The 256713-nt window shown below is 40.2% G+C and overlaps 4 protein-coding genes, 1 long non-coding RNA gene and 18 other non-coding genes across 32 annotated transcripts; 17 read left to right on the top strand and 6 right to left on the bottom strand.

The window, feature by feature from the left end:
• Nucleotides 1-15540: 15540 nt before the first annotated feature.
• On the bottom strand, nucleotides 15541-15631 carry TRNAY-GUA. The gene is given in 2 exon segments: nucleotides 15541-15576; nucleotides 15595-15631. It is a non-coding gene; the product is annotated as a tRNA-Tyr (tRNA).
• A 154-nt stretch (nucleotides 15632-15785) lies between these two features.
• On the top strand, nucleotides 15786-15858 carry TRNAR-ACG. Its single transcript has one exon. It is a non-coding gene; the product is annotated as a tRNA-Arg (tRNA).
• Nucleotides 15859-17450: 1592 nt separating this feature from the next.
• On the bottom strand, nucleotides 17451-17523 carry TRNAR-ACG. Its single transcript has one exon. It is a non-coding gene; the product is annotated as a tRNA-Arg (tRNA).
• Nucleotides 17524-17750: 227 nt separating this feature from the next.
• TRNAY-GUA lies at nucleotides 17751-17842 on the top strand. The gene is given in 2 exon segments: nucleotides 17751-17787; nucleotides 17807-17842. It is a non-coding gene; the product is annotated as a tRNA-Tyr (tRNA).
• Nucleotides 17843-21468: 3626 nt separating this feature from the next.
• DNAJC5B (DnaJ heat shock protein family (Hsp40) member C5 beta) lies at nucleotides 21469-62652 on the bottom strand. The gene is made up of 4 exons (XM_032126683.1): nucleotides 62546-62652; nucleotides 32223-32436; nucleotides 27813-27987; nucleotides 21469-22245 (listed from the first exon to the last, which is right to left on the bottom strand). Exons 1-4 carry the CDS (start codon nucleotides 62650-62652, stop codon nucleotides 22151-22153), a joined length of 591 nt encoding a protein of 196 aa, XP_031982574.1. The 3' UTR covers nucleotides 21469-22150.
• On the top strand, nucleotides 37531-37603 carry TRNAA-AGC. The gene has a single exon. It is a non-coding gene; the product is annotated as a tRNA-Ala (tRNA).
• Nucleotides 38284-38372, top strand: TRNAY-GUA. The gene is given in 2 exon segments: nucleotides 38284-38320; nucleotides 38337-38372. It is a non-coding gene; the product is annotated as a tRNA-Tyr (tRNA).
• TRNAA-AGC lies at nucleotides 38704-38776 on the top strand. Its single transcript has one exon. It is a non-coding gene; the product is annotated as a tRNA-Ala (tRNA).
• Nucleotides 41847-41935, top strand: TRNAY-GUA. The gene is given in 2 exon segments: nucleotides 41847-41883; nucleotides 41900-41935. It is a non-coding gene; the product is annotated as a tRNA-Tyr (tRNA).
• TRNAA-AGC lies at nucleotides 44759-44831 on the top strand. The gene has a single exon. It is a non-coding gene; the product is annotated as a tRNA-Ala (tRNA).
• Nucleotides 45530-45618, top strand: TRNAY-GUA. Its single transcript is given in 2 exon segments — nucleotides 45530-45566; nucleotides 45583-45618. It is a non-coding gene; the product is annotated as a tRNA-Tyr (tRNA).
• Nucleotides 45950-46022, top strand: TRNAA-AGC. The gene has a single exon. It is a non-coding gene; the product is annotated as a tRNA-Ala (tRNA).
• TRNAY-GUA lies at nucleotides 52379-52467 on the top strand. Its single transcript is given in 2 exon segments — nucleotides 52379-52415; nucleotides 52432-52467. It is a non-coding gene; the product is annotated as a tRNA-Tyr (tRNA).
• TRNAA-AGC lies at nucleotides 52798-52870 on the top strand. Its single transcript has one exon. It is a non-coding gene; the product is annotated as a tRNA-Ala (tRNA).
• Nucleotides 54640-54728, top strand: TRNAY-GUA. The gene is given in 2 exon segments: nucleotides 54640-54676; nucleotides 54693-54728. It is a non-coding gene; the product is annotated as a tRNA-Tyr (tRNA).
• TRNAA-AGC lies at nucleotides 55059-55131 on the top strand. The gene has a single exon. It is a non-coding gene; the product is annotated as a tRNA-Ala (tRNA).
• TRNAA-AGC lies at nucleotides 56211-56283 on the top strand. Its single transcript has one exon. It is a non-coding gene; the product is annotated as a tRNA-Ala (tRNA).
• Nucleotides 56984-57072, top strand: TRNAY-GUA. Its single transcript is given in 2 exon segments — nucleotides 56984-57020; nucleotides 57037-57072. It is a non-coding gene; the product is annotated as a tRNA-Tyr (tRNA).
• A 21955-nt stretch (nucleotides 62653-84607) lies between the features above and the next one.
• PDE7A (phosphodiesterase 7A) lies at nucleotides 84608-160769 on the top strand. 5 transcript variants are annotated; one of them, XM_032126611.1, is made up of 14 exons: nucleotides 84608-84820; nucleotides 124645-124705; nucleotides 131353-131385; nucleotides 131877-131960; nucleotides 144388-144539; nucleotides 146271-146334; nucleotides 148583-148678; nucleotides 151692-151792; nucleotides 154004-154135; nucleotides 154460-154551; nucleotides 155171-155315; nucleotides 156139-156235; nucleotides 157233-157313; nucleotides 158635-160769. In XM_032126611.1, the coding sequence occupies exons 1-14, from the start codon at nucleotides 84683-84685 to the stop codon at nucleotides 158844-158846; spliced, it is 1488 nt and encodes a 495-aa protein (XP_031982502.1). In that variant the 5' UTR covers nucleotides 84608-84682; the 3' UTR covers nucleotides 158847-160769. The 5 variants fall into 5 exon arrangements, with proteins under 5 accessions (XP_031982502.1, XP_031982492.1, XP_031982471.1 ...); XM_032126580.1 differs by lacking the exon at nucleotides 131353-131385 and having other exon boundaries at nucleotides 84609-84820; XM_032126620.1 differs by lacking the exons at nucleotides 84608-84820; nucleotides 131353-131385 and adding an exon at nucleotides 117775-117863.
• On the bottom strand, nucleotides 110977-144391 carry LOC116452321. 2 transcript variants are annotated; one of them, XR_004243465.1, is made up of 3 exons: nucleotides 133841-144391; nucleotides 130645-130751; nucleotides 110977-121016 (listed from the first exon to the last, which is right to left on the bottom strand). It is a non-coding gene; the product is annotated as an uncharacterized LOC116452321 (long non-coding RNA). The 2 variants fall into 2 exon arrangements; XR_004243469.1 differs by having other exon boundaries at nucleotides 110977-112093.
• On the bottom strand, nucleotides 159930-186569 carry MTFR1 (mitochondrial fission regulator 1). 4 transcript variants are annotated; one of them, XM_032126637.1, is made up of 8 exons: nucleotides 186359-186483; nucleotides 180084-180226; nucleotides 176672-176770; nucleotides 171275-171393; nucleotides 167908-168146; nucleotides 165913-166171; nucleotides 165640-165808; nucleotides 159930-160936 (listed from the first exon to the last, which is right to left on the bottom strand). In XM_032126637.1, the coding sequence occupies exons 2-8, from the start codon at nucleotides 180147-180149 to the stop codon at nucleotides 160931-160933; spliced, it is 957 nt and encodes a 318-aa protein (XP_031982528.1). In that variant the 5' UTR covers nucleotides 180150-180226; nucleotides 186359-186483; the 3' UTR covers nucleotides 159930-160930. The 4 variants fall into 4 exon arrangements, with proteins under 4 accessions (XP_031982528.1, XP_031982520.1, XP_031982548.1 ...); XM_032126629.1 differs by lacking the exons at nucleotides 159930-160936; nucleotides 186359-186483 and adding exons at nucleotides 162370-164042; nucleotides 186504-186569; XM_032126657.1 differs by lacking the exons at nucleotides 159930-160936; nucleotides 186359-186483 and adding exons at nucleotides 162370-164042; nucleotides 186533-186555.
• Nucleotides 174086-174158, bottom strand: TRNAV-AAC. The gene has a single exon. It is a non-coding gene; the product is annotated as a tRNA-Val (tRNA).
• A 1068-nt stretch (nucleotides 186570-187637) lies between the features above and the next one.
• Nucleotides 187638-222383, top strand: ARMC1 (armadillo repeat containing 1). 2 transcript variants are annotated; one of them, XM_032126555.1, is made up of 7 exons: nucleotides 187638-188186; nucleotides 190675-190878; nucleotides 195013-195104; nucleotides 215735-215924; nucleotides 219268-219384; nucleotides 219468-219542; nucleotides 220089-222383. In XM_032126555.1, exons 1-7 carry the CDS (start codon nucleotides 187653-187655, stop codon nucleotides 220278-220280), a joined length of 1404 nt encoding a protein of 467 aa, XP_031982446.1. In that variant the 5' UTR covers nucleotides 187638-187652; the 3' UTR covers nucleotides 220281-222383. The 2 variants fall into 2 exon arrangements, with proteins under 2 accessions (XP_031982446.1, XP_031982457.1); XM_032126566.1 differs by having other exon boundaries at nucleotides 190678-190878; nucleotides 220089-220707.
• The last annotated feature ends 34330 nt before the right edge of the window (nucleotides 222384-256713 follow it).

Below are 256713 nucleotides of genomic sequence, written 5' to 3'. Positions count from 1 at the left end.
GCGATGGCTGCTCTGGAGCTTGAACACTTCAGGGTGTAAACATCTCATCACCTTGAAATCCAGACAAAAAAAATTGCCTGCCTATAACTGTGCTTTAAGTTTCTTCTGGTAAGATTTTAGTCTGTAACATAAAAATAATGGCATGACTATTCATGCCATTAACTCCATGGGCAGGTTAAATAGGCATGAAAAACATTATTTGAATTTCCTGATGAGCAGGAAACTGAAGAAATACTGTGTGAAAGGCTTTAATTTGTGCTGCTATAGAATAGGTACTGATTGTATATGCTCTCTCTCCGATAGTTTAATTCAAATATATTTTAGTTTTGGGCACTGCTGTGTTTATATCTGTTTATTAGACACTGATATCCCTTTCAGCTTGGCACTTGTTCCAGAGTTATTTTTAAAATGACAATTTCCCAGATAATTTCTGACATGTGATGCCTGATCTTAAGGGAAAGCCATCTGTGCTTCTACTTGCCAATAATTTATCACACAACTGTACAAGCAATAAATATCTCATCCTCAAATTTAAGCCAAAGTCCCTGCATTACTGTATAAAATCACTTTGCCACCATACTGTACATGTAATCAGAATATTTTCCTCTCTTTTAATCAATAACTACAATACTTTCTCAGTTAAGTTTCTTGTAGAAATCTCTAATGTTTATACTGCCTTAGGACTGTATAGGGCTTGCATCTGAGAAATGCAGGAGAGCAGCTGAGTGAGTGCCCTATGAATCCAAGGCCAGACCCCAATTCTAAAGCAGGGCCCACAGTCTGCATGCAACACCAGCCTGGAAACTGTGCACTTCAGGAAAATACAAAAGTGAAGGTTTTCAAGGATTTCTGCATGAAAATGAACACTATCCTCTGCATGCAATTGTAATTAATAACATTAAATTAGCTGTATTATTGACTATTTTGTTTTCAGTGCCTCACATGCTTCTTGAGTGTTTGAGTGAAATCCTGTATTCATTTGCAGCCCGCTGAGCTGGAAATTCCCCTGTGTAATCTTACACATATTTGTCAGCAGTCCCATAAAAACAAATCAATTTTTTAAAGTCTTGTATTCATGGGAAATTAGCGATAGCTAAGTTAAACCCATTTGAAATCACACCTTTGCTTTGACTGCCTGGTGTGGACAAGAGCCTGGAGTCCAGTGGGAGAAGCTGCTCTGGCAGCTGAGCTGCAGACAGCTGGGGCTTTTGGCAGGGCTGGCAGGGAGCCTTCCCTGGCAGCAGCAAGAAGATATTTCTCTTCTTTCCCTCCCCTCCATGGCTGGGTCAGAGGTGACTTTTGCATCTGGAGGAATCTGAATGCCTCATTCTTGCCCTCCTAACTTTGAGTCAGCTGAATGCCTCATTCTTGCCCTCCTAACTTTGAGTCAGCTGCCCCTTGCACAGCAAAACCTGCTTCAATAAGGGGATCTGAATTAGATGAGGAAAGCCGTCCTCATCTGGCAGGGCAGGAACTTCCACCTCATTGCACAGGCAGAAACAGAGAAACTCTGGAGGAAAAAGCTGAGGGCTAGAAATGCCAGCACACAAAAACACCTGCATATGCTGATGTAGGGAAGGAGGTGTTCATGGCATGAAAAAAAGATATGCTGGCTCTTTGAAGAATGAACCTCTCAGGGTGTAATGTGCCTCTGGGATGTGATTCTGGTGAGTTTATACCTACACGTGGTAACCCCCAGAAGCCTTTTGTTAACTGGCTGAGCAGGACATCTGATGCATCTGCAGAGGACATCTGGTGGCAACAAGGTGAGGGACAGTGTGCTGCGGGTTTTCCCCTTTCTGTGTGCTGAAGCATGCTAACATGGAACAGGTAATAAACAGCACAACCAAAAAGAGGAGTCAACAAAACAAAGATAAACCCACCTTTTGCTACCAGGCCTGGGCTGAAATATTTTTCTGGCAGGAATACGTAGTCCAGACATGTGAAAAATTAGTACAGGTTTTTCTGACAAGGTATTATGAACCACAGCAATAAATTATAGGTAAAGAAATGCAGAGACTTGACCACACTTGCAAAGGCAGGATGAGAAGTGCCAGGAAAGCCACACATTATACAACCACTCTGCAATAAGGAAGAAGAGAAGAGCCAAGTCCAAGACACTGAGGAGAAATGGGAAGATTCTGCAGATGGTCTTCAGCAGGGACTACTCAGGATGAGCTTCAAAGAACTTGCGCTGAGAAAGAGCCTGGCACTCTCCTGTCTCTCCCTGGCAGCCCCACTCGCCTCCTCTTCCTCTCCTTCCACTCCTGCAGGGGAAGACCACCAGCACACACAGCTGTCCTCTGAAGAGTCACTAAGTCAAGCCATCTCTCAAGGGACAAACAAAGAGCAAGAGGACTTGCTTTAACCCCCCTCCTAGACAGAAACTCTGGATGTCTCCCTGCCATCACCAAGAAGAAATCTTTTTTTTTTCAGTATTGCCTGCCTGGGAGTGCTACCTAGCTTTGTTGACACTACCAGAACACTGATTCCTAAATATAGGCTTGCTTTTACAGACATTACTTCTAACTCCTCTATTGTGCAGCCAAGTAACAGCTTGCAGCCCGTGGACTGATGGCCTGGAACCTGGAAAGCTGGCTGCAAAGTGGTGGGTTTAGGAGAGAGATTTGGAGGAGGAAGGAGAGGTTAAGCGATGTCCAGGTTCAGGTTTCAATGCCATAATGACATCTCTGGGTTTTGCATTCACAGAATTCCCCTCTGCAGCCTCTTATCTTGTACCAGAGCTGTGAAACTCTTGTGTATCACTCAGAAAATCAGTCCTGTAGCTCTCTTGCATGACTGGAAAACAAAGAGAAAAATCATATTTTGGCCAGAGGATGCTGTCAAAAATACGCTCCCACATGACTTGCTTCCCTAATGAGCCTGCAGAGACAAAGCGCACTCTGCAAGCAGCAGGCTCCTTGTCCAGGCATCCTGTCCTGGACATGGTGGGGGGTGAGAAGCTTCCCGGTCCATGGGGTGACAGTGCCTTGGCCTGCTGCCACCTCACCTTCTGCCTGTCCTGGGGATGAGCAAGCACCCCGTCACCCAGCCCAGGGGTTGGCAGACCTCTACACTGGCAGCCGCCTAAAGCAGATGGGAGCTGCTCATCATTCCCTCGGCAGGGATCAACACCCACCCCCACCCCGCTGCCTCCAGCAGCTCCCCACACTGCTGAGGCTGGTGGGACTCCCCTGCAGGCTTTCCATAATAGCCCAGCTGCTGGAAGAGGACTGGGCTGGTGGGTGCCTGAGCAATACAACATCCTAACAAAAATGAGGTTGCTATCTCCAATTCTGCTCACCCAAATGTGAGACTTAGGGCAAGATGATGATGCATCCTTCACCTCTTCCCATACTGCTAACTCTGCTTGTTGCTCTGGCTGAAAAGATTTGCATTTTTAGCCAAGCATCCCTCGGGGAGGCTAGGGGAGGATCTCCATCCATCTCACCTTTTGTCTGTGCCCATTTCCCCTGCCATGAACAGTCCCTCGGGAGCAGGTGGCAAGCACCGGCATTCCCACCTACAGCCAGCATGTTGCAGAGACTCAGATTTCACTTACATTGGCAACAACACACTGAGCCGACAAGCCAGCTATAAGATGAAGCCCTCCTACCTATACAAGTGAAAACTGCAAATGATATTTTGCATTTCATGCTTTTATTGTGATCGATATACACTCCATGATAAATACTGAGACTACCCTTGTGTGTGACTCAATTTATGCAGCCAAAGAGAAACTTTGCAACAGACACAAGTGCTTTCAAAAACAGTTGCCTTTTGAGACTGACATTTTTTCCACTCAACACATATCTATATATATATATTTGTCTTTGTGTACTTCATATGTGATGACAGGCCATATGCGGTCAGTATTTGGAAACCTTCTAAAAACAGTCTGAGGGTTGGTTTCAGATCTCCAGAAAACAAAGACCACCACAGGAGATAATGACATCTTCAGAAAGTTCCTTTTGCACATATGAAATCACAGCAGAAGAGGAAAGCTCAAAGCATTTCCAAGGGTGAGTCACTGGGAGCACATCAAATGTACGGGACATGAGATTTCAGGGACAAGCTACAAAGACCAGAGGGATGATGTCTGCCCTTTTCTTTTGAATAGAAGATGGACACTGCCCTGAGCTGAACTGTGATCAAAAGCAGCCTTCTCCAGACTTATCCACACTCACAGACCTTCCACAGTTTGCAACAAACTGGGAGAAACATGAGATAAAAGGGCATATGATCTAGATAACAAATTCTGTTCCAAATTAATCAGTGGCACCAACATAAATTATAACAGACAAACCTCAGAGATTTGGATTAAAAGACCCTGAAACAGTGAGAATCTGTTAACAAACTGCATCAAGGACTCATTCCTGCATGCTACGGTTTTGCCATCATGACACCAAGACATGGGGTCACTGCCCCAGCTGTCTTCCTGGGAGAAGGAAGATCCTTTGGCTTCCTTCTGCCCTCCAGCAGTGCCAGCAAGCCAGCATGAACCTGCCACCCAGCTTTCGGGGACACAGGGAAACAAAGCCCTCCCAAAAGGAAGTCCTGGTTTCCTCAGGGTCCTCAAGATCAGGATGAGAAACGGTGGTCAGGTCAAACCCTTTAGGCAGGCAGGGTGACCCTGAAAGGTGATTAACATGAGGCATTTATCATCTTCCTTGCAATTACTGTATTTTCTAAAGTCTCAAAATCAGTGAGCCTGAAAAGACCGGCTGTAGGATAACAAACATGAGGTGAACAGTTCAGCATCTCCCCAAGCTACATTCAACTTTACAAACCCAGAGATTCTCAAACCCTCCTTCCCTCCACACATCACTGCTAGAAAGAGATCCATATTTCACAGCCAAGGCATAAAAGTATGTCCAAAGTGTTGGGGAAGATGAAACAGGAAAGCCTTATAAATATGATTGCCTGACAAAAGATTTTGGGAATATGAAAACTACAGGCGACATTGAAATGAAAGCCACTTTTGAAATACCAAGTCTTAGTTACTGAACAACTGGAAAACAATGGTATGGCCGACTGAAGGTAATCCCCTTTTGATTGAACAATACCCTCTGCTTGCAGACAGGTCCAAGGGTCAGAGCAGACCCTACTAGCTCAGCAGAAGGGGTCCAAAGAGTAGTTTTTAGAAGTTAAGATGTAACACTCTATGGTAATATAAGAACTCTTATAGGCTGTATGTAAATGCTATAGGATTTGTATCTTGTATTAGATTGGTTAGTGACAATTAGAATATTCAGTACAGAAGATGATTTATTGTATTGTAACCAGGACTTCAGACACTCTTACTCACACTCTTACACACTCTTATTCCTCTCTCACTCCACTCCACTCTCTCTCTCTCTCTCTACTTGCTTGCTTACACTCTTGCTCTCTTGGGCCTGCTCCGAGCTGCAGTTGGCAGCTCTAAGCAGTGCCCCTGTACCCACGCCCTTTGCAATAAACCGCATGTTCCAAGATCTGACTTCAGAGATCTCTCATCTCCGTCCGTCCGACCGTCCGAACCCACCCCAAGCTCCCGCACAAAGGACTGGAGGAAGTATTGCATGTGGGAAAGGAATAGGGTTGCACTACTGCCTACCTAAAAATAGGTCCTTTCCAGGTCTAGGGACAAGTTTCACCGATAACAGGAATGGGCTTGCTTTTCCACACCCCCAAACATACCCTGCAGTGAAAATGAGACAAGAAGGAAGAAAGGATGTCAGTTAAACAAAAGCAGTTAGAAGAAGGGGAGAGCACACCAGTTAGAAAAGTGGGAAAATCCTACCTCTTTTTGGAGAGTAAGCAACCAAGTACATTACTACTTTAACACAACCCTCTGCTATTCAAATGCACCCCTGACCCTTTCTCCTCTACTTTGCTATCACAGCATCCCATAAGAGCCTGTTTGTAAATCATGGCTAGATGTCTCCCTTACTAGCAGAAAGGTAGGAATGGTGGATCCTCCCTAGGCACCTGCATTTTGTGGAATAACAGGGATGTTTGATTCTGGGTTAGCAGTGCAGGAGTTGGTGCTGTGGTAGTGGGGATGAACAGAGGTGGCACAGCAGGGGCAGTGCTAGGGGGCCTCCTAAGCATACGAGAATTTAAGGAAAAGGGTATTGCAGAGGTTTAACAACAGGAATTTTGACTGGGTGACAGATCTGATTTCTGCTCTGGACTTAACAGGCCATAGCTCTCCAAACCCAGCTGCTGCAGCCCCAGCTCTGTCAGTAGGAAAGGAGAGTGATGTTCAGTAGAGAGGGACTTGTGTTTCACAGCACAGATCCAGCCCAGGCTTCCCAGCTGGCCTCAGCTCATCAGTTCACAGCCCTGTCCCAGTGTCAGGTTTCTCCCTAGCCTCGGTCTGCTTGACATAAGCCACTCTTGATACTATTTCAGTATGCTCTCCATTGCTCAGCTGGCAGAGCAGAGGACTGTGGATATCTTTTTTTCCAGGGCAATGCTCAGGTCTGTAGCTCAAAGGAGAGACTGATTTTAAGTTTATACTCAACACAGACTTTATACCACATCAGAGACCTGCTGAGACTCCATCCCAGCTCCCCAGGATGGTCTAGGTTATGTTTTCATCCACCCCCATCTTGAGGGTCATTCCTTCAGGATGGAATAGAGATTCAGTGCTTGAAGATAAAGGGTCAAATATTTCTGTATTACAGCTAAACAAAAATTCTGTGTGGGGGAAGGTTTTCACACAGTAAGTTGCTACCAGAACCAGTGAAGTGTCTGTTTATCAAGTGACTGGTGTCAGAAGTAACAAATGTTCTTTGGGGTTTTTTTTAAATTCTTCTGTTTTCCTTTTATATGTTCCTTTGCCCTGCAAATGCTCTCAAGGCACACAGCAAAACCAGCATGACTCTTCATTCCTGAGTACCAATGCCTTTTTTTTTCCTTTTCAAAGTCAGATAAGAAGAACAAGTTTCCCTTTTGGCCATTTTCCAGCCAAGTTCTTTCCTCCACTCCTTCACATGGGATTTTTGTGAGCATAGGGGAGCACAACATACGATAGAGAGATGCAGGCATTTGCAAGGAAAACAACTGGAAAAGCCTTCAAGCCAGGCACTTTTAGCTATCAGGAATGCCATCCACTGTGACATTGTGTTTTATTGTACCAAGCAGCAGTTTACTACATTAACATCCTTTTGAATTATCACTTCAGGAAGCATCTCAAGCATGTCGGTCCATGTCCACACACGTGGTGTTGCATCACCCTCTCCCCACACCAGGCCGTATCCTAGGAGTCAGCCCTTCTGATTCTGGCGGAGTTTAGGGAATGCAAGGGAAGAAAGGGTGTACAGCAAGTCCTTTCACCATAGAATAACTTGTTGGGGAAGATGAAACAGGAAAGCCTTATAAATATGATTGCCTGACAAAAGATTTTGGGAATATGAGAACTATAAGTGACATCGAAATGAAGGCCACCTTTGAGATACCAAGTCTTAGTTACTGAACAACTGGAAAACAATGGTATGGCCGACTGAAGGTAATCCCCTCTTGATTGAACAATACCCTCTGCTTGCAGGCAGGTCCAAGGGTCAGAGCAGACCCTACTAGCTCAGCAGAAGGGGTCCAAAGAGTAGTTTTTAGAAGTTAAGATGTAACACTCCATGGTAATATAAGAACTCTTATAGGCTGTATGTAAATGCTATAGGATTTGTATCTTGTACTAGATTGGCTAGTGAAAATTAGAATATTCAGTACAGAAGATGATTTATTGTATTGTAACGAGAACTTTGGCCTTTTACTTACTACTCTCTTACTTACTTCCTCTTCGCTCACTCTTACTCCGCTCTTACCTACTTGCTCTTACTTTTACACTCTTGCTCTCCTGGGCCTGCTCCAAGCTGCGGCTGGCAGCTCTGAGCAGTGCCCCTGTACCCCCGCCCTTTGCAATAAACCGCATGTTCCATGATCTGACTTCAGAGATCTCTCGTCTCCGTCCATCCCGTCTGCCAACCCACCCAAGCTCCTACAATAACTCAGATTTGTGTGTCTCTTAAATGCCCTTGACGTTGCCATGGAGGGTGCAGCTTTGCAGTAAGATCTGTGTTTTGCCTGTGCTGACTGAGCACGCATATCTCTCACTATGCAGTTCTACCCTGTGCAGTCAGGATTGGGCAATATGAACCAATAGTTCATGGCAATAGACAGCACCATAATAGTCTGATACCATGATCTGGGTGGGAGACAAAGAGTTGGGGCTGGCTGTCTTCCTCTCCTTCCAAAATTCTCCCCCTGACGCAGCCAACAGAGCCTGTCGTCAGCCTGGAGGGTGACCCCCCGTGACTCCACCCATCAGCACTGAGGGAGGCTGCTCCAGCACTGGATATAAGGGAAGGGGTGCTTCTGTGGACCCGAATGTGCTCCTTTGTCCCACAGCTGTGGTCAAGAAGCTGGGAAAACAGGGTACCACTGACCCCACATCCCCTGTCACTGCCACCCTTTGGACCAGGAGAAGACAAGTCGGGGAGAGAACAGGCATGTGCAGGGCGCAGGGAGGGCAGGGATGTGGTGGCAAAGCAGAGCATAGATCAGGACCAGAGCTGCTGTGCATTTCTATTGTCACAGCATTTAGAGCTGCATTGCTAATGAAACCTGAAAGAAAGGAGAGGTGCTGTAAAGACAGAGCCTCTGATGGATCTGCTTATTGCAAATTTTGCATCCTCATGTCATTGTGTTGCGTTTTTTATAATGCTGAGGGGTCAGCTCCCCTCATCTCTATCCTGTTGCAAGTGTGCAGAGAGTCTTATTTCAGGGAATCCTTAGGTAAGAGGTGACAAGCTGGAGCAGTACACAGACTTGTTCTGCTGCTTCTGATAATTCCAAAGCATGTAATGCAAACATGAGAGGGGTGATAATAGATTTATGTAAGAGTAGACTACAAATCACACCTCTTCCAGTTACCCATGTAGTATCGCCTTGGAAATAGCCAAAGAAATAGTGCTATAAAGCACTATTCAGTGCTATAAAGCACTTCACAGTGAGCCAAAAGCTTTGCAGCAGCATTGTTTTGTGCAGAAATTTGTATTCAAGGCACCTTTTAGGCCTTGGTTCCCCATATCCCACAGTGATGCGTCTGCTACTTGCCATCATGCTGCTGGGACTGGGGCTGCTGCAGGATTCTTCTGGGAGTTTCTCTCAGGTCTGCATCTCTCGTCTTTTGATATCTCAATTCCCAGGGTAGATAGCTGCAGTGCTTTCAGAGTAATCCTTAGTCACTGGTTCTAATTCCAGCTCAAAGGAGAGGGATTTTGGCACAGGGAGGAAGATTTCTACTCACCACTAAACTTCTTATTGGACCCCTGACAGACACTTTGAGGAACATCAGGAGTCATGCCCAGACTCCCATGTCCCATTTCACACCTGTGTCCACAGCTGCTTTTGCCAGCAGAGGATGCCTCTGCCATCCCTGACCTTCATCAGAGGTACTCACCAGGGACCTCATTCCTGTAGCCAAAATGGGGCAGGCATGGCTATTACTAACCTTTAGCACTCCAGAGAACATGGCAAGGAGCCTGACATGAGCTAGGTGGCCACAGGGTAACAGTTCACTGTCACCTTCAGCCAGCAACGTCAGTGGGCAATCAGTAACACTGAAATCCCACTTAATCCAGAAGAAATGAAGTAAGAATGGAAATAAAATAATTCATCCATGAAAAATCCATTAATATCCATCCAAAATAGATTATATTTATGGAATACTTTAAAAAAACTATACAGGCTCCTATCCTTGCTGATCTAAATTGGCAAGACCTCTCACCCATCATCAGGTATTCAAGCGATTGCCCTGAGGAGGAGCGATGCTTCCTTAGAAGCTTCCTCTGCATGTAATGTCTCAGATTGCATCCACTGGGCTACTCCTGATATGTCAGGTCTCGTAGACAGTTCCTTGGACTCCTGGAATGTGTCCAGACAGGTTGCTCATTCCCAGAACTGAAGTCATGCATCGTTCTCTTTCAGGGAAGCGTGTCTCTTTAACAAGCCAGGTGTCATCCAGTCAGGAAGGAGGAAGGCGCCAACTCTCTCATCCTTTCTGTGGTGGCTTGTTAACATGCTCCCATGTGAAATGTTCTTTACACCTGACCTCTCAAGATACATGGAGATGAAAATTGAAAAATAGGGCATCTCAAGGAGCCAGTGTGGACAGCAGGAAGCTCCACCTTTCTTCATCTTGGTGTTCTCATTTTCAGCCTTTCCCTCACTTTACAGCTTTCTGAGGAAAGCATGTCCAGCATGTGGGAGGCAGGAGTGTCTCTTGTCTCCAGCCCCAGCCTGGTGTTGTCCCCACTCCTCCCTCCACCCCAAATACTACAGGAGCCATGCAGGAGGGCAGAAAGGTGCTGAACCATTTCCTTCCAGTTTAGGGAGGAAACTGTGCTGGCTGCTGGCTAATGGGTATCTCAGCATGGTCCCTGTGTGAGGCCACTTTGTAAGACTGGCAGGAGAATGTTTGCGGAGGGAAGTGGAAGATGTAAAGGAAAAAAGACACCACAACAGGGTAAGGAAGGAGACTGCATGCATGCACAGCAGTAAGTCTCAGGATGTCCTCTGCCTTGAACAAATCCTTTAAAAGTCAGTTCTCAAGCCCAGCACAATACCTCCACCTCCTCTGCTACTTTGCAGCACCACAGCCCACAGCAACCTGCTTCTCATCCTTCCCACATCAATCTTCATCTCCTTTATCCTCGTCCATGAAAGAGTGGTCTGTCTCACCCTCTCCCTGAAAAGACAAATCCCATCAACGAGGGAGCAGCCTCTGCTTGAGCAGGCAGGGACTGCACTCCTTGCTTCTACTCCCAGAACTGGCTTGAAGTGACACATCCCCTCCAAACCAAGGCTGACTAGGCTCAGACACTTCGCTGTATGCCCACCAGAATGATAGCAGGCAGGGAAGAGATGTTTACATTATTACAAAGAAAAAAAAACAAAGAGAAAAAGAAAATGGTGGCATTGAGACATCAAGCCAGTGCCTTTCCCATGACAGCACTCAGGCTTAGCACTTGAGCCAAGGTATTGTTAGCTGGCCAGGTAATGCTAAAGGAATGAAATCATTCTTATTTTTGCCAAGAGGAAGGGCCATCCTGTCCCTTGAATAGGCAAGAAATAAGAAGAGCTTTATACCAAATTGGTGAAACTTCTAGGATTAGAAGAATCTGGAGTTTTAGCAGAAAATTTTTTAGAACATGAGAAATGCTTTGCTCCCCCACAAGGAAAAGCTTCTTGGTCAACACAGCCTGAGGCATAAGGTGTGGAAGAAGGTAGGCTGTCTGCTCCTTACTGTGTCAGGAGGGCCTGCAGCAAAATGCCTGGATATGAGGGAATAGCCGTGCTGATTTAATCTTCAAAGCCAGTAACTGAAGCCTGGTTTTCTCTCATTTCCCCACCTACCTCTTTTATAAGTTTATCTGTCTTGGTAACTGTGAGTATATGTTTTTATTTTCTTTTTGTCTTAACCTGTCTTGCATTAAGTATGATTTCAGTGTAATTGGATACTAATGACTTGTTCCTTGCCAAAGGATGTGGTAAAACTCCACGTAGAGCTTGGGGCACCTTACCAGCACTCTGGGTTGCCAGCTTGTTCTCTGTGATATCCACAACATTGTGTGCAAATATCCAAAGCAATGTCCCTTCCTTCAGCTGCAGCCCCTGTGCTCTCCCCCGGACAATAGTCAGGAAAGGAGAAGTGTCTTCTGGAGATGCATTACCCCTTCTCATTTCTAGGTCTTACATGTATTCACTCCCTTATTGGTCCACTAGCCTGAATGCCCAGCTCTGGCTCCAGCTTTCTCCACATCACAGTGGAGCAATATCAGATATGGAGCTTGGACACAGATATTGGAATTTTCACTGTGCAACCTCTGTATTTTGGTGGTGCCGGGCATCAGTGGGGGTATCCCCTGGGTCCCTATGGGGGGACCCAGGACTGTGCTAATTTGTAGCCTCAGTGGTGCAATGGATAATGCATCTGACTACAGATCAGAAGATTGTAGGTTTGACTCCTATCTGGCTTGCTGCTATCAGTTTTATGCTCCTTCTTGCCTTCCTAACCCTGACCTTCCCTGAGGTTCCCACCTACCCCCCTGTGCATAGATGGAGGAAAAATTGGGAAGCTTGGATAATAAAAAAAAAATTTAAAAAGCAAGTGGTTCAAAAGCTGGAGATGTGAATTTGTGTTCCTTTATGTTGATACCCACACATCCTGCTCAGCATCCTTGGGAATTTTCAATTGGGTCAACTCCACCTCCAAACAGACTTATTTCTGAAAAGATTTTATTACATGGATCTTTCCCAATCCCACTGGGAACCTCCAACATTCAAGTCTATTCTGAGCATCTTCCAGTTTTCCACTGTCATGCTCCAGCTTGGCTGACCGTGGAGGATGCTCATTTATCCAACTCCTCCTGCTGAAACGGGGAAGGGGAATGTCCTGAGGAGATAAGAATCATGTCTAAGTGCTCAGGATGAGAGCTGAGAGAGCTGCTGATAGCTGAGTGATAGCTGGGTGACCCTGAAATCCTGCTTAGGTCACGTGAAGAGTAGGTACAAAAAGAAGCATGTGTTTACAATATTCAAAATAGATTCATCAACAAAGAGTACCTCAGTAAAGGAATAATAAAGTTTCAGGTACTAAAGAAATCAGGAAAATGTTCTCTTGTTTCCAGTGGTTTCCCATCTTTGCAATCAGCAGAACATCTTGTCTACGCATGTGCCACATATCTCAGACTGAATGCATCAGGAAGCACCTTCTTGTGCAGGAACATTTTCACCATCTTTCCTTTGAAATCCTTCAGGCAGACTGAAACTTTTTACCCTCATACTCCCATGAGATTTATTCTGTTTTCGCTCTCTCCAGCAAAAGGGACAGCTTTTGTTTGAAACACAAACGAACCTTTTCATACAAGACAGGACCTGAAAATTTCCTTTCTGTTGGAGCAGAAGTCCCCCCTGTACACATCAGGCTATTTAAAAACACCTCATCCCTCTGTTTGCCTGAGGTGCCCTACTCCAATAATCAACCCGGTGTATCAGAGTGAAATGTTGTATGATTGGGGTGTTTATAATCTCTGGCATCTTTCATTATTAAGTGATACAAATGATTGAATAGACTGTACCCACACAGCTCATTATTGGCCCTTGCTGGATACGAATATAATCATGCACTTGCAGGTGACTGTCACTAATAACCTGCACCTAAATGAAGTATTTCACAAGTTACACCATCAAGCAAACACTGAACAGTTTGCTACTGTAGCGAAAAACATTTAGTACCTTTAGATCCACGAGCATGTCCTAGAAGAGTGGGAAGCTGAGCCAGTCACATGAATGTAACAGGCTGTAGCTCAAGAGGCAGAATAGTTGCTTAGCATAAAGTAAGTCCTGTAGGACCTGAGTCCTACATTTTGTGAGGGTTTTTGGGTTTGTTTTTTTTTCTTTCCTGGCTTTCATTCTCCTTCAGGGGTATTACACTCTTACACAGAAATGCACTCGTCAAATCTTTCTGAGTGGGTGGGAGAGAAAAAACGTCTTAGAGATGGATATAGAGGGAGAAAGGAGATTATCGCTTCTCTAGAAGAAAGTCTGTGTATGCTTTTATTTTTGAGCTATCCTTTAGGAGAAATGAAAAGAGTTGCCACTGAATCAGTGAAAAGGAACAAAGGAGTTTGGAAAAGTTTATATAGGAAGGGGTGAATTTTGGGAATAAAATAAATCTTTGGCCCTGGATAGAGTCTGTGCCCTGTCCCACACCAGGGAATGGCACAGGGATGTCCTTTTGGACTGTGGATTCAGATTTGACTGCTAGTGAATACAAACTTGTGTGGATAACAGACAGCTAAGGAAATGGATGTCTTTTCTCAATTTGTCCTCACCAAGATGCCTCTGTTCCCTAAAAGGCAGGTTTTCATGCCTGGGTTCCTCATGGGACAACTCCTGAGAGGGATACACTGCACCATGATGGAAGAGAAGGGAGAAAAGGTTGTTGCTGATATCTGTGTGTGTGTCCATACACATCAACAAAAGCATACTAATTAATAAAGAGGTATCTGTGGCCAGGGATGTAATGCACAAAGAGAAGCAGTGTGCAGGTCTGACTCCTGAACTTCATAAATCCGTTTCCCTGCTGATAATCTTGCTTGTACTATATTCCCACAGAGTGGGGTTCCTTGCTCTCATATCTGAAATCTACCTCAGAGAAACACTCCCACACAGAGAGAGGACTCACTCGGGGTTCTGTTGAAGGAGAAAACTTCACTTCCATTCTCCCCCTGCTATGCAGACAGATTTGGACACTTTCAGACACGTTTACTCTCTCCAAGCCAGGAGCTGTTGCCAAGCATGTTTTTCTGCACCCCACGTAGCACCTGTAATGGAAAAGAAGACTAGAAGGAAAAAGGAAACAATAGAACACAGGAGAGAAAAAAGCAGAGTATGAGTGCTGACTCTCCTATTGACTACGTCCTAAGCAAGCCTACATTTGCCTGCATTAAACCCCTTCTGTATAAGGACCTCTATGACCCCTCTCCCTCTGCTCCACATTCTGCTAGAACATCCCATGTCTCCCTTTTTGGCACATCCAAAGGACCAAACATCATATCTGTTGCCTTAAGTCAAGAGACTGTGGGGACTTCTATCCACTCTTATCAGCCAGGCTGCTCACAGCCCTCATTTATAAGGATTATCTGGCATCACAGTTAATATGGATTGTTTGGTATCACATAAAGCAACATGCAAAACAAGGAGAGACTGTTCAGAGCTGAACACTAAGGATCACCATGGAAAAAAAGATCTAACAAAACTAGCTAAAAGTGAGCTAAAAATGCTTATTTTTTTTTGCTTCACATAGGAGAATGCCAAATATAAATTATTAAATTGAGAGAGGACTCATTAAGGCATATAAGTATCTCAGAGGTGGGTGCCACAAGGATGGTGCCAGACTCTTTTCAGCGGTGGCCAGTGACAGGACAAGGAGCAATGGCCATAAACTAAAGCACCAGAAATTCCAGCTCAGCATGAGGAAGAACTTCCTTACACTGAGGGTGGCAGAGCATTGGAACAGGCTGCCCAGGGAGGTCATGGAATCTCCCTCTCTGGAGACATTCAAAACACCTGGATGCATTCCTGTGGAACCTGCTCTAGGTGACTCGACCTCAGCAGAGGGGTCTCCAGAGGTCCCGTCCAATCCTAGCAATTCCGTGATTATGATAATATATAGTTATTAAATCTCATTAAATAATAATTAATTATAGTTTTATTAAAGGTAATAACCAATAGTATTATGGAAAACAACAAAGCATTCCAAAAGCATTGCTGCAACACGGATTTCAGTGTTTACTGCAGGGCAGCCACCTCTTTGAGTTATTTTCTTTTTTTTGTTTCCCCCGAGGAAAAAAAAAAAAAAGAAAAAGAAAAAAATAAAAGTGAATTGCTTGTGTACCACACGTGTTTGAAACGGCTCTAGGAGCGTAGTCTTGAGAGGGAGCGAAGCCGCACTCGGGTCCCTCACCCAGCAGCCAGAAAAATTTTAGCGTCTCCTTCGAGCCGGAATCGAACCAGCGACCTAAGGATTCCCGCGGGGCGCGGCCTCTACAGTCCTCCGCTCTACCAGCTGAGCTATCGAAGGGACCTGCCCGCTGCCCCCAGCGGCCGCACAAGCCACCACCCCGCCCCGCGCGCGGCTCTGCGCATGCTCCTGGCAGCGTCGGCCCTTGCGGCGGGGCGAGCGGCGGGAAAAGGGCTCGGCGATTGGGCGGCGACCGTGGCGGGGTCTTCGTGTGGGGCCAGTGGCGCAATGGATAACGCGTCTGACTACGGATCAGAAGATTGTAGGTTCGACTCCTGCCTGGCTCGTTCGCTTTTTTTAGCGCAGCCCCGCATCGCGGAGCAAAAGCAGCGCCCTTCCCAACAGCATGCACACATCGCTTCCGAGTGTTAGTAGCACTCCTCAGCTACCGCAGTTATTTATTCATAACGCCATGAGCCACCTTTTTTTGGGAAAATTGAATCCACAGACTGCTGTGTCCAGTTCCGCGGGCCTCCACACAGGAAAGACATGGAACTTTTGCAGCGAGTCCAGAGGAGGGACACAAAGTGCTCAGAGGTAGGAGCACTCTCTTGTGAAGTCAGGCTGAGAGAACGTGGGTTGTTCGGCCTAGAGACGGCTCCAGGGAGACCTCAGAGCACTTTCCAGTACCTAAAGGAGTTCCAAGAGAGCTGGAGACGGACTTTTTACAAGGGCACGAAGTAACAGGACAAAGGGTAATGGCTTTAAACTGAAAGAGGGTGGCCTCAGGCTGGATATAAGGAAGAAATTTTTTACAGTGGGGTTCATGAAACCCCATGTTCATGAAGTGGTTGCCCAGAGAGGTGGTGAATGCCCCCTCCCTGAAAACATCCAGGGTCTGGGGCTCTGAGCAACCTGATTGAGTTGAAGATATCCAGTGTCCCTGCTCATTGCAGGAGGGTTGGAAGTAGACGACCTTTAAAGGTCCCTTCCAACCCAAACCATTCTGTGATTTGATAATTGGCTACTCTGAAGCTGTGGCACGCTCTCAAATCTAATCATTGGGAATGCCTTCCTCGCCTCTCCTGCTTGCAAGCTCTTCTTTATACACTGCATAGCCTTTATGTACATGAAAAATGTTTGGGTTTTGTCGCAAAATCACATGCTTTTCATGCAACTGCACAACAAGGATGTTCTCACAGTTCTCAAGACTAAGGGATAATTAGAATGTAAACAACATTCCTAATCACAGCAGCGTTGCTTGCTGCCTTCAGAGACCTCCCGGTTGTTTTCTTTAATGTCGTCTGTGAGAGTAACCATAGTGTGTGTCAGGCCAATGTGGAGTACACTGCTCCTCTCCTAGGGCCAGGAGGTTTTGCCCCCGTGTAATGCAATGGTGTGTTAATCGGGTTAATTTGGGAAAAAAATCGAAAAATTTAAGCCTACAGTGGTGTTTTGCTTTGGGAAACACAACACTTCCAGGCAGACAAACGGGGTTAAATCACAGAATCACAGAATTTTAAGGGGTTGGAAGGGACCTTACAGATCATCTGGTCCTAACCCCCCGTCATGGATAGGGACACCTCCCACTAGGAGGTGCTCGCCTTGATCAGGCCTTGCTCAAGGCCTGCTGCAGCCTGACCTTGAACACTGTCAGGACTGGGACCCCCACAACCTCCCTGGAAAACCTGTTGCAGTGTCTCACCAGCCTCACAGCAAAGAATTTCTTCCGAATCTCTAACCTAAATTTCCTATCTCATTTTGTACCTGTTACTCCTTGTCTTGTCACTACAGTTCCCGACGAAGTCAGGATGATGAGACCAGATGGAAGAGAGAAGAGAAAAAACACGAGGAAAGAAGCCACGAGGTGAGATCAGATGGAAAACCATCCCCCCAACGCGTGACCCGGGCCGAGAACGGAAAACAGGAAAAACACACACGAGCCAGGCAGGAGTCGAACCTACAATCTTCTGATCCGTAGTCAGACGCGTTATCCATTGCGCCACTGGCCCCGCATGGGCACAGCCTCCCTCCGCTCTCCTCTATAGCCGAAAACGAGGGCGCCGCTCGCCCCGCACGGCCCGGGCCCCGTCCCGCCCCGCCGGCAGGGGGCGCTCCCGGCGTTCCCGCCCCGCCCCGCGACCGGCGCTAAGGCCCGCTCGAAGGGGGTGCGTGCTGCGCATGCGCGAGGCGAGCCGGGTACGGTCTTGCTGCGTGGCGGCGGCGTGAGTGGCAGGTCCCTTCGATAGCTCAGCTGGTAGAGCGGAGGACTGTAGCGGTCAACGCCTCGCGGGAATCCTTAGGTCGCTGGTTCGATTCCGGCTCGAAGGAGACGCTGAAATTTTTCTCCCCCTCGTATGCAAACTGCTCTTAACAATTTCTCTTCAACCTTTTGCAGATACAGTTGCTTTTCTCGCAGAGTTCTCGCCGCTTCGCAAACCGAGACTGTGTGCTGTGTCTCGCTGGCTCTCAGGAGCGGCTGTTAGTGCGGCAGCAGGGAATGCTGTGCCTAATGCAGGACTGCCAACACCTTCTGAATTTCTAAAGGAAAACAATATGCCTGTTCATACTCCAGCGTGCCACAAACCCTCACAAAGCAAGTCAGTGCAGGAGGATACCTGCTGAGATCCCTTTGTCTCATTGCAGTTAATTAGGATTTTGAAATTCTGAGGGTCATTTTTCCAGGTCTCCTCTCCTCTCTCCCAAATGTCTAGACATTGCTTTTACAGGATAAGGCTTTATCTATACATACTGCCACAAAAGGAATACATTTTCCTATCCAACCAACTGAAGTGGTCAAGTCCAGGCTGGACAGGGCGCATCCCTGCCCATGGCCGGGGCTTGGAACTCAATGGTATTTAAGGTCCCTTCCTACCCAACTCATTCTAAGATTAGCATGTACTGACTGTCTCCCTTAGTGGAAAATTGCATGTCTTCACCAGTGTCTATCTACCATAGGTGTCGGCTACCATGCAGTTGTCCCATCTTACTGCCTTCCCAACCCTGGGATGGGTGAAACTGGCACAAAGGACTGAGTCCTCTTGAATAAAACTCTGTACCCATTCATCTCTCAAAGTGAAAGGAGAAGCCAGACCAGATGTCTCAGGATGTCTGCTGTTGTCCTCAGCAGCATCATGGTTCCACTCTCTGCACACACCTTTTGCTGGGGGAAATTGTTCCATATATATGTGATTCCAGTAAAACCACCGCGTTACATCACTTCATCACACTGATGATTTTTTTTACAAGCATTTAAAGGACTTGCAATGTGCGGCTATGGCTCTGGCTGCTTTGCATGGGCAGGCACACCTGCTGCAATCCAAGAGCCAGTTCCTCTTTGGGGAAACCCTGAGTTGCCATTTTACACTTGCCAGGGTGCAAAGCCGTAACTTTGGACAGCTGTCTCAACAGCTTCTCTAGCTGTTACTGGAATGAAGTTGTTGATAGTGTGGCAAGGTAAAGGGAGTGCTACAGTTCATACATACAACCTTTATTAGTCAGAGTGGTTGACAGCCAAGGTAGATTGGAATACATGGTAGTTTACATATAAATAAATGTAGCAAAACAGAGAAAAAACCTGTGAATCTGTACATTTTGAGAAGATTTCTGGGTGTGCAATTGAACTGTACGCAAAACTAGATCATGTTAGCATACGTTCATGCTAGGAACTTTTCTGAAAAGCAAACAAAGGAGTAAAATCACATTGAAGAGCTAAGTCCTGAAATCCTTGTTCATCCTTTCTCCCCATGTCCTCAGAATACCTGATCTTCACATCAGTGAGAGACACAAATGCTCTGGTACTCTAAAAACTAAGTTTCCCATTTGAAATTAAACCATGAGTTCAGACACTCAGATGTTTGAGTCCTGGACAACCCCCTCAGAGGCTTGGTCCCTTGTTTGTTCTGAGGTTTTTTGCTGAGATAATGTGTTGTGGCTCTTCTGTATCAAACCCTGTGTCTGTAAAAGCGATTTGCAAACATGAAGCAGCTTGTCCGTCTTTGCTTCACAGTGTGAGATCGAGTCATAAATCTTTCCCAAGAAAAAGCTCTCATTTAGAAAGTGTAAGTAAGAATCACATGACTTGTGGTACATCTCAAGCCCATGGAGATAATTTCCTTGATTTTGGTGAACTTTGGCTCTGGCCCTCTACACCCCTCAGAGGTGTTGCATGTGAAAAAATTCCCCAGTTGCTTTTGCTAATATGGGATTTAATTTTTCCTTCCTGGCTTTAGGCCTGCTCTGTAGCTGTTGTTGAAATCAAGGGTGCAATTCCTAGTGACTTCCGTGGGAACAGGAGGATGGATTTCACATGGGAAAGGATTCCATGTATAACATGTAGCTTTACACCAGACTTTTCTCCCAGTGCCTCTTTCAGCTCCCTGATGGAAATAGTCACTAGGTAACATTTGGACATTTTCACACTAAATTTCTCTACCAGACAGTGAAACTTAGGAAGTCACTTCACCTGCAGATTTATTATGTAGTATGTGCTCTCCCTACTCCTTCATTTGGGGATAACATCCTATGCCAGAGGGAACACCTTGAAAAGGGGAATAGGGAAGAAAGCCAAAAGGGGAGTGTGTGTGCTGGTGTCCTCAGCACATACCCACTCTCTGTGCTCTGCCCATGTCACAGCACCCCAGTGCTGCCTGACCCATCCCCCCGGTGGGAAGATGTGAGGCTACCACTCAGCTACCACTGGAAAGACGTGCCTCTGGGGCCATGTCTCCTCAGTGGCAGGATGGTGTCACCAATCCCCTCTCCTGGGACCACGAGGTTGGATGGGCACATCCTCACTGGGCAGGCAGAATGGCAGTCTGGAGTTATGTACATAGGAGTGGTTTCCAAAATCATTGCAACTGGGGACAAAGAGGAGCCCGTGGGTAGGAGAGAAGCGAGTGCCTGTGCCCAGCTCCGGCCATGCCAGAATCTTCCCTCTTTTCTGAAGCGGAAAGCCAGGGTGATTTCTGACTGCAAATGTGAGTCACTGTCCCCAGTGCCTGCACCCAGACAACAGATGTATAACCTGAACAGGAAGTAATGGTCTTTAAAATATCCTTGTGTTATGGGACTTTTAAAGAAACATTGCAAATAGTATGTCTTGACTTTGGAGTTACAGCTGGTTCTAGAAAACACATTCTTTTCCCATATATTTAGCTGCCACTGAATGACATTTGATGTCAAAGGTGAGAATAGAAGGAAGGTAATAATGTTTCACAACGGCGGGATCCAATTTTAAGTAAGGGAGTAACACTTTTGGCTAGTTATACATTCACCAGTCAGTATAGTTTAGTGGAACATTGTGACCCCCTTTAGACCACAGCATGCCAAAATAGCAAATACACAGAACTGACAATGATGTAAAATGATCAATAAGGAGAAATTCAGCTGCCTCAGGCTTAAACAACCATGTCAAATCAGTGAAGTGCTAAGTTTAAGATCTAAGAGGTATTCCTTTAGCTCTTACAACTTAGTGGCCTAAGCTCTTCATGCTTCCTTTAGCCATACCCATATGTATCTCCACTGATTTGTACAGTGGTACACCTGAACATACACCTCATTCCTACCTCTTTATTTAAAATCATGCCATGTGCTCTTAAAGCCCCCGTGCCTGGCACAGAGGGGAGGATTCAGTCTTACCCCAATGAGCTGGTGAGGAGGACGGTCACTCCTTTGCTGCTTGCCTTCCCTGCCAAGTCCTTGCTGCTCCCACAGCCCCAGTGCCTGTGCTGGTGTGATGGCTCCCAGCCCAGTGCCAGAAGGCCAGTAGGGCTAGAAGCCAAGGGCATGGTGGAATAAGCCAGCTGGCAGAAAGCTGTTGGCTGGGTACCAAAAGGAGGAGCTTTGCCACAGGCCTGTGGGAAGAGGAGAGAGGCTCTGGCACAGCCCAGAATCAGATTTCCACTCCCCATGGCCTTTGCCCACTGTCTCGTGGGCAGCAGCTTTGGTTTGCAGCTTTTGCAGGGGAAGACACAGAGACTATGTGTACTTCTGGATCGGGCTCCTGGCTTTGGAGTGACCTGCACTGTAACAACCATCAGAAAAATCTCCTAGCACTTTGTCTTGGCTCAGGATTTATAATTTATAATTTATAATTTGTAATTGCCAGAGCTGGGTCCCAGCAAGCCACTAGCTGCCCTCCAAAGAGCACTTCTTCTCTGGGAAGGAGAGCTTCAGCTATCTTGCCACCAACTTTCTCCCTGAGACCTGCTAAAGAGTACTTCTGGGGCTCCCTCACAGGAATGTTTCACATCCAGCAAAATTGCTGCTGTTCTTGGGGTAGGGAGAGGCAGAACCAGTGTGTCCATAAAGGGACTCAAGACTGTGTCTGGGAGGTGAAACTACAGCTGAGGGCAGGGAGGAGACCAACTATACCAAAGGGAATATTATTAGAGAGAAAGACAATTTGAAGCCGTGAGAGACCAGCATGCTCTGTACAGGCCATAGGTATTTCCATACGCAGTGCAGGTATCAACCTATTGGAGGTAGCATAGAGGGAGATTCTGCCTTGGTAGGAAATTGCTCTCAGGTTACTCTTGATTAGCTTAAAGACAGCTATGGACACAGGCTGCAGAACTCATCACATGCTTTTTCTCACAGTGAGACTCAGTGAGAAGCACCAACAGTCGCTCGCCTGCTCTAGGACTCCGTGAGATAGCTCCGATGGCTGTCCCCAATCAGTTGTGTCTTCTCAGTTACGTTAGTTGGCTGAAGCATTATAGGAGTTTCTCCATCTAAATCGGAGAGGATGACAAAAATTACTGTAAGAACCCTTCGCTTGCTACCAAAGTCAGATTTCTTGTTAGCACCACAACATTTCTTTCGCTGGTTCTGGTTGCAACTTAATCTGGTTTCACAGACAGCTGTGTGAGTACCAACAAGGTGGCACTGCCCACACGAAGTCTACAAATGCTCTTACTCCTTGTTTTCATATAATGGCAGATTTCTGGGTGGCTATTGCTGCTGCTGTTAAGCTGAACATTTGTTGTGCCTGGTGCTTTGCAGATCTTGCAGGCTAAAGGTTCCTGCCTGTTCTAATAGCAAGTGCTTGTTCCTACAAATGGCTGAATATAATGAACACTGTTGTGAGTCAGCAAGCACTAACCTTCAGGGTGTTTGTGAGAATGGGACAGAAATGAGTCTTGAAAAAAGCAGAGTTAACAGTAAAGAAAGAGGAGAGTTAAAAGGAAAAAATGCATGAGCAGTAATAGTAATACGCTTGAGAGGAGAGAAATCACATATATCCTGAAAGCCAGCTAGTTAAATAAAAATGTTAAATTAAACTTGACGTCCTATGTAATGTATATGCAACAGGATTCTAGGAATTACTATTTTAATGAATTTGGAAGTACCAAAACTTCATATTATCACTATATAAATCCTTACTGCTGTGTGCTTTCTCACTCCATGCGATTTTGTGTTTGCTTTTCCAATATAGCTATAAAAAATGCATTTGTTGTAGAGTGGAGGAAAGTAGAAGTGAAGTCTTTACAGAGTTCCTTGATGGCTACTGTGTTCCATCTGATAAAGAACAATGTTTGGTTGCCCTTCTCCTGGGCCTGTTTCCAACCCTCAAGTTTTTTGGACAGAGGGAAGTACTCAAGTCTCAGAAATTGACTTTTACAGATTCAGCCATCTTAGCAAAGTGTTTCATATGAAAATTCTGGACTATGTCTGTCTTGATACTACCACAGCCTTCACAGTAATTGAATACAAATTTTTACTTTTTTTGCCAAGTGACCAAATGTTCAGGAAAAAAATCTCATCTGACATTTCCTCCTGTTTACGTGACAGTTGATGGGATGAATCATGGGCAAAAGATGTAATGTACAGGAGTAACTTAACCCAGAGCAGCAATCTAATTGCATGCCATACGGCTTCCACTCAATGGGGGTAGAACAACTTTTACTCTGTCAAGGTGAAAAGCGAGAATGATTAAATGCCAAGCAACTTCTCTGTATGGGCAATTCCATATTTAGACACAAGGTCAAAGACAGACGTGTTTCATAACTTCTAAAAGTATATGAGTAATTAATGCTTGGAGCTCAGCTCAGGCTCATATTAGTTTGGCAGTTCCAATCCATTTTTAAGTTGCTGTGTGTTTTCTAGATTTCTGAGCAGCATTCTCTCCCACCCACTGCTGCCTCCAAGTTGTTCATTTGCTGGAAGATTGTTGATGGAGGGCAGAGATTAGCAGTTCTTTTTGCTGTGATACCCAGGTGTGCAATAGGAGAACAGGACCCACTGCAAATCTGTCGCATTGCCTCCAGCTGATCTGCAGACAGCTCTTAGCTGGCACCCTCACCAAACATTTTGCTGCTTGCACCCTTCTAAGATTTATGATAGGGCTTTTTAGCAGAACAAGGACCCATGGCATAATAAACTGTACAAATATAGTCTGCTAATGGCAAGCTGCAGAATGGAGGTGAGGTAGAATTCACAGTTTAAACTGCTTTCTATAGATAGCTCCTGCTCACTGTTCGCCTACATTTGTATCATATGGAGTGTGGAGGAGACAATGAAGTGACAAAAACTTATTGCTTCTGAGTTGGGAAAGTATTTTGCTAGTCAGGTTCTTTTATTCTTTTTTTTTCTCTCCCAGAATTCACTTTCTGTAAAATAAAAGTTGGTCTAGAAATGCCTTGCTTTGTTCTTACGATGATAACCGAACAGGAGGGAGCAGACCTGCCAAACTGCTTTGAGTGCATCATTACAGCCTGAGGTACAAAGGCAATCCAAATTCCAATGCCACCTCCTCCGGGAACACAAAAGTTAACAAAAATTTTGCCATCAGCTTCAGTGGAAGCAAAATCTGTCAACCTGCCCCATGTGTGTGGGAAAGTGATGAAGTGTTGCACGTGTCTGTGCTGCAGACAAGCGAGTGATACTTCCCTCTGCCAGTGTATTTTGACAGGTTACCCATAACATCATGGCACAATACCACAGATTACCTTATTTAGCACCTTTCTAATGTCACACTTGATCTGGAACACTAAAAAATGTCATGTTTAAAATGTAATAACTTATTATTCAATATGTTTAAATAATTAAACACAACGTTTAATTCTTAGTCTTCTGCTCTGCGTTAGGTCAGAGCCTTCTGGTACAAATCAATAGTTGTGAGGAGAAATCCTTGTGAGCTAAGTATGTGCCAGGGCTTGCAAACCCCTAATTCCCTTTAGTTCTTATGGTCATGTTACCCCTGGAAGTACATGCTGTAAAACAATGCTGTCAAGGGAGACATGGAACTAGCTGAGCACTAGAACTAGTCAAATTTATTTGACTAAAACCTTCTAGAGGAATATAAATTCCCCTAGAAATTCTCTCTTTCTAGAGAAATAGCATTTCAACAGACTTGCAGCCTTTGGCATAATTGTGTTGGTTTCAGTGACAACTAACTTTGCTCTTACATTTTAGGGAATGGATCACTGAATCTTTGGCCTCACACCTCTTTCTTTTTCACTAATAATTATGTTTAATGGTACATTAGTTTGAGGAATGAAATTGACTGTGTAAAACCTTAATTTTGTTAATGAGAAATGTGAGGAACTGAAAAATTACTATGGTTGTGTCAGTTTGATAGTTGAAGTCTAAATCTGAACTCTTTTGAGCAGCCAGCACCAGGCAACTCCCACTGAGCACAGCTGCTTAAGGACTCACTCTCAGAGGCTTTTAGCATCAGGAATTGTGATGCTTTATTGATGTTGCGTTCCTCAGAAAAGTGGCCTTAGCATGAAAATCTACATTTTGACCTCACCAAAAAGTTCTGGTTAGCAATAATGTAGATGCTGGGGATAGCAGGAAGCAAAGAAATTAATTACTGTCTAGAATGCTCAGTCTGTGTACAGAGGGCATGGAAAGAATTTGGATCCTAATAGAATCTCCTCTTCCAAAATGAAATCTGCTGCACAAGTGATTACAGTTTGTTTCTGAATTACATACAGGAGCATTTCTATTATTTACCTAAAGGAAGGCATGAGTATTAATTTCTATGGCCCAACATTAAAAAATGCACAATCTTTGCTATTCTAAAAGTCAGCTGTGTCTTTCTGGCCAGCATGCCTGAAGTTGGGGTGACAAGGGAAGAAGGAAGGGAGGAAGCTCACTTTGATCTGGTTGTCACTCTTTTTTTTATTTTTTTCCTAACTGCATTGTCTGTTTTCCTTTCAGCTGCAGAAAAGATGCTCATGTCACCCTTTGTTATAAAGCTTTTATTTTTATTTCTTATACATTGCTCTCTTTTAAAATAAAGTGAATTCTGCTTTACTGAGGCTTGCTGGTTTTGATTAGAAGGAAAATGTAACAAGACTGAAGAGGAGAGTAGGAAAGGTATAAAGATCTAGTTTTCTTCAGACCCTACCTATATCACTAATATTGTTTTCCAAATACTTAAAACATGAAATTCCACATTATGTTAATTTTTCAGATTGGTACTTTGCTAAACATTTTAAATTTTTTTTAAAAATTGGTCTCAGTGGGACTCGGTGGGAGTAAAGGTATGTCAAGGGGGCCTAAACTTAAAGAATACCAATACCTTCTGGTACCTGTGCCAGAAGAAGGGAGCAATTATTTTTCTGCGACTGGGGAATTTTGTGCTGGATTTTAAGGGAGAACTAAAATTTAAAATAAGCCAAATTAAAAATAAAAAAACCAAATCAGGCAGGTATTAAGCATTCTGATTCTTCCAAGTTCCATCCGTCTACTTCAGACTTGGCTTTGGTATCATAGACTCATGAAGAGTAAGACCCATTTTAGATTTGCACTTTTCAGGTGCATAATGTGATAGAATTTTTTAGATTTGTCTCAAATAAGGCATTGTGGTTATAAAGTTTTCACTAATAGTTTTTATTGCCTTTGCAGATACTGATAAGTATGATCAATTTTTAAGCTGTGTTTACCTTGATATGCCTCTAGGCAAAATCAATTTAAAAACACCACCAACACGTTGGCATAACAGTTATAAAAATAGCATTTGTTTCAACTGCTACAAGTGTTTTGTTACATATTTATGGAAGGGTAAATTTGTGTGAAAAGTTGGTGGGGAAAAATTTCTTACTGCTAAAGGAACATGACATTTGCAATCTGGCAGTGCTATTTTAAGCATAATAAACATAAGAATATAACAATATAAGATCTTCCATAACAATGGAAGAGAAAAAGAGTGACTGACTTCTTGGGTCCTTCCTCATAAAAACCATAATCTTAATCATAGTTTATATAAATTTGCAACTGAAAAGTGTCCTCAGTCTTTCCCTGGTACCTTGGGTTCTTATTGCTGGAGCAAGGGTCATTGCATCTCTCACCCTGTACATATTGATCCAGTTTGAGATGTTTCTACTTCCCCTGCATATGAACGCAAAACCTTCGAGCAGATTAGGACAGAGTTCTTTGTTCAAAGCATGTATCCCACACTAGTGCCAAATGAGGAAATCACCACCATCCTCCCTTGGCATAGCCAAAACCTGAATGTGCAGCTGGGGGAATGCAGCAAAGCCAAAGAAAGAGGGTGACCTGCTGCGAAGGTCATTGTGCTGCCACAGGCCCATGTTCCTGGCTCCTAAGTTCCCTGTTCCTCTTGTCCCTAAGTTAGCACTTGGCCTACTTCACCATGAAGCGCACCAGGGAATTAAATGGGCCAGGAACTTCACACATTTTTGAGAGTATTAGTTTACACCTGGATTTTATCCAAGGCCTGGTTAAGGTAGCAGTATTGCTACTGCCAGTGCAGAAGAGAGTGAGCAGCTTGAGGGATGGATGGGAGAGGGACAGGACCATGGTAGCTCCCATGAGAGCTTACCCTCTTGGGTTACTGCACAACCTTACTGTTAGAAATTCTCGTCTTTTCTTGAAGCCTTTTCTTGAATGGATACAATATCTACCACAAGCAGGGATAAATTTTACAGAGGTCAAGTGTGAATGACAGCTTATTCGGGCAAATCAGACATGACAAGCACCGGTCCAGTAGAGCCTAATGTATGAGTACAGGATCTAGGAAATGAAGGAACATGGACATGGGGCTACAGGGTGAACATTGCCCCTTAAAATAAGCCCTAAGGCTTTTAGTGTTCAAGTGTCTCATAAGTGATTCAGGAGATATTTAGTTGTAAGCGCCATAAGTTTGGTTTTGCATTTCTACATAACTTGAGAAGTTCACTGGGCCGTGGTCTTAGCTAGGGTGAATTGGCATATCTCCACTGAAATCTGGAAGCAGCCTCAGCATTGTGAGCAGAACATCTGGACTACAGGCTTTAAAGATTGTTTTGAACAGCTTTGCCACACGGTAAGCCCCTACAATACACACCTCTTTCCATGTCGTTCTTAATTTGCTCTTCCAAATCTTCTGGAGACACACAAAACTCCTGCTGCTCCCCCTCGGGTGCCTTCGGTTTACACTTCCCACAGCAGCAGTTGAAGCAGCAGCAGAGGCAGCAGCAGAGGTAGCAGCCCGTCAGCAAACCACACACTGCAAACAGGCCCTGGGTTAAACACAGCGGGACGAAAATCCTGTCAGCAGTGACCTTCCTCAAACTTGTGGCTGTCTCTTACAGCTGAAGGAAGATTGTCAGAGGAACTCTGGTTCCTAAGTGCTTGCCACTCAGAGGAGTCCACCTGCTGTACCAGTGCCTGAACAAGGGCCAGATCTTCCAAAACCCTCCTCACCCACAAGCTCCTATTTGTCACTAAGGACCACATCCACAAAGAAGACACCAACCAACAGGCCCCCACATGCTCAACATATTAAAGTCTGTTGTTTGGCTGATGGCCCTCAGAAAAACCCTCCAGGCAGTATGCAAAACCCCACCCACCTTAAAATGACTCATTTCCATCTTTAAATGACTCATTTGCCCAAGATCATTTTTGCAAACACTTATTTACTGGCAAACTCTTGTCAATAACAAAGCTGGGAGAAGAAGAAGCAGACCCAGCTGCATTCCACATAACTTTGGGTACTGAACTAAGGCATCCAGTTTAGGACTGTAGTCCCTGTGGACTCCCCACACAGTCAAAGAGAAGTTAAAAGCCCTTCCAGAGGGAGATTCAGCCATAAAAGTATTTGAATTGCATAATGTGGGTGTCTCTCTCTCTCCCCATTAGCCTGTGCAGGACCACACAGGTGACATCTCCTAAATTATAGTCCTTGGACTAGAGTTTCTTCATGTGGGGACTCAGGTAGCAAGAAGTTCCCACCTTTGCTTACTCTTGTCCTCATGGCATAAAGCATAGAGGCTTCAGGAGAGCCAACACAGTTGCCTAGGGCCAAGACCAGAGATCTCAGTCAGAGTCAAGAGCCAGAAAATTTAAATTTACAGAGCTTTCTTCCCTCAGACTAAGTCAGTGCCTGGGTTCACAGCACAGCTTCACAGACGTTCAAGTGTGTGCTGCATCACAGCAATGGGACCTGTTGGAGGGGAGAAATTAGGCTGGCATTGCCAGTCTGTGCTCCATGGGGAAATGCAGCAACCTGCCTCCTGACCCAAAGTAGTTCCAGGACTACATGGAAATGTTTGTGACACAGAAGAAAGCTCCATGGACATGTCTTCATGGACGTAGTGGTATAAGAGCAAAGGAAAGCCAGTGACATTCCTGGAAAGCACATCAAAGCTGATATGTAGAAATAAATGGAAAAAGGGTAGATTTAGATTAGATATTATGAACAAATTCTTCATTGTGATGGTGGTGAGGCACTGAAACAGGTTGTCCTGAGAACTTGTGGGTGCCCCATCGCTGGAGGTGTTCAAGACCAGGTTGAATCAATCTCTGATAGAGTGGGAGGTCTCACTGCACATGGCAGGAGGGTTGGAACTGGATGATCTTTAAGGTCTCTTCCAAACCAAACCATTCTATGATTCTCTGAATGTGTAGGTAAAAGCAGCACAGCTTTGTGACCACCAGGTACATACGGATTGGAGGTACAGCCAGGCTTTAGCATTATAGTTATACAGTCTGCCCTTTACTAACTATTTGTTATATTCATAAGACAACATGCTGCTGAGGAAGAAAGTAAGCACAAATGTCAGGATATTGTCAAACTTAGACAATGGAGCTATGCAAATAATATTATTATGTATGCATGTCTGAGCTAACGTTAGTGGGGGCAGACTGGAGCATCTCTGAAGGTAATAAGACTATTTATATACCTAATATTAATATAAGATTGTATCCAGAGTGAGCAAGGTGGTTTTAAATGAAAAGAAGGACTCTGACTTTTTGTCTTAAAATGGTTTCTTTCTAACAGACACACAAAACGGTGCCATAATCCCTAAAGTAAGTTATCTGACTGCTTATCATTTATGCCATAATGGAGAATAAATCACTGCAACATACAGAATGAAAAAAAAGACAGAATAAAAGTATATAGAGGGGAAAACACATTGAGTTTATTCATGATACCTTTAATGTTTCAACATTTCCTGTGCTTATATTATGATAGCTGGTAAATCAAAAATCCGTTTGTTGATATCATCAATAAACTGTCTTCATGGTAGAGGTTGAATTGGTTTTTTGCTAAAACAGTTAAACAAACAACCTCTATGCCTGCCAGTGGAGAAGCAGTTTGAGTTCCCATTACCCATGTCTCTATGTTCTCAGTTTAATATGCCTGCTGAAAAGTCTGGCACTCTGAAAAAGAACAGTAATTTTCATTTTGCATTTCTCCTTTCGTTTGAGTTTCCTTACTGCTAATGATAAAACTCCTGGCAACTGTCAGATTTCCTCAATATGAATGTGCTGGGAAGAGGAATGTTTGCAGTCAATGAGGAAGATAATAAGCGAAGGTTGTGGTCCCTACTCTCCTCCACCAGAATGGAGGAAATCAGGAGTCCAGAGGTCATCTGTAGGTGATTCCTCAGACTCAAATAGTATTATGATGACCAATACAAAAATTTCAAACTGACCCCACATTCATGCATGAATTAAAAAGAAATGAGAAATAGTGAGCTCAGCTTGCAAAAGAACCCCACTTGGTGGCCTCTTTATACTTTCGAGGTGGCAAGATTGTGGGTTGCGGGAGAGATAGAGAGACCACCTGTGATAATCCTCAAATTAGTCTCTATATACATGTTTTGGATTTTTTTACAAAATTCTTGAAAACTAGGAAGCAATGATTACTTTGCTCTCAGCATAGTTTGTCTCACCTCTGGGATACAGCTTGCTTGAAGCAATCCTCACATTTGTCCTTTAGTTGTTAGGGACATACTAGCTTCTTTCTGTACTCCCCACTGCTCTCTTTATAAGTCAAAGCCACAGTTGTTATTTCTGTACCTGATTTTGTGACCCTAGAGGATTTTATACTACATAAAATCTCCATTAAAGATCACCAAGTAAAAGAAAAATAAAAGCTAAAAAAAAAAAAGAAATAGTGAAGAAAATCTTTTTTGTCAAAACTGTTAAAAGAGTCAACACTGTTGGCCTCCCAGTGCTAAGGCCACCTAACTGTGGCAAAGAGGCAGAAGGAGAGGGTGGACAGCAAAGACAAGGGGGAATGATCCATCAGGAGATGACAGCAGCTTTGGTGGAGTGTCTGGCCTGCAGCAGGAGTCAGCTACAGCAGCTGCAAGCAGGCAGCTTCCAACCAGCCTCTGAGGGGCAGCAGCTTTGCAAGTTTAATTTAAACACCAGTACTTTATTCATTGGTTTCATGCACTGTTCTGCATTTGAGGAGCTTCTGCCTCATCCTGTTTCAGAAGACAAATTATGGTTTCTCAGACCCCCAAAGTACCCAAGTGACTTCCCAGCTTAAAAGGGGAATGTGGGGCAATGCAGCACGGGCCTGTTCCTTGCTGAACAGAGAAATCTGTGTTCCACAGTTCTCAGATAAAAACTGTCATGGAGTGCTTGCTTCAAACAGTACAGATCATCTTCCTGTGTATTCCAGCACGGTCCAGCAGAGTGCTTTCCTGTGCTTCTGTGGCTGGAAACAGGTGGGGACTGCATGGATTTTGCACATTTGTGATTCTGTTTGTTGCATATCTGTAGCATTTCTGTATTTGCAGAAACACTGGAATTTGATATATGCAAACATCAGAGGACGCCAATGTGATAAGGGAACAAATGAACCCAACTCCTTCCTTCATGACTAGAACAGCCCATTTTGTGTTTTTCCTTGAGCAATATGCAGGGTTTTGATGTATGATTCTCCTCCTTTCCTACTCTCTTCCTCCATTCCACTCTTCTAAGCTTTTCTTCAAGCTCCTTTCTCTCACTCCATCACCAGCGCACATATATAATGCCATAATCACAGTGTTATGTATTATTATTGCTTACTTATGTTGTGGGCTATATATAGCAAAAAGGACAGCTAAATTTATATGGTAATAATTTATTAATTGGTTGTCACATAAAATGGGACTTCTTGTTTTTGAATAATGAGTCATTTTTATTTAGTCATTACAGAAAAGAAAGTCAAAATTAACCTGGAGCACTAGATTCAAATCTAATTAATGTCTGAAAGTGTTACAAAACATGTATTATGACTATATACCAGGTTAAAAAAAAGAGAAAACTTTCTATATTAGTGCTAGTCTGAACTTACGTTACATTCTGCCACTGTCAATTTTCCAGATAATATTGTTTTATTAAGTTTTTAGTTTAGAGTCAGATCTTACTATTTCTCAAGCCTGTGGAGAGATCATGTTTTTCAGGGGGTTCCTTGTGAATGTAATTGTCAGCATGCATTGTAACATTTGATTTCCAAAAGAAAGTAACAGCTTACCTTTGCCCACCAGCTTGAGAGCATGAAGTAGGTGTTAACATTTTCCTCACCGAACTGTTCTGCCACATAGAGCCCTAATGATCCATACTTGTCATATATGTTTCGCTTGGACAGATCAGTCAGGGTTGCATGAGCATTGTTGATCTCTTTAAATTTTTCTGCGGCCTCTGGATTGTCTGGATTCTTGTCAGGATGATATTTCAGAGCCAATTTTCTTAAACATGAGACACAAACAAAAAAAACCAGAGGGAAGATAAGTCATCTGTATGTGTGCATGTATACAGACACTTAACATTACAAAAAATATTTTCATAGAGTTATAATAATTCTGAACTGTATGTTCAGCCTTCTTTTTTCCAGCTCTGATGTACTCAGTGGAAGAAAAGTGACACAAAGGAACCAAAGATAAAAGTTTTGGTGAAAGAGGTGTGCCTATTACACTGAGAATGAACTTTGTGTATTGATACCTAGTCAGCTACTGTGTTAAAGCAGACAGTGATATATGATGAAAGCACAGATTGTAACATGATAATAAATCACAGGCATTTGTTGCATTATGATTGCCAGCTCATTTGCATCATTTAGCAGGTTTTAGCAAAGATAAAGATTTTTTAAAGGTTGTTTAGAAACATGATGATCACAGTGCTTATGCAGGCAACATTATATTCTTTATAGCAAAGGAAATTCTGTGTTCAATTGCCTATCAATAGTAGCTATATTAAAATGTTGTAAACAGTGTCTGTGTTTGCAGAAGCCCAGACAGTGATGATTGAGAACACAGTTAGGAGTTGCAGTAGAAGGGAAGCATCTTTTTGAAGCACAAGGTGGGAAAGCATAATGAGTTAATCATAGCTTTTCAGTCCCTGTCTTTGGGCCTCATTCCCCACTGCTGCACTTCTGAGACAATCCTCAAAGAAGTGAAAGGGGATTGTCATAGGATCATAGAATGGTGTCACGGGTTCGGTTTGTAACCGGGCAGAAACACCAATTTAGTGTAGTGGTTTGGTCCAAAATACTCATTACTGTTTATCTTCTGTGAGATAAGAATTAGGAGAAATGCAAAGCAGGCACCAAACTTGAAAGAATATAAAGAAGTTTATTAACAGACCTAAAAGAGGAAAAAAAAAATTATACCACCTTCAGAACTCTCCTCCTCCCCCCACCTTCCTCCCTTCTCCCACTGACAATGTGAAAAGACAACCCTTAAGATGTTCAGTCTGTTTACCACTTCCATAATAACCTTGTTCAGACCATATAGAAAGAGAAGTCTCTTCTTGCTCATGCTATGAAATCATTATCACAACGAGACAGCCGCCCACTTCCAAATATTGTTCAGTCCATTTAGGAAGAGGAGTCTCTCTGCCTGCGTGTGAGTCCTTTCCCCCGACTTGCAGCTTTTCCCGCAACTGCTTTCGAGGGTCCACTCTTGAAGTTTTTTGGGGTACAATTTTAAGGTTGAGCCGTTCAGAAACAAAAACAGAGGCCCTTCTCCTTCCCTGGGAGCAAAGGGTCTTCATCATCTTCATCTTTAGGACTATCTCTGGGAGCATCTCTAGGAACTGAAGTTTTCTCCTTTCCCATTTGGAGCAAAAGTCCTCATCTGGTTCATCTCTACGGACTGAGGTTTTCTCCTTTCCCGTTTGGAGCAAAAGTCCTCATCTGGTTCATCTCCCCCTGTCCAAACTTCTCATGAAATTACAGCTGCATCAGCATCTGCCTATCTCAGCGCAGGTGCTTCTGCTCACGAGTTGAACACTCCACCCCCCATATCTTCATGAAATTACAACAGGATACTCTGATATATCATAGCTTCACAAAAGAATTTCAGCTTTAAGCATCTCCTCTCTCTCTTCCTTCAGGTTTTCAGCTCTTCACAGCAATAAAAAGGGTTAATCTCACCTCGGCCTTGCAGCTTTGCAGCTGGAATGTTGAATTTTTCTTATCGAAGTGGAGAGGGGGGAGAGCCGAGCCGCTCCGGCTGCCCACGGCAAGGCAGTGGGGGGGGGGGTTCCATGGCTGGAACAGGTCCATCGACCCAGGATGGCCGTGGCCGGGCCCGGCCTGGCCCAAGCAGGGCCTGGCCGGGCCCGCTGGCCCCCACACGGGGCCTGCAGCCACCTGTCCCAGCGCCGGAAACGAGAGAGAGCTTGGAGGGGGAGTTTGCCTATTCTTAAATGTGGATCACAGAGGTGATCACAACTTTAAGTGGCTTAGAGAATTGTCCATATTCAAACTGGCCAGCTGATAGGTTCTATCAGTTCCCAGAGGAAGCTGTAAGCACCCCTTAGCAAGGACGTCCCTTCCGGGACTATGCTTGCTAACCTATGACAAATGGTTATTTTCATAGGATCATGGAATGGTTAGGGTTGGAAGGAACCTTAAATCTAGGTCTGGCCCCCTCACCACGGGAACAGACAACTTTCACTAGACCAGTTTGCTCAAAGCCCCATTTAGCTTGTCCTTGAAGACTTCCAGGGATGGGGCATCCACAACTTTCCTGAGCAAGCTGTTTCAGTGCCTCGTGACCCTCACAGTAAAGAATATCTTCCTAACATCTAACCTAAACATAGTCCTTTTTAGTTTAAAGTCATTGCCCCTTGTCCTATCACTACATGTGCTAATAAAAAGTCCCTTTCCAGTGCTCTTACATGACTGCTTTAGGTACTAGAAGATGCTCTAAGGTCTCCCTGGAGCCTTCTCTTGCCAGGCCAAAGAACCCCAGCTCTCTCAGCCTGTTTTCATAGGAGAGGTGGTCCATGTCTCTGATCACCCTCGTATCCCTCCTCTGGTCTTGCTCCAGCAGGTCCATGTCCTTCTTATCTTGAGGTGCCCAGAGCCAATGCAGTAATCCCTGTGTGGTAGTGAGAGTGGAGTAGTGTCAATCAGTTTGGGCTGCTTATGCCGGTGGAAGCCTTTACTAGGACAGGGTTTGACACTGCCTTTCCCCCTGACTGTACTCAGGGCTATGGCATTTGAGGACAGGTACAGCTTGAAAAGTGCAGTGTGTGACTCTTGGTTCACAGCACAGGGAAGCACAGCATCAAGAAGAAAGGGTTTACGTCCAACTATGTTGAAGCACTGGTAGTGTGAGCTCACACACACTTGCAAAACAAGCATAGAAGTACACCTTTTCAAAAATCACCACTCCCTGTGAGGAACTTGCAACGTCTCCAGGACATTTATTTAATGACTAGTGCTGACCTCTAGTGGCATCAAAAGTGGTGTAGTAGTGTATGCAGCTGATTCAATCACAACCAAGCTATGTTCCATTCTGTAAATATTCTCTCCAAATATTTTGAGAGCTAGCCATAACTGCTATGACCAAAAATAGTATTTGTGGTGCGAAGGCAGTGTGTCTACACTTCTTCTAACAAATTTAACCTCAGAGTAGAGTCCTACTTGATTTCCTTATGAAGTCCCCAGTATAGGTTACTCCTCCAGCAAAAAGTAACTGCTTTGTTCCTGATGACAGTTCCTGCCTGGAAGATATTCTGCCAATATCAAGACTGATATGAGTCTGGGAACAGCTTCTGCCAACGATCTCTTCAATTCTGTTGAACTCAAGTCACAGAATCGTAGGTCATAAATAACTCCTTAAATATATGTCCAATGGCATGAATAAGTGTCATATTTAATATACTGTGCATATTGCACCTTAAACACAAAGTTTTGGTCATGTTTAACATGTGCCCTAAACACAATATAACATTAAATATGAGAACTGGAAAAACAAGATACGTCTTGCATGACTAATGACATTATGTGCCATCCAAGTATTTAAGTAAATTCTGCTATCTATCCCTTTTCTTATCTGAAAACAAACCCCAACAATTAGGAAAAAAAAAAGAAAAGAAAAGAAAGGGAGAAGTACTACTGTCAAAAACCCACGTGTGTTTGCAGGCATCGGACAATCAATCTCCAGCCTTTTTTTCTTTTCCCAGAGACCCGAAGACTTCTTCTGTCTGACCCACATCCCAAACAATCTCATAAAAAATAAGAATTTGAACAGACTGTAATTTTGAAAAGACGGAACATATTAGTTACACTCTTACTTCACCTAGTATTGTTTTAGACTACTAACAGGATTACTTTCAACAATTAACAAAAGATAATCTATGTTCTTATTTTGATTTTGGGACAACTGTTCTCTCTAAAAAGAGTACATTACCAAAACAGCTCTCTGCACACTGAGATGACATACACTAATTGGAGATGATTCAGCAATTGGAAAGAGATCTAGTTATTAGCAGTGCAATTCATATGAGTGCGACAAAGGACTCTGTTAGGTCCAACCCAAGAAAAAATTAAAGTAAGGACAAAAACTATGTGATATAACACAAAGTACCAGCTGTATGGAAGCTTCCTTGTAGGTCCTGGAAAAGAGACATTTCCAGTTATGTAATAACCAGGGTTCATTATGAGCAAAAGGAAGAAGACAAAAAAGTAGAGAGTAAAATGAACAAAGGAGCTTGTTGGCTACTTCCTATGCCAAAACCATGGGTTTATGTCCATTCAAATTTTTCTCATGGTGAATGGCCTTCTCCTTCACCACTTTAGGATCACTGTCCACTGCAGCCGTCCACAGCAGCAAGCAAGTTTGGGAGAGAAAAGTGACATCAAACAGAGAAACAGCTATCCCACAAGATGGATAAGTGTGCCTTAGATGGATAAGGCATTCATGGAAACGAAGTCAGTGAAATAAGCTCAAGATATCTGTCAGTGGGAGGCTTAGGCTGAAAATTGAGATCAGGCCAGACTCTGATACAGGGTGGGTCTGATGAGGGTGCTTTTGGATTAAATTAGCAATATTTTGGAGGCAGGAAAATATGTTCTATAGTGTGAAATATGATAACACTATGAAGTGCCAGAGGATCTCAGCAACATGTCCTCATGCTTCCTTCAATAGCTCAGCTGGTAGAGTGGAGGACTGTAGGCTCCCTTGCATGGCCATCCTTAGGTCACTAGTTCAACTCCGGCTCGAAGGAGTGCTCTTTTGGCTCTGGCCCACACCCTGCACTGGCACTGCTGCCTTTTGGTCATGCCCAGGAGGCTTCCCTTCAAAGGGCTGTCCAGCCATGAGCTCTTGCTTGACATTGGGAAGTTGACCAGACAAGGTATTTTTGGGTGAACCCTTGGGCAGGGCATGGTGGTTCTGAGCTCTGGAGTTGTCAGGGGTCACCTCCAACAGGAAGGTGAGCGAGTGTGAGAGTGAAGATCTTTGTGGGGCCTCAGGCTTTGTGTGCAGGGCATCCTGGGGCAGGGCTGGGTGCCTGGGAGGGGAGAGGACCTCAGGCAGAGGCTGCAGGGTGGGGAATTAGCTCAAGTGGTAGAGCGCTCGCTTAGCATGTGAGAGGCAGCGGGATCGATGCCCGCATTCTCCAATGCTTTTCATTTCCCTTGCCTGGACACAGGGCTCTTTGTCAGGGATCCATCTATTCTCTGCAGGCTGTGGGAAGATTTATGGTGTGCCCTGCATTTGCAGAGGAGAATGACATCCAGGGCTGTATCAAGAGTACCATGGGCAGTTTGACAGAAGAATTGATCTTCTCCCTCTTTGACAGTTCTCAAGTACCAAGCCAAGTACAGAAAAGGACATCAGTGGAATAGAGCAACTTCAGTGGAATCTCAAGGAATTCTCTTTAAGGATGGGCTGAGGAGAGTGGTGCTTTCAGTTTGCAGAAAGAGAGGTTCAGACGACTTACACATGACATTCCAGCACTCTGTTACAGAACAGAGGAATAGCTGTCATTTTGTTTTGTCTTATGCTTGAGAAGAGAGCAAAAGACACCACAGTGAAAGTGAATCAAGGGAAAATGCAGCAGGATATGGATAAACTCTGTGTGGACATGAAGAGAGTCCATCTGTAAAAGGTGACATCCAAGGAGCTTATGGAGCCTTTCTGTGGTTTGCATGACTGATGGGTTGAACAAGGTGCTGTGATGTTGGAGCTGAGGCTGTTTGAAGCAGGATGTGGCAATAGAGGCATGATGGTGCCCTGTGGCTTGGGAAAAGTGCTGTCTGAGTGTGTGCTGGGCGAGGTCCTGGGCATGTCCCCACGCTTCCTTCGATAGCTCAGCTGGTAGAGCGGAGGACTGTAGGCTCCCTTGCATGGCCATCCTTAGGTCGCTGGTTCAACTCCGGCTCGAAGGAGTGCTCTTTTGGCTCTGGCCCACACCCTGTGGCATCACTGCCTTTTTTTGGTCCTGCCCAGGCGATTCCCCATAATGAGTTGCCCAATCATGAGCTCTTGCCTAAGTTGTGGGAGATAACCAGCCAAGGCATTTTTAGGTGAACCCTTGGGCATGGGAAGGTGATTCTGACCACTTGGCTTGTCTGCAGTCACCTCCAGCAGGAATGTGAGTGGATGAGTTGGTGGTATGAGAGTGAGGCCATTGGGCAGCCCAGGCTTTGGGTGCAGGGCATCCTGGGGCAGGGCTGGGTGCCTGGGAGGGGAGAGGACCTCAGGCAGAGGCTGCAGGGTGGGGAATTAGCTCAAGTGGTAGAGCGCTCGCTTAGCATGTGAGAGGCAGCGGGATCGATGCCCGCATTCTCCAATGCTTTTCATTGCCCCTTGCTTGGACACAGGGCCCTTTGTCAGGGGTCCCTCTGCCCATCAGTGTTATTAGGAGCTATTTGTAGCTGGCTGCACCGATAACTACAGCAACTGGGGCTGTACCAGGAGCAGCAAGGGCTGTAGACTGGGGTATTTGAATCTTCCTGTTTACTTGGAATTAGACCAATATCCTTGCCCAGCTTTACGCCTCCTGAAGTGAAGTTCTCTATTATTGAGAAGAGCAAAATATCAAACTAATTTTTAAGTACAGTAAAAGAATGACTCTGGAACGCCCAAGCAGTGAGAGTCACCCTGCTAAGATCACAGAACGGATCCTCCTGGGAGATATGTCTAGACATGTGAAGACAGACAGGTGTTTAGAGACAGCCAACATGGCTTCACCAAGCGCAAATCATGACTGACCAATCTAGTGGTCTTCTACAATAGACTGATTGCATCAGTGGACAAGGAATGAGCTATGGATGTCATCTACCTAGACTTTGCTAAAGCCTTTGACATCATCCAAGACAACATCCTTGTCACTAAGTTGGAGACACAGGGTTTTCATGGATGGACTGTTCAATGAATAAGGAATGGATTGGATGGCCACATCCAAAGAACTGTAGTCACCAGCTCAATATTCAAGTGGAACACAGTATTAAGTGGTGTCCCTCAAGGGTCAGTATTGGGACTAATATTATTTAATATCTTCATCAATGATGCCATAGCAAGTGGGATTGAGTGCACCCTCAGCAAGTTTACAGATGACACAGGGTGCGGTGCAATTATATGCCTGAGGGAAGATATTCCATCCAGAGGGACCTCAAAAAAGCTCAAGGGGTGGGTCCATGTGAACTTCATTAAGCTAAACAAGCCCAAGTGCAAGGTCCTGCACCTGGGTCAGGGCAATCACTGGTATCAGTACATGCTGAGGGATGAATGGATTGAGAGCAAATGTGTGAAGAAGACTTCAAGGTGCTGGTGGGTGAAAAACTTGACATAAGCTGGTAGTGTACCTTTGTAGCCCAGAAAGTCAACCATATGCTGGACTACATCAGAAGTAGTGAGGCCAGCAGGTGGAGGGAGGTTATTCTGTCCCTCTATCACACTCTTGTGAGACCACACCTGGAGTGCTGTGTCCAGCCATGGGTTCCCCAGCATAAGAAAGACATGGTTAGAACTGGTCCAGAATAGGGACACAGAACTGACTAGGGGATGAAACACCTTTCCTGTTAAGACAGACTGAGAGAGTAGGACTGTTTAGCCTGGAGAAGAGAAGGCTCCAGGGAGACCTAACAGCAACCTTGCAATTCATAAAGAAGGCTTGTAAGAAGGACAAAAACACTTTAGCAGGCCTTATAGTGAGAGAACAAGCAGAAATGTTTTTTTTTTAAAAAGGTAGATTTAGATTATGTAAAAAGAAATTCTTTATGATGATGGTGGTGAGGCACTGGAATAGGTGGCCCAGAGAACTTGAAGATACCCCAACACTGCAAAAGTTCATGTCTGGTTGGATGGGCCTTTAAGCTATCTGATCAAGTGAAAGAGGCTCTTGCCCACAGCAGAAAAGATGGACAACATGATGTTTAAAGATCCTTTTCAACCCAAAACATTCTATTGTAATATACGAAAGACAGATGGTCACAAACTGCAGTCTTTGGGTGAGATAAGCAGAAGCTTTCAAATGCCTGTCATGACGTTATTGATTCAACTGTTAGGCCTTTTAGTGTTGTGATGGGAAGAGGAACGAGACACAGTGGGCCACAACTGAAGCAGGACAGATTCCATTTTTTCCCTCCTCAGGTCAGACAGGCAGGAGAAGAAGGGTGTCCTGGAGAGCTGTGCAGTCTCCATGCTGGGAGGTTGATGTAATATAAATGGCTGAACCTTTGAGTCAGCTGCAGTGATCCTTGAGCTCAGGCTGCTGATGCCTTTTCCTGGTCTTAAAATCAAGAGTCATACATGGTTAGAAGGGGAAAAGGGATTTTACCTTGGTATTTATTTTAAGGATCCTTAGGTGCACACATCCAGGTCATATGCATCAAGATGCACCCCGCTGAGTATGCCCCAAAAGATCAAGTATAATATTATAGGTTTTACTAATTAGCATATCTATCAAAGATTCCCCAATGAGAGGCTCAAGTGAGCCCCCCTCCCCAAGGAACCTTCCCCTGGATGGTTCTATCTTAGTTAACAGAATGTATTCTGGAGAGGACCTTGGGGTCTGGGGCACACTGATACCTAGCTACGAAGTTTCTAAAATGTTTAGTCTCTTAGCTTGACAAACAAGTCCAAGAATGTAGGCAAAAAGCACTAAAAATACAGAAGTTGTAAAAAGGCATAACACGGGTATAAAAGAAAAGGCAAAAAATCTTCATGGCATCACTGCTGTAGGACATTTGAAAAGAGATGTCCTGAGGCCTCATCCAAGCTGATTGCTTTGACTGCTCTGTCACAGAGGAAGAGCTTGTTTGGGTCCCTCCATAGCTCTGCTGGTGGAGTCAAGGGCTGTAGGCTCCCTTCTGTGGCTACTCATCACATCTGTCTCAGTGCTGCCTGCCCTAATACATCTGAAAGGCCCTGAACTGACCTCGATCTCCACCCATGGGCCAAGGAGCTCTATTTACATTAATCTCTCTTTCCATGCTACACCACGAGAGTCTTGGTCACTAGCTAAGTTAGACCCATAGGTTCGGATATGTCCAGCCACAAAGACTCTTGATGCTTGTGCTGATGTGCAGATGGATGTTCTGGCTTGACCTCAACCCTCTCTTGTCAGTCTGGACCTGCCTGGCAATCACTGGACATGATCATCATTCTGACCTCTGCAGTGACTTCCTTGCTTGCAGTGCCTGATGGTGCCCTCTGCTCTTATCTGGAATGAGCCACGATGGCTGGGTCTGCCCTGGTTTGGTGTTGTGGACTTGAGATTTTCTGGGCAATGTGGGTCTAAGGCAAGTGTTTCTTTTTTCCTCCTGGGCAGTGTCATGCAGGTATATGTGAGGTGGTATGAAAGCTCAATGGTTGTCTGAGTGTGTGCTGGGCGAGGTCCTGGGCATGTCCCCACGCTTCCTTCGATAGCTCAGCTGGTAGAGCGGAGGACTGTAGGCTCCCTTGCATGGCCATCCTTAGGTCGCTGGTTCAACTCCGGCTCGAAGGAGTGCTCTTTTGGCTCTGGCCCAAATCCTGCACTGGCACTGCTGCTTTTTGGTCCTGCCTGGGGGGACTCCCCATAATGAGCTGCCCAGCCATGAGTTCTTGTCTGACCTTGGGAAGATGATGAGCCAAGGCATTTTTGGGTGAACCCTTGGTGACAGATGGTGATTCTGCCCTGGAGTTGTCCGCAGCCACCTTCAACAGGAAAGTGAGTGGGTGGGTGGTATCGTGAAACTGAAGCTGATTAGGGGGGCTCAGGCTTTGGGTGCAGGGCATCCTGGGGCAGGGCTGGGAGCCTGGGAGGAGAGAGGACCTCAGGCAGAGGCTGCAGGGTGGGGAATTAGCTCAAGTGGTAGAGCGCTCGTTTAGCATGTGAGAGGCAGCGGGATCGATGCCCGCATTCTCCAATGCTTTTCATTCCTCTCACCTGGACTTGCGCTGCAAAGAGGAGAACAGCATCTAGGACTATGTCCATGGTAACCTGCACTGTGAATTTGAAGGAGTGGATTCTCTCACTTTGTTCTGAGCATGATGGAAAGGATCCAGAATATCGTGCCCATCCTTGAGCCTCCATGTATAAGACAGACATTGACCAAGTGCAAAGAACTCCGAATGAGGCCTCCAGGACACTTGGAAGCAGGTGCACTTGCCCTTTGACGAGAAGTCATTGAGTGTGGCCTTGTGCAGATCCTGAAGAAGAAAGGGCTGTGTGGGAGATAAGCAAGCACTTATCATTTATCAGAATGCCTATCAGGAGGTTATTGATTCAACAGTTAGCCTTTTACTGTGGCGATTGATGGAGGAAAGAAAAGCAACAGGCCACAACTGAAGCAGCAGAGGTTCCATTTCTTTCTCTTCTATGAGGGAATGAAAACCTAAAAAGAGTTAATGTCTCAAACCCTTGGTAGCAGAGGAAAGGACTGTTCCATGCCAATGATGTAGGGCGCAGTTAGAAAAGAGCATCTTTCAATGCAAGATAACACTTTCCTCAGACCAGCTTCCTTATCTAGGGTAACTATCTCCAAAACCAGGTATGAGGCAGCATTCCACTTGTCTGGTGCACAGGGGTGAAGGGGATTGAAACCACAAGGCCCCCTAACCCCCCTCTGAAAAGTTTGAGAATAACAAAATGTGCATGCATGAGGACTAGTTTATAAATAGCGCAACTGAGATGGATGGGGTGTGCAACCACCATCCTAAGGAACTGAACCAGAGGCAGCACTGGAACCTTGGCTGGTGATCTGGATCTTTTCCTCTACGTCTACCTTGTTCTCTTTTTTCTTCTCTTCCTCTTCTTAAAAGTTTAAATTGCTGCTCCCATGGGCCGTTCAGAAAAGTTTAAATCATTGCTGCCATAGGCCATTCAACTTATAATAAGGTTTAAAGTTTAAATTGCTGCTGCCATAAATGAAATTTTCTAATTGATCGTTTGGAATCATTTTGCCTTAATTTAGCCCAAAGGTATGCTGAATGTTAGCTGTTTCCAGTACTGCCCTCTGGGGACCTGACGTTTTATGGCGATCCCTGAACAAATGGTCCAGGACCACTCTCTAGGGACCTGACACCTCCTCAGGTCAGCCAGGTGGGAGAAGAATGTTGCTCTGGAGTGCTGTGCAGTCTCCATGCTAGGAGGCTGGCATGATCTGAATGGCTGAAGTCTTGCACAAGATGATGAGATCCCTCATTTAGGGCTGCTTGGAGGAGAAGGTAGACAGAGAGATGCCCTGAGGACTTATTCAAGATGACTGCTTTGAGAACACAATCATGGAGGCAGAACAGAAAGAGGACCCTGACAGTCTATCAGTATCTGCTGGTGTAGTGGAGGATTGCTGGTTCTCTCACATGGTGACCATTACATCTTGTCTGGGCATCAAGTGCCTGAATAGGCCTGAATGGCCCTCACTGGCCTCATGTGGGTTTTCCACCTCCAACCATCAACACAGAAGTTCTCTTTATGTTCAATTCTGGGCCGTCAGTCTCTTTCTGTGTTAAAAAGCAGGAGTCCTGGTGTCTAGCTCAGTAATGGCCACAGCCATAGCACTATCACAGCACAGTGACCTTGGATCCAAACCTGCTGTTCAGATGAGTGTCCTTCATTGACCTAAGCCCTGGCTTATCAGTCTGGGCCTGCCTGTCAGTCACTGGACATTATCATCACTCTGACCTCTGCAGTGACTTCCTTGCTTGCAGTTGTCCTTGCCTTGCCATGGTGATAGTGCCTTCTGTTCTGGATGATTGCTTTGAATGAGCCACCATGGTTGTATCTGTCCTGGCCAGGGGTTGTAGGCTTGAGAAGCAATGTGAAATAAGGTGAGTCTTTCTTATTTCCTGCAGAGCAGGGCTATGTAAGTACAAGGGAGTGGTTGGATGAGTGTGTGATGAATGTCTGAGGTGTCAGAATCATGGGGTTCCTTTGATAGCTCAGCTGGTAGAGCAGAGGACTGTAGGCTCCCTTGCACGGCCATCCTTAGGTTGCTGGTTCAACTCTGGCTCGAAGGAGTGCTCTTTTGGCTCTGGCCACATCCTGCACTGGCACTGCTGCTTTTTGGTCCTGCCCAGGAGGCTCCCCATAATGATCTGCCAGTCATCAGCTCTTGCCTGAGATTGGGAAGATAAGTGGCCAAGGCATTTTTAGGTGAACCCTTGGGCATGGGAAGGTGATTCTGACCACTTGGCTTGTCTGCAGTCACCTCTAGCAGGAACATGAGTAGGTGGGTTGGTGGTATTACAGTGAGGTCATCGGGAGGCTCAGACTTTGCTGCAGGGCATCCTGGGGAAGGGCTGGGAGCCTGGGAGGGGAGAGGACCTCAGGCCGTGGCTGCAGGGTGGGGAATTAGCTCAAGTGGTAGAGCGCTCGCTTAGCATGTGAGAGGCAGCGGGATCGATGCCCGCATTCTCCAACACTTTTCATTTCCCTTGCCTGGACACAGGGCCCTTTGTCAGGGTCTGTGGGTGCTCACAGTATACCCAGAATGCAAAGAGTAGGATGACACCCAGGTCTGCATGGCAATTTAACAGGGGTTTCTCCCTCTTTGCTTGATAGACATCAAATGTCATATAGAGTACTGTGTCCGGTTTTGAGATCTTCTATGCAGAAATGCAGTCAAAGAAATAGAGTAACTTCTGTAAGGCAACCAAGAATCTCAAGGAATGGAAAGATTTCTTTGTGTGGGTGGGCTGAGGAAAGTGGATATATTCAGCCTATAGAAAGAGAGGTTGCCGGGGGCTTACACATGACCTTTTGACTTAGAGGAGGTTTCAGAGTAGAACGGCTACATATATGTCATGTGCTTGAGAAGAGAGCTGAAGACAGCACAGTGAAAGCGAATCAAGGGAAAATGCAGCAGGATATGGATAAACTCTGTGTGGCTGTGAGGAGAGTCCATCTGTAGAAAATTATGTCCTAGAAACTTATGGAGCCTTTCTGTTGTTGTTTTGCATGATTGATGGGCTAAAGTGTTGAGTGAGGTGCTGTGATGTTGGAGCTGAGGCTGTTTGAAGCAGGATGTGGCAATAGAGGCATGATGGTGCCCTGTGGCTTGGGAAAAGTGCTGTCTGAGTGTGTGCTGGGCGGGGTCCTGGGCATGTCCCCACACTTCCTTCGATAGCTCAGCTGGTAGAGCGGAGGACTGTAGGCTCCCTCGCATGGTCATCCTTAGGTCGCTGGTTCAACTCCGGCTCGAAGGAGTGCTCTTTTGGCTCTGGCCCACACCCTGTGGCATCATTGCCTTTTTTTGGTCCTGCCCAGGCGATTCCTCATAATGAGTTGCCCAATCATGAGCTCTTGCCTAAGTTGTGGGAGATAACCAGCCAAGGCATTTTTAGGTGAACCCTTGGGCATGGGAAGGTGATTCTGACCACTTGGCTTGTCTGCAGTCACCTCCAGCAGGAACATGAGTGGGTGAGTTGGTGGTATGAGAGTGAGGCTGTTGGGCAGCCCAGGCTTTGGGTGCAGGGCATCCTGGGGAAGGGCTGGGAGCCTGGGAGGGGAGAGGACCTCAGGCAGAGGCTGCAGGGTGGGGAATTAGCTCAAGTGGTAGAGCGCTCGCTTAGCATGTGAGAGGCAGCGGGATCGATGCCCGCATTCTCCAATGCTTTTCATTGCCCATTGCTTGGACACAGGGCCCTTTGGTGGGGGTCCCCCATCCTCTGAAGGGTATGCAAACCTGGGAAGCACAGCAGAGGATAGCATGCAGGACTTCTCCAAGAGTAGCAAGGCCTCTCGACTGAGGGAAGGCATTCTCTGACTTTCCTCTTCAGCGAATAGATGCCATTTAGAATAGTGTACCTGTTATACATAGGTTTATATAGGTTTTGGCTACAGTAGCGTTAATTTTCTTCCTAATATCTGTGTTTTGGATTTAAGGTGTGAATAATGTTGGTTACACACTGCTGTTATAATTGTTGGTAAGAAGAGTTTATGTAAAGCCAAGGACTTTTCAGTTTCTTGCACCATCCCATTAGGAAGGAGACTGAGAGCACAAGAAACTGGGAGGAGACACAGCTGGGACAGGTGATCCCAGCTGGCCAAAGGAATATTCCATACCACGTGACATAGGGCCCAGTATATACTAGGGAGAAAGATGGCTGGGGGCCACTGCTTATAAACTGGCTGTCTTGGCATTGTTCTGCAGGTGTTGAGCAGTTGTGTTGTGGGTCACTTATTTTGTATAATCTAATTCTGTTATTATTATTGATATTTCTCCCTTTTCTGTCCTTTTGAACTGATTTTTTCTCAATCCACAAATTTGCTTTTCTCTCCCAGTTCTCTCCAAAAACCCTCTTGGAGCTGGGTTGTGTGAGCAGTTGTGTAGTGTTTAAATGCCTGCTGGCTTTTAAACAGCACAACAGCCCTTTTAGGTGCCCAGCATGGGGCTTGAAAGGTTGAGACAATGACAAATCTGACTAGAGTATGTTAAAACAAAATTCTTATAAGCATTCATTATATTAGTTTAATGGTTTCTGATCCTGATGTTGATTTACTTACTCTCAGAGTTGTTTGCTGTTCTCAGAGTTGTGTTATGTAACATCTTAACTTGATCTTTATGTTTCTTGTTGCGCTGTTTATCACCTCTGAGGGCTGGGCTAAGGTTATCATGTTATCTAAGGTTATCATGTTGTCGTACTTTGTAACACTGGCATATGATGACATGATATGATATGATGGTCGCAAGGTCTATTTGTAATCAAGTATTGGTATCTTCTCCATACTTCTAGAGCCATCTACTGGAAACTATTCCTAATTACATCCTTTATCTTTCCTAGAGCCAATCTATGGGGCATACACTTCCCACATCTTCCCCTTCTTCTCCGGGGTATTTACAATAGCTCTTGACAATCCTGAATATAGTCAGGATCTTCAAACCAGCATGTTCCTATTGCTGTGTCTCTTGATTGTATTTCAGGCCTTGTTTAGACTTAACTGTCTAAGGATACCAGTCAGGTATCTGCCCTGAGCCTGAGCAGTTATAGCAGAAGGATGTGTGGGATAGTACAGGCAAATGTGTAGGACAGTGGGCACCTCGAATATTTTGGAATTTCACCCTGGAACTAGTTCAGAATCCTGAAAAACTAGTAAAATATTTGGAAGAAGTATGCTGTCACCCTGGCAGTTCCAGAGAGAAACAAATCACGGCAACGTGCTGGGGCCTGGCCCATGCCTATCAAGTTCTGTTCAACACTATTCAGTACCCTCAAGGGGACAAGAAGGTTTTTGGATCTGATGACAAAATGTCAGGCACTTTGGCTACCCAAGTCCCAACAATAGATACTGCATCTGAACCAAAGAACACACCTGTACTGATACCATCTTCACAAGAAGAAATGCTGGAAGCAGAAGTCGGCTCCTTTAGTAAGGGATGAAGGAGGCTCTTCTAAGGGTCAGCAGCAGGAAGAAGTGGACAAGGCTGTCTACTCCAAAGCAGGGCCATTATGAGAGCAAGAGGAGGAAGAGAGGCGGCTGTGGACTGGGGTGGAAGAAGAGGAAGAACTCATAAATGAGGCAGTAACCACCTGAACCCCATATCACACCAACCAAGCCCCCCGATTCCCACGCATAAGCTGATTTGTCAGCTGGAACGCCCTGGAGTGATCAGCAGGACTCCCTCACCCTGTAACAGTTTCATATGGCCGCTGTGAAAATCTGATTGAGACTGGAGACCAGCAGTAGATTATAGTGCCTTGAATGAAGCTGTGCTGCTGCTGAGTGCTGCCATGCCAGCCTTTCTGGAACTTCAATTTGAAGGCAGTTTGTATCAAAGGCAGACAAGTGGCTTGCCGCAATCAATATCACTAGCATGTTTTTCTCAATCCCTTTGGCAGCAGAGAATGCAGGCCACAATTTGCTCTCACTTGGAGGGATGTCCAGTACACCTGGAATCGACTGCCCTAGAGATGGAAACACAGCCCCAGCATTTTCCATGGACTTAACCAGACTGCACTAGAATGGGAACACCTGCAATACATTGATGACATCATCATATGGGGAAATACAGCAGACAAAGTTTTTGAGAATGGGAAGAAAATTGTCCAAATCTTCTGAAAGTCAGTTTTGCCATAAATCAAAGTAAGGTCAAGTCACCTACACAGGAGATCCCGTTTTTAGGAATAAAATGGCAAAATGGATGTTGTTGTATCCCAATGAATGTGATCAACAAAATAACAGCTAGGTCTACACCAATTAGCAAAAGGAAAACACAAGCTTTATTAGGCATTGTAGGTTTTTGGAGACTATTTATTCCAAATTATAGCCCATTCTATCAACTAACCTGGAAGAAGAATTGTTTCATTTGGGCCCCGAACAATGACAAATCTTTGAACAAACTGAAAAGCAAAATAGTACATACAATAGCCCTCAGGCCACTCTGGGCAGGACAAGATGTCAAAAATGTGCTGCATCTGGGGAGAATGGTCCTACTTGAAGCCACTGGCAAAAAGCATCAGGGAAGACTCAAGGTTGACTCTTAGGGTTTTGGCGTCAGGGACACTGAAGATTCAAGGCCCGCTATATTCCAACTGAAAAAGAAATATTGACATCATATGAAGGAGTTTGAGCTGCTTCAGACATGATTAGTATCGAAGCACAGCTCCTCTTGGCACCCTGACTGCCAGTGCTCGGCAGGGTATTCAAAGGGAGAGCCTGTTCTACACATCATGAAACTGATGCTGTGTGGAATAAATGGGGCTCACTGGTCACACAATGCACTCGAATAGGAAAGCCCAGTGGCCCAGGAATTTTGGAAGTTATCATTGACTGGCTGGAAGGCAAAGATTTTGGAATATTGCCAGAAAAGGAGGTGATGTGAGCTGAAGAAGCCCCACTGTAAGTGAAATACCAGAAAATGAAAAACAATATGCTCTGGTGAGTCCTATGATATTTTGGGAAAACATCAAAGGTGTAAAGCTGCTGTGTGGAGTCCCACACATATCGCAGAAACTGCTGAATGACAATAGTCAGTTTTCAGAGGTGAAAGCTATCCATCTGGCTTTAGACAGTGCTCAGAGGGAAAATGCCCAGTACATTATCTCTATACAGGCTCATAGATAGTGGCAAATGCTCTGTGGGGGTGGCCATGGCAATGGAAGTAGGTCAACTGGCAGCACAGAGGTAAACCCTCCTGGACTGCTGGATTATGGCAAGATATTTCTGCTTGGGTAGAGAACTGTGTTGTAAAAGTACATCATGTAGTCACGTACCCAAGTGTTAAGTCACTGAGTAACATCAAAAATCCCAGCTGATGGGTCAGGATGCTAAGATTGAAGTGGATCAGGTGGATCTGGACTGTTAACATAAGAGTGAATTACTTATAACTTAATGGGCCCATGATATCTCAGGCCATTAAGGAAGAAATACAGCATATACATCACCTCCTTATTGAGGGGTGGACTTAATCATGAACACTATACATGATTATCCATGAATGTGAAACATGGCCTGAAATAAAGCAGGACAGACAGTTAAAGCCTCTCTCTAATGGAGGACAATGGCTGAAATATAAACATGGGGAGGTCTGGCAGATTGATGATATCACATTCCCACAAATCAGCCAATGCAAGCGCCAGGTGCTTACAATCACAGAACTGTAGAATCATTTAGGTTGAAAAAGACCTTGAAGATCATCAGATCCAAGCGTTAACCCAGCACTGCCAATTCCACCACCAAACCATGTCCCTAAGGGCACACCTACCTATCTTTTAAATATCTCCAGAGATGGTGACTCAACCACTTTCCTGAGCAGCCTGTTCCAGTGCTTGCCTACTCTTCCTTTAAAGAAATTTTTACTAATATCAATGATAGAACCTACAACCAGATGGCTGGAAACATATTCTGTGCCTCATGCCACTGGCTGGAATACTGTCCTGGGCCTTGAGAAACGAGGTAACAATGAACCCCAGAAAGAACTGAGTCAGACAATGGTACTTATTTCAAAGCAACCTCTTAGATATTTGTCTCAAACAGCGTTGCATTGAATGGGTATATCACACCCCCTGCCATGCACCAGCCTCCAGAAAATTGAACAAATGAACTGTTAAAGACTACACTGAGAGCAATGGGTGCTGGGACATTTCAACATTGGAATACACATTTAGCAGAAGTCAGGTGTTTAGTCAACACTAGAGGATCTTCTAATCAAACCGGCCCTGCCCAATCAAAACTTTGATGTACTTTTACAAAAGGGAGAAGTCCCTGTAGTGCACATAGAAATTATGCTGCAAAAGACAGGCTGGGTTATTCCTCCTTCAGGCAAAGGCAAACACATCCATGATACTGCTTTTGATCAAGAACCTGGGTGCACTTGGTGAGTAATGCAGAAGGATGGAGAAGTATGATGCCTTTGCCTCAAGGAGATTTGATTCTGTGGGAGGCAATGATTTGAATTGTATTATATTAATTGCTATATAATAATGTGTAGCATCTCTACTATGGTTGCTATATGCCATATCAAAATTATTACAATAAAAATTTAGATTTATTAATCTATGAGAAATGAATTTTGATTAGACCAGGATAAGTGGAGCAATGATAGAAGCAGAACTGTCTTCAAAATGCAACAGTCCAACATCATACATCATCTCTCCTGCCCTGAAGGACTACTATTAAAGAGGAGTCCAAAGTCATGGACTAAGTAAACTCAACTGACATTTAGAGGGATGGTCTGTAAGCTAAGGGAATGATGTCTGCATATGTATATAAAAAAGACCAGAAAAGATGTACTGGAAAGTGTGGGACCTGGGCATGACATAAACAGTATAGAATAAGGCATAAATATTGACCTGGTTTCAGATGGGATTGAGTTAATTTTCTTACTACTAGCTGGTACCGTGCTGTGTTTTAGATCTAGGAGGAGAATAATATTGATAACACTCTAATGGTTTAGTTCTTGCTGAGCAGTACTCATCCTAAGTCAAGGACTTTTCATCTTCTCACACCACCCCACCAGCAAGGAGGCTGGGGGGCAAAAGGGGTTGGGAGGAGACACAGCCAGGACAGTTGACCCCAACTGGCCAAAGGAATATTCCACACCATATGGTGTCATGCTCAGTATATAAACTAGGAGGAAAGATGGCTGGGAGCTGCTGCTCAAGAACTCACGGGGCATCATTCATTGAGTGTAACGCAATTGTGTTGTGCATCACTTGATTTGTATATTTTAGATCTATTAATATTAGAGTTATTGTTGTTTTTGTCGTTGTTTTTGTTATTACTATTATTATTATTTCACTTTCCATTTCTTTTCTGCCCTATTAAACCACATTTTTCTCACCCTGTGAATTTTACTCCCACTGTGGGGAAGGGGTTGAGTGATCAGCTGTGTGATGTTTAACTTCCTGAAAAATAAAGCCATGTCAGTGCCCAGTTTTGTGCCTCTGTGTAGAAGACACACGTGGACCATGTGCAGTGACCTCAGAACAACGCCATCAGGATGCTTAGGAGCAGGTGATCCTGCACACAGGAAAGGACACCAATGAAATGGAGCAATCTCAGTGGAGGGCCACCAAGAACCTCACAGAGTGGAAGGATTCCTCTACATGGATGAACAAGAACAGTGAAACTGTTCAGACTGTTGAAGGACAGAATCAAAGGGCTTGGATATGACCTTCATGCTTGTAGGACATTACAGAGTAGAGGAAATGCTGTCCTTTATGTGATGCTAGAGCAGAGAGCTGAAGACAGCAGAATGAAAGGGAATCAACAGAAAATGCAGCAGGATATAGGTAAGCTGTGTGGACATGAAGAGAGTCCATCTGTAAAAGATGACACCCAAGGAGCTTATGGAGCCTTCCTGTTTGTGTTTTGCATGACTGATGGGTTGAACAAGGTGCTGTGATGTTGGAGCTGAGGCTGTTTGAAGCAGGATGTGGCAATAGAGGCATGATGGTGCCCTGTGGCTCAGGAAGTAGTGTCTGAGTGTGTGCTGGGCGAGGTCCTGGGCATGTCCCCACACTTCCTTCGATAGCTCAGCTGGTAGAGCGGAGGACTGTAGGCTCCCTTGCATGGCCATCCTTAGGTCGCTGGTTCAACTCCGGCTTGAAGGAGTGCTCTTTTGGCTCTGGCCCACACCCTGTGGCATCACTGCCTTTTTTTGGTCCTGCCCAGGCGATTCCCCATAATGAGCTGCCCAGTCATGAGCTCTTGCCTAAGTTGTGGGAGGTAACCAGCCAAGGCATTTTTTGGTGAACCCTTGGTGACAGATGGTGGTTCCAAGCCCTGGAGTTGTCTGCAGTCACCTCCAGCAGGAATGTGAGTGGATGAGTTGGTGGTGTGAGAGTGAGGCCATTGGGCAGCCCAGGCTTTGGGTGCAGGGCATCCTGGGGCAGGGCTGGGAGCCTGGGAGGGGAGAGGACCTCAGGCAGAGGCTGCAGGGTGGGGAATTAGCTCAAGTGGTAGAGCGCTCGCTTAGCATGTGAGAGGCAGCGGGATCGATGCCCGCATTCTCCAATGCTTTTCATTCCCTTTGCCTGGACACAGGGCTCTTGGCCAGGAATCCATCTGACCTCTAGGGAGGCCATGGCAAGGCCTATGGTGTGCCCTGGATTTACAAAGGAGGATGACATCAAGAGCACTATGGGCAGTTTAATGGATTAATTGATTTTCTCCTTCTTTGCTTATGTCCTGGGTAACCCAAAATGTTATTGTATTCCATTTCTATCAGTGCCCAAAATTGCTACTGTCTCTTGAAAACCTTGTGGCCAGAAATGGAACTGCAGGGCTGGGGCATTTCCAGGTCTCTTAAAAGCCAGGATCTCTCAGGCATAGTTCTCTATTACCTCTTAGCTTTTGCTTTTCTGTTTCATTCTCTCAGCGAGAGCCTTGAGGTAGCATAGGTGGAGGCTCCCCTTGGTTTTCTTTTGTTTTCTTTCCCAAGAGGGTTGCTTCAGGCAGGTTTCCAAGGAGCCACATTTCGTGGTCCCGGACTGCTTCAAAGCAAATTTCACAAATACCAGTCTACAGTCACAGCATCGCGCCAAGGAAAGTGGAACAGCCCCAGTCTACATGGTTGCCCCAACCTGCCAGCAGTGCCTAATGGAAGTGGGAAGGCATGGAGTCTGAGTCGTCCCTGCTGGCTGCCTCCTCATGAAAAGGTGAAGCCTCTCTATGAGTTCCAGCTGGTGTGAGTTCCAGCTGCTGGAGTGCATTTTTTGACAGAGCTGATACCACCAGAGAGATAGGAGGGGCGTTTGTCTGCTTTGGACTCTAGGTTTTCTTTTTGTTTTGTCCTTGTTCTTTGTTGCTTGTTGTTTGGGGGGAGTTTTTGTGATCGTGGAGGTTTGGTATCTGGGTTGTTTTGGGGTTTTTTCTCTCTTTTAGTTCTCTCTGTCCACATGTAGTTGAAAGAAGGGGGAGAGCTGCCACCATCTTTGTCTCTCCACATGTGATTGTTCACAGAGGGCACCATCTTGGGAGGAGGGTTTTCTCCGCCATTTTTTGTTTCTCTTTGTTCCCAGGGAGTCTGTAAGATTTAACAACTTTGTAACTAGTGGTTATTACTGTTATTTTTCTTGCCTGTTGCTATTTTGCTTCTTTGGTAAACTGTTATTTTTTACTTGTATCTACTTGTGTTCATCTCTACTTATTGGTGGAAGGGGATTGGCTAAAAATAAATGGGAGGTAACTCATTTTAAAGTGTCTACCCCCTTGACTTAAACCAAGATGGCTTGACAGTTCTCAAATATCAAGCTCAGTACAGAAAAGGACATCAATGAAATGGAACAACCTCAGGCCACATCAGGCCACCAAGAATCTCAAGGAATCAGTGGATTTCTCTATAAGGATGGGTTGAGGAGAGTGGGCACATTCAGATTGCAGAAAGAGAGGTTTGGAGGACTTGCAGATGACCTTGTGGCACTTAGATGTAGGTTATAGAACAGAGGAATGGCTGTCATTTTGTCTTGTCTTGTGCTTGAGCAGAGAGCAAAAGACACCACAGTGAAAGCGAATCAAGGGAAAATGCAGCAAGACATGGATAAACTCTGTGTGGACATGAAGAGAGTCCATCTGTAAAAGATGACATCCAAGGAGCTTATGGAGCCTTCCTGTTTGTGTTTTGCATGATTGATGGGCTAAAGTGTTGAGCGAGGTGCTGTGGTGTTGGAGCTGAGGCTGTTTGAAGCAGGATGTGGCAATAGAGGCATGATGGTGCCCTGTGGCTTGGGAAAAGTGCTGTCTGAGTGTGTGCTGGGCGAGGTCCTGGGCATGTCCCCACACTTCCTTCGATAGCTCAGCTGGTAGAGCGGAGGACTGTAGGCTCCCTCGCATGGCCATCCTTAGGTCGCTGGTTCAACTCCGGCTCGAAGGAGTGCTCTTTTGGCTCTGGCCCACACCCTGTGGCATCACTGCCTTTTTTTGGTCCTGCCCAGGCGATTCCCCATAATGAGCTGCCCAGTCATGAGCTCTTGCCTAAGTTGTGGGAGGTAACCAGCCAAGGCATTTTTTGGTGAACCCTTGGTGACAGATGGTGGTTCCAAGCCCTGGAGTTGTCTGCAGTCACCTCCAGCAGGAATGTGAGTGGGTGAGTTGGTGGTGTGAGAGTGAGGCCATTGGGCAGCCCAGGCTTTGGGTGCAGGGCATCCTGGGGAAGGGCGGGGAGCCTGGGAGGGGAGAAGACCTCAGGCAGAGGCTGCAGGGTGGGGAATTAGCTCAAGTGGTAGAGCGCTCGCTTAGCATGTGAGAGGCAGCGGGATCGATGCCCGCATTCTCCAATGCTTTTCATTGCCCCTTGCTTGGACACAGGGCCCTTTGTCAGGGGTGTGTCCTTTCTTATGTTGTGGGTGTTCCAAGAGTAGCAAGGGCAGTTTAGCAGAGGACCTGCTATGTCTGAATTTCCTTCACAGATGTCAAATATCTCAAGTAGTGTGCTCAGTTTTGAGATGCCCTATACAGATGGAGCAACCTCAGTTGCTCCATCAGGAGCATCAGGAGTCTCAGGGATTGGAGGGGTTCCTCTGTGTGCATGGGCTGAGAAAAATGGGAATGTTCATCCTGGATAAAGAGAGGTTCTGAGAGCTTATACATGACCTTCTGGCTTGCAGGTTATTACAGAGAAATGGCTATATTTTTGTCCGATTCTTGACCAGAAGGCAAAAGACTGTGAAAGCAAAGAGAATGCAAGCAGGATACAGATAAGCTCAGTGTGACAATAAGGAGACACCATCTTTAGAAGATATCATCCAGGGAGCTTGTGGAGTGTTTCTGTCTGCCGGATTTCCATGATTTGACAGGCAAAAGGGTTGAAGAAGGTGTCGTAATGTTGGAGCTGAGGCTGTTTGAAGCAGGATGTGGTAACAGAGGCATGATGGTGCACAGTGGCTCAGGAAGTAGTGTCTGAGTGTGTGCTGGCTGAGGTCCCCCTGGGCACATCCCCATGCTTCCTTCGATAGCTCAGCTGGTAGAGCGGAGGACTGTAGGCTCCCTTGCATGGCCGTTCTGAGGTCGCTGGTTCAACCCTGGCTTGAAGGAGTGACCTTTTGGCTCTGGCCCACACCCTGGGGCACCACTGCCTTTTTTTGGTCCTGCCCAGGAGGGGGCCCTTCAAAGGGCTGTCCAACCAAGAATTCTTGTCTAGCTTTGGATAGATGACCAGCCAAGGCATTTTTTGGTGAACCCTTGGTGACAGATGGTGGTTCCAAGCCCTGGAGTTGTCTGCAGTCACCTCCAGCAGGAATGGAGTTGGTGGTATGACAGTGATGCCATTGGGCAGCCCAGGCTTTGGGTGCAGGGCATCCTGGGGCAGGGCTGGGAGCCTGGGAGGGGAGAGGACCTCAGGCAGAGGCTGCAGGGTGGGGAATTAGCTCAAGTGGTAGAGCGCTCGCTTAGCATGTGAGAGGCAGCGGGATCGATGCCCGCATTCTCCAATGCTTTTCATTCCCTTTACCTGGACACACGGCCCTTTGGTGGGCATCCATCTGACCTCTGGGGAGATTTGTGGTGTGCCCTGCATTTGCAGAGGAGGATGACATCCAGGGTTATATCAAGAGTACTATAGGCAGTTTGACAGAAGAATTGATCTTCTCCCTCTGTGCTTGACAGTTCTAGAGTATCAAGCCAAGTACAGAAAAGACATCAATGAAATGGAAAAACCTCAGTGGAGGGCCACCAAGAATCTCAAGGAATCGATGGATTTCTCTTAAAGGATGGGCTGAGGAGATTGGGCACATTCAGATTGCAGAAAGAGAGGTTTGGAGGAATTGTTGTGGTGCTTAGGCATAGGTTACAGAACAGAGGAATGGCTGTCATTTTGTCTTGTGCTTGAGCAGAGAGCAAAAGACACCACAGTGAAAGGGAATCAAGGGCAAATGCAGCAAGATATGGATAAACTCTGTGTGGACTGAAGAGAGTCCATCTGTAAAAGATGACATCCAAGGAGCTTATGGAGCCTTCCTGTTTGTGTTTTGCATGACTGATGGGCTAAAGTTTTGAGCGAGGTGCTGTGATGTTGGAGCTGAGGCTGTTTGAAGCAGGATGTGGCAATAGAGGCATGATGGTGCCCTGTGGCTTGGGAAAAGTGCTGTCTGAGTGTGTGCTGGGCGAGGTCCTGGGCATGTCCCCACACTTCCTTCGATAGCTCAGCTGGTAGAGCGGAGGACTGTAGGCTCCCTTGCATGGCCATCCTTAGGTCGCTGGTTCAACTCCGGCTCGAAGGAGTGCTCTTTTGGCTCTGGCCCACACCCTGTGGCATCATTGCCTTTTTTTGGTCCTGCCCAGGAGGTTCCCCATAATCAGCTGCCCGGTCATGAACTCTTGTCTGACTTCGGGAATCCCATTCCCCCAGCAGTTTTGAGTGAAAACTCCCTTGGGCAGGGGATGGTGATTCTGAGCATTGAAGTCGTCAGGGATCACCTCCAGCAGGAATGTGAGTGGGGGGGTGGTGGTATGATAGTGAGGTCATTGGGAGGCCCAGACTTTGCTTCAGGGCATCCTGGGGCAGGGCTGGGTGCCTGGGAGGGGAGAGGACCTCAGGCAGAGGCTGTATGGTTGGCATTTAGCTCACGTGGTAGAGCGCTCACTTAGCATGTGAGAGGCAGCAGGATCAATGCCTGCATTCTCCAATGCTTTTCATTCCCTTTCCTGGACCATAGGCGTTGTTGCTTGTGGCTGTGGGGAGCCTTGGGTGGACCCTGAGGCTGTATCAGGACTAGCACAGGCTATTGGCATAGGCATGAGTAAGCCATTATCCCTCCTTGCTTGGTAGTAATTAAATGGCATTAAGAGCGCTGTACACATTTTCTAATAAAATTCTTAATTACCAATGTACTCTGTCACAGAGGTGTTGACCTTTTGGAGCAAGTCCAGAGGAGGGACACCATGATAATTAGCAGGATGGAGTGCCTTTCCTAAGAGGAAAGGCCAGAAGAATTTGGATTATTCACACTGGAAAGGAGAAATCTTTACTGTGACATAATTGGAGCCTTCCAGTACTTAGAGAGGGCCTACAGGAAAGCTGGAGCAGGGGTTTTTACATGGGTGTGTAGTGATAGGACAAGGGGCAATGGCTGTAAATTGAAAGAGGCAAAGTTTAGATTAGATATTAGGAAGAAATTCTTCACTGTGAGGGTGGGGATGCAATGGAATAGGTTGCTCAGAGAAGCTGTGGATGACCTATCCCCGGAACTGTTCAAGGCCAGATTGGATGAGGCTTTGAGCAACCTGCTCTAGTCTGAGGAACCCAGGGCAGAGGGTTGGAACTAGGTATCTTTAAGGTCTCTTCCAACACAAACCACTGGATGACTCCATGATTTTCTTGTAAGTAGTCTATCAAACAGGGTGTTTTGAAACTTCTGAAGAAAACAAGAAATCCAGTATCTCTCTGCATATTAATTCACTGTCAGACAAGAAAGCAAAAGTCAAAGAACAGTGTAATTTATTATGCCAAAAAAAGGTTCTAAAATTATTTTTGTATTATATTGAAGATAAACAGATCTCCTTTGAAATTCTGCTGATTAGAAGCCCATTAGCTTTACTCCCTGATAAATTAGAGTGTGCCAAACTCCAAATAAAATCACAGTCATGTCTGTCATGTTTATTAAAAAGCAAATTTTGCCCTGGGCTGTGGTAGTATGATTAACAGTGACTTAATTAATAATGGCAGGAAGCTCAGAATCAGGTATGGCTGGTTTTATACCTTGTACTAAAGAATACCATTTCAGCAGCAGATTTTTGGATTAGCATAAATTAAATTATAATTAAAGCAATTCTATGAGACTGACTCATCATTTTATCTTGCAAATATTTACAGCTACTCCATTAAAAGTGAATCCCTCTGACATTTCCACTATAGTTATAAGCAGTCTTTTTTTTTTCTCTAATTACTAATAAAGATGGAGGAAGCACCACTGTCAGTTTTGCCATAGATCACTGTGTAAATCATCCATATTCATACTCAGCATTAAATAAAGTTAATTCCGTTCTACATTCTTCCATGACAACTTTCTCCTTTGGGGATTTCCAGAAAATTAAATGTAAAAGCAACCGGAAAACATTACATTTGATACAGAAGATTGTTGGGGTCCCTCCCCTGCCATGTAGCCCTGGGAGAGGGGCCCTGAGGGGACACACGGAGTTTCCCTGCCCCTGCTCAGCCTCGTTCCCCATTGGTTGGTGTGTGTTCCCCTGCGCGGGCAGAAGGACCCTTGGGCCGGTGACTGGAACAGTTCCTCGGCAGAGCCCCGGCCATGTGGCTGGAGAAATAAACATCTCTGAAACATCTATCAAGAATCGGTCCATATATATTTCTTTTCCACGGGCCTTGTTGTTTGATACACGTGTTACAGAATCCCCACTGTAACAAATGGTGGATAATGCGAGCAGAGAGATCCCTGATCCCTAAGGACAGCGACTGATTTGTGAGTAAACTCTGGATTTCTCTTCTTGTTTTTGTTTTGCTGTTCCATCTCTAAATTATGGAGGAACCATGGAAAGACTCTTGGCTCTCAGAGCCGCATATGGACATTTATCTTAAACTTGAAAAGGTTCTTGAACAACGATTTGTAAATTTTAGCTTAATTCAAGCTCAAAAGGAATTGAAACACTTCCTGGCATGGTTGTTTAAGAACTTTTTCTATGTTTCTTGGGATCTGATTCTTACCAAAGACTTTTGGAAGACCGTTTGGACACAATTTCTGAGTCAAAATATATGCCGATGGAAGAATATTATCTTGAATATTATTTGGTTACTGAGACTGTTGAGCAATGTCAGCTGTGTCTTGGCGAAGGGAAGCCTGCCTCAGAGTCTGTGTGACCCAGGCCACGTGGACCGAGTGCTCTGCGAGCAGCAGCGAGGCAGCTCCCACGCGCAGGTGGAGCAGTGCGAGCTGCAGTATTGGCAGTGGAGCAAGGCGCTGCGGGAACGGCACAACCCGGCGGTGTCTGCCAGGCCCTGTGCAGCATGTGGTGGAGCAAGCCCCGTGAACACCCGACCGAGAGGGGCGGTGCGCAGGTGGCGGCTGGCGGTGGAGCAGAGCCGCACCTAGCTGAAACGCGCGCTGGAGCAGGGCACGGGGGGGTCGTCGCTCGGGGGCCCGGCCGAGACGTGGGCATGGCCCCAGGCAGCAGCAGCGCAGTTGAGAGCAGAGGTGACGGCGCGCAGGGAGCTGAGCGGCGCGGCCCGGCCCAGCCCGCACAGCCCCGAATGAAACCCCGGGAAGAGCGCGCAGGCACGAGCAGCCCCAATGGCCCCAGCAGCCCTGGCAATTCCAACACGGGAGCGAGTGAAAACGAAAGAGAAAGCAAAAACGCAGCGAGACAGAAAACAGTAGCCACTCGGAAAAAGGAAAAAATCATCATAACTAAGGTTTTAGGAATAGTAAAATGGTATAATGTTAAACAAAATTATGGTTTTATAATGAGATGTGACAACCAGGAAGACATATTCATTCATAGAAGTGCTATTAAAAAGAATAACCCTGAAAAATGCATCCCAAGCTTGGGAGATGAAGAGGTGGTGGAGTTCGAAATTATACAAGGTAGAAAAGGGTTACAAGCAGCAGAGGTCACTGGGCCTGATGGTGTTCCTGCAAAAGGCAGTATATATGCTAAAAATTGTAGTCATGTTAGACAATATCTCCATTATAAGCTCCCCCTACAGTCTCCCTTTCCTAATCCCACCTTTCCCTTTCGTCCTATATCCTATTACCCCCAGTGTATTCCTAATCCGTTTTACACCCCATGGTTTCCCTCACAAAACCATGCCTTTACCAATTGTTTCCCCAAAAATCCCTTTCCAATGCCGAGTGGGGAATGAAGAGGGGGAGGGAAGAAATTAACTAGTGTTGTTTAGAGTTCCAACAGGTACAAATGGAAGAAACCCTCTCCTGCCTCAGTTTCCCCACAAAGCATGCTCAGAGAGTCCTGTCTCCCTTCTGCCAGCCTTAAGATGTTCCAGAGAATCTGTTTGGACATTTAAAGACTCAGGAGGGTGGCTTGTTTTGTTTTGAAACTGTCCTTGTTATCTCATGTTTATCCAGTTGTTTCCAATGTTCAGTTTTAAATCTCTTTTTGTTAAAAATAAACTGGTGAAATGTTGGGGCCGTCCCCCTGCCATGGAGCCCTGGGAGAGGGGCCCTGAGGGGACACACGGGGTTTCCCTGCCCCTGCTCAGCCTCGTTCCCATTGGTTGGTTTGTGTTCCCCTGCGCGGGCAAGGACCCTCGGGTCCCGTGATTGCCTCAGTTCCTCGGCAGAGCCCCGGCCATGCGGCTGGAGAAATAAACATCTCTGAAACATCCATCAAGAATCGGTCTATATATATATTCTTTCCACGGGCCTCGTTGTTTGATACGCGTGTTGCAGTTTCCCCACTGTAACAGAAGATGATTTCTGCAGCCAGGCTATACTACAGGGACACAGAAGGTGCAAGTCATAAGTGAATTTGATACCATAGCATGCTTTTTTCCCAGTGGTATAATTATGCAAGACAACAGAACTATGGGATGTCAACAGTTCTCCTTCTATTGTATGCAGAGTTTGGACATTCACTACTTCTGCCTCCATTGAACATGCGCCTTTAGGAACAGAAAACAGGAGAAATGCAATTTGTTCAAAAACATGGAGGACAGAGTCCTGCCAAAATTCAAACTAAACAATGATGCAAGTAGATCCATTTCATAAACCCTTTTTGAGTTCAAATATATTCTTACATTTGATAGGAAAAGTGAGCTGTGTTAAAGTTTGCCTGGTAATACAGTGCAACCAACAACACCCAGATTGATGCTGTAATAAAAGTTTTACAATACTTATTAAACCTGCAAGTCCATGTCTGACATATTTCAGCGTCAAGAACATCTACTTCGCACATGACATTTAAATTTCTTTCTCTTTCAATAGCAACTGAACAAATTTAAAGGCAAAATTATCCATAAAATCTTCTGGTCTTACTTCTAGGTCTTGTTACATTTCAACGAAAAAATATTTACCACCATTTTGATAACTTGTACTTGACTCAAACTAGTCTTAACGTCCTCTCTTCTTTTTCAATAGAGAAACTACCATTTCCTGTGCCAGTATTTTTCAGTAGTTGGTTACCCTCACAGTTAAAACCTCTTTGTCAGCTCAAATCATTTTCAGATTCCAAGCACTGCTTTTGGTTATGCTTGCCTTCATAAAGTGAACAACTATGTCACACCTAGCAATTTTCCCCTTCAAGGATATTATGCACTATAATCAAATAATCTATCCTTTTCTTTTCTTCTAAATCTATCTTTTCTTCTAAATAATCTTCTTCTTTTCTGGCAAGATAAACTGATTGAACTCCTTATGTCTCTTACTATAGTTTTCAAATTATCATTAAAGCATTGGCTTTGCTTTTCAACATACTTCAGGAAAGATGCTAACACAAGAACTGTGTGCAGTATTAAAATACCCCATGTTAGTTTATCCCAACAGTCTGACCTCTCATTCACTTAGATTAAAACATTTCAGATGAATCACAGACTGCTTGTGGGATGAAATTAGCAGATTCGTATTGCATCATCTCTGATTCTTTTCAGGCTCACAAATTAAAAAAAAGAAAGCATTGTCACAATGAATGTCTACAGCGCAGGTAACTCAAAAAGTTTTACCATCATAATCACGCCCGACAAATAAGCATTTTTAGACCTGTTGCAAAGCACATTTTACATACCTGTAGGACTTCTTAATCTCATCATGTGTTGCTCCCTTCTCTAGTGCCAGGATTTTATATAATGCTTCACCTGACGTTGACAAAGCACGTTGCCTTTGTTCAGCCATGATAGCAGTGCATTACCAAAGCTGCTAATGTAGAACATAATTTAAAATACCAGACATTGTAAGTATTTATAGATAGTATTTCTTATCGTTCATTTTAATAAATTTGAATCAGGCAGCAAAAGGTTAAAATACATGAAAGTGAATCTAGAATAAAATCGCCTCTATGTTATCCTCTGTCCTGTAAGATATTTTACAATTAGGAAAAAATGAGAAAATGGAAAAGCAAAAACCAAAGAACAGAAGCTTTTCTGTTGGGTAGGACTGACCATATTAAAGGCTTGATGTTGCTGTCACTGAAATGAACAGGTAAATTTGCTATGGCATTATTACCCGAACATTATATTTCCACCTGGTTTTATTTGTGTTTGTTTACATTTGTCTTTTCTAAGTTGTAGGAAAATTATTCCACTATTTGTTGAGGTTACTGACTTCTTACAGTGGGGTAAGAGCTTTGTACCTCAGAGTATTACCCAATGCAACAAAGTGGAGAATTTTTGCTTTCTGAACACAAGGGTTCAGCCCAACCAATTTTAGGTGCCTAAGCTGCGACTAAATTTGACTCTGAATCAAACTAGACTCCTTATATTGTCAACAGACTCAGAGAACAACTGGCCAAACACTTTCTCCCTATTATCTCTACGGTGTACTCAGGATGACTGCAGCTCGAGTACTGTGTCCAGTTCTGGGCCATTCAATTCAGGAAGAACATTGAGGTGCTGAAACAAGTTCAGAAAAGAGCAACAGGTGGTGAAGGGTCTGGAGCACAAGTCTGATGAGGAGCAGCTGAGGGAGGTGGGGTGTTTACCCTGGAGAAAAGGAGGCTCAAGGGTGACCTTATCACTCTCTACAACTCCCTGAAAGGAGGTTGTAGCCAAGTGGGGGTTGGCCTTTCCTCCCAGGCAACTAGTGACAGGACAAGAGGACACAGTCTTAAGGTGCACAAAGGGAGGTCTAAGTCAGACATTAGGAAGAATTTCTTCACAAAAAGGGTAATTAGATATTGGAATGGGCTGCTGGGGAGGTGGTGGAGTCACTATCCCCAGAGGTGTTTAAAGGAAAGACTGGATGTGGCACTTTGTGCCATGGTTTAGTTGACATGGTGGTGTTCAGTCATAGATTGGACTTGATGATGTCAGAGATCTTTTCCATCCTGATTGATTCTGTGACTCCCAACTCATGACCCCGAGATGGTGGAGCGAATCTGGACCTCCATGGTGAGAGTACACACCAAGAATTGACCTCAGTATTATAAATTTATTGAAAAATTCTTCATGGGAAATACTGACATCTATCAGGGTCCTATCTTATTTGAGATACAAGACTTTGGACTGAATTAATGAGCTTCTGATAAATTTAACATGGTACCCTTACAATATAGTGCAAGAGTGACACGGTGCACAGACTGACAGATTTAGTCCACTTCAGATCTAACATTTGTTCCTCCCTTCATCACAGAAGAAAAGCAGACAAACTAGTGATTCTTCATTGAGTGGTTTGACTGCCTCCTTACAGTGTGCAGCTCATCCTTTTGGATTTGAAGAACTAAACATTTTTAAACCAGGCCTAGATAATGCTAGGCAATGACACAAAGAAACTCAAACAGCAGAAACTCCTTTTACCAGCTTTCTGGTACTTCAAGAGGGCCTATAAGAGAGCTGGAGAGGGACTTTTCACAAGTACATGTAGTAATAGGGCAAGTGGCAATGGCATTAAACTGAAAGAGGCTAAATTTAGATTAGATATTAGGAAGAAATTCTTCACTGTGAGGGTGGTGAAGCACTGGAATAGGTTGCTCAGAGAAGCTGTGGCTGCCCTATCCCTGGAGGCTAGATGAGGCTCTGAGCAACCTGATCTAATGAAAGGTGTCCCTCTCCAGGGTAAGGGGTTGGAACTAGATGACCTTTAAGGTCCCTTCCAACTCAAACCATTCTAGGATTCCATATAAACCGTAACGTAAACCACAAGATAAAAATACCTATGATTCATAAGAGAAAGCTACAGCTCATTGATGGCAGACTTGCCACAACAGAACTTGCACCGCAGCTTGCTTTCTTTGAATGTTGCACCCCTCTCCAAATGTTGAAAAGTGATCATAGAAAAAGTCTAAAAGAGAACTGTAAGCCCAGCCATAAGAAAAATTTCTGTAAATCTGTTTAGTTAGGTAAGACTACCCTCTCTTTTACTATATCCTTGTCATTGCTGAGCTAGAAACACTATAATGACATTATTCATATATTATTTACTAAGCCACATTTTAGTTCAGAACCAACCATGTAACACTTTTAAGTTCTTCGGCATTATTCAGTATGAAAAAAAAAATCAAATACCATGTAAGTACACAGAGAAACATAATCCACATAGTAATTCTGGCACATAGCATTTACTTTGATGTTTTCTTTTTCTAATCAGCTAACTCACAATTTAGGGTCCTGTGATCTGCTGAAAAAAATTCTTTTCTACTTTCAAGTGTTGTAAATAATCCCTCAATTAAAAGTACTGAACTTTTGGTTTTAAGTTAACAATTAGAAAATAAAATTGCATGTGAGTATCTAGATAACACTTTACCACCTGCAGTAGTCACCATGATTTTAGTTCATGATGGTATGCCTAGAGCATATTTAACATAATCCTGGGATCTATCCTGGCACTGGAATCATGCAAGGCACATGAAACCTATCAATGCACAAGATAATGGTAGTAACCATGTGAAGTCACAGATATACAGCATTAGTTAAAAAATCTGTTACATAATGCTGATCAGCTACAGGGCAGCATTGAAGCATAAACCAAAATTAAAGTTATAATGGATTTAATTCTGAAGAACTACAAAGTCATGTAATTTGTACTTTCTCATAAAATAATTTTAATAACCTAGTCAGCTATGGAAATTTAGACTCACTAGCCTGTTCATTCTTCTAGTGATTAATCTACTTTAAGGTTTAGCTATTCAAAATTATTTCTTACTTATTTAAAGCAGTCCCATAAAATACTAAAAGTGCAATGAGACAATACTTTTCTAGAAAAAGTTAAACTCTGCTTATTACGGAAGATGTAACAGTCACAGTTTTAGTACTAGATATATTCCTGATAGCTGAAATTACATTAGAATCCTATTTTTGAGATATGTATTTTTGTTCAAGTAGAACAAAGTCAAGAAAATGTTGTTTTCTTTCTTGAATGACAATAAAATTATTAAAAGACAATCCAAATTCTGGTAACAATTCCACATCTCCTAAGACAATGGGACCCCAGTTAACTTCAGCTCTTTCTGCACCCATTTTATACTACCCAGCATTAAATATCTTATACAGGGGTTGTAATAATATGCCTTTTTTTCTTACAATGCCCATAGTTCATTTGTATTAGTGCTGAAAAATAAGGCAAAGTTATTCAAAGAACATACCTGCTTCAAAAAGTGATGGAACACAGTCTGGTGTGTATAAACTCACAACATTTTGAGTTCAATATCTGGATGTCTTTATGCCAATATCATCCCAAAGGAAAGAAGCAAGTGCCACCAGAAGCCCTGTTCCACAGAAAGCAGCTGCTGCTTTTCATCCTTCACAATCAGGGTTAAACAGGTCAGCGGAGTCTGATTACTTCTTTTGTTGTGCAGTATCCAATTGGTTATCTCTCAGGAAGATCTATGAAAGAGCAAATAAAACATTCATGAGTCTAAAAGCTGATATATCCAAGAGTTAAGGACACCAAAAAATTTGGGACAACTGTGTATTGAGTTAGTTGCTCTTCTCTGCTTTACTCTTGATGGGGTCTGGAGTTTGTCTTTTTTTCCCATGAAAATATATTAAATTGTTTTAAATATACAACAATCTTGCTCTAAATTTCACTTCTTTAAGACCAGCCATGGCTTAGGTTTACAACATAATCTCTTCCAAAACAGGATTAATTGAAGAAATCCCTTTAGGACTTGTCCTGAGTTCTTGTAAAGTTTTATAGCAAAACAGAAGATGTAGAATATTTTCTTTCATTCTGATGGAGTTTCTCCTCTTACACCATGAAAACCTAGAAAGCCATTCCTTTCCATTTGAAATAAAGGAAAGGAATAATAATAGGAAATATATTATAAATAACAGGAAACTATAAATGCTAGAGACTTAAAAACCCCAATTTTTCTTGGTATATCATCCTTAGAACCAAATAGTTCATCCTTTGTACTCAAAAAGTTCCTAGACACCCAATTCCAAACTATAGCCTTTGTACTATGTTGACTTTGGCTGGCTGCCAGAACCCTCCCGGCTCACACCATCCACTATCCCCCCTTCAACAGAATGGGAAGAGTGGATAAGCTGAAAAGCTCATAGATCAAGACAAAGATAGGGTGATCCCTTACCCATTACTGTCATGGGCAAAACAGACATAACTTGGGGAAAATGAATTTAATTTATAGCTAATTAAAATAGATTTGGATGGTAAGAAACAAAAACAAAAATTAAAACAACATCTTCCCCTTGCCACCCTTTTTCCAGGCTCAAATTCACTCCTTCATTCACATCTATCCCCCACCAACCATGAGCAGAGCCAGGAGGATGGGAATGGTGGGTTATACAGTTATGATCATACAAAGTATGTTTATAAAGTATGATCATAAAGTATATTTATGACCATATATATATGGTATTATGATCAGATATATCATAAAGCTATGTTATGGTCAAATCTATAATAAAGTATGTTCATAATCACATATATATAAAGTATATTTATGATTATATGAAGTATAATTATGATCATATAAAGACACTATTTATAAAAAAACAAAACAACAACATGAGAGCTGATAAAAAAATTGTTAAGTGGATGCTTTTTAATGTGAAGCATATGATTTTAACATTTCTCTTGTTCTTAGGTATATTCCTAATTTTAAACATTCCCTCAAATTTCAGCTTTGTATGGGGACAAGGCAAGGCACATTTCAATCTAAAATGTGAGTGTTTTTCATAGTTATAAGAAGTCAAAATAGCACAGTCAAAGTATCTTTCCCAGGACAGTAGCAACAGACTAGGTATAGCTAATTCTATTACAGTGCATGGATACAATAAACCAGATTATTCAATCAGCATGCTTGATCTCTGTCTTTGAAATGACTTTATCCTTCTTTCACTACAAACCAAACCAACATGTACTCTTTTTAATGGTAAGAAGAAATTAAGGGGAAAAATAGAAACAGGCAGAAAATAAAATCACTTCCAGGTTATCCAAATCCCTTGTATTTCTATTCATCCTATTACAAGATCCCTGCTCCGCATTCCTGGCACACACCGGGACTTGCAGTTTTGTGTGGATACAGCTCCCTCTGGCGCGCAGAGCTGGGACCGCTCTGCAACCTCCCTTGCTTTTCAAGCGCTCCTTATTTCTTTGAAGGAAACGAACAAAATCCCAGCAAATCTAGGGAGCTTTTTTCCTTTTGGGGCTCTGTATCTTTAACACATTCTAAAGAATCTTTAAAAGACTCGAACTTTGCTGATTTGTCATAACTCTTTTGTCAGATCAGCCATGCAATTTAGAAGAATAGCCAGATAACTTAGTATCTGTTCACTCTTCTCATTAATTTTTATTTTTTTGTATTGAAACACCTAACAGTGCACCACAACACCAGTGTGACAGGCAATGCAAAACTAAAAGACAGTTCTAGTCCCAAAGGCTCTTCTATCTAAAAAGTCTTGCTTATACATTACATTTCATTTATATATTGCATGTATTTCAAAACAGGCGAATCAGAACATGCCTGGAAATTCAAGGCTGAATATCAGACTATAAAAAAATTGAAACATGGCCCAGACAGAACAGGAGGTCTGGGGTTGCTTCAGAAGCCTCCAGTTACACATAACCAGAGCTAAGGACTGAAGAACTCTGAGTCACTCCAGTCCTTCCTCCTACCACTCCCTCCTTTTCCGGGCTCACAGTGAGTTCAAGAACTTAAAGCCTGGAGCTGAGAGATCTACATGCATAAAGGTACTGGCGTCATTGCTTAACAGCAGTGTGAATTTTAACTTCCGAGGCAAGAAAAGACAATTTTTAAAAGCTGAATTACATTCTTTGTTGAATATGGTAGGGTTAACACTGACAACATCAAAGCCTGCAGGAGATACAAGCGATCAGATAAAGCACTCCTGACCTTTGTGGAGAACCTACAGCTTTTGACTCTATCTTCCAGTTGTGGCAGGGGAAGAAAATGTCAGATTTTACTTTGAGGAACTTGGCAATTGAAATAAATTGTCTTGCTGACATGATTCAGTAAAGCCAGCAGATTAAGGGAGATAATCCCTACTGTCTACTCAGCACTGGTGGTGTCACATCTGGAGTGCTGGGTCCAGATAAGGGCGTCCAAGCATAAAAGAGACATGGACATACTGAAGAGAGTCCAAAAAAGGCCCACAAGGATGATGAAGAGACTGGAGCATCTGTGCTATGAGAAAAAGCTGAGCGAGCTGGGAGGAATGAAGAAGGCTCGGGGGGTGGGAACTCAGCAATGTATACAAATACCTGAAGGGAGAGTGCAATGAGGACAGAGCCAGGCTCTTTTCAGTGGTGCCCAGAGCCAGGACCAGAGGCAGTGGGCCCAGGCTCCAAACTCTCAAAAATAAGAGGTTCCTTCTGAACATCAGTACACACTTCTTCACTGTGAGGGTGACTGAGCACTGGCACAAGTTGCCCAGAGAGGTTTGGAGTCTCCATGCTTGGAGTTACTCAAAAGGCATTTTGACATGGTTCTGGGCAACTGGATCTAGGTGTCCCTGCTTGCTTTCCCCAAAACCTCCCTCCTATGGTTGCTATTATCGCTAATTTCTGTGCCTTGTTCTGCAAAAAGGTAGTAAGACAAATTTCAAAGGATGTTGAAATTTATATTGGTGACTAACCAGACATGACAAGAGAAAAAAGGCAGGTGAGGACACTGCAACAAGAGCTCTTGCTAGCTGATGACTTTTCACAGGTGAATGAATGGGAGTCTGGAAAAAGAAGACCCAACACAAGTAAAGCATGAGGATATAAATAAAGTATGGCAGGCTGATGAGATAATATGTGAATTGAAAAAGGGTGTATATAGTGGTTTAGTTTTCCACTCTCCGGGCAGGATTTTTCTTTTGTTTTATATTTTATTATTATGCTATGGTGATGTCAATGTTAATAACATCCAGCTAAGCAAGATAATCAAAGGGCAAAGGACTGAGCAAGTGAAAAAGAATGCTTCTGCCAAGATGTGCTGGGCCTCTGGCTAAGGCATGGGGATTGATTTTTGTCAAGAAGGGAAGACTACTTCTGAATTGCTATGTCCCAAAATGCTCTTCTTGTAATTTCTTTTTATCCAGTTCTGTTTCACATGCTCCTGGACGTCTAGTGCTCTGTCTGAACTTTACTGCATGCTGTGAGATATTCAAACAATCTCCTAAAAAAAAGAGCATTGGTTTAAGGTCCCTTCTTCAGAGAGAGACTTTTTAGATCTCAGTCAAGCCCAACAATTCTACAGCAAGAAATTACATTCCTCTTGCCACATTTCTCTGTTACAGAATAGTTATTGTCATTATGGCTTCAAAAGCAATAACAGAATTGATTTAAATAATATGATCGCATTGCAGCCATTTTTAAATACATGTAACTATATTGGAAGGAAGGTATTCCATCTGGCAACCCATCTGCAACTCCATCTATACAAGAAGTATTCATAAGAGAACATTCATGTATTTGAATTCTCTGAACATATTGTGACCTTCTGTTACTATTCACATAGAATATCTCAATTTAAAAATATCTTGGGTTTTTAATATCTTCAACTGAAGTATTGGAAAAAGTAGCAAACTCAAGAAGCAGGAGCCTTAAATGAACAGTCACTTGCATATTTAAATTGCTCATGCCTTTACGTGGTCAGTTTGACACAAAGAAGCAATCCAGACCTATAACTTCCTAGTTCATTCCAGTAAATCCAATTCAAAGCCTTGGCAGACTACTTAAGTGACATGATTTAAATATTTTTTTCCCTGCAATTTAAATTAGAGACCCCCAACATGATGTTTTAAGTAATACTAATACACTTAACTTTTCCAAGTTACTCAGGGGACACCAGGAATTTTATTTTCATCTGTGGTTTGAGAAATATCTGTCTATCCTCCCTCATTTGAAGTGGGTTATGGAGGTAGCCTTAACTAAGATGTAAACCACAATAATCTGTCTAACTTTAAATTTAATTACTTTCTGAAAAGAGAAGGCTAGGAAGTTTATTTAGCTTTGACATCTCAGAGCTGAATTTTCTAGGACTTCAAGTAAAAGTGAAGTAAGAGAGCTCCCTAATTCTTTATTTAGGCGGTGTCTTGGTAATTTACTTTGCAAGCAGCTGTAGTGCTTTAAGGCAGTATTCTACTACTTCTTACAGTAAATTTACAAATCCATAGTTCTGGTAGCAAGGTTATTCATTTTAGCATGGCCTAATCAGCTACAGCTAAGAATCAGGAAGATTACCTTGAACAGTATAAATAAGTGCTTTGACCTATTTCTAATGCTATTTCACCAGAAACAGATTAGGAAACAGCAGTACCACATCTTCTCAGTACCTGCTCTTTGGGAATTAATGTTTGCTTTTTGTCCTCCCCACCAGATACAACCTTTCTCCAGCACCAAACAGTTCACTCCACTTGTTCCTCCTTCACATAGTTTTCATAATTCACCCTCTGACAACTCCTGCAGTCTTTGTCTATGCAAGCTCTTTCTTGAAATCCCCACATAGTCCTCAGTTCTACTCTGCACCTACCGATCAGCTATTCTCTCCAAAATTCCTGCTATCTGACTGCTTACCTACATAGTTCCCAGGAGGGAGGGGATGCAGCAGGGGAGATAGCAGTCAGTAGCCATTTCTTTTTAAAGCTTAATTAATCCCCCATTGGATTTATTGCCCTGTTTTAGAAATGCTCACTTAATTGATGGCTGAGAAAGGTAAATTCTTTCTAAAGTGCTGATGAGTAACTACCTTATCTAGAACCAGAAAGGAATGCCTGTTCAGTGGTTGAGTTACAAATCAAAGAATTGAAGCAAAATGCAATCCCAGTAGAGGAATTACAGATTAACAGATGAGAAGACAGAAGTCCAAGATATTTTTCTTTTCTGAATGTTACTTAGAAAAGCAAAAATTAAAAAAATTTATTTCATTAGCATAAAGATTTCACCAATAAAGTAAATAAGCAAAATGCTATTATGAATGCTATTATGCACATAGCCACTGGAAATATTTCGCAATGATTCAGAAGACCAACATTTAAGTAAATTAGTAGCTTTGTTGTTAACCATTTATCACAGCTGTTCTTAAGGTTTTTTCCTCGCCTTGTTATGACAAGACCTTTCAGCTGGAAAATAGTCAGAGCTGAAACTCAAAGTCTGAACCTTACAGTTGGCTCAAGTTAATCTTCGGGCTGCCAGCAAAGGAGCAGTCCAAACTTTCACTGATTTTCTTTCTTACTTTTATTTTTTTTTCTTAGTTTTCAGCAAAATCAGCTTTCTAGTCTGACTCACTCCACAACTGGCATCGTTACTAGAGCTGATGCAATGGAAGTGGTGACATCACACCTTTTCAGCAGCAGTAAAGCCTTACATTGTTTTCAGCTCACCACAGAGCTGCACCTTAAAAAGTATATAGGGGCCAGAACACCATACAAGCATGAAGCACAAGTAAATTCTGTGGAAAATAGTATGAATAAGGAGAATTAAGACTCCTCTGGACTAGTCTGTGGCTAAAGGATAGGCCAATATTTAACTATATATTAAACACATTGGAGGCCTCTGCTGCCAGCTTGACACTGCCATGGGTACGTGACACAAAGTGCTGTTCCAGTTGAAATGCTCTCTGCCAATTCAATTTGTCCCAACAAAACTTTGGCAGGTTACCTTTGCCCCAGCAGGATTAGTGCTGCAACAGGTTTCAGTTGCCCACACGGCCCTAACCCTCTGTGGTTCCAGCATAGTGCGTTTCCTCTGCAACCAGGATAAAAGCACACAGGCAGCATAAAATCCTCACCCAAGCGCTCTGCTAATTTGACAGAAATGTAATCATGTGCCCAAACCTGATCCAGATCAAATTTGTACTGCTGGGTGATGTGGCATGGCCCAGAGCCAGCGGTAATGATTGTGGAACCACAGCACTCGGCTAAGGCTTCTCCTGCAGAAGAATTACCCGTACGGGAGACTGCAAACACAGCGTGTGGCCTATCACTGTGGAAACAGCTTGTGCAGGCTCCCCCGAACATGCCCCGATCCGCACAAAAGAGACATAGCATAACCCCGTGCCAAACCACCTTTCTTTCTACCCTCAGAGGCAGGGTGCTGGGTTAGCCTCTGACTGAGAGCATTAAGCAGGGGAGGAGAAAAAAAAAAAAAGGAAATTACATGTCTGAGGTTTTTCTTTCAGGCAAGTCTCTTACAAAAATAAAGGAGTGTACAAATGTCTTTGTTTCCCTGCCAACTTTTATAAGAACTAATTAAGACCAAGAAGAGCTTAATTTTCCTGTTTATTTCATAGAGAGAACAGCTAATGAATTTAACCTATTGATGAATTTGCAGCTGCCTGCTTTAATTTGCTTATGATTGGGAAACAAAAAGTTAGTGTAACAGCAACGAGCAGCCAAAGCCGTGGAGCGGTCACTGGTGCGTGACCAGTGATCCAGCTGTGTGATCAAATTTCAATTAGGCAGCTGTGACAACAGAGCGGGGGCTGTCCTGAGCAAGAAAACAGTATTAAAATTATGGCCACTGCTTAGTTCTTGCTTATTTTCAAGTCAGCTGATTTGCCCATACTAAGGTCAATGTAACCATAAAGGTAGAGACTGCTGGCATTTATTCTCTGCTAAAGAACATCTTGAATTCTTCAACTTTTTGATTTATCTATCAATTGCAATAGAAAATTCAGGCCACAAAATGCAGTGGCAATTACTATCAATAAATGAGAAATTATGCTTTACCTGAAAACAATTTTCAGAGGGAAATATTAACAGGCTCCTATTTCTTAGTTCAGACAAATGGATTATAAGACATTTATTATATCAGGGAGTCCTAAGGACTTCATGGAAATTACACAGAATTCAATAAAGATTTTTATGATTACTATTAACTCTACAAAATAATTTTTAATGTCCTTTTGATTCTGAAGGTGAGCTCCCAGCCCTCTATAAATCAGTAACAGAACTCCCAATCGAGATTGGCAGAAAATGAGCATCCAATAATTTGCAACTCTTATTTATAAAATTTTCCATAAATTACTGTACATGACTGGGGAACCTTATGCATTTTACTCACATTAAATTTTACAGTGTGCGTTTTTTTTTTCCAAAAGTGGGGGGGAGGATGATTCATTTCAGGGAAGGTGAGATACTTTATTTTTTTGCTTTCCTTAAAAAACCAGCTCTTCAAACTTTTACATGTTACTTCAAAATATTATTTCAAAACAGTTTGCAAATATTAGACAGGGATTCCCAAACTCTGGTATCCTAGCAGCAGATTACCTAAGCTACTTAAGAAGGCATGGGAACTACTGCTGCCCTGCTGCACAATCAGTCCCCAGCCAAGGTTAACCCTGCATCAGCTTCTGCAGGAAGCTTTGTACAATTCTAACAACAGGAAATCAGACTATCAAATAACAACTAACTCTCCAGATTTCCACTGTTTATTTTATTCCAAAATCACAAATCTGAAGATGTGAAGCTTTTCTAGGAAAGCAGAGCAAAAGCCCTTCTTTAGAGCAAGTAGAAATTGGTTGGAATGTAGCAGTATTATAAAGACTTACAGGGTGTGCGTGGACTCTGTGCCATAGAAAGGGGAAATGGGGTGCTGCAGAATGCATGTCAAAACCGAGCAGAACAGGATCCCTATTATGTACTACTTGGTGACAGTCAGTATATGCTGCTACTGTTGATTCACATCGCAATCCCCTTTGCTGGTGCCAGGCAATAGCATATTTCACTGATTTTCCTTTTCCTATTTTATTTGAAAGTCGCATGAAATTTAAATTAATGTATTGTTACAAATTGCATACATGACAATGTTTGTTCCTACATTTGATAAGTAGCAATTATGAATGTTTGTAGGGTGAACGTTTGTTTTTTTCCAAGTAGTGTTTAGAAAGATCTATTTCATCAGTTGTTTCCACAAATGGACATTCATGCATACAGACGTGATAAAGTGACAAGAAAACAAAACTATAACTGAAAATTGAATTATAAAGCAATTTATGCTTTGAATTTATACGCTGTTTGGGAGCATAGCTTCACACTGTACATTTTTTTCTGCATCTTGCCATAAACCTGGCACTTGTAATGCAAATGGTATTGACTTGCAGTGTATTAGTATCAATTCTGACTTCTAACAAATGAAAGTAAATTCTCCCATCATCTGGGAATTGATTATTTTGGTTACAGATGCAATGACATGTCATTTGCCCACAGATCATCTATTTCAAGATCACAGCAAGATAAGCAATCTTTCGCCAAATTAAACTTTTTGGGCCTGTTCTCAATTCTTTGTGGTCTGCAGTAATGTCAGCATTTCTTTTGGGGTTTTACACTCTTTCTGTCTTTTTAGACAGGGCTTTCTACTTATTTTGTGTAGTCAGGAGCTGCGTGTGTAAGTAAAACCTCCTTCATAGAACTAAGCAGATGTCATGGTTTTTCCTGGTTTTAGGTACTCTGTAAAACACTCAGCCTTGCAGGTTTTGAACCATTTGCAGACTAGTACATTTATTCAGATTTTATACATTGTAGTATGAAATTTCTTACTAAAGAATTATATTAACAAACATTCAGAGTCCAAGGTAAGATGAAACATTAAAAAAGCTGCTTATTTTCTTAGGCCTACACTTGTATAAAGTAGTCTACAAATTCCTAGTCATGTAATTTAATCTAGAAAACTGCTGACATGGTATTGATTTATGTAGATTTAACTGATGTTCTGACATGACTAGAGGGTGCTCTCCATAATCCCAGCTCAGCAAAGCATGTAAGAACACGCAGAAAATTAAGTATATGCTTTGTACCACTAACACTTTATGCCAATTAACCTATATTTTCACCACAATTTCTGCTATGTCTATCTTGTATCATAAATATATTACATAAATATTAGACATGTTATATATTCCATATATACATTACATATCACTCTTATCTGTTACATATTTATGTTACTCATATCTTCCAATGAATATATTTCTGTGAGATTTTAAAACTAGATTTTCTAAAATGAACCACTTTTTGAATTATAGAGTATCTGAGTAATTCCTCACATAATGCTGATTTACACCATGTAGGTGAGTTTTTATGATACAAATCATGAGGTCTAATGACTCCAAAAGGGGCATCCCCATTGCGAGTTACGTACCTGCACCTTGTACCAGCTGTGCTGTTTGGCTGGCAGAAGCAAATAGCCAGGAGGAGTGAGATGGAGGGGCATGGCCTCTCTGCACAGCAGGATCTAGTTTAGTACAACGTGTATTAGCAAAATGTGTATTTTAAAACCAGATTTCCAGTGCCCTCCACACCATTATGGGGCTCAGCCTCTGTGTTTTAGTGTACTACTCCCTCCTTCCCCACCCCCTTCCCCATTAAGCTTTTGAAACACGAGACTTGTCTCTAATTAAATGCAAAGCTGCTTTTAAGAAATTGATCAAAATATGTTCTCCTAGTACGCAGGCTGTCTTTTAGCTGAACATAAAAGTTTATCAGAGCTAATCCTTTTAGTATGCACTTGTGTTAAAAGAACAATTTTCTTTCATTTGGTCAAGACAAAGTTGAGTTCAGGAATTTCTGTAAACTAGCCCTCACATCACTTTGTTGCATTTTTGTTGACATGTTGGCAATATTCCTTCCAGTCTTAATTGCATTAAGCACATAGAAATTTAGTGAGCTGTAAATGTGACAGCATGCCAGTTACCTTTTCGCAATTGTTAAAAACAAAAGGTCTAGCAAAGAATAAACCTAAATAAAAGCAGAGCTAGTCTCTTGAAAGTAATGAAATCTTCTCGCTGCATTTGCCCAGGTAGTTAATGGGAAGACTGGCAGAATGACAGATGTTTTTCCAGACTTGCAGGAGAAGTCATGCTAATGCTAACCGTGACACATTCTTTCCTTCACAAAGAAATGTCAGGGTGCTACATGGTGGAAAAACAAGAGTAGCTGCAAATATTTAATCCTCACACTTCTATTCATCTGAATAGGATTAGGTAATCTACCTACTGCTGTAGGTTTGGATAGAAGAGCAGTTCCACCAATGAGCTGAAAAGGAAGCACAAAAAATGAAAATCCTGATTAATTTCTGAAGCAAGCTCTAATTTAATGGAGAAACTGAGGTAGTATGCTTAAGCATTTTTTGAAAAGGCAGAAAAATAACTGCTTGGAATATAATGAAGTAATTTTATTTGAATATTAATTAGTATGCAGTTTTACTACTAATGTGATCCTCTGAATGAGATTGTTAATTCTAATAGTAGTTAATATTTATTTCAACTGAACTCTTTTGTGAGGGAATAATTGCACAGAATAGCCCTTCAATAAAAATAAAATTGAATAGTAAAAAAGCCAAAATGCAAGAGGAATGTAGGTGTAAGAGGAAGACTGTAGGTTCCTGCATATAGTCATCCAAATTATCAGATGTGTAAATGCTGCAAGTTACTCCAATTCCCATTTCTGATTTGCTTCATACACTAAAGGGAGACTGTTGCTAAAGTGTCCTTTTGTTGCTAGAAATTTTTCATTAATTTCAGCATTTCTAAAAAAGCAACTTGTCTACATTTTCATACAAATAAGCTTCTGCAAAAAGGGAGTGTGCTCATCTTTCATATATCGTTAATATAACCAGACATAAATTAAAATGTGCTTTGTCTGAAAAAGTTCTAGTGTTATTGCCAGCACTGGTCTTATAAAAACCAGGACTAGTTAAAGCTCATGCTTGATTTTTTTATTTTTTAAATAGGAATTGCATTGGCTGCTTCTCCTGTGGGCTTATTTCACAACAGGACCTTCTGCAGAATTAATTCAGCGGAAAGCCCCTTCTGCCCTAGAAGAAGGCAGGATCTCAAGAAAGGTCTAATTTTTGACCTTTAAACAGCAAAGTGTTCCTTTGATTTTTGATAACACAACGCAGTGAGATTAATAAAACACTGTTGTTTCAGCCTAGTTGGTAAGCAGCAACTTTAGCTCATTATTTCACTTCTGTCAGTATTTGACAGACTCAGTCATATCAATAGACCAATAAAGGATCAGACGTAACATCGGGAATCTTTTGAACATAAACATGACTGCCAAATCCAAATCTAACTCTAATCCCTAATTATGGGGAAATTTTTAAAAAATAGAAGTCAAAATTGCTTTAGAAAATCCTTGCAAAGACTGTGCTAAAAATTACAACTTCATGTAAAGAAATCTAGAAAGGATGTGCAATTTCAATGAGGTATTAGGGCAGAACATAAAACATTATAAAAAGCCACCAAATCAAATCAAAATAAACCACTGGATTTTCTAAAGATAGAATGAGTGATTGATGCTCTGCAGTTTATCATGGAGGCTACCGGGTACTCTACACTGAATGGCATGCTAAGAAATTATTCAGCTGGTGAATGTGCAATGAATTTGTTACATCTGTTCATAGGGGTCCAAACCCACCTCCATTACCTACATACAAAGCTGTGAATTTTCAGCTTCTAATAACACCATTAAACTTGTAAGCTGCACCTCAGAAACTGCACCTGGGGTTCTCATATCCTCCCACTCAGGTATTAAAAATATTCTGCACATCAGCTGTTATTATTCATGTAAAAATGACACAAAGAGAAGCTTTCTCCACAGGCTTATGCTGACACCAACGCCCTTAGTCATTTTAACTGTAGTGTGAGGATTTTTGTCCAGGTAACCATAATCACTGAAAAACCAGAACTTCAGTGGCTCAGACCAGTTAAGCTGTGTGCACTCTAGGTAGAACTTTTTCAAAGTGCATTTAGAAAGAATTATTCCCAATAATATCTTCAGTGGAGTTAGAAAAAGCTGGCTTTGAACCCATATTAAACTTACGACAGTCTGTAGTGGTGTTTAGAACTGACTTTTGTTAGCCTGTTTCCACAGTCAGTCCTGTTCCTGGAGGCTATGACTCGTCAGTAAGACTCCAGTCTTAAAGTAAGCATAGAGGATGATTCTTAGGACTGGAAGCAAATTAAAACTTGAAATGCTCTGGGACCACGCTTTAACTTTCTGCTCCATCTTGCTGATTTTGGCATAGATTGGTACATGTCTATTAGTCACCGTCAGTTTAGTGAAACCGAAGTTATTACAAAAATTGAAAGTATTCTAAACAGTTTTCAATATAATATTCAAAATACCAGAAGCTGAAGCAAAAGCAAACAAGCAATCTGCCCAGACAAGTCAAACAGACTTTATCTGCCTCTCCAGCAGTGACAAAACCTGCAGCTAATGGGAACATGGCACACATGACTTAGCTTGTCTTTGCTGACACCGTCCTTCTCCATGGCCCACCCTGACACTGCCATAAACACCATCACATATCCCACTTCATCTGATTGACTTCACAGACACAAACTGAAGCACACTTAAACTAGGAGAAAGGTTACACCGTGCTCCTTCCTTTCAGTGAGGAGAAAGGCAACTTCAAAGAACAACTTGAAGGGCCTGCTGTCTTTCCCTTAATTATTGACTATGAAATTAGCCTTAGGCAACTGCTCTCCAGGTTAAGCCTCTAAAGTTAGGAAAGATGAACATGGGCCATAGAAAAGATAAAGCTACTGCAATATGGATCCAAAAAATCATTCCCAGAGGAGTTAGCATGAGTTGACAGGATACTAAATACCGGAGTTGACAGGATACACAAACACCATTCTTCAGACCTCTTCCAGGTCATAGACTAACTCATTCATGGAATTTTTACTGCCAAGCTGTTTTGAGACCATGCTTATTAAAATTGCAGATGACAGAGAGCCAGGAAAGTCTGGGAGTATACTGAAGGACAGGACTAGTATTCAATTTTGACCAACCAAAAAAATGGGTTGAGGAAATCACAATACGTACACTCAGGTGAAGGCAAGTGCAAATTATCGCACTCAGGAAGGATGAACAAACTGAGGGGATGATGCAAAGTCCTGCAGAAAATAGCCAGGGTGCAGGGGATGTCAAACCAAAGAGGAGACAAGAATGTCGTACTGCCACAACAATTCAAACAAGCCCAGCACAGACCCAGGGCAAGGCACAGGGAAGGGACACACCAAATAGGGAGAGAAGTACAGTTCAACTGAGCTGCCAGATGTCTGAAATTCCTATGGAAATATACAGTATTCACTCAGACAATAACTCCGGGTAGAAAAAAAAGGATTATGTGGTTCTGTGCCAAAGAAATGCCGAAAACAATGTCTAAAAATGCTGTTGCTGGGGATGTAACAAATGAAGAGACTTTTTACTTGTCTACAGAAATAACCCTGATTTTTATACCACATAACTTCTTCAGGTAAGAAGAAAAACTAAAGCCTCTTGGGCTTGTTTTGATCATGTACCTGTACAAATAAATATTTCCTCTGTTCTCAGGTGTTTTCAAAGTACAAGCACGTTATGCCTCTGAGGATCTTTATTTTCCATTTTGTACAGAGAACATGGGAAAAGCATCCTCTTCTGTTCAGACTGTTCAGTTCCGCCAGTGTTGGCTGGCTGTGCCCCAGAGAGGCACTCCGTGCCATGTAGTTAATCCAGCAGAAGGTCTTGCTGGAGTACCTGTGTGATTTCATCTTCTTTTCACAGTAACCAGGAAACTAAACTAACTCAGATTTTGTGATCTTCTATCTCTCCACTTTCACAAGTGCTATTCTTTGTGATAAATCCGGCCATCAGTAATGCTCCCTCCTTGCTGGACAGCACCCTGAAAAAAATAATGATGTGTAAAAGACATAAAATGCAAATGTGAAAAGAAACGTTGAAACATTATTAACGCTCCCTAAATTTGAATATTCTAATTAATAGCTGTATCTGCCTTGATAAAGAATTCACAAGACACAGGGCTTACACGGCTGAACTATGGCACCTCATGAAATCCTATGATGCATTTAAGACACGCAGTACCATCGTACTCAAAGAAATCTGTGGTTGAAATTTAATTCAAACAAAATGCTGTGAATAAACACTTTGGTGTTGTTATACCTCTATGACAAAAATCAGTAAAAACCCTCCTTCCTTTTCTACAAGCTCTTAGTGTGTGGCAAGCGAAGACAGCACACAGAATTGGCAGGATATAAGTCACAGAATATGCAGTCTTTTTGCAACAAACATATTTAGGCTGAAAATGTGTGACTTACCCCATAATTTTAAGGCTTTGTCTGTCATCCTGGGGTAAGCCTGGGGGTTGGAACTAGATGATATTTAGGGTCCCTTCCAATCCAAACCATTCTATGATTCTCTAAGAGTCTTCCTTGTAAATTCACTTGAAATCAACATCATGCTAACATTAATAACTTCTGTATTTATTTAAAAAACAGCAATTTGTGTCCTGAAAACAGCACACATATGGAAGCAGTTACTGCCTGGAAAATCTATGCTAACTTCATAACAATGTATTTCAGTTTCCTGAAAGGTGTTTATGTAACATTAATTAGAGATCAAAGATAATCTGAGGGACAACACTGGTTATGTTATTTAGGGCTATACTGTCTCAGACTGAAAATTAAAGTGTCCTTAAAGAACTAATTTCAACTAATCAGACAGAAAATATGCAGAGCTGATAAGAACCTTAGAACACACATATAGTTTGACCACATAGGATTGAAATTTACACTGTTTATATCGTGAAAGTAAGAATATGCTTTTTTTTTCCCCCTAAAAAACGTGGTATATTTTTGATGAACTGAATTTTAGATTGATTAGAATAAAAATCCATCCTACCTGAGAATGGAAAACAAATTCGTTATTAGCAGAAAAGAACCAAAAATAATTTTGAAAAATTATTGGGAGAGGGAAATCCTGACACCAGTGAAGCTGGTGGAGTTCTATCAGTAACTCAAATGCACTGCTGATTTAATGTAAGCAGGCCAAATGTGAGTAAACTGTCAAAGAATGCAGAAGAAAACCTGACATGTCTTAATTACTGGGAAAAAAAGGCTGAGTACGTTATTTTACTTTGAACTACCATGTGCTTATTATATCTCGAATTATTGCATGCATACATTATCAAATCATACTGAGAATGCTTGTGAAATTTTTATTTGAAAAAAAGGGGAAAAAACAGCTGAAAAAAGCTCTTTAGACACAGCAGTCAATCCAGTGTCCTCCTCACGTGTCCATATGTTCTTTTGGCTATCCATAAGACAAGGTGGGATTACAGTTCTGCAAAAGAACAAGGGGCATTTGTTAACTTCACAGCTCAGGGTGAAATGGCCATCAGTCCACATCTATAAAACTTCTTGCTTCTAGAACTAGTTCAAGCAGATGAAAATCCTCCATACAAACCACCTATTCTTTCCAAATGGGTTCCTCCAAAGCTGTGCCATTGCCTATAAATAACCACTATCATGTGAAATCTAAACCTTTCTGCCAGTAAGCAAGCACTTAGAAGAACAATGTATTATGCAAAATTAAATCATATGAATCATTTTGCAAAATCTGATTTTTAAGTGGGTACAGGCACTTCATATATTATTCAAAGAACAGAAACGTTCCCTTACCTATCATGCTATATTTAGGAATTTTTTTATGATGGAGAAATAAAAGAGATGAAAGGATGGGCAAAAAAAAAAAAAAGCAGTTGAAGAGAGACAAAGGGAGGTTTAGTCCTTAAAAAAAAAAAAAAAAAAAAAAGAGAAAAGTTTATTTCTAAGTGTCCCAGCTAATGTGATGTACATAGCTATAGCCCACTAGATCATGTCATGAATTATTCCTTTTCTACCTTAAAGTCCAATTCCTGGAGCTGTGTGGTTTGCAGGAACCTAATTTTTTACCTTAACAAAAATTACATGGTTTTACCTCTTTGTCTTGCAAAAAATCCCACCTCTCCACACTCTAAAAATGAACCACAGTGGTTCAAATGCAAATACAAACTCCCCAGTGTATTGCATTTGATGGATAATGCATTTTGAAACAAAACTATCTTTCTGTGTTTGGTTTTCAAGCATCTCCCCAAGTTGGGTGTTCAAGGCCAGGCTGTACTGGCCAGTGCCCAGCCTCCCACAGGAGCAGCCACAGAAGGCGGATCTGGCGCTGGTGACACCACAGCCCCCTCAGTGCCGCTCCCCCTGTATAAAGGCACAGCCTGTGGGGACGGGTGGGCGGGGGAAGGGGGTATAGGGAACTGAGGAGTGACAGACACAGAACCACAGAATATCCTGAGTTGGAAGGGATCATCATAGTCCAACTCCTGTCCCTGTGCAGAACCATCCCCAAGAGTCACCACGTGGCTGAGAGTGTTGTCAAAACACTCCTTGAACTCTGTCAGGCTGGTGCTGTGACCACTTCCCTGGGGAGCCTGTTCCAGTGCCCCACTGCCCTCTGGGTGAAGAACCTTTTCCCAGTATCTGACCTAAACCTCTCCTGACACAACCTCATGCTGTTCCCTCGGGGATGGCATCTTATGACACAGGGGTACTGAGTCAAACCCCCACTTCCCACCTTTCTGGCCTGGGGGTTCCAGGACCCCTTGGGTCTCACCCAAGCAGTGCTGCGCCTCGGGTACTGTGTCCAGTTTTGGGGCCCTCAATTCAGGAAGGACACTGAAGTGCTGGAGCAACTCCAGAGAAGAGTAATGGAGTGGCTTAAGAGTCTGGAGCACAAATCTGAAAAGCAGCTGAGGGAGCTGGGGGTGTTTAGTCCCCTGGGAGAAAAGGAGGCTCAGGGGTGACATTATGACTCTGTACAGCTCCCTCAATGGAGGTTGTAGCTGGATGGGGCTCCCAGTCAACCAGCGACAGGATGAGAGGACATAGTCTTAAACTGCACCAGAGGAGGTTCAGGTTGGACATTAGAAAGAGTTTCTTCACAGAAAGGGTGACTAGATACTGGAATGGGCTGACCAGGGAGGTGGTGAAGTCACCGTCCTTGGAAGTGTTTAAGGAAAGACTGGACATGGCACTTCGTGCCATGGTCTAGTTGACGTGGTGGTGTTGTGTCACAGATTGGACTCGATGATCTATCAGGCCTTTTCCCGCCGAATCCGTTCCGTGATTTTGTGACTCTGAAGGGAGCGAAGGGAGGGAAGGAGGGCGGTGCCGCCCCCGGCCCCTGCGAAGGCGCGAGGGGGAGGGGACAGGGCGCATGCGCGCGGCGCGCGGCGCCCGCCGAGCCGCCCCTGCCTGGTGCGCGCCGACGGGGGAGAGTGTGGGCAGCGGTGACGTGATGACGCTGCTCTGCGCGTGTCGCCAGCCGCGCGACCCACGCACGGTCCGCCGGGCTCGTGCCTGCTCCTCCAGCCGGGCCGCCGCGCGCGGGCGGGGCGGAGGCGCCATCCCTCCTCCTCCTCCTTCTATCCGTTCTCCTCCTCCTCCTTCTCCTCCTCCCCCTCCTCCCCGGGTCCCCTCTCCGACGGCCCGGCCCCTTCCCCTCGACAGAGCGGCGCCTCCTCCTCCTCCTCCCGCTCCCGGCTGTGCCGGACAATAGGGGCAAGCGCGGCGCGTGTCTCCCTCAGCGCGGCCCCTGGCCCTCCATGCGCGGCGCCGGGCAGCGGGGCTGACAGCGGCTCCCGCCGGCGGTAGCGCGCCTGAGGCAGGGAGCAGCGGCGGCCGCGGGCCGGGACTTGCCGCCCCGGGCGCTGACAGAGCCGTCCCGCTCCGCCGCCTCCCCCTCGCTCCCGCCGGCGGCTCCCGCCGGGCTTTGGCGGCGGCGAAGCACAAAGGCGCGGGGCCCGGCGCGGCCCGGCCCGGCCCCCCGGGGGGCGCGGGGGCGGCGAGGAGGCGCCGGGCCCCCGCGGGGCTTCGCCGCCCGTCCTTTCCCGCTGCGGCGAGCCCTGCGCGGGCAGGTGCGGCGGGCGAGGCCGCTGCCCCGCGGCGGGCCGGCGCGCGGAGGCTTCGTCAATGGAAGTATGTTACCAGCTGCCCGTGCTGCCGCTGGACAGGCCGGTGCCGCAGCACGTCCTCAGCCGCAGAGGGGCCATCAGCTTCAGCTCCAGCTCCGCGCTCTTCGGCTGCCCCAACCCCCGGCAGCTCTCGCAGGTAGGCACTGCCGCCGGGCCCGCCGCCCTTGTCCGCCTGCCCCGAATACCGGCGGCGGTGGCGAGATAATACAGCATTTAATATTTTTATGGCTAGTTATTGCTGGGGTTATCTATTTAGCATCGCTTGCGATGCGAGTGCTGAACTCCTTGGGGTTTATCTCCACAGCCAGTGGGTTGTTTCTCCTGCAGTTTTTAAGCTAAGGCTGTTTTTTAGCTGTTCTTTTTAGCTTGGGCTTTCTTTGAAGGGTGCAAATTTCTTACGGGGTTGCCAAAAGCTGCAGCGACTTTACTGAAATGGTGAACATGCATTGCAGTGTTTTATTTGGGATGCTCTGCTTTTTCTCACTCCAACTATTGAGACTTGGCAATCTGTCTAGAAGGAGACAAAGATCCTTGGCTTTTTCGTTTCCACGGTATTGTTCCCAGCCCATATTACATCAGTCACAATGTGAACTGTACTGTATTTTGTTTCATCTGATCGTGTTGTAAATACTGTGAAAAAGGTCATTATAACTATCAGGACAAAAGGCAGGTTTTTCTTGTGAGCACTGCCCTAAATTTCTGGATGTGCGTTAGTATGGTTTCCCAGCACCCAGTGATAAAATTATATTCTGGCGGAAGTCTCTGGAGAAAATCTGGAATTATGGTGAAAAGCATATGTTTTGGTGGGGAGTCAGCCCGTTTTGGCTTCGAGGGATTTCCTATGTCGAGATTGAAAGATCTGTTTAAGTGCTGTGAAGTATGTTGTCCTTACGGAAGATTATGTCTTTGCATGTGTAATGGTATTTTTTTGTTCTGTACATTTTTGGTGTATCTTACTAAGTTTTTCTACTTTTTTTCTCATGACTTGCTGTGCTACACATACATCTGTGTAGAAAGTACAGAGCTACCAGTAGCTTTTGGCTTTGTCCCCTGTTTGGTAGTAGTGAAGCTCTGTGTGTGTGTGAGCATTAGGCACATGTATGTTTGTACAGGAAAAATCAACAAAATACTGTGTTAATGACCAGGAATTTGAATGCATATGGGAATAATTATTAGCAAGCAAATGAAGATGAACATATGGTGACAATGGTCCCTTCCCTGAGTATAAATGTAATAATTGATAAAATCTTTGGTTTTATGGCAAATTAATTTTCCATGTAGCAACCAAGTTAGGATCTTTTCCATTCTTACTGCTTGTTCTGAGCTGTACTTGGTGATGGTGACTTTTCCATACGTATAAGTCGTCTTGAAAGTCCAACCCGATATAGCACGCTTTGTTCTGTGCAGATAAGAGTCTCCCTTGTTTGAAGCATTCGTGGTTTTCTGAAAAGGAATAGGCAGAATTGTCAAGGTGGTATGTTGTATTCCTTTCTGTATGGTCTCTAGAACAGATGATGGATGAAATGTATACAAGCTTACCAAATTAAATATGCTGTTGACATTTAAAGTATTTTGGGATTTTTTCCTCAACTTTCAAGCTTCTCAATGGATTCCTTATTTTCTGACCAATATGCTGCAGGTATATTAGTGAGTTCCAGGAAGAGGTGCTTGAATAACTTGTAAGAAAAGGAAACTATGTGTGCTTGACCAAGTAGGATTCTGTCTGCATAAACCAAGTAACTAAGTTTACTAATTAATAAAAAGGAATTAGGCTATTTAAGTGAGGAAGCCTTTGCTGTTATTGGACATCTGATTAGAGTACAGCTTTACCTTTTTTTTTTCCTTTTCACTGAAGTCCCCTGCAAACAATAGGATGTGAATAGGTCTACCAGACCTGCAGTCACAAGTTGGTGTAAATAATGGACCAAGAAGCATCACCAGTGAGATCAGTGATCCTGTCTATCTCCTGAATTTAGCTTTACCTTACAAGTCTCTTGTAAGGCTCGGAGTATTCCAGTTTCGTTCCTGTTCAAAGAGAGCTGAACCCTTATCAGTTTGTCATTTTCAGTCTTCTGCTCCAGCTAGCTTTGAGCAATAGGAGTAAAACTGGAGATGTGTACCCAAGGAACTGGTATATACAGCCAGCATTTTACAGCTAATATGCATTTAGCAGATTTTCTTGAAAAATGTAAGGTCTTGAAAATTGCGTTCCTGGTTAGGGATTAAAAGTGACATGATTGAGTCATAAGATGTTTTAGGCTTATCCTTCCAGCAATAAGGTATTTTATATAGGAAACATACGTGAGATAAACGCACACTACATTAGATATGCCATTTAATTGTGACAGTCCTAAGCAGGCAAATATTTATCTCTTAATATATTAAGTAAAATTTCTGTTTGGTTAAAGTTTCACTACATGGGTTCAAAATGGGCTGTGTGTTGCTTTTTTGAAGCTTAAATAGAGTGGTGCTAGAAATGACCTCCAGAATTCTGGTCTAGTCCTCTCAGGCCCAGGAAGGATAAATTGTACTTACAGTGTTATTGGCAGTCTAATCTGTTTGCTTAATCTGTTTTTTAAGATATAGTCTTACGAGATGAGGTGAGTTGACATAACTCATTATTGTTGAAGGTTAAAAGCCTTGACACTGGGCACGTGTTATTACTGCTTCCTCTATGCCATCTCTGATGTTTGTCAGGTGTTTGCTCATTTGGTACACTAAAACAGCAGAAAACTAACACAAGCAGGAAGCTTGGTAGCTTCCTGCCATCACTTTGAATAAAATAGGCTTAGTGAAGTTTGTCAGAACCAATTTAAAGGAAAAGATGATACCACTAGGCTTTTGAAATTCATGAAAGCCTTAAGTAATAGAAATTACACAATCTCACTGGTCAACTGTTCTTAATAGTGCTTAACTGTTCTTGTTATAAGAGAGTTCTATCTTAATACCGAAATTAAGTCTTCCTTGTGGTAATTTGCACCTTTTACTATACCAAATAAATGTAGAGAAAGGCATATTCCTTTTTCCTTGTAGTTTTCTTTTATGTATGAATTATTTCTCTATAATCTTAATTTTTGTTAATTTCAAAGTTTTTACAACCAAAATAATAAAGGTGACATCTGAAGGTTACTTGTAATATTTCTTGTTCAAGTCCAGTCAGGTGAAATGCTGCTATTGTGTGGGTTTATACAAATGTTTGGTTAATAATTGTCTTTAAATATGAAATAATTTTAAGTGCTAGTGTTAAAAGCTGTTTTTAAGGACATTTGAATGTGTAAGTGTTGAAATGACCAGGACATTTCACATTGATGAGATTTGAATTTAGGTTCACTGTGAGATCAGGTGGATGTTAACTAGTACTTTGGGCCATACATTCATGGTGTTCATTCCAAGTGTTACAAAATTATGTTTTCAAATTAAAGCTGAGTTTTCAGAGAACAATTTTTGGTTTACTGCCTCATCTAGTTTTTAACTTGTGTTGTTAATAGTAATAACAAAATTTCTTGAACTGTACTTAGTGTGAAAATTCTTAGTCTGCATTTTTATGAATAAGGGTTTATAATGAAAACCACTTCACAAACGTTGCTGCAAGCTACTTTTAGATTGTCCTGCGTTGCACTCCCCCTCACCCCATGTTGAATTGACATAAACATATCACAAATGAGTAAGAAAACTTTGGCCTAACCTATTTTTGACTCATTTCCATGCCTCTACTTTGTAACTGGTTCTGCAGTCTCTTCAGTTCTTCCAAAAATGGCATCAGTGGTATCTAGTAGCAGTGTCTGAATAGAAGTAAAGATCTAGCTTTAGCTTTTCTGTCTTTAAATGAGTGAAATTGATGATGATAAAGAAAATGTCTCCTAATGATGAAATTGCATGAAGAAGGAATGGAACAAATAATAGAAGACTCCATTTGAATCTCAGAAATGTAGGCACTGTCTCCACCTGAAGTACCAAGTACTACTGTGTACCAGGCACTACCATGTACTGCTACCTGGTGTTTGATAACCTGGTTCATGATGCTTCTTCATTGCATCTCCATTTCATGCACTTAAGCAATATAGTGTCATACTTGGTGACTCTCAGGGGATATACACTTGAACAATAAACTGTAGATCATGCACATGGAATCCTAGATTTGACTTGGGGGATGAAGTGGGGGGAAAAAGTAAGAGCAACTGGAAATCTACTGCATTGGTTGATTCTTCAGTGAAAGGTGTATACTTCCTCTTTCCCAGCATTAGAAAAGTGCTTAGGCCACCTTTTGCTATGTATTTCTATTTGCTATGTATTTCTTGTTGTCACTGTTTGTCACCTGATGTGATCCAAACATGTTTTGCTCTGCATGTAGCATGGTAAGTTAAAAGATGCAGTTGAGAGGTGTATTTATGTGGTCTGGACATAGACATTGGTCTTTAATCCCATGGTTGCACCTTTTTGCTGAGAGAAGTGTTGGCATGACCTATTTTTCTCTTGCAGCTGCTCATTTCTACTCCTGCTCTTTTCTACTCTTCTGCTCTTAGTTGTATCAACTTATTTTTTTCTTTTTTTTTTTTTATCAGGTTATTTTTCAGCCTTGGCTGACTCACTGTACAGTTTCATAAATGATTGTGACTGTTAGTAAGGAGGAAGCAGCACACCGCAATGCTAGACCAGGAGTAACAAGCAGTGGAGAAGAAGAAGGAATGCCTTATGTTTGCCCTACTATTAAATGCGAAACCTTGCCCTAAGCCCCTTTCTTTTCTCATCCACCATTTTTCATAACTTTTCTTCTATACCTTTCTAATCCTCTTCATCAGTGCTTCTCAATTGCTGGCTCTTTCATTAGATTTCTCCTGCCATTTCCTGTATCTCTACTGCATGAATAATTAATGAGCTAAAATAATAAAATAATTTTCATGTTGTCATTCCTAGCCTCTGGAATTAATTCTGTGTTGCTGCTATGCTTGCCATTCCCTTCATCATGTATTTATTGTGTCTGGTTGCTGAGATTGCATCTATTCATATGAGAGGGAGAGACTGACGCTGACTCTACGCACAGCACAGACAAGCTCTGATTGAGGCTTTCATGCACTACAGTAATTTTATGTGGCAGTTCATTTTTAAAATGCCCGGAGTTTTATGACCAATTAACTTTTTCATATGTTGTAGTGTAAAGCAGCATTGGTACTTTGATTCAGCAAAAAGGTCATAGCAGCTTATTTCATGGCTTATAATTGTCTATGTAAGATTTGAACAGAATAATAGTTTAAAGTCCCCATTAATTAGATTGTCTTAAATCACCAAAAGTCAATTCTTCTTTGTCCTGATTGCATAATAGTATGTTTTGTGCTTTGTATGAACCTCAATTTTTAGATGCTATCTTTAAAGAGAAATTGATTTGAAAAGAGAGATTATAGCTATGTGCCCAAGTTGTGAAATACTGAATTTTAGCCATAAAACAATTTTACAAGAAGTCAGCATTGGTGTATGAATATTCAGTATTCTATATGAACTAATTATGTAGTAATAGCATGCAAATACAGGTTGTTGGAATTCAGATGTTTGTTTCAGCAGCTTTCCTGAAAAAAAACCCTGTTTGCTAGGTAAGTCTGTTTTTCTAGGTTGCTTGAGAAAAGCAACAGTGTCCAAACTGGGTTAATTCCGAGTCAATGTGGTACTAAGCTCAGTTTTGAGTTAATAACGTATCATAGAAATAATGTAAGTTTTCTGACACGTGTTCTACAGTTTTGGCATGTAGAAAACAATGCTGAGGACATCTGCATTATGAATCTTTATTTCTTCAGTTCTTTTATTTTTTGCAAAGCCTATGGTGGAAAAAAATGCTAGTAATAGAACAGTGATCTGTTAGAATAGTTCTCTATCATGTTAGTGACCATTAACTTCTTGTTTTCTTGTGTTTCCCTCATCACTCGATATCTGCAACGTTCCACTGGTTTTCTGCTAAAATTGTAGATTTCTACATCTACTCAGTAATTTTCTTGAATTGAAGATCTCAGATTCATGACTGCATTTCCAAGTTGTGCCAGGTTATGGCTCAGATATGTGAAACACCTTTTGGATTGGACTAAATCTGTTGTATTTGCTTTTGTTACAAATTTGCTGAACCTGCATGGGAATAATGAGTAATTTTACAGCTCAAATTAGCTTAGTTGTTTGGTTTTGTTTTGGTTTGGTTTTTTTTGGTTTTTTTTTTTTTTTATTTTTTTGGTGGTTTGTTTGTTTGTCCCAGAAGTGTGAAACCAAAGTAACTTGGTTGTCCTTTGCTGTGTAAATTTTTGTTAACATGTATCAGTACCTTCCACATGTGAATTTTACAGATGTGTGTCTAAGATACAAATTCTTGTATCTTATGGTTGAAGGAATGTAGTGAATTCTATTAGAATATCTTTTCTTTGTAAATGAAGGCATAAAGATGGACATGCTAAAAATTTGAATCTTAATCTTGGTAATCATACTACATAAAGCATTTAGTGCAAATAATCCTTTGTGTGCATTCACAGCTGAATGAAGTGTTCAGTTCTGCTTGAAAAAAGTTTTTTATATAAGCAAACACAAATATATGGTATGGGCATGCACATGCATGTAGGGTCTCACAAGAAGCATGTGTCTGGAACCAGGAATTGAACACAGACCTCTCAAGTTCTAGTTCAGAGTTACGCACACAGTCTGCACAGGAAACCTTGAAAGAGTTTGAGTTTTATCAGATTTGAAGTTTTCTTCAGTTTGTTCTGATTATGTCATTAACAAGTAACTGCAGTGTAAATAAGCACCCTGTGTAATCCAGCAAGGCAGCCTGCCAAAGACAAAATATCTTATTATAAAAATGCAGTTCTGGGAAACTAGATTTAGGGGTTAGTTGGAGAGTTGTTTATTTGTGTGTTTGCATCCTGGCTGTATTGTAAGGAATTTGTAGCCAAATATTTTGTTTTCTTTCTAGTTGAAAATAAATTTGTGGCTGTTATCTTGCCTTCCCCTGCCCTCCTCTCTGAGAATTTTTTACTTCTGTTACAGCAGCCTGTCTCCTGTTTTCCTCCCACTTCCCCCCTCTTTGTACACCTTTGATATGGCAATCTGATTTACTATCTTCCTGACCACACTCCCACAATAATTATAATTAGAGATTCCTGGAGTCTGCTTTTCATCACAAGGTAGAGGGTGAATTCTTTTCTCAGCTCGTAGCTGAAGTTGTGAAAGAGCCAAGATTTGCAGCCGGCCTTCCTCCTCTGCCTGCATGAGCATCAGAAAGAGTATGCAGCGATGAGAATAATAAAGAAAGGTCTATGTTAGCAGAATATTTCACTATTTCTTCCTGTCCTTTCTGCCAGATGAGGTATGTGGAAAGAAAGACACTGTTTCCTTTACCAGTCATAGGGATTTTTTTCCTATTTCTCCCCCCATGACAAACATAGCTGGAGGCTACTCTGACTTATAAAACTGGATATTTAATACGTGTGAAATACAGCCTGTTGCTCTCTTTAGGGCAAGGGGTCAATTCTATCCTGAAGGGAAAAAAAACCCAAAGGAAAATATACAGAAATGTATTCCAAGGCTGTGAGGGAAAAAGTTATAATAGGAACCTTGAGACTTTAGGAGATGGATCAGCCTTGGAACAGAAAGGATTTATAAACTTTGTGTGAAGTTTCTGTCTGATGTGATGGTTTTTAGTTGTCTTAAAAATGGAGGTACATATGGTGTTAGGTTGATGGCAAGCAAGTGGTTTCCTGAGGGACTCAGTTATATATCTAGATCAGAAAAAGTTAGCACTCTTACAAAAATTACTTTGAATAGCATAGTTTGGTAGTGGAGGAACTGTAGCTGTCATGGAAGGAGTGGCACTGGCCTGTGTTATTTTTTGCTTTGTGTTTGTAGCTAATACACCCCATATATTGATGCTGCAGTTGATGGTTTGCTGAGGAGGAGGTTTCATGTTTAGTCAGGCATGAACTTGCACTTCCATTTTCTTAAACTTTCCAGTAAAGTTCATGTGCCACAGTAATCTCCTGAAATGTGTGTGTGTGGCAGGGGTGTGAGTCTTATCAGTAGTGCCCTGTCTTCACTTTTGCAATGGTGAAGTCCTGTAACCAGGTTTCAAAAAGCCTGGAATATTTAAATTTCCTTGATTATTACCTTTGGAATTTTAGACTTTAGATTTCAGCTGCAATAATTGAACTTTTTCTGGTACTGGGAAAAGAAAAAATCTGTAGTTTTGTATAGCTGCAAACATGGTATGAAACTGCTAAATAAATGTCTATATATGGAAGTAAAGGTCAGGGTTTTTTGATGCTCTTGTTTATTATGAGATCTAGACTGTACATCTTTTATGGAGTTCTGCCATTGTTCTGTTTCTTCTGTTGTGAAGTCTGAGCTACATTTCTTTTAGCATGGCGATAATAGGAATTTCTGCACTTTCCACTGAGTTAAACAATATATTTAATAAGCTTTTCCTAACTTGTTTTCATTTGGACAAAATAAACTGATAATATTTTTATCCAGATGAAACATCTAGTATTTAACTCACAAATTGACAGGGGAAATGGTAAAGCTTCATTGCCTGAATCAAAACAAAAGAATAATCTTGAGTTTTTAACCTTGAGAAGCTCATAATGTCCCAAATATTAAAAAAAATTGTTGTCCCCTCAATTTTTTTTCCCTCTCCTTTCAAAAAGGCTAGTGGCTGTCCTCTGCATCTAGTCCTTCTCCTTACATCTTTGTTGCTTCAGATAATTGCAGGAATTTTGCAACCTACCGTAAATGAAGACTAGAAGTCAAATCTAGCAAATTGCAGGTGCTAAATTCCTAAAGTTTTGTGTTGGGCTTGTACTTTGTGATCTGTATTGACTTTGTGTTGAGCTTGTACTTTGTGATCTGTATTGACTTTCAGGCTATTTTAAAGAGGAGAAAGGCTTCATCTCCTTAAGGGTGTTGAATGGTTGAAGCTATGGTTACCTTGTGTTTTTTGTTTTTCTTGTGATTATTATGATGTTACTTTTGCCGTGCCCTTCCATCGTAAGTTGAGGCCTGAAGGGATTTCTTTTTTTGTTTTAATAAAAGGCCCTTGCTTAAAATTCTCCACCTATCACCTTTTGATACAATAGACTGTAAGTGAAATAATCAGCTGTGCACTACGAGGCTAATCCATTTTCACAAGCTTGTTAGGAAAGATGATTTGAGAGGATTAGACAAGGAGTTATTATTCATGATTGACTGAATAAATAGGAAAGAAAATTAAGACTACTGAAGTTTAAGACTATTTTTTAATATTGTTGTATTTATATGAGAACATGGGAAAGAAGCTACATTCTGAAAAATCTGATTGTGTTGGAAGCAATTTGTGAGTCAGGATATCAAGTTTTTCTCTTATGCTGAGTGTAGGTGGCAAAGGGTCTGGTTAGGGTGGGAGAAGACAAAGGCCGATAAAGCTAAAAAATACATCTTAAGCTAGTTTCTTAGTGTAATAATACATGTTACAAAGGGTTTTTGTTTCTGACGCTCCTGAAATTAAGATTGTTAAAATTAAGTACAGTGATTTTTGTGTTTAATGTGTCATGAAAAATAGGAGGGCAGTTTTTTTAATTGTGCCTTGACACGTTGTAATGCTGTGCTTGGTGCTTGGAGAGGCTTTGTGGTTGGTGATTATTGTTGACAGGAGCCATAGTTTTTATTACTAATATTATTTTTAAATGGAAATTCTTTTTCAGGTAAGAGTTTTACTTAGTGTCTGGAGTCATAGTTCCAAAGTGCTTGTGGTGTTAAATGTAAGCAGTATTGCTTGCACAGTAATTCCTTTTAGCTGCCTATCTTTACTCCTCCTCTAGTGCTGACAGTTGCACTCCTCGGACCCTGTGGAAAGCCAGTTTGCTGACCTGCAGCAGCAGAAAGCCCTTTAATTTTTGTAGCAGTAATTTTCTGCTCGTTTGTCTCTCCCTGGTTTTCTTGCGGGATCTGAGGAGTGTTGGTGCAAGAGAAGGAGCAGGGATATGCAGGCACAGGCCACACAGTGTGTGGCAAAACTGACTCAAGTTGTTTCCACTGCAGTTGGAGGAATGTCCAGAACAGCTGACAACTGTGTGGAATTGTTTCACTTTCTCGGCAATCAAGAGTGGGCTGATTAATTCCGTGGTGTTGTTCAAATTAAGTAGTGCACTGTATTCAGGTATTTAGTTTTTCTGAGGAAGCATTGTGCCCCCTGTGTCTTTTATATATTATTATTCACACAGCTTCAAAATCTATAATTTCATCTTTGTTAGGTGAGTCCATGGTTCTGTGTGTTTCAGATATTAGATAGACTTGACTTGATAAGGAACATTTTAAAAGGACTATTGATAACCTTTGAACAAATGCTTGATTAAGTACATTAAGTCAAAAGAATCTATATTATTTTTTTACCTGTAAAAAATCCAATTTCAAAATTTGGCTTATTGGACTTCAAAATAAGAAAATTTTTGTTTTTCTTGTCTGTATGAATAGTGATTTAAAAATAATGTACAAATGTAAGGTTATTTTAATGTGAAACTGTGTCTTTCCTCTCTGCATATTTTTAATGAAAAGTAGCTACGGTTGCTACAGTTTATAAATGAAGTGTGTGAGAACGTGAGGCTCAGTTCTATCATTTGTCTTTGGAGAATTGTTTAGCATACTTAAAAGGCCTGCTAGTGTGTGTTTGTATGTGGGAGTGAGTCTGTATATATATATAAATGAAAATAAATATATAAATATATATGAAAATGTGGTAACTGAATAAAGATATGGTGGGTGCTGCATAGATTCAGAAAAGTGAAAAAAACAGTATGCATTGTACCATTTGCTACCATCAAGTCACAAGACAAAATAATATCCTAAAGATAACAATTTTGGAAATATTTGTTGCTTTCACTTGATCTTTTTAAGTAAGAAATTTTTACTTATTAGATTGCTAGCCTTTATAATTTATGGTGAGGTTTTAGAAGCTTTTGGTTAGAATGACACATTAGTTTTACAGTTGGGAGTGCTTCAGGATGATGTCAGGTAACTGTTGGGATTCTTCTTCTTAGTCTTTTTGGTTTTCCTGTTTCCAGGTTATATGTTGTTAGATATCTCCTTTGTAGAGCTTGCCCTGAAGCATGTCTTAGGCCAAGGACAGTCATACTGTAATTGCTGTTCTTTATGTTACTGAGTTGCCAGATCAAACAAATCTGGATTGACTGTGTACATGTGTGCACAGTTGTTCAGCCATCCATTTCTGCTGAATTTAGTAGAGCACAACAGTATGCTGATTATGTTGATTGGCAGAATTATTTTGAATCGTGTCCTGAAGTGCATCCAGTCCTGTGGAGGTATTTGTATGTGGGTTCATTAGGGGCCTGTGTGGAACCCAGCCCCTGGACTAGGAGTAGTGCCCTGAGCAAGTTGGGATGCCATATGCCATCTGCCCAGAGTAGCACCAGGAGAGCATTCCTGGGAGCTGTCAAGATACAGGAGATATAATAGGCCATACTGCTGATACGTTTACTGGATCGTGATGGAAGAGAAGAAGCTGTGGCAGTAAACATACTGGCTTCCATTTCATGCATGCTGGCATTTGAGAAGAGAATGGATCAATAGCAGATGATGGTTCTGCAGTTGAAGTAAAACTTGAGGATGGAAAAGGTGATGTGCATGGCTGTCCTCTCTTAGTAGCTCTTCATCTTTGCTGTAGAAGATACCACATAGATTTCAGGTCATGCCTGAAATCTCCTTTGTAGTACTTGTGAGAGCAAAGACTGAGGACTGACAAAAGGCAGTATGAGAGATGTGCCACCAGTGCCTCTTGGGATTTGTTCCCCTTGGGAGAAGGTGAAGATCAGATAATTGCGTGACGTGTGCGATAGCAGAATATTACCCCTGCATTTCATGAGATTGTTGTGAAAACAGTATGGTTTTGTTGAATGCACACATTGATCCACATTTGTTTCATGTGTTGTATTTTCTCACCTCTGCTGCTGGCTGCTTTGTAGCATTGCTTTCTTCACGTTCCTGCATGGTGGCTTATGCCCAGATAAAGCCTTTCAGAAACTGTCCGTGAAAGTTTTAGGTGTCTTTATGAGGCCTTGTGCTTTACTTCACTCTAAAGGTGCCAATGAAAATGTTTGGTAAATAAAGAAAATGGATCTATTGTGAAAGTATAGTCTATTTGTTAGAGTAATACATAATAAAGTTTTAAGCAGATCTCTGCTCTTTAGGGCTTCCACTGGTCAATGCTTTGGGAAACAGGAGGAAGTGGCTCTTGTCAGGAAGAGCGAGCTGTGAGCTTTTAACTCTTCCATGGACACCTAGGAGTGTGTATATGTGTTGTCTTGTAGTGTTGGTGTAGGCTTTCATCCCCGCTTCTCATGACCCGATATTCTTTGCAGGGGGGTATGGGCTATGCTGCTAATTCTCTGCAGGGAATGAAAAAGAGATTGTGCTGCAGAGCATGGCAGCGCCTACACGATATGGAGAGGCCTCCAGTGAGGCAATAGTTGCTGAGTTACAGTGTCCAACACTGAGCTTGCTTCTCAATTGCTTCTTCAGTGCCTCTGTATCAATTTTCTCATCTTTGTTGAAAACATACAGTAGCCTCTAGCACTTTCAGAGCAGTGTGACAGATTTTACTCTTCTGTTCCAGTGGTCTTTGAAGCCTCTCTTGGGGACTCACAAGGATGTGAACTGCTTCACATGCGTCTGGTCTATGGTATTGTCTCATAGGTGCTGTGCCTCCCATTTGGGCCCCCTGTGCTGCTGCCTTGTCTCGAATTCCGGCAGGTCCAGTACTGCTGCCTGCATGCAACTGGGATAAAGGGACCGCATTTGAGGTGTGCCTAGCACATAATTCACCAGCAGCTTTAACAGTCCTGCTTCTGGATGGCATGCTGGCTTTGGGTAGGTGCAGGTGTGAGAACTGTGCTCTAACTATGGAGTGACAGCGTCTTTCAGAGTGTGGTTATTAAAGTGTTTAGTAATTTGGGAGGAGAGGTAGTTTTTACTTAGGGTTGAAGTGACTTGTAAAAGCAAGTACACAGGGAAAGAGAATCCTGGTTTTGGAAGTGGGCCTCATTCTACTGAAGGTTCAGATGGAGACTCTGTTTACAGTTTTTAGTTTCTGTATTTTTTTTCTGAAACCATACTCTTCCTTTGACTGCTGTCTCAACATCAAAGTCAACCAGTAGAGAGTACAGGCCTGAAATAGCTTGCGAAGGGAGACTGTGAAAATGTGATTTTGTCCTTAGTCCACAGTTTAGCAATTGGAAGGGGTTTGGTAAAAGCACCAGGGCAATGATATCCAGAGGAGGCTTCTGATATGGGTTACTTAGACCCATAACAAACTGAAATTATTTGAAGTCAAGTTTCATGCTTAACCTGGCAAAGCTTGGTTATATGCAGAAAGGGAATTAATATCATATCATGTCATTGCAGTACTTTTTTGGTCTCTTATTTTTTTATACGAATCCCAGGCATCCTGCAGGTTTTCACTGTTTTATCAGTCCATGGTCCTACATTTTCTGTTTCAGGAAAACGAAACATATTAGCGAAAATTAATTGGTGCATTCGAGAATGTAATGTTTGGATTCAACAAAGATGGGAGCTTTGCAGTTTGCAAGGCAGATGAAATGGTTTTGTAGTTGAAATAGAAAATTAGTGAAGTAATTATGTTCTTTAATTTTCTAGTGTGCAAGTCTAAGCCTTATGTATCTAAATACTTTTTTTCCCAGTTTGCCTTTCTGAACTAGATAGTTGCACTTACTTGGCTGAAATATGCATGGGTTGTCTGCATTTTAAATCTTTCTCAGTACTGTTATTAAAAATAATGCTGCAATAAAATTAGAAGTCAAAATACTGTTAAACCTCTTCTCTGGGGCTGAGACATTGTACAAGGACTTTAGGTGAGATAAGGGACTTAGTCTTCTCTGCCCTTACAGCAGTGACTTCCTGTGTCCTGTGTGATCTGGTTGAAAGGAACTGAAGTGTCTATCTCCTTCAGCATCTCTGTTCCCACCTCAGCTGTGCAGACACATAAGTTCCCTTTCCAAGTCTTAATGGCTCTCCTATAGCCTCTTTTGTCTACCACAGAAAATAACAGTTCTGCTCCTATACTTTTGGGAGGAAGAGGGACTCATGCTTAGGGAAGAAGGGTCTGGTTAGTCTGTAATCTTTGATGCTGCTGTTTGAGATGGAAGAGGGTTGAGAATGAAGGCAAATACTTTGGGTCTTGATCGTGCAAATGGGGGCCCAGAACCAGTAACACAGAATTTCTGGCGCAGATACTGCAGTAGGCATTAGTGCTGGCCTCTTTGGTGTTGCTTTCACTTCGAACTGTGGTGTATAGCTTTTTCACTGAATGAAATTAATGTGTTTATGCTTATTTGTGAAAAATTGCTTTGTTAGAAAAGGACATGTCTTTGATGATAACTTTTTTATGCTGTATCTCCAAGACTTATTTAAGCCTCCAACAGCAATCATGGGTTATTCTGATTACTGGGAATGTTTTTTGCTATGGAGAGCAGCATGATGTCTTCTGCTTTAGACTAGAATCCATCTCTGGTTTTAAAATAAAATGTTTTCTTAGTATTCCATAGACATTAAAATACTGTTGGCATGATAGCAACTGCATTTATCTTTCATGAATGTTCACCTTCCTGGGTATATTTCAAGTATCTAAGTATTAACTTATTATTTGACTTATTAGTAAGCATTTTGAGGAAAGGACTGCCGAGCTGCTTGTTTTAAAGGTTTTCAAGCAGGACAGATGCATAAGGTCTGTGCCTGGTAATGCTGAGTCTTCATCCTGCTGTGTGAAAACTCCAATAATATGTCCTTTATACTCACAAAATGCAGCACATAAAGTCAGCATCTCCTGCTTTCTTGTCTAAGAATGCTGATTTGTCTTTTTTTTAACTTTACAACTTCAACTAGAATTCATCAAGAAAACGTGGTATTTAGAAGTGTAAGCTGTACTTTTTGATATTAAAAACACAGAGGTAAAATATTTCAACAGCAGTGCGAAGGAGAAAAATACCTGAATGTGTAAAACTAGTAGGAAGGACAGGCAAAAGGCATAGCTGAGTGTGTAATTTAAAAGGAAAAAAAATTGGGGGGGAGGAGGATGTTCATGGGTAGATGTTTCACATATTTGAGACAGGAGTTCCTGTATAGTGGTGTTTAAGAACTATACATTCTTTGCTCTTGTCCTTTGATTCATTGTAAGGGTACAAAAGGTGGCCCAGGTGCAGCCCTCTGGTTTCTGTTGGCAGTAGTAAAGGGACAGATGAGGTTATTTATTCATTCTCTCTGTCAGGCACACACTTCGAAAAGAAATTAAACACATTTAAAAATGTTATACGTGGATGGACAAGTTCTGGAATAAAGAAGTTTTGGAATTTAGAATTTTCAGGTTTGCTACTTTAAATTGTCCTACAGTCACAGACCAAATTATGGCAAAAGGGTGCCTTCTTAAAGATGATTAAGGAGTTTTAAGTATTCCAGGAGCAACTCTTGAGGCCATGGGGCACAAATTAATTCTAATTAGCCCATGGAGGAATGTGTCATTGAGGTTTTTAAAACCTGTTCTATATGGTAGATATCCCAGCATGTTTTTCGAGATGTTTTGCCATGTTAAAATCCACACAACACCACCTGGAGGGTTCTTCTTTAAATTGCCAGTCTGCTTTGTGATGTGTATCTCCAAATCCAGCTGACAACTCAAAGCGTTTGAACATCTGCAGTGACCACATTACATAAATGTGCTGGCACCACTGTCGGTTCCTCCCACGCATTCAAATGAAGCTGGTATGGATGTACTGTATCTTTTTAATCAGCTTTGTCCGGCCATCTAGGTGATTTGTCTTTGGAAATGATGTCAGTTACTTAAGAACTTGCGGTACCTCTTGTATAGGCAAGGGAAGTGTGGTTGTAAGAGAATGAGCAGGAAGAATGAAAGCCGAATAATCTGGTGATTAAGGTCTCTTCTGGAAGATGAGACCTACAGGATGTTTTCAGTATTGTGTCTCTTTCTGAAAACTGTTTTCAGGGTATGCAGATAAGTGGAAAAAAAAAAACCCAACAAAACAGCTTTTTCTGAAGTGAACTTCTAGGGGTTTTTTCCACGGTGTCTGTTACTTGTTGTTTGGAGAAGTGAAGTAACTGATTTTATGGTAGGACTATCTCCGTTGGTGTTGTCTGGAATATAAGTATGGCCGTGCAGTGAAGGTTTACGGAGCAGTGTTCCAGAAATTGTATCTGAACTGACAAATGTAACAACTCCAGTTACAACCTGAATATTTTTTTTACCAAGAGCTTCCAAGGTTGCATAAACTAGTTAAATGCTTTCCTTAGAAGTTAACCCTTATACCTGTTATATAATATGATGAATTAATTTTATTTGCAGATGATAATGATTTAAATAATTGGATTTAAAAAATGCTTTGTGCATCATGGCAAATAATTATTTCTGTATCCTGTTGCTTTCATTCAAATGCAATAGGTGAAGCATCATAATTGCAGCTATTGGAATTTACTTTTTTTGTTCCTAGGCTTTTATTCATAGTAGTGGAGATCATAGTTTTTATCCTCTTTTTTAAGCTTTCATTTCAAGTTTGCATGTTTTCAGTAATTTAACACTTCACATAAAATTCTCCGTATTTCTGTAACAATTAACTTTTACTGTTTTTCTGTTGATGAAAAAAGTGGAATCCTAATGCCTTTAAATTACAAACACTGATAGATGTTACATGATAAAATTGATGGGTACTTACTATGTTTTCAAATGTTTTATGCTTTTTAAAATAGGTTTTTATCTTAGCCATTCCATTATGACCAAGTATATTATTCTGATAGTATTTTGGCATGGGTTGTTGCTATTCCTGAAAGCACTCCCTTGATAGAAGATTTCTAAGAGAATTTGAGGATCTGCACTTTTCAGGGGTGGCTGGGGGATGGAAAGAACCTCACTAGTTAATGCCTGACTACATTTTTTCTGTATTGTAATGAAAAACTTCTTGTGTGTATTAATGATGGTGGTTCCATCAGCACACAGAGTGTTCTTTTGCCAGGACAATGCAGAACCTAATGTAGAGTCATCACACAGCTTCAGAATCTGGCAGCCTTGACATCTCAGAGGCCTTCATTGTGTTGTCTGAGTTCAGTTGTGGGCTGTTGATAGTTGCAGAAATCTAGCCAGGAGTATGAGCAAAAAAAATTGATGTCCTACTTGGAGTAGGGTTTTGTAGATTTAAATAGCACCTATATCAAGATACTGAAGATAGTTTTATCAGTTTTGTTAAAGATTAAACTGTCTTTATAGGTACTGAATTATCCTTTTATATCAACACATCTAAGGACCATGTTAATTCGCTGGTGGTAATTACAGAATTCATTTGCCTTTTTAGTTCTTGGCTATTTGCAAAACTCAGGATATGAATCTGTGTAATGCTTGACATTATGCATGTTTTTAGCTTTTTTTTTTTCTTCCCCCCCTCTTGATTTGGTGATCTTTTCATGCTTTCATGTTGAATATTTTTGGTAGCTTGCCTGTCAGTTCTGACTATAGGTACAAAAAAGTGACCTAGAAAGCAGGATTACCTCCCTTCCAGCTGTTTGTCCATGTGTCCTCCAACCGCCCCTCCCCCATAATTTTTTCAGGAATGTGTACTGACATCGAATATGCCAAGTTATTATTAGCAGGACTGTTTTCACTTTAGGGGACATCACTGGTATGGTGTTGATTTGGTCTGATGGAGTTTGGCACCACCTGCATTTTGTAAAGGAAAGGTCTCTTACCTACATTCAAATGATGCATGTGCATATCAAGGAAATGAGTCACCTGGTATTGTCTGTTGGAGAGAGGGGTTTGGAATCAGAGCAGGCTCCTGCACTCATGTAGCAGGCTTTGATATGTACAGATTTAGCACATACATGGAAGCAGTTCCCATATTCATAAGCTCAGAGTCTGTTCTAGACTTTGTGGTATCAAATCACCTCAGTGCCCAGAACTTGCTGATGTGCTTGGCGTGATACCAAGTTGCTCTCTGAAGGATTTCCATATATCTGGCAGTTCACATTGATAAATATAGAAAAATGGAATACTTACTTTATAAAAAGTTTGCCCAAACTGGTGTGCTCTTGCATATGCATGCCAAAATGGAAACTGTCAGGGGTGAAAAAAGAGTGCTTGTTGCTTGTTGAGGGAGGCAAAAGTATGCCTGACTTCACTTCTGGTTCCCTGTTTGTGTGAACTGTGAAGTGGAGCCCAGGTTTCTTCTGGATTAAGCAGGTGGTGGTAATGCTTAGCTGTGACCTGCAGGTGGTTAATTGTCATGAGCTAAACAAAAGTCCATGAATGTTGGCTTCCCCTTTCTCAGAGTACACATGCTGTTGACATTTATAGATTTAGGAATTCAGTCACTTCTCCCAGCTCCTGTGAAGAGGTGAGTTACTCTTCTGGCTTTGCAGAATGCTTGCTCATCATATTTCAGGAGTTCTTATGCCTCACTACAAGCCAGAGGTGAGCTTCCCCAGCCTTGACAATGATGCAAATTTGAATGTGGTTCCTTGAAAATTAAATTTCTGTCTCAAAGATTTGTTCAGACCTCCCTCACCTCCCATTTTTTTCGGTCTTAAGAGCAAACAAAAATAAGTAATGTCGGTGTTAAACTTTCTCTCCTGTTTTTAGTCTTATAGTGTAGCAAGGGGGCTTTCTATTCAGTTGTTCATTGGGTTTCTTATGTTTCACCCTTTATGTTTGAAATAATAAAAATATTGGCAGTTACGGAAATCATCACCCTTTCAGTTTTAAAGGGAGATTATCAAACTGTGGGACATGATTTATACAGAGTTGTTAGGAGAAAAAAATAGCAAAGCAATCCATCAGGGGAGTTTGTCAGAATATATTTTTATGGTAAAAAATGTCTACGAAAAAATAAAACAAAAAAAAAAAGTATTCTGGGATATTTGTTTAGAGAATAAAATAAATAAAAATAAATTCCTCTTTCAAGGGGTTTATGATGTAATTTAATTTGTAGGGAGGAAGGGGTTGAGTGTTGCTGAGCTACTTGCTTAATTTCACCCTGTAGAATTCCATTTTGTATGGAGTGATTACCATGGAAATATTGTGAGAATTTCCAGTAATCTCATCCGTCAGTAGAAGGTAGCTTATTGTCCCTTCGTGTGGTTTTGTGGGGGATATTGTTGTGACCTTTATAACTTTGCATTCAAAGACATTTCTTAGATTCTAGTTGTCTTTTTTTCCCCTACAAAAAAGGGAAAAGTATTAACATGAAAAAGTAGTGCTTGATGCGAACTAAAATTTATCCTGTGCATTTCACAGCTGTAGGCTGTTTTTCAAACAGTATTTTTCTGTAATACAATAATAGACTTGCCTTTCTAACCCTTGAAGAAGTTAAAATTCTGATTTCAAAGCTGTGTTTTTGTGGTCAACATTACTTGCAAAAAATAAGTTTGTTTTTTTTTTTACTCCAGTTCCTCATTTCAGGAGCCTTGCATTTGTATGAGCTTGTCCCACTTCTCCACAACATGTCTGGATTCAGGAAGAGGTGGAATAATATATATATTGCCTTAGGACAAGCCATACTTCAGTGGAAGGCTGAAAGGTGTACAGCTGAAGGGCAGCGAGCCTCCTGTAGCACATGCCCATGGTATGGGGGAGGCTGGAGCCACCAAAGGAGTTCAGCTTATTGGTCATACTTCTACTTCTCGGATGTTGAGTGTTACATTGAAACCTCTTTTGCAAAATTCGGGAATAAAAAGAAGATGCAACAATGTCCATGCATTGAGGTGCAAGTCAGTGGCGGCCCTGGCTGTTGTACCCTGTGCAGCATTGCAATCTCTAAGTTCAAGGGTGGGCTGGAAGTACTTACTTGAAGTAGTCTTGTACCACTAAAAACAAGCCATAACCTGAGGATGAAGCATCAGTTTTTCAGATAAACTGTCCTATACCTGTGGATTTTTAAAACATCAAGCAATTATTTTTATTAAAAAAAGGAAATTTAAACAGTGTTTAGTCTCATTTCAATTATTATAAAGGAGGAGGCTCTCTAGCGCTCTGCAGTGTTCTTGTGGCTAACCTGTTCAAAGCTTTTGCAGTGTTGAATTTTCAGAATCAAAGGCATTTTGGCATGAACTGTGCACTTGAAAACTTACTCGCATCATTAAGGACAGATTGCTTTATGGCTAATGCCCTGTCCACACCTAGCCCTGATTACTACACTGCTTACAACCTTAGTAGGCATTGTGTACCTAGAGGAAATGGCTTCAGACTACTGCTAAACCCACAGTTTTAAAGATTTTTACTGAACTTTTGGGTTTGTAGATAATAGAAACCGCCAGTGCTGGTAATAGAAAATAAAATAAAAATGTTTGCTGATAATAGAAACAGTGCTGAAAGTTCACTTGTCCATGGAAAAGTGTAAGTATCTCAGGTCTAGAAGGATAAAAATGTATCAGTTTACAGAACTACCTTAATTTTTTTTGCATTGTGCTACTTTCTGTAAAAAGTTTGCTCACCGGTTAAGAATGATTGCTTTAAATTTGTGCATTCATTTCCAGCTTACATGCTGATTGTATTTGTATATCTCGATATAAAGATTTATTTCTCTACTGCTCAAGATACATTTTAAATGTGTTAATTTTTGAAACAGATTTTTGTTTTCTATAATTAGAAATTATGGGTTATGTATGTAGTTTATATCTTAAAACACCAGAAGTGATCTCTGACATGAATGTAGAGTTTCTAATTTCTTTCTTAAGTTATATGGGTAAAGTATGTTCTGACCGATAGTTTCATAGTTTGGTTGTTGGCTTGTTTTTTTCTGGGTTTTTCTGGTTTGTTTGGTTTTTGTGGTTTTTTTTTTTTTTTTTTTAATTGAAGTAAAACAGGAAAGTTGTGAAATAAGTTTTCTTCCCTTATGGATGTTACTCTAGAGACAATCACAGCATTTAGGAAACACACAGTTCATTTGCCTCTGCAATCCATGTTAACATTCTTACATCAATGCATTGTGAGATTTTAATTTTCATAATGTTTTACAGGAAATCTCTACCTCCTTTATTGGTAAAAATGTACTTGCTTTTGTTGTGAAAAGCATTTTAACCATACCTTGTGTTTTTTGTCTGAGAAGAATGAAGGATTGTCTGTATTTAAAAGGCAGTTAAATGCCACTCTGGAGAAAAAGATACCTCTCATGCTTCCATCTTGTAATTGCTTATTAGTATCGACATGTACATCAAGCTTTTCCTAGATCATGATTTTATGCTTCTCATTTGTTGAAAGCTTGATGTGAGATCTTGCAGCCTGATTTGCCTTTCCTGCCCTCTTCCTCTCCTTCACCTCCTCACAAAAGAGGGAGATACTTAGGCTGGGGAGCAGTGCTGTATGTGATTTTAAAAAATGGAAGAATACAATTCTAGCAGTCTTAAATTGTGTGTCCAGAAGAACTGATGTTTGGGCTCTGATCTTGATGCTGGGCTGGAGTTTGAGGATAAATACTTACCATAGAATTGTAGAATGGTTTGGGTTGGAAGGGTCCTTAAAGATCATCTAGTTCCATCCCCCCTTTCCACTAGACCAGGTTGCTCAAAGCCCCATCCGGCCTGGCCTTGAACACTTCCAGGAATGGGGCATCCACAGCTTCTGTGGGCAACAGTTTGTGAAGTGCTCTGATAGTTTTGATGAATGCTTTAGAGGAGCCACTGAAAAAGTTAATTCTGCCTTTGGAGTTTGAGCCCTTTGCAGTATGTGAAGCCTTTTGCCATTTCAGACCTTCTACTTTTTACTTTACTTTTTAAGTAAAGGATTATGACTTAGTTATGGGTGCAACAACTTATGGGCATAAATTGACTTGGGAACTCTGTGAAAAACCAGAATGGAATCTTACTCTCAGTCTATTAAACAACAGCAGGTATGTGCTGTAAGAGAATTGCTTGTATTCTTTTTTTTTTTTTTTAATATTTTTTGGGGGTGAGTTTAAAATTAAGGGTATCATAAGTGTAGATTATAATAAACTGACTGTTTTGGCTAATGATTTGTTGCCATGTATACCTTTCAATGCAGGATATTTTCCAAAATGTTTGTATTGCTTGTTTAGAAAGACATGTCTGAAACTTCCTTGAAAGACATAAAAACTACTTAATATAAATACTTGCGTATCTCAAAGCAGAATAAGAAGCTCAGTGTTGAAAATGAATTGATTATTGTTAGGATTTGAAAAGTTTTTGCTCTTTGCAGTGTGGAAAGTAAATGAAGGACCGAGAGTTGGGCTTTTCACTGGTGATTTCAAGGAGTTTCTGGTGTGGTGTGTGATAGGACTTCACCCAGGCTAATGAGTTAGCCACAGTATGTGCTACCTTTCTTTTCCTTTTCTCCTACACTATTTGGTGAAATATGATGCAAAAGAGGGGACAGTAGAGTGAGAGTGCGTTGTTTGCACATGGAAAATTTTGATGAGAGGCATGGGGACAACTTGTAATTTTGTGTAGGAAGCAATAAGGAAGACAGTGGGGCAATTTTGGTGGAGGTAGACTGATTTATAGCATGAGAGGCAAGGTTCTGTTGTGTGTATAACAGGGTGGCTCCCCGTGGAACCTGCAGAACCCCAGGGATCTTGAACTACAGACTGGGTTGCATTTCTTTCTACATTTTTTAGCTATGTATTTGGGAGTACTCTTTGCACTTGCAGTACTGTTCCCTTCAGGAGCAATGACATCCATATTCAGTAACTTATTCTAAAGCAAAAAGTGTTCTTAATGTTTTCTACTATTCTTTTGTCTGCATGATCATCTGTATTTCCACGAGTCCTAAAATTCTGTCAAAATGAGAAAGGCTTTAATTATATTGAGGTCTTGTGTCTGTCTTCCATCATATTTGGAGAAGTAACTGACAACAGATCCTCCTTTCCCCTGGAAAACGGGGCAAGTGGTGCTGTACCCCTTTTGATCTGTGAACTCCCAGCTCTGACATAATGATGAAAAGCCTGGAATTTTGCTACAATCATGCAAGTTACTCCTCTCTTTCTCTTACCTCATTTTCCAAATGTGTTTCAGGGGTTGCTTATCTAGCCTAATTTTTTTGTTCTGCTCATTTCCAAAAGTTCCGCTGTAAAATTAGTTCACTACATTAATATGATAATTACGATCCAATATACCAGATTTGCCCTTTACTGCCTAAGTCATATAACATTAATGAAACTAACAGTGTCTTGATATTTTTAGTTTGTCATGCAGACAGCACAAGTTTAGTCCTGGAGATAATCCTGTAGCAAGCTAAAATGGCTTCTTGCAGAATAATGGGATGCTTAGTGATGCCAAATTTGAAGACAAAACTGGGATCTGTTATTAAAACTGTGTGATTTCCACATACCTGAAATACTTTATGAGCTACTGCTCATGCTTCTTGGGTAAAATGTAAAGTTTTATCATTAGCTTGTGTGCAAACAGAGAATACAGCAAGTGGACTAAACCCCAGACTTCAAATAACAAATTCACCCAGAGTAGCTAACTGTTGCCTTCATTAGATACAGCTTCAAAGTATGTGCTAAGATTTTTCCACTACAGCTTTTTATCACTTCCACAAGTTCAGCATGCCCTATACAGATGCTTAATTTGTATGCTGGGCCCTGTGGTAAAGCTATTTCTGTCAGTGAGATTCCAAAATTGTAGGCACTGATGTCAATGCAGATGAGGTTAGCCTAATTTGGTCAAGAGAGGGCTATGCCATGCAAAATCTTCTTTACATGGGCACATAAAGGCCAGTGCCAAGACTGACAGGTGTCCAGTGGGTGGCAAGGAGCTTCAGAGATAAACATTCTTGTTGGTACTGCTACAATTCTTGCTTCTTTAAGAAACAATGTAATAATTTTATGGCTGTTTTCAGCATCCTTGCAGGATAACTAAGTAAAATGGAAATGAAACGTAATTTTACAAATGTAAATCTTTTAAGTCCTATTGAAATAACTTCTTTTCTATGCTTAATTCAATTTCTGTTTAGTGTTAAAGGCTTGACAATGGAAGTAGCATCTTGTTACTTTCAAAAATGTCATATTAAATTCAGAAGTGTACTGCTGTGAAATCCCTGTAAGAAAAATTACTTGAAAGTGGCTTTTAATTGTAGGAGGTCTTGGAATTTTGTAAACGTGATAGTGTGCACTCAGGTTGAATAATGAGGAGTGTGTACAAGGATATAGTACTTTAGAGAAGGTTGTAGAAGGATATTAGTTGTAGTTGAAGAAGTCCCTACATTTTCTCCTCTAACTTTCCTCCTTTTTTGCTATGTCAATGTGTCAGCAGCAAAGTGTATCAAAAATGTATTCATCTATTAAAAGAACACTTTCTTTGTATGCCTGTTTCCATAACTCCTTCCATGCCTCCTCCTAGCAGGATTGCAATCATACGTTGTTTTTTGCCTGGGAATTTTTTTATATTAGTTTTGAGTTTATAATTCTTCTGTTCCTTCGTCAGCTACTTTTTTCTTAGTACTGACCCATTAGAAAAAAAAGGTAAACCAAACAAAAACAAATCCCCTTTTTTTATATCCAGGAAAATATTTCTTACACTGACAATTGACAATTTCTGTAACTGAAAGCTGAGCCTTTTCAGTGTATTTCAGTCTCAAACACAGTAGTCCTTTTCAGTTCAACACCTGCAGACATGAGGCACAACGCTACTGAAAAGCTCTCTCTGTTTCAGGGTCAGCTTTATCTGTAGCGGGTGAGAAGCTGAAATCAGTAGATTTGGGTTTTGATAAAGTGTTTGCATGCATGGATTGCTGGCACCCACGTGCTGACAGAATATTAATGCCAAGCAATAACTACATGTTTGCAACTGTGTAAATGTCTATAAAACATAAGGTTTGCATGAAAATAGCTTTTTTAAACTTCATTAGCAAGTTTTAAAAAAAATTTGCTATAAGAAATTTGCATCTGTGACAGGTCAGAGAATGAGAATTTAGAAGTATGTAAAAAAGGGTTGTATTGGTAGCTCAATAAAATGAAAGGTGGGAAGCTGGCGGTAATATATTATAGTCTGGAAAGTGAGGGAAGGTGTTGAAATGGCAGGCCTCTGGCATGGGGAAGGCTGGGGTTTTCAGCTTCCTGTCTCATTAGAGCTTCTCCAGGTTTAAGGAATTCAGCTGAAATTGGTCAGTTTATCTTCAATTGGAAGACTAAAAGCATTTTTGGATATGGTGGGTAAGCAAATTCTGAAATAAGTGTTTAGTGCTGATGCATCTCTAGGTTAATTTCCTCTAGGAAGAACATTGTAGCAGAAACTGTAATTGGAATGGTTGGTGTTTGTATATGGGGGGGTGTTTTGTTGTTTGGTTTTTGTTTGTTCTGGGGTTTTTTTTGTTCGTTTCATTTGTTTGGGTTTTCTTTAAGCTTGAAACACTAGGGGTTTTTTTGTTGAGGTGAAGAAAAGTTGAACATAGTTGGTCAATCTTTTCTGTATTTCATATACTATGATACCATGTGTTGTTTCTTAATTTTGTACTTTGCCTTTCTGTGAATTGCTAGGGCATGGCCAATATGATCTTTCTTTGACACCCTTTATTCTTCATAAACTCTGTGATGACTTTAAGTTAATTGTTATTTTCATTTGCTATCATATTATAAATGAGATACAATATTGATTTGTGAATTTGACAGCAAATGGTATAACCAGTTTCAGTGTTTGTCCTCCGTAGTTCTTCAGTTATTTAATGAAAATAATCACAAGAGAATGAAAGCCAGACTTTATTTATTTCAGATGTGCTGTTGCTATCTCTGCTTAATTTGTGAATCTGAATCTTCCAGCTTTCCCCTTGAAATTGAATCTTTTTTGACAACCTAATATTTTTGTGTGATGGCTAGCAAGGAAGGAGAAACAAAGATGATTTTAGTACTGCCTTTTTAATATTTAACATACTTTTGGAGCTTTAACATATGCCAGTTTGCCTAGGGAACTGCCGAAATGTGTTAGGTTTTGTTTTGTTTCTTTTTTCCCTGTGGGAATTGTTAATTTTTTTAAAATGAGATTTGAAAATTGAAAATCCTTGCTTAAAGTAAATGGAAGCTGTGTTGCCTGGGGAGTCTCAATAAGTGTGAATATTTTAATTTTGTGTAAACTGTTCTTTAAAAGCTTCCTATAAAGTGAATTGAAGTGTGCGTGAAGGGGTTGAAGGTAGCTTTTAGCAGTGCTGGATTAGGGAAAACTTGCTAGACAAGAACCAGGCAGAAAAATAATACTTAGGCTTAGAGAGAGGTGAGCCCTCATAGCTATGGGAGTACCCATCACTTAGTCAAATAGAGGCTCTTAGTTGTTACCATAAATTTTATTTATTTCTTTTTCACGTGTGAATGAGAGAGAAGCCCAGGGAGCAAGTGAAAAGGAGCATCTCACATTGTGCCTGCTCCTGTGCCTTTTAGCCTTTATTTGTTGCACTGCATTGCTCTGTTCTCTGAGTTCATGAGCGGGACAGACACAACTGTAGAAATTCATACGTAGAGCTGCTGTGTGGGGAAGCCCTGAGTGCTTCCTGTGCTCCCCCTTTCCACACACATGCTTCTGGAAGCTCTGAAGCTGCACAGGTGAGCTAGTAGTGTTCACATAAGCATAAAAGTTACTGGAAAAGCTTCTCCCCGAGGAAAAAAGCTTCAACCTTGAATTTAGAGGACAGACTTGTTGTGTCCTTTGTGTCTTCTGTTGATAACTTGTGAAGATACAACTTCTGTGACTTTAAGTTCTGTAATTTTCTTTTCTGGTTGTTGCGATGTGTTGACAGTTTTGTGGTATCTTTCTGTGAGATTGTAAACTCGATGTTTTTTATTTAGATTGCCATTTAAATATAGCACAGTAAGATGATCTTTCACTGTTCAAAGGATATGCTTTAGAAATAGAACATAAATTTTTTATTCCAAAGTCCAAAACTTTGGTAGCTTTTCTTGTCACACATTACTGTTCAACTGTTTTCACTTCCATAGCCAGGTTACTTGCAATATGTGAAGTATGTGGGAATTGAAATTACTGTTTATCTGCTTCCAGTATACCATTCAGTCTTCGCTGAAGGTGTATTTAATAGTGAAACGTAGTAACTCAGAGCAGCTAAAACTCAACTTCTTGCATCTCACCTTCAGAGCAGTCTGCCTTTACTGAGTGGATTGCAGTCTTGAGGCCCTGATGGAACTTTGTCTTGTAACAATGGTACAGTTCTTTAACTCTTCAAAATCACAGATGAAGGTATTTGTATTGAGCTCCAAAATTGGACCAGTTTCTTGCTATGAATGAGCAGATGACAGTACCTGCCAACAGGTGTGGGCAGATACAGGCTGCTGTAGACCAGTCCTGGTTGAGCATCTGTACAACTCTAATATGGTTCTTTGTCAAAGGTGGTAAGACTCACTACATCCAATGGTTAAAAAATGAGTATTTCCTAAAAAACAAATGACAAATACATGTGTGTCAGCTTTGTCCGAACTTTTTCATACTTCTTAAATTTGTTTGTTTCTTTCAAGAGGCTTTGAAAAAAGTGGAGTATAACTTCTTTCCAAAATTGCTTCTCTGGAGAGAAGCAGAAATCTTAGTTATGTGAATTTATACAAAGGCCTAAAATGCCATAGTAAGTAAACATCCTTTGAAAATGGGTGTCTGAATAAATCAGAGAAAGAATACTGTATTGTAGAGCTTCAGTTAATCTTCCGGTGATTTTTTTTAACCTAAAGCAGTAAATTTCAGAGTCTCTAAATTTAAATGATCTAAATTGGATTGCTTGTCACTGAGCCAGTTTATACCATATAACACTTTCTCTTATGAAAACACAGAACTGAAGTTCATGATATGACAGAGGCACTGAGAGTGTTCTAATTTGTATTGCAAAGAATCATTTTAAAAAGAAGTAATCCGTTTTAAGGTGTTTAATCTATGCAAGGAAATTAAAAATGTGTTCTTATCCACCCCTCAAATATGATGTGGATGTTTTTGCTTTTTCAGTGTTACATGTCCATTTCTGTTAACCTGAAAATCATGATGTTGAGCAAATGAAAGGTTTAAAACAGCAATCAGAAAAATGCAGTGTTTAAAAGTGTGCTTTTTTGGACAAAGATTTATGTGATTTGTTTATAAAAGATAGACTACCTCTTACCCCTTTTAGAAATAAAGGACATATAGAATGACCCTGATAGTTTTCTATTGCTATGTTGCAGTAGCAATAGAAAACTCACAGAATGGGCGATGGTACGGAAAGGCAAGTTGTTGACTTCTTTCATTCAATGGGTTTGTATCTTTTCTAAGGGGGATTTCTTTCTTTTTCTGTCTTGCTGAGAGCTGAAATGGAAAATTTCTAAAACTGAAAAGTGGTCTTTAAGGTTATAATTTCAGCTTTCTGGATCGGTAGCTGTCCTTGACTTTCAAAGTTCATGTTTTGGAGTTCTCAGCCCTTGGTTTAAGATCAACCAGCCTTTTGAGTTTAGTTGCAGTGAGTTAGGTAGTTGCAATGATAATTTATATGTGGTCGTGAAGGTGAATTTTCTAACTTCCTTAAATTTTCATGTTTGCTTATGGTTTGCTACCTGATATGTAGCTTTGTTGATGAGTCACTGTCCCTGGAGTTATCTAAAAGATGTGTAGGTGTGGCGTTTAGGGATATGGCCTAGTGGTGGACTTGGCAGCGTTGGGTTAACGGTTGGACTTGATGGTCTTAAAGGTCTTTTCCAACCTAAATCATTCTATGATTTCGTTAATAAGCAGCTAGAATAGTTGGAATCTTGTACCTAGTTGCAACTTAGGCTAACATGGCAAATCTTTTAAATAAGAAGCTGAATTGAAAGTAAAATGCTTAGATAACATTTTAAATTAAGATGTGAATAGAAGTAGCATTTGTAAAAGTTGTTCCTTGTGTATACATTGTGAAATTCTAGAAGTTCTGTTCTCAATATCTATAAAAATAATGGTGCATTTTCTTCTTTTTTTTCATTGGGTGCAGTGTTTAGTGGTTGGGTTGGGCTGCAGCAGTAGCTACCCACACTTGTTACAAGAATACTCATAGATTACCATTTAATTATTCTTTTTTAGTGAAGTCCGCTGGAGAGAGAGATCACACATGATTTATAATGAGACAAGGAGAAAAGCAAAGAAAAGATGGAAATTAGTTGTGTTTATTTTCCACTGTGTGCTGATGAATTTGTAAGTGATAGGCTTATTCCTCTACTGTCATTACATGCTGTTAATATAAATACAGTAAGGTTCCCTGGCTGGTTCATAGCAAGTAATAGGTCACTCAGGAGTGTATCCTAGAAATCAGTGTGCCACAAGCCTCTGTTCTGGAAGGGGGTGTTTGAAGGGCAAAGGAGACTCCATGGAGATTTCTTTTCTGGGCCAGGTGTACAAGTGCATGCACACGAAATCAGGTCATTCTGGCAAGTAGGAGTGATTAGCAACAGGCCTCAAACTTTTGCATAAAAGCTCAGGTGGTAATGGAGATCTGTGAAGCCCTGCTGTATTTAAAACGGAGCATCATCTGAGACCCAGTAATGTCTCTGAAATTTGGTGCTCTTGCTTCAATTCTGGATTTCTTGTAGGTGTTACTGAAATGTTTTTTTGGGGGGGGAAGTGGAGCATTTAAAGACACTTCTGCACAAACAGTAGTTACTAAGCTTTGTAAGGCAACCCTGAGTCATTCTTCAGAGCTGATGAACTTCAGGAAAATAAATAAAAATAGAAAAGGATTGGAACAGATGGATATTTAGAAATACACAGGCAAATTTGGGATCCTGTACTTGATACTTCAGATAACAGAGTATGTAATAGGAAATAATGGGTTTCCACATGGAGCCTTGCAGATCTCTAGGAGTGTATATGGAAATAATTGGAGCCTTACAAATCACCATGGTATATTAATGGGGGAGCTTCTTTGAATGGGTAGGAGCTGGTCCCATGTGATGCCTGTTTCCCAATGAGAGCAAACTGGTAGCTCTAGCAAATTCCTTAGTGGAATCTTTGTAACGCCTGTTGCAAGATCCCAACTGCTTTCTGCTGTATTGATAATGCATACTTGCCTTACCAGGAATAGCACAGAAAGGTTTGTTCAGTAAATGCAAAAATTGTAGCAAAACATGTCTTTGACTGCAGAGATGCATCTACAGTGCTGAGTATCATCAAGTCTGCATTGAATTCATTGGGATATTTGTGTTTCTTTGGAAATGATAAGAGACAGCAATTGCACTTGTACATGTGAGCTGATGGTAAGGAGAGAGGAATAAGTAACAACTTGTATGTGAATGTTAACTGCCTTATCAAACATGGTGTCTCTGCAGACATCAAGGAAATAGATTTTAGAAAACTGAGAATCTGTTAGAAAGCAGTAAAGAAAAAGAGAAGAAAGAAAATGAAACAGCATTAGCAACTTCCCCAATTTTTAAAAATACAATGCAATGTATGATAGCTGTTCTTTTTGGTGTGCTTCTCAGTTTCAAGATGAAGCTGAAACTGATGGTGATGTCCACAGCTCAAGGGTCACTGCACCTCCAGAACTGAGGCAGTATAACAGGTAGTACGTTAACACAGAGGGAATTTAGTATTACCTCATTTTTATGTAGCCTTCTACCTGCGGGTTTACCATACGTACTAATGACCTTGAATAATTTCTTCCACATATTTGTAAAATGTAATTTATTTCACTTTCACCTTGGAATTGTTAGTGGGGTTATTCAAAGCAGTACTTTCCCCAAACGAAGCACTTTAGCTTCTGTGTTGATTTCTTAAACTTCTCATACAAACCAGTGTAATTTCTGATCTTACTCTGTCTCCAAATTCAGAATTGTATTGCCAAAACAATCTTTCCATTTCCAAGCCATAATTAAAACAAATAATGGTGTAGTGGTGCTTAACAGGTGGGCAAATATTTTTATTTCTGTGTTCTCGTATTAAACTTATGCATGAGACAGTTTTAAGAAAACTTTCAGTAAGGGGAGGCTTCTTAATTAAACCACTTAATGGTGGAAGACAAAAGAGGCAAGGGTAATCAGTTTGTATAGCTCTGTTTTCTAAGATAATGTTGTATTTCTGAAATTGGTGGAAGAAAGTCTTGCTCCGTGCACATGGGACAAGACCGTGCACACAATCCAAGAACATCTTCATGTGTTTTGAGACAGGAAAAGAGAAGACTTGTCCAGGATTGATAATAGTGATGACTGAGAGGAATGCTTGACATTTCAAAGAGTATAAGGGTATTTATGCTGGAGTTTCATTCAGAGGAGGGTTTAGTCTTGAAGCAAATCACCTCATTGTTCTTGTTTGCTGTGCGCATTTTGTTGTTTTCCAGACTGGTTTTGGTTCTTCCAAAAGAAACTTAAGTCATTTCACTCATTGTGTGCACCAAATGTGCCCTAATCCTCAATATGGTTGTAGAGTTTTGATCAGGTTTTGGTCATTTTTTAGCAGCTTTGAACCTCCTGTGGTAGAGTCTGGTTCAGGAAGTTGGAGTAAATATGGCCTGCAAAAAAAAATTAAAACTCCTGGGTTTCATATAGTATAGGTGTAAAGATCTGAGCAGCAGCTGTGTTTTAATCTGCTCCAGTTGTGCCAAATTGTAATGCAGATATAGCCTGATGCCATTTACTGTGGGTTTGTTTTTTTAAAGTAACATCAGACTGGTGGTGGTTAATTGTCAGGGTGTTTTAACCTTGTCAAATGTTTGGAGGTGGTAATGTTTTAAAATCTATCTCTGTGACAGTTTGTATTTTAGATGGAACTTGACAGACCTTTAGAGAAGTGCTGCATTCATTAAGTGAGGTACCAAAAGACCCATTCTGAATGTTCTTGCCTTTGGTTTTGATCTGACTGGTTTTCCAGGGCATAGGGACAGGGCAGAAGATAAATGCTCAGAATGTAATGGTTCTGTAGGGATTCACAGGTTGTGCTGAGACCATGATTATAGCTTAAAAGACAGTATAAATATTTGGAATTATGATATAAAATAACAAAGAGCCTATCCCACTTAACAAATCTTCTCCTTAATTCAGTAAACATCCACTGTGGTATCTGTCCACTTTTCCTTTGGATGGAAGGAAATTAGCTCCTCAGTGTTAAAACTACTCCTTCGGTGATCTGTGCTAACTTTTGTATTTTGTGCACACATTGGAACTTGGAATTCATTTTCTTGCAAAAAAAAAAAAAAAAGGAAGAACAGACTCTTCATATAATTTTGCTTTTAGTTATTCAGCTTCATCCTTTTAAACTCCTCATTATCCCACACTGTTCCTTTTTCTCCCCCACTGTAGCTCCTTTTTTTCCAAAGTATCTGAGATTTACTTGTATTTCTGAAATGAAACATTATTGTCAGCTTAAAATTACAAAAATTAGAATGAATCTCAAAGCTGCACCAAGCATGTAGGATCACTTTGCTGTATTATCAGTGTTCTTGGAGGAAGTTAGTCTGCTTTCCAACCCTGGGAAGGGCTAGGGAGCCTGTAGCCAGGTTCAACCCCTGCAGCAATAAATGAAAGCCATATGCCAGTTCAGGCATGAGTCTGAATGGCTAAAAAGACAGCATGAAGGATGGCCTGGTATTTAGTGGACAAAAGAAGAAGTTAGACAATGACAGTTGGTTTGAACAATTGCACATATTTGGTGCATTAACTTTCATTAATGTTATTTATAGTACATTGCTATAAAAGCAATTTTGAAATATGTTTTGAAGTTCAGTTCATGGCAGTTCTCCAGGTGGCAGAGATAAAAGGAATGTGTGAATATCACAAGTGGTGGAATCTGCTGGAAACAGGCTCTTCATAGCATTTGAAGGCAAGGCAATATCCTGAATTAGCTTGGGTGTTTTGACTACTGGAGTTTGATCCTGTTGTCTGGCACACTTTGCTGTATTTAGATATGATGAAAGGATGTAATTGTGGTTTTACATTTCCTTTAGCGTTTCTGTGGGGTTTAGTAAGGTTTCACTAATTGCCATGTTCTCTGGTTGTAAACCGTTCTCGTTGAGTCCAGCGTTGGCAGAGAGGAGCGGGGCAGAGCACATTGCAGGGGCTGTCAGGTGACAGCTGCTGCCTGCCTTGTGCCTCACTGCTGTGCCCTGCTGCTTTCAGCACGGGCGGCCATCGGGGGGAGATTATGCTTCAGGTATTTGGGGTGATCCAATGGGAATTGCATTGATCTGGTGTTTAGCTCTGATCCTAATCAAATGGATTACTTCTAAGGTAGGCCATTTTTAAATTCAGTTTTGACTAACTGGGTTTAGAAGTAGTGTGAGTGAAAACAAGTCATTAAGAACTTCACGAGTGCTTGTTTTTCCTTTTTAAATCTAATCTGTTTTGGAAACATGTCATTCGCCATTTAAGATTGTGTTTCCCAAGTGTTCATACATGATTTTGTAGCTCTTGACTTTTGCTTGCCTTGAAGTGGGAAGGAGTGTGTTTGTAGGGGTGCCAGTTAGGACACAGGGGAAAAAAAGGATCTGAAATGGCTTCTGAATGGCAGGAGTTGTCTTGCCTCTGTTACTAACAGATTTTCAATTTTATAGCACTTTAAAGGCTTTGTGAAAATGAGGAAAAACAATTTAAAACATAGTGAGAATAATACGAATTAGTGTATTTTGCTTCCTGGACAGGATATCCTTTTTGTATTGTTGATTTCAGAGTTGCAGGAGTGGAAATACCAGTTTTGTTTGCTTATGTGAAATACCTACTTTACTTACTTTGTAGCCTTTCCATTTGAGATCCCTGTGTTTTGAAAAATGCATACTAATGTTAGGATTAAGTTTTTACTCTTTCATTCCAAGGAATGTAAGTATTCCCATAATGGATATTTGTGCTAGTAAATATGGGTGAGATTGGTGCCTGGAGATGAGACCAGGCTCTTCTCAGCATAGCTTGCTGTATAATCTGGAATTAATTACAAAAGGAGTAAAAAAATTAAGTGTAGGGTTATGAAGGAGAGCCAGAATCATTGGAGAGAATGAGGGAAACTGAAAAAACGTAGAATTGCTGCATTTTTAGATAGGTTTTTTTTCTTGTTATTGTTATTGATACATACTTCTAAAATTATTGTGCAGTTAACAGAAGAATCTGAACAAGCATGAATTTGAGTTTGTTGTGAAAACAAGCTTTACCAGGCATCCATGCCTGTACTCTTCAGTCATTGCCAATAACATGTTTCTAAATTTATTAAAAGCAAAAATGGTCAGGCTTAGTTGCTAGCTAGCACTTGTGACAACTTCTGTCACATCAAGAAAAAGACCAGGGTACCCAATTGATGTTCACTTGTGACTGAAGGCAGATTCTAAACACCAGAGTTTTACAGCCTGTGTGCTATACCAGTACATCATCCACATTTTACTGGTATATTGTCAAACTGCTGGCTTTCTGGAACTTGACATAAAGAGCCTGTTCAAGAGTTATGTCTAATCCAGTTTGGTCAGAGATTGTTTTAAGGTGGGGAGAAATAGGAGTTCCAGGTAGCTGACATAATACAGTTAGGCATAAAAATCCCTGCTATTTATGACTTTGTTTTTACATGTGCTAATGGTTGTTTCTTTTAGAGAATTAGTATTTTTGTGTTCATCCATTTAAAGTCTTTCTGCTATGCTGATCTAGTTTCTAAAGGCAATACCCCTGTTCGTTACTGTCCTCACTTAAACCAATTGCTTATGTGTTTTTTTTTTTACTGTACATTCTTCCTGATCAATTGTCAAGCTTTTGTTTTGTATATTTTTGTTAAATTTTGATTTCTTTTATGTTAATAAAGCTTTGGATAAGTCTTATGCCACATGATATACGTCTGAGGTATATAAGAAAAAATAGCTTACAGATGCTTGTTAGATATATGTATCATTAACATTGATAACTATCATTCAAATGATAGCTAAGTTTAAAAATGGTTGCCATCTGTCTTGGGAGATGATCATGTGAAATAGCTTTATATGGAAGAAAATATTAAAATTATCACATTCAGATATTTGAAAGAAAGGGTGGTTCCTATTGCTGATTTCATTTCAGGAAGGCAGTGTTAACTACACTTTCTTACTGTTGGTTTGACAAACTTTCAAAGTACTGCTTCGAACTCCAGTGAAAATTTTTAATAATAGTAGTAGAACCATTTTGCATACTCAGGCTTACCTGAGTTCATTGTCAGTTTAAGTGCTTGTAAAGAACATTTGTCTGTGCTTTAGTGAGGTAAAAGCTTTGTGGTGCCTTTTGGAAAACTATGGATCATATGTTAGTATGGAACTTATAAATACTTGAAATAAGTCTAAGATACACGAGAGTCTTGCTTTTGAAATATAATATTAGTTGGAGAAATAAGGTCTTAACTAGTTTGTCATTCTCAAGACTTCTAGTTGATAAACCGTCTTATGATCTTAAATGCTTTCCAAGTGTGTATATTTGAGGCAGCATAACCAGTACATTTCAGTTGCCGTGGTATAGCAACTTCTCCGCACTCATCTTCAGAGCAGTTGAGACTAATGCTCTGAGAGTTGAGCAGAGAGCTTGGACTGAAAAGTCAGGTATGTAAAAACACTTGCCTGGCTGTGTTGCTCTCTGTCCTCTGTCTTTTCTTTCCCAGCTTCTGGATAAACAACTGAGTAGCAAAATGAGGGTTCTGTAGTCCATCAAAAAGTGTGGATGGTTCTTTCTGATGGCTGGTACTGAATTTTGAAGGCCAGCAGCTCCAGCAGGTTTTGTTAGAGAATGAGACTAGCAGATGTTTTGCTTGGCAGTCCAAAAGCTGGCCCTTGCCAAAATGAAGTGTCCAGCAGTAATGCTGGTGCTCTGCTCTCAACGAGATTGGGAAGTCCATGTGATAAAACTGATACATCAATGGAAACATTTCTGTTTGACACAAACAGCAGCAGGTGCTCCGTTTCCAAGTGGTACATGCAAATGCTTGTACTCCCAAGCATCACTGAAGCGGTTTCCCTTTGAAGATGTATCTGTGTGCTATTTTGGCACATTGTTCCCATTGCGTGGCCTTTAATAACTTGCTATACTCTCTGAAAAGGTGTTCAGGGAGATCTGACTGAAATCTAGGTTCTGGTGGATAGTCCCTTCACATATTTTTGCAGAGGCCTTGTATCAGTGTTGTTCTTAGAGGATTAATGGATTTTCCAATTTAGTTTGAACTTCTTCCATTCACTTTCCAAAAATACGTCACAAAAGCAGGAAAAATGGAAGCTTTTTTTACTGTATTGCCCTTTGGAAGAATAAACGATACTCTAGTGTGAAACTGAAGTTTAAGGTGAGGCTTTGAAAGGTGAAGTCCAGTATAAACAATCCTTCCCAGTCATCCTTCTGACATCCATCTTCACCACTGAAGCAAAAGAGCCCACCCAGTTCAGATGGCTGTGCTCGTGCCTGGAAAGGAGCAGAGCAGTTGAGAACCTCACCTAATCATTTGAGGAATTTGTTGAATCACTTGGAGTCCAGTAGACATTCCCACCAACCAAGTACTCCGTGTGCTTGAAAACAGAACCTGCCTAAACACAAACACATTAGGATTGTCTTGTCTTTGAGCACTAGTAATTCTGTCTGCTTGCTGGAATGGTGCTTATTTGTTTGATATTTGTACAGAAGGTCAGTACTGTTATTAACATGTACAAATCCTCAGGGAGATCAAAGAGGTGGCAGAGATTTAGAAATAAAATTTTATGCTAAATGACTTAAAAATATTGACAATAACGTGACAACAAGTAATATTTTGAGGTGCCAGAAGTCAGTCTTAATCCACAAAGATTTCTGATCCAAGGTGTCTGTAGGGTGATTCAGTGTATGCTATGGTCATCTCATCTGTGTAAGTAAAGTATATTTTAGGGTTAGTATAGTCTTGATGTCTTGGTGTAGGCTACAGAGAGTGGGCCTTTGATTAGCCATAAGGAGGGTGGCATTTTTGGTCATCGACAAGGGTAAAATCCTGCTGATTAAATTGAATTGTTGAGTGCTTTACAGTAACTTTAGTTCTTTGAGACACATTTGCCTTCCTCCTTATGAGTTTGCTGTCTGTCAGATCATGTCTCAGTAAAAGCTGAAGCATTAAATCTGGTTTTTCTATTTGCTGGGTGTAAGTGGTGAAATCTGGGCAGTATATCTTAAAGAACCACACACAGCATACATTAAATTACTTCTCTCTTTCTGCCTTTTCCCTTGCATTTTTCTAGAGTACTGTAGTGGGTAGAATAACAAATGCACTGGCTGTATTATTTGAAGTGGAGAAATAGGTGATACACCATAACCTGCAGTAGATGGTCTGTTAGGTGTTTGCAGAGTAAGCTGACACAATGCAGTCTTTGTCTGGATGAGTGCAATATTATTTGTTTACCTGTCACAAGTTGCTAAAAAACCTCTGTACCATTAGCTTTATCCTTTGTCTCTGACTGCCCACCACAGTGCTCAACTATCTGTACCTCACTTACTTACTTGGTCTAAAGATAAAAGGTCTGACCACTCATCACCCACCCAACATCTGCCTGTTGGTGGAACTTGCTAATACGTGTTTTCCTCTTACCTGTTTTATTTAACAAATTTCAATGAATGAAGTATCTTTAACACCTCAGTCCTTTTAGCAAAATTAGCTGAAATTGTCCTACTATTTGTGAAGTATTGCTAGTGAAATTTATACAATAAATTGTCTCTATTTTTCCTTAGAAAACCAAACCTTCAAAGGTAATTTTAATAGATTTGATTGTTTCAAATATTTCCTTACAGAGCACAACCACTTGTCTATATAAGCAACTACTTTGTTTTTAAAAATGTGCTTTCTGTTTGATACCATACATGGATGCAGTACTTTATATAGACTGCTTTATCTAACAATATTTTTAGGGAGCAAGTAATATTTTAGAATTGACATATCAAAAGGGTTTATTTTTCAGTAAATTTTTGTATATTGTTTTCTTTATGGAGTCTAATGCTCCAGTTGTACATGGGTCTTGTAGCTGCATGCGTGCTTAGGTTTCTCCTGTATTAGATTACAGAACTGTACTGGACATGTCCAGGAATCTGTGATAGACAGGTGCAAATTGCAAGTTAGCACTAAATTACATCACTGATTGTGCCTAGTCAGTGATGTGAAATGTTCCAAGCTACTGAAAAATACGTTCAGCTGAGATTTTCTGAAACTCTCAAAGGCAGGTTCAATGAAAGAAATTGAAAAATGTTAGTGAGAAACCAGCATCATTTTCTGGCTGATGAGTTGTATTTCTGCCTTTCCCATTGGGACAGGCACACTGCTATGAAAAATGCTGTACAAATATATATTGAGGAATTATTTGTGTGGTTTATGATCTTCCAAGGAAATATAGAACAAAAGCTAAGACAACATAAAAGTTCAGTACAGGGAATTCTTCCTTGTAGTCTTTACAACAGCTGTTATTATTGGACCACATTTGGAGCAAGGTCTTTGGTCACTTCTGTAATTACATAGAAAGCTTACTTTTGGAAAAAACTTCTACAGCTTCAAGTGTAATGTTTTCTTTTTTGTTTTAGCATGAAAATATTTTAAAAAGTTACAAGTTTGGAGTCTTAGCACATCACTTGTACAAATCACAGTGATTGAGGTTATTCATCTCTAGTCTGTCTTTGAGTTCATTCAGCTTGTTCTGTAAATAGATGCATATCAGCAGTTCTGCCTTTTTGCCTTTCCACGTAATTTTTCTTGCCTTCATTTTCTTTCCTTCAGTATTCTTCTCAATAGCCAACATTATTTTTTCTATCCTACTTCCTCACATGGTTTGATTTCTTATCTTTTGAACTTGCACATTTTCAGGCTCTTGCATGTCCGTGAGGTAGTGTTGTTCCTGCTGCACAAATGAAAAAATGAGTGATTGTGTTCACCACCAGCTTGGCTTTTATCTGAAGTTCTCAAAGGCATGTATTGACTCTTGGTGGCCTTGAGGACTTCACTGTCCTCAGTGTAAGAAAGAGGTGTGGTGTACAGGGAGGTCGTAGGAGTTTCTAATGTGCACCCTCCACAAAAAATCTTATTTCTGTAAAGAACAAATGTTCTGAACTGTCAAAATGGAGGTCTGATTGTGAAGGTGATCTTCTAATCCTTGGATTAACAAGTAACATTAATGAAGGCCTTAGGAATGGGCAGAAGATGGTCAAAGTACAGTAAAAGCAAGACGTGAGGCTGGGTGCTGGGTCGAGCCATGCTTTGCAGACTGTGTGATGCCAGTGATGTGTAGCAGTAAGAACATTCCTCCAGTTTTTTGCTGATAGAGGACCAATTCACCACCTTGTGGGAGACTTCTTGGATTGTAACTATCGCAGTAGCTGAATATGTATGAAACATATGTGTCCCATGTAGATAAGAAATACAGTTTATATGGGAGTATCTTAGTGTTGTGCGTGGATAACTTGATGACTCTTCTGAACTTTTATCATCAAATATGAAATACTACTTGCTGGCTTTCTCTGAAATGCCTTTATGTATAACATTTTACCTCAGTGATACCTTGCTTTGCCTACAGAAAATACTGGCTACAATGAATGTAGCATGTGGCATCCTAGGGCTGCAGTAATGGTGTAGTTTCAGTTCTTTTACTTCTTTTACCTTTGGAAGATGGAAATACCCCAGAGATAAAAGTAAATACATAAACCAGGAACTGCAAGTATATGTTTCAAGTATGGTGTTCTGGAAGGCCAGGAGAAGCACTTTCTTGTGTCTGTGTAATCTTGTTCTGCATCTTTTTTATTGTGAGGAATGATTGAGGAACATTGTAATGAAATATATGGTGATGTTTTTTACCACACTCATCCCGCTTCTCATAATCTTTTCACTACCAATTCCTATCCTTCCTTTGTCGCTTCTTAAAACAAAATAAGTAGATATATATACTTGAAAGGTGCATTTTGCATGAAAGACACAAAATTTCTAAAATTAGTTTTGAGTTAAAATTGAAATGGTCAATTAATACTTTATTTTTATTTCAATTTAGAAATTATTTACTTCTAACTTGCTTAAAATACACTTGTTTTTTTTCAGAGGCGTGGAGCAATTTCCTATGACAGCTCTGATCAGACTGCGTTGTACATTCGTATGCTAGGTAAGCATACCAGTTTCTATATTGCAAGTTCCAACATTTATGATTGATTTAAATAAGAACTTTTTAATATCTCTGTTGAATTAATAAACTTACCATTCTCTTTCTCCTGGATAATATTTTGGTTAGAATCTCTAGAAGAGTGTAGAATGTTGTTTTGTGTTGACTTGGGTTTTTTGGTTGTTTGCCTTTTTCCTTTTCTTTTTTTCCTGAGTTAAGCATTGTGTAGGATGTTTTACTCCTATATTAAAGAAAAAGTGAAGTTCTTATAATTAAACTAATGTGTTTGGTAGAAGTAAAGTTTTCTAAGTGACTCATAATTGATCTTTCTGCGATGGAATTTGCCGCCTCTGTATGGTATCTTTCTAGTTAAAACTGCAGCTTAGAGAACACTTGTTTGAGAGTTACCACACACTCTTAAAAACTTCAATACTGGGGCTATGAAATGCGCGAGGTGTTCTTGAAATAGTGATATGATTTCAAACAATATTTTTCTCATTAATCCTAGAAGGCAACTTGAGAAGGGAAAGGGCACTTGACAGGGTGGAGTAGTTCAGTCAACTTACTAACGGGTGCTTCCAGAGTAGCAAGGAGATAAAGGGTAAAGCCGAATTCAAACAAAAGAATGGTATTGGGAGGGAAAAGCGTCCAGGGGAGGCCCTCTGTGATAGTGAGTGCACAGAAGGAGTTGAGGTCACTTGTTGGGAGGAGAAAGATGCAAAGCTCTTGCAGATCTGGCTGCCAGATTCAGTATTTCCCGCACCTCTTCTGGAGGCTGCTGGTGGTGCAGATGGCATGGGGACTGTGTATGTGCTCTAAGTCTGTTTCACTGCTAAATGATGCCACTTAATTTAAGCCATCTTGAGCTATGAATATGTGTTGAAATGGACTATGAATGCTTGCGTGATGTCTCACACAGCTCAATGAACACCAACAGCTACTCATTACAAATTCTTAACCATCTCCAACTAAATCAGCCAGAACATGTCTTTTTATGCCCCGAGTCTTTTCAGTTTAGTGGTATATTGTACATGTTAAAGTCCCCAGAAATTCATAGCTGCATTGTCTGTGAATTTAAAGTTGTAAGCTATATGCATGTGTGTATATGACTATGTAGTCCTAACCTACATGTGTAGGAAGATATGGTCATATATACATACAAATCCAATTTTGACTTAGCAGCTTCACTTTTTTTTTTTCCAATTATTTTGAATTTTTACATTTGTGAAGTTGTTAATACTGTAGCACTGACTGTCTACTGACAGAGCTTTGATCAGAGAATTTAATTACTTTGGGGATTTGTTAAGGGGCGAACAGAAGATGCTGGGTTCTAAATGTTTATTGAAAGAGCTGCTCAGTTTTTTTTTTGTTGTTGTCGTAAATAGGTTTATTTTGTTTTCAAAAGTTAAAATGAAGGAGTTAGGCCCATCATTTCTGCAGAAGGATTTGTGATAATGCTCAAATAATTCTAGAGAGAAGCAAAACATGACCTCCTGTAGTTTTTAGTATATACATCTGAATGGAGAGAAAAATCTAATTTGTCTTGGAAATCTTCCACTATTCTTATAGGTAGAACTGGAAAATATTCAGAACATGATGTTAAGTAAATTAATTTTTCACTTGTACTCTCACTGGAATTAATTATTAAATAATGAGATTGGTGCTTGTTATGAATAGTATAACTCTTGCTGGCATAATTCATTCATGCTTTTCTGCTGTTCAGAAGCAGTAAATCTTTTAAAGGATTGACTTCTAACTTAGGTGGGGGAGGAGGGTATCAACAAGCAAACAAAAAATTGCTCACGGGAGGTTTGAATCATTATGTGATAAATGTGTATTATTTTCTCACTTAATAGAGATCACTTGGTTTTCCCAAATGTTATGTACACTATACTGTACAAGTTAGCAACTAGTTACATATTTATTGTTTTTGTACTTGTAAATGGACTGTAAAAAAGACCAGCCTGAAAGCTGAACAGTTGGACTCATCGGTATGTAGAAACATTCATATCAGAGTAGATTCAAGGGTTAATATATTCCATTAGAATTTTTTGCAAGAAATGTGAAGCATTGCATTTCTTACAGTATTGTGAGAGTTTTGTTTCTGTTTTATTTATCTTAGTACACTTCAGCAGAATAAGCTATAAGGAATCCTCAGCTGTAACTTAATGGGAAGTTAGGCACAGTCACAAGAAGATTTGCCTTTTATTTGTTGGTTTTATTTCACACAGACTGTATCTACTAGCAAAATGTACCTTGATAAGGTGTTTATCTTAGCAAACCAAAAATAGAAGGCTAAGAGTATCTACAATAACTCCCTCTGCCTTTGTGTAGTTGTGCTGGCCATGAAGTTGCTTCATTCAGTTTTTTCAGGCTGTTCCAATGGTAATCCAATGGAAATTCATTTACACCAAGTAAATAGGAATTCCTGTGGTATAGCAGTGTGTCCAGGTTCAATTTAAAAGATCCTATTTTATGGGTACACAAAAAAACCCGTAACTCCTAACTGCGTTCATCAGTGTGTCGATATAAACAAGCAGCATTGACGGTAGTGACTCATCTGTCATACCCCGTTCCCAAAATATACACTAAGCCACTCCCGAGTGGCTTATTTACTGTTTTAAAATATAGATACAGATGCAGCATTGTAGAATTTTTCTTTTAAGATCTTGGAAAGGCTAATACATCTGCATCACCTCAGCCACTTTTCTCAGCAACTACGAGGAATTCTCAAAATATCTTGTAAGTGCTTCTGTGTAATCTTGATACTTCCTTGATGTTCTCTTATTTCCTTTTCTGGTTTCTTTTTCTTGTTGCTTTATATTGACTAAGTTTTTCTTCTGTGCATGGGGTAGAAAGCGTGGGGCACTGACTGCTTGTATTGGTGAGCATGCACTTCTCAACTGCAACTGAAGCATTTACCTTTCTTTAGAGGTCTTGATCACTTCAAATAGGAAACACTGGAGAAAAGCTATTGTGTAATGTAGGTGCATGCTCTTCTCTGGTAGGGGTTTTTATGTTGTATTGTTTGCTTTAATTCTGGCGCATTCAGCTGACCTGTCATCTGTTTCTCCAACAAATTTAATAGGAGTTATAATATATGAAGTTAGTAATTCTGTCTGAAAATCCTGCTCTTCACCACCTCATGGCTGACTTGAGTGCTTTACCTTGAGGTGGCTGTCATAATTCTGCTCCCAGCTGTCCTCCATGATCTCTGAGGTTTCTGCCCCTGCTCCGGATGGCCTCAGCTCCCCAAGCAGCTGCCGCATTGTTACTGTGCCATACTGCAGTGTTAGGGTAGCACCAAGTATGTGCTGTGTAACCCTAACGCCCAGGGATGTCAGCTGTGGTATTTCAGCTGCCTCGTAAGTATCAGAGCTGTCCTTGAGGTGTGAGTAGGAATCTGAGAGAGGGGCAGGAACAGGCAATCTGTTTCAAGGTAAGTTTTGTTACAGCCCTAATTTCTTTTCAGTTTTCAGTTGTAGCTGCAACACTTACATTCCTTACATTCCTTCTTCCATGATTTATTTAGTCTTCAGTTAAATTTCTGCCAGTATGATCTTTGTCTTAAAAGTGCAAGCAATCCTGATCATGCTGGACTATTCTGGAAAAAAGCGTAGCTAAATACTCAGCCATCAGATATTGTATCATTTTTGTGCCCAAAATAAGGTTTGGAAAGGAAGGCTTCACATTTTTTAAATCTTTCTCTTGTTTCTTTGGAATCACCAAAACTCTCAAAGAGGGAAAGATTGTTCCTGAAAGTCCAGTTTCATTAAGATGCTGGACTTAAATGTGTTCCCTTAAGGTAACATCGGAGTCTTTCCAGTGTGGCTAAAAGTGGCTCAAGAAGAGACGCTTCAGATAAAAGCTGTCAGTCAGCTTCCTGCCACTTCTGTGCCCTTCCCCAAGGAAATTTACCTATAAGCAGACTGTGGATGGTTTAAACAGATTTTGTAAGCATTTCTGTATGTTTGTAAAGGTCTAAATAAACAAAAACTATTCATAAGTTCTTTTGGTTTAGGTGTTGAATTTTAATATTTCAGCTACCATAATAATGATTATGAGGCTGGACTTCTGTTGCTGTTTGAAGGAATTATGTAACAGTGTCCTTTTGTTTGATAAAAGTAATCTCAAATCGGAAATATCTGGTGCTTTTTTGTAAAGTTCCCTATGAAGATAAACATGTCTCTTCCTTAAAATTCTGCATAACTTCAGAGTCACAGGGTTGCAAAACACTTGTGCAGGATTTCCCAAGCAAATTGTTGTGAACGTGTTATGTTGTGTGAAAGTACAATGAAGTGGGTGCATTTGGGATCCATTAATGTTCTGCAGGTTACATTAACCAAACAGTGAATGCATAATGATGATCCAGTATTTCTGGATGTTTTGGAATTAACTATACGTATGCACTAGAGATTAGTTTCACTGTGCTAATAGCACATTGTTTCATAATGTGCAGCCAGTTATTCCTTTTTCTGCTTCTACGTATTTAGAAATTTCAGATGGATGTATGGTATCATCAAATTCCACCAATATTTTTTAAGCACATTTGTTGTCTGAAATCTTGAAAAATGCAGCAGCTTTGTACCATGATAATGGAGGCGGCTCTTCTGCCTTTGTTCTGGCACAAGAGAATTTTTCTAGTTTGTTTGCTGTAATAAATTCCAGTCCTGTAGAAGGGGTATATTTTTCCAGCATATACATTTTCTAGAATAATTCCAACTGAAAAAATCAATCCATTGTTGAGATACTGGTTTTTAAAAAAATAGCTTCTTCTACCATGATTTGGGAGAGGAAATTTTGTTCAATAACTATGTAATGAAAATATTTAGCTTCCCTTGCTGGGAATCTCTCATTTTATATGTATGAAAGTAAATACACTCATTTTAGCTTTATCTTATTACAGTTGCCTTTTCTTTAGTTTGCCATGTGCATTTTTAATATACGATTCCTTCTTTGGCTAAATATTCCTGTAAATAGATTCCTGTTCAAAATAATGTAGTTAGTTGCACTTCTTCATTTTACTTACAGACAGTTTTTACTGTTTTCCTCCCTAAAATTGTCAGCATCGCAGGCATTTCAAGGGCAACAGGGATAATATTATTCTGTCTATGCTGTTACACAAGGGTACTAATAAATGAAAAAGAACAAAGCAGAGAGAAATTTTCTGGACATTATTTATCAGATGAACCCACTTGCTTTGTTATTTGCAAAATTCCATGTTGGTCTTCAGGTATTTTTCTGTGAACTTTTCCTGTTCTTGACACTTGGAACAAATTGTTCACCAAAACCTAGTTATACACTGGCTGAAACTATTTGCTAATTTGTGCTGTGGTTTAGAAATTCTAAACGTAAAGACCTGCTTTGAAAACTAAAAATAAATCACAAAAGCTGTATCACCTTTTCTGTAAAAAATTAGCTCCACTAAAAAACTTCTTTCATTTTTCTTTTAATGTAGCTGGTGAACTTATTCACATAGGTGTAGCTATGCCTGATTACCCAGATAAATATGAGTGAAAGGTAATGAAAGTTGAATTTTCCTCCATGTAAACTGTTACTTTCACATACAGCTACTAATGCATTTGCCCCCTCTCTTCCAAAGTTTCCTCTCTTTTTCTTTTTTATTAATTTATTTTGTAAATAAAATTCACCAGTTGCTTGTGCCTAACAGAAGAGTTCTACAATTTGCTGCCTCTGTATTGCCTGGAAGGAGACAAGTCTCTTGCACTCTGCTCAAATGAATGCTTGAAGCCCTTATAAGTAATATATTGTAAGTGGTCTGAAAAATAATACTTGTAGATAGTAATTGGGTTGCTTTCCCTTGCAGCTCATTTAAGGTTTTTAGTTTGAAAAAAATAAAAGGATTAATAACTAAAAGGCAATACGTATTTAGTATGTTTTTACTGATCTGTAAACTTTAGGGGAGCCCTGGGCCTACTTACCCTTTTGTGGTGCTTGCAGCGTGCCTCACAAGGTAACATTCATGTAAAGTGCGTCACGTCACTGTAGATGTGTCAGTGTTTATAGATACGAATCTCTAGAAAGATACCTGTTAAGTATTAAAAGCATATTACTGAAGTGTGAGTCAGTACCTGTAGCTATTTTCTGACAAGTTCCCTGCTTCAGCATTACAGATTAGCAGGTTAGAAAAGAAAAAAAGGAAAAAAATGCTCTCAAGATGTCTGTGACTTGATGAAAATTAAATAGCTATATTTTTATTTAGTTCTTATAAACTCAGTCATAGTTAAACTCATTTTGTTAATTACTTATTTTGGTTTCATGTTAAAAGTGTTGTGTTTGAAGTGAGGAGAGTATGACACTTGAAGGATTTTCATCATTAGAAACCACAACATTTGCACATCTTAAATTTATCTTTGTTAGGGTTTGAGGAGGGAAACACTATTGCATTTGATCCTCGAAGATTTTTCCAAATTCGTAATTGCAAAAGGATTTTAAGTGAAAGCTTTTAATCCAGGTGAACTGCTTATATTAATACCTACAAATATCTAATGAAAGAATACTGATCAGCTTTCAGTTGGTAAAATGCATAAGTAGAAGTCAACTAGCATGCTAAAAGATTCAGGTTGAAGCTAATTACAGTGCAAAATAGTTTGATAAAATTTTAATACTGAGTTTTGGTATTTTAATAGGCTCTTGTGTAATATTCAAACAGCTGAGCACAAGTAAGTAAATGCTAGTGGGAAAATATTATATAATATAAAACCATATTGTAACTAGCTTATTTGCTAAAAGCTGCCATTTCTAGAAGTTGAATCTTTTTTGTATTCTACAAAATGTTATCGTTGTATGTGTGTTACTGAGGAACAAATCAACTTTAATTGTTCTTGTTTTCTGTCACATTAAGGTGCATTTTTACCATACTGGTGTAGCAAGCTCTTCCCAATTTCATCTGAATGCTTATCACATGCTTCTGGCAACGTATGCTTAGGCAGGAGAGATTTTGACAAGAAAGCATGTGATTGCATGTTTAACAAGTCTTCAAACTTTGTTTTGAATTTCACCTTTAAAACAAAAAGCATTGACGTAGGCCTATTGTTTGAATTACTCTCCTCCATTAAGTACATGAATCTTTACCCCCTCCAGGCTATGTTCATTTGCATTTTATCTCTGCCACTCTTCCACACTTTTATTTCACTCTTGACCCTGTTTCTAGGAGATGTGCGAGTAAGAAGTCGGGCAGGATTTGAAACAGAGAGAAGAGGTTCTCATCCATACATTGATTTCCGTATTTTTCACTGTAAGTATTTAAAAGCAGATAAATGACAAATAAACAAAGGCTTCCATCAATTTTAACTACTGAGCCTCTAAAATAAAGTTAGGAGCTCTTATAGCAAGACCATTTTTTTTATACTTAGGAAAATCTTTCGTTCTAGCTCATAGGATAAAATAGAAGAGGAAAATCTTCACTGCTAAATATTTTTTTAAAAAACTATAATTTTAAACTGATCGAACTTAGACCTGAATCAGTATGGAAATGAAGACTTATCTTCTAAACAGCTACTGATGTGTGTGCTGTGTGCTTACTTGGCACACACAATCGGTTGAGGAGAATACTTTTCTATTTTTATAAAGCAGTAGAAAGGCCCTGTCCCGGATGATGCTTGAACAGTATTACAGTAATATCAATATTCTTGACCTTATCATAATGAATTACATCTACTCAAATGTATAGCTAGGACTTAAATTTTTGGACATAGACAAATAAATAAAGATTAAAATGTTAGTAGAAAACAGCAGCCTAAATTTTTTTGATAACGTGTTTGAGGAATCATTTCTTTTTGGAAGTGTTACAAGAATAATATTTTCGTAGAGAAAAAAGTAAAATTATCCATCTATATTGTTACAACTAAATTTGACAGTAGTTGTGGTAATATAAAGTTTCAATAACCACCAAAACAATATGCAGCAAAAGTGCAGGGGATTTGAGTCTTAATTAAATTATGCCAATGATGAATGTATTAAGTGTCATAAAGGATCTATACCAACATTGTATCAGCACAATTCCAAGTATTCTGAATGCAATGGAGAGATTTAGTAAAGCTGATTTCATGGTAGTAAGTGTGGTTGTTGTAATTACCTTATTAATGAAAATGAGTGGCAGAAACTGGTCTTATGCTCTGATCTTAACTGAAGTTATTCTTTTTAAAAGGAGATCATACCTAAAACTCTTAAACTCTTAGTTTCGTTCAAAAGTTTCATAAAAATAGGTGAGAAAACAAAGTTTGAAGAGTGTGCTATGTAGATTTTTTTCAATAAAGAGGATAAGAGTTTCATCTCAAGTCCCGACTGAGTATAATAAATTCTCTGTAGAAATAGCATGCAATTTATGAAGGGCGTAACTGTGTCTTTTTGTGTATATATATGTGGCATTTCATGCTGATGTGGGAAAATACTAACAGAAGTATTAAAACAACTACCTGTTAAAAGGCAGTCAATGTATGATATTATTGCTGTTGTCAAATTAACTATTTTCTATGGTCCTCATCACACTGTTTCTTTCCATCCTGATGATTGTGCATCAGGCAGATCATGACTAATCAGGAAAAGGACTTTCACACCCTTTCTCCTTGCCCCTACTTGTTCAGACACAGCCACCAGCTTTTAGCAACATAACCTGTGGTGTCTGATGACAGCAAAAATGTTGCTAGGAGGCCCAGAAAATTCTTGTCTTTTAACTTCCCTCTGTCAGCTGCTTTGTTAGTTTTCAGAGTTGTCATATAGTCAGATTTTTTGCGCTTCAGGATTGTAGCTTGTTGAAGGGTTGCTCTTTGGCTGCTGGCTCCTGCTACATTGAGGAGTTTCTTTCAAAGGCAGGAATTCGGCACCATCTCTCACCATATCAGTAGGTTATCTAATAATTTACATGAATGTGGGATTCTTTTTTTATCCATAAAATTTTTTCTTTCTCTCCGCAGTGCTAATTTAGTCCTGAACAGTGTTTTCTTAATTGTTTTAAGCACGATATTTAGTAATGCACCTTGTATGAGACGGCAAGTAGAGAGAAGTTGCAGGAATCAGACTTGACCTAATTTTTAGGATATTCTCCCTGGCCTCTCCTGGTTACTTCAGAAGGAGTTGATTTTGCCACATAGAGCTACACGACCGAAAAATACTCACCTGTATGAGTAATAGCACGTGAGAGGAGTCGGTCAGCTCTTCTTTCCTTGGGGCAAATACTGAACTGGAAAGGGTGTCTTCTGCAGCTGAAGCAGACGAAACCATCTAAATGTTGCCTTTTTTTTCCCCCCCATCACAGCTGTATCCTGAACATCAGTAATGCATGGACATGCTTCCTCCTTTGTGTTTGTATCGTTGCACTGTAACTTTTTTCTATTATCCACTAGCTTTATTCTGTGGTTCTAAACATTTTGCAGTGATCATTGCTTGTGTGTTTTGCAGATGACTTACACAGTGGCTGTCAGTCACAGTGCTGAAGCATTATTTGCTGTTTTGTGTTTTGCTTAGCTAACTTTGGTTGTTCAGCATTTTCTTCTTCTGTCAATGATGTTTTGAGAAGAAGTTGAATGTCTTTCAGGAGGTTTAGCTAATAATATGCTGACCAGTCTCCTTTCTAATATTTTATTGATAGGCTCTTGACCCAGTATTTTACTGGTAGGTTGGAAGAGTACTGAATTTGAAATGCATTACTTTTCTTCATAACACTATTTTAACTTGCAACTTCAGCTAGTGTTGCTGAAGAAAAGTTTGTCAGCACTTACTTCTAAAGATCACTTCTGTACCTTCTTAGGCATTATAGGCTCAGCATCTGTATCTTCATTCCAGAATTCTGTAATTGAGACATGAATATTCAAGTTTCTAACCTGTCTAGAAGTATTCTCAACAGTAACTGTTAGGAAATTTGATTTTAGGAAGATGATCGGAAAAATATTTTTGTTAGAGATAGTGGAATGGGAGTCATATCTGAGGATTATTAAATGTAGGATTTGACTGATGATCAAAGTAACTTTGCTGGGTGGTAGTTTTCCTTCTGCGTTATATTCCAGAAGTCACTTTTTTATAGGTAATTGCAGGAACTACCAAGAGGAATAGCTTAATAAACAAATTTTTGTTTCAACAAGACTGCTTCCTGGTGAGTGGGGAAAGTCAGGATTATATTCTTCTTGGTGGTTGGCAGTTGGTTCATGCTGAGTCATCAGTTTGTAGTTTTGCTGTTTACTGTATGACTGTTGGTTACTCCTGTGTGGGACCATGGGCATAAACTCAAGATAGCATCTCAGATCCACCATTTCTGCAAAGGAGAGAGTAGCCACACAACTTTCTTCCTCTGAATTCACTGTTGCACAGTAAAATGCATAGACGGTAATGTTTTACTGAATGAACTGTAGAACACTGGGTCTGCTTTTCACTCCATGGGAAACAAGAGTGGAGTTTTGCAGTTTGCTGTAAGAATGCAGCATGTACTGTTTCGTTTTCAGGGAAGTTATGGAAAAAAGTGATTGCAGTGGTTATAATCACTGTCTTCTGGTTTACAAATAGGCTACAGTTTACACAAATACTTTAAAATTTTCTTTACATTACTTGAGACACCACAGACAGTAATTCAGTCTTCAATGTCAGAATATGTTGATACAAGCTAATGTGAAACAAAATCTTTGGTAGAAGAATTAGTGAATGACAGGATAGAAATATTCCCTTTTTCATAAATAGCAAGCCAGCAATAAAATTTTAGGTTTTGTTTTCTTGCTATTGAGAGGTTGTCAGTAACGTCTATTTTTTAATATATGTATGTATATACACACACACAAATACACTTAAGAAATTTTGATTGTTTGAGGTGTTTCTAGCATGCAGAAACAAAAGCATATATAATGTGCCCTAATCACTCACTGTTTCACCTGAAAAAAAACCAAAGCAGTGAGTGTGCACAATGATATGTATAGTATGTTATAGTGAGGAAGTGAAGCCAAAATGAATAAAGATCAAATGAATAATTAAGATAACAGAAAAAATATTGAGAAGTGTCTTATGCAGATACAGCTGAAATTAATACTTTTAAGCTTCCCTTTTAGGAAAGGGTTGTTGGATATAGTCTAGAAGAACCAGACAGAAAAATGAATACTTTGGTTTTGCAGAGAAGAAACATGTTTTTGTTCTTGCTGTTCCTGTTGTGCCTGGCCCAGAATAAGTAAGATCTTGTCAAAAGGTTTTTACAATTCTCTCATGCCAGTCTCATCTGAGCATGCTTCTATGGGGAGATGATGATATTGCCATCATATGGGGCTCTGTTTCATGTTTAATAGATAACCAAATCTGTCACATCTGTGAGTTAAAATATCTTAGAAGATGGGATTTTGAGTTAATCAGTATGTGTTTGGTAACATTCAAGAATGCTCAATTTTGAAGAAAATAGTTGCTTGCATACAGTATAATGCTTCACATAGGAGAAAAAACAATGTGATGGAAACTTAAGACTTCCCTGAGACTTAAATGGTTCTTCTCCTTAGCTGTATATGGAGCCTTTGTAGGGGGGAATGGAAAGAAAGGGATATTTTTATAGGTGATGGCTAAATCTAATTCTCTTTCTTGAGAGTGCAAATACGTGATGAAATTCCACTTATTATACAACCTTCAGACTGTTTAATTGGAAATTACACTTTGTGGAACATATTATAAACTATTCTGAGATCTGGCAAAAATGTCAGCATATACTGTTTGCAATGATGTTTTTAACTTTCCAGTTCCTAGCTCACAAACCATTGGCAAAGGTTTATTCACTTGAACAGTGAGTTTAGACTTCCTTTGGCTGAGAGGCCAGAATTCAAAGAAGAGACAAGTGCAAATCCAAACTGATTGCCTGAAACAATTTGAAAAATCCTTGTGTTGCAGCAGCTAATAATGCTTTTGATGATACCTTCTAGAGATTGAGATAAAATAAGCATAGTCCAGATGAATTTCAATGCCTTTTTTGTTTCAAGAAAATAGAGGAATTATCTATTTGGTTATGTTTAATGGTAATTGTTTGTCTTGTTCAGCAATCTACTGTGAAGAAGGATGAGTTTCACAATCAATAAAGTAATGCAAGAAGATTTCTGTGTGATCATAGCTTGAAGTATTTGTTTTCTTTTGAAAACACCATCACTGAGGAGTAAAAAGCTTGTACCTAAGAGATTTCTTCAAAAGCTGCCTTTCTGTGAATGATGCAATTCTGAAATTGTCTTCTAATTATTCACAATCCAGATTACTCAAATAAATTGTGTTCCACAATGTGAGAGAAATTTTGACTTTGATTTAGTTTGGAGAATGCAGTCACAGAAGGGGAAATCATAGAAAATGTTCTAAATTTACAGCTGTATTGGCCAAATGGAAAGAGTGAGCTTGAAGTGAGCTTGGTTAAGGAAGATTTGAGGATAAAAAGTGCCAATTGAGAATACAGAGCAGGTTTGTTTTTTTCTTTTGTTATTCTAGATGTTTGTTTTACCTATAGTTTCTTCTTCCCAAGCTACTGTAAAACAGTGTGTGTGCTCTGGAGTCCTGCACACATACAGCACACTCTGTGTTTCATTGCTGGCATAAGTTTGACCATGGAAGAAGACAGAGATACTTTCTATTTTCTTTTATTTTCTTTTGAACTTCTTCGATGTGTTCCTTCTCCAAGTACATTATTTGGAAAGGCTTTTTTTTTTTTTTTAATGCTGGACAGTTGGGTAGAAAATATGTGAGAGTTCTTTTGTTTTCATCTCTGCTGCCAGTTTGACTTTGTGTTGATGGTCACATATACTGGTAAAGGAAATGCTTTTTCTGTGAACCAAGATGGGTTACTTTTCAATTCTTTTATTTCTGGTGATGAAAAATAGACAAAAAAGATGAGTTGAGGGTTCTGTCATTCCTTTACTGTAGGAGCGAAGATTTCTAGGACACAGAAGAAAGGTGGGTTTTTCTGGGAAGACAGCAAGAAAATGATTTGGCGACGGTCTGGAATATATTATCCTTTTGGGAAAAGAGTTGAACCATTGTGTCGTGTTCTGTAGGAGCATCAGTACCTTGATTAACATGGCATAACCCATTTTGTAAAGGCTATGTTTGTATATATTTTGTATATTTGTGTTCTGATGATATTCCTCTAAATATTTAGCTTCAGTGAGGTATCTTAGTTCACAGTATGCTGTTGTGAACTGCAGATTTGCCTTGCCCAGTGAGTGGATTCAGGTTAAAAAAACCCCAAAAACACAACTGGGCTTATGAATCAGCAAATTGATACAGAAAGACTGCCTTGTATGTAGTTTCCTAGTCCTGAGATTATTGCAAAATGTTACTCATTCCAGCACAGGAATGACATTGTTTAATTCACTTAATTTTGTGTCTTTCCTGAGGTGTTTACAGAAATACTAAGATGAGCCAAAATTCAAAAGATAAATCAGTAAAATGCAACTTTTCATGATTTTTTTTTTACACTTCTGCTGCTGTGCAGTGACTTACAGTGCCATTGGAGAATTGGCACTTCATACCGAAGTAGTCTAATCCCTTCACTTTGAGTAATTTCTCTCAAATCAGCTCTGCTTTGAGCAGAGAATTGGACTAAAGGACTTTCAGAAGTCTCTTCTGTCCCTTCCCACCTAAATTATTCTGTGGTTCTCTGGCTCTGTGCTTTGCTGAGGCAGTGAGATCCTTTCATTCTGTAAGATCGTTCCGGAAAGAAGTTATCTTTGGTGGTGGTGATGCCTAGCACTTCCCCTCCATCAGGAAGCATCTGTTGAAAACCCCTAGAGTTTTTAATAAAGTTGTGGTACTACTAGAGTTTCATGAAACCTAAATTTTTTTTTCTGATTCCTCAGTCAGAAGACACTTGCAACACTATGTTTATTTCATTAATCGTTAACCCACAGCGTATTTTCCAGCACTCATTATTATTTGGAAAAGGTTTATGAATATGTATAGAAATGGTTATATATTGTAAATTAAAATCAAAACAGTATGGCTTAATATTTTTTTTAAGCAGGAGTGTAGTGCCTTACAACAATGCTAAACAGGGCTTCTAAGTGGTTCTAAGGAAGACAGGAAGTATAATGAGATAATTTAGACCCCAATAGTCTAAATCAGTCTTTTTATGTACCTTTAAAATCCTTACTAAGACTATATATTCCAAATGAAATCATAGTTTTATATAATACTTGAGTACTGAATGTCGTAAAAATACTTTAAAATTCAAATCATGAGTAGTAAACATACAGGAGAGTTCAATAGCAGGACTTAATTAAAACAAAAATGTTCACGGATCTAATATAGTACATTTCTTAATGGTTTGATGGGAATATATGTGAAATTAGAATGCTTATGGGTCCCTCTAGTGGTGTGAAATGCTAGATAATACTTTCAGATTATTCATAAATTGAAAATTATTTGTGTCCTGGAAAGATGCATCTTTAGAAAGGTGCTTCCCTAGAAAGATGGTTATAATTGGCATGTGAAATGTAGTATTTCTTTCCAACAAATATTTACAGGTAGTGGAAAATTTCAGATGATATGTCAGGTTTAATGATAGTATGTGCTATATAAAAATGGTAAATGTGCAGTTGGGTTAATATGGAAAACTTGTGAGAGATCACTTCCATTAAAAGAAGATAATTCCTTCATATTTTTGGGGAAAAAGCCTCCTCTGGTGGGCCTGTGCACCTCAAAGTTCAGGTTTTACATTCGAACATAAGAAGGATCCATTGTCTCAAATACCTTTTTTTAAAAAAATTTAGAGTGGCAGTGATACCCAAGATCCTCAGTTATGCTCTTTCCATTGGTATGTAGCAAAACTCAGGGCTTTTTGTCATGGATAATTTTCTATTTGCCTTTTGGGCAGTTGCAAGGAAGAAATGGAGGTAGAGTTCTTAATGCTGCAAGCCTTGTTTTGACCAGATTTCCATCAGAGGGTGTAAGTCTATCTTTGCATTATAGGAAAATTGAAGTATATTGCTAGGATTTAAGGTTTCCATTAATAACTAAACCATCATATTTGTCATTCTTTCTTTCGTGGACTGTCCTTACTACAAAAGATACAAAAATTTTGAGAGTAAATTCATCAGTATTTTGTGATCTTTTAAGTGATTATCACTTGCCTTTACTTACTTTGTATTTTTATATTGGCATGAGAAAAACAAATTTTTAATACCCCTGTGAAATGTGCTAAAACTTTTTTTTAGGTTTTGGTGAAGTTAAAAGATTGGGAGTGGGAAGAGAGATTAAAATTAGCGTCTCGGAATACAGATGAAATCTGTTACATGAAGGCGACTTGTGTTATTTTATTGCTATATATGCATCACATTAGCAAAATAACTGATATTAGTAACCAGAATTACTTCTTTTTCTTTGTTTTAGAGAAAGGAATTTTTTATTACACCAGCATCTCAGTTAATATGCTTAGAAACTAGAATATAACTATTTTAGTCAAACAAACAGAGTCCCGAAACCTTGGATTGATACTTTGGATGATAACTCTAGTTTACAAAGGAATGGGAAGAAGAATGTCACAGGACAGCTGTGTTGAGTAGGCTTAAAGGCCTGCTGGTTTGCCTTCTGGTTCCTCACATCGAAAGCACTTCCCAGTGCTGTAGTGTCCTTCTTAACATGCCCATCCTCCCAACTTTGCTTTCATTCATTCAGTTTGCAAGGCTGTAAATGTCATATTTATTTTGTCATTCTAATTTGTCCTTAAACTGTTGTTGAGAGCAAATGGTCAGTATTGGATATTAGAAGGGCATTTAGCACACTGAAGGCTCCAAATGAATGGAAAAATGTTTGGGCTGGAGGAGAGATGTTTTTGCAACATGCTTATTCATGAGCAAATGCAGTGCACTCTTTCATTCTTCACTCTCTTCTTTCCGTGATCTATACATTACTGAACCTTGGTTTGGTAGGGTTTCTGAAATTAGTATCTCGATTCATGACTCATGATAGAAGAGGGAAGGCTGTCATTCTCATATTAATCATGCATCTAAAGGGAATGAATGTGCCAAGAGGGAAATGCCAAGTTTCTATTGCACAACTGTATCATTCATTTTACCAATCTTTTCCATGAATTGGCCTTAGCTGGTCTGCCAGAACCACAAAGCTCTTGTTTTTTTTATCCTTAATAATAATTTAACTGTGAGGAAAAGGAAAAGGCAGGCACAGTAGCTATCAGTGTTCCTGCAGCTGAAGAATGTATCTTCCCCTCATCCCCTTCCTTGAAAGCCAGCTATTTTCTGTTTCAGCCTCCCGTTTAAATTAATAACCTGTCAAACCTCTGCATCTGACTTGCCTATTCTGAATTGTCCTGGGGTAAATGTTTAGCTGTTGAAGAGAGAAAGTCACTTTTTGGGTTGGTGTAGTCCCCTGAATCAGGTGCTCTGGAGCTGCAGAGGGATGGCAAGGCTCAAGATCTCTTTTCACATTTGGAGGTTACTCTGATCATTTCCTATCTAAAGGATAAAGACATTTATTTAGTCAAGGTGTTATTACCTAGCTTGGGCTATCCATGTGCAATAACTAATAGCTCAAACAGAAGTGCGAAGCCTGGCCCGTGGGGAGGAGCAGCCTCAGGCACCAGCACAGGCAGGGCACAACCATCTGGAAAGTGGCTTGGCAGAAAAGGAACTGGGCCTCCTGGTGGGCACCAAGTTAAACATGAGCCAGCCTTATCCCCTTTCTGCAGAGAAAGCAAATGGTATCCTGGGCTGCATTAGGAGCACTGTTGCCAACAGGTTGAGAGGGGTGATCCTGCTCCTATGTGCAGCACTGGAGAGGCCTCACCTGGAGTCCCAGTCTGGGCTCCCCAGTAAAAGAGAACATGGACATACCAGAGAGAGTCCAGTAAAGCGTGAGGAAGATCAGAGGCAATGGGCACAAACTGAAACATGGGTGGTTCCTTCTGAACATCAAGAAATACATTTGCTCTGTGAGGGTGGGTGACCAAGTGTTGGCACAGGGTGCTCAGAGAGGCTGTGGAGTCTCCATCCTTGGATATACGCAAAAGCCTCTGGGACATGGTTCTGGGCAATGTGGTCTAGGTGGCTCTGCTTGAGCAGAAGAGTTTGACCAGATGAACCCCCTCTGGTTTCTTAATTCACCTGTTTTGTGATTCTGTAATAAGCAGCACTGCTGCTAGGAAAGCTGGAATAATGTAGGTTTTGCTTTTTTCTTTTAATGAGGGGTAGAAAAAGTAGGATTAATATGTAATAATAGTGGTTTATGAGCTGTGCAAATTGGTGATAATTTAGAGAGTTTAAGCAGATTTGTAAGATAAGTGTCAATAGCTATTGTGAAGAGTAATGATGGTTCAGCTTCACAGAAAACCAAGTAACTAATTTGCCTTTGTACCTCTATTATCAGAAAAAATCCTGAAGCAAGAACATGTGCAAGCCCTCCTAAATGACTTATGAATACAAGTATAGGTGCAACACAGGCCTATACTGCCAAATTATTGCATTTCTGTGTTCTGTTGTGTACTTTGCTGTCAGAAGCTGCTGTTATACTTGTAGTACCTACATCATACTGTTCTGTCCAAGATTAATGGGGGGGGGGTACCTGTGACGGTGAAACTTAATCTGTAGCATGACAACAAAAACAGGTTTTTGTTAACTATAGATCTGTAGAAGAATACTTGAGAACAAGAAAATTATCTATGCTTCCAGAAAAGTGCTAATTTTTCCTACTTTAAATATTTTGTTTTATTGAGATTTAGTGAAGTTCCTGGCTTTGTATGTGACTTTGTCGATACTTTAGATCATTTTATGACCTAAATATACCATTTTAATTTATTTTCAACCTAATAATTTCTGTTTTGAAATTTGGATCTTAAGGGATTGGATCAAGGTTGAGGGGGAGAAACTTCTTACCTGTAGCATACACTGCATTAGCAGCAGCAGCTGTATTGCTCCTTGCTTCTCTGTTCTGCAGGTTGGCAGTGCTCAGACTGTAACCTCATGGTAACAAATGTGCTTAGAAATATTGGTAGAGTAATGCAGCATGACAGAATCTATTTATTTGCCTGCTGTACACATGAACGTTGCTTCACAAGCAACCTTTATCATATATAGTACTTTTGTTTGCTTAACTGGGATATATTGCAGGTATCAGTGTCTTCAGAGGAAGAGCCCTTGGCCTTGAGAATGATAGCTTGAAGAAGGATACTTCATGTGACGATGTCTGTGTTAGCCCAGAACTTCAGTGTCTTGATGAAGTGTTTGAGGCATGTCTGAAAGAACATTCAGTTGTGTCAGTTCAATCTCTGTTAGCACAGACAGTTGATAGGGAATGGTGCTGTGTTTGATTAGATACTGTATGATCATGCCGCTGTCAGCTCTATTTAGAGGTGTTTTATTAATATGGTTTGGGAATTAATATATTAATTTATACATTAATGTATTAATGAGCTAGCATAGAAAAGAAAGTAAATTGGAACTTCTGCAGGGAGAAGAATATAAATGGATAAAGATTTATCTTATGTAGAATTAAGCTGCTGTCACTAGAAATCACTGAGGCTTTTAGTAGAGATTGTCAATAAGGCTACACCTTCCCCTGCACAACATTTTAGACTGACTTTAAAGAACGAAAGTTGTAACTCCTGACTTCACCAGCTTTTAATATGCCTTGTTCTTGGAAGGACACGAGATCTATACTACAGAGTTGGGATCATGTTGGTTTTGATGATCTGCATTTTTGAAAAAGAGGATGTTGTCATTGACTTAATACAATTGCACTTAATACATCTTTTTTTTTTAATTTTATTTTTTAACATGAGTCATTTCAGGCAGGATGAGTGAGTATCAAGATCATTGGCTTTCTGTTGGTTATATAAAACTGTTAATTGGGGGCACTGTTGAGAAGAAAGTAAAGGCCAAATTTGGCCTAATGTATTTCAAAATGAGACTATCTGGCTTGCTGCAAAGGAACTGTAGCTGTGTGTAGTTCGATGTTGGGGTTTCTAAAACACTTCAGGCATATCAAGTGGAATTGGACATAAACTAGTATCAGTCCTTTGTATAAATCAGTTAAGCTAATAAAAGTAAAGCAAAATATTTGGATTAATCTTTGTAAGGAGGCTGAAATAATTTTCTGTTGTGTTTTCACCATACTGGGAAACAGAATTAGATATGCTGTGAACGTAAATGTCATACTTGTTTGGCAGAAGAGTATAGTTATTTGCAAAAGCACCCAAATTACTTGTGTGTGTTTCAAACTTTGGCATAGTAAAGAGATTTTCTGAGCTCTAAACTATAAAAGTAATATGTACTTGCTCAAAGCCTACTTGTATCTCCTGTATTAACACTCAGTTTCTGATACTCTCTTGCTGGTGTACATATCATCTTAGGTGATTTGTTAGGGACATGGATTGGATGTGTATACATGAGAGCAGTTTTCCAAAAATAATTTGTTTGCAGCACTGTGTGTGTTTTTAAACAATATCCATAATATTTTTGTCCTTTCAATAAGAGTTCCTTAAAAAGATAAGTTGCAGCTATCACTTAAGTATTTGTTTTTCTTCACAGGATGCTTACACAGAACATACTTTTTCTAAGCCATGGCTCTGTATTTATTATTAATAAAAATATCTGTATTTGTGCTGAAATGTTTGATACTCAAAAAAATTGGATTATCTTTATACCAAACTTCCCTGAGCACTTGTCTTTTTGATAAAGGTTTTTTAGAGAGAGTGTTTATTTTCTTGTTTTTTGTAGCAAATTCTGAAATCGAGGTCTCTGTGTCTGCAAGAAATGTGAGAAGGTTGCTTAGTTTCCAGCGATACCTGAGATCTTCCCGTTTTTTCCGTGGTATCACTGTTCCAAATTCTTCAAACATTTTAGATGATGATTATAATGGACAAGCAAAGGTTGGTTGCTTGATTTTTATTTTTGTAAAGTATGTTTTTTAAAATGCTTGCTAGTATATATATAACTATATCACATTCTAAAAGTGCAACCAAATACAAATTTTAAGCATGTTTTTTTATGTATGTGTGTATGTATTTGTGTGTTTATGTGTGTGTGTATATATATATGTATGTATCTATTGTTATGAAATCCAGACTAAACTACACGATTTGTAGCAAACTCTTCTACTGCCCACAGTTTTACTTGGATGATTTTTTTTTGTGTGTGTGTGTGTTTGTTTGGGTTTTTTGATTTTGTTTGTTTGTTGGTTTTGGTTTTTATTGGGATTGGGTTTGTTTGTTTGGGTTTTTTTGTTGGTTTTTTTTTGGTTGGTTGGTTTTGGTGTTGGTTTTTTTTTTTTTTTAATAACTGGTGAATTAAGGATGCCTTGAATAATTGAAGAAAAAAATGAAGAAAGGAAAATGTATCTGAATTTAAGAAATGTAATGGAGCAATTTGGACAACTATTCCCTTTCATTTTTAGGCTAACCTCACTAGTGAACAACTGGAAGAATGACTGCCTAAACTCAATAAAGTGCAGTAAATGGATTTCTCAGGACACGCTTATGCCAAACTGACTTTTTCTTTGGTAGGCAATTCTTCTAGACAAGAATAGTGATAGCTGTAATACACTTGTGCAGCACTAAAGTAGGGAAAGCAGGTACTGGGAAGAGAGGTGATGCTAAGGGAGCAGCTACCTGCTGTATTTGCAACAGAGGATGGATAGTGCTGGAGGAGACTGAGCAGGCAAAGATTATTCAGGTTATTCAAGATCCCAAAGGCTGTGTCACTGCATCCAGTGCTTTTTTGTCATCTGACACAGAAAAAGAACATAGTTATAATACAGTGGATGTATCCATGCTGAATATGATCAGGCTGTGGTGTAGAAGAAATCTGATAACCTGGAGGATGGATCTTTAAAATGTACATCTAATTTAATTGTGAAAGGTGTTGTTAATGCTCTTGTTTCTTCTGATAGCAGAGTTTTAGCAGCTGGTAGAGAAAAGCTAGAATATATAACTGGATCACAAACCAGCTCTACCAATCTAATGAGAGTAAGAGAAGGCAGGAATCTGTTACAAAATGTACTGGTAGGAGAAGCAAAGATTGGGACTGCTCAGCTCTGGTGAGGCCTCATGTACCATTTGCTGTTCTTGCGCATCCCTGGTGCAGGAAGAGCAGTTGATGTGGAGCAGCTGTGATGAAGATGGGCTAGTGAAAAGTCAAAAGCCAGGTTCTTAAATTAAAATGCTCATACAATGGCTCAAATATCTAGTGAATCATCTAGATAGTGTTCTATAAGCAGGGGAAAGAGAGAAAGCAAGGCAAAAGACTACACAGACATTAATTCGCTCATCTGAATGTACTGTCATTCTGCCATACTATTTCTGATTTGAACCTAATTGTTTTAAATTGTCTTCTGAGAAATTGCCTAAAGGTTGAAAGGAGAATCTGCAACCAGTTCTGTCAAGGCACTTCTTGTTTGGTTTTTTCCCCTCCAGTCTTTTTATTTGTAAATGTGTGACTTTTTTCAGCTTTCAGACAAATTTAATTATTCTTTTACTACTATTTTTTTGTATGTAGAAATTCTAAAGGCTTGATCTGTCTCTGAAATCTTAAATACTCCTCCGAGCTACAGGAAGATAGGTATATACTGATTAAAAAATGACAGCTTTTGTGTTTCTTTTCAGTGTATGCTGGAGAAGGTTGGAAACTGGAATTTTGATATTTTTCTTTTTGATAGACTGACAAATGGTGAGTTTACTTTTAGTATTTCATTTGTGTTTTATCTTCTAGCATAACTTAACTATTGCACTTAAGTTGCAGTATGTGATTGCTTGTTCACTAAAAAGCACAGATTTCATCAGGTAGTACTTTTTGATTTAATAGTCTTTAATCTGAGTCCTAGTTTGCCTGGTCACTCCATTAAAATAATGGTACTGTCAGTACTGATAATAATAATTGATTTGTAGAAGAGGTCCTTCATGTACTTTATAGGTTGCTGTTCTCTCTTAGTAATTTATAATAGTAATTTGATACAAATTAACAAATAATTTTACGATCTGGACTTTTTTTTTTTTTCAATTATGGGGTGCTGGTAATTTTTGTGTCCAAAAGGTCATTTATATTGAAAAAGTATTTTTCTGATAAATTTAATGTTAGAGAGAATAGTTTCATTTCTTTATAGTGCCATAAGAGGCATGTTGGTGTGAATGCATTATAATTATGACATAGAATACCTGGAGAATTGGGAGTTGAGCAGAGGGAAGCTGCTGTACACATAGCCTGCACAACATAGAAAAATGAAGAGAACATTATGGTGACTTTTGTGTGCCCATTACAAACAGCAGTAGGAACTACAGAAGTAGTTAAAAAAAACCCCTAGGTATTGTTAATTTGTAGGCAGAAAAGAGATCTGTAAACGTGCTGGGAAGGAGGAGGGAGGACTGCTGCAGTGGGTAGGGTGAAGTTTTGCATTATAATCTCAGCAATGGCAGCTGGGTTTTGAACAGAATGGAAGAAGGAGATGAGCAAGTCCAACATCATGGTGACATTTGTGCCAGTGTGGGAAGAGAATGGAGGGCAGATCTTGCAGGTTTTGCAGCAGTCATGTGGAGTAGGTAGCAGAGTTGCAATTAAAGTTGCCAGAAGAAGAAATTAAGTTCAAGGAGGAGAATGTGGCACCAGAAGATCCTTTTCTCTTCTGTTTTATTGAAGGGGTGTTTGGCTTAACCAAATGTAAAAGTAGTAACCTCACAGTTTATATTTAACACAGAAAATGGGTAGAAGAAAAATGAAAATAGCAAGGACTTGTAAAAATAGAATGCTTATATAGCTAATGATAAACTTTACATAACTGAATGAGAAAAAGCTATGTGTACAAGTGAACATGTATGTATAGCTTCTTTTGGATTAGTTTATCAAATGGGAGAAATCTGAAGTTGTCCTTCTTGTAAGAGCCCTCCCTACCTTTTGTTTGTGCTTTTTTCAAATACATTTAAGGTACTACCAGAAGAACATCTCTTGAGGAAGGCTTACGATACCACCATCCATTTTGCATCCTAATTAAATCATTTTAGGAGGACATTTTGATCAGGCAGCCTTGTTCTTTACAGCTTGTAAAGGCAGAATGCTGTATATAAAACCCTGCTGGATGAACTGTCCTGGATGAGTCTCTATGAAAGAATTTCCCTAGTAAATGTTCCAAGAATTGCATATTTCATTGTGAGGAATGTGTACACGAGAATACATTAATTCTAGCCTAGTAATAAGCTTGATTTAGAAGGAATTTTTGTCTTTTTGTACCTCAGTTTCTGTCTGTGCTAGGTTCTGTAATGCTAAATGAAGATTGTCAGCCATGACATTGTTTGCGGACCAAATAACGGACAAGCTATTTCAAATAAACATTGCGGATTATATCTCTGTCTCTTACAGTTTTGCTTATTTTACTGGTACAAAAGATTGTAATAAAGTTATGAGTAGGCAAAATATATTCTAAGCTTGTAATATTATACAGTTTTTGTAGAGTTCTGGGTGAAATAAGAAGTCCAGCAAAATATATGATGAAAATGAGAGATAGCATATTTGCAATGTGCGCTAATCAATAGTGTTGTCTAGCTTTTCTCTTTGCCTGATTATATTTATATTTTGTATATGTGTTTGGGATATGTTGCATAAATATAATTATAAAATTGATTATCATTATAATGGATTTGCATGTTGAAATGGGTTGGTTTTTTAATGTTCAGTAACATTTACTTCCTATCAGTTGCCATTGGACAGTTGCTGAATGCGTTACAGTTAAGCAAAACCAATGGTGATTACTAGAGACAGCTAATGGAAACTTGTCATGCAGTGAGATTTAAATATTTATCATGAATGGGTGTAGAAAAATTTGCTTGTATAATTTTTGTAACCACTTTGTTTGAAATAATACAATTCTTATGGGAGGATCACTGATTTCATGGCTTCCAATGAATTAGTATTTTCATCTTATTTTTAGGAAACAGTCTAGTCAGCTTAACCTTTCATCTGTTTAATCTACATGGACTAATTGAACACTTCCAGTTAGATACGATGAAACTTCGTAGATTTTTGGGTAAATACGGCTTTTTATTTTGATGAATATTGCTGTTTATCTGCATTTTTATACCTTAACTGAAGTCCTGGTTGTAGTTTAGCAATAAGGTTTGAAGGGTACTGATGCAGTTTACATTGTGCAGTGATTTGAATTATATTAATTGAGATGATCTCTCACAGTTTTTACGAGTACAGAATTTTCTGTGTTAAATCCAAACAAGTATTATCAAGTTTAATAGTTTCATAGCTGATGCTTTATTCTATTTATTAAACCTATTTAATATCTATTAAGCAATCAGGAATATGTGTGACATTTGTATTGGGAAAGGTTAGACAGCTCCTTTCTTTGTTCTGATTTTCAGTTCCGTATTGATCTTTACTTTTTCCAGTGATACAGTTTCCTAACTGTATGGAATGTTTCGACTTGGCCATACTTTCTGGTGCCAATTTGATGTTACCTCTGGCTTGCTCACATTCTCCTACAAGAAAGCACTGTATTGTGGACATAGTTTCTCCCTAGACAGAGTACAAGACAATTTTAGTTGAATGTTTGGATCTGTGTCACTGGAATGCATCTTTGGAAAGAACTGTAAATACAATGTAGAATATTCAAACCAAGTGGTACATTCACTCGACAGAGCTGTCTGCATCCCAATACCATGGACGGGTGCTGTTATGAGACCTCCTTCCTTTGGCTCTTCTGTGACAGTATCTTTAATTTTGTGAAGTAGAACTGAGCAGGAGAAACAAGTTTCTGGTCCCTTTTAGCAGGCTTTCACAGTTTCAGAGAAAACAATTCTGTGGTTACAAAGCTTGTCACTTAACAGGGGAGAAATCACATTTGGAAGGTTTTTCTCCCCTTCCAAATAGGAGAATGTTTTTGTTTTCATAAGTTCTTTCAGCTTAAAAAAATCAGTTTTGTCTTGCATTTCATGTTGTTTTGAAGTGGACTCAATTTTCTCCAATTTCAGAAATGTTAATCAGCTGACCTTAATGACTAATATGTTGGAATGTGAGGGAAATGATCATAGAAATCTGGTTGAGGCTGCTCAAGTTCTAACTGAATGTGGTTTGTCTTTCTCATGTGGTTAGTTGAGATTATGCAAATGATAATACTTGAAAGACTAGTTAGAAATGACAGGGTTAGTTGACTGGTTATCAGAAGATGAGAGTTTTAACTACATATGACTACTCCAAGTTATAATCCACTAAAATGAGATTGGACTCTGAAAAAGGCAAAATCTATTCTAAATTTGAAATTGACAACCTTTCCCTTTTTGTTAATGCCTTCTACTTAATATCAGTAAAAAGCTCTGTCTTAGTCCATCATAAAAATCAAGGAACCTTTCTTCGAAATACAGCTTCTTAGCATGAACACAATTCATTCTTTTCTTTTGCTACCACTTACACTCTAATCCTTAGTAATCTGAAGATCAAATTCCAGAAGACTAGGACAGCTCAAATGGTCCAGTGCCACACAAACTTCACATTATATGAGAATCTACTGGAATATTTTTAAGGAGAGAAATCTGATTTTAGTCCTCTATAGGCTCTCAATATTTTTTCTGTGTATGTGTGTAAATATATACACACACACACAGAGTCTTTCAGTGATTTCCACCAGCTGCTTGGAGATCTGCCTCTTCTTACTATGTCTTTACAGATTCTTACTCTAGACCTGAACAGGGGGAGAGAAGATGCAAAGTACTACCTTCCTGAAAACAGGGTTGTTGTGCTATTCTAGTTCTGGCAAACTGTGATCAAAATGTTGACCTAGGTCTGCTTTAATAAAATAACTAAGTTAGGAAAATTGTAGAGTTCAGGTAGCTGGATCAACCTATGAAGCCACAAAAAAATTAAGAAGCAAGCCAGTTATATATGCATTCATGCACTCGATGTGAGGAATAGGTGGGAGAGAGTATTACTGCAGGTTAATAAAGCCCAAAGACATTTATATTGATTTTCATTATTTTTCATATGAGCTGTCAGCTGCGCATTGAGTATTATTGAGACTACATGGTGGGGACAGTATTTTGACTTTTCATGAACCACAGCTCTTCACAAATAATCACATCAGTATTGCTGTAGCACTACAATCACAATTACATGGATCCTTCGGGCTTGTAAACTGAGTAGAAAAGAGGCTTGTGGGCATGTTTGTTTGGTGGGACTGACAGACTGTAGCCAGACAAGAAAATGTTCTTTTGAGGTTTGCTTGGAAGAACTAATGTGTTGTGTCAGGCAAAACTTCAGAATATAGTTTGATTGCTGTGCTTTAAGTCTTCTTCCCCTCCATCCTTTTTAACATTATAGTTTTTTCATTCCCTATACTTGAGCTAATGTTGATGCCCTTTAAAGAATTCTACCTATAATGTTCAAAGACAGCCAGGAAGATGGAGGAAAGAGGAGGAAAGCAAAGAAGAATAGGGAATAGTGAATCTAGGTGTAGTTAGTCAGACCATCAACTAAATGAGATTCTTTTCTAAATTGCATATGGGCTTAAGTTTGCCTGAGTACAAGTAGGAGAAGATGCCTAAAAATATACAGAGGTGGGTTTTCCACGACCACTTTCCTGAATGGGACAGAAAAGCACTTCATGTAACAGTGCTTAATTCCTCTAAAATCCTCTCTGCTTTCAGCTCATGATATGAAGTAATCCTAATGGTTTGGTAAATAGCATAATTTTCATTTTGTATTCAGTGTTGCCTCACCATTCAGACAGATTGTCAAAGACAGCCTTCCCTGGGAAATTCTCAGTGTCAGAATATCTCAGATTAGATATTGATTTCAAGTTGTTTAATTTTTGCTCTGAGGTGACTTTACATGTAGTTGATTTCCTTTAGCAAACACTGTTTCTTCGCATAAAAATCTTATAGCTGCGTCGTGGTTCAGCTGACGATTTATGGACTGTGACACTTTTATGTGTATGTAACGTGATATTGCATATTTGTGTGCTTAATAGGGGCATATAAAATGGTCCTTGAAAAAATTGCAATTTTATTTAAATTTGGATATTTGTTATTTTCCTGCAGTTATGGTTCAAGAAGATTATCACAGTCAAAATCCTTATCATAATGCAGTTCATGCTGCTGACGTGACTCAGGCCATGCACTGTTACTTAAAAGAGCCCAAGGTAAGGGAGCATTCTCACTTTTACATCACTCATACACACAGAAATATGTGTGTTTATGTGTAAATGCATATGAATGGATTGTGTGCACATATCACAGAACCATTTAGGTGGGAAAAGACCTCTGAGATCGAGTCCAGCCTGTGACCAAACACCACCTTATCTACCAGACCATGGCACTGAGTGCCACATCCAGTCTTTCCTTAAACACCTCCAGGGACGGTGACCCCCCCCACCACCCTGGGCAGCCCATTCCAATGTCTAATCACCCTTTCTGTGGAGAAATTCTTCCTAATGTCCAACCTAAACCTCCCCTGACACAGCTTTAGACTGTGTCCTCTATGCCGTCGCTGGTTGCCTGGGTGAAGCAGCCAAACCCCACCTGGCTACAACCTCTTTTCAGGCAGTTGAAAATAAGAGAGCAATAAGGTTATATATCTATGCATATACATACGTGCATACATATATGTGTATATGCACATACAGGTTTTATTAAAAGTAAAGAAACCTAAGAACCCAACACGAAACACTTTTGAGCTCTGTCTTGCTCTCCCTGTTGCTGAGGCTGTGGGTTCACACTTAGCAGTATGCTTTTCTTTTTTTCCCCCCTTCTGAGCTGACATTGTCTTTTGTGTGACTTCCTGTTGAACCAGAGCAGGGAATTACAGTTGTAGCTGTTTAACATAGTGCTGAGCCCCAAGACATTTAGGTAGAACTGCAGCCTGAGTCAGAGCAGGAAACAATAAACCTGTGTACTTGTCATCTGGGGTGGTGTTTTTTCCTCCAGAAACTACCATTACCCTTACTTTGCTCAATTTTGCTGTTACTGAATAGTTTGCTTCTACGAGAGGCAGTTCCCAGCAATACATCAGGAGTTCTCTTTGACCATTCTTTTTAAGAAAGGGTAGAGTGACAGACCTTAAGGACCTAAACTAACTGAGCTGCTTCCTTACTGCTCAGGCTGCTGTCAGGCTGCTGTAAGTGATGTCTTGGACAATTTAAGGGTGAAGTCCTGTCCTTCTGTATTAAATTGAAAGCTGTAGTGCTCTGTAGCTAATGAGAAATTACCTACCTTGATGCAAATTATCACCAATCTCATATTCCCTTGAATAGCATAGCTCCTTATTCTCTGCTTCTGAGGTAAAAACAAGTAAGTTTTGGCTCAATAAAGCCTTTTTCAGAGTCTCTTTGCCCACTCCTCCCACTCAGTTTCTCAGTGCTGCTCTCAGACCAATTGGTGCTGTGAGCCAGATCAGAGCTGATACATGATGAGCTTTTTTATGGCATTCAGTTTGGAAGCCCTGAGCCTTTTTTATTTAATACTCGTGATGGGAGTTTTGTAATGCCTCAGATACAAGTATAGACTTTGCATTTTTAGTAACATACACAGCTATAGTTCACTGTACTGAACTACAGCTCTGTTGCACCAAAGTACATTATAAACATGTGAGGTGTGATAGATGGCAAATACAACAGGGAACATTAACTTCTGTCCTTGAAGGGTGTTTGCTGCATTTCACCTTTATATGGACAGAACTGTCTTCTCTGTTTTAGTGCAAACTAGACTTTGTTACTGAATTTAAATTTTCAAACCTCTCAATCACAAGTACGAATAGCTATGAACAGTGAAAATAAGTCCATGTACATGCGTGCTGAGTTAATTGACATGCACATTGAAAATATTTGTGGCAGATTTTCCTCCTTTGGTTCTGTTCCTGGTAGACCTTGAAATACAATTTTGCATAAGAGTAGAAGTACATTCTGAATAGTTCTAAGTCTTCCAGAGCATTAGTTCCTTCCTCTTAGGAGGAGAGGTTTTCATGCTTTTTGAAATACAGTATGAATTTAAAGCAGAATAGACACATACGAATGGACTTGGTAAATGAGAGGAAAAGCTAATTTAAGAATTTTTCTGCTTTTATGGGGTCTGGTTAGGAATAGTGCTTCATTACCAGACACAAAGGATTTTGTGTGCTGGCATTTTTTAAGAGTGTACCTTCCTATTCATAAATAATGCTTAAACCATTGTTGAAATTTTGTAGCTTTTTTGGGGGGGAAATACTGTGAAAAGTCAGTGGAGTGTTCGTTTTACATCTTAGAAATTTTTTCCAAATTTCTATTGGCTGTTAATTACTAAAAACCAAAAATTCAACACTCATGCATTTTTTCTAAGGCCATATTGCATTACTAACATTTGTTGGTTTTGCCTTGCAGCTTTCCAAATCTTTGACTCCATGGGATGTTCTGCTCAGTTTAATAGCAGCTGCCACACATGATTTGGATCACCCAGGTGTTAACCAACCTTTCCTAATTAAAACAAATCATTATTTAGCGACTTTATATAAGGTAAGGATAAAATCAGCTGTTTTGTTAAAACCGGGTTTTTGAGAGGAGTATAGGAAAGGAGTATAAATTGTGATGTGTTTAGCTAGTGGTAGGATTGAATCCAGACTTTGTTTCCACGTCACTGGGATAAAAAAATGTGCAAATTAACAAAGTATTCAGGATTTGTAAGTTTTAACCTCCTTGGGAAAAACAAAAAAGAAGAGAAGAAAATAAAACACCAACCCTAAAACACAGCCAAATTGACTGGTGCTGCTCTTGGTATATAACTCTTCAGTGTAAGAAAAAGGCATTGATTGATATTTGTTACTCCCTTTTAATTCACAGAATACCTCAGTATTAGAGAACCATCACTGGAGATCGGCAGTGGGCTTGCTGAGAGAATCTGGTTTATTTGCACATATGTCATTAGAAAACAGGTATGTTTATACCAAATAGTATAGATTAGTTTGAGATGCAGGCAATCTGTCACTTAGCTAAGACAGCCCTGCAAAACAAGATAAGTTATTGCATGGCAGTTTTGAGTACAAAATGCAGAGATCTATTTTAAGAATTCCTGGATACTGTGCTGGTAGAGTAGAGCAGTTCATGGTGCAACTTGATATTTGGAAAATAACATTTATTGCGAGCACATTGAAGAAGTGTATTCATGTAGTCAAGCACCTGTTCAGATTAAACTTGGCAGTCTTTTCTTGTTCTGCCACCACAACTGTAGTTTAAAATAGATCATCTTCACCTACTCTTAACAAGAAATAATCTTGAGACAATCAGTTCGTGCAATTTAAGAAAAAAAAGGGAGGGGGAGGAAAAAAGCTAAAAACCATTTTAGTCTTGCTGAAAGCTGCCAATGAAATATCCTGATATTTCTGTGAATGTTGCAAGAACTTTTCAGCAAAAGAAAACAAACAGTTCAGTGAAAATGCTTCTTATAAAGCTTGCATTTGTATAATAATAAATATGATAAAAAGAATGTATATCTAGGGATGACTGTTGTTCTTAATTGCTATCCTTTTGAATGTTTGGTGTCACTAATTTCAGGCAGCTGATGGAGAGCCAGATAGGTGATCTCATTCTTGCTACAGACATCAGTCAACAAAACGAGTACCTGTCCATGTTTCGATCCCATTTGGATAGAGGAGACCTATGTTTAGAGAACGCGAACCATCGTCACTTCATTTTACAGGTGATCTTGCTGGTCATGTTTTTGAAAACAGCACTTTAGTGTAAAAAACTTACTTAAAAATGCTAAATACTACTTCTGCCATACTCCTTTCTCCTCCTTTCAAAATGGAGCAGAACTGTCTTTAAATCTTTCATTACAAAAAGGTTGTTCCCTCCAATTCCCACACCCAGCACTTCTCCCAAGTGATGGTGTGTTGGTAAGTCTGATAACTTAGAGCTGCTGAAGTGAGGTGTCTCCAAGACAAGGCTTAGCATTTCTAACGACTCCACTGCAGCCTCAGAACTGTGAAATGCTTTGTCAGAACATATTTTGGGGGAGGAAAGCACTGCTGTTGTGAATCATTTTGCAGTTGTGCTAGTGTGCTTTAGCAAACTTAAAAGCCTTGAGAATCTTTTTAGGTTTATAGGCATTTTCTTACTAGGTTCATATTGTGGGCTATAAGCGAAAGTGGACAAACAGATGGAACTTCTGTCTTGTGCAAACCATTGCTAAAAATACAAGCTTGAGAGCTAGAAATGGAAAACACTGCTTGCTTGCTTTGATGTTTCTGAATTTATTTTTGGCTCCTGTACCAGTGAGTATACTAAATATAGTGGTCCTGAAATACTTTGAGTTGACTGAATTTCCATATTACTCAGGGATGATCATGAGATCTCACAGTCCCCTGAGTGTTTTTTAAATATTACAGAACATAACTTTGGAGCACAAATGGTAGGTAGGTTTGTTATTCACAAAACCTAAAATAATCTGCTATCGGGAATTAAGTAATTACAGGCACTTCTGTTGCAGGAAGGTGATCTAACACTGTGTGTTAACTTGTTAGATGGCTTTGAAGTGTGCAGATATTTGTAACCCCTGTCGGACATGGGAGCTGAGCAAGCAGTGGAGTGAAAAAGTAACGGAGGAGTTCTTCCATCAAGGCAAGTAAGAGTAGAAGTATCTGTTAGTATATAATGTATTTCGTGTGGAGAGAGTGCCCATGAGCCCTCATCCATTTATATTTAGGACTAACAGATGTACAGTGCAGTATGGGATTTTTTTACTTCCATGGGTTGTGTTTCCTGCAAAAGGTCAGAGTTACTAAAACGCAGCAGAGAATCTCCTTAGAATCTGAACCTAGAATGGCTGGTGCAATACATCCTTCAGCTGAAAGGGGCTTCAGATTAATACATATGGCCACTTTAAAATTGCCCTAGTGGTTTCAGCAAATTATGGAGTATGTTCATCATGTGTCTTCAAGATTTAAACTTCAGCTGTGAGGCCTGTTGGTAAGCAAGTAAGAGCCAGGGAGATTTTTAGTTACTGTGTGGTTTAGACCACTTATGTAAGCAGTTAATAAAGCTGCTAAGTGACAAATAGAGTGAATTTTCTCCGGTATTATTAAATTGTTTTAATAATAAAATTAAGGCTAGTTTGGCTGACTTGAGACCTGCTAATTTGCAAGTGAATATGGTAAATGGGGAACAGACTGCTTTATTTGGTGCTAATCATGTGAGACTTAATCTTAGATAAAGGTGATGGGGAAGCAGAAACACAAATTGCCTTTAGCAAGAAATTTCTGAAGGCTAAGCTATCCACTTCCATATTGCTGAGGGGGGATTCATTTGTCATTTCTATGACAGTGTAGGAGGTTTTGCAAGAAAGAGGATGTTAATCCTTCAGGAAACCTGTGGTTCTATGGGGTTTCTGCAATTACTGTTTGATGAAAAATACCAAGTATTTAAATACAGTAGTTGTAAGTACTGTTAGTCTGACAGATCTACTTGTTTTTTTGGGAGATAGGAAGAGAAGTAAGTACATTCTGCCAGCTGCAAGGTACTATCCTTGTTAACCAACTTGCACAGCTCACTTCTGTTAGTGTTTGACTTTGTTGGAACTTGATGATTTAATGGTTGCATTATACTTTTGTTTCTTTAGGTGATATCGAAAAAAAATATCACTTGGGTGTGAGTCCACTTTGTGACCGACAGACAGAAACTATTGCCAACATCCAGATTGGTAACTGCAATTCAGTTTGTTTTAGTAGCTTTCTTTCAGGATGCAGTTTGAAAAAAAGCACCTTTCAGACACATTTCCTAGAGGCTGAACATGCTCTGTGTCTGTGTGGCAGCACTTTATTATAAAGAGCAATTTTATTTTAATTTGCTATGTAATATTTCTTGAATTGTTTATGAGTGCTGCTGCACTGACAGTCCTGGAGCCCCCCTGTTTCCTCCCAAAGCAGGTACAGCCTGGGAGACAGCTGTCTTGATTTCTCCCACACTGCTGCCCAGAACTTTCCTCATCTGTATGGTATTCTGGGAAGAGGAGGGTTCCTTCCCCTTGCCATGTGGTCTAGGGCGCCTTTTGCAGCGAGCTTGCCACAACTGGGCATGCTGGCTTTAGCTTTCTGGAATGTCAGCATTCCCTTTAAGTGCAGCCTTTAAGGAGGGGGGTGGGCAGAGATGTGACAGAGAATGGTGGATAGCCATTATATTAATAGTTTTTGCTAACCTGACTTGGATTTAAATACTAAAATGTCTTTATATAGTTATTTTTAATAAAAGTTGCTTATGTAGGTTAAGTGGGACTCAGTTAAAAGTAAGGAAAAGAATACATTTAACTACAAACACAGTATGAGTTAATGCTTTAGATTGACACAAAAGCTGATGTGTTCCATCAGCTGCACTGTTTTAATTTCGAATGCTAGGAAATCATCTATTCCTTTAATTAAAAGACTCAATTTTGGCCATCTTACCATTGAATTTTTGTTTGGAAATAGACATTACAAATAAATAAACGTGCACACACACCAGCAAGTACATCGACATATTGTTCTGTGGCCTTGTTTAAAAAATGTCTAAAATTTGTCTTTTCAAGTGTTTTTAGTCAACTTAATATTGGGAAAATAATACATTCTTTTTTTCTCCCTATGTAGTGTAGTTCAGACACTCTATGGGGTAATCAATTATAAAATCTTTCAGAAATTTAGGTTTTCTAAACTGTGTGACTTAATTGCTGATGTTTAGATTTCTCTCCCCCTCCATATTGTTCATATTCGTCTTCATTTGGTCATTGCTGTGAAAGAAAGGTTAATTTGTAATGCAGTGTATTGCTGTTCTTCTGACTGATTAGTAAAATCTTCTACATTGAGAGACTTTTTGTATAAAGATACCCTAAATATTGAAATGAATATTTAACTGCACATTGGAGAATAGTAGTTTGACACGTTTATTTTTTGCTACTAAATTCTATTTAAAATGTTTGGTTTGAAAAATATTTTCATTTTTCTTTGTATTGTTTTTTTATTTCATCTGCCTCTGTTTGCTTGTTTTTGAAGGTTTTATGACTTACTTAGTGGAACCACTGTTTGGGGAATGGGCCCGCTTTTCCAACACCAGGCTGTCACAGACAATGCTTGGCCACCTGGGACTGAACAAGGCAAGCTGGAAGGGAGTGCAGAGGGAACAGTCTGGCAGCGGTGACGATGTCGACCCCACTTTTGAGGAAATGGACTCAGACATTTTACCTCAGGAACCTCGATTGTCCTGACCTCAATCTCCATGACAAAACTGCCTCTTCCCTCGATATCTGCACGGTCGGATTAAAGGAGACACATGCCAGCCCAAGGTTTTGGTGAAACGGTAAAATGATGCCAGCATTATTTATTTCCAAGTTTTCCTTTGACACAGACCATTTGACCCAGAATTTTTTTAAGCCGCCAGATCTGAACATAGAGCAATATGCACCCGCCTCAGTTGGTTGTCGTTCGGAACCTCGAATATGCAAAGCACAGCAGTGACTGAGCCTTGGAGCAACGGGACGAAAGCTTCATTGTGCCCCATGGCTTTGGTTTTCTCATGATATTTGGAATACAGTCTTCAAATCAAAGACTTGACATGGATTGTTCCACTCCCTTGGAATTTAGCAAGACTTGCATAAATGTATTCAAAGCATACCTTCCACTCAGTCCCTGTTTTAATACGGAAATGTGAAGTGCCCATCCTTTGCTGCCTCTGGCAAGACTTGATGTTTACAAATGTACTCTGAAACTATCGGTTCTAGACTTAACCTTTGCGCATGGCTGTGAAGGAACCACTAACTTGGGTTTTTTGCTTTTTTAAAGAAAAAGATCAAATCTGAGACTGCAGCTCTTGTTTCTTTGGATGCCAGAAAAGCCTCCCATTTGCCATAATTTTGTTTGTGCACTGGGAACTGAGCATTCATTATAGAGCACAGCCAAGCTTTACTCCAGTGCTATATGGGAATGCAATTTTTTAACGGCGAAAAAACACTTCTGAATCTGGGAAGGGAAGGGGTGGGGGGGAAGCGTCCGAACTGCATTGCGATTCTGCAGTGGGAACATCGCATGTTGTTCTCACTATTGTACACTTGAACTGCACATGCAAGAAAAAAGGTGGAATGTCTAAACACCATAATCAGCTCAGGGTATTTGCCAATCTGAAATAAAGTGGGATGGGAAGCGTGTCCTTCAGAACAAGGGTACAAATGCCCCTTTCGCTGCAGCGTGTGTGTATGTGTGGGTGTGTGAGTATGTTTGGGACGGGGGAGGGCGGGAGGGCTCGGGGAAGGGTTTGAACGGCAACATTTTTTTTTTTGGTTTTTTTTGGTTTGTTTTTTTTTTAATTTATTCTTTTAGAATGTGACAATTTCATGAACAGCCACACTGGGGAGGAAACTGTAACAAATTGCTACAGATGCCTTAAACTATGCACAAAGCTAAGTGACCAAATTTGTTTTTGATTTGAAAAAAAAAATAATAAAAAAAAAGTGCATTGTTTACGTATTCCTCCCTCTACTGAAACATTACCCACTGATGGGTTTTTGGTGGGAAAAGGAGAAAATGTTTTTTAGGACAAAATTAAAGGACTAATTTTAAACTTAAAACATTCCATTTTTGTAATTTGTTTTACATTGTTTTAAGTACAGTAAGCACAACTGTAATCTAGTTTGAGAAACTGGTGCTTTCTTTTAGTTCATTTGTATTTCCCTGTTATTATTGTAAAAGACTGTTTATTAATTCTGTTTACAGTTTGTTGCAACAGCCATTTTTGGAAGAGAGCTTCAGTGTAAAGCCATTTGTAAAGGCTTTGCCATATTCATTTTAATATGTGCCTGTTGCTGTTAACTTTTAATTAATAAAACAAAATCTTTTCACATAATGCTCCTGTACATTTAAGTTATGACTGAGTCCAGTGTTGTGGAAAGGTAGCTAAGGTTGCAGTCAGCTTCCACTGTAAAACTAAGCCAACTTTTGGATTTGAAAATACTAGTCCTCATATGCCAAAATTTATTGCCTCTTGGAGCTTGGCCTTTTACTGTTTGAAAAGCAAATCCTGACTTACCTGATTGTTTCCCTTCTAAAACTGTTTATTATTCTTTCATGTTCCCTGAAGTAGTATCATTAATCTCAAAGTGGCCATGTTTAAAGAAATAAATTTCTAATGAAACCATTATTTCGAGCCTGTGTGAACTTCCTTCCTTCCTCCACTGTCAGTGCAAGTTCTTGCTGTTGTCTGACTCCAGCAGAGAAGGATCAGGTGGGACAATGAGATCTGGTTGTAATTTGCAGGAACAGAGGAGCCATTTTTAACAGGGTGCCTTTGAAAGGGTGTTCAAAGCTGGGAGAACACAGAGGTAACGACTGTGTGAGTAACTTACTACAGAGACACTGCAGAGAAACTTCCTACAGAGAAACATTTAACTGGGTTAATGGGGGGAAAGTATTGATTCCTCTTGGACCTTTTTGAATGAAACATATTCCAAGCCTGCAGCTATTTTCAAAATGACCACTAAAATCAGTATCTGATGATGTCTTCTGTGACACATTTGTAAAAAATGAACTTGGTTTAAAGAGTATCAACTGCATTTGTTTTGCCACTTGTTATAGGCATGTATTAATACGTAATTTTAATGAAAATTAAGATTGATGATTTTACAAACAGGTATATAGAGTATTTCAATAGAGTATAAAAAGCTTGTGATTTTTAACACTGTGCAAACTTGCTGTCTTTTGCTCTGACAGGACCAGAGCAGCTTGTCAAAGTGTAAAACAGGAGTAGTTTTGTTCTAAGCACCCTTCCTGGAAAGGGGTGTCTATCTTTTCCTACCAGACTGGATTTAGAAAGACTGGTTCTAATCCCACCTCCTCATGTATGTGGAAGTGTCTGTCATTAGACTTGCATTAAAGAAAGAAAAAAATCATGCATTTTCTTGACCATGCTGGCTGGAAGTGCTTTCTACAAATCTACACTGAACTTTAACATTCCTGCAGCTTCCACATTTCACGTGAGAGCCGAGAGCCCACAGGTGCCAGGCACAGGACCCAGAGCCCCACAGAAACGTGCTGGGGAAGGGGGCCAGGCCCCCCCAACGGTTCCAGCTGACAGCTCTGTTCCCTGCACTGTTCTGTACACAGACAGACACAAACAGGCCTCAGGTTATGTCCAAGGGCTCTGCCCAGCCTCCATGGATGGCCTTAGTTTGAGCACTTGAGGTGTTTTTCTGTGGGCAGTGGCATTGTGTGTAATTTCAAGTAAAAAGATACACATTAAGATACGGTATAAAACAAGTTATTTGGTGGCAACCTTGTGATTTTGTTTTCTTGCACAGACGACAATTTCTTTTGCAGTAATTTTAGATTCCTGCTAAAGCTCACCATCCCATTTCTGGTGCTGGATGCCCCAGTTCAGATGGGCAGTGTCAAGAGGTCAAGTGACATCCTGAATTTTACAAGTTAATGATTTAATTGGACTGACAGAGGAACTGAGCGTATCAGGGGATGGAGAGGCTGTTGAACAAGTACCTTCCTGCTATTTCTGTGGTGAGGCATAAACTTCTCACTGGTTCCTGAGAGCCCTTTTTTGTTTGTTTAACCAGCATGCAACTGAGTTAACAGCATGGGGACCCTACTGTTACTCCTGCTGCACAGCAAGGTAAGCAAACCAGCCCTGGAGGAGATGCAAGGAGGTTGTCACTACACTGACTTACAGTCACTGTAACAGAATGTAAACTTAGGTCATTGTGGCTGCTGTCATTTGTAGAGTACCACAAATCAAATATGCCATGTTTATTTTATCTGCTTTTAATTTTATATAGTGACAATAGAGCATAAAATACAAAACTTAAAACCAAAGTTAACTTTCACAAAGGTGTTTTAAAGGCACTTAAAAGGACTTAAGGACTGCATGAGCCATCAGTAGGACTGATGGCAGAGCCTTTGGAAGGAAGTTACACTGTGTATGTATTAGCACCATTTCAAGTTCCACACCAGAAAACAAAGCTCCTCCCTGTACACCCTACATTCCAGTTATAAGCAGCAAAGCTTCTCCATCTTCAGTAGCCTCGTCAGCGCCATTCAGCCGTCTGTATTAAGTAAGTGCTGCTTTTGCCTTTTCCTAGAAAACAGAAGCTCCCAGAGGCACTTGTACTTGTCCCAGTAGCCAGGATCAGCTTAGAGCACTAAAAATACTCAGGCTCAGCTTTGTCAATGCTCATCCATGGTCAGAGCAAACCATGGCTTTGTTTCAGTGTGCAGCTAAACTGCAGCTCTTGGTTCCTGAACAGCGTTTTTGCCCTTAACTTGTACCTTCATCTTGAGCCTTTCTACACCTGTGCCTGGAGACATGAGCTCAGGTGGCTGGTACAGGTCTGGCAAGAAATAGCAGCTGCATGACGGCCCCAGAAGGGATTCCCCTGGAAAATGGGTTACAGGCAACAGCTTATCCCATCTCTTCCCTGCAACTGGGGCCACGAAGGGTTGTGCAAGCCCCACCTGCCAGAAACACACCAGGGAGCCAAGACAGCTGGGGAGAAGGTGTCCATGAGCATCTCCTAGAGCAGCAGAGATGAGCCGCTTTTGGCAACTTGCACCCCACAGTACTTTGTACCTTTGTTTTCTTATCTACACCACTTCATGCTAATTAATACATACTCTTATTCTTTTACTCTGCTGCTATCTCCTGACTGTTTCAAATTCCTTTGACTACCTATTCACAGAGGCTCCAACAGCATGATTTTACTCTTTATAATGGCCACAGGATGATGCAAGCAGGTTTTACTCTCTTACCCTTGCAAGCTCAGGTGAAACAAACAAAAAACCCTGCACAAAAATGTACTACTATGTAAAATTTAAGTGACCTCTGCAGCAGGTTCAAGTTTTCATTTTGTCAGTAAGAAGCAGAGCACCTTCTGGTTTTCTATGAGCTGAAAATCTGCTACAGTTAAGTTTAAAAGAAGGACTTCAACATGAAGATTTCAGTATCAAATTACACATTGCAGTGCAAATTATAGGCAGAGCTCACATAAAACTGATATTAACTTAAGAGTGTATCACCATCATTAATAACATGTACACAAATTTTTAAGGTGGCCAGTTATGCAAAAACAATGTTGTAGATATAACTTAGTGTTAATAAACTAAACCCATCATATAAATCTGAGTGGAAAGCCAGGCCTGAATACAAAATTAATACCTGAGTATAATGGTCCAATTTATTTCCCTTGATAAATCACATACATACAAACATGTTTAGTGCCTCATTTTCTACATTTCACATTGGGTCTTTCTGTGCTGTAAGAAAGAGACCTCTCAGTACTAGTACTATTTGCAACATAAAATATTTTATACAAAGCAGCTTAACAGTCTTTTGCATAATAATTTTAACACTAAGATTTTTCAATTAAAGTCTTCATTTTTCCTGTGGACTTCAGCATGTGTGGTCCAAACTGGAAAGAAAACCAGAAACGTGTTCAGATTGCTTTCAACAGAACCGTTGTTGAGCTTCTATCTATCCAAGTAGTAAAAGCAGAACTTGGGCAGAAATAATTTCCTTTATCATCCTGCTTCTCTGCATGCAGACATCGCAAAGTAAAGGGAAACTTGTGTTAGGAACAGTTTAAATGGCTCAGAGGAGGGAGCTAGCGACCTGCTGGAGCAGGACTGGAGGCAGTTCACTCTACCACAGTAAATAAGGAGATAGATGCAGTTATCTTTACACATTGACAACCAACTGCTCTAGCAGCAGTTTAACAGTACTTCTGTTCTTTCTCTACCCTGCGCTGCTGTGCAAGTCCTTTTCAAAACTGTCATACAAAGATCCCATCCAAGTCTGATCTAACAAAGTTAGATACTGGTTAAGAAGTGACGGACAGATTTTATTAGCTCATTATGGACCAACATTCTATCATTTAACAAAAACCTTCAATTTTCTTAGCTCTTGAATACTTGATGATCCTTAACCTCAAATGAGGGACTGTAAATTTCAAAACTGGAAAGTCATGAAAAAACCCTGTGTGAATAAATATTGCCAATTCCTATTCTTTTCCTTAATGCACCAGAGATGCTGAGGAAATGTGATTAATTCTTGGGAAACATCTAGCCTTTTAGTTAACAGCCTGAACACTACAGAAATATACCACTAGAGGCCAAGAGGCAAGTAAGTCATCACTAATGAGCTGAAGTACTCAAAAGTTCTGAGATCTGTGGCGTGGAGGTGTTATTTTCCTTAGAACTTAATTCAGAACATAGCCAGCTTTTGGAGTTTTATGTGCATTTTTTCAATTGCGCAAATGAAAAAAACCCTCTTTACTCTTCCTCTCTAGTTCCACAGCACGAGGCTTCAAGGACTGCTGACAAATAAAACTGATCTGTACCAGGCTGGTTTTTCAGTATGTGCATATTGCTCATACTTGTATCTTGAATGTTCACTGGTGAAAAACCAATTTCAAATCAATCTGAAATAAACTAGAAGCTATTAATAACTTGTGCCATGTTAAAATTTCATTTTAACATTCTCACACTATAAAGAAACTGCTTTTATATACTCAGCATTTCCAATTATCAGAAGAAACTCCCTATACCAAGGAACCAAGGTCCAGCAGGCATTCTGAACAACTGTTTTCCAAATTCCTAGGAACGTCTGGTATGTTTCAGGATCTTGCTTCAAAGTTTCACCTGCACCAGCTGAATGGTTAAGGTTGGTAGTAACAGGCAAACTCAACTCAGACTGGATTTGATGTGAGTCCTTAGCAATGGTGTTTTCTGATTATCAGATGCTTGTGGCAACAGAAAACATTTTTGGTTTAAAAAAATAACAAAACTGTAACAGGACTTTTTAAAGTTAGGGCCAAGACAGTACACAATCCTAAGACTTGCCACTAAAAATGTGACTGCTGAAAGTCCTGGCACATCAGCAGTACTGCACAGGGTTTTGTGGATAGGGATGCTAACTTGTAGGGATCTATGCATGTTAGCAGAAAGATGTAGCTTGGTTTGCACAACTGTAATTTAGTCCAAGGATGTGTTCAGAATCACAATACTCACCAGCACCACCTCAGTCTGTGTCTTTGTTTCAGCCTTTGGAATCACTTTTTCTGTTTCACCTTGGCTATCATTTCGGTATCGGTAAGCAAATTTCTTTCTGAGAGCTTCTGCTATTAATGTAGCAGGATCTGCAGGCTGAGACACTTTAGATTTTGTACCTTCTGAGGATCTAGAAAAGAAAATGGCATCAGCATCTGTCTCACCCTCAAATAGTTTCAAGTCATAAAAACAAATTATTGCCAATCTCGGTACATTGATGTTTATGTTTATTACCTTTTCACTGCGCGCAGTTTCACACTGTTCATGTCTTTGAGGATTTCTAGCATGTTTGGTACTTCAGGCTTCTTTGGCCCATTTTCCACCACATTCTGGCCAGCGTTCATTTTTTTGTTTTTCCTCTCTTTAATGAGCTCAATCGCAGACTTATTCTGTTGCAGACCTGAGGAAGGAGGTGGTGGCAGAGGAGGAGGAGGTGGTGGCGGCGGTGGAGGTGCAACAGGGACAGCAGCTGAAGCAACTGGACTAGACCCAACTACAAATGAAACATGCATTACACGTCAGTTTATTTGTAACTCCCCTTCACACGTCACAAATGCTCAGGTAAGACAATCACTGTAGGAACTTCAATTGCCTCCCCTCTGCCACCTTTAGATTGTCATGTAACTTCTTCATTCCTAAACCACCTAAGCAGACTCAGCTAAAAAGCCGCATGAAAATTCTTCTTGAAAACTGAGAAGTGGCCTTTGAAATTCCAGGTGCATTCATGTCTTTACTGCAATGGGATGGACACCACGATATCTTTTAGTTATGTTCTGCCCCTAATGTTACCAGTATTTCCCTTTCTTCTCAGAGGCAGCTACTGAGCTGGAAGTCACAATCTGCCACATAAGCAGTGTTTCTTCCTATCATCACAAACAAGAAATTACCATACAACATTTTAAAATGTATATATCAGATATCAAACAGTGCTTAAATTGAAACTTATTCCAGCTGTCCAAGGTTGAGGATTTTTAGGCCAGCTACTCAATCTGTCTCTACTCATAGAGATTCTTACAATAATCTTTAGGCAAAAACTGGTGTTACAAATATAGTATCAGTAATAACCTGACAAATCAATGAAGAAACCTCTGTTTAATTGCACCTTAAAAAAAAAAAGAGAAAAATCAGATCAAACTAGAGTTTTGAGGCTTGGAGTATAAAGTGTGCAAAGACGTTTATAGAAATAAAACAGAGGAGTCTACTCCGTGTACCTGTAGGCAAACACACAGCATCATTACCACGTTCTACCAGAAGAGGGAGGTAAAGATGATAAAATAAAAATCTAATTTCCCAAATAAATAGAGGTAAAGGGAAAAAATTAAAAATAAGTTAGTAGTTATTTCACATGCCCCCACACCCCCATAATTAAAATTCAAGAGTGAAACCAGGTGATCCTTAAAACTGTTTCATAGTTTTGAATATGAGCAGTTCAGGAAAAATAAAGTAACCGCTATCAGTTCACAGCTAAACGAGCATCCGAAAACTCAGAATATGATTTTATACACAAACATAGGCAAAGCTGTACTTGTTAAGTGACCTTAGGAAAGAGTGACAACCAAATGCCTGTCATCTGCAGTTGACAAGGGCCGTCTCCTGCTAATCTCCGAAGACTTGAAACTGAAAGGAGTCAGAGGTGAGGGAAAGAGGAGAAAGAAATTCAGGAAAAGAATTCTTCTGTTTACTACCAGAAACAGTGCACCACTTTTGGTTCCATATGGACAACGTGTCTGGTCCCAGAGATGACTGCAGTAAACAATTAATTGCCTTTTCTGTTACTTGAGATGTATATTACAGATTCCAAAAGCATAATTAGCATCTTGTATGAATACTTAATGACATCAGAGAGCCTATTTCCTTACGGAATGGAAAGACTTCAGTGCTAGTAATTAAGTTACGTTCTTTTAGTTTGGTTTAAGCCATCATGTTTATCATGAGCTTTGCTCTGAAAGCTGTTTAATACTTCTTTACTCATTCACAGATTCAGAACTCTGGCAGATTTACAGACAAACATGAAGCCTTTAAGAACACTAAAAAATACAGAAAATCTGGGAAGTCACTTGTTTTCAAGACCTATTCTGTAACCCTTGGTTAGTGTGCCAAACTAACCAAAACAATATGGAAAAGTGCTTGGTGTTGCAGTATCTCACAAAAAAGAATTAGCACAATATTAATTATAAAAGGGGCACATTCATGAAGTCATTTTTGCTAAGAGTACAGAAAATTTAATACCTGTTGTCAAGTTCTGCTGTTCTTGCAAGGTTACAATTTTGGCTATTTGTGCTCTTAAAGAGGCCAGTTCATTTTCTAGAGCACTGATCTTCTGCAGCGCTTCTTCATTTGCCATCACTGCGCTCCTGGGCACTGGCTCCTCTTCCGGGCTTTGTAAGCGCATTTGTCTGCGTGGGGACGTCCTGGAATGATGTGCTTCACCTGGAAGAGGCTGAGTTGTTTTTGACCAAACTTCTGACCTGTAACAAAAATATCACAACATATTTTAAAGGCTTTGATACAGACAGAAGCTAAACCAATGTTACCTACAAATCAGGGGTGCAAGTCGAAGACCTGACTTCAAAATGGTCTTTATACAAATCACTTCCATCAAGACCTTAAATAGTTTAAGGTAAATAAGAGGTTCACATCCTGTCTGTTTGCATCATGAGCTGTGTTTCTTCTCTTCCCCCAGAGAGCGTTTTGTAGAATCCTTGGTTTCAGAAAAAAACAGGAATACATTCCTCCTTATCCCAGTCTATTTCTCTGCCTCAAGCCTATAGTATATTTTATTTGAATGAAAATTTAATTTTTCTTCCCTTAAATGCTACCATTTTTCCCCGTGGGCAGCAAATAGCTATTTGCAGTTGATTCCTTTGAAGAAGGAAGAGTTTCTTAGTTCCACGGGATATTTTTTTGTACTGATTGGATTTCTGAAGGGACAATCCCCAATTTTAGCAGCATTGGGAAATACAGAGTACATGAAACAGTTTAGTGATGCAGAGACTGCTTGTCAGTTGATGGGAAAGGGTCTCATACCTAGTTTTCTAACACAGTCATTAGAACTATAGAGAAGAAAGTTTCATGCAGTTTGTAAGAGTTGTGACCTTCCCTCCGCTTCTCACAAGAAAATGTAACTCTGTTGCCTTCCCTTATTATATCCACCAAAGCTCAAGCCATGTTAAACACTGAGGCATTATTGAGCATCTGCTCAAACAAGTCAAATAAGCCCTTACAAAGACACCAGGATTTAAAAACTGTTTATCTCCAGAATCTGAGGAACCTGATTGAGTTAAAGATGTCCCTGCTCATTGCAGGGGGCTTGGACTAGATGGCTTTTTTTCTTCCAATGCAAGCTGTTCTATGATTCTGTTAAGTAGAACTGGTAAGGACTGATGACAAGAGATTATCATAAACTTTAAAACACAAAACATGACCACATACTTAACTCCTCAATCCTCCTTAACATCAATTCCAAAACTTCTCAGGCATGCCAGGATTCCATTGTTTATTTAAACACGAGAGTGAGAACAGGAGCTAGTAGAATGGCTTTTGGAAATGGGTAGAACGGCTCCAGACTAACACAGCCCAAGTGCCCCATCACTCTGGATGCATGGATTAAGCTACTGTGGGTGCTCACCATGTTAGATCTGCAGTTGCGCTAGACCTAAAGCAAGATTTAAAGCTAGAACAAGCCCTGTGCTCTGACCACCTTAAACCAGGATTACATACACATTTAAGTCTTCCATGACACTGCCAAAAACCATCAGCACAACTTGCAGAAATTTGATCAAGGAGAACTGAATACTATCAAGGATGGTAACATTTGGGTGTTGCTACCTAGATAGGAATAGAGAGCAACTAAAGCTGAGAATAGGATACCTTCTATAGCAGCCACCTTCCTGCTCTCCCTAAGTAAGGTGGAAAGAGCCAGTGGTCACTTCACTCCTTAAAACCTGCCTTCCAGAAACTCTTTAAAGGAGCAGAATAGCTAAATAACAAAGGGTATTTTCTGCTCAGAGCAGTCATACCATTTTAAGGAGACGTCTTGATTGTAATCTAACACTGTGGAAAAATATTGTGCCTGAGTTGTCACTACTGCTCTGATTAGGGGTAGAGGAAAAATGATTTGTCATTTAGTTGCTTCTTCTATAAAACTGTATTAACAGAAAAAAACTATGTCTGCAAGACTGTTTACTGAATTATACAGTGGATAAATATTTAACAGTAACACCTATGTGATCCTGTCGAAACAGAGAATTTCAAATGCCTGGAAAACACCTAATGCATACCAGCTCCACTACTAATACTGTGCACAGACGTAATAAACAGTGCACACTGAAATACTCATATTTGCTAAGTAATTCACTTACTGTGCTCCATCATAAGCTGTTTGCCTTAAGGTCACAATGTATCTGCAGGATTATTTTAGTCCCATCCCACATCCATCTGTCCCCGCTCCCCCCTTCCCATGCAGACATTTCAGCAAATATGCAGTCCTACATCTTTTATAATAGGTTCTTTGAAGCACCAAAGAGCCATTCTCCCTGTTGTCTCCATAAATGTAATTGCTTTACAGTTCAATCCTTAAACAAAATACTTCTGTGCAAACAAAGTGGTATCGGACAGTTAATTTCCTATGTATCAAATAGACTTCAGGAACAGTATTTCCCAAACAAGTGCTGATTTCTGTGACTCCCCTCTGAGTTGGTGAAATTAATGTGGTGGTGCCAGAATGTGTTATGCAAAGCTTCACTGTAGCAAATCGTGTTGGAGGGCATCTCGGTCATTACTAACCTATTTTATGCTTTCAAATTAAGAACAGTATCCTCCTGTAATCTCTGAAGCCAACAATCTGTGCCCTTCTCTGACACATTAGTTTGTTTGGAAGAAAAACCTCCTCTGCACTACAGAACTGTACTTTTGTTTCTGGACAGTCTGAGCAGCAATCTGAATACGATGGAATAGAGAACTTCATCCCTTCAGCCGACGTGTTTCATGTAGTGACAGTGCTGTGTAGAACCCTTGGTCCAACACAACAGTACCTATTGCCTTCACTCTGGACACAGGTGCTCACATGCTTCCCTGACAGTTTTTGTTATGAAGATTAAAGATGGAACACAAATCACAATTTTTTCGTTGTACTTAGCAGACTGTGGAGCCTTAACCAGAAAGGTGAAAAACAACGTGCCAATTACTGGATTGCCAGAATGACCATTGCTGCTAATGAGGAAGCTGTACAGTTCACTGCCCCATGGTAATGACAATCGCAGGAGAACTGGAGAATCATGGTTAGCAACTGTGCCATAGCACACCAGACATTTCTGTTGCTTGAAGCTATTGTGTGCAGTTCTTTGCAATACATAAATAAATAAAATCCAGTCTTCCTTGTATAATGCCAACCTCCTGTATGTTTTCCAACCAGTCTTGGTTTCATAATCCTATTAGTCAAACCTCTACTACTTATTTTCCAGACCCTACCTTTGTCTCTTCTCCCAGCATTCAAATGCTCTCTGTTAATAGTAATGCACAGCAGATTCTCACTGAAGAGAAGTGAGGTTTCTTCCTCTCAGTTCGGAAATTCAGAGAGAAGATTTCAGAAACATACCTGAGCCTTGTAGAGACTTCACCTTCTTCTTCAGCAATCCATCCCACATCTGCAAAGGAGGCCACTGCATCTTCTCTGAGTTGAACAGAACTGTTTCCTTCCGTGACATGAGAAGTAAGCTATATTTTAAAGGCAAGATTGAAGGTTTTAGAGTCAATATTCCCAGGTCAAGTCACATTCATGTTACCCAATACTTCTGCTGAGGCTACATGTAACTATTAACACATACATGCACAAAAACATATCTGTAGACTTGAAACACTTATTTCTGTCCTGTGCTCAGTCCAGAACCATTTCACTGACTTCAAACTATTCAATCCATGCTGCTGAACACTTTGCAGAAGTTCATGGCTGACTACATACACTATCACATGATGCTAATGAACATTAAAAATCCAATGCAAATTGTTACGTTAAGGACAAACAAACATCAACATCCTCACACAGTTTTCTATATTAACTCAAATAGTATGTTTTCAAATTATATTCATGACCAGTAGTTAAAAAAGACATTAAGGCTGCCAATACTTCTTGAGTCTTTTGCTCTGATTCAGTATTATTTTTACAGAGAAATTCTGCCAAAGTTTCCTTTTCTCTACAACTTCTGAATTTCTGTACAAGACGTATGTACATCACACAGGGGGAAAAGAAAAGCAAACAAGCAAAGCAACCCCAAAACTAGGCAAAAAGCCAATTCTACCAGCTCAATAATCACAAAGACTTTGAGTGAGAGGTAGGATACAATCATAACATCATACACTATATGCTAACAATCTTATTTACAACATGCCAAACAAATGGACCATCTTCCAGCATGGTTCTGGCCATTAGCTTTACAGCTGTTTGAAGCCAAAGGTGACCAAGGCTCCAGAGACTGGAACCTTTCTTCCATTTCTAGTTAAGTGACCTGAATGATGATCTGAAAAATTGTTTGGACCATCAATACTTGCTCCATAGTCACAACTCAACAAAATGGTTTCAAATCTATTTCGAAATAGATTGGAATGCTGCTTCCCCAGGTCAGACAAGGGCATGTGTTCAGTCACTGGACTCCTGAGCAGCCTGGGCTCAGTGTCTCAGCAGATAAAAGCTACTGAAACAATTTTCAGTGATTTGCTCTGCTCAGTCTTTCACTTTGAGTTAAATATCTCCAGTGCATATATGCCCCCTCTTCTGCTTGTATTCCATAGAATCACAGAACCGTTAAGGTGAGAAAAGCCCTCTAAGATCACTGAGTCCAGCTGTCAACCCAACACTACAAACAAACCCACAGCCAAATCTGCACGAGTCCTTGCAGCTGTTTAAGTGCTGCCTGTGGCCAGCAGTGGCCAAGAAGCTGGGAATACTGACAAAGATGGTGGCAGTAGGTGCCAGTCTGCCAGGAAAGCCAGCATCCAGCCCATTAGCAGGTAGATCACTTTTCAAGGCAACCCCACACTGTAAGAGCAAACTACTATGAAATGTTAGCATTAATCTGAATTTGGAGCAGACCTATCACAGCAGGACTGCAGTCTGGACAAGGTGAAACCATTTCAGAAGAACATCCACACATATTTCAGTAGTAGTAGCCTCTGACACACAAGTCTCAGGAAAAGAGAAGTTTTGGGCTTGGGGCTGGTTTTTTCCCTGGGTACTGTTGCAAACAGCCTTAGAAATTGAGATTAGTTGTCTTCACCTCACACTCTCACTTGTATGAGAGTCTTTATCACAGCTCCCAGGAGTGTGTATTGGCACCATCAGATCATTTGGAAACAACAGGGTTTTTTCCAGGTAGCATCAGCACAGATGGTAATATGTTTATCACATTAACAGTTGTGCCTAATACCATTACAGTCTGCCTCTCTTTAAAGCAGTCTAGAGAATACTATATTGCATGTTAGGATTTTTGCTGTTTGAGGTTTCTGTGGCATTTTTCTTTTTAAAAGTAAATACAAATTTTCAGGACCACAGCGTTTGTATTAATGTTAATGGCAATTTGAAAAAATCCATACTACATCAGCCACTTCTTGCAGGTGATACAGATTTTTCTGGCAGTAATATCACCATTAAAAGATTGAAGCCAGTGTTAAATAAAGGCACTACACACACTTGAATCAAAAATAATTTTCTAAATCAACAGTAAGGAATATATTTACCACTGCCAGGATTCCTGCATCATGAGATAAATAACTTCTAATCCAAGATTTAGTAGTAAGCCTTCTGTTATATTGTGATACAAGTTTCTTCTTAATTTTAATTCTTATTTATATATAAACAGAATCTGCTTGTTACCCCATATACAGATGTTTCTTTTCTCTATCCCTAAAAACAACAAAGCCTTCCTCAGCAGTGGAATTTGAATTTCAAGTTAATGCAAGATTTTTACTTGAAGGTGAAAAGCCAACAATTATCTCTCAAAACCTTCACCGGCCTGTAAACACCTCTGTGACTACCCTATTCCTCCAGTCAATCCCAGCTGAAGAAAACCTGAACAACTGCCCTGCCAGCACCTAAAATGGAGAACGGAGTCCTGAAAACAGAGGCCCAAGTTCTACTGGATGGCAGGAACTGAATGAATCAGTAGCTGTAGCCTGCTTTTCTTTCTCTGGAAACTGTGCAGTTGCTTCCCCCACTTCCTCCTTCACAGGTTTTTTGCCTATCTTAGCACGCATGTATGCTGCACACGCAGACACACAGACATGCCTGAGGGCTGCAGACCCATCACGGATTTCTGAAGACTACACACACTGCAGTGTTTTGGCACCTCGAGTTGGAAGGGACACATAAAGAATCATCGAGTCCAACTCCCAAAGAAAGAGTCAGCCTCGCCAGTGTTTCCGCCCGGTTTCGAACCGGGGACCTTTCGCGTGTTAGGCGAACGTGATAACCACTACACTACGGAAACGCTGCTCGGCAATGAGGCAGGGCAGGTTCCCTGCTCTTTTGTTTGCTCCAGGAAGTGGGAAGTAGAACAGATATTTTTATACACTTGAGGACAGAATAAAAACCTCTTGTTTCAAATTACTAATAGAGTTATGTATTAAACATTTGGAAATACTTCAAGTAAGACAAACTTGCTATGATTTTTCAAATTAGCCCAGTAAATTTAGATGTTTGTTACATGCACACCAATTTATTAGGAGACTTTTACTGAGTTATCAGGTATCTAGCAGACGAACAGGAGAAGCATGGGACAAAAACAGAGAAGCTGTAGCTGAAGGATGCTATCTTGAGAGACACTACTGGAGGTTTGGTTGAATCTATCTAGGCTATACTGCTAAGTTTAATTTTATTTTCTCCTAAAGACTACAGTAAGTCTAAAAAATATGACATACAAAAGATCTGTAAGAACTATTTGCATTGGTTCATGCCATGTAGAGTACATAACGTACATAAGCTCTGCCACGTCTTACTGAATATGTAAGCAGCATTTCAGCATTTAACAGTTAATTTAAATGTTGACTATAGCAAGATCCACAGAGACAGACACAACAACCGGTAGACCTCAAACATCAAAATGTTTGGCTACTATTCTTTTTTTCAGACTCGCTGAACAAAAGCATGCTAGAAGGTAAGTATGAACATTACAGAGATATTCTTTCAATGTGTCTCATTCATTTATCACAAGGAAAATGAAGACTGTGGAAAGTCTGCTGCTCTGGGGTTAGAAACACTGATTACAAACATGCACCCTCAGATGATGCAAGTAAGATTTGATCCGTTTTTTTTAAATAGAGTGACTTACAGCAAGGTTCAGTTCATGGTCCTTTCATAATAGAGCTAAAGCTGGCAAGAAAGAAAGAGGAAGAGACAGCTATAGGAAAGCGTCAGCTGCAACAGCACAAAAACGATTGAGATCAGCATTGAACTTCACTATAGACTCTTAATGCTGAGGTAAAGACACAAAAACCAGATGTTAGCATCACACCTAACATGTTCAGCAGTTTATATATTAAAATAGTTTAGAGTCTGCACAAACCAAATAAATTTTAATGTGTTTGAAGGCTCAAATTTTGAAATTCCTATTTCTAATTAAATCAACTCCCACAGCTGTACTTCTATTTTTAGAATCCTTTCCTTTCATCTAATAGAAGGTGAATGTTTATACTTTGTGTACACACAAAGCTGAATGAATGTCTCTTTAACAGGAATAAAAGGCAAATGTTATATTTTTATTAACAGAATTCACACCAAAACCTTATTTATGTATTTATTTATTTATTTGCTTAAACACTAAAAAAAATCAGGAACAGATTTTCCAGATATATCTTACCATTCCTTGCAAGAACATAAACTAGAAATGTCTTCCTTTATGTACCATATTAAGAGAAGTCAGTATTAGGCAAACTATCTGCAAATGAGCATCATCTTTCCCTGTATGGCCTGTACAGTATAGAAAATCAGACACACAGGAGGACTTCACTACCTTTTAAATCTGAAGCACAGGGAGCCTTATTGCTAGTAAAAAACCTAATTATATACTCAAAAGTTTAAATCCAGCATGTCATTTGTTGTCCTCACCTGCACAAAACCCCACATCCCTTTATTTTTTTTTCAGCAAGCCACTAGAAATGTTGCCCCCGGGTTTCTCAATGTAATTTTTTGAGAGGCAAAATGTTAGCATGGCTTTTACTATCATACCAACAAGGCTTCTATGGTAACTTGAATGATCTGGTTTTGCTACTGTAATTTCAAGTCTAAATATTGTTCATAAATTTCATTTGTGACAAAGAAATAAATTTAAACATTGAAACATCTAGCAGTGTGGAAATTACTTTATCTTAGTGTGGCAGCTGATTCCCTCATTCATCTTTACACTCTCCGCCCTTGCTCAGCCCACGAAACATTCCTTTCTCAGCTTGAATTTCAAACACTAAATTTCTCCAATTCTATACCCACCCCCTACCTCTAACACCAGAGTTGAAGAGATTATGTGTAATAGCTTCCGCTTTCCCATCTGTTCTTGAAAGACTCATTACAGAAAGCATGGATTTTCTCCTCCTTAAGCTTTTACACTTGCTCTTTACCCTACCCTTTCACCTACACAGTGTCAGCCTTGTATTTTAAACAAAAGCTAACAGTGTACTTATGTTATCTTGTTACTAATTTTTTGATTTCTGATAAAGTTGTTTATTTTCCCAAGTATTTTTAACACTGTTCATCTTTAAATGCCTCTTAAGCCTAGCTTATAAGTACTGTTTATAGAAGTAAGTTTCAATCATTTTTCTCTTTTACGAATATATTTTTTTTCAACTTTCTTATTTGGAAAAAATCTGAACTGGAAACAGAAAGAACTTCAGTAGGCTAATTCTCCTATGTCTAGTTTATCATATTCTACTTTTACAAACCCTCTAGTCATGAGCAAATCCCTTCATCAGTATAGTGAAACACAGATTCTAAACTGTTGAGAACACCTACCTGAAAGTGAACTCTCGGACACTGTATAAGAGAGAGGTTAGTACCAATTTTTCTTACAATACTTCGAGATGAACCATAAGGCTTGCTTGACCAAAGCACCTGGACGGGAAGAATAAAGAAGCCAGCTGTTAGGAAACTGATTTTTGTATCATACTGTAATAGTTCTCCCTTATCTTTCACACTATGCTTGTGCTACATGTATTTAGTCAATCCTTTCATGCTATAGTATGATATAATGTTTATACACTGAATTCTGTCTCAGTGAACTCCTTACATTCTACACACGAACTGGCGCACATACATTATACACCATCATTACAATATAGCTAGGGCTGCTTAAGGTCAAGACAGCCTTTGCATTAAATCTAAATTCAAAGCAATAGATCAAGTAATGCAGAAGACTTCAGGAGCTGAAAAGTATCTTCAAAAACACAATATTCCAATTTTCAAGATAATAAAGAACCTACATTCAGTCAACCACCTCTTTTTACAGGGTTTCAAGAAAAGCCACTCAATCTTTAAAAACCCATAAAGTTATATAATTCTTCATTTCTCAAAATATCTTTTTTCTTTTTTAATTAAGAGCTAAGAACTCTTCTAAAACAGGAATAGTGTCTACCATTCTTAATAGAAATAAGTATCAGCTACAATAAATATAAAAATGTAATCGTGAAATTAAAGAGCAAAGGAAAAGTTAAAAGGACAAAATAAGAGGAAATTTTTGTAAGAAAGGAACTTTGTCCCCTGCCCCAAAAAATAGATTCACCTAGAGAAAACTCCCCACAGCAGCTCAACACACCAGGTTTCATTAGAACTGTTTCTACTGCAATTTAGATCTCCTCTATGTTGTTTCAACAGGGATTCGATTACGCTGGTTTTTTGTTGTATTTAATATTTACCACAGCATTACGAAATTAAATAAAATGGGAGTTTAATCCTAGGAGAAAACCACAAAATGAGCCAGAGCAGAAGGAAAAGCCCCAGAAAGAAGTAGGAAAGATTTCAGCACAGGCAAAGGCAACAAAACCAATGCAAACAAGAAAAAGAATAATGAGAAGACTCTAACACAGGGTACATTGTTAGTAAACAATTAGAACATTGTATGGTAATTTCAAAAACTTGGCCAGTGTTTAATTATGGCTGTAAATATGAATTTACTAGTCAGACCTTAGTTTTTAAAAGATCATAGCTTCAAGCAAACTTGACATCCTGTTAGAAGTTTGCCCAACAAAGAAAACAGAAAAAATCCAGGCTATTCTGGATTGGCAATGGCAATATAGCCTGTATGGTGACTGTAGTGGTGCTGTGGGAGTTTCATAACACACAGCTGAATATTTTGATAAAGTAAGCAAAGATCACTACTCTTAGATGTTGAAGATTCTATTAAAAAGAAAAGTTTATGTTCCATGGTATTGACCTCCAGATTATTTCACAAACTTCACACAAACATTTTGCCTATTTCTAGTTCCTATCCTTCTTTCCTCTGGTTTTACTGGAATGTAAAAATTTTGACAAAATAAATGTGCACTGCACATATGCTATGCTACATCCTCACATCAGAGCTGCAACTTTGCTATGAATCCACCCAGGTCTATTTTTTTTTTTCCATTCTATAAAAAATACATTCTCTTGCTTAATACACTGCTAAATTGAACACAAATTTTTCAATGCAGAGTAGTCTATTGATGCTGCATTTTGGTTGCCTCAACAAAAACCTCACATTTGTGCCTATCACCTTACTGTTTGTTTACATGTCTAAGCAAACAGCAAGTAGATCAGTGGCCTTCTAGAGAAAGTCACAGACAAACAGCACTACAGTAAGACAGTCTCATTATTCACAATTGATTCTGATGTTTAAAGCAAACTGTTGGCAAGAGACTCAAAGTGATGGGGCATTGAAACAAATAATACCAGTCAAAGGAAGGCTTAATTAGTTGCAGAAGTATTTCCACAGCAGCAAGAGAGTCTAGACTACACGCTCTATTACCAACATAAGTGCAATGCATTTTAAACAAGCAGCAAAACTTGTTTAGATATTGCACAGACCACAGACAAGTTGTTGACTAGCACTCAAAAATACTTGGTTTCCAAATGCCCTTGGGGCTCTTCAACAACAGTGGCTTGGTGCACCAAAACTCTGACTGACTCAGTTTTGGTAATACAAGATGTGCCAGGACATTATTTCAGAAAACTGCATGCAAACTGTGCCACAAGGGATGAAAATAAAGTCAGCTCCCCGCTCAGCTGAGCTGAGGTCTCAGCACTGCTCTAACCAAGTTCATACAACTTCTTGTTGACTTGAAGCACTGGCTGAGCTAGTCTGCAAAATGTTACTTAGTCATACACTTCTATTGCATCAGTGTTTTGGTGTTGTCCAGAACAGCTGACACCTGGAAATGTAATTGCATTATCACAAGCTTGATACAAGTAGAGAATGGGGAGAAACAGATTAAAAAATTGTTCCTCCTCCTATTGAGGCTGAAATTGCTGAATTACCACAGTGCTATAATGCAACATATTCTTGTACTTTGAATTTTCAAAGTTACATGAAATCTCAGCTCAAAATTCAAATAAAATCCTAAAATACAGATTCTTGTTGTCAATTTTAATTTACACTGTAGAAACAATTTGCTCTTCATAGATTCCCAAGACTGATAAAAGGTTCTACCACAATAATACTAATTAAATAGTGCACATAGCTGGTAAGGATTTCCCCATTCTTAAAACATTAAAATATTTCATTTTAATATTTCATTTAATATTTCAAATTACAGGGATTATTGCACTGAGGCTAACATTTGTACTCAAAATAGCTTCCTAAAGGTCCCAGAGACAAGCAGTTGATATGTAGCAGCTCTCTGTCTCTCTCTGCTAAGCATGCAAAGAAAACTCTCTATATAGTCTCCTCCAAGAGGAGAGCTATGCAGGCCTATTCCTCTGTTTACCCAGTAAGAACACAGCTGTATTGCTCTCATGCACTGTAACACCTCCAGAAGAGGTAACTATAGCACAGAAGAGATCAATATAGCACAGTTATAATAATCTCAATTTCATGGGATTTTTTATGTCTCCAAGGTAAGAACAAGAAATAAGATTATTTTTTTAACACTGTTAAAAATGAGATGGAATTCTCCTTCAGCTTCAAAAGACACACGGAAGTGCAGCATGAAAAGCAGTGTTTACAAAATAAACAGTTTATTAGAGCCAAGAGGAACTGCATAGTACTTTTAACACATTTATTACTCAATATTTCAGTATCCAAGTCATAAACTTGATGACTTTTCAGCAATACAGAATCATCCCAGTATTGAGTATCCTTCAAGTGCTCTGCTAGATAAGCACAAACTAAAATACATGAAGTGCTTTCTATACCTTGTTTTCTGAAAACATAAAGCAAGTTTGAAACACTTACTGATTCCATGTTCAATCCAATTTGTTCAAAAGCCATCCTAATTAAGCGCTTCAGCCAGCAAATCATCTGGACTGGAAAAGGCCTTTTCAGAATTGGATTTAAGCCTTCCAAACCTACAAGGCTGCCAAGGTTCCATAGTAGATCTGAAACGAGACACATAAGAATTTTAAATACATGTTGTGGAACATGTACAGAAGTAAACTGCTACATTCCTAACAAAACAAGCTTTAGATACAAGACATATTAGATGACAACTATACCTCATGCTGCAAAGCAAAGGCATTCAGAGGGAATGTACTTAATACAGGTAACAAAGACTCTTTAGTAGTGTCATTTTTATAGAATCACAGGATGGTTTGAGTTGGAAGGGACCTGAAAAATCATCCAGTTCCAACTTTATTTCCATGGGCAGGGACACCTTCCATAGACCAGGCTGCAGAGGGCCCCATCCAGCCTGGCCATGAAAACTCCTAGGAATGGGGCATCTGCAATTTTTTTGGGCAACCTGTTTCAGTACATCAGCACCCTCATGGTGGTACGTACCTAATCCAAACCTATCCTCTCTCAGTTTAAAGCCATTGCCCTTTGTCCTGTCACCACATGCCCTTGTAAAAAGTCCCTCTCCAGTTCTCTTGTAGACTCCTTCAGCTACTGGAAAGAAATCCAAGCCGTTGTAAAGTTAACAATTAAAAAGTTGGGGAAAAGACTGCTCACTTGAGCTTGGACAGACGATGGCATTCAACAACTCTAAGTGAGCATCAAGCCCTATGGAATGCCTGCAGATGGGGATTAGCACTAAGATTGAAGTGCCATACTCGTATCTAAAACTCCTTTCTAACAGACTGCTGAAAGCTGATCACCTCTCTTGATTCACATTCTCTGACAGCTTTGTTGTTCCTTCCTTTTTCCTACAACCAAGGAGAGAAAGGAAACATGGAAAAATGACTAATGGAGGAAAATGACAGGAAAAACTGTAGGTGTAGGACATAAAAATATTCAAGCAGTTTACAAAATTAGACAGATTTCAAATTTAGTCTGTTTATATACGCTTCCATTCACTTAAATCACGATGGTTTTGTTGCTCCTCTAGTGAAAACAGTGTAGTTTTTCTTTAACTGTGTTCTACACCAGTCGTAACGTGGACACCGCTGAGAAGTGTATGCCAGCAAAACCAGGAAAGGAAGTCACAGATTTAGGTTTACATTTGTTTTGTGTATTAGGCTGGAAACAACACTCTGTTGATCCACCCTGAGGAATGTATTTGTAGTATGAACAAGAGTGTTGCCGAAGCCAGTCTATATACAGACAGGGACAACTAAAGCAATGTAGCAGCAAGGAACTGGCACTCAGGAAGTTTCAAAGTCAGGAGATGGAAAAGCTATGCTGTTTGGAAGTGCCTACAAGCCCTACAGTTAAACCATCATTGTTTCCATTACAAACTTTTTTCAACAGTTTACAGCTCCTTAGTAATAACATACTTCTTGCAGAGACTTGGCAGAAACAGTACAATTCTACAGTTATCTTTTTTTAGACAGGCTTTAAAAAAAAAGTTGATATTAGTTTCTCATCATCACAGGATTTTCTTTTGTTTGTGACTAAACTCGGAAGAAACTATTAATCTACACTACGAGATCACAATGGAAACTGCAACTGTTTTAAGAAAAACAATAGGGAAGAATAATGGGGTAGCTATCAAACAGCCATGAATACAAGCAACAGTCATTCATAATAAAGAAATAAGTCATGGACTTCTTTATGGAATGATGGAGAAGGCTATTAGGGAAGCATTACCATCTATTTGATCTATTATTCCTTTAGGCATCTGTTATTCTTCCCTTACACAACCTATTATACAGACTGTATGGATCTTGGATCTCATTGCACCTGCTGTGTTCTTAAAACAGGAAGAACACAAACCTTCTACATGCCCCACATTGGATTTGGCATCATATCTGTCACCACAGACCTGCAGTGACATAAAAGAGAGAGGAATGCTCCTTTAAAAGAGGAAACCTGTTCCAAAGGTGTGATTACATGTGATACACTCCACCTTATTCCAAAGTCCAGACTTGTTCAACAAGCAGTGTGGAAATCAAAGGAAGAAAAATGAAAGCTGTATCAAGACAAATTCAAACAAAAGAGAAAAAAGCTAGAGTACTGCTGAGCAACTGCAAAGACAGGGCTGGCTGAGAAAGGCAAGTGATAGGACTAAAAGGAATGACTGTATCCTGATACATTGGTCTTTCAGCCAGCTCCTAAGTTTGAAAGTAGTCAGTCATGTTTTCCTTCAGGCAGAGAAGAAAATGTATGATTTTGTTTCTGATCAACTGAGAGGCCTGAGTCTTCAAAAACAGAGACAATTTGGACAGAAGTGAAAAGTGAATGTTAGAACTTCCTCTGAGAAAATCAGAGTAGGTCCAGAAAACTTCCATGAATTCAAGAAACTTAAAGGCAAACAGGTAAAAGAACAATACAAAAACTCAGAAGATAACCAATTAAAGGCACAAAACCAGATGCAGAAAAAAAGTAGCATAATACAAGGATGACAGAATAGTACAGATATGAAGTAGTAAGCTAAAAAAGGCAAGGTACAAAACAGGTTCCATCTTACAGGCATAAAAAAGTCCTGCACATATTAGCAGTAAGAGACAGGATAGACAGCCATGATGTAACAGGAGAGGAAAGAAAGCAATGAGTGATATGGATAATCTGTATGTATTCAGTGTTTTCACCTGACAATGGTAGATAAGACAGACAGGTGTTAGAATGAATTACAGTCAATGCTGAAAAGTTATAAGCATCCAGGACAACAATATCTAGTGAATTTCACCTTGCAAAGTTCAGAACTTGTCAAGGCAATTTCTGAAATACTGGTAATTCATTTCAGAGACTTTTTAAATGGGATTCAAAAGACCCAAGAATAAAAGAAGGAGCATAATGATACAAAGCATTAGGAATAGTCCAAAACATTTATCCTGCCCTAAAACATTAAGGTAATCTTTTATAATTCCAGGTTCCAAGACTTTGATGGCTGAACATAAAAGAGAATTCATTCAACAAAACAACTACTTCAGTAAAATTAATATTTATAGTTCACTTTGTAAGTAATTGTTTCCTCTGCAGCATAAATACTTAAAGTACCTGAGACTGGGGTCATCAACGCCTTGCTCTTGTCAATGACCTGTCTGCTTTTGCAGCAGAAATGGCTGAAATCAATCTGTAAGAGTGCAGAGTACCACTCTGTTCTGGGATTAGTTTCCTTAGTTTGTGGCACTACGGAAAACCACCATGTTTGAACAACCTCCAGCTAACCTGTTATCTAAAACGCAAATGCTTCTAAGCATATCAGATTGATATTTTTATATGATCATAAACTTTACAGAATTATCTCCAGGCAAACTTCACACTTATTTCTTTCAGACTACATTGCACTATACCTTTCTTCACAGAACTCAGCTATTTCACAACTGGTTTATGTGCCAAGAACAGACAGGGTTCATTCCAAAAGAAACTGCTGGACAGCAAGAATGAAAGCATTAGCAAATTCTTCTCTCATGCTCCATATACATGCCAGTTTCAGAAGCAGGAGTTAAATGTTTATTGCTTTTAGTAAACAGAATAATACCTCTTCTAAAATATTGATCTTTGTGGTATTTATCCTCTGTCTTCTTGGTGCTACCTACAGTAAATATAGTTTAATTCCCCAAACATTTCCACAGCTCTATTTATACAATGAAGAGCCCTCAGTTATAGTAATATTGCCATAAAAAATGGTCCTTCTGCTCTGCCTCAGCAAAACTATTACAAGGATAAGCAGCAGTCATAGACAAGATTACCAAGATGTCCGAAGAGCAGTAACATAACAAATTACATTTCACTGCATAAAGCATGAAGGGATTGGAATTTCACAGGTTCATTTCAATGAAACCCAAAAATTAGCAATGCTGAAGAACTTTCTTACTGATATGGAAATATAGAGGAATCCTTGGTTTAGAAATGAGGAGATCTACGTTTCCAAGCCCCCTTGAGCTTGTTTGCCCCTACTTTTCCCAACCACTTTTGCAGGCTCCATCCAATACTCTCCTATCAAATATCAAGTCTACAAAGCTGAGAGATAACATTACTTATAAATGACAAAAAGTTCATTAAATAAATACAAAAGCTTTGGAGTCTGTACACATAAGGCATAATATGCAGTAAATATGAACAGGAGCCCTTTGCCAGGCTTTCTAGTGAGTCCTACACATGAAAGATTAAAAGAAAGAGAAATCAAATGCAACTGCTTTCAAATTGAAATTCCTCTGTGTGTTTTTTCCAGTGTTGTATTTATCCAAGTCCTTTTCAAAGCATGAATTCTTGATCTTTAAAGGAAATTTGATATTCATAGTTTTCTTACTGAAGTAGGTTTCTCTCATTCACTTAAGACCCATACAAACATAGAAGAGAACGACTTAATGGGATTGATGGAGCAGATTAACCTTAACAAAGAATAAATAAAGGCACAAAATCTGAAAAATGAAAGGTTCAGTCTCTAAATTAAAAAAGCGTGGCATTAAGAAGTATAACATTTTCTAAGAAGCACTGAGTTCAAAGGAATACCAACCACATTAAAAAATCAAAAACAAAAAGACCAGGCTCCTCCTTATTTTAGCAAGAAGTAGGGCAAGCATATCTCCTCAGTCTTTTAGACTGACACATGACCCAAGTTCATCTAATAAAATTACATCCACAAGGAAACATTATTAAAAAAGTAATAAAGGAAGATAAAGCCAAAAAAACCTATTATCACAACAGCCAAATGGGCAGGAAGAATATTCTGATGGAGGACCAGACTCTGTTCCAAACTGACACAGACCAGCTGTAAGTAAAGTAAGTATGCATTTGGCAGAGTCACATAGCCAACAACAGAGGTCTGTTTTTTGGTGTGGAAGCACCCCAGTACTTACAGAAAGACCTGTTCGGAAAGATGTGAAGAGAGAGATAAAAGTCAGTGAATACTACAGGGACAATCTAAGCTAGTACTGGTATAAAATTTAAAGCAGGAATTGAAAATCATACATACTTGCAACAGAAGTTGCTAAAGCTTTCTTAAAAATATAGCTCCATCATATTTACCGGAACATGCAAAACCCTATTAATCCGATTTCATTCATGTTATCCTATCTTGCCAACTAAGGGCAGAGAAAATAAAAACCCCATGTTTCAGCACTAGTTTAATCAAAAGCCTTTGCTCAGCAATGATTATACCTGCACAGTGCACTATGATACCAACTGAGAGGTAAGTGAAACCCTTCAACACCTATAAACCACAAGGTATTATATGACACAGACACAACCAAACACCTACACTTCGCTGCCAGACAGACAGACCTCTCCACCAGCTGCTGTGAATGCCCGTCTTTCTGCTACAGCTTTGAGAGACAACAGCAGCTAAGTCTCATTAACAAAATGGTGTGTTTGTCTGAAAAAGCATTTAAAACGTCCAATATTCCCCTCAGATATCTCTCCGTAAAAATGTCGAGTTCCTACACACAGCAATCGTATTTTAGCTCGCGACCCCTACGAAGCACATTATTTGGATTCAGCAACAACTAACCAGAACTTCTAGAGCTGATGTGCAGATAACTCAGCTGCCTCATTTTTATCACCTAGGTAAAAGTCAGCGGGGATCAGAAGACATAATTCCTATTCATTTAATCTTTGTAAATCTTGCCTTCACAAGAGCTGCAGAGCGCTCTCAGGACAGTACGTTAATATTAATGAAGTACTACTGACGCTGCCAGGCAGCGATCAATGCACTACGATTGATTTCTGCATTCAAACTCTACTCACCCTCAATATCTGGAATTTCAACAGCTCGTTAAACAAAATGAAAACACGCACCTAGTAAGTTATTTATTTATGATCACTACAGAAGAACCTGAGCACGGCAGCAGGATCACTAAAGGTGCACAAACGTAAGCTTACAGAGAAATAAAAGCACCATGCTCCTTAAAGCCCATTTTTCCTCTTACACGCCAACTCTGTATTTTAAAGCCTCCTTTAAAAACTTCCCTCAAACTCCTCCATATTACCTCCAGATGATCTTTTATTTACACTATTTCCCATGACCTGTCACCCTCCCATCGCAGCAGTTCGCCTCCAGGAACAACAGCTTCGGCTCAGCACCCCGAGGCGCTTCCACAGTCCTGCCCGGCACCTGCCCTGCCCGGACAGGCCCGGGAAAGGAGACGGCCCTGCCAGGGGAGAGCGGGGCCGCCCCGAGCGGCCTGTACCTGCTTTCAGCCAAGCTTCTCCTCGCGCATCGCCCGCCGCCCGGGATCGGTCGCACCAAGAGAAGCTGCCCAGACGGAAAGGGCTGCCCAGGGGGAAGGGGAGCACCGCGGGCCGCCGCCCTCGCCTCGCCTCGCCTCGCCTCACCCACAGCCACGGCCGCCGCGCCGCCTCACCCCCTGCTCGCGCGGCCGCTCGCGACCCTGCTCCGACAGCCAATCCGCGGCCGGCTCGGCGCCGCCCGGGCCAATCGCAGGCGCGGCGGCGGGCGCGGGAGGCGGGACATGGCGCGCGCTGCGGGGGGGAGGCGCTACCCGGCAGGCGCCGAGCCGGCAGCGGGCGGGGGAGCCGCCCCGCCCCCTCGCGTGGTCACGTGACATGTGCCCTCCAATAGGGGCGGGACCCCGGGGCGCTGCCGGGGGTAGGGAGTTCCGGTCCCGGTGCCGCGGACACGTGGGGGTCGGTCTCATGGGCCAGGCAGCTAGCGAGCAGGGACACAGCCTCAAGCTGTGCCAGGGGAGGTTCAGGTTGAACATCAGGAGGCATTTGTTCACAAAAAGGGTGATGAAACGTTGGAATGGGCTGCCCAGGGAGGTGGTGGAGTCACCATCCTTGGAGGTGTTTAAGAAAGACTGGATGTGGCACTCACTGCCGTGGTCTAGTTGACAAGGTGGTGTTCGGTCACAGGCTGGACTCCATGATCTCAGCGGTCGTTTCCAGCCCCACTGATTCCGTGATTCTGAGGAGGTGGGGAACGGCAGCGGCCCTCCTTTGTCACTGCCGAGCCAGCACTGCCGTGTCCGCCTGGAGCAGCGCCCGAGCGGTGGCTGGGGGGCTGTTCCTAGGATCTGCAGTCCCAGCGGTGGCTGCTGGCGCTGCCCGGCGGCTGCTGGCGGCCTGCGGCTCCCTGGGGTGCGACTGTCGGCTGCGGCACCGCCGGTGGCTGCTTGGGTGGTGTCGGCTGTATCCCATTAAAACGTTGTGGAAAGGACGGCCAGGACTGCTGCGGGAACCGGGTGGGAAGTCGGGATCGCTGTGGGGCAGAGGGGGCTGCGGGAAAGAGGGGAACTCGGGGAGAGTTTCTTCGTGCTGAATTGATTTCAGGTTTACTTAGCGGGTGTTTTTAGCTTTAGAAACTTCACTGAAAACTTTACTCAAGCATTTCAAAATAGGGTGCGAGGGTGACGTGGAGGAAGCGGGAAACCTTTGTGACTTGGAGAGTATGGGGACCCAAACCGTTCTAAAGGATCAAGATGTTGAACCTGGTGCTGTTAGAGGTTTTTTTCAGCCTTAAAAATGCCTTGGTCCTATATTAAACCAAATTTAATTGTCGGTGTCTCATGGAGTGGGGAATACCCACTTCGGGTTCCAAACGAGGGGATAGGCACTCTCTGTCCATGCAGCATCAGGTGTGGTTCACACTATAGTGTTTTACAGTACACGCCACACTTTATTTCAGCAGTAAATTCAATTTCTGGCGGTAACCGTCTTTGGAGAAAAAAAAAAAAAAAATCCAAACCAAATGGAGCTGCGCGGGGCGGTGTGTTTCTGGACTACAGCCCTCGGACTACACCTCCCAGCCTGTACCGCGCCCCCCCGGGAACAAAGCACTCCGCGGTTGGCGGAGAGTCTCGCTCGGCAGGCGCCAATCGCGCTGCGCGGTGTTGCGCGGTGCCGGGTCAGAGCGGGCTCCGGTGGGTGGTGCGGCCGCGCTCGTCCTGGTGCTCCCCCCGCGGCTCCCCCCGCCGCTCTCCGCAGGCCGCGCTGCCCCGCGGGACATGGGGGCGCGGGGCTGAGCTGCTAGCCCGCCCGGGGACGGCTTCTGCGACGGTACGGCTCTGCCGGGGAGGGGAACAGGCCGCGCCGGGAAGGGCCGTGAAGAGGCGGCGTGTGCGGCCCGAGATCTCCTCTGCTTTCCACATACATCCCGGAGCTCGCGTTGCCCGGTGGCTGCGGGGCTGAGTCTCCGCCGACCACGGGGCCTGGAAGCTGAGTCCCGGGGCCTGGTCCCAGCCGGGCTGAGGCCTCGGCCGCCTGGGGAGGGCTGGTAGCGGGGCTGTGGAGGTTCCTCTCCAGGGCCGCCCCGACGAGGGCACAGAGCGGAGGGGGAGAGCGGCAGAGAGCTAGAGCTGCGGTGCCTGGGTCAGGCTGTGATCTCAAAGCTACGAAGAGGAGACAGGAGCAGGCACCTGTCTCGCTGCTCTGCCGGACTCCTGTATGCTAGATAACTTACTGTAAATTTTTAGACCACCTTATGTTTTTAATTAAAAAACTCCGGGAGGAGGGCAGGGGCGCGAGTTTTGATGGAAGTCGTTGTTGCAGGTCATGGAGAGGGGTGAGGATTTCAGGGGTCCCTGGAGCTGAGGTTTAGGAGAGATGGAGAAGAGTCTGGGGATAACACAGAATCACGTCATGGTTTGAGTTGGAAGGGGCCTTAAAGAACATCTGGTTCCAGCCCCTCTCCTCTGGTTAGGGCCACCTTCCACTGGACCAGGTTGCTCAGAGCTCCATCCAACCTGGCCTTGAACACTTCTGGAATGGGGCATCCATAGCTTCTCTGGGCAACCTGTTCCAGTGCATCACCACCCTTACAGCAATTTCTTCCAATATCTAATCCAAACCTACCCCCTTTCAGGTTAAAGGTATTACCCCATGTCCTGTCAGTATATGCCTTTGTAAAATGTCCCTCTCCATCTTTTTTGCAGCTCCTTTCAGATGAGCGTGGCCTAATGGAATAGGAGAGGGTAGAACAACTTGATTTTGTGGGGGGTGGTTTCAGAGGATTAGAAGGAAAAGGCAAAATGTGATCAGGATGGAGAGAGTGTAGGAATGATACGGTGCTTGGGACACAGACCTAGAAGTCAGAGACTTGATTAGCATCAGTTCCACACCTGACTTGATTTTTAAGTTTTGAATAAGTTCCTTTGTGTACTATGGAAAATAGTTAATAACACTCAACAGAGTTGCTTTGGGTTTGTTTGTTTGGTGGCTTTGTTTGCTGAGGTTTGTGGGTTTTCTGTGGTTTTTTTTGGTTTGTTTAGAGTTTTTGCCTTTGGCAACACAAACTTATATTGGTTGAGCTGCTGTATCTCCCAGTTGATATCTTTTTGATTTCTGATAGTCAACAAAAATAGTCTGGCCAATAATCTTTGGCCTTGTACTTTTCATTCTAGCACTCTCTTTCCTGAAGTAGGAAGCGTTGACTTAGAGGTTAACAGCATTTTCTCTGTGAAAATGTCAGAAATTATCATAATCCAAATGCATGTTTCTGGTTCATTGTTTTTGACAATTTATGTTCCTCAGAGGCCGACCTTCAGTGAGGAAAAATTATGTAATGTTGGCAAATGATGTTAAAAGAATGTGATCACTTAAAAAATTTATTTGGGGGAAAATGAGTGATTTAACAAATTAACAATATGTATTCACTCCCACTTTTGTGCCTTAAATCACTTGGCTGAGTTGGTACTGGCAACAACCAGGACTACAGTTAGCATTTAGTAGTTTCAGAGGCACAAAGAAGCTATTTTTTTTGCACCAAGATTTTAGCATTTCCTCTGAGCAAACCTAAGCTTTTGTTGCCTGTTAAGTAGTTATTATTAAACAACTCTGAAATCTGATATTCTCAAGCTGACACGTGTGTCCTTTGAAATTGATCTGGTGGCTTGGACTTCGACTGGAGCAAGGCATGACCTGCTTGCCCTCTTTTTATCGAGGGATACTCGTGAAAAGGAGGAAAAACAACTCAAACCCAAGCTCTGAAGCCCTTTCTGCCTTTGAATGTATGGCTTTACACTAGTTGTTTGATATATAGATGAAGAAAAAAGCTTAATGTTTGCTGTTCTTGATGCACTGTTAATATTTTGTTGACTTTTGTGGTTCATTTTTCTGTAAAATTTTTTGATTGCCAAAGCTACTCTGAAAATACTTTGATTTTACACGTTTACACAGAGGGATGTTTATAGACTTCTAGGGTGCCTTGTGGGAAAACTCGATTTGTTAAAAAATTTGTCACTAGTGTAACGAAAAAGAACCAACACACAATACTCCCATGAAGATTGACTGGTCTGAAATGACATATAGAAAACAAATAAAAATCCTAATAACCAAATATACCTGTTGTCTGCATAGGAAGTTTAGATTTCCAGTTTATAAATTTCAAGACCCACATCCTTACCAATTCCATCCACCTTCCATGAATTCTAGTCCTTGGGTTTTTTATATCATTTTGTTTAGAACAAATCAGTGCCTTTGTGCTTTTTCTTGCCTATGTTTTAATTGATGATAAATGTTATGGTAGTAGTAATAATTTTTTTTTCAGCAGGTATTTTGTATGAATGGTGCAGAAAAGATGAATTCTGCTATGAGTGAGGAGCCTGATGCACTATCTGTGGTTAACCAACTCCGAGATCTAGCAGCTGATCCATTGAACAGACGGGCCATTGTTCAGGATCAAGGATGCCTGCCAGGTCTTATTCTGTTTTTGGACCATCCCAACCCTCCAGTTGTTCATTCAGCTTTACTAGTAAGTATTCTGGAGATAAATTTCTGTGTTGGTAGGGCATTTTTAAACTTTGTTAAATAAGTTGTTTAAAGAAGCAGTTTACAAACAAAGCTGTTTAAACAAGTAAAAATGTGAAAAATGATGCCTGGTTTTATGTTGTGTTGATAGTCATTACATGTGTTTTTTTAAAAACCATGTATTTCAAAAATGACACATTGTTCCAGGGGATTTTTTAAAGATATTAATTTACTTTGCATTTTTTCCCTAATATAGCTATTTCACTTTTTGTGTGGAGGGAGGTAAGGACCCTTAAATCTCTTTCTTAAGATGAGGTCATAGAGCTCGGTAAATATGGATAGTGATTTGATACTCATAAAAACAAAATCCAATCATAGGATAACTTAGGTTAGAAACAACCTCCCGAGGTGATGTAGTCCAATCCCATGCCCAAAATTAGGTGCACTCATATCACAGTTCATGGTTGATTGTGTCCACTTGATCTTAAGCACCTTGAAGGATGGAGATTCCATAACCTCTCTGGCACGCTGTTCCAGTGCTTGTGGTATTAAAAACAAACAAAACCCTCTCAAAACCAAAAGAACCAACCAACCCAAAATCCATCAATATCTAACAGAACTTGTTTCAGCTTTTGCCCATTTCTTCTCATTCTAAATCATAAATGCTGAAGTCCTGATTTCTTATCCTCAATTGTAGTATTAACTTGAAAAATGTATTTCTTGCTTAGAAATGGGAGAAATGAAAGTCAGAATTTAGTAATTTCAGGAGTTGAATTAGACTTCTAAGATTTTAAGTTACTGAAATTTATGTGGTGCTCTTTTTTTTTCAATTATGTCATTATTGAATTGTAAAGAATGTGAAAGAACAAAGAGCTCTGGCTTTTACATGAAAGTTATACATTATTCTTTATATCACTGGGACTTCTCTGTACCATAGTTCTTTTTTTTTCATTTGTGTTGCTTTCATAGTGGATGTTGGTGGACTTCTTGAAATGACTTTAGTGACTCTGATTTCTTCTGGGTTAGGGGAAGGAGGTCCCATAAGCCAGGAAACCTGTGTCTTGCTAATTTTATTTTAGGTTAGCCTTGCCATAGCATTTGGCAGACTATAATTTTCTTCAGTGGGAGAACTTAAGAGTTGAGTTTATTGTTCTTGGGAGTGTGTTGCATTGGTTTTCTTCCCAGTGTAGTTTCCTTAGGCTGTGATCTTAACAGAAGGTCTTGTCTGGATGTCCCACTGTCTTTTTCCTTCCTTTATTATGTTGGACTTTGTATTCTCACTGCCTGCATGAGATTCAGAAATCAGTCTCTCATCATGTTACAAAAATTAGTTCTACATAAAAGGACTGTCTTTGTCAAGAGTGATGAAGACTAATTCAGTTTGCAGTGTGGTTCCACAGCCCCTGATAGTACTCAAGTTGTGTTGAAAGGAAATCTCCTTGGGTGAGGATGGGAGGCAGATGGGTTGTTCCGTGTAGTGATAACCTAACAGTTAAGAATGGATTAAGAATCAGCATTTAGAGGAGACCAGGATGTGGCTGCAATGAGAAATTGATCAGTTTACTGTAAAAACATGTTCTGGTCTGCTACTCAGACTCCTTGTGTTCATGAGTTCTTGAACTGCTTAGGTTCTGAAGGTTTAAATATCTTTGCTGACAACTTTTTAGACTTCCTGTTTTGTATTTTTCCATTCTGAAAAGTCTTTTTGTTTTTGTAGTCATCCTGTTGGTCAAAAAGTGCTTCCATTTGAATGGGGATCATTAAACGTAATGATCTTCCATTAAATGTGTACCTAATAAAGGAGTGTGCTGCACTGACTTTAAATTTCTTCTCGTACTACTCAGTGGTTCCTGTATTTGAAATTGTAATGATCTATATGAATCGTAATAGTTCCATATTTAAATTTTTTGATGTGTCGTAGAACTCCTCAGGGAGGGTGTTTTTCTCCCCATGTGCAGTTTCAGCTCAGTCATTTTTTTGTATCTGATGAAGAAGTGATATATATTTTATATATATTTCTAGTTTTCTCTAGTCTTGATTTCAGGAATTCTTTATGATACTCTTCAAATGCTGAAAGTTTTGAATGATTTAAATTTAAAAAATTAGAAGTAATGCAGGCAATACTACTTTTTTTTTTCCCCTCTTGAATTTGGACTAAAATTTTATAGAATAGAACCCTGACGTTAAGGAACTACTTCAATATTTCACATAAAACCCATCAAAGATATCTTTTTATTAAGATTGGCAACAGTGTATTTTATATTAAAGTATGAAGGTAGTCCTCTTGATTATGATGATCTTACTTGTGAGCCTTAAAGCTAACATAGATAAGTGTTTAGCTGAACAGAAGCTGAGCCAAAGTTCATAAAAATAACCTTTCCTATGCTTTCTGTATACTGGATTTAATAGGTGTAAATTATCTCACTTTACTGAAGGTTCAGACCTTTGTATCTCCCATGAGAGGCAGGAGGAATGGGAACTTCCTGGTGTTGAAAAGTTGAGTCAGTTAAGTTGATCTCATGACTTTAGTCTTATTTTGGTGAAAGTTTCATTTGTGTGGTAAGAGTATGTAACAGATGGAGACTGCCTGAGTTGTGATTCAAAAAATTAGCTGTTAAGAGAATAGGTTTTTCTTTATCCAGCTGAGTTGCACCCTTACTAAATTGCCAGAACAGAGAGTAATAAAAATGAGAAACTTGTTACACCGGCAAGGATACATTTCGTAGCATGCAGGTTAGTTGAGGGCTATCATTCAGGTATTTCCTCATCGTTGAAAAGTCAGATAATAAATGGATTTAGAACATTTATAAGCTGCAACTGTTGATACTGGCCCACATCAGGAAATAACAAAAATCACATCTAAAGTTCTTATCATGCCAGACAGCAGCCAGAGTTTCTTGAAAGGCAATAAAACAGTCTTGTTAATTTTACCTAAAATGTGCTGAAGATGACTTGGAAAAAACAAACCCCGAAGATTAGTCCTCCATTTCTGAAGGGATTAAGGGGCATGTTATTTTTAAAGCAGTTACGGAGCAGTGTAACTACTACATGACTATACTAAACCTTGTGTCACAAACCCCATTTTATAAATCATTGCATTTGTGTGTTGCAGGATTTTTCAAGTGCAGTTCTTGTACTTACATCAGTAAAACACTTTTGGAGTCTCCTTCTATGCAAACTTTCTCAGCACAAACAAAATGTCTCATGAAAAGGAGGACTGACATTTTGATTGGAAGAATGTTATGTTAGGAGGATCGTATGAATATACAGTTACTGACTGGGGTCAACAGTGTAAAATTGTGCAAGGAATCTACCTTGAAAGTCAAGTAAACAAAACTTTGGGCAACAAATAAGTATAAATTCCCAATTTAGGTCACAGTAAGCTAAGAAGCTTGCTGCTGCTTGTATTCTTACTTCTGCGTGGAATGGTGAAATTGCAATTAGTCTTCAAAAGCTTATATATGTGCTAGACCTCTTTCTGTGGACAGTAGGAACTTGGTGGTGGTGAGGTTTCTAGTACTGGAGAAGTCCACAGAATTGATGGAAATCATTCTGGAAGCAACATGTATAAAAATTACTTTAGATCTCAGGTCACATAAATGTTTATTGGAAGGGACTTCTGGAAGTCGTTCACTTCAGTCTCCTGTTTGAATTGGGACTGTCACCAGCACTCAGTCAGGTCAGTTGTAGCTTTGTCTCATTCATTCTGCAGTTCTACTAGGTCATCTGTTCCAGTGTTGTACTACCTTCAGAGGAAAAAAGCTTTTTGTAATACCTGATTTGAACACAAGCTACAGTTTGTGGCTGCTCCCCTTTGTCTGCTGCTGTAGAGGAAAGTTGGGCTTTACCATCTTTGTAAAGGCTTCTTGCATAGCTGTAGACAGCTGTTAGATTGTCCCTTAGGCTCTCAGCTGGTAAAAGCAAACCCAGTCTCTCAACCTTTTCTCATAGCTTAGATATTCTGTGCTTTCTGTGTATTTGTAAGAATAAAATAATTTTTTGATGTTCATAGTAGGTGATAATTCTTTCTCTTCCTACTAGAACTGCCTCTGTGACTGTTTTGCAGATGTGCACTGGCAGAAATGAATGATAACGTACTGGATGTATTGCTGATCTGCTGTGGTTCTCTTTCTTTTAGGCTCTCCGATATTTGGCTGAGTGCCGTGTCAACAGAGAAAAGATGAAAAGTGAATTGGGTATGATGCTCAGCTTACAGAATGTAATACAAAAGTAAGTTTACAATGGGCTGTTGGATCCAAACAGTGTAAACATATCATTGTTTTGATATGTTTACACTGTAAAGTAAAAGTAAAATTTTGACTGAATTTGTATGCTGAGTTTCTAATATTTCCTTGTTGCAATCATGTGGCTGCAAGCAATTAATGATTTTTATTTTATACTATTTCAAAGTAGTCAGACCGTAGCCTACAAGAAATATTAAAGCCTACAAGAAATATTAAGGCCTGCAAGAAATATTAATTTGTAGGTCATTTGCCAAGCAACAACTTTACTTTGCCTTGTTACAAGATAACTAATTTTGTTCCTTTCCTTTAGGTTCTCTTACAATCGTTCTCATCATTGTGTAAGGTTGCCTTGCAGTAGTGCATTTAAAGAAATTGCTCGGCATCTGCTACATTTATTTTTTGAATCCCACCTTTGGGTGGGGAATTTGTTTCAATGTAGTTTTAGAAGTATCTGTAGTTCTGTGTTGAGAAAACATCTTGCAGATGGAGTAGAAATTAATGAGGTTTGTAGTGGTCTCTGATATCTTTGTACAATGTGTCAAATGGGCTACGTCTCTTAAAATTTGTGGTTGTTGGATTTTGTCAGGATTTCTAACTGTTGAGTCTTGAATACTGGAAGATGTCTGTGTACATGCACACTGGAGATGATGCACATGTGCACTTAATCAATAGAAATTGATGGGATGAACTAAGGTGAATCACTATTAAAAAAAAAAAAACAAACAGCCTCCTTCAAAGATTAGTCTGTCATAGCAAAAATTAACTTGCCATCAAACTGTCTGAAGGTGATTATTTTACACACAGTTTGTTAGTGCTCTGTTGGAGCTCTGGACTTCGCAGATGTGAGGAGCTGTTCCATGGGGGAGGAGAAAAGTCATGTTGTTGCATTGAGATGTCTCAGATGAATGTTTAAAACAAATACTTAGAAAAGGGTAAAACACAAGTGAAATTGTGTATTAAATATTCAAGTAGAAAGGTTTTGAATTTTTTAGTATGTTAGTTGAACCTCTGTCACTTGTGCTGTAGATTTACAAGTTTCTTTTAGAAAAAACCCAAGGCCAAACTTTGCTAGTTCCTTCATCCCACAGCCCTGCCAGTTCCTGGCAGTGTGTCTTATCATCATGGAATATTTAGGGGTTGGAATGGAGCTTAAGGATCATCTAGTCCCTACCCACTAGACCAGGTGGCTCAAGGCCTTATCCAGCCTGACTTTGAACACTCCCGGGATTGGGGCACCCATGACCTCCCTGGGCAACCTGTTCCTGTGCCTAACCACCCTCACATAAAGAATTTCTCCCTAATTTCTAACCCCTTTCAATTTGAACCCACTGCTCCTTGTCCTATCGCTACAGCTCCTGATGAAGAGTCCCTCTCTGGCTTCCCTGTAGGCCCCTTCAGATACCGAAGGGTTTGCATTGAGGCCTCCATGCAGCCTTCTCTTCTCCAGGCTGAACAGCCCCAACTCCCTCAGCCTGGCTGTGTAAGGGAGGTGCTCCAGTCCTCTTACCGACTTTGTGGCCCTCCTCTGGACTTGCACCAACATTTCTGTGTTCTTCTTGTGTTGGGGGCACTGGAACTGTGCTCAGCAGTTCAGGTGGGGTCTCACAAGAGCAGAGTAGAGGGGGAGAGTCACCGCCTTTGACCTGCTGGCCCTGCTCCTTTTGATGCTGCCCATGATCAGGATTATTATTGGATATTACAGGATTGTTGTATTTCCCTCTGTCTGACACTACTTGCCTGTACATGTGAACCTGAAGGAGGGGAAATTATGGTCTGTGCTCAAGTTCTGTGTGATCTAGGAAATATTACTACTGTTTACCTTTAAGTACTTCATTAACTGTGCTGAAGCTAAAGATGACTATGTATTGGCATGGAATTCAGCACTATGCCTGAATATCATCTTGTGGTTCACCAGTTACGCAAAACACAAGGATTTAAAACATATCTTAAAAAGAAAAAGGAATGAAATTACTAAAATTCAGAAGAGGTGTCAATTTTTTAAAAATAATGAAATAATTACAACCTTTAAAATGATAGGTGTTCTAATGTGATGTAGGGGGAGAAAAATGGAATTAAGTTTTAAAATGTTCACCTTTTCTAAGGACAGGCATAATTAAGTGAAATATACAGAAGTCTTTGCTTGCTGCTTTTATAATAACAGTAAGACCTGAAACACTTAGGTAATTACAGAAGCATGTATTTCAAAAGAACTCACTTTTAGTATAGATAACATGTCTATTTAGAGTGCAGAGAGATCCTGAAGAAGTTGTTGAGAGGGGACTGGTAGTTCGTTATCAGTCTCTGTAGCTTGCAAATATTACTTGGGAAACATTAAAGAATTTTATGAAAATCTCTTCAACAAGGTTTTTTTGTAGGTTTCAATTTCAAGGGCCAAAAGAGTGAAGTTCAGATATGTGCAGAAAATGAGAGATAAGTCAATGAAAACTGGAAATCTTGTAGGTGTTTCTTTTTTTTCTTTTTCTAGAAAGCTCTTTGGCAACAATAAGAACATACGTTTGATTTGTATGCTTGTAACATTTGGAAAGTGTGATATCATGAAAATTTAAATACATAGCATCTTCAACCACAAGACTTTGTCATGTGCTTGTCAGGATTTTAGGTTTTAATGTTGACAGGAAATGCTGAAGTTAAGTTTTGTACTGCCTGCATAAATATGGAGAAAGATGGTAGAAAAGTGCTGAGAAGATAAGTGTAGACTTTTTTTTAATCACAAAACCCAATGGTTTTGGACTGTGGGTTTTTTTGTTAGAAAGTCTGTAGGGCAGAAAACAAGGTCTCCTAGTGTCTTTGATTTGCTTTACAAAATGCAGATTCTAGCTTTTAATTGATTTCAGTTTACCAGAAGATATTGTAGTCTGTTGAACTGAAACGAAGTGTTTATAGATGCTTTGGTCTAAATGACTTCATGCTCTCTGTTCCTGTGTACTTTCCAGAATCTGTGTATTTAGCTCATTGCTCTACCTAAAATACTTTATTATTTTCAGGATTTAATTTGGGATTAATTTTGTTTTTGGTAATGTGTTACAAAAATGCGAACAAATCATACAAAAAAGATAGGAACTTCTGTCAGACTTCTGCTTTTCCAGTTACTGTTTCTTTCTTTCAAGCGAGACAGAACCCAGCACCTTCTGGACCAGAAGTTGTAGTCACTGGCTTTTTGCTCCTGACAGATGAGGCACATCCTGTCATCTGAGTAGTTCTTTTTCACCAAGAATTTTTCAACTCTCATGGTCCACTTCATTTTCTTACTTAACTAAGTAACATTGAGTGGCTTTCCCTGTTCAGTACTGATTTGTAACAAATGATATTCTGCCACTGATAAAGCTGCGGTATGTCTTCTGAAGCAATGAATGGAGCGCAGGCAAATCACAAACTGGATATTTGTCATATTTCAAATGTAAGTTTATGTTCAGCAGTGCTGAACTGATACTGTGCTAGGAAGTTGAGGTTTTTTAGAATTCCATTTCTCTTTTGCTTTCAGTTATGCAAATCCTGAAATTTGAGGGCTTTTCTCATCATGTGTATTTTTATAAGCCTTGGAGGTCTCTCTGTTAGACACCTCAAGTTCACATATGGAATTTCTTCTCATAACATATGTGCAGCTAACAAGTGTAACACATCTTTAAATGGTTAATGCCATCAACTGGAAAGTAGTTGGAATTGGTTTTCTACTGAGGACTTCTTGTAGTAGTACACGGGAGCCTCAGGCACAAGCCCCAACCCTTTTGTTGCAAGTAATACACAACCAATGGAAAAAGAATATACCACTTACTAAAACTCAGTATCATGATGGTAAAGTACTGTTTCCTTCATGAAGACTACTGAGGATGAGAGCTGAAATTGAGTGCCACCTGTCTATCCAATCATAGAATCGTAGAATGGTCTGGGTTGGTAGGGACTTTACAGAGCATCTACTTCCAGCCCCACTACTCTGGGCAGGGACACCTTCCACTAGACCAGGTTGCTCAGAGCACTTCAAGGGATGGGGCATCCGCAGCTTCTATAGGCAACCTGCTCCAGTGCCTCACCACCCTCACAGTAAAGAATTTCTCCTGTGCTAGGGACCTCAATGATAAGCAGTAAATTGCACTGTATCCTGAAGAATGGGTAGGAAATATTTGAGACGTCTGAGTTTGACAGTTCTTTGAGGTACTTTCATGTCTCCTTCCATGGCTTATTGGTACTCTAGTATTATCTGATTAACTTTTTGGTATTTTGCTTATTATAAGTGTCAAAGCTCAGTTACGAAAATCATGTTGCTGCTCAAAACTGATGTCTGGCTGACTCCTTAGTTGATACTACACTTAAGGAATAAAGGATAGATTTCAGGTTCACTGTGACTGATTTTCAAGGTGTATGAACACTAGATTTTTGCTAACAGAAGAGTAACAAATTTTAAATGTAGATCCTGGAAGTTAGAGGTTCTTGGGAGAAGTATGGAATGTCAGTTCTGAGGAGTACGGAATAAAAATTGGAAGGCAGTGAGATGTTTTTATATTTAGGATTTTTTTTTTTTCTGACTGAACTTGATTTGGAACACATGACTTTCTAAGCTTCTTCATGTGAAAGGCTTTATATACCTTCACATTTTCTAGGACATATGAAAAGCTGTTTCAACTTTCATGAAATACTTCAAAACATTTTTCAAGTATAAAAATTTCTGGTTCCCTGTTCTTTACTTGCTGCTTTTTTCGCAAGGAAGATTTTTTTTTTCTTATGTTCATCTACATCTACTTATTTTTAAGCAAAACTTGATGCATTTTTCCATGTTATAAGCTAGGAGTAAGCAACTATGCTGGAGAGATATCAGACCTTTAAAATCTCTACCTGCAGGTTTCTAAACTTCTCTGTTTTTTTTAATGGCTGATACTACAAAGATGTTACACTCCCTTGTCATGTGTATGTGGAGAAGTGTTTGCATAAATAGGTAAAAAAGAGAGGAGAGATTGAAGCTCTTTGGATACTGGTGTTTCGTTGTATTCCAGGAGTCATCAGCAGAAAAAACTGGTTTAGTTGCTGGCTTTATGAATTGTATAGAAAACTTAATGGGTCCATATGGACTTTCTAAAATGTTATTAGCAGCTTCTAGAATTAAAATTAATTAGGATTTATTGCCTACAAGGAAATACACTAATTTGTGTTCAGAGTGAAAGTGTCTTTTGATGGACAATAAAGGTCAAAGTTCATAATTTTTCATAATCTTTATGAGCAGCATAATGGTACTGTTTCAATGTAACTAGTATGTATTTAAAAAAAACACTGATGAAGAGTCAATATACTAAATAGCTCTTATTATGGAATGGCAAATTACTGAGAGTAAAATTCCAATTACTTAGCTAAAAGAGCTTTTCAAGATAGCCTTCCTTTGCCAGGTTGTCAGATTTAACAAGCTGAACTAAATCCAGTGCATTAATCAGCTCTTCCAATTTATTACTTGCCTAAGAAGATTAGGGCAATTAATATGTGTTTAATTAGAGTCCATTGCAGATCTGGTAAAATACATGCAGTCTATAATTGCTGACTTCTTACTCAATTCTAATTTTTGGTAGTCTTAATTACCTGCACTTTTTGAATATTTAATTATTTGTCGAAACCAGCAATGTTTAAATTTATGATGTCTGACAAAAAAAAAAAAAAAGGCAAAAGCCAAGTATTTCAGATAGTATTTGTTGAAATTAAAATAGGGATATAGCATCACAATAGTTTTATCTTTTTTTTTGTTGTGTGGCATACTATTTTTTCTTCTTTGTGAGAGGATGAATGGTTGGGGAAAGACAGGGCAAAGGCCATATATTAATTAGCAAGAAGGCAAGCTATGTATTTCAAGGGATATCTGATGATTAAAGGCATGTTGCCATATAACTAGCTTCAAGATAATACTTTGTGAGAAATTACATCTAAAACACTCTGTAAACATCTTACATTTAATGCATTTATATTATTAATTGCAATACTTAAATTCTGATCTGCAAAGGAGAAGGAAACAGCTTTTTATAGACTATAGAGATTTTATTTTTTCTCTACCTGAATCACTTAGTAATGCTGCTTTTGTAATCCTGGCATGGTTTTTTAACACGTCAGAATTGAGAAACAGTTGAGATTGGGTAATGGGAAGCATGATTCTGTTGCATGATTGTTTTTGAACTCTACAGTACTTATGATTCTGCACTGAGAAGTGTTTTTGGAGAAAAATATGATTATCCTAGGTCTTAGATTTTCATGTGAGCAGTAGGTTTCAAAAACTTTGGTTTTAGGTATTATTTCCAAATTGTAGTGTATCACCTGGAGGAAGAGTAGTACAGACATATCTGTCTGTTCCATGTTAACTTTCCCGGCCTTTGCTTTCCTGTTATTTTTCCTGAGAAAATGACACCCTTGGTTGCTGGTGTATCTGTGGGCTGTGGGGATCCAGTGTATTTATTGCTGAAGCAATGTGCTTGTTAATAATAGAAGGTCACAGCAGGGAGACGCCTGCAGGCTGTTCTATTTAGCATTGTTAAGCAAAGTAGCTTAATATGCCCCTCTCTCCTAGATACCCCGAGTTTCTTCAAAGAATGTTTTTATTGTATATTTTCTAAATGTTACAGGTATTGGAAATAGATTGTTTCTTGAAGTTATTTTTGAGAAAGCCTCCTCTGCCCCCTTCCCCCCAAACAAAACAATGAAATATTACGAAATGTAGGAGACACCTGTATGTCCTCTTTAAATACACCACATTATTTATTCTAAATAACTGAAAGCTCCTTTTGTCTGTCAAAGGCTTTCTGGTACTTGAAGGAGGTTATCTGGGGGAGAGGGTTTAATGTAGTGAGCTACCTCAGTTAGTTAGGCATGTTCTCAGTACAAGTTCCTTCTCTTTTTCTTTATGGATCATGGCAAACCAACAGAAGTTCAGACTTTGGTTCAGCAGTCTTTGGTTCCTCTAGTGTATTTCAGTGTTAGTAACCATATATAGGAAGTTATGATCTCAACATAGAGGTGCAGGCACAGGGACAAATGATAACAAATAAAACACAAAAAGCATTAGTTAAAATCCTAGTGTTATAATATTGCTGTTAACCTAGACTTTAGTCATGATGTAATAGGCATTCTGGGAGAATCTTATGGCTGCTGTGAGGTAAGAAAATAAGGTTTGAAGTCTTGGAAAGATGGATGTCATTTGTAATACTAGTCAGACTGGATCATTGGCAATTCAAATGTAACTAGTAATTTACATGTTGAAGTACTACTGTGAGTTTATGTTTTGGGTAATAGAAATTAGCAGTCATGTAAATACTGTTCTAAAGGTTTGTTATGAGAGGTACAATTTAGGTTAAGCTCACTGTTTGTGTGTGTAAAATTGATCGCAAAAAATACAAAAGCATGATCCAATGGAAGGGTCTGCTCTGTGCCCTACAACAGGGACTTTTTGATGCTAGTGGGGTTTTTTTTGGGTTTTTGTTTATCTCAGGACCTCTCTAGTCCAAGAGACATTACACAGTCATTATTTCTACTTGCATGTAACTTGCTTAGTGAGTTCTATATGATCAGTACTGTTTCTATACTCAACAGTTTAGGTGTTTGTTAATCTCTGGTTTTGGATTTTCTGTGTTTGTGCTATTGTGCTATTATTTTTTTCATTCTGTCGTGTGTGTAATTCCTCCTACAATATTTTTGACTGCAGTCAGAAATACAGTTTAGTTTTGCTCTTTGTTCTCCAAGCTACTGCTTTTACCTCACAATGTTCCACTTGGTGTCTGGCATTTCTGTCAGGACTGTTGGTTGTGCAGCTTTACATTGCCTGATGTCTGTCTCAGTTTAATCCAGGTACTGTGCTTCCATTGACTTTTCAGAGTCACAGTTCAGTACATAGTGGTTCAATAGACCAGCTTTTACTGTGCTACGTCAGAGCATTCACACACTCCATGAAACAGTAGAACTTTTGTTATTGGTTTCTGTGCAGCACTTGCAGTTAATGCAAAACTTTCTCTGACACGACAGTGCTTGCATTTCAACAGTTTCTTTTGCCTCTTTTCTTTGATATAAATGTTTCATTTCGTTGGCATTTTGAGAATTTCATGTTAACTAATTGACAAATAGTGAAGTAACAAAGTAAGTCGTTATTAATGCACTGTTTTTATGTAGTGTAAGATTTAAGGAGTACCTGCAAGTTCTTCAAAATCATAGCCTTTGGCTGGTTTACAATTACTGGCTTAAGAATATGATAATACTAATTTCAAGCAATGAAAGTAGTTACCTATCCGCTGAGGTGCGTAAGTTCTACAGTGGTGATTTATGTACAATTACCAAATCATAGGTTCCTAAACCTGGAAGAGAATTTTTAGTACCTGTTACTGAGTAAACAGGCATTATTCTGATGTTTTTCTGACAGAGGGAGGGCCACAGTCATAATTGCTTCGAGTGCTTTCTGTTGAAATGGGGAAAAAATCAGTTGGGAAGTTAAAAATGAGCTAGTTGCTTTTTACTGTAGGCAAGAAATACTGTGATGGGTATTGCAGAATTAAAAAAGCAGAGAACTTTGAAATACTGAGAGAAGGTTATAAAATATAAAGTAACTTTAATAAAACCACATCTGTTTAAAAGCCTTTTGTACTCAATGTCTTAGCCAGTTTCTTCTTTATTTAGAAATTGGCTGAAACAGGGAGTTAAATATTTTAGAATGTCATTTAAGCTTAAGATGTTTTTACTTCCTATTTTTTTTGCAGACTCTATATTAAAACAAATAGGGAACTCTGAGAAATGTTGATTATAAAAAATATGAAGTGGTTTACAGAGTGAGAGACAATGTTATGATACATTAAAAAATAATAGAATCGGAGTTGGTATTTAAATAACTGCAGACTGTAGGATAGGAAACAAATACTATAATGCTGAACTTAGTGCCTCAAGATCTGCGTGACATGGTGTGCCAAAAGGCAACTTCTTTTCTTTTTGTGGTGCAGCTCTGTACCTATGTGGAAAGGTAGAGATTTAAGTGGATTGGCAGAAGAGTCAGCATTAGTAATGGCAACACAGGATGCCTTTAATGCTCGATAAACCTTGTCATCGCTGGTGTTGAAAGCATTTCAGGAATACAGTGACCTTCTCTGGTTACTATTGAGTTTACAAGAAAAAGTGCTGAGGTAGGTTCTTCAATATGCTGGCTTTTACTGGTGCGTACTAAAATTAAGAGCTAAGAAGGCTTAAGATGCTTTGAAATCAAAGTAACAAACTGTGTAATGAAGTATTGCATACTAGTGCAGGTGTGGATTGACAGTATTGTAGGCTGGAGTCATTTACTTATGAAAAGGAAGTTGATACATACTTAACACTGTGAGATTTCTCATCTTCCCCTGCCAGTGTCAAATACCTACACTTGGTTTACAGTGACCTTGTCCACAGGTGGTATTTGTCCCTGGTTTTTGACCTTCACAGTAAGCATCCCCAAAAAATTGCAGATTATTTTTCTAATAAACCATAAGTGGATTACCCTTTCATTACTCTTTTTTTTTTTTTAGTGCTGCTTGATCAATAAATGTGGTACGGTGCTGGTGTGTGATTAGAACTTACATAGTTTCACGTGGGTATTACAGGCAATAAATGCTACAAAGGGAAATGCCTGTAAAGATACTAATGATGAAACAGCTTTCATTAGTAGTTTCTAGATTCAGCTGTTGTTTCAGAAGACAGTGAATTTTATTCTGGAACAATTAATGTAAAAGCATGTTATTCTCAATTACATGTATTTCTATCCAGGAATATGTTTTGATACTTTGTTGTTTTGCAGTACCTGCTGCAATACCTTTCGGCAGGAGTTCTATGGTATTTTATAGCAGAAAGTCCTATCTAATAACTTGAAACAAATTAAAATTGTTAGCACATGCTGTATTTATACAGTACATCATCAAATTCCCACAACATTTTTTTAAAACCTTGTTGTATGCTTCAGCCTGTTTTACATGGGGACTGCAGTCCCTTTGTCTAGAAGTGAAGCTGCTAATACTAGCTTGCTTAAAAAAAAATAGATCTTTGCTAATAAGTAAGTAGTTTAAGAGTAGGAAAACAAGATGTTTCGATAGTTACCTCCTTTGAGTCTCTACTGAATTGATATTAACTATATTAGCAAATTAATCAAATACAAAGCTTAGACATAGATATGCCTACATGGATTAAATCTGCATTTTTTTTCTCTGGGACAGATTGCTGCTGTAGTTTAATTCTTATTATTCATGCAGGCTTTGTTTAGAGAAGCCTGTATCTGTAAGCTTTCCAACCCTTGTTTTTTTTTTTCTTTTTTTTTAACTTTCTCCAGTAAATTTCAGGGAATTTCCTTTTAAAAACTAAAATAAATGATGGGATTTTTAAGATATAAATGGATTTTCCAGGTAATTATAAACTATAATAATCTATTATTATATTATATATTTAGTGCTGTTAGCATGCTGATAACACAAGAAAGTGGTATTAGGCTTCCTTCAAGATGTTTCTAAAATGATTCTGTGCTGAGCCTGATTTCAGCACTACCAATACTTCTACCTGGTCACTATAGCATCATTGCATCACTATAGCATCATTGCATCACTATAGCATCAAGAATTGGCTTTTTAATGCCAACATTTTATATCTTTCATTGTAAAGGACCAGAGACAGTTGTTTCCCTTAAGATTTTTTTTTTTTTTTAACCCTGATGGAATTTGTTGAAAGCATATAATAAACATGATTTCTGCCATCCATGAAATTATTACTGTTCATAAGCAGGCAAGATGTTGGAATTAGCAACTGTGAAATTCAACATGGAGTTTGTCTGTTAGGTGGACTCTTGTCTAGCAAATGCTACTATGGAGCCTTTTGAGTTTAGTTGAGTTAACAGGCCCTGCTTTGCTTTTTTTTTTTTTTTTTTTTTAATGTAGAGTATGTCCATATGGTAGATACCAAGCTGTGGGAGATCAAAAGTTGATTTTCCATTTAGTGTATAAATAGCATGAGTTAAACAAAATTGGATGAATAGCTGGGTTAAGCATATGGCATATGTTCAACTCTGTTATCCCATTCTTGAAAGTTCATTCTCTTCTTGTGATCAGAGGACAATAGAATGAGTCAGGAAAGTGTTCTAATTACAGGTAATTAATCAATTTGCTAAATGTTTAAATTTTATCACAGTCGCTATTTTACAGCAGTTAATGGGATTGTACTGTGATTTTACTCTTATTTACAACTCATTTAATATTTAAGCTTTTTTGTTTGTTTTCAACAGTCTTCAGAACATCCCAGCATTTACGTGGGGTATCTGTACAATTTCAGGGTCAGTAGGTATATGATGTAAATTGAGCTGGAAGTCACATTGGGAAATCCAATCCTCACTCCTAATTTCAGGGGGGTATGTCTTGTTAAGTACAAAATAAACGTTAAGACATCAGGTTTCCTCGTTCATTGCAAGCTATTTAGTTTAGTGTCTCCTGGTCAAATTTCACAGCTAGTTGCATGAGTAGAGTCTGGAAGGCTTGCCAAGTGGCAGGCATCTTGCAGTTCTGGAGAGCATTCTAGGAAAATCTGTGAGACCTTGCCTTGTTTCCATGGTGCAGCAGCCTTGGAGCACATGGTTGATACCACTGGAATGTAGTCACATAACACAACTGTACTCAGGCTGTGCACAGGTTCATTGAGCAGTCCACCTGCTTGGTTTTGGGGTTTGGAGATCCATAGTGCTGCTGCTTCTTTTGTCACTTAAGGCTTGCCCAGTCCTACAGGCTCTCTTGTTTTTCCTGTTCTACACCTACAAATTGTTTTTCTTGTTAATGTTACTATGCTTAACGTATTGTTATTGACCAACATAAGGATCCTGCAGTCTGTATTCTTCAGGATTTTAACTTTTTTCTTTTCAGAAGGCAGGTGGTAATCATTTTGTCAGCTGCTCTATAATATTGTCTGGTCTTTGCTGTGTTTTGGGTCTGGAGGGAACTGAGGTGTTGCATGGTAATAGCACCATACTGGGACTCTGAGAAGGTGTGCACTGAAGTAATGCTGTTCTTCAAGTTGTTTTCAAATAACATGCCTGTTGCCTGGAACGAGTCAGGAGAGCAGTCACATGCTTGTGAGTGAGCCCACTGTATCACAGGATGCACTAAAAGCTTACAAGAAAGAGCAGCATTCTTGGAGATAAGAAAGAATCTTGCCCTGGCACTGGAGCAGAACAGGCAGAAAAGCAGCTAGATCAGATAACTGTCTTGAAACAGATTGCTTTTTCTCTAATACCGTGCTCTTTCTTTAGGCTTGTCATTCATGCTCAAAGTTTTCATCAAAACCATGTCAATCACTGTGTCTCACTTCCAAAATCAAGGATTAGTGATTTTGCACCCTCCCTATTGCAGAACTCTTTGCAGCTTACTGCTCCCTTTAGTTGCTGGAGATAATTTCTGTCTTTAAGTATAGGAAGAATGGATTCCAAAAGAAATTGTTTACCTGGAAACAAATACATCAGTGGTCTTAATGCATAGTGATCCGAGTATATGTTGATTAGCCATTTGGTACCCATAACTAAATGATAAATCTCTACCGTGTATATACTTTAAACATTCTGATATGCATGCACTTGGCCAACAATGGTAGAATAGAATGATAGAATTCCATGGATTGAAATGAATTCTTACTTGTGCTTTTTGTGTCATATGGGCTACTATGTTCATTGCAGTGAATGAAGTTTACTACGGAAATAAAATGTTGGTTGAAAATATCACTACTTAGGATCCTAGGGAAAAATATTATCTCTGCCTTATAGGGACAGTGCTTGCATGTATGAAGAGGATTGGGATCAAATGAAAAAACCTATCATCACATAGAAGCAGATATTCTCTAACATTTTGGAAAGGTGCTTGCGTCACTCTGTAAATGGAGTATCTCAAACTAGTATTTTGAAGGAAAAATTATGCATTCAGTCCTTAATTATGTTCACTGATTTAGGATTCTTCTGTAAGTTAGGTCAGAGAATTGTTTTTACGTTTAATTTATGAGTAGGTTATTTAGGATGGCATTCAGCCGAGGTCTTGCCAAATGTTGGAGCCTTAACTTGGATAATGAAGACATTTTTCTTCTTCAAACTCTTCGTATTTGTTAGACTTGAATTGTGTAGTGGATTCTTTTTAAAGATCTGTGCTTTAAGGTACTACTTTCCATTTCTATGTAAAATCCTTGAGATGTCAATACAGGAAATTTTACCTGAGCTAACTTTAAAACGTCAAGATCTGTTTCCTTAGTTTTGTGTTAAGAGTTTATCTTTCCTTCACCACTGTTAGCTACTTTCTTATTTTGCTTTTACAGACCTGCTCTTTTCTTTGTGTTGGTGTCCCAAGTATTAGTGAGCAAGGGCACAGTGATGAACCATACAGTGCACATCCACCTTTTCTGTTTGGCTGTACCACAGCCTGTGTCCATGATTTGTAAGGCTATATGTCATGCCCTTATGCTTACTTATGGGGCCAGGCCAACTGAAAATATATATGGTGCAGACACTCCCTGCGTGAAAGTGGTGTTATGTAAGCGATGTACTGCAAATATACCATTCTCATGTATCGTTTTCCTTGCTTAGATCTTGACAGAGTTCTGGGGCATGAGTTCTATCATAGAGTCTATGATAGAAGATCATAGACTCTTTTCGCAGAGGTTTCTCAGTTTAGAGAAATGAGCTGTAGCTCTTCTCCATGTATCCTGAGAATTGTAAAATATCCTGAGTTGGAAAGGATCCAGAAGGACCATTGGGTCCAGCTCTGGCCCTGCACAGGACAGCCCCACAGGTCAGCCTTGAGTTGTAAGTGATGCCCGATTCTAAACCTAGGAGTTGGGAATGGTCTCTCTGTCTGTCTGGTTCTCTTGCTCGTGGGTAACCCTGGAGAAAAAAGGTCTGTCGGTACAAGGCTGAGATTGGTCCGTAGATTACAAAGTGAGTACTCTTGAGCTACATTGGATTCAGGTAAGAGAGTAACAATGTAAACTGCTGCGTGAGTTTATATACACTGATTTTTTGATCTATGTTGTGAAGTTACTTGAGATGAAAATATTTCTTTAGTTTGCCTGTGTGATCTCATCTTTGGCTTTATACTATATTTACCAAATACAGTTATTGCTCTAAGTAGAATTATAAAGAAATTATATGTTTTGAGTGAGAAAACTGGGAGCAGTGTTCTCCTAAAATCAATGTCATGTTTGAACCAATGAACTATTGGATTTTTAAGTTTTGTATTAAAAATTACTAAATTGTTATTATAAGGTGTAATAATCTCAATAGTTTTTCTGTGATGACTGTGTGTAATAAGATCTTGCTATAAGTTAAAGTGGAACAGGTTGCCAAGGGAAGCTGTGGATGTACCATCCCTGAAGGTGTTTAAGGGCAGGCTGGATGCAGCTCTGAGCAAGCTGGTCTAGTTAAAGATGTCGCTGCCCATGGCAGGGGATTGGAACTAGATGGTCTTCAAGGTCCTCTTCCAACCTTAGCCGTTCAAGGGTGATTCTATGAATGTGAAAACATCTGAAATACCAACTGACGAGTTCTAATGACTTTGAGAACAATGCCTTCCATTTTGCATCTGGTCTTGCCTTTAGTTCATGATGCCTTAAGATAAAACAATTTAGGACTGAGCAGTGAACTGTCAATCTAAATATGAAAGCAGGAAATTTCTGAAATCAGTATTTCTAATTATCAGATGCATTAGAGTTATGTAATCTGTCATGCAGAACTCTTGGGAAAACAATGTGTAAAGAAAATAAATAGTTGGCAGGAAAATTAAGTAAATTTTTGTTTTACTTACGTAAAAGCCTATCTTCTAAAATATTCTTAACCTGAAAAAGTAAAGATCCACAAGTAGGTAAAAATGGATGTGCTCCATGCATATTGCTGTTTGAATTTACTTAATGACTTCTCAATATGTGTTCACAGACTCACAGGGTGATTGAGGTTGGAAAGGACCTCTGCAGGTCATCTGATCCAGCTCCTGTCTACTCAGGCATAGACACCTAAACCACATTGCCCAGAACCATGTCCAGGCAGCATTTGAGTGTCTCCAAGGATGGAGACTCTACAACCTGTGTGGACAGCTTCTGCCAGTGCTCGATCACCTTCACAGTGGAAAAGTGTTTTCTGATTTTTCAGTTTGTGGCCATTGCCTCTGGTCCTGGCACTGGGCTCCACTGAAAACAGCCTGGTTTTGTCCTCTTTGCCCCCTCTTCAGGTATTTTTATACATTGATAAGCTCCCCCTGAGCCTTCTCTAGACTCAACAGTCCCAGGTCTGTCTCTCTCTTCTCTCATTAGCCCTGTAATCATATTCCTGACCCTTTGCTGGACTCTGCAGGATGCAGAGTCTTATGTATGGAGGAGCTCAGACCTGGACACAGCACTCCAGGCGAGGCCTCACCAGCGCTGGTGAAAGGGGCAGGACCACCTCCCTCTACCTGCTGGCAGCACTCCTGCTAATGCAGCCCAGAATAACCAGTGGCCTTCTTTGCTGCAAGGGCACATTGATGGCTGATGCTGATCTTCGTGACCAGCAGGTTCTTTGCAAAGCTGCTTTCCAGCTGGTTGTTCTGGGATTGCACCTGATCTGCTTGGTGCCTGGGGCTGTTCCTCTCCGGGTGTGAGACTTTGCACTTGCCCTTGTTAAACTTAATGAGATGCCTGTCAGCCCATTTCTCCAGCCTGTTGAGGTCTCTCTGGCGCAGCTGTCTGATGTATCTGTCACTCCTTCCTGTTTTGTGTCATCTGCAGACTTGTTAAGTAAGGGTCCATTGTGCCCCAGATCTTTAATGAGGATACTGAACAGAATGGGATCTGGTGTTGACCCCTGATGTACACTGCTAGATACTGACCTCCAGCTAGATTTCATGGCCTCAATCACCACCTTCTGGGCCTGGCCATCTAGCCAGTTTTCAGTCCACATCACAGTCTGGTCAGCCAGTCCATCCTTTATCAGCTTCTCTGTGGGGATTGTATACTGTCAACAGATAGTACCCATTTGCTCTCCCATCCCAGTGAAGACAGTCATTTCATTGTAGAAGGCTCCTGGGGTGCTCAGGCGCAACTTTCTCTTTTTGAATCCATGCTTGCCCTTCCTGTGCACCTTCAGATTTGTTCCATCACCTTCCCAGGGGTTCAGAGTTTATCAGAGCTTTGACATTTAATGAATGAACAATTAACTTTGTCATCTTACTGTGGGTAGTGGACAAACTGAGCAAGTACATCCAAAAGCAGAATTACTACAGAAGTGAAAGTTTTGGAATTAAATGACATAAATCTCCTTTTGATAGAGTCTGGGATGTAATTGAGGCTTGGGTAAAGAAAATCCCCTCTTTTATTTGGAAAACTCTTGTGTCAAGGTGTTAAACTGAGTAGAAACATGGGAATGAAATGCTGTTGTAGTGTTTGTTACATGTTTGGCTAATGTGTCTCTAGAGCACAATGGGTGCTACTAAGGAAAGGCATGTAATAGTTCCTGTGTTAGTGCACAGGGTCTGCTCTACTTTGAGCAGCGTTACAGTTGCATGTTTCCTCTGATGTAGGAGTTTGTATGTAATGTACATGTATGTACACATCTTTATTTTAAAAAAGATGCAGAAAATACTATATCTTAAAAAAGGGTGAGATTATCTTCTACATGCTCACCCTTCCATGTATATATTTATAAACTTATTTATGTCTTACCCTTCTCTAAGAGGGGAAAACCCACTATACTAGTCTTTCTCAGTCTTTGTGCTTCTTCTAAAGAAAGAAACCAAGTCTTTGTTACCTTTGCATCAGATGAAGCTATGCTAGGAAGGTTGTCATGCCCTTCTATTATCATTTATGTTGCTGTGTGTGTACTTAAGTCACATGCTAGTTGTACAGCTGTGATGCAGTACACTGCTTACACATTCTTTCCAAGCATCCGTACTCTGCCCACATCACACACACCTTTGGAGTCATAGCCATTAGTTCTCACGTCCTTTAAGGTTAGCTAAAACTTAAAATGTCTTGCTATGCTAATAAAACCTCTGCAGCACTTGGACCATGTTTAAAAAGTTATTTTTAATTGTGTAGAAAATGAGAACTGTTTCTTGTATCCTCTTCTGACAGATACAGCACATGTCACTTGGATTCTGTGTTCATATTGCTCATACAGCCAGCCTTGGGTGAATATGATGGAAGGACAGGCAGCAATCTAGGATGACAGGAATTCAGGAAGACAGTGAAAACTAAAGGGTTGGGTTTCTGACAGGCATCTTCTGAATCTTGCTGAAGTAATGTAAGATGTTACTGCCTCTGAAAGAGATGGTAACCAACTCCTGCCAACTGTTGCTCTGCTCTAAGTAGATGCTACCATTTCCGTAGCAGGATAGCAGAACACTAGTCATAGAATCACAGAACAGCCCAGGTTGGAAGGGACCTCAAAAGATCATCTGGTTCAACCTTTCCTGGGAAGGGGGGCCTAGATGAGACTATCTTGTGCCCTGTCCAACTGTATCTTGAAAACCTTCAGCAATGGGGGCTGTACCATGTGCCTTGGTGAGATTGTTCCAGTGATTGATTGTTCTCAAAGAAGCTCTAGCTGCACAGTGACTTTATAGAATGTACCTGCACCTTCAGTGGTGACTAAAGTGCTCTACTGGAGTGGGAGAGAGAGCAAGAGTTCCCTTGTGCTGGCTCTGGTGGTGGCAGGAGACTGGGTCAGACAGCTGTGGGCAGTGTTGTCTGAAACTGCTGACACACAGGTGCTGGGAGGGCTGGTGTCAGTGCCCTCAGAACTCTTCTCCTAAAGTTTTTTCATTTTAGGCAACGAAACCACAGCCTGTGAGTTAAAGTAGTTTTTAAAAAAAAACTTATACTGTTCTGTGGTTTAATTTTATGTGCAGTTTCATTGTATTTGTTTTTAATAGCAATATAGGATATAAAGAAACAGACTCAGCATTGAACATTACCTTGGTTTTGCAATAAAGAGGGTGTATTATACTTGTTTCCAGATAGGTACTTTTTTTCCTTAAAGATCATAAAATCATAGAATAGTTTGGGTTGGGAGGGACCTTCAAATGTCCTCTAGTCCAAACCCCCTGCAATGAGCAGGGATATCTGTGACTGAATTGTCCAATTTGACATTGAGTGGTTCCAGGGATAGGGCATCTACTGTTTCTATGGGTGATCTGTGCCAGTGTTTCACCCCCCTTATCATAAAAAATTTCCTTTCATCTAGTCTGATATTAAGTTACAAAGGTTTCTATTATTTTTACAACTGTTGCAGAAATTGCTTTAATGAAAGAATAACAGGTTGCCAAGAACTTGTATTCACTCATTTTACCAGTACACTTAAAATTGTAGAAGGTTTTGTCGGGAATTTTGAGCATCTTTGTTTAACTGAGTTGCTGAAAGTATAGTATTTTGTTTCTGCAGAATAAAACTGATTTATGCCTTTACTTGGGATTGTTTTGCAATCCGATATTTCTATGTGGCAGCCATTGTCCTTGCCCCTGTAGTGTAGTGTCTGAGTTTCTGGCTGCTTTTTATTACACAGTCAGTTGCTTATTACAGATTCTTTTTATATAAAGATTAAAGTCTTGCATTTGGGGTTTTTTTTAAAGGTAGTAGGGGTAACTGAGTGGTATATAGTAGTAATCCTCTGTTTGGAAAAATACAGGAAATTATCTGAGTATCTTGTTTGAGTGTGTGTGTGCATATGTGTGTATGCACATAAAATTTACCAGTATAGACTTGTTTTAGGAAGATCTTGGAATAACTGTGTCAAATAAGACCCAATTTACTTTTGTGTTTTAAAGTCAACAGGTTGTTTCAGTAGTACAGTTAATAGCAGGTCATTAGTTTTGCAAGAACTGTGCCAACTGTAATGTTGGGAGAATAAAACATATTTTAGAATCACTGTTGATTTTTTGCTTTTAGGCACTTGAATATTTTATATTTGCTGACATAGTGACAGCTTTAAATTCTCTTTCTTTTGTGTAGGTGTGTGTATATATATGCATATATATATATACATATCTATTATGGCAAACATTAAGGATGCTTTATTTCTCATTTGTCTTTCTGACTTTTTTTTAATCTGTGATGCAATAGTACAGTTGTTTTCAAGCAAAACCCGTTAACCAACAGCATAGTGGGTGCTGTAGGTGGAATAGTGACATTTTCAATAGTTTGCTTAGTGAGTTGTATTTAAACTTACCAAAAAATAAAACTTCTCTATTGTAAATCACTTTATATGGACAGGATTGTTGTTGTTGAAAGAAACTGGCAAAACTAATAGTCTCTTGATAAGATGTCACTTTAGCAAAAGCTGATTTATTACTACCTCAAGACATCCACTTGCATGGCTTTATCATCAGTTCTATTACTTTATCTAATAAATTATGGAAGGATGATGTTGAAATCTTTGTGATTTCCCAGCACTTGTTTCTGTGAATTAACATAAGTGATTTTTCAGTATAGGAAAGCAGACCATAAGCATGTATTTAAAACTGAACATATGTTGGAATGCTTTTCCCTTTTTAGGTCTTGATTATTTGCTTATTACCACTTTTTTCTTTTTTTTTTCTTTTTCTCTTTTTTTTTTTTCCTTTGAATGTTGTTAACCTACTGAATTATCACACGAACTGACATCTTCCTTTCCAAATGGGTGCTGTTCAAAACAAGGTGCGGAGAAGAAAAAAAAAAAAGGCTAGCTGAGACCACCACAAGCTGAGGACTCCTAACATGCTTGCTTTAGTGTTCTCTCTTGTCCATATGGTAGGATGGAAAATGTGTTTAATGTCTGGTAATTAAGGAAGTCAAATGGAAAAAAAATAGATCTAAAGGTACTTGTTACTTACTTAGTGTTGCTAAACAAAGCATCAAAGCTGTCATTCATCATTTTAAGATTAATTGCAAGTTGATGCAGTAATAATTTTGTTTCTACACAAAGCTTTAAATCACTGGCAAAATTAGAACAGGGCTGAATTTGGACAACAGATTTATGTTAGTACCTTATTAAAATTAGTTTTAATTAATCATAAGAATTTAATGTATGTTGAGTCTATTATCTACTTTTTTTTCTATCTAAAAAAATGCTATCATATAATTCATGCCATAAATTCTAGTTTAATCAGGAATAACCTTTGGATTCTTTAAGAAAATTTGCGTTTCTGCTGTGCTGCTGATGCTCAGTAACTTTGGAGAAGAAAACATTTGGAAAGATGCCAGTTCTACAGAGAAATTATTTTTATTGTGTAGCAAGGAAAGTGGGAAACAAAACATGTCACAAGGCAATTGGAGAAGTTTCATTATAAAAAAAAAAAGTTCAACACAAAGTAACCCTGGAGCACTGACCCTCTACTACCGTGTTTGGTTTGTACTTGTCAAACTGGTATAAACTGTTCATGTTGTTTGAGAACAGACTTGTCTGTAATGATCATGGAATCAACAAATCGACATAAAAATTGGAGTCGGGAAAAGAAAATAGTTTTACCCATTTTCTTCTCTCCCCACTTAACATTTTTGCCATGTTTTTACTGTACCACATAGAGTATTCCAGTTGCAAGGATGTAATCAATAGCTCTTTGGAGTAGTAATGTGAAAACAAATACTTGGAAGTCTTAGTCCCTTTTGTTCTTTAAGGACCACTACACCAGGAGAGACTAAACTTCTGGCTTCTGAAGTCTATGATGTCCTTCAGTCTTCCAACATGTCAGACATGGACAGTGTGAATGAGATGAATTATCGTCGGCGGAAAGCACAGTTTTTCCTCGGCAGCACAAATAAGCGTGCCAAGACGGTGGTTTTGCATATAGATGGCCTTGATGATTCGGTAAGGAAACCTTCAGAGTTTGTGTAAATAAAGCATGCTGTACTGAGGTTATTTTGACCACAGAAACCCAGTCAAGCTACTTGTGTGGCATCATCAATTGTCAGCCATTTCTGTGAATTGTATTTTGAATCATGAAATATGTATAAAATCTTGCATAAATTGAGCTTACTTAGAATACCTAAAGATGATGTTTTAAGGCAGTTTTCTTGATGGTTTTTTAGTTACTCTAAAAACACTATTCTGTTTCTACCTCTCCTAATTTTCTTTCCTTTTTCAAGAAAGAATAGAATGAACAATGTGCCTTCAGCATTTTTCACTTAAGGATATCTTGTGATCGTATAAGTGTGTTTATCTAAAAAAAGTTTCCTTTTAGTTATGAGAGATTTAAGACACTAGGGATTTTTTTTATTATTCTTAATTTAGAAATGCTGTATGTTCTTTGAGTTGGTTTTCCTGCATCTTTTCATTGTCTGTGAGATCTTTTCTACTGTAGTGACCAGAATGGCATTTGAATTAATGAGGTCTCACTGAGTCTTTATGTAATGTCAGAATACTTCTACAGATTTATCTACCATACTCCTGTAGATAACACCCCAGGGCCATGTTTGCCTTTTTACGGCTGCCAAACAGCATGTAGGCTGTTTAAGCATGTTATCCACAAGTGCCCTCCGGACTCTGTATCTTTCAGTTTTGTACCCATTTTAAATGATCAAACCTGATCCTTTGCTTTGTTGCTTTACATTCTGCCAAGTAAGCATGTCCACAGGCCCAGTTTACCAACAGCATACCCACTGTTGTGTTTTCATAAGACCATAGTTAATTCCTTTAGAAATAACATGCTGCTCTAGCTCACTTTATACAAATATTTTTTACAGTTTTGTCCTTCCAGCACTTGCTCTATCTAGAAAGGCAGTGCTTTGTCAACACCATTGGCTTTTCTACTCTGTGAAATTTTTAAAATTCAGTCCAATAGGTTGTTGTTTTTAAGCTTGTAGTTGGTGTGTTTGTTCACAGGTATCTCCAAACAAGAAATTTCATCCACTTCTACTTCGTGAGTTTAGATATTTCGCCTGTAGTCCAATTCTATCTTAAAAGTGTGCCTTTGTTTTCTTCAACAAGTGGAACTTAGCAATATTTGTGGAGTTTTCTCTCTGCAATGCTGAGGTAAAGGTATTGTGAAAAAGCATAGAGTATTTAGATATTCATCTCTAGAGAGCAAAACTGCAGGTAGATAACAGCAGCATGTTTTCCTAGCTCATTGTTAAAGGAGAATCTGGCTGTGCAGAGACTGAGATAGCTGATGTACGTAGCTCTGTATTTCATCAGATGATTAAAGAAATGTTAGTGATACTGGAGGTGCTCACCAGAAGTTAAACATGCCTGTAATGCTGTTTTAAATGTTGTGATAAATTGGGACTGGGAGGGTGATAAAGCTTGTGAGCAACAAAAGCCATTTAGTTTCATTTAATAGTTTATTCCTGACTTAAGTAGCAGAGAATATTAGATTGCATATATGAGTTTGAAAAGGTGTGGAGTGTAAGCACAGATCTTTAGACACGGTGTTCTCAGTGATTTACATTTGTAAATGGAAGCTGTTAGGAATGGTTGCAGATCCTACAAATGCTTGTGGATTTCAAAACCTCAAATAGTAGATACTGATTGTTTTAGGAAGAGAGGGGAAAGGTTGGTTGTTGTTTAATGTGGTGTTGGGTGTTTTAATTTTAAGATCTAATTACCAAATTTGGTGATAAAGGTAAAAAACAAGGCAATAATGCAGGAGTTTGTGGCATGCCTCTCAGTCAGTTTTCTAGTCTGTACATTTTAGTAGTATTTTTGAGGGGCATGGTAATCAGGGTTTGGTGTGCAAGGAAATAACCTAAATCTTGCCTATGCCCATGCTTCAGGAGTACCATGCAGAAAGACGTTTAGTTGTGTATTGCTGGGGTTTGTGGCTACCTGCCAGTCAAATGTCTTTTGCAAAGTATGTCTGTGCAGCAAAGCTGGTGGCTGCTGAGCTGCCAGCTTTTTAAGGAGTTTATGTGGACCTTAATAAGCTTCGTCTTCTAAGAAATGATTTACCAGTTATCTGATCACTGAAAGCCTCATTTCGAATTAAACTGAGGTGTCTGTGATTCACCTGGGATCTTAAGAGTAAAAAGCTGAATTCTGTCACAGACTTATTATACACCCATGTATAAATTTATTTCTTTGGGCTAAGAAGCTATGAATGTGTTGCTTCATGTGTCCAGAATTAGGTTTCAACTTTCACTTGTGTAAGGCAGCCTATCATCTTTGCATCAATTATATATACTTTGTATAGTAAAGGTAGCCTATCTGACAAAGCTATTTTTTGTAAAATGCAAAAATGTTAACAATTTCAATACATAAACTTACACAAATGAATTGTTTCAATATATATGCTAAACTGCTAAAAAAACCCCCCTAACTGCTTCAGTTGGTTCTTCCACAGATTAAACAAATTTATTTTGCTTGTTGTGCATACAGTGAATACTCACCAGTGATTATTTGGTAACTAATGTAAATATGCTTTGAAATAAGTAATTACTTAAAACTTTACAGGAAAAAAAGTTAAGTATATCATTGTTTTAAACCTATGTGAAGGCTGTCAGTTTATTTCTGATACAGTCCATCTCTTTTTATCCCCTTCTGAGCTAGCAGAAGTATACTTTAATTCTTTTTGTTACAATCATCTTGTGCAAATATTAAAAGGAAAAAATAGAACATTCTAAGGTAATGTAGCAGATGCAACTACTACGGGTCAATGTAATGTTACAGCACAGTAGGTGATGTCACTTGCTTTATACATAACGTTCTGTGGGTTATCAACCAAATATTTTCCTTTTAAAATAAGAATTAAGTGTATGCTGTGCCATGATGTCTGTGAGCTGCCACAGATGAAGCAGCTGAAAGATACAACAGCTGCTTTGATGCATTCAGTCAGTATGGAGCCAAGGTGTCTGATAAATAGCAACTTAAACACTACCTACTCATCAATGAGCACTTCAGTCAATCAGAACTTAACCAGAGGGAACTGTTTAGCTGATCGCACGGAGAAAAACATTCTTTGCTTTTCAGCACTTTTCTCTAATTATTTACAGTTGATTCCATCCTTCTTTGACTTCTTAAGTGTAAGCAATTTTTTTTTTTTTGTGGCAAGAGAGTCTAATATTTGTGCTCTAAAATGTAAGTCTTAGTTTTTCTGTTACTCAACCACACTTTTGTAACCATGTGCTTGGAGACATCCAGGAACACCTTAATAATTAATTGTGAGCATTTTCACATGATATGTTTTTTAGTTGTGGGACTTCTGTTTGTTTTTCAGTCTCGAAGGAATCTTTGTGAAGAAGCCTTGTTGAAAATTAAAGGTGTTATTAGTTTTACCTTTCAAATGGCTGTTCAAAGGTGCGTGGTCCGAATTCGCTCAGATTTAAAAGCAGAGGTAAGTGCTTGGTAACCCTCCAGATCCTCACGTTATTGCATTCTGTTGCACTGAGCTCTTGCTTTTTTTTTGTGTACTTGCAGGCACTGGCAACGGCAATAGCATCAACCAAAGTTATGAAGGCACAGCAAGTTGTGAAAAGTGAAAGTGGTGAGGAGGTAAGATCTGTATGTTCCTAAGTACCAATTGTTACAGCTCAGCTGTATCTTTAGTATCAGCACCTCTCTGCCCATAACGTCTGATGGTAGGCAAAATTTTTTAAGCATGAGTGCTACACATCCAGTACAGGGGGAATCAAGGGTATCCTATGTCAGGATATGAATCCACAGAACAGTTATGCAGAAATTATTGTTCAGAAGAAGGACAAAAGTGCTGTAATTGATTAGCTCCGTAGTGATATGAAAAGGGTCATAATGAACGTGGTGGGTTTTCTTGGTTGGAGTTGCTGATGTGCTTTTGTTTCACAGCTACACTAAAAGGTAGTCTGTATTTATTTGATACTTTCTCTTCCCTGTTAAGCCAAAGCTTTTCTTGTGTATCTTCTAAGCATAGTAGGGTCCATTTATGTTCTTGCTCTATAGGGCAATGGGGAGGAGTCTCACAATGTGCATGCCTGTCACCCTGAACATGTATCTATTATAACTTTGATTCATTCTTTTAAGTTACAAGATTTGACATAATTTTAATCTGTTGTGTTTTACCAGATGCTAGTTCCATTCCAAGATACTCCAGTGGAAGTAGAGCAGAACACAGATCTACCTGAGTATTTGCCAGAAGATGAGAGCCCTACTAAGGAACAGGACAAAGCAGTGTCTCGTGTTGGGTCACACCCAGAAGGTGCAGCAAGCTGGCTCAGCACAGCAGCAAACTTTCTATCAAGATCTTTCTACTGGTGACTTGTATTTGGTGTTAAAAGACTGTGTGAATGAACCAACAAGGGGGCCAGTTTTCCATTGGTGTGGTGAACTGCCAGGTGCAATTTGCAATAAATCATCACGAAAATTTTAGATTAAGCAAATGTATGCTGCATTTTACATTTTATTGGACATTTGGCCTGATAGGGCAGGGGTCAAAGGACAGAGGCCTCCAATCAAATTGTTCTTTCATTAGTTTTTCATGTAAATTTTATTGCTTCACTTTTTAAAAATGGGTCCACTGTTATATACCAAATGTGTATGCTATACATATAGAGCTTTAAGTTAAGTTTGACTTCACGTGAAACACATGCTAGGGAGAATCCATTCAACTCAAGTCTCAGGGCCTCTGTGAAAGAAAATTCTTAATAGCTCCAGTTGTACATTAAATGGAATGCCCTTTTCATTTCTACATCCCTTTGGACTAACATTATTTTGTTCAAATTCTAGATTTTGACTCCAGAGAAAAATACAGTCTGCCTCTTTTTTTGCCTTTGTTTTTACCAGCTGTGTTCACAGCATGAACACGAGGATCCCCTTTTGCTGTTAAACTAGAATCACTACAGACTTGAAATGTGTAACCTTTTTATGTATATTGATTTTTTTCCCAGCCTGCCCTTAACTATTGGAGTGCTTAAGATAAGAAAAAAGGGACTGAATAAACACAAATATGTATACATACGTTGTACAGTAAATAAACTAGAACATATTTGTAATGATGGGTGTGACTGACATATATATATATATATATCAGTGTGTATATATATATATATACACACACACACACAAATGTATAACTAATAAATACCACTGACTGCTGTTCAGGCTAGCTGGGAAGACTAGCAGAAGCAGCTGTGGTCTAATGTAGTGATGACCCATTGCAGCTCTGCCCGCAGAAAATAGAGGAATGTAGACTATATTTGATTAAGAAATGGTGTTTACTGTTAGGAAGTATTTAATGGTAACTAAAACTTTAAACTTGAAGTATAAAGCAGGACAGAATGCCTCTTTTGCCACAGTGCCACACTTACAAATTTTGACTTTAACTCTTTGTTTTCCCCTAACAATTCTTATATGCAATTACTGTTTCCTCCTAATGTCTTTCATGAGACTCCCATGAAAGTACATCAGCTTGGCTTAAAAACATATGCAGACAATTGGCTTTGCCCTGTAACTTACAGACAGTATAAGTTTAAAGATGTCTTAGTAATTCCTGTGAGCAGAAGTGATAATAAGAGCAAAACTTCTGTAGATAGAGAATAACATATATCTGAGCTCACTGTGTGTGAGAGGATTCAATACACAGTGCTTGAAAACTGCAGTGCCCCTGTTTTGTTGCACCAGAGAAATACAGCTGAGAACTTTGAAACATGTTATAAACGTCGTTATACAGTGCTTTTTTGTGGTAATGTATTTGCTATAATATGAATCATATTTACCACTTGGAGACTCAGAAAAGAAAATTAATGCATCAAAGTTATTCTCCTGTGCCTATGCACAAGGAATAAATAAAAAACCCCACAGGCTGTCATAATACTACAGAAATGCTGAGGATACGATAATGTAAAATAATAATGCAGGTCAGAGTTCACCCACCCAGGTTAATTGTCATTCTAGGGAAAAAAAAAAGAAACAGAATCCTGTTGGCAGACTAGATATCTCATGTTTTTTAATATATCTAGTTTATTTTTGATTCAGGTTTACACGCACAGATTGAAAATACAGGCTTTTCAGGGCATGTATTGCTTTAAGTATGTAATACTACGCATATTGCTGTCTAGAATGTTACAGTACCAAATGTGTTTGAAAAGTCCTCTGTTCTATAGCCATGAATGCAGAGTTTTGTTTTTCTGCATTAACATCTGTTTGCATTTGCATTACTGCACATCTATTTGCTAAAAGACTACACCTTTTGGATATTAATGGTTCAATACCAGTAGGTATTACAGTTTGTTTGTGCATTCAGTCTGTAGGTGTGCTTTTATGACAGTATTGCAGCTCTTGTAGAACAGTTTAAGGCATCTGTAAAAGTTTTTGAAATACACTGTAAAATAATAAAGGATAATATAACTAAACAAAACATGACTGGTGCCTTTTCAACTGTCTAAAGAAAACCTGGTACCTTCTTAAAAGTTCTGACATTCTTTTAAGCTATTTGTGGTTTTAGAAGTGTATTTATTAATCTTTAATTTAACAGAGAGGAATGCAGATGTCCAATCATAGTGAGTCCTTTGCTGTATATCTCAGCAGGGCTTTTGTATTTGTGTAGAACATGCTTACATTTCAAACAAAGTTTTTGTAAAAAGTGGGTAAGCAGAAGATATTTGAGGATATTATCTCAAATTCATTCTTAGGGGGCTTTTTTGGACATTAGCTTTTTTTTTTTTAATAACTGATGCTATATAGGTCATATTTCATTAGGGAAATTAAGAAGAATCAACACTTCTGGAGAAATTTGAGAAAAACTAGGGGTGGGGGGTAACTCATAGCACACTCATTAATTTTATGCTTGTGCTTTTTCAGAGGTCAGATGAAGAGTAAGAAAACCTATTTGCTCCGAGCTAAGGACATGACCAAAAAAAAAAAATTACTACAGAATTAGAGCCTTCTAAAAAGGAGCTGAACTGGGAGACCCAGCACTGGTATTGCATTGCAAAGTTGCAAAACTCAGTTGCCTAGGAAGTCACGGCTTACATCATGGTGGAAACTCCTGAATTGTCCTAGGGTTATGGCTGTGTACAGCATAATGGAGTAATCACTACCATGTTTCCTCATAATAACAGTAAATGCTGATGGGATAGGTAGAGGCAAAATTGAGGCTCATAGCTGTGCCTCTGTGAGCAGCTGTCAAAGCACTGTAAGCATTCTGCAGTACAGTGAAACACATTATACTCTGGCTTTCCCACTCCACATCACCTATGGCTTATCCTGTACAAAAATAGCTGATGTGGCTGAGTTTTGCCACAGGCTGTGTAAACTGGTGAGGGGAGTACTGTGTGGGGCTAATTTGGAAGAAAACACTGAGTACCTAGGCAGATGCAAACTGGCAGGTGTGAAGTACTCCTGTAACTGCCTGCAACGTAAAATAAAATGTGGGTGCGCCTTTTTGCCTGTGACAACGTTCTAGCTGTCAACTACCAGAGTTTAAAAACACACCTAATAAAAATTAGCAGCAGCATTCCTTGCTGTATTCCTTTAGCAGAAGGCTATAGTCTTTCCTGTTTCTTTGTCTGTACCTAATTATTCTGAGTTCCTAAAATGTTAAAAACCCTGTCGGTTAAAATTAAGGGTCGAAAATGGATAGAGATGAGAATAACCTCTCAACCCATCTCTGATGCTGATTGTAATACTTTGGGAAAAGTTGAAAGCACATGATGTGGCAAAAGGGAGTGAGTGGAGGGGTTACTGGAGACTTCTTCAGTGAGATACAGCATCTGATTAGGCCCAGGGGTGACTGCCTGTTGAGATTTCTGCTCAAAAGCCTAGTATAAAGCTGTTAGAAAAAGAAATTGTCCTATTTGTAGTTTACACAGTGCAGGCAATGGTCTTTGTTTAGCCTGCGTTGCGGATTTTGAATAGGGTTGAAAAAAGCTGATTTAAATTTGCAGCACTTTGCATATATATATGCACACGGAGAGCAAGGTCTATCTCTGTAAGCTGATGCATGTGCCACATCAGAATTACATTATTTTAAAGTTTCTTCATGTTACTGTTCATTTATGTGCATGTTGCACTACGCTTGTTAGTGACTACAAGAGTTAGAGCTTCCTTCGTGGAATAAATTAAGATCCCTTAAAGCAGTTAAAGTCTCAAGATACAAACACATCTCAGAGGAGATGCACACTGTTAACAGATTTTTGTGCCAGTTGTCATGGTAGAAGTTGTTTATTATGTTAGGATCTGAAGGCTGCTATCTGGATCAAGTTCCCAGCAGCTCTCTCTCTCGTGGCTACCAAGCTACAGAACTTGGTGGCTGAATAATTCTGCAGTGTTTAATACTTGCCCAGTGGCTACAGTTCAGGTTGATTAGTCAGCGCTGCTTGTGCTAGTCTGACCAGCGTTTCCAAGGAGCTGAGTAAAATCACAAGCAGAACCAAACTTCTTATGTCAAAAGCACTTCTGTGCCAGCAGTGCATGGCAATATGTCTGACTGGCATAACAAAGGTCTTTTAACTAGCAGATACAAAAATCTGAATACCACAAACCTGCCATATGACAGGATTGTGCTTTCATTTCCCTATCAGAGCACCGAGTTAAGTTTAAATACTGAAAGTAAGGGGGTACTGTTTGAGGTAATATTTTGCTGTTTCAGACCTCTTCTCTTTGAGGTCCTTCAGGGACATGGCATGCTAACCCACCAGTGCAGGGAACTGCTGTATCAGCTTCTCCATGGGAACTGCCCCTCCGGATGTTTGCTGGTGAAAGGGGAGGGCGAAATCCCACATCAGCCCATGGCGAGCTAGCAGGGAGCAGCTGGCACACTGTTCACACCTGAGATCCCACAGACACGTGAACATACTTTAACACAAGGTCTAAAAAAGGGTTTTTCTACTGGCCTCATTTTACAGACTGCATAACTGGGTCTGTTTACCTAAATTGCTCAGGTATCCTGGGAAGTGCAAAATTTTGTGAGCTGTCTCTGATTCTTAGTTCATGCTTCACTTCATAAATAAACTGAAACACCTTCCATTTTAAGAGGGACCTTTGCACTGTCAACTTCTCTGGGCTGGAGTAGGAAAGTCAAACCTGTCACAAGCAACTTTCCTTATTGAGCTATACATTGGCTGCATCATGATGTTGAAAGGCATGGTCAAAAGCCAATTTGCACCTCAAAATAGTCCTTACTGATTTGTTGAAGTTCTAGGTAGCAAAAACCTTTTGGTAAGAAATACCCTTTTGAATTGTTTAGAAAAAAATTGGCTATCTTTGCATATGCTACATTTCAAAAGCTTTGCACAACATGATCTATTTCAGCAGTGCTGCCTGCATAAGGTGCCCAAGGCATCTGCTGCTGTCACCGGAGTTAAACACCACCCTGACCATGGTATTTGTGTTCTTTCCAGCAGTTAATGTTATTAGTGGGTTTCGGTCTTTAACATTGCTCTAAGGAGGTGTGGTCTCCTTTCTAGACTCCCTGTATACACAATATTATATATCTTATAAATAGTATGTTTCTTTTTAATTACTTGTCAAGAGCATGTTTTGGTTAAACTCCCTTCCTGCCCCTGTGTGTAGCACAGGTGGAAAGTGATGGCACACCAACTTTTGTGTCCCTTTTGTGGTGTGATCTTTTGGCCATGCTTCCCTCACTGGGCAAGTATCTGTGGTGCATTGTTTTGTATTTAACTTTAAAGGGTAGGTAGATGATCCAGCACAGGCAATCCTGGTTTTGGGAAGGCTGGGAGGGAGTGGAAGGAAGCTGGAAGGCAATTCACAGAGGAGGAGGCTTTCCATCTGCAAAAGGCTGCTCCTCTTGGCCAGAGGAACAGCTGTAATTTAGCATTACATGAGACTGCCTAAAGCTGAGGATTTGTGTTACTGCAAGATTAATGTTTTTTCTGAATAAAAACTTAAACTGCCGCATAGATTTTTGATGGTAAATCTCTATATTATTCCTATGGAAGTCCCACCCTTAATATTGACAATGCCATTTAGGTTCACAATCTGGGTATAAAACTAGAAGCTTATACATTGTCCTTGGGTTTCATGGCTTTACCTCCTTTGCTACAAATATGTGCTGTAATGTTTTAGCAAATAACCATTATTGTTTATACACTGTAATTCAGTGGGATGTAGTAAATGGCATATTTTAAGGAGTCTATTTCTTTGCATATAAAATACCTGTAAAGCTTACTGAAGGTGAAGAGTGGCTACTACTTAGCTCTCAAATGTTGGCTACATTACTGAAACAATGAAGATATATCACCCACTATAATAGGGAAATAGCAACCATTTAACATAGGTGACCATTAACTCTGTCATTTAGGTTGCTGAAGCAATCTTATTGTTACAGTCAATGTAGCTGGTTTTGTTTCTCCATATGTGTAGATGTTCTGGTGTATAAAATGCATTGCTGTTTGTAACAGTAAATTACACGTGCTCGAAGGATACTCCAGCTGTGTAAATGAAGTTTTATCTGAACCTTTCAACAGACTAAGCAAATATAAAATAAATAATGACTGGTCTTTGAAACCTTTTTTCACTGTAATAGCTTCAACAATGAAAATTCTCTGTGCCATTCTGCAAAATTTTATTCTAAGAAAAAAAGTAAATAGTTTTTTTGTGTAGAAGCTTTCGCTGTGAAAACAGCTTCTTGAAACATAGTTTCATGGTGCGTATTATCAAATAGGGGTTTGTTACCCTCTTCAAAGCTAGGAACCTGTAAATGAAAGCTGGCTAGTTCTTCACCTGGGATGTCTCAGAAGTCATGCCCTCTCGAATATTATGTTTGTAGTTCATATTTGTGTGACAGGCTAAAGAGGTTAAGAATGTCATATTGTGCTGTTTTCCTTTTTCTTCAGCCTTGCACACACACCACCCCCAGTGTAATTAACCTGATGCAGGTAAAGCTAAATAGTGTGTTGCAATTAGGTAAATCAAGTGTCCATAACTTATGAAAAGGAAATGGTAGTTACTTGAGTAAAGCACCAAAAGTAGCTTTAGAATTTTAAAAAATTGTAATGTGTCTGAATTTTAAAAAATGCTTTTTTGAGACACTGTTCATAATATAAAAGGAAATACATAGGGAAGCATGATGCAGACCTTTTTGTAGGATGGATGGACATCTGCTTAACTACAGTGACAGCTACACCTGACTATTATTTGTGAAGATGCTGAGTGTGTAAAAGTTTCCTGCATTATTTAAATTAATTGAGTAGGAAGAAGAGAAGGAAAAAACCTAATGCCACAAAATGAAGTGAAAGCTTGAAGCCCAGCCCAGCCCTCCCTGGTTCTTTTCTGTCCCTTGTCCCAGCACCATCACCACCAGACTGCAGCAGGGTCTGTAAACAGAGATGTAGGGAGGAGCAGACCCTTTGCTCATGTGAGACTGGCACTAAGTGGAAAAAGTTGTCATTCTCATTAGCTCTGTGGTACTTCAATATTCCAGTAATTGTAGCTCATAAAGTCCAAAATTCTGAAAATGAGCCTCTGTCTTTAGAAACCCCTCTGACCAGCCAAAACATTAGCACTCTAGCACCAGTGCTTCTTCTGCAAGGTCAATGTTATGCTATTTTGGCTAAACAACAGTACAGTTGTCTGTGTGTGTGGCTTGTTGGGCAGTCAGCCACCATAGGGGAAGAGAGACAGGGTGGTCTTTATATAAATTCTCCTTTTGGAGAGCTGTAAGGATACTTAAGTCTAGCCTTCACCTATGTGCTGTGTGCCCACTTCTAAAGAGATGTGTATTTAAATGCCATTCCTTCCTTCAGGATAGGAACACCCAAACCCAAAATGCCTCACTGAATCCTGAGCCAGCTCTCAGCTGCTGAGTGATGGGTTTAGGATCATCGAAATGGATGATAACAGGTACCCAGCAAACTTCCAATATCTGGTCCCAGTGACTACAGCCCATCTCAAGTACCCACCTACTCCTAGATTGAAACGGCAGCTGGCATCGGCTACTCAACCAATCCAATTTACTTTCAATCACACCATTACTACAACCTCCCTCCTCCATCTGTGTAAACATATGTCTTTGTTAAACACCACCATTTGTCCAGGATAAAAATTGTCAGTGCTGACAAAAATGCCCCCACATAATGCTGTTGTGATTGCAATGTTGTCCTTAAGCTGATTTTAAAGAAGTCTGTGAGCTGATCAACATCTTCCCTTGCTATTTGTGGGAAACTTTCTTTGATAGGAATAAATAATGTAAAAATGTTTTTATTTCATCCATGGGAAATGTGGTCTCACTTTTCTAAGACAAAGCTCTTATAAGCCACTTGTTAATTACCAGTAGCAGTTTGCAGTGCCACCCCAAAGCAATAGCTGTTCCATGAATAGACTTTTCTAATAATAGTGTCTTGGCAGGAACATATTTCCTTCATACTTTTCTGAGGCTGGACCCTGGCAGGCAAAAGTTACAAATCTGAAGAAAGTTACTGGTGATTGCTCCTTGCACCAGCTTTTAAGAAATGACCAGTACTGGCCTCCATAAAGGAGTTTTCCCTTTTTCCTATAGTAGAGTGCAGTACAACTAGGACTATCCTACAGTGTTAACTGAATTGCAGCATAGCCAAGAGCCTCCACTCTCTAAACCCGAGAATTATGAAATAATATCAAGTGGATGAAGGTATCTAGTTACATGAAGAAAGTTCCTGTATCAGACATCGAAAGGCAAAACTAAGAACCAAATCTATCCCCTGCCAAGGGGAGAGCTGTTCAGCAAACTGGACAGCCACCAAAATTGTGCAGTGCTTCCTGCTGGGCCATCCTGCAAAATGCTGGTTTGATCAACATGAAACAGGGAAATTGATTTGGGTTCTGCGACCTGAGCTTCTTGCTCTTCAGGACCTTGACTCCAAACACTTAAAATTAACAGTTCCCTTCATAGAAAAAAATAAATCCAAGGATGTTTGGACTTCCAGTCTTGGGGCAGCATCTATCAGCACAGAGTGGGAGATCCTTAAGCAAGTAAGTATTTTTCTTTTGTACAAACCTGCTTCTTTTAGTGCACACTTTGTTCCTTGCTTTTGCTCTTATTACAATACTCCTGTTGTCATCATTGTAGTCTTTCATCCATTCATTCCTTATAATACTAAATATGGAAATGTAGATCCCACAAGAAACTGGATTTAAATTCCCTGAGGATTCAAAGCAAATAATTGTGTTTCTTGCTTGTTTTCACCTGCTGTTTGGGAATGCTAGAGTGCAGTTCCAAGTTTTTTCCCATCATCTCGGCAGCTGTGAGGATTAGGGATGCTTGTTTTTTTAATGAAAATTGTGACTTTGTAGAACTCTTTTCCTTACAAATTAGGGTTTTTCATCAGAAAAACAAAACAAACTAAAACGTTAAAACAGTTTTCCACCCTTCTTACTTTGCTAATTCCTCACTGGCCTCAGCTTCATTCCACTGTTTCATGCAACCTTTTCCTGTTTCCCTGGCTTGGTGGTTTTGAAGCATTCTGTCTTCTGGATTGTGTTTTGCTTTATTTTCTTTTGCTTGCTTTGCTTGCCATAACTCTGCATCTCACTTTTCAACCAGGCAAAGCAGGATAACAGCACAGAGAGTTTCTGCTCCTTTTGGATTTGGTAAAGTGAAGTATTTGAACCAAGTCAGAGAGACTTGACTGAGCAGCACTAGGATGTAAGGGCCAAGATACAAGAGGGCTGTTAGTAAATCTCACCCCACACATATTATGAAACCACAGAAATTGTCTCTGAGATGTGAAGATTATGAAGAGAAGTTGTATCACCTCCCCTCCTAGTCTTATATAAATGAAAATGTGGGATACCAGGAAACTCCTTTATTCTCAGTTTGAAATATTGGTCTGTCCTCCTGCCAGGATCCTGGGTGGCTGCTAGTGCAACCCACTAGTGCTGGCAGGACAGACTCCTGCACTTCTACTACCACCAGTTTGGGTATTCTTGGTAGTTGCTGGTCTGGCCTTATTCCCCAAGCTGCTACTTAGTGATTGATGACTGTGTAAATGTTATGGAGCTTCTGAAGAGGGACTTTTAAAGAGCAGTTCTGATGCAAAAGGAAAACTCTCCCCACCTCCTCCTCTGCCAGCCTCTGGACCCACAGTGCTGGCTTGGCTGATGCTCCATCTCCATCTCATTGACCATGCTAAACCTCCTGTGTGAAGGGGCAGTGGGAAGGAGGGACTGACTGACTCCCCATCTAAACAGATGCTTGCAGCAACACCTAAGGCTAATTCAGCCTCTGGAGTCCTAAAGTCATAAAAGGGCTGCATGGCCATGCTGGTCTCCCGCTGCGTGGGTAGAGACTCTAGGAAGAAACTCCACTTGCATTGTATCTCAGGTGTTTGCATCCCTTTTGGCTGCTGCCTGTGCCCATTCCCATTATGGTTTGCCTGGACCTGTGTCAAACACCAGAGTTGTATCCCGGGCCTCAGAAATGCCAGTGAGAGTTGTTTCCCTTGGCTGGCTGTTGGTACTGCCAGCTCTGAGAAGATGTTCTGTAGTCCTGTTGAAACCCCTTCTGCACATTAAGCAAGAAGGAAAGCTAAAAAGTCACAGAATCACAGGTTGGAACAGACCTCTGAGATCACTGAGTCCAACCTGTGACTGAACACCACCTTGACAACTAGACCATGGCAAAGTGCCACATCCAGTCTTTCCTTAAACACCTCCAGGGATGGTGACTCCACCACTTCCCTGGGCAGCCCATTGCAATGTCTAATCACCCTTTCTGTGAAGAAATTCTTCCTGATGTCTGGCCAGAAGGTCCCCTAGTGCAGCTTAAGACTGTGACCTCTCATGCTCTCTCTAGCTGCCTGCGAGAAGAGGCCGAACCCCACCTTGCCACAGCCGCCTCTCAGGGAGTTGTAGAGAGTGATAACGTCACCCCTGAACCTCCTTTCTCCAGGCTAAACACCCCCAGCTCCCTCAGCCGCTCCTCATCATCTGTGCTCCAGACCCTTCACCGGCTCCGTTTCCCTTCTCTGGACCCGCTCCAGCTCCGCAGTGTCCTTCCCGAGCCGCGGGTTCCCGTCACTCGGGCACCTGTTGCGGCGCTGCGGCGGCGCCGGGCGGTGTCGGGCGCGCCGGGTGCGCGGCGGGGCGGCAGCACTAGATGGCAGCATGGACGTGCCGATGGCCGGGAGGCGGCCGGGAGCCACGGAGGGAGCGAGGGAGGGAGGGAACGAGCGAGAGAGAGAGAGGGGAGCCCGCCGCGGGATGCTGGCACCGCAGCCCCCGGCGCCTTCCCGGCTGGGGTGCGAGGCTGTAGATGTCTCCCCATCTTTGACTCTTTTTGGTTTTTTGTTTCTTTTAAAATGCATTCTTACACTTTTCTGCCAAACTTTGCGTGGTTTTCATAGATGGAGCATTACGTTTTCTTTGTTCTCATATGGATCTCACGCTTACATTTCTTCAATTTTTTATCTTGTTGGGGTGGGGTTTTTTTGTTGGTTTGTTGTTGTTGTTTTTTGTTTGTTTGTTTGTTTGTTTTTAGAAAAACTCCTGGAAGTGAGTTTTTGTCTCTAACTAAAGACCACTGTTTATTTTTTGCAATTAATTTATTCATAACTGCATATAAAGCGCTGAAGACAATCTTAATGACCCATGAAATGGAATGGATAGTGGGTTTTGTATATCTGTGTGTAAAAATCTGCAGATTTATGCTCTGTGTGCCACCTGCTTGAGTGACAGAAGTCCTGAACTGATTTACCTGACAGCAGTGCAAACACAGGATAACTTAATCTTAGTTTTATCCTGAATGTAACAGAAATCAGAATTCAGCCCAGGTTCTTTGCAAATAAATGTCCCCTTCTAGGTCATGCTTTGGTTCCAGAGCAAGGGGCATTTCTTTTGTTTCAATCTCCAGACTCATGTTTGAGCCAGGCCCCAGGTATTGCCCAGGAGTTTGTAGGTTTAGTTTGTGTGAACAGTCACAGAGGCTGGTGGTCGGCTCTCAGACCTGCCCAGCACATGGCTAAGCCTGCTGTAACAGGTTTTCACCCAGTGCCCCATCACTGTCCTTGGTTCTGTCTTTAAAATACAGGAATGTGAGCAGTGCCTCTCTTCTGCATCTATTCTGGTGTTTCTCAGGGTGATACCTGAGGAAAGAACATCCATCTAAATGAAGAATTGGTGAGAAGCACAAAAAAGTGTTTCCTGGAAGTGGCTAAGGTTTTGACTCTTTATTTTTCTTTTGGACTGTGCTGTGCCTCATTCATCATTGGAAGCAGGGATGGCAGCCTGGCTCCTCCCTTCCTAGGGAGAGCTGATTCCCCTGCCGGGATGGTGCTGGCACCACGAGTGCCTGCTGGCTGCTGTGGCTGTGGGGTTTGTCCGTGGGTATGTGGAAGGTTGAGCGGGGCAAAGGAGAGGTCTGTGCTGGTATATGTAAAGTTAGGCACAGGTTAATGCAGCCAAAATTTGAACTCCAAATTTCTTCTTTAGAAAGTGATGCCCTTCCACACTGTTTGGCTTAGCTTCTAAAAAGCAGAGGAATTAACTGTGGAATTAGAGAAAACCAGTGCCACTGTTATTGAGACAATCAATACAGAAGTGGCACAAAAAGGTATTTTAATTTAGAACCTAGAAGATCTTTTTCACAATGCCCTGTATGCACTTTATTCCAAAGGACAGCAAGCAGAAACATTTTTTCCTGTTGTAGGCCCTATTTAAAATGGGTTAGTGGAAGATCAGTTGCCTTGGTGGATACGGATGCATGTATGTGTAGGAGAGAGAAATGCTGTGCGTATTAGTTCAAAGGGCTCTTCTTGTTAGCTGAGTGCTTGTGACCAGACAACAGTCTGTTTATAGACGTCCTCTATAAACTGCCACACACAGTGCATATTCATTACCATACCCCATGTTTTATATAAAAGTTAAATTTCATAAAATTTCTGCAGGTGTAAAGGCTCTGATATTCTCGCAGTGTGTAATACACAGGACACATGACCATGGTTATTTCCCTCATGGGACCTTTCCAGTAGAAGTCAGCTTGGTCTGTGGTCACAGCTACTGACCAAGAAGACCTGCCCACAGAAATTTCAGGAACAGGTTTGTGTTATGGTCCTAGCTTACCTTGTGTCAGGCCCTGGTTCTAAGTGCAACTGAAGATGTTTGTGTAAAGTCTATTTATCTTTGTGGCGTGATTAAATTCCCTTCTCATGCCTCTAGGATACTTCTCTGAAAAGAGGCTGACATTTGAGTAGAATGGACTGCTCAAAACCAGGAGTCCCATCGCTGAAACAAAAAATTGGGATAGAGTAATGCCATTTAAAAGTGGATGATGATACCAATATTCCATAGAGAGAGAAGCAATAAATGAAACTTGTGGGTGTTACTGACTGTGCTACCAAATATTTTCATACCAATTAAAATGTAGTGCCACTAGAGATGTTTTCTTCATAATATGAGACAGAAGTACAAATACTGACTCAGAAAATGACAGTGGGGAAATGAGCTTGTGCCACAGCAGATGTATAACAAGAGAGAGGCACGTATAGCAGGGTGATTCTGAAAAAAAAAGGCATAGGATTGCTTGTTAGGGAAATGACAGAATTTGAGGTTTCTGTTGTGGGGACAGAAAAGAGAACTTCTCTTCACAGTCAGTCAGAAATGAGAATTTACTCCTGGCCTCTAGAAATGTTCCAAGTGGCAAGGACTCATGGCAAGCCTAGATGGTTGTGATCCTGTGACTTAGGCTGAGTGCAAAACTTAAGGTTTTTTTTAATCTTTTCATAGTAAGTCGAACATAGTTGTTATATGAAAACCTCCCAATTTACTGTGGAGTATTTTGTCCAAAATAAGATTTGCACTTTGAAGCTCAAGACTTGGAAAGCCTCCTGTGACTTTTTTTCACACAGTATGGACATAATCAAAAGGAAATTTGAGGGGTCTGAATTCAGTTTGGCTTCAGCTGGACATGTTTCCAAGGTGCACTCATAGAGGGAAAAATATATTCATGTCAGCCTCTATATTGTCCTCTTCACAGCATATATTCAACAGTTCAGTGCACAAAGACTGTTAGTTCTTTGGTTTTGCCTACTGCTGTCTTACCAGTAAGATGAAGAAGCAACAGTGGGAGCTGGAAACAGGAACAAGCTATTGAACAGAGGCATTTAGTGAATCCAGAAGCAAAATGAGCATGCTTTCATTAATATTTTAGCAAAACTGGATTCTTTCCCCAATTAAAATAATGCTGTAAAATATCACAGATCCACATTTGCTGGATCTTCATTAGTTTAAGTGTTACAGTTAGATTTCATGGAATTTTAGCAGCAACACTTAAAACTGAAGTATAGGGGATGCTTTTTCTACAAATACCTTTGTGCAATAGAAACTTGTGCCCATTTCCGGATGTTCTTTGTGATACTACTTTAGGATTAACTCTCATCGCCTCTTCTATCTCCAGGTAGAAAAGTTCTCTGTTGTGGGCAGTAATTTTTGTTTGGTGATGCCAGGGCTATATTCCCTGCTGTACCTGTGTGACTTAGGGAAGTCATCCAATGTTTCACCCTTCAGCCCTAACCTGGGCAAATGAAGGCATCAGGTTTTCCCCCTGGGTGGTTAATGACAGTGTTCTGGACTGGATGTAGCTGCAGAGGGAGCTGGATGCTCTGTGCCATCTCAACTCAGGTACACGCACCAAAAAGGGAAACTTTATTGGAGGGCAAAGCTCCTTGCGGCAGTGATCCCGTTGAGACCACACATACCAAAATGAACACATACTTGTACAGCTATGCAGAATCTGTATCAATTCTTCAGATGTGCGTCTGAGGACTTATTAAAGGTTAATCTACAACTTTTTTTTTGTTTCTTCTTCAAATCCCTGCTAATTGGATCAGATCAGTCTTAATCTTCTTTCCAATTGACCCTTGAGATGATTAGACACACTAGATACTTCTAGAGACTAATCTTTTTAAGAGACTGCAAGCTAGCAACCTGCATAGGAAATATCCCTTGCTTTATAACTCTAAATGGCTATTTAGTGTTTAACAGGGACAAGCAAATGATGATCTTGGCACAGAGGAACACGAATTCCACTGGTGTGACTGTGTACCCTTCATGTTGTGAGCAGAGGAAAAGGAGGATGATCACACAGCTCTTCAGTCAGACATGTAATGGCCTCTCCCGCCTTTTTTATCACTCATGTCTTCCTAGCACCAAAAGTTCCAGAAACAGGGTTTTAAAGGAAGTTTTGTCAGCTAAGGTAAAACCATTGGGCTGAGATCTGGAGATCCAGACCAAATCAGGCTGTCATGGGAAGTCAGGGAGAAAGGGAGACAAATAGCTACCACTGGGTTGCTGAAGGAGGCATAGTCAGTGGGTCAGGATACCTCAAATAGTATTAAAGATGATAGGATGATGTGATGTATCTGTCAAATCCCAGCATTATTAAGTTCAGGAATGCTTGGTTAACTTAATATACAGTCAGCTGCAACTTGGGGAAAGGGGGGGGGGGTGTCAATGCTCTCTAGACATGCTTAATTTCACAATCAGGATCAACTGTTTTGTCATGGTTTCCTCTTACTGAGAATAGCTTGTGAGGTTCAAGGATGTTACTTATGGAGTATAGAAATAAATGAAAAATGGAAAATGAAATGGAAAAGAACATCAAGCATTGCCAAGAAGAGGACCAAGAAGTTCAGACTTATGGAGCTGTACAGTAGTGGTATATAAAGAAATGTCAGAAAGGAGAAAAGGTGGCAGAGTAATGCATTTCTGTTCTGTGCACCACAGTCTGACTGCATATCTGCAACCACTAATATATAGAAACACCTTAAAATAATGTGGGATCAAAAGAAACTTAAACCAACCTTTACACCTGGGAGACGAGGAGGTGCCTGAAATGGAGGATGGGATATTACCATACAATTATTAGTCCTTTTGCTAACTTTGTGCCTGGATGAAAGAGATTCTCAGAATACTAGAGTCTCATTAACTGCTTGCTGATAAGCTGCCTGACTGCCTGCTTCTCATTCGGCTGGGAGACAATTCGTTTCCCACTGCTTGGCTTGAAATGCTGAACAGTTGAGCTTATTAATTTTTATCAATATACCACCAGTGGCCTGAAGACCCTTTCTCTCAATTCCTTCTCTTTTTAGAGTCTTGACAAATGCTGCTGCTCTGGCTTGCACAGCCATACATCTCAGGGTCAGAGGTCTTGGGCTCACATAGGGACAGGATTTTAAGAAACACAGAAAGCAATGCTGGGCTGTCAGTAGGTGGTGTGCCAGCATGGAGTTGAGTAAGGCGTAACACAAGTAAAACCCTTTAGGTAAAGTACAGAGTAAAAGTGATTCTGCCTATGAGACTATGGAGACTCTTCATTACCCTTTGCACAAGCAGAAATAGAACCAATATCCAGGCTGACAAGCTAGACCATGGAAGTAAGTTGTATGCACGTGCACGTGTGGTTCCTAGTGCAGTAATCCGGACCTGATCTGCACAGTAAAGGCTTTCATGCAGCACACAGATCTCATAGCCATGCCTCTAATAGGTGGAGTGTTGGACCACTTGGTTGAAGAGTCCTGTGTATGTGTCATAATCACATAAGTTAAATTCAGCTTGCTGCTTGTAGAGCTGTCAGCCTGAATGCTCTTGAAATTAAGCTTTCACAGTTTGCCATCTGGGTCCTGTATGAAGGCAAAAATGTTTCCCATCTCTAGTACCATGTATTAAGAGACAAAAATTGAAGTTTTCTATACACCTGCCAAGCCCACATCTTGGTACCAATTATGGTTGAGAGTTTTCTTGGAAAAACATCCATATTACAAAAATGAATCTTTTTGATAGTGTACTGAATGCATTTAGTTTAGAAGTTTATGTTATGCGTGACTGAAATTGCACACTTGCCTTCATAACCGTAGTCAAGTCTTGATCTCTTTAGTCAGTTCTCATTCAGGCAAGAATCCCACTTGCCTAAGTGGTCTGAAGTGGCTGGTACCTGTCTTAGTGCTGGTGAGACCACATCTGGAGTGCTGTGTCCAGTTCTGGGCTCCTCAGTACAAGAGAAACATGGAGCTTCTGGAGAAGGTCCAGTGAAGGGCTATGAAGGTGAATAAGGGTCTGGAGCATCTCTCTTATGAGGAAAGGCTGAGGGAGCTGGGCCTGTTCAGCCTCAGGAAGAGACGACTGAGAGGGGGACCTCATCAGTGTACATAAGTGTCTTAATGGGGGATGTCAAGAGGCTGGATCCAGGCTCTTCCAGGTGATGCCAAGGAATGGAACAAGGAGCAACAGACAGAAACTGATGCACAGGAAGTTCCACTGGAATATGGGGAACCTCTTTACTGTGTGGGTGACTATGCACTGGGACAGATTGCCCAGAAATGTTGTGGAGTCTCCCTCACTGCACATATTCAAGAGCCATCTGGATACTATCCTGTGCCATGTGCTCTGGGATGACCCTGCTGAAGCAGGGAGGTTGGACCAGGTGACCCACTGTGGTCCCTTCCAACCTGACCCATTTTGTGGTTCTGTGATTCAATATTTAACCCTCTAATATTAGAGCACATTTGTTGCTGAGATTTAATTCAGAATGACTTGGCCCATAGTGGTGATTTTAAATGACCTTAAGAATAATGAAAGGTGATTTTTATGAGTTTTTGACAGGAGTGGCTTGCATCAGTTAAAATAATAGCATTTTTAAAGACATGAGGTGAGTGGCAAGAGTTTTGTTCAAATTGTAAGTGTTCTGCATAAGTCTCCATTTCCATCTACAGGAGCACTAAAGAATAATCCTGTGTTTGTTTCATTCTGTGACCAACTCTAACTTTTTGAGATAAGGTCTCTTCACAGCCCTAAGGTATGAAGAGGAAGGAGGTGGCTGAAATTGAGCATGGCATAGCACCATGCAATCCTTTTGAAAACTATGTGCCTAGGTGAAAGAAATTCTCAGAATATTAGTGTGTCATTAACATGACCACAAAAGGTAGCTAGATAGGAGTGTGAATAAAGTCATTGGAGAGCACTGGTGTAATACATTTCTGTTTCTAAGTTAGTAACACAGATTTAGCCCTGAAGGATGAGGTGAAGTGTGTGTCTTGCTTTACTCCAAGCTATCCTAGTCCCTCCTTGCAGACCTTGCAAGCTGGAAGTCCCCCAGCCTTGGCATAGATAGATGGGAATCAGATAAACGGATGGATGGTTAAAGACATGCTGAATTCCTGATTTTGGTTATGGCTGTGATGCTTATGTAGAAGTTACTTTTCTGGGTGCCAGTACACAGCACTGACACTTCTCTCTTTCTCTAACAGTGGTGCCATGTCCCCTGCAGGACATAAGAGTCCTTCTAAAGGCTCATATGCCTCTGTTTCAAGTAAGCATCTAAAGATACTGAAACCATGGTGGCTGTTGGGGTGTTTTTCACTTTATGATGGTGTATAGGAGATATTTTGATAATTCTGCAAGGGACTTCTCATTTTTAGTTAGTGAGTTTGTTTCTTTTATTGTAGGGTTTTTTTGTTTGTCTGTTTAGTTTTTAAAATTAAATCTCGATATTGTGTACCTGAACCATAGCCCTAATAATATAATTGGTAATATCAGCAATTGTAGTTTCATGAGAGGAGCTACAGCTCTAGAGGTCTCTAACACATCAGTGATGGTTCTTGCAGATATATTTGCATCTGGGGGAGCTGCATGAGTGTTTAGTTGCACATTTGTGTCTTTGCTGGTGACAGCATATTAATAAGCACTTGTCTGTTTATTAACAGAATCCTGTTTTAAATCTAAAAGGGAGAAAAAGCAACCAAGGCTTGTGTGCTTAAACTTTCTGTGCTTAGCAACATATAATCGGAAAGAGGAATCCTTGCGAATGAGTCCTTAATTTAAAAATAAGGCAACATCGTTGCATAATTATATTTTTAATTATTTGACTAATTATTGACTAATTGACTATAATATGTGAAGACTGTTAACAAATCATGGCTTTGGGAAATGTTTACTTTCAGGATCAGTATAACACGTATTTGCACAAACAGTAATGCCAAATTGAAACATCTAGACTGTCTCAAAGCTGGATGTGGTTGGTGAAAATAGGATGTGAATCTCAGTTGGTTTCTTTAATTCTTTCTTCTGCAGCAAATTCTTAAAATCAAAGCATAAAGATTGGGAGAAATAACAATTTTGATTTTCAAATGAGTATATGTTTTTGAGAAATTATTAAGGTATTTTTTCCACACCCATTTCTGTATTTTTTCTAGGATCCCTTGTGTAGATAATATAAAACACTGTGACATTATTCTCTATCTCTTTTCTCTGGTGGATATTTCACTGGGGTTATTATCACAACTATTTTGCTACGTTCAATGAAATTAACATTGATTCCATTTGTTGAATTCATATGGAGACTGCAACTGCACTCTGCCTTATTACCAAATAAGTGCAGTTTGCCCTTCAATAATTCTCTAAACTCTCAAATGCCTGGGGAATAATACGCTGGAGTGTTACTGAACTGTGACTGAAGCACCATTTGTGCGAAGTGTGACAGTGCACGAATGATATTTCACAATAAAAGTTCAAATGACATTAATCTTTCACAGAGGTTCATTGACTGGGAAGATGCCTCAAATACAAAATAAAGACGCTATGGCTCCACTTCACATTATTTCTGAGCGGTTCCTCTGTATCTGTCCTTTGCAAATGTGTACATCAATTATTCAGTTATGTACTTAAACATAACCAACGAGAAATTTAAAAAATATAATAAATTATATTACTTGTGCAACTGCATTAATGAAAACTTTACATTTACATTTGCTGTAGAGAAATCCTCTTGGCAGTGGTATCATCAAGAATGTAGTGCCAGTGTAATCCACTCAATTTTAGTGCTTGAGGATGATGGTGTAAAACTAATTTTGTGGTTTGGCTTCCCTCTGCCATTTTGAATTACAGCCATTTCTCAACTGAAAAAGGCACAGACTCTGACCACTGTTGTTTTCTCACTTTGTAAGATCCCAGTACAGGGAAAAGAAAACAGTGCTATCTAAGTGGAGATTTAAATTTACATGGAGATTTAAGTTGTATGAGTCTTGGAAATGGAAGGAATGACCTTTGAGGGATTGTGAAACTTGGTGGTAGGAATATGGGACTGGGAGATTACTTATTCCACTTACAACCCCTTCTCTTTTACTTACTCTTTTTGTCTCTTGGCTGTGTCCTCTCACATTTTACTTCCCTCCCTGGGGAACTGGAAGTAAGAAGAGCAGTGCCCCTGGCATCACACAAGTATTTGAGAATCAATTACTCAATACCTGCACAATTTTTGTAGTAAAATTTCCTGAAAACTGTGTTTCAGTGTCCAATCTTGACTTGAAGAACTAAATTAGTGGAGAAAATGTAGACCAGTGAGGTTGTGGTCCTGCAGCAGAAATATCAGCCCATTTTTTCCTTTCCTGATTTCCATCATTTGTTTATCTACAAATCATTGAGCATTCTGTACTCCTTTGGAAGCCAAGACCCCATCTAAACTCATCAGTGTCCTCAGAAGCCAGAATTCACCTTTCATGGCTGCAGTTTTGCTGGAAACAGGGAGAATAAATCCAGGTCCTGGCAAGAGCATGTGCTGTTTGGTCCAGCAGTCCCCTGCTCAGTTGCTCAGAGCCTGAACAGGGAAACACCCCCTAGGGACCAGTGGAATCCCATCCTCATCTAGGACTAAAAATTGATTTACTTTTTCATTTATCAGCAAGGAAATTGCTCTTTTTTGGGCTGTGATGAACGAACCTTCTGACATCATGTCAGAGACTAATTGCAAAAGCCCAGAAGGGACTGCTATGACCATCTAATCTGCCTTCTTGCATAACATAGACCTTTGGACTTTCTCTAAATAACTCACACTTGAAGGCCAGTGTATCCCCAAGGAAAACAGCCAGTCATGATTTTATTGCCAGAGCCCACTGCAACTCTTAGCACACTTTCCAATGAAGCTATCTGTTAACTATTTTGTGGTCTTTCCCATGTGAGATGTGTCAATTTTATTTTATTTGGAAAAATTTTATTGATCAGGAGCTAATCAAAAACTCTTCTATGGCATCCATGAGGAGGAGGCTCTCTCAAGGTCATCTGCTTCCTGCTCCAGGAGCCTTGGTATTTTTCTTTGGAATTGATGAGTACCATTGAGTGACAGCAACCATGAATCAGACCTCTCTCACTTCTTCTGGATGGCGCAGGCTGGTTCCCTGTCTGTTCTCTGGTGCTATGAGTCCTGCACAGATGTGTGTAGTGGGACAAAAAGGCACAGTTTTAATAAAGGGAATATTCTCTCCTCCTGTACAGGCCAGGTACTCCCAGGGAAATGGGATTTTGATGGGGGTGATGCCCTGAAGTAGAGTTCAGATTTTAAGTCTCCTCTTCCTGGGTTCGGGGATCTGCCACCACGTTGTTGTGCAAAGGCTGCTTAATCTGTCAGAAGAATGCCTGAACTTCTGAGTCTTCTCTCAGCAGGCACTGGTGTGAAACTGCACCAAGCTCCAGTGCAGGCCTGCTAGGAACCAGTGTCTCCTACCAGGTGGAGGTAGAATGTTCCATGTTCAGGAAACCTAGAGGGGCAAGGGAAGAAAAAGACATTTGATGACATGAATTAGATTCCCCACAGACCAGCTGAGGAGCCTTTGCTCCCGAGTCATCAGGCTGGAACAGGGCATTTGATTTTCAGGTATTGCAACCCTCAATATTAAGTGTGCAAAGTAGGTCATCAGAATATAGTCCATGTCTTCATGGACTCCAGTGATGCAGTAATAGTTGTGAGATGTCTGCTAGAGCAGGATAGCTTTGGGGGCCAGATGGAGGAAATCACAGAGCAAAAACAAAAGCAAGAGGATGTAAGAGTAATGGCCAGGTTTGCATGTGCTCTTCATGCAGCTGAGTCACTGCTCCTGTTAGGGCTTCGGCTCACCAAGGAGCCCCAGGATGTGGTGGTGCATCCTCCACTTATTTATTGGTAAGGACCATCTCTGCCCGCACTCTGTAGTCAGCTGTATTTGCTGCAACAAAGATTAATAAGCTACCGGGTGATGAGTAAATATTTAACAACATTTTTCTTTGCTTTGCTTTCCATGTAAAATAAATATATTTGCAGAATATTCATTTCCCTAGGTCTGGCAGCTTCCTAGAGTCTTTCACTTTTGACTTTCAGCAGATATGTTCATATGCTGTATCTAAAAGGATGGTGATGCAATCTTTATGTTTTGCACATAGCAAACATTATGTTTCATCCTCCTTTGAGAAAATCCCTTTCTGAGGTTTAAACTAAATGTGTCTCATCTTCATATTCAGTATGGCTCCACTTATGCTGCATCTTCCAAATTATTCTAACCCTTGTGTGCCTTTTTTTAGTAGGATTTTTCAAGGATTTTCAAGTTCCATTTTGTTCAGAGAAAATTTTTTTGATGAAACAAAAGGGATTCCTTTTAGGGATTGAAATATTTATGCTTTTATCTTAATCCTTATGTTTTAGGGTACTACTGAACTCTTTGTTCTCTAGGCTCTTCCTCTACACCTGACTATCTGTCTTCAGGAAGAAGCATATCAAACTATTCTGAATGTGGCTTGAAAAAGGTCTTGTAAGAGATATTTGTTTCAACTCCTGAGGTAATGATTGCCCAGGACTGTATTTGGCCTTGTAACTGGACCTTCAGCTTTTATATTTGTTGCTTTTCTTCTTCTGAGTCTTCAGCTGAATCCCTTGGTGTGCTGGTGGCAGTTTACTGATTCTCCATTGCAGACTGGTATTTGTTGAGATTTCAGGTATCTATAACCTTAACTGGGTCACAAGTTTAAAATTATGTCCATTGTATCTTTGTTAACTACCTCACTTTTATAAAAAACAATTTGGAAGTTTAGCATCTATCTAATGATAACATATAGGATACCCATAAATCATACTCTGTGCCTGACTTGCACTAGTAACATGACCATTGTGGAAGAGATGCTTCTAATTTTTCAGAAAGAAAACAGTAGTTTTGGGAGCTTGATGATTCACACTAGAATACCATTTTTCACCTGATAATCATAGTCTTTCTTAACTTTGTCATTAACAAAAGAAAACAACGTCTGTCCCCTGGATTTAGTAGTATGGTGTAACAAGTTTTTAAGTGCTACTCAACCACACTGCAATTTGATTACACGGCAGAGTCATTCCTGTAAAGTTCTGCCATTCTTATCAGTTACTTCAAGCTCTTTGTTTTCTAAACCCTTCAATTACCCTATGTAATCTTCTCAGGGTCACCTCAGTAGGGAAGGGGTGGATGTGTGTCCCTTTTTGCCCTTTCCTTCTCCTCACACTGTACTCAGTAAATATGATATTTTTATTTTATTTTATTTTATTTTCTAAGGGGAACAAAGCAAAATTGGTGCTTCAGGTCCTTTGGAAAGAAAGCAAAACATCACAGAAAACTTCTTTGCAGTAATGCAGGAGGAGAACAAAGCCTTTGAACAAAAGACTAAAATTCCATGTCTCATTTCCACCCAGTACTAAATCTACCAAAGACTGAACTTTTATCCGACTGAGCTGAATGCAATATCTAACCGTGGTGCCACTGATCACTGCAGAGCATAGACCTGGCTTTTTAGCTTTTTGAAATTGTTACCATAGATTTAAGTGCAGCACAGGAGGCATGAAGCCATGAATGTTTTATTGGAGAGCTCCAGATCATCTCTCAGCAGGTGAGCCCAGTGCCATCACTTAAAAGATTAACCTCCTATCTCTACAACAGCAATTACGACAGGAACTGCCTTATTAGGTAAAGCATATTAGATAAATTGAAACGCTATTGATAAATTCATTCAGTGAAGCTGACCTCATGGCTCCCAGGCTACATGGAAAAATCTGTAGTCTTTGTCCTTTCATGCGTAGGGATTATCAGCCTAATGAAGAATTAGTGAGTGTCCATATGACTTAAAGAACATATTAAGAACGTGCCTGTTTTGCAAATGTCTAACCTTGCCGCGTACCATACAGTCTTTGGGGTCTCACTTCAACCGTCAAGCTCAGTAAGACATAACACGAGTCCCTTCCCTTTCCTAGGAGGAGTTTGGCAAGCAGTCATCCTCTGAGGCAGCTTCTTCCAAGAGTATTATATTATTTCTAAGCTTTGATTTCAGCTTCATTATGCCCTGGTGTGTTGAGCAGGTACAACATTTCTGCACTAGGGGAGAAAATTAAGAGAAAGGGTTGTTAATATCCAAGTTTTCAAAAGCAGTGGTGCATTTTCATGAGTTCTTCATTCTACTTGAGTCTCCTCACAACCAGTGCTCATGGAAGCACGATTTGGCTTTACATCCAGATAAAATAGTATGATTACAGTGGTAGTGCTGGGTTGATGGTTGGCTTGTTGATCTTAAACCTTTCTTCCAACCTTGATGATCTTACATTTCTATGATTCTATGAATCTGGAAGTGTTCAGTGCATCATGAGGCAAAGCCTATGGTGTCTCATGATGTAAAGAAAGATATCACCATGGAAAACACAGTCCAGTGTGACTAGGCTTGGGAAAAATGAAAAGTCTTTGCCAAAGCTGAGACCTAAATGCTCACTATCTATTCTACTGATAGACCTATAAGATTATATTTCTCTCTTGTCTTCAGACAAAACCAAGAAAACTAATTTTTCTCTTTTTTCTGTTTAGCAGGATAGACCATGTTATTCATCAGCAGTTGTCTCCGTAGAGCATTAAAAGTTAGCATGATGTTTTAGAAGCTTTAGAAGTTTTGAGGGCTTCCTAGTTTAAGTCATAGAATCATAGAATGGCTTGAGTTTGAAGGGACTTTAATGATCATCTAGCTCCAACCCTGCTGCCATCGGCAGCTAGGTTACTACTGGCAGTCTGCTAGACCAGGTTACTCACAGCCTTATCCTGCCCCTCTGCTTCTCTTCGTGCAGATGTTGAAAACCACCATGAGGTCTCCCCTCAGTGTGCTGATGCAATGTTTTTATTGTATTTTTGTATGTTCTTTGTACCCTAATGGTTCATCCCTACCTTCCCCACTTCTAGTCCCAGTTGGTCTGCCCCAGATCCAAGCCGCTCCCAGGTGTTCCCAATGTGGTTATCTCCTTGTTCTGGCTCCTTCCCTATCAATCACCCAAACCCCTCCCTGAGTTCTGGACTGTTCTGTGTCTGTCACCCAAGCCCTCCCTAATTACCCTTATATGGTCCCCATCAAACCCCTGAGACCCTGCCCCCTCAGATACCTCCCCTCTTGGAAATCCCCTAAACCTGGACGCCCCATTGGGGCATGTGACCCCTTTCCCTCCACCCCTCGAGACTATTGGCCCACGTGAATGTCTATCCCTGTCTATAGCTCTCCCCCAAAGACCCCTATTGGTCCTCTGTCAAGCCATCCCCGTTGTAATGCCTCCCTTTATAAGTTGTTGCACAGATCTGATCCGGGCGTGGGCTCCTTGGACTCCCTTCAGGCAGAAAGCCTGAAAGCGTATCCAAAGGCAGGCCTCCCCGCAACTTTCTATCTTCTCCATCATCGGGGCTACTGACAGCTGCAGCACCTGGAGCTTCAGCTCCCCTGGGCAGAGCTGAACTCCAGAGGAGCAGCTTTAAAGCCTCGAGCCTTCGGCTGCTCCCCACTCCTGCCGCACACCGCAGGTGCTGGCCGGGCTGAAGGCAGCGGTCACTGCGACACGTCAGTCTTCTCTTCTCTACACTGAACAAACCAAGTGACCTCAACCATTCCTCATAAGGTTTCCTCACCAGACTCTTCACCGTGTTTGTTGCCTTCCTCTGGACACTTGTTAATAGCTTAATGTCTTTTTTATATTGTGGTGCCCCAAACTGCACACAGCACTCAAGGTGAGGCCACACCAGAGCAGAGCAGAGTGCCCCTTCCTTGCCCAGCTGGCGATGCTGTGCCTGATGCCCCCCAAGACACGGTTGGCCTTCCTGGCTCTCAGGGCACTGCTGATGCACATTCAACTTGCCATTGGCCAGGATCCCCAGGGCCTTTTCTGCAGTGCTGCTCTTCGGGTCATACCTAAGCAATTTGTCATGAAGGGAAACTTCAGATGATAAGTTTTGTAGGGAAAAAAATTTAGATGTTTCTTATGGGGTTGGGAGTCTTCTTGGTGGATGTGGCAGGGGTAGAAGGGCTGGGACATAGATCAACATAATGACTGGGAGAAGGTGCATGTGGGAACAGGGGCAAGAGGACTTGGAGTGAAGATGTACGTAGTGCCATGATTCTTTTACAATCATATAACTGATCCATCCCCCCTTAAGAGAAAAGAGCTAGTCTGAGAGTGGGAAAAGGATATAAAGCTTTTATCTCTGTATCTGATGGAAGGAATCGTGTTTGTCTTCCTGTGGACTCCAGCTTTATTCCATCAGCTCTGCTGAAACTGACATACAAGACGGTTTTAAATGAACTTTCAGAATCTCTTTCTGTGTATGACAGTGTCTTGCTCTGCCTGTAGTGGCAGTAAGCCCTATCTGCCAGCTAATTGTGGCATTGGGTTGTTTTCTCTCTTTGTTGGTGTGACATGGAAAGTGTTTGGTAGATATTATGGCTCTAGTGCTGTGTGTTATTACAGGAACTTTTCACTAGCTTAATTTATTGTTACAAGTGCTAACATTCCAGCTTGGTAGGGAAGGCTTTGAGGTACACAATCTTTAAATTACTTGCTGAAGACCAGGCATAAAACCTGTGCTCATGAAGGTATTTAGGTATCTAACTTCCATTGAACTTAGTGGCACAGGACGCCTAAACATGAATGTGGGTATGGCCCATGAGTTCTGATAGAAGTGAAAACCAGATCCAATGCCACCTGACTGGAGTTTCTGCTGTGACTAGACTACTGTGACTGCAGTAATCTTGTCCACCTGTTTAGCACCTTGGATTGCAAACATCCCAAGTTGGCTGCACGTAACCACAGAAGGGTTTGGAGTACCTTCACACATGTTGTTCCTTCTCTCAGGAAACACCCCGTATGTCTCTGGTTTATGGTTTGAAGCTATACTTCTAGTGTCTTGCTGGATTTGTGCTAGCATAAATGCCTTTTATAGGGCAGTGAACTGAAAAACTAGAGACATAACAAGTTATAGACCAGTCAAGCACCAGGCTTCTCCCTATAACTAATTTGTGAGGTGTGAGAATTGCTGTTTGTGTAGGAAGATGTGTGACAGCCTCCATGTACCGTGTGTCTAGTCAAACCTGTCCATGGTTGGTTTGTCTGGATAACAGAACATCTGAAAGTTTTTCTTGGTACTCAGTCCCATTGCATGAATATCTCTCTCTGCCTCATCGACTCTATCTCTTTTCAAACCTCATTTTAAAACATATCTTTCCTCCTTTGCCTATGTCTCTTTATTTTTCTTTCCTTCGGTCATTGGCCTTACGACTGAATAGTTTAATTTATTCACTGTGCAATATCTTTATGATGCTGTTTTCTGTAATTTATATCAGATACAAGAGAGTGGACAGTGTTATTTAATTCCGTAAGGAGCTTTAGGATGCCGTTTCTACAAAAGGCACTTATGAAATAAAGTCATGAGTCTGCAAAAGACTTACTCATGCAAATAGTTACACTAAAATTGATGGTGCTGCCCATGTGAAAAAGTTGTTTCCAGGTTGCACCCTCTTGTTTTGTACCTGGATACCTAAGCATCCAGAATGGATTTTCTTCTAGAAGTCCTAACAGTTGCTTGATTGATAGCATGATGTGACTCTAGGAAGGCTCTATTTTACAGTCAAATTGGGCACTATTTACCCCAGCTGACTCTAGGTGTTCTGGGGAGGTGTGTAATGTAGAGGTTGATCACTGCACAGACAGCTGCCTCCAGGAGGCAAACCAGAGCATGCATGTTCAAAGCCTGCTTTTCCCCATGTACGTTAAAGGAAGATTCCCCTCATCTCCTTGATGGATAGAAAGAAATGCTTTCTGGAGGCTTACTGAGTCTCAGGAAGTCTGCCTCATCTTGGGAGAATTTTCGTGTTACGTCATTGTAAAAAACCCACATGCTTTAAATTTATTTTATAGTCAATGCTTTTGAAATTTATGGTTATTTTGTTTAATGTTCCTTTTTTTTTTTTTTTTCTGAGAGTGGCCTTATCTCCTATTAGGTGTCCAGTGTGTATATAGCAGACTGGAATTAAAGGGAAAAAAATTTACTCAGAATTAAACAGGAATAGAAAACTCCAAGGTTCTTTTTATTTTTTTCTGAGTGTCCTCTCCATGTTAGACCAATCTCAGCTGTGTTAAAATATTCTGTGCTGGCATGTTTCTTCCCCCACAATATCTCCAGTTCACTAGGCTCGAATTATGACATGTATCCCTGAGTATGAAAGCTTTTGGCTGAGCCTGAATAAGCTTTCTGGTAAGACAGATGTTCAGTCTTTGGATATGTAATAGAAAACCCATCCAATGTCTCATCAGTACAAAACTGATGATGTGATCCAACTTCAGGTGCTTTGTCTCCTACAAAAACTTTTATATCTATTACCTGGAAAATGGCATGATGATTTCAAATTGGATTCTAGACGCCAATGGAGGCTGGACCCTGATTCACTGACAATACCAAGACTTTCAATTTATTATCTTTCTGTTGGTGGTGAGGGGGGCAGGAAAGCAAAAGAAGAAGGAAACCCATCAGTTGTATTTTTTCCTTTTTTATACCTTTCTTTTTCTTAATGTTTCCCTTGTCCTAAAGCAGACACCTGTTTTTTCACTCTGCTGCATGATGGAGGAGCAATTCCATCCAAGCCCCAAAGAAGGTCCTTTTCCTGACCCTTGCTTTTATGTATCTGTTGTCTCACAGGTGACTTGCACTATCTTAGAACATCTTCTTAATCACTGATTGTGCTAGCTAAAATCCCTCAGGGATGAAAAGGTAAGAAGAAAAATTTAGCTGCTCAGAATAATAGATCAGGTACTGCACAGACTTCCCATTTCCCTGACCAATGAGCCAGATATTTTGTGAACCAGGTTTTGGGGATGGCATCAAGTAATCCATTCAGTTGCTGGGCTGTTGTCTGAAATTATTTTTTTCTCCCATAGCTTCCTATTTTAAGATAACCATGAAAAATATAAAGTAATTCTTTACATTTTGAAGTAAAAATATTGAGCAAAGTATGGTTTGCTGAGGTTTAAGGAATCTTACAATGTCCCTTTAAAAAGCGAGACCTTTCCTTCAGCAAGCCACAGTGACATTGTGGCACTTGAGAGGATACTTTAGATGGGTGGACATACTTGTAACCTATGTTAGTCCTCACAAAAGGATTATATCCAGCCATGACATACTGGTGTTCTTTAGAAAACTTCTAATGAATTCTGCTTTCATAATGACTTGGCTATGAAAGCTGGTTGAAAGGCCGATTTTTAACAATCTAGGTACATGTCAGGTAAACTTATTTTGAAAGTGGTATATTTTGCTCCCTGAAAAAAAAAATCTCTGTTTTGAGCAATACTCTGTCTGTCTTCCAACACAATCTCATTCAGCTATTCCTTAGAATAGCTCACTGAGGCAAGGAAAATAAGAAATATTTCAATTAGGAGATAAAAATTACAGTCACGGAACAGAGTAATATTTATGGTAAATACTGTATTATCTTTTACATTCAAACTTGGTTTCAGGGGATGGAGAGATTGGTCGGAATGTAAGCTTGTAATTTGATTTAAACAATGAGGCATTCAAATGCACAAAGGGGGCAGAAAGCAGCTTTTCTTTGCTAGGGCAGATGAGAAGATAGCCCATGACAGAAGAAGGTGTCCTGATCCCTTGTGCAGGCAAGTGTTTGCCCTGGCAGTAGGGATGCTGAGCAGTGTGGGTTTGGGAGGAGTGCAGATACGTGGCTCGGTGTAAATGAGTGCTAATAAGACCAATACACCACATGTTACCCACGCCATGGTACTGCTGTCTGCCGTTCCGAGGAGAAAAGCAAAGTGGAAGAGAACAAAAGGGTGGGAGTGACAGGGAAAAGAAAAGAGGGTTGCTGCTGTAATCAGCATTTCACTCAACTGTGAATTTTAACAGTTTCTCTGTAGTTCAGATTGTTATTTTGTCCACTAGGTACCTGTACAAGATAATGATGATGGCTGACAGAATATTGCAGCACAGCCGAATTCTCATGAACTTTGCAAACAGGTCTCTTGTCCAATATGCTTCAACCTATATGATCACAGCTTAGTCATATTGCCACATTGTTTTTGATGCTACATTTAATTTTATGAATAAACTGGTTTCTAAATTGCTAACCAGTTGTCTGATTAGCTGTTACAGATACAATTTATTCTAAGTGTTCAAGTAAAGTGTAACTGCTGCTTTTATGATATTACCAGTATCCTTGTCATATCTGTGAAACTGGCATTTTTGAAACCTATGGTCATATGATAAAATTCCTTTAGAAAACACTAAAGAAAAGTATGGGCATTTGTGAGTAAAACCGTTACATTTAGTTTGTTGTAAATAGTATATGCTAACCTATGACTTAATGGTTGGTTGAATTTTGGTATAGAATGTGGCAAACTACAAAGTATAAGAATAGATCACATATCTTTCATTCTTTCTCTTCAAATATCTACTCTTGCTTCTCTGAGAAATCAAGGGTATATTTTTTCAAGGTTTATTTTCCAGCCCCCAGGAAGTGCTTATTTTAGTATTTGTGGGGTACAATCTGAAAACACAGGACTTAGCTTGCATTCAAAATGAGTTTCTGCAACAAATTTAGATGCTGATTTTCTAGAGATCTGCAGTTTGTTCCATGAAAGCGAACATTATGACCACAAGTCATGCCTGTAAAGGCAAAGCTGATCACCTGATCATGTGCTGCAATACTTGCAGCTGGGGAAGTAGGTCTTGCCGTCCCCATTCTGTAAGTAGAGACACAGAAAAATGAAGTTGTGTCACGCACAGGAATGTGAGCAAAGCACTGTAACATAATGATAATGAGCCAGTTTATGTGCCTGCCCAGTTTATGTGCCTGTGAGGTGAATTATTTACAGTTAATGGAAAGAGAGAGAAGCTCCTAGAGGACCATTCAGACATAGCCCTGTGAAGCCTGGTAGAATAAAAACTTCCTGATCTCATACTCTGTTGGGAGCTTTTCCATAGTTCAGAGTTAAGGGACATTAGAACCAGACACAAGAACCAAACAGAAGCCATAGACTGTAATAAATACTACAGGCTGGTCAGGGAGGATGCAGCCTTGATGGATGTTGGACAGCATTGCAGGAGGGCAGCTGCTCCCCATCACAGGATATAGAGTATGTTGTGAACCAGCAAGAGTTAATATGAAGGACATCCCCTCCCCTGTCCTGTGTTAAATCTCTGCCTACCAGCTATTTCACTTCTCAGTTTATCATATGTACCTCTGGTCTTGCATGCTCAAGGTCAAAATATTGTCAACACGTCGTAGTGAACAATGTGTGTTAGCTTGTACTGTTTTTTCTTGCAGGGGCATTTCCTTTTTTCATTGCATAAAATAGTTAAATATGGTATTTTGCCTACCTGTGACTAGAGATTTTGTACTTGCTTTCTATGGTTACCTGAGTTATTTTCCATCTGTTTCCTCACATCACTTTCAACTGGCTTAAACTTACTGCCTGATTGTGGCACCTTCCACGATGCAGTGTAATTAACCACAGGCAACTATTCATCATATTAGACATGAAAGCAACATAGCGTGTTTTTTTCTGGCTTCATGACATGTGAAGGCCAAAAGAAAAGCTTTATTCTCTCCAAAGCTTCTCTACCTTTCTTTGGCGTGTGATCAGAATATTTTTAGATGGTCTTGCAGGTATACCTTGTATGTACCTAGGACACCTTGCAATAGTATTGGTTTGGCCCATAAACACCCCCTCCACATGGGAAAGAGGGGAAAGTTGGCAACTGGTAAATATGTAGCAGAAGAAATTAAACACCTCTGACAGTAATTGCCTGAAGAAAATTCAGAAGATGAGATAGCAACAACACAGCAGACACAAAATAACTACATTAAGAGCACAATAGCCATATGTCAACATTATATTAAGAAAACAGTGCTTAATATGGTCAGGTCAGATATTTTGCCAAGAGCCTGACATGTGGTTGCCAAACTAGTTTTGTCGGAGAAAACAGTGTATGGAAAAGATGCAAAAGCCATCTACCCCCTCCAGACCCTACAATTTGAAGTCTCAGTGGGTCAAAATGAAAATGATTACTGCAATTGACGAGGAGTATTAGTGGGGGAGGAAATGTTAGAAATGAAAGCCAATTCTTTTTTCATTCCTCAGTCTTCTTAGAAATAATGATTCTAATAAAACAAGATGTAGTTGGTTAACAAATTTTTCCCCATGTAAATCTTGACTTTTAAAACATTTAGTATTACATTATGATCGCCTATCTACAGCTAACATGAGAAATAAACTGGGAGCTCACATTAAAAATTAAGCTCATTTTTGATTGTGCATTTCTGACAAGTCTCAGTTTGCTGATATCTAAGGGGGTTGTTAGTTTCAGACCTCCTTACCTTCCAATTAAATATGGTGAATTGCCCTAATCAGTAAAAACATTGATCCCTAGAAAGTATGAAAAAAGAGGCCATTGCACTGATACCATTTTTAGAACAAAGACATAGACTCATTTCTGGTAACACTGGGAGTTATATATATTAGTTAACTGCTTTAAAATTTTGGTATATTTGGTACATTTAAAAAATATCTGTACCCAACAAGTTTATGCTTCTTGTAAAGATTCAGTCTGAATATTGGGAAACACTTTTTCATTGTGAGGATGACTGAGCACTGGCTGCCCAGGTGGGTTGTGGATTTTTTGTCTTTGAAGACAGTCAAAAGCTGTTTGGACATGGTCCTGTACAAACAGCTTTGGGTGGTCCTGCTTGAGCACCTCATTGAGGGCCATTTGGACCAGGTGGACTCTGGAGGTCCAGCCTTAGCTGTTCTGTGATTCTGTAAAGAGATGACTGGTGCAAAGGGCCTCTGATCCCCTCCTTTTTGGAGGGGAGCTTCTGGTATTGTATGGACTTACATGTCATCTATTATTTTGATAAGAACAGATAAATATGCACCTGCTGTAAGGTGCCATAGTTGTATAGTTTAGCCTGTTTAGTCTAGCTGAAAACCAGGAAAAAAATACCACCCAACAAACAACCTCAGTGAGTATAAGGTATCTGGGCACAGATTTAACCACATCTACTTTAGGTCTTTTAAAGGTAAAACTGTCAGCAAAATATCACACTCCAAACTGACACAGTTATACCAGCGTGAACTTTTATATGTAGGCCAACTCTTGCTCTACTATATGTAAAATGAATCACAGGCTGCAGTCCAATTCCCTTAACAAAAAATAATTGGCAGAAACCTCTGCTGCCAGATTTGGCAGTGCAGAAGCTGTACAGGCATGCAGGCTGATTTAGTCTTGTTTTCAGAGGCACTTCTTCAGGACAAAGTTACCCTATGTGAGTGAGGCATCATTAGGATCTTGCCCTGCTGTTGCCCATTTATTTAGGCTATTTAACTCTGTGTGCACTCAACCACTGTCATGGGGGCTATATACCCTGATGCTGATTATCCTGGATATTATCTTGGATATTAGTCCATGAATAGCTCAGTAGCACAAATGATATTCCCAGTTTGCCCCATATTTTTTGCAGGTGCTGCAGCAATGATACCACCTGGACTACCAGCATCTTCATCCTGGTGTGGATACTTTGAACATATGTATAATCATGATCTCTGCCTGCCATACAACACAAAACCTCCATAATTTTGAACATTGTGTTCTTTTTTCCTTTCTTGTCTGTTTCCTAACGTGTTTCCTTCATATCAACTTTTTTTTTGTTAAATACAACACCTTCTTGCACACTTGCCCAAATAAAAAATGAAATTACTGCCTAATTAACAGACTATAAGAGCTGAGGTTTTATGAGAAAAACAGAGGATTCATTAGAATTCAACGCTTGGCATTATTGCAATGTATGCAAAACCATTTCTGTCATTGGTTAAATTATCACTTACTCAATTTCATCTATCTTATTAAAAGCTACATTGGAACATCCTGTTGCTTAAATGAACATACCTCCCCATGAATATGTTGTTTTGATCCCATGATTCTCTTTTTATTAAATCTGTTTATGAGCTGAAGGAAGTGAAAGACAAGTGGAAAAAATTAGCAGCTGATATCCCTGGTTCTGACTAGATACTGCTATGTGTTTAATATTTAGTTGATTTTAGATTTACAAATAATCTTGATATGTATGCAGTACTGAAATGGTAAATATTCCTTTGCTGGGTATTTCTCAATAAAAATAACAGTGAATGTAATGTTTAATGGTTGCTGGTTTGTTAAAAGGTTTTCTTGTCTTTGAAATACATAGGTGACTACTTGGTTTAATAAAGTCTCACTGTAATTAGTGATACACACTTATAAAAAGTCGAAGTGGTCAAACTCAAGCCATGTTAAGGCTTTCTTATGTTTAAAATCCGTCCATTAGATTAGGTGGAAGGGTCACAAAGCATTCTGTGAAATCCGGCGCTGATATATCAGTCTTGAAGGGTGTTAATTTGGTTCTCCAGTTCTGATTTGTTTGGAAGAACATATTAATTGCTTGTTAGACAGAATTAAACCATTTTCTGCTAAAAAAGAAAAATGGAATTACTGAGAATAAAAAGCAGGATCTTTGCAGAGCATTTTCATTCTGAATACAGCAGCTTGTTTTGCAAAAGGCAGAACAGGAGGATCCTGTCTTTTTGGATCTTTGAACAGCTCTGAGAAACAAAGGCTGATAGAGCTGAGAGATGAGAAAGAGGGAGCAGTTTATCCCTGCCAAAAAAAGAAAATAAAAATTCTTAAGGTCATAATATTATGTGGTCTGCCTCAGCATCTCTCCTTGCTTGCAACTCAAGCAGTCAGGAAAATGATTGCAGAGAAGCTCTTTCACATGAAAGCAAAAGTGCTTGGTTCTATTGCAGTCACAGATTGTACCTGGGGCCTGACCCTGTCTCCTCTGAGCCAGAGCAGAGTCCCATCAGAGTTAATGGAGAATAATTTGGGCATCAGGGTGTACATGGATTAAGTCAAGACCAAAGTCATAACCACCAGAAATCCAGACAGAGGGGTCTTTTAAAAATTATATTCTGACATGATGGTGCCCAGTTTAGAGTGCCAGCCACTTCAAGCAGGTGCATAGGTCTGTGTTCTGTGTGTGACATGATTGTAGAGGAGACACTGCCTGGACAGGCAACAAAGTGAAGGGTAAATGTCCCCATGCTCTTATAAATTTCTTTTTTTTAGAAAAATCATGGTACTAAATGAATTTTCTAGATATGGAATTCATGCAAAACCGCATAGAACATAACAAACCCATATTCCCAGAGTAGGATTGTAAGTATCCATTTGAAAATGACAGGGCAAGGCTGTCCCTCTGCTGCATTGCCTGATATACTCTCATGAGGGCTACCCTTTCCGTCATGTATTGAGTTGATTTTGGCATAAGAGCTGTATGGAGGAAGGACCTACCCATTCACACGAGCCTGTGCTCATCCTCGCTGTGTGTGAACATAAATTCCCAGTGTGATCAGTGCAGTGAGGGACAGAAAGTTTGACAGGAATCCTTAGTGAGTAGGATGCTTGTCTGGGAAGGACCACATGAACATGAGAACTGGCCTTGATTATTTCCTACGATAGCAGCTGATTTCTAGCATGTTGTGTCCATAATATATTGATCTCTTAACAGAAGGCAGATGAAAAGGAAGCAATTTTCTGTGTCTACCTGCAAATCTACCAAATACCTAGCTGTTTCTGGCCCTTGGCTATTGAATGAACTGTGATTCCCAAACTTTGCTATTCCATATTTTCGAAGGTTTTCTATTTGCTTCCACATAACATGATTCTCCTGTGTAGGTTTTAATTTTCCTTTTGTTTAGCCTGAATCTCCAACTTCTTTGAACACATTGTGTTTAGAGCGGAAAGGACAGTTGTCAGCTTTTCATGATAATTTCAGTTTGCACTTGTGCTCTCAAATGGGTGTCAAGAACATGTGGGAATATTTTTAATTCAGTATTTGTATTCAATAGATTTTACAGGGTTTAAATACCCCTTCAAAATCTGAAATATATGTGCATAGATACAAAACTTGTTGCAGTGGCCTGGCCATATCTTGGCTCTCTGCCTTGATTGCTTCAATTCTTATGATTTCTTGTTTATGATACTGCAAAGAGCAATATTGGATATTTTAGAAACACTGATGGAAGACTTCCTTTGTGTAATTTCCTTTTCCATGCCTTAAAACCAGTGATCTGAACCTTGTGCTTTGTTGCTAACAAGGGTATGTTTTTCCTCCTTAACTGTTTAGCAGCCTATCAGACCTCTTGTTTTGTCTCCCTGGTGTATTTCTGCGTTATTCTCACCCCTGAGCTGTCAGAGTCAGGAGACGTCACCCAAGCTTGACATTGTCACTGCCATTGTCTATAAGTCCATGCTACCAAATGCAAAAAAAACCCCCAAAACCAAACCCAAACCCATATACCTCCTTCATTACATCTGCTCTTACCCTTAGGTAAGACAATGATAAGTCTTTTGGGGGTTGGAGTGGGGCTTTTTTTAAAGCATTTGAGATATTTGTGCTTTAGGAGTGATGTTGTATTGGCCATAAGGGCTAGCTACTAACTTACATCATCAGGTTTAAATTAAAGTGGCTGGCTCTAGCACAAATACTGGAATTTCTCCATTGAAGGCAATAAAATAACGTTTGGCTTTTTCTGAATTTCTGTAACTTTGTTTGTGAAATAAAGGTCATCCAATTTTTCAGATTCAGTTGTCTAAACTTGTTT

The sequence above is a fragment of the Corvus moneduloides genome, chromosome 1 (assembly GCF_009650955.1).
Source record: "Corvus moneduloides isolate bCorMon1 chromosome 1, bCorMon1.pri, whole genome shotgun sequence".
NCBI lineage: Eukaryota > Metazoa > Chordata > Aves > Passeriformes > Corvidae > Corvus > Corvus moneduloides.
The sequence above is the reverse complement of the archived record's forward strand: the minus strand, read 5'-3'. Positions and strand labels throughout refer to the sequence as shown.

Bases quoted from the DNA above. Each gene is read 5' to 3' on its own strand.
- DNAJC5B (XM_032126683.1), bottom strand. From the start codon at position 62,652: ATGGCTGAACAAAGGCAACGTGCTTTGTCAACGTCAGGTGAAGCATTA. The intron at 27,988-32,222 runs GTAAGCTGTTAC...TGTTTAACCCAG, and splicing joins TCTCAAGCTGGTGGGCAAAG to GGCCTGTTTGCAGTGTGTGG. The intron at 22,246-27,812 runs GTGTGTATTGTA...TCTCCGATTTAG, and splicing joins TAAGAACGACATGGAAAGAG to ATGGAGAAACTCCTATAATG.
- PDE7A (XM_032126611.1), top strand. From the start codon at position 84,683: ATGGAAGTATGTTACCAGCTGCCCGTGCTGCCGCTGGACAGGCCGGTG. The intron at 155,316-156,138 runs GTGATCTTGCTG...TTAACTTGTTAG, and splicing joins ATCGTCACTTCATTTTACAG to ATGGCTTTGAAGTGTGCAGA. The intron at 157,314-158,634 runs GTAACTGCAATT...TTGTTTTTGAAG, and splicing joins TATTGCCAACATCCAGATTG to GTTTTATGACTTACTTAGTG.
- MTFR1 (XM_032126629.1), bottom strand. From the start codon at position 180,149: ATGATTTGCTGGCTGAAGCGCTTAATTAGGATGGCTTTTGAACAAATT. The intron at 166,172-167,907 runs GTATTAAATTTT...TTTCATTTGTAG, and splicing joins ACAGCAGAACTTGACAACAG to TTGGGTCTAGTCCAGTTGCT. The intron at 165,809-165,912 runs GTAATAAACATA...TTTCTTTTCTAG, and splicing joins AAACTGCGCGCAGTGAAAAG to ATCCTCAGAAGGTACAAAAT.
- ARMC1 (XM_032126555.1), top strand. From the start codon at position 187,653: ATGCCTTGGTCCTATATTAAACCAAATTTAATTGTCGGTGTCTCATGG. The intron at 188,187-190,674 runs GTACGGCTCTGC...TTTTTTTTTCAG, and splicing joins CGGGGACGGCTTCTGCGACG to CAGGTATTTTGTATGAATGG. The intron at 195,105-215,734 runs GTAAGTTTACAA...TTGTTCTTTAAG, and splicing joins TTACAGAATGTAATACAAAA to GACCACTACACCAGGAGAGA.